Source organism: Accipiter gentilis, chromosome Z (assembly GCF_929443795.1).
Source record: "Accipiter gentilis chromosome Z, bAccGen1.1, whole genome shotgun sequence".
Taxonomy (NCBI): domain Eukaryota; kingdom Metazoa; phylum Chordata; class Aves; order Accipitriformes; family Accipitridae; genus Astur; species Astur gentilis.
Genome location: NC_064919.1, coordinates 38,027,507 through 38,288,172, shown reverse-complemented (window position 1 = coordinate 38,288,172; position 260,666 = coordinate 38,027,507). Strand labels below are relative to the sequence as shown.

Here is a 260,666-nt window from a genome sequence, read left to right as displayed (position 1 = left end):
GTTTAGCACTCACACAGGTTCTGCTGTGACAGTTCTTTATTGTTCAAATAAATATTAATTCAACACTCACACATCAGAACATCAGAACTGAAGGAGTAACTTCTGCCATGCCCAGAGAAATTTATAACATCTTAAAATTCACCTTGCATCTTCCTTTTTCAAATCCTGATGTCACTAAGGCAACTTTACCCATGGCAAACTCGAAAATGTATCTTTCCCTCTCCTCTTCATCTTTTAGACTGTGTCTTGTTTAATAAGTCCATTGGCATAAAAAAAAAAAAAAAAAAAAAAAAAGCTGGAAACTGTGAAAATGTGTACACTGTTAAAGCAACAAGCCCTGCAAGATGCTTTCCATGGGCCAGCTCTGTACTTTACTGCAGTAGAGTGGTAGCTGTAATTTCCCCAAATAGTGCCTGTTGGAGCACCAGAGCCAAGCAAGAGCCTGTGTTCAGCAACTTCACAGGCTAAAAACAAGTAACAAGAGAACTCAGTTGCATATTTATGGACACTTTTGGGAAAGCAAGAATGTAGCAATGGAAGAGGAAGAGGAAGATGAAAGTTGGGCATTTCCACTTCAGAATTTTCCAAGATGCTCTAATGATTTGGGAGAGCAGTTGTACTAAAAGCCAATAAAAAATAAAGTTCAATCACTTAGGTAGTTTTGAAAGCTAATCCTTATTCACTGGAGAGAAGGAAGTTAATTTTTCTAAAATCACGTATGAAATACAGTAACTGCCAGCAACTGCAATTATAAGTTGGCAGAATCTGTGTGAACGAGTGCTCTTATTTGCTTACAGGTTGCAGCTGTACAGTTTGTAAGAGCTAATTCCTGCTACATCTCACTGCAAATGCCAGTTTTCCCAATCAAAGGCAGTATTCTACCACAGTTGAATCTTTGTTCTACATCTTCTGAGTAGGTGCTGGTAAGCTACTGATAGATCAACCTCCTGTTTTATGTTAGTGTTTTTACTGACTGTTAAGTAGGAGACTGCTGCCGTTCGAGCTGATTACCATTGGAATAAAAAATTTTAAACGCATGCCAAGTTTTACTTCTGTTCTGATTCAAATTTGACTACTTTCTTATCTTTAAGCACCTGCTTAAATCCTACTGAAGTCAAACAAAGTGTATGTGTAAGCATTCTGTCAGGCCAGGAGGAGACCAGCGAATGTAGATGTCAGAGATTACTTCCCACGGAAAAAAATGTGTATCTCCCATTTTAATGCCATTACCTAGTATAGTTGTTTTATTCATCCAGTTTTGAAAGCACTTTTGGAAGACACTAAGCATTCTGTTCTCCAGACTCCAATACTGATTCTAGTTTATAAATGTTACTTACGTGATGACTTTTCTTCTTCGGTCCCTGTCACTAATGAAATACAGACACCCCCCCCCCCCCAACAAACCCAACCAAAAAAACCACGGTAGAAGAGGCAAAACAAAGCAATCTTACCAACCAAAAATTAAAATTGTTCCTGTACAACACGCGTAACCTAATATTGCATCAAGTGGTTAAAGAAGGTGTGTCTCCTTAAGCGCTTTTTAGACCAAGCACATCGTAGGAAGGCTCCCGGGGCTCCCCCAGTCCCCCTTGAAGTGAGGCCTTTGTCTCTCAATCCGTTGTTTGTTTGTTTGTTTGTGTCTCCCCCCCCCCCTCCCCCCAAGTATTCAACTGTTGTTTGTTTTCTCAACCCCCAGAGCACAGCTCGCATGTGGGCAGACAATGAGCCACCCCCCGGCGAACGCTCTCTCAAGTTCAGCCGCAGCCGCAGGCCCCTCCCTTAAAGGCCAGGCAGACGCTCCCGCAGGGCACGAACGGGCCTTTTTCTCCCTCCCGCTTTCCACCAGCGCTTACACACCCGTAACAGAAAACACGCGTGTGCCGGCGGAGGACGGGCTGCCGCCGCGGGGGGGCGGGGCGGGGCGGGGCGGGGCGCGGGGGGTGGGCGGGGTCTCCCGGCCCTCCGCTCTCTGCCACGAGGTGTCAGCAAAGGCATCCGCATCGCGGCGGCGCGAGCGGAAAACCAAAAATTCCCCCCCCACACCCCCCCCACACCCCCCCCAAAAAAAGGCAAATGACTCCAAAGCGGCACCTCCGTGCCTGACACGCTTTTCCTCTCTTCTGACTCTCCGCTAGGTGACAGCAGAGAAACCAGACTGAAACAGCCGGTAATGGGCTTGTGAAGAAAACTATTTGATCCCTACTGCTAAACCCTCAGAGAGCAGTGCAGTTAAGAAACTCGCATTATTGGCTGTTTTCCTGGAAATTACAGAGCCCTTTGCTTTTAGGCTTCCCGCCTGCAGGCCTCAATAATTTACAAAAATGCATCTCTGCATTGTATGCAATGCCCTTAAAGCAAATGTTTGGGCTTTGGGGCTTCAGGCTGGAAAAAACCAGTTAAGTATTGTTGTTTTAATGCGAATAATTACTTTGTAATGTCAGCTATTAGTCTTGTAAAATGCTCCCAAGTTCTTACTTTCATAAGCTGAATGGGCCTGATCTTTCAGACAAGAACACCCATCTACACTGAAACTGCAGCAAGCCAGGAGACTGTGCTCCCCTGTATATTTACAGCAGTGTTCAATCTTGCAATAAGGATACTAACATTATGCCAATGCACTAAATTCCCGCCACAATTTTGCTGTTGGCTGCTCACCAGACTAAAGCAGTAAGCTCTTTTAGCTTGGCTCTTCAAACCAGCTGTGGTGCAAGCTAGACTAGGGCCTGAGGAGCTACGGCACAAATGAGATTCAAACATGGATCAGGTGAGGAAGGAAGGAATTAAACACACTTATCTTACTATCACGCTGTACTTGAAGATGAGTCCATCTTGGCCTGAGTTAAAGCACTGCAAAGCCGCTGTAAGTAGGGCACATGCTAGAATTCAGAGGAGGCAATACACACCCTCTGCATTGGTCATATTCCTGACCCATTCCAAAGCATTTTTTTGTGTGACGAGCGGTAGATCTGATATAACCCCAACTTTCCAGCTTTCGCGCATCTGTGAGAGTTTCTTGTGTGGGTGAGGGAGATCCCCATCTCAGTAGTATTTATAGCCCCTTACCCTAATATAGAGGTGTACAGGGTTTGCAGCACTCCGTATTTTTCAGAAAGAAAAGAGATAATTTAAGTTCTTCTCTCTCTGTTCACTCACATTTTATTTTGTCATTTTATCTCATGTTTTCATTCTCCTGAATTATTCTGAGGTGTACGAACTTAATTGCCTGAGTGCTCTTAACATTTAATTTTTACAAAGACCCTTTTTCGCAGCCTGGCTATATAACTTTATTCTTTCTGAGGTGTATTCTAACTCTAGTTCATACTCTAGTACTCCACCGGTTCTGCTCCAGTTTGCCATGTCAGATTAAAAAAAACACTGGCACTCCATCTTTTGAGGTGACAGAGGTGATGCATGCTCAAAGAACATGACACAGGGATAAAGAAAGCCCATCTCAGGTCTCAGGGAATTCTTTTGATAGAAGCTCAGAGTTCTGTTTTTTGTTTGTCTCCTCTGAAAAAGTATAAGAAAACATTTATTCATTTAGGCTAGCTTTTTACTAAGTGCTGCATCATTGCAGCAATGCATTCAGTCACTAAGTAACGCGTAAATCTTTGGTTTAGAATTCTTTGGGATATCTTGAATGCCGCTTTACCATGCTTTTCTATATTCCACTAATAGCTATCATAAAAAGATGAACAGGATGGTAGGTGTTTAGCAGAATGAGCAGTCATCTGGTTGTCTGTACATACCATGTGTACCACACCACACACACTGACCCAAATCACTAGTCCAAAGAAGAAGGCACTAAGAAAAGTAGCATATTTATAGTGTTTTTTTTTTTAATTATACCCATAAGTAGACATTCTGCCGTGCTCAGAGGATTTGTCTCTTTTCAGGATCAATTCTTCATGCTGCACAGGAACATTGTAAAATAGTGATGTCAAAACAATTGTGACAAAAAATTGGAATTCAAATAAAACAAGGGAGGGGAATAGCCTAATAAAAATATTTATTGAAAAAAATCCCATCAACATCATTTGGCTGTACTAAGTAAGTAAAATGGTGAGTGTGACTATGGTAATCAGGATGCAAAGAGCTAGTACCATGAGCAGGATTATTCGGCAACATTTGGAATGCTTTTTTTCTCTCTCTTTCTTTTTTAATAAGGTATCATACCCAGGTGTATAAATATCCCCCATCCAGAACTGTAGATCATTAGGATTTTCCTAGAAGAAAAACCAGAAGATTAACTCAGTTGCTTTCTCTTGCACATAAAGTCATTAGAACATAGCCAGAAGTATTCTAGCTATCATCAGATAGTGATTAATGAATTTGAGGCATCACAACACAAATGCAAGAAACTTTCACTTGAACATAGGTTGTGCTACTTGCCAGATGCTGCAAGTGTTCCACTGGGGAAAATTAAAACCACGCTTTTTAGCCAGGAACCAAATGTAGGACACCAGCATTGAAGTGTGATTAAAAAAAAACCAGAAAAAACCATGTTGTTTTCTCAAGAAGACATGTCAATTTATAAACGCAGATCTGAGTTCCTTAAAAAAAAAAAAAAAAGGAACAGCAGTAAAAAACTCACAAAAGTAACACTAAAAGTAGTTTGTGCCAATCCACAGGTAGACAGGATCCTGCATAGTGTGGATGAGGCTCAGAAAATGTGTGTTATTTGATAACAGAATAATGTTATGAACACCATTAAAGTGGGCATATAGTATTTAAGTCCCTCATTTATAGTTCTTCTCTATATAAGCAGGGAAGCTGAGTTGCAGGGTGTTGCAGTTTAAGACTTTCTTTAGTCACAGAGGTCACGTTCTGCAGAACTGAAATTCCTGGAGTCTAACCTGATACATAGACTTCTTTTCCTGATCAGACTCATGTTAGTCTCATGTCTGCAGCAGCAAATATGCCCATATTTACTTCTGGAATCCGACCAAAAAAAAAAAAAAAAAAAAAAAGCACAGTGGTTCATGTGCACACCACACAGCTCAAAGCAATTCACTTTGCTCAAATGCAACATAACAGCTCATTACCTTTATGTGGCTGGCCAAGTTAGAGTGCAGTGAGTGTCTGTCATAGTCTTGCACAGTCCAGGAAGGGCTCTTTTTCTTCTCCTCCCAGTCATCATCCACCTGGATATCACTATACAAGGGATTGCTTTTGATTGTGGATTTCAGGGTGATGGGTGTAATGTGTTTCCCGAGAGCTTTGTCTATCATTTCTTGACTGACCCTGTTAGAGTCTAAGCCCGGCAGCTCAGTGACATTTCTCTTTTCTCTCTGTAAGGCACAAGATAGATCAGAAGTTGGCTTTCATCTTCATTTACCTACAGTGCAGGCTCCCTTCCAGAATTATCCTCTGTAATACAACAGAATAATTTTTAAAACTACACTTGCAACAAATTTTCTTGTTCTGGCAAACATTTACAGTGTAGTGAGGGAGTCTGACTGTTCACTCTTGACAGATTTTTTCCTTCTGGGGAAAGCATGTGGGTACATTCTGAACATAAAACTCTTTTGCAAATGTGAACTGACATGATAATGCCTGCTGAAAGAAAGCCTCTGCTTTAGCAAAACAGTGCTGTGGAACACTGGTAGAAGATGCAGTTCTGATGAAAGCCACAGGCGTGTGATGCAGAAGCAGAGCTGTGAGGACAAAGCAGAATGAAGCACAGGGGTGATGGTGTGTAAGTGACTGCCTTGACTGAGAGAGCAGGGGTGTGATTCACAGTTCTGCTGGCACTGCTGAATGCTAGGCCCATGTCAAGATGTCAGAGGCCCTTCATTCAACTGAGAGAGAGTTCTTTAATTTAGGCGCTGTCAGAACTCTAAAGTAATTAAATATTTGAGCAGTATCCCGGCAACAATAATCATTAAATTGGACCTTTTAGAACAGGGGGGTGGTAAGGTAGGAGGATGAACGACCCTGGTGGGATCATATTTTTTGAGAACTCTCAAGCTGCTGCTTAACATGGCACTAAGAGCCTCTTCAGGAGCTGGTAAGATGGTAGTTACTGTATTTTCTGATCTGCTGTTGCATGGAGGAATGCAATCAAACTGTCCAATCCAAGCTGTTCAACATTTGGGTTCACCACTACCTTCGGTGCCCGAGACTTTGAATTAATCTGTCACTGACCTGCAGTTCTGGTGGTGCATCAGCTTCCCGAGAGACCTGCTTCTGGCAGAGCCCTTGCCTCATGCTAACACCTCTCCTGTGTCTCAGGACTGCTTCTACAGAGACATCAGAGTGCAAATTCCACTTTTCTTATCAGCAAACACCACTTCCCCATTAGCGACTTTGTCCTTAGGAACTTTATGTTGAGACAAGGGGCTTGCTCCTGCTAGGGGCACATCCTGCTTCTCCTTCCATCTTTCTGGTGGGAGCCCACCTCCTCCTGCATACTGGCTCTGGGCGCTGCTCAGATCCCACATCAGCCAGCGCAGGTCCCTAAGCTGACAGCGAACTGTTGGCTTCTTCTGCTTGAGTAATTTTCAGCCCCCTTCGTGGGCTAGTGAATCCGCTTTCAGTGGAAGCCAGCTGCTACATGTCATCACCTACTTTATGCCTCAGTGCCTGTGCACATGCATAGACGTGTACTGGGGCAGGCAGGTGTAGAAGGAAGCAGGAGGACTGGTTTCCTTCAGAAAAGAAAGGTGGGGAAGAGAAAACAACAGCCTTTGTCTACAAAACCCTAGGAGGAAGCATCTGTGCTGGCGTTCTTATCACTAAATCGTGCACAAGTGAGTAAGCATGTTTCCCATCAATAATTACCATTAGTAGGTGGGTGGATCCTCAGTGCCCTCCCAGTCCCTCTATTAGTTCATAATTTCCATATGTCATTCCTTAGCCTTGACATATCTCCTGGCAATATTACTCTTTGCATTGCAGTTAGAGCTGGCACTGAAGCCCTCTGGGTTGTACCGGCCAGATTTCAGCTAAGCTGGTGTTTTTAACTGTCATTTCTTTCTGACTGCATTTTATTTTATTTTATTTTATTTTATTTTATTTTATTATTTCATTTCATTTCATTTCATTTCTTACTTAAAATTTGTCATTGACCTTAATGATGCTTCCCTTAGGCTTGCTAGATAGTTGAACTTGGAGAACATTTTGTTGAAGAACATAAACTGTCTCACCAGGGGACGCTTGGTCTCCCTAGGCTAAAATGTTGTGAAAAGAATGCAACTTGACAGTAATTTCTAAAGCTGTTTTAAATAAAATGCTCCAAAACTTGGAACAGATGGCACAATGCAAAATTTGTTCATAAAGAGAGTTCTTTGTGGCAAAATTTTTGCCCCTTCTGTCTGGAGTACCTTCCTTTTCATGGGCATGAGAACAGGAGAATGTGGTAGCCTGGAGCAGAGGTGGAGGAGGAATAGGATGGGAGGGGCAATGGGGTTTTAACATGACAACTGGACTGGAATCTGGGGTAGGAGATAGTTTGCAGAAGTTTTACAGAGCAGACATTGAAGTGCCAAGCTAATTGGAAGAATACACTTGATTGCAGGCAAATGCTTGGTTGTGAAACTTCTGCAGTAGGTATGTCCTAGAGACTAGTTAGGAAAAAGGAAGGACAGAAGCTTGAAGCACATCCAAAAAAAAAAAAAAAAAAAAAAAAAAAAAAAGTGTAGGTCCAAAAATATGAAGAACATTGCATGAAACATATGCATTTATAGAAGCAAAGAAACAGAAGGAGATTAGATAATAAAAATATGCCTGCTAGTATTAATTCTAGCAAAAAATGAATGTTTTCCCTTTTAAGAGTCAAAATAGTTTTCAGAGCCTTCTATGCTTTTGATTCTGATTCATGGAGCAAATGTTCAAAGAAAGAGGAAAGTACTGTAAATTTAGGTATCCATATGTGTTACAGAATTTATATGATATACACTATGTCTAAGAGACCAGTGTGAATGAGGGTGAAACAGATCAAATCAGAGGCAATTTATGTTACTATTCACTGAATGGAAGAAAAGAACAGCAAATACTCAAAGCAGCAATAGTTATGAAGAACTCTGAGAAACTAGATGCAACGTGTTGACGAAATGCTCTTTTAACAAGATGAAAAATGCTCAACTCTGTGAACACATAACTGTTTGATCTACATAGAGCTCATGAGCGAGAAAGCTGTTACAGTTTATAACTTGGGTTTCACTGAGAACAGTTTGTCCCTCTTTGACAGACCCAGAGAGCTGGCATGTACAAAAAGAGGATTCTGTAAAAAGCCTAAGATCTATAGACAGTCAATGTTAGTTCCATCCCTGTGTCAAAATGTGCTTACTCAACAGGTTTTTCTTGCTGATTATTTCATTATGCAGATTATGCATATAGGTACATTACAATACATATAAATAAAAATCATAAATTAACCTATAATGCTAAGAAACATTTTAATCTCATTTTTGTCTTGATTTCATCCTTCTGTTCCTGCTGTTGTCACTGTTGTTAGCACTGAAACAACCTGAGAGTCTAACCATTCTTTCCTCAGTCTGTCATATGAGACATCAAGGTAATAGCCCACCAAACCCAGGACATCAACAGTTAAGGTTAGGCCTTGGTCTCAAGTCCATCTACCTGCAAGAAGAGGTCAAAGAGACACCTACAAAATGAAGGGCATTTGCTTCCTGGAAGCCAAATTTTTCTTTACTCTCCCCTCTAAAGACAGTTAGTTCCTCTTGTCTCATGGCCAGCCATGATCTCCAGCTGCTGCTGGGGGAGATAATGAAAGTGACAAATGCTGTTGATGGGCAGCTATGCCTGAAGGTTTTAATCAAGGGCAGTCTTTAATAAACTTAGGGTCACCAGATACTGCAGGATTTGTTTTGTAACAGCCTCCTGGATCGTAATGAAAGTGGGTAGCAAGGTGATTATTGTATCTGCATGCAATTTGTTTAAGACTGTTGTGCAAAAAGCCTTGTAACCCACCCTGGAGGACTCTCCCAGCACGTGGAAAGGCATTTTTCTGATGCAGGACCTGTTTCTAGGATAGTCAAAAGGTTTGACAGACAAAAAGCTCCTAGTTGTAACAACTGTGTAAGTATTGCTAGGCATTTGAGCAATAAAAAAAGCTCATTTATCAGGATAAATAATTATTAGCTCTTTAGAATTTTCTGAACAAATCTGATGTCATAGGGGATGCCATGGAAAAGCAATCAGGAAGGCAAGGAGGAACCGAGGACGGGAAAGCAGACCTGAAAGTCAGATTATATCAAGGATTCCTGAGAATGCAAGTTTTCTTATCAAAGGAATGAAAGGGGATCAGAATTGCTTGTCAGAGACATAAGACAGCATCAAGTACTACAAAGCAACCTGGGAAGCCACCTGACATGGATAGGAAGGAGATCAGTAGATGGATATAAACACTTAAGCTGAAGTGACAGGAATGTTTAGAGAAGAATAGGCATTCATCCAGACTATTTTGATTGTGCCACACTGAGAGTACTTCTGTCCTGGTAATGAATTGTTTACTTAAAGAAAGCTGTTTTATCTGTCATTGGTAATGGAGTCCTGCAGGGTTGTGAGCGCATTACATAAGAACTTCTGTAGGGTGTCAGACCAAAACTCCTGCCAACCTTGCAGGTGGCTCTGATTGTGGCCAGTTTCAGATGGCTAGGGAAGAATAAGGGAAAGAGTGGAAGAATGTAACACAAGTATGAGCCAGGGGACAAACAAGTGACTGTAACCCAGCACTGAACTTACAGGTAAAAAAAGATATCTCTTGTCCTGGTACACTGAGAAACAAGCAAAGGCAGGACATAGGCGTTAGCTCAGAAAGAGAGACCAGGAGGGGTTAGGAATGCAGTTAGCATGATAATTGTAAAACCTGTAGGCCAGAATTTGTTCAGAGTTGCGAATTCCCTAGCAAGAGCAGCGTGAGAAGAAGTATCATGGTGTTCAAAGACCAAATGCTCACTGCTGCCTTCCAGAAATAGGAAAAAAATGGAAATCCAAGAAGGAAGAAGAAGTCAGAAAATTGCAGAAAATGACAGGTAGACTACAGGGGAGAAATGCACCCCGGCTATCAGGAGCATACATAGGGGATTAACCATCTGGTGTATGCTGAGCATTAAAACATATTGCTGGGCAGAGAGTCCAGCAGGACTGGAAATTTTAAGGGCAATCAGAAAGCAGTCAGTAGCTAGCCATTTGCAGGAGAAACGGTCTGTGCTTTTCATGCTGCTTTTCACAAGGAATGGCCAAGATCCCTGGACTGCTTTATGCTTTGTTTTATTCAAAGTAGATGATGAAAAGATACACTAAGTAGGGTGGCTGTTCAGTTTGCCTGATACAGAAGAGGAAAGTAAGGAGAAAGAGCAGCAATTTTTTGGTCAGTAATAGAATTGTCATTATGTCAAGCTGCTTTTTATAACGGAAATAAATTTAAAAACTTAGAGGAGGAGAAAACACATAAACGCTTAAGTGCACTTGAATTTAAGTGATCTCATAATAAAGGTCTGGAAGAGACCACAAACACGCCACTGAGAAGTCACTTTACATGGGGAGCCCTGAGTAGGAATAGTTCTTAAAAGAAAATTAATTTCTCTCAAGGTTTAATGACTTTGGGAGTCTGTAGGTCACACACGTATGTTCTGAAATGAATTCTCCTCCCTCACCCCCTCGTCTCGTTTCCGTTTCTGAATTAACTAACCCTTAACCCCATTAGCTCTCTCACCTTAAAGCAAAACATGTTACTCCTCCGCCACTAGTTCTCCCCCGTGCCATCGTGTTTATTCTAATATCTGGAACTCATCAGTTCTTTTCCCTTTATTTGATTGTCAGCAAGAGGGAAGAAAGGAGGTGAGCTCATAAGGGAGAGAGAATAAGGCACAATGAATTTTATCTGGACAGCTTGAGTTCACTAATGACTACACTTAAAAGTATAGGCTGTGCCCTCAGTTTAACATAGCAAACTGCATTTCAGAGACATGGTAAGCGCAGACGTTTCCTTTGAAACGGCCATCCTGGGGCTGGGAGCAGTGTTCCAGGAAAACCCTCTTGCTGGTGGCGAAGGGCAAAGCACAAGTCGAAAAAGCACAGGGCTCCCCACACGTTTTTAATCCTCCCGCAGCTCTGCAGCCCTGGCTCAGTGACAGTGCGTCCTGTTTAACAACAATGGGGAGAAGGTTCCCTGCTGCGGAGGAGGCTCTGTGTGTGGCTGCCTCCCTCCTGCACAAAAGAGGGGCTTAGGTGGGGTGGGGAGCGAGGCCAGCATTGCACCATACCCCATTGTTTGGGATGCCGCAGGCTCCTTCCCTTGGTTAGGGCTCTTTGCAACGGGCGACCATGTGTCCCCTCCTCCCGCTCTCCTTGGGCAATCGCCAGCAAAGATTATACAATACGAGAGCCGAGGCGGCTGGAGGCGTTGGGGTAGGCAGAGGGAAGGGTGTCTGGGGTGGGGAAGAGGCCAGGGAAGGTAAGGGGGGGGTCACGGAAGCGGGTGTCAGGAGGGGGAGGACTTCTGCACGTGGGCGAGGACTGGAATGGCCTCTGGGAGGGCGCAAAGTGTTTTGGGGAGCCGATGGGAAGAAATGTCTGGGAGAGCAGAAGTGCAAACTGGAAGTAGCTGTGGGAGACTTCAAGGATCTTTCCCTCCCCTCCCCTCCCCCAGGTTGATGTGTTTTCGGCTCCCACTCCTCATTCCCTGGGGGGAATTGGACCCCCACTTTAAGGATCCTCAGGATGCAGACCCTTCTCCACATCCACCCCCCAAACGCCTGTGTGTGTCTCCATCCCTCGACAAGAACCAGACCTCGGAGCTTTCGCTCGTGCTAGGGGTGGGGAAAGGCGAGGGGCTCCCCAGGCAGCAGGGAAGGAGCACCGTGGAGCAGCAAGTGGGGCCCGGAGGGGTGTGAGCTGATGCAGCTGTACTGCTGCTGATCCAGACGTGAACTTCGCCGCCGCCGCCGCCGGCTCCAGGGCCTCTACTAGGCAGAGCACATTTACACTTTTTTACCAAGAAACTGCTGCTACCTCTATGTAATGACCTGGATTAATACAGTCAGTGTGTTTCACACTTTCAACAGCTGTCTGTCAGGATAACAGGAAGGTCAAAGTAGGATGAGAAAAACAAGGCAAAATAAAGAGGAAGCTGTAGTGAACTGTGTAGACATATATAAGCTGGCAAGACACTGGGAAGAGTCTCTAACCCTCTCTGTAATGTGCCTTTTCATCGAGTTTGAAGGATATGACCTGTCTTTCAGATTTAAGTCTGAGTTTTTTTCTTATTCTTTCAGAGAGCACATTCCATTTGCCCCTTTAGTAAAACTTATCAGTATTTGACATCAGTAGACTTTCTGGGAAATCCTACGAAAATGTTACGTTGAGCAGCCAAAAGCCTAATGTACTGACAAAAAGTCAGCGGACTGCCCTGAAGAGAGTAACGCTTCTCTTGGAGCCTAATCCTCGCTGAAGTCAATGGGAAAACTTGCAGGGATATTAGTGATGCAGATTCAGAGATGCAGGAAGCTGAATCCACAGCTGGAGTCTCAACCTCATGTCATTTGTTTCCTGATCACAGAAATGAGGTAGAGAAATCAGGAAAAATGCCAGCCTCTTTTAGACCTTACCTGTAAATAGACCCTGTTGTGCCACCGCTGCACTCCAGGTAAAGCTGCCTCTGGAAATTTTGCCAAGCTGGCTTGTAGAAAGGCAGAGTTTTTCACTAAAGACTTCACCTCCAGTTGCAGGAATTTGTCAGGATGGTTGTTGTTTGGCAAAACAGAGAAGTCCATGTTTCTGTCCTGGAGAGTAATAACGAAAACAGCCCCAGCCTCTGCTTCCTGGCTGTGCATACTCCTTCTATTATTAATGACGTGAAGAAGGATACGACAGTTTCCTGAAACTGTATCTGACCCCTGTTTGGTGTCAGGCTCGCTTATATCATCTACCAATGATAAAAGATTGTTTAGAAGCGGCAGAGCAGACAGGACATGTTTCTGTAAGTGCCTAGCTTAAGTTTTCAAGTTCAAGGTCTATTTTGATAGATACATATGTGCTCATTAAAGCTAACAGAGTACCAGTGAGTAGATGCATGAGACACTTAAATGCATACCAGCACTTCCTCAAGTGACCTGCCAAAAATGTCAAGCTTACAATACTTCAAAGTAAGCTTTTTTTTTCCCAGAAAATTAGAAGCAGCTCCCAGTGCAAAGCAAGTCCTCCTTTTCTGTGGCAGTACTAAGAGGCTCCATTGTGCTGTGTGGGTCAGTACCGTTTACCGCGACAGCTATGACATGCACTTCTTTAGGTTCAGGGATATCTTTCACAGTAAATTCTTCTTGACCCTGGGAAGTGATAGATTTTTTTCAAGTAATTGATAACAGAAGTTTTCAGAAATTGATTCTGCTCCTGTTCAAGTGAATGGAAAAAACTCCTACTGTCTTGAATGGCATAGTCTCAATCCCTTCATTTCTATTATTTTAATTTGAGACTTGATATTTTCATCATCATTTTATAAGTCTTAAGTTCTTCTGACTTTCAGCTAATGAAATTCCCCTACTCATCATGAGCATTACTTACAACCAGCAAAAGTAGTCTCCTCGGCTTTAACTTTTTTTTTTTTTTTCAAACCTTTCTGTTTTTCTAAGATATGTTTCATTTTTTATGACAATACCATGGAGGATATGTATTTGAAAGTTCATTGTTTGAAATCCAGGAAAACCTATTTTGGATCAAATTAGTGCCGAGAATTAGGGCATCAGAAAAATTTTAGACTTCTACTTAGACCAGAGAATCAGACCAATCTATTTTCCTTACAGAAGATTGCTGAAATGTAGAAAGAAAATAAACCCAGTGAACTAATTTTTTAAATGTTACTAATGTGAGATCCTAATGTAATAAATGAAAACTTTGATATAGATGTAAGTTAAAGCCCTTATTTACTTAGGAAGCTTATGATTTTTCCTTATATATATTTATTAGTGATTATTTTACAGCATATCTGTTAAAAATTATTAATCTGTCTGACAGCATTTGTGAGCAGCCACGAAAGAGACAATAGTGACTGTGTTTCTGAGTGGATGTGCATGCTTGTGGGGAACCTGCTGCTGCATTTAGAACTGTTTCTCCCCAGTGTAATGAAGCCCTGAAACACTAACACACCTCTACAACGGTACCCTGAGGGACTACCATGAAGCTGCTGTTTTAGACTTACCACGACACGTAGTCGCCCTTTTTCCCTGTGCAGAACTGAGACAGTAATATTTTTTGTTCTAAAGTAGCTGGGTATATACAACCATGCCTTTCCTCTTAAACACATATACCCTTTCCAGCATATCTCTGAACACAGGATCCTTCCATGCTACTGTAGCATACGATGTGGTGTACGTCTGTGTGAATTTCCTTACTGGCACTATTTCATTTCATTAGATATGATACAAGAACATAAAAACTATCTCACTAGGTTAGACCCCCCCGAGCCCAGGATCTATCACTGTGTTTGAAAACGGTGAGAAGAGATGCTGTTTGGGGAGACTGTGTACACTCGGCTACTTTCTGCTGTTTGTTCTCCTTTTACTCCCCCCGAAGCCACACAATTTTTTGTGCTACAGTATCTCTTCCCAGGCCTTAATTATTATCTATTTATGGACTTTTTGTCCATGAATTTGTCTAATTGCTTTTCAAATCTTCTGCTACTTCCCCTAGAAGCAAGCTTCAGAACTCCATGACCACCTGTCTTAAGTGCTTACTTTTATGTGTCTTAAACTAATTTCCATACTAGTTTTATCAAGGACACCCTCTTTGTTGTACTGCAGGATTTTAAGAACAAGAGCTTCACGTGCAGCTTATCCATCACCTTTAGGATTTTTTAAACCTTAACCATGCTCACGTCAGCCTCTTCATCTCCAATCTGAAGTAATCAACTTTTTCAGTCTCATCTCATAAACCACCTGGTCTATCCCCTTGCTCATTTATTTGCCTTTTATAATGTGTTACAGTGTAATTCCACTACATTGTTCATGAGAACACAGCAACTACAAATGAATGCAATGCTCAGGCTGTGGGTACACCACAGTTCCAAAAATGGGAAAAACTATGCCCTCTTTTCTGACAACATCCATCAGTTTTTGGCTTTTTTTCCCTGCTATTCTCATAGAGCTAATAAATTCAGACTACAGTAACCACTGACCTCTGGGACTGCCAGTTGCAAGTTCCGTATCTTGTAGAAATAGTTCAGGCTATTTTCCATAGCTATACTACCTTACATTTACCCACATCAAAGTTTATTGGCTAATGTCTTGCTTTATCACTCAGCTTTGTGAGTTTCTTGCCAAGTGAGGCAACAGTTAGTTAACCAGAAGAGCTTAATGTCACCTGCAGAGCTGGAGATCTCAGTTTTTACTCTCTTCCTCATGCCATTGAGGAAAATTTTTAAAAAAACTAAATCCAGCATCATTCCTTGGGGAATCATACTGCTGACTCCTCTCTGTCCCAAAAGATGACCATTCTGCTTCCAATCCTTTATGCAGCTTATAAAGATTTCTCCTGTAGTCCTGTGTGAGTGTAGTTTCTTGAATATCCTGTAATGTGGAACCTTGTTGGAGACTTCTATGTCCACTAGATTCTCCTTGCTCAGGACACAACTGAAGCCGTGCTGACTCTCTCCCAACAACCCATGCTCATCCAGGTGCCCAGGGATCTTAATTCTTTTTTTATTGGCTATTACAGCACCCAAAAAGGAACTCAAGACTCCCTAGCCTGTAGCTCGATGGATCTCCTAAAGAACCCCTTTTCCACAGGCAGGAATTACACTGCAGTCCGCCAGTCCTCTGGCAGAGTGGCTGTTTAAAACAACAGCTTACATACCATGGCAAGCAGTTCTGTAACTTCCCAATTGCGTCCTTTCAGGAATCTCACGAGTGCCACCCTAGATACCTGTAAGCATCTAACATACCCATTTGGTCTTACATTCTTGTATATTTCCTTCAACTTGATCCAGCTTCTCTGACATCTCTGTGATAAGGAACATGCAAGGTACAAGAATCCCTGCAACATTCCACTGGAAAGGCCAATGCAAATAATTCACTGAACTTTCCTTTCATAGCTCTGTCATCCCCGAACGTCCCTTTAACACTTGCGTTATCAGATGGTCCCACTAACTCCCTAGCTGGCTTCTTGCTTTCAATGTATTTCAAGTCGGTTTCAACATTAGTTTGAGCATCTTTTCTGCAGAGCTCTTCAAACTCTTTCTGAGCACTGTTAATTTTCTGTTTACAATTGACCTGCTAGGCTTTTAGGGCCTCCACTGGTCTCCTCATGCAGGCAAGCTTTCAATTTTTAGTATATTTTTAGAATAAAGAAATGGCTGCTTCTCTGTCACTGAAGATGACAATGAGAACTGAATGTAAAAAAACCCTCAAAGAACCCAAAACCTAAACCACACCCTCCAGAACAAAGCAGCAAATTCCTTCCAGAATAAATGACAATGCAGTTAAAATTCAGGTATTCCTTTTCTTTAAGAAAGGTATGAGAAGTGGTAATCATTGTAACTTTTGATCACTGCTGTAGCAAGCCAGCATGTATCTGGGAAGAAGTAAGCCCACTGCACAGTAGTCTAGTACAAACCCTGTGCACCACTTAAATCCCACTTAATCCAACAAAATAGTCTAAGTGGGATTTAATTAGCAGAGAGGCTTACTCTAGCCCTTATGAGCTGGAGTGAGTTTCACTTTTACTTGTCAGCTGAACTTAAGAGTGGTTTGAGATTCATCACTTGAAATTTTACATATTCATCAGGCTGGAAGGAAAACGTATTAACGCAGAGGGATTGTTGCTGAAAAAGAAAGACCAGATCCAAAATGTGAGTGAACTCGGGTGGAAGTGTCTATGAGCGCAGAAGGCTATTGCTTCTCTGAGCACTGCTGCAAGGGGCTGCCTGCTGTCACCCAGGGCTGAGGCAGAGCTCTGCAGGGCAGGCTCACTTTCACCTGCCAAATAGAGCAATTCTATTGGACTTTCAAATGTGTGTCTCTGACATTGAGGAGTTACGCCCAAGAGCAACTGAATTTTCTGTCCATTGAAACTTTTTAATTATACAAAATCTAAATCACATTCCATTATCTCATTTATTTTTCTTTACTTTTTAAAACCAGGAGATACTTAATTTAAAAATCGTCCATTAGCACATCATTAAAGGTGCAGTTTTTGAATGCACAGCAGTTAAGATGCCAAACCAAAGATTTTGACAGTACAGCTATTTGAAAGCACAGACGTTGATTTCCAAGGGAATGAAGACTGCAGCAAAGTATTCTTCCTGGGCAGAATCACAGTCCTGATTGGGGGCCTCAGTTTACTAAATTGTGTGGATATCTACGTCACATCTATACAGTAGACTCTTTGCAGAGAATTAAGAGGAACAATCACGCAAATAAAGATGCATTCCCTTTTTGCTTTGAGTAGAAAATATGATGCTTTCAGACTCATTTCTGCATCTGTCTCGCCTTCAAGGTTTGCTCTTGTACATATTTTCAGAGCATGCCTAAAGGCTTGCATCACAAAATGGAGGCAGATGACCTACCTCTCTCCCCTTGACAATTTCAGTCAAGGTTATAGAACTCACTGAGATGAGTAACTTCTCCACTGAATATTACTCTGCTATACCCAACTTTCCAGGTATCAAGACTCACAGAGTGGCATGTCTGTCTACAGCTGCAGAAAGGTGGCTAAGTCAAGAGGCAGGAAGCATTTGTTGTAGGGACTACTGTAGCTGTACCTGCTGCGATGCAGGGCTCAATGGATTCAGCTACCAGATTGTCCTGGTTTCAGCTGGAATGGAGTTAATTTTCTTTCCAGTAGCTGGTATAGTGTTATGTTTTGGATCTAGTATGAGAAGAATGTTGATAACACGTTGATGCTTTCAGTTGCTGCTGAGCAGCGTTTATACTAAGTCAAGGATTTTTCAGCCTCTCATGCCCAGCCAGCGAGAAGGCTGGAGGGGCACAAGGAGTTGGGAGGGGACACAGACAGGGCAGCTGACCCCAACTGGCCAACAGGGTATTCCATACCATGTGACATCGTGCCCAGTATATAAACTGGGGGGACTGGGGCTGGGGGGCAGATCGCTGCTTGGGAACTAACCAGGCATCGGTTGGCGAGTGGTGAGCAATTGCGTTGTGCATCACTTGTTTTGTGTATGTCAATCCTTTTGTTATTACTGTCATTTTATTATTATAATCATTATTATTTTCTTCCATTCTGTTTTATTAAACTGTTCTTATCTCAATGCATGAGTTTTACTTTTTTTTTCTGATTCTCTCCCCCATCCCACTGGGTGGGGGGGAAGTGACTGAGTGGCTGTATGGTGCTTAGTTTCTGTCTGGGGTTAAACTGTGACACAGACACAGATGCCCAAAAGAGGAAAAATGCGAATAACAAAAGAAGCTTTACTTTTTATTGAAAATGTAAAAATCATGTGAATCATGTACAATATTTTCTCATAAGGAAAATTTTAGCTGTTTCATAACGTTTCACAAAACTGTAAAACATTTCATTTTTATAAAGACTTTTTCATAAACCAAAGATAAAACTAGAGTAGTACAAAGCTATTTTCTAAATCATCAACAGAGAACTGAAAGTGTGTAACAGATTAATTCATACAAGTGGCAGGAGGAAAGACTCTTCCATTTGTAAATCTGCAAGAGGACACAAAAAGGTATAGAGGGGCATGGTTTTTTTCTCTCAAAATGTTTAAAATCAAGTGACATGTTAAAACAGTACAGACGTCGATTCATAGGATGGTACAAGTTCTAGGACTGTGTTTCTCTACACTACCTCAAACAGTGCAACAGTGATTCAGTGTAAATCTCTACAGTGTTTCATTGATTCAATACTTGTGTTCAAGTATGTGTCCATGAGAATGATCAAAATCCCTACTTAGCTATTTTAATTTTCTTGTTTATAATATGTTATAAGTTACAGTAGATTATCCCCTTCAGTATGTTTCTAAATCAAATGAACTGATTTCACAATACATTCTGTAATAACCTGTTCAATAGTTAGCTTACTCACCTCAACATCTGTTGCAAAATACACAAGATCATTCTGCCTCTGAATGCCAAAATTACAATAAAATTAAAAAGGGCTTTATTTCCATATACAACAAAACTATTCAGCTAAATTAAAATAAATTCAAGATAACATGACTTTTTTTGGCAACAGAGAGATGACCCTACAGAAAATAAACATTTAAAATACTAGTTACTATTTTTTAAAAATTCTGATAAATGTATCCAAAATTGTTCATATAAAAATTAATTATGAAAATGTCAGAGGATAAAACAAGTTGGCTGTCTAACCAAAACAGTTAAGGATGTCTGGCGGGCAAAAATAAATTAATTTGATTAAATTACATGTAATCTGATAATATTTGGTCTGAAGAAGCGTGCGTGTGTGTGTACGTGTGTGTGTGTGTGTTTATAAATAATAAGATTGCAAAGAGCTGAGAGCCAGCCAGCCTGACAGAGGTCAACTCTTTTGTTGCATTTTTTGCGCATAAAAGTCCCTGCACGTCTCACAGCACCGCTGATACCACCTCATGTCTTGACAGAGGTTCTTCTCTCTTATCACCCTGCAGTACACAGGCCACTGGTCTCCCAGGCACTTGAATGTTAAAGCAGCTGTGAAACAACAACAAAGTAAAAAATACATTACTGGTACATTTATTAGTGATGAATCAGGTAGCAAAGGTGACAAGGACATCAGAAGTGTATCTGGGGAAGAGAAAGGAGAATAGATGTAGATATTCAACAAAAGAAGGGCAAAAAAAAAAAATCCTCCTGCCATCAATATTTTCAACATTACAATTTTTTAAGGCCAGCTTAATTTATGAATTGGATTAAGTTGCATTGAAACGAATTGGTTTAATGTCATGCAGCTGTCTCCTCATGAGAGATTGAAGCCCATCTTTCTGCCCTACACAGAGGTGGGCTGGGGCTGGGGCCAGGGCTACGTGAGGGCTGCAGAGCCAGCTCCAGCAAAGCCACACGAAGCAGCTGCCCTCCGTCTGAGACAGAAGCTGCTACTGGAAAAACAGGAAGCCTCAGCTTGAATAATACCAGAATGGGGTTCTCAATGACACCTATAAGGGGATTTTTTTCATTAGAGGCAGGTGGGGAACTGTAGGAATTAAGGCATGGAGACTGCTGCCGGTGTTCTGATCTGCTTTTGCTCAAGAAATCAAGACTTTGTGCCATGCTGTCAATGAATGGAAACTGAACAAAACTACATGATGTCTTACATCATTTTTCTAAGTGAAATAGTCTACTAGACCTTTAGTTTTGTTTGGCTTCTCTGTTCAAAGGAACAGAATTATGTCTTGCTAGCTTGAACGCTGCAGATGCCACACTATGAGGCACTCTACAGTTAGCAAGTCCCATGGTACATTTCATAATGCAAATCCATTTTATCTAGAAAAATGAAACTTACAGTATGGAATCAATGACAGTTGGTATGTTGGCAAATACACTTGTCCAGGCCACATTTTAGGCTTCTCAAATGCACAAACACTGTGCATTTCTTACCTTCCTGACCTTTTTCCCTCCTCTCCAAGTACATTCAAAATGTTTGTTGTTGTTTTTTTGTTTTTTTTTTTAAATTGTCTTCCAGTACATTGGTCTGACTACATCACCCTCTTTTTAATAACTCCAATGGGTCTTCCCTCCTCCATGTCAAAGTCAGGCTACTGATCCTTACCATCACATCTTTCATATCTTATCTTCACCCAGTTATTTAGGTTGCTCTATTAGTAGTCTGTTGCTGCTTTCTAATTGTGGGAATCCCTGACTACCAAATTCTTCCTCAGAAAACTTCTGAAATGACAAAGACATCACACAGCCTGAAAAGCTACTATTTGGTTTACTCTACCTCCTCCCACAGTTGTAACTACTCAGCTCTCTCTAGCACTCATAAACATTCAGATGCAGAAGCCTGACTTCTGTTGTATGCCTGTTGTACAAAACAGGCATATTTTCATGTGTGTTGTCTGTTTTCTTGTAAAGCTATCTTTTAATCCACCCACCTGTTTTGCTTATGAAAGCCTGTTATAGTGTTATCATAGAAGGACCTGCTACCAAATTTGGATCTTTGCATATTCAGTTATTCAAGCTGTAGCACATACATGGAATTAATATGGGAAAACAGTGAAAAATAGGGCACAAGAAACAGACATAATCCAAAAATCATCATAAACACTGAACTGAAAAAAAGGTCAATCTCACAGAAGATTTGAGTTACTCTCTTTTTTTTAGTAGAAGGGAAAGAGAAACTGAGAGCTTATTTATAAAAGAGTAGAGCTGGTGCAACCCAGATCAGCTTCCACTAGCCCTACCCCCAAATCCAGAGGATCTATACTGCATAATAGGAATGGAACTGAAGGCCAAAATGATCAATATGTTCAAAGAAGCATTTTATTTTGTGTTTTGGAGATGTTAATGTTTCTGCCAGATTGGATTCTGCCTCCTGCTGGATGAGGTTGACCTGTAGATTACTAACATCAGTGCTACATAATCCATTCTACGAGGACAACATAGCCCAAATCTTTTTTTGTGCCCTTCACAGTAGGTCGATCAAATTTCAATGAATCTGATGCTATATTTTTTCTATGAAACTTTGTGATTCGGTTTACTCTGTGACACAAAGCTGCTTATACCTCACCAGAGGGAGAGCGTCAGTGATGGAGGGATGGCCTCTTGCTTCTGAGAGATCAGCTGAACAAAGATAAAGTATGAAGGGCAACCTTACAACAATGAAATAGAGCAGAGGGCCACAAGCAACAGCTGCCTTCTCATCCAGCAAACTGAAACAATGACTACTACACAGAAATGTTTAAGGGTTAAAAACTTCAAAGAGAAATACCCTTCACTGGCTTAAAGGAAGGATTACATACAGCCTGAAATGTTATAATTGCTTTCCATGCAGTAGTAATCTGTTTGACAGGAGGGTTTATCTTAACAAGGGCTCTGGAAAATCATCTGGAAAGGGTATGTTGTCTTACAGTGAGCCTCTGAATATTCCCCAGTCATGCTCAAGAAGCAGATGAATGATTTGGGGAGCTAATGGTAAGACCATCATCAACAACCCACTAGGAAATAATAATTAACAGTTCTATAGTTATGCAGCAACATAATTTCTTTAAGACCAACAGAGACCTGAGCTCCTCCAGGAACAGCAAATCTCTTCATGTTAGTAATTTTCCTTCACATGTCCTACTCCATCAGGCATAGGCTGTAGATGTTTGGACTGAAGACAAGTGGAAAGAGCTATTTGTATTTGAGGAACACATAAGGGCCTCCTTGATCTCAGAAATATCACAAGACCATAGTTTACAAGACTTTTGAGAGAAAACAAGCTATTGTCTTACTTTAGAAATGTTGATAAAATTGAGTGGACAAATATATATAAACATATATAATATGTTTATAATGTCTCTAACATAAACATATTTTCATCTAGGATGTTTTGTGTCCATAATATCATACAGTCCCATAACATGGTCCTTCCTTGGATGGCAAAATGCTTCACCATTCTGAGGTACAGTCTCTGATGTACACACTGGAAAACTGAGGCAGAGGTGATTCTCTGCATAGAATTTACATCTTCTGAGTCCTAGCCCTCTGTTTTTCAACTGGGATTGTCATTACTCTGTGGAGAGAAAGAACTAAAAAGACATTTCCAGTGGGAATATGTCATTTTGACTGCTTACCTAACCTGGGTGATGTTATTGTGTTAACATTAATTTTCTCGTTGCAGGGGTGGAGATGACAGGGTCTGTAGGCTGCAGGCTTTTCTGAGGAAAAGCATTCATTGCCATGCCTTCCCGTGATCTTGTGCATACACTGGATGACTCGGGACTGCATCCCTTTGCCACAGGTGACAGAGCACTGGAACACACAGAAGACACACATTCATTGGAAAGGTATTTTTGCCTGTAAACATGAAGGTGAAATGCCAGTCCAGGTGAAGTCAGTGACTGCTCCTTCAGTTGTCAGCATTCCAAGATTTCTGCCTTCCATTCCATTAGTTAAATGAAAACCAATTTAAAATGCACAAATAAATTGGCAGTATTTATTGAAGGACTGATTCCAACATCCTGTTGCTGTCAAGGTCCATTTTGTAGAGCCTGTGATGAAACTGAAATGCAGCAATGTGCCTGTAGGGAGCAGAGGCTGTTCTCCTGTATCTGTATTCTAAACTACTCTTATTAGAGGTGAATGTAATGGAAAAAAAGAAAATGCTCGCAGGCACTGACACAGAGAAGCATTTTTAATTAAGCCATTACTCCTGCCAGTGCAAAAGTGCTCTTCCTACTGAGCAGAGTGTATGCCTCCCATCTTTGCGTCACATTTTCATGTTTTCACTTGTGTTCCACAAATGAAACACACAACGAGATATGCTTCCTGGCCTTTAATCAACCTTCCCATCTTGTTGCCACAGAGAATGAAGTGAGAAAATAAAACAGCTGAGCACTGTAACGACAGTAATGTTCTACTTGTATCACAGTAACATAATATATTAGAACGAAAACTTGGGCAGTGCTGTACAGATGCATAAAAACCTACGCCAAACCAACAAAATACATGCTTTCCCCTTTGCTGATGTTTTGTGAACAAAATTTCACAGGGCATGAATTATTTTTGTGTCCATTGACATATCTTCTATTGCTTTAACTACAAATTCATTCAAAAATTATGTATTGCAATTTTCTCCTACCTGCTAATGATTTTGATTCAAGTACCCACAAATTTCAGTAAGATTTGGAGAAATTTACTATAGAGGACATCTTCAAATATTAATCAATTTCTTGCAATGAATGATATGAGCACTGGCTGAAAATTTATGCCACCACCATCCACATAACCCTGGAAATATTTTTATTCTAAAAAAATCTTAATTACATAAATATTCAGTACACATTTCCTCGGGAGGCCCAAAAGGCAGGTGAAAAAATATTGAAATGAGAGAGAAAGACAAGGAGAGTGTGCTATAACAAATCAGGTTTCCCAACCATCCTGTCTCAAAATAGAGATGAAGAAGTATAGTTTTCTGAAAAGAAAGAATAAATTTTGAATGTAGGAAACACTAAAGGGGTTTTTACCCTTTAGGCTTGTTATCTATGTGCTTTTGAGTGACATTTTAAAAACTGTTTCTTGGAGGAAAGATTTACACGTACCAAATGTGAAATAGAGGGCTTGTACCCAAAAACGTACATCAAGAGAAGTAACACTTGTGTCTTTTGGACTCTTGAGACTCAGCAAGGTCCAAAGCACACTTCAACTTGTAACCACATGAAATCAAACACTGGCATTCTAGTGTGCTGCTAGAGACAGCAAGTGGACTTGATTTTGCTTCTGTTCTCAGTGATGTATATCAGGAGCAACTCCATACAGTCAATAAAGAACTATAATTTCTTGCAAAGTTAGTCAGATACAGCCTGCATGAGCCAAGGCATGCAAAGATATTAAATTATGAATACATAATTTTCTATTCAATAGCAACCGCAGCTTAACATATGGACAAATATGCTGTTTACAGGAGGGAATCCAGCTAGTAGTGAAGTCTTTTCAAAGTAGATGTCTGTCATCAACTTTGAATTTAGTGTACTGCTTTTAAATTGCATGAGAAAAAGCCTCTCAACAGAATTCCTTTTCCTGAATTATCTGCCTTTTCCCTGTACAGCAAAAAATAATCCGACTTCCTACAATGGCCAACATTATGCTCATGGTAAACATATATAATCACACATATACATACCCAAATTTGATCACCAGTAGCAGCCAGAACATCAATCTTAATCTTGCCAAAATTCCAGCCACTTCTTGGACTCCTCTCTCCATAATTTCAGAGAGGTTTCATGTGAGACAATGGAACAGTGAATTTAAAAAAACCCCAACAACACAAAAACCCCCCAAACCTGAGAATGAAGGAAAGATGAAGGTACTATGATGAAGGTAATACAATGAAGGTAATAAAATAAAGATAATATTTAAAGATTTTCACAATGATCTTAACTTAAGAGTAATTTTGCACATAGTATTGTATTTTTTTCCCCTTCAGTAAAACACTTGCATGTTTATTAACCGAAGCTAGAGTACGTGTGAGCTTGTAGTATGTATGTATCTTCTTTTATCAGCTACAGAGGAGGAGGAGAAGACAGGCAGGTGGATCTGGTAGATAAGATCTCCTAAAAATAATTTATCTGTCATTAACCTTTGGTTATCCTAAAATAAGTAGGTGCAACCTAGCCGTCTGGAGTACTGGAGAGAGAATGGGATTTGAAAACACTAGACTTCTGCTGACAAAATGGGCTCCAATGGTTTATCTACTAATTGATAATGCACAACAATTCATCTATGCAGGTGCCTTTGTGAAGAGCACCATGTCAGCAGCCATGTCTTCTCTATATCAAATGAGCTCTGGCCTGAAAGCTTCTCATGACTGCAACTGAGAAAATATGCAACAAGCAGAGAGATCTCTCTCTTGGCTAATCAGTGTTTAGGGCCTGAGTTTCTATGCAGAATTTGGCAAGATTTTGGCATTAAAATCTTAATTGGTGAATTAACATCCTTTTAACGACTGAGTTGTGAGATATTTCAAAGAGTGTTACGAAGCATTATAATGTAGTTTTCTATCCAAAGCTGTATACATCTTGCTAACAACTAATTTTAGTCTTGTATGACCTAGTTATTAACATCTCAAGTTTAGAGGAAGAAACTGACACTAAAGGATGATAAAATAAAGTGTCTCAGTTCATATAGGAAATAGGTGGCAAAGCAGGAAATAAAGTAAGAAACTTGCTTTCTGTTTCATCTTCTTTCCTTATCACGGAAATGTACTAATTTTTAACTTTGTGTTTATTCTTTTTTTTATAAAACTGAGAATTTTTATTAAGTCTTGTAAGATATTTGGGGAAAATTGTGAAAAGGCAGGGCTACCACGTTGATTTGCAATCCAAAACTTTCAAAGCCAGCCTGATCAGTTTACAAGTAAAGAGGTTTTTCCAAACCCCTAGTTTTTTAAAATCAACCAGGGATTTGATAGTCAAGCTGTGCTCTTCCCGGTTCACACATCATCATCAGCAGCAGTGTCTGACTTCAGAATTAAGAATTCTACTGATTCGAAGCCAGAAAAAAATATCTTTTTACCATATCTATATTATCTCACATTCAAAGTAGCATGAAATAGTACAAAATAGGGAAAACACACTTCAGGTATGGCATTTAGCAGTGCATTTGCTAGCTACACAGACAAACAGTGAGATTTCTGTTTGTCTCCATGAAGTGGTCTTAAACCTGAATTTGTACTGCAAATACATCAGCCAACTGCTGGTATAACCGAGAGCAGCCACTGAATATTGGAGGATAAAAGGAATCCATAATATTTTTCTTTTTCGCTCTGCAAAGGTATGGACTTGGTCCAGTTTCACTAGTAGACATCTCAGATTCTGCAAACCAGCTAGATGCAACTCAGAGGAACAGCTCTGACCCTCATTTTGATACTCATTTTACTACATAGGCATGTGTACTATCTAGCTGAAGCAGACTCCTCCAAAACTGTCTCCTAAGCTTGTCTGACTTTTGGATTTCTCTCACTGAAAATATTGAACCCGAGGCAAATAACTTTCACTGGATGTGCAGCTGTCACATTTTAGGTAGCACTTGTGGTATGTAGCTAAAGCTGCATAGTTTCTGTATACTTCTGGAGTTTCCATGTTTAAAACTGTAACAAAGCTTTCAAGTTATAGGAAAGAAAAAATACTTTCACTTTTACATAGTTAAGCTGTGAATTTAATCAGAAAGCAATCTATCTGTCAAAACTGCATTTTCCATGACTTTATATATAAATAGATATATTAATATCAGGCTTACGTACACAAACTTTACAGAAAATGCCCACTCCAAACCAATCTGTAGCAACTTGCATCAACTCAGCAGATCTCAGCTTAATTTCAACCCACAGCTTTTATTACTAGTGAATGAAGAATACTTTGCTATTGCACTTCTTCCCACTTCCTCCACCTCCCAAATGTCACTCTTGCACATGCTGTACTTTTTTTTTGTGGTGGTGAGTTAGATTTTACTTCTGACTGTTCAGATGACCTACACTTTAAGGCCATGTAGCTGATTAGTAAAAATTCCCGTAGGACAACTGTGTTTGTAGGTTTAGACTAAATGTTCTAATGCGCAGCCAGAGGTTTTTTATGTGGCTGTTAATCTGTGCATTTTGGACACAGTCCTAAAGGTACTGTAAAACCGTTCAAGCAGCAAGACATGTAAAACATTCCTGTTAAAGATTACAAAAAATTCCTGGATAAATATAGTTAACAGCTATTTTTTTGAAAGTTTTTCTTTCTTTTAAATAAAATCTACCCACCCTGTTTGAATTTTGTCCTACTTTTGAACTTCTTTTAGACATAATTTCAAGGACAGAAACCTAGGCGTTAAATATAACAATCCTTATACTTGGCATGCACACCCGTTACCCAAGATTCCTTCTTCCTGTTCCCTGCCAAAGATATATATTCTGGAGAGAATACATATTCCCAAGGCCAACAGCTGAGGAAGGTGCTGTAATGCTTTAGCCACTTCCAGCTGGCCTTCATAAGAAGTAGGAATTCCTAAATTAAGGGAAAAATTGTCACTGGCAGACAGTAAGAGTCAAAATGCATCTTCCTGCCAAGACAACAGGCAATCATTGAAGAGGCTGATATAAGCCACACTGAAAAACTCAATCTGTGACAATATTAACAGAATTGACTTGGACAATTTCTTTTCAAGAATAAATGGATTGTTCAATAAAAGGTTTTTACAAGTCTAAGTAGCATTCAAAGTGGAGAGCGATGTGCTCATAAGGAAACTCAGTGATGAGTTCTACTGGAAATTATTAGCAGAGCATTCCTAATCATTTATGTATAGGTTCATCAGTTCCAGCATTTAAGTGGTTTCAACCTTTTCATAAAGTGAGTGTGAAACAAGGATAGCAAGCAACCAGACTTTAGCAACAGGATCCATATTTGCTAACATGCTTGCAATCTTTTTGTGTATCTTGTATTTTTATGAAGTTTGCTTTTGAAGGCAGGCAGTAGATAAAGTGGTGCATTTGTTTTCAACAAAGACTTTATACTGAGTTTAGCAATATTCTTAACAGTTACTAAATAAAGCAAATAATCTGCAATTTATTTAAGAACTTTTTTTTTTATATATAAAGGCATTTGTGAATAGTATAACTAATACAAAAAGAGGGACTAACGGATTCAAACATAAGATGGGAGTCTGAGTTCTCCCATGCATCATTTCCAGGAAGGTCTTTCTGCCTCTCTCATTTCTGACACACCCAACACCTCAGTATGTGAATGCCAAATTTAAAATTCAGAACTTGTGCTAAGTTTAGCTGAAAAAATTCTGCTGTTGGTCTCTCCTAAGTTTAGCAAGTTTGAGTTGTCATTATTTATTTTATTTTTCTTTTCTCCTTTTATCCCCCCCCCCCCCCCCCTTTTTCGTTTTAGCTCTTCTTTCTGGAGTAATAATTAGTAGTGGATAACTGTTCAAAACAGGTAAGATTTTAAAGATAAACAGAGCCCCAGGTCACGTTTGATAAGTTGGGCTAGAGATAGGGTTCCTATGGAGGAAAACCTCACCACCTCCGCTCAAGAATCTTGACCTTTCTTTTATCTTTTTTTTTTTTTTTTTTTTTTTTTTAAATCCTTGAATCCTTGTTAGCTTCCCATGCAGAAGAATTTAGTTGTTTGGTGGGTGATGCGAAACTGCCTTTGGTAACAATACAAGAAGCAACTGAAAGTTTGCAAGTAAAATTTGGTTGAGGAAAACCACATAGAATTTGGTATAATATGCTTATTAATGAAACAACAAAAAACCAAAACATTTTTTCTAAGACAGTATATAAAAATCTATATTTGAAAATATCATTACTCATTTACTCTGAATCAGTAGTGGGGTTTTATAGGCTTCAATCTTAACAGACTTGCTGGACTCGGCTTGGAAGTAGCAAATTCTTTGTCTATATTTGAAACCTAGGTTCAGTTCCCCAATTTCTTTCTTGGATGAACTAATGAAACAGAGTCACAGACTTCATGATTTAAAAATCTTGATTGTCTCAATGAAACTAGTTTGTTTTGTTTGGACAGTTGGACTTATTAGTTCATTTAGGAAGCCTGCTCAGAGAAGTACTGGTGGGACGAGAATCTTCTCAAGCTCAGGGAAGGCTGATGCCACAATATACATCTTACCAGACTATGCAAGGAATGGGTGGAAGACCCTTGAATTTTGAAGGGAAAATTTCTTGCAAGACTAGTTTTGTAATGTGGCACACAGGATAGATTTAGATCCCTCTGGAACCAGAAAAAGAGCAAAAGGGAAGGGTATTTTTTTCTGGTGGATTCTTCCACCAGCTTTATACTCACTTAAAAGCCTTTATCATTAAGATTTTCCTTTCCTCCACAAACAGAAATCTGATTATGGTTGTATTATTTTTTAAAAAAATACTAAGATAAAATTTCCTGAAAACTTCAAAAAGTGAAGACTAAACTTCAGCATTAAGCAGCAAAAATTCCATGTATGATAACCTGGGGTCCTGGTCTATAAAAATGACAGGTAGTATATTACAGCCTCTCATTCCCCCCCAGATCAAGGAAGGTATCAGCATTTTTCTCTCATCATTATGATCTATGTCAAAGCATGGACAAAAACTGTAATATTGTAATAGATAAAGGAAGTGATGTTTCTCTGTATGCTCCAGATGTACTTTACTTTAACATGTTTTTCAATTTTGTATTTATACTTTCTATAGAACTGTATTCAATACAAAAAACCCACATTTAAGTTTTAAGACCATTTTAAGCATGACAAATGATCAATCATACAACAGCATTCTACATGGCTGCAGTATTCTACAGTAAAAAGCAGAGATATTCAGACTTATTAATAATATACAACTATATCCTCCAAGAACATTTTTTAAATTACAGGGCAATCTTGACTTTTCTATTAAAAAAAAGAGTTAGGCAATTGGTCCAAAACTCAAGTCAACAGTTTCACCACCACATTATTATCTTTTTTTTTTCCAGGTAAAGGTACCCAGCAAAATATGTATCCCTGCTTCAGCTTAAATGTGATATACTCTCTAACCTGACTGAAGACCATCACAAGTTATAGATCTATAGGGCAACCATAAGATTATTTCCATGCCTCTGAGTGATATGAAGCCTTTGCTTTTGTTTTCCCAGTTCTGTAAATTGTATTTATCCTTCATGATTTCTAAAGGCAATACAGATACAAAGCTGAAACCAAATATTCAACTTAATTTTTTTAATAAAATAGATCTGTGATGGTTGTGATATTCTGAGATGAGGGAAGTAAAAGCAAGCCGTATGGTCACCATCTCCTTACGATCCTTACCCTCCTGCCAAGGAAACAAACTCTAGTCAACAGCACTTTTACAGAACTATAGCTTGTTTTCAATGTCTACGCGTATTTTATCAATTCTAAAGATACTAAAGGTTTGCCTAAGTCTTTTAAAGTTACTTTTAAAGTATGTCAATGAAGAACCTGGAAGGAGACCATTATTTGTTAGAGCTATGTGATAAAACTGGTTATGAGAGAATTCACACTTAGTGGTTTAGACTCAACATTACACTGCCAACACTTTGTAAAAAATCTTTTATATGGCATACTGTATATATTACTGCCATTTAGTGCTTAGTGATACATAAGACATTATTATATCTTACACTTCCATATCTGAGATATCACTGCATGGTATTTTGGCAGAAGATGACTTTCCATCGATTATAACTATCAAACACACAAAGAAGAATCTGGAAGCAGTCAGATTTGACAACCTCATAATTACCTTTATCTTTCTGATGAAATTAGTTGAAGTGTGTCATTCTGGACTGATAAAAATGAACTCTTAAAAAGAATTTGAAATATTAACCTTTGAGTATGCAGTTTAATGTTAGTATATATCACAATGCTGGCCTGCTGCTCTGTAGAAAACCTTCCAGGGAAAAGCATAGCTCATCAGCACAAAAATGTAATTAAGGGATTATGGCATTTCTAATAGAAAGACAATTTAAGGAACCCATTAAGGACATAAAGGAAATGTCATAGGAGGGGGAAAAAAAACTTTGAGAAACCCCTTTCTCTTCAAAATTTCTACTATTCTATCTGTTTACTTTTCTGAAATCAAAGAAACAATGTTGAAAAGCTGTTTTGTACCACATAAAATTAAGTATTTGCCTTTAAATAACATCACACTATGTAGCACTCTCATTTTTCCAGTAGTATTACAAGTAAAAGAAAGACACCATCCCTAACCATGACTTTACTTCCATTCACCATATCCACCAAATTTTAAATCACAAAGATCTGAAGTGGTAGCCGGTAACTCAGCTAAATGGGTATAAAAGCTATTAAATAAACCCAAACCACAAAGAATTGAGAGTTTTTGAGGAAACTGGACTTTTTTTTAGTGGGAATACTATGATCCCACATATTGCTTTTGAAATAAAAACCTTAAAAGAGAAACAGAGAAAATTACATAGAAAATACCTTAGACCTATCAATAAAACTTCCACCGGTTAATTTTCTCTTCAAAATGTCAAAACATTCTTCACTGGAAGAAAATGGATTTCCAGAAAATTATTCTAATTGCTTCATTGGTAGGAAAACCATACTGAACTGTAACACTTTCATTATGTTTGATGAGGTCACCCAAAAGCATGACTGTCCTGAGGGAGCTATCAGAGGGCCAGGAGATAGACAATGTTGACCTGAGTTGTTGTGATCCTGTGATAAACTGACCAAAAAATGATCAATACGTTTGGGTGAACTCTGTTTTATGTCAACATTATTGGAAGTATTTGTGGCAAGATTAGATGAGGGAACTCTGGAGATTAAACATACATCTATGAACAACAGCCTGAAACAGCACAGATAAAGCAGAAAAGTAAATCTTTCTTACAGTATTTAAAAAATATGTAATATTGCCTGTAATTCTTTAAAACTGGTAAATGAATAATTTTAAGTAGCTATTCTGATTCTGTCTTGCCAGTCAGAAATCACAGACTTTAATCTGAAACAATTATTTCAAAAGACATTTTCAAGAATTAGTTATTAATTGTGAAGTATTTTTGGCTAGTAACTAGTTACAAGCTATTAGAAAACAGTAAAAAATGAGAATCATACAGGTTCAAGCAAAATAACAAAAAATAAACAACAATAAATACTTTTGTGACAAAATGAGGACTTCATAGAAGGTCCAAGTTTATTGCAAGAATGAACACCTGAAGCAGTATTATCTACATTAACTGCATGAAAGATAGGATAAAAAAAATGCATGAAAGGAAAAAAGATTTCCAACACACAAAAATCAACTAGATCCCACAAAAGTAGAAGAATTACATAAATTCTAACAGAACCCAAGTGACCTGGCTAAATGAGTTACACATTGGCAGATATACAGTCAGAGAAGCTGACGAAAACATTTGGAAAGAGAGAGAGATGATCTTAGAGATGGAGATAGACCAGGCAAAAGAACGCCTACTGGACTGAGTCTCAGCAGTGGACTGAATAATTGAATTTTCCTGCATACATTGACAGCTTAGAATGACTTGTCAGCTATGAGAGAAAAAATCTAGGCATTATCATGAACAGACTGATGAAATGATTTGCCCAATATGTATCACTAAGCAAAAGCAAGAAAGAACATTAAGACAGAAATTAGAGTAATTAACACACAGCAAAAGCCTATGCTGAAAAGATAAAAAAGTATGTGGTTCAAAATGTCAGGGAACTGGTGTTCTCCTCCAAACTGTGGGACCAGCCATGAAAAGTCAGACAAACTGCAGTATTTACTAGTTTGTGTACTGAGACAGTCTTACAGTGTAGACTCAGGTACATAATCAGTTACTGTAAAGAGACTGGAGATTCTTACGTAGAATGGGCTGTACATACATGACATATTAATTTTAGTTAAGTGGAATTCTGAGAAGATAAAACAGAAGTTGCTGTTCTTGTTTGTCTTTTCCCTCCCTTTGCTGTCTGATGTTACTTCTAATTCCATTAGCTCCTCTCTTACTTACTTGTGATGTTATATGACGTATTTTTGCACATAAATTCAGCATAGCTCCTTGGGACACTGAAATTCTGATGGTCAGTGTAGTCCCTATCTTATAAAATTTTGTTGAGAATAATTTTTTTAGACAGAGCCTGATTGAGCAAAAATTAGTGTCAGTGCAAGGACACTGAAGGGATGCTCAGTGTTACTACTCTTCCTCAGTCAGAACAGTACTCTGGGATACGCATCCTGCTACTTGGGCTATAAGTTCTGCATTGTAATTGTTGTGAAGTAGAGTGTTAGAGTAAAGATTTCACTGGTAAAGCACCATTTATCTACCTGCTGAACTACGCATCAGCCTTGCAGAAGACTGTTCAAAGGTCCCAGCAACCCTCAACAAAAATTGGTAGGCATTTCTGGGAAAGCACATAGCAGAGTCCTGGATATAGGGCATTGCTTCTGTTCAGCAATTCCCAAGACTGTATTTCTTTACTTAAATCTATGTTTACATGCATATGTGTGCATATGTAAGTCCCCCGTGCATCTCAGCATGCCTCCCTGAAAACCACTTTTTAAAATCAGTGCAGCCCAAAGCAATTTCATACAACTGCTGAACTCGTCAATGTTTTACCCTTTTCTTTCTCACACAGGCAACAACAGTGGCTGTGTAAGTGAATCTCCTCTTTCCCCATAGCACTCTATCAGACGGCACCCTGCAGCATGCTGTACACCTTGCAATGAGACTGTGGCTGCACAGACCCGCTTAAGCATGGGTCTGTATTTGCCTCTGCTACTTGCTGCCATCTTCCAGGCATCCTCTTCTAGCTATGAGAGTTGGTTTTTCATGTTCCCCTTCATTTTTCCCTATACCGTCTCTTGTACTCCATGAGAAGTTCATTATGGGCACCCTCTTCTCTACTTCTACTACAACTTTAAAAAAGGGAACATTCAAAACAAATGTATAAAGGCTGTACCTTCTGCTTGAGACCCTCTCCTAGGACACATAGGAAAAAACCAGAGGAGCTGTTATCAAGTGGATTTAATTTTTTTTTCTTTCTTTTCCTTTTCATTATCTAGTTGATTATATAGTTCTCCCCCTACCATGTCACTTGTCAGATAAGACTGCAAGAATCTTTCAGCAGGAACTGTAAGCTTCTTCTGCTGTTGTTTGTTCATGCTTTGTTTTTCTATGGGCCCTAGTAAGGCTCAATCCTGATGGGAACTGTTCATGTGCCACAACTTAATTTTTTTCTAATATAATGCCACTTACAGATAATGCAATTCAAGAAACAAAACAACATCCGCCCACAATTACTTTTGGATTCCAGTTTGACATTCCCCAAAACTTTGCTTATCCTAAAGACGCTTGTAGCAGAAAACCAGCAAAGATGTCCCAGTAGATCTAAGTGTGATGCAGATACCAGCATTTCCCATTTATGTGTGATTTTGTGTGTGTGCAAAATGGGTAATGTCTACTTTCAAAATCCTTTTCAGTCTTATCAGTGCTTTTGCATATTATTAAGGGTGGTCTTGTTCTGTTTTACTAGAAACAAAGATGACATTACATTTATTCCAGGCAAAATATTACAGTACATTGAACTATTAAAAAAAAATTCTCTCTGAAACAAATAATGTTAATATTACAGGATTGGTTAGAAATGTACAAAAACCTCTCCACTCTTATTTCATTATATTGACATCTTCCATATGATTTGCTCATACTTCCTTTCTGAAACAAAGACATACCTCATTTGCTGGAAACTAACTGTATAATTAACTCAATATAAAAGTTATTAACGTGATGCCAGTATTATTTTGACTTCTATTATTTCACAAAAGTCACATAATTTCTCTGTCCATAAGTCTATTAATAGTATCATATTTTGACTCATGGCCAGCCCTGTTCCATTCCCAGAATCTAAAAGAGCTAACAATTTTGGATGGGGAACCAAAGAATAAAACCAAGGCTAATTACCTTGTCAGTAAAACTGTAACATTAATATTATTCAAATTCTATTTTTTTTAACTGAAGGAGACCAAATCAGTTGAGTCTATTTGCTATGGAAATTTAGGGGTTGTTTAAATGTTTAAGCACACAGTTTAAAGGTTGAATATCCTATGCTGTTGAATAGCTGGCAAAAAAAGAATTTGTTTTTTTTTCTTCTCTCCATTTTCACAGGTTCTCTGATTGCGACAGAAGAGAAGCAATCTTTATCACTGACAGCCGCTTTTTATACTACTCAATTGGAAGATCTCTCTGTGACCTGTTGGGTTCACTCTGTCTCCCTGCAACAGCTGCACACTTGACTTCCACCTCAATACACACATGCGCACACTTACATGCATTCTGGGACTCACTGGCGTAAAAAGCAAGCAGTTGCTTTAGCAGATTAATATTAGTTCCCCATTTTTGCTTCTTCAGGCTATGGACAAAGTCCACTCTATCCCAACTATTGGGACCATTATCCCAGATGTCATATTTGACTCCTCTGCATCTCTGGTCTAACAGATAGATACTATTTAGAAATCCTGGTGCTGCTGCTTCTTTAGTTTATACTGAATGCATCGTCTTTCCAGCTTTCATAGCCAAATGTCTTTTTAGAACTTAAACCATATTATCTTCTCTGGTCTCCTACACACACATACTTTATATTTCTTCATCTTACTGATGGCTTCTCCTAAGTTCTACTCCATTGTCCAGTGTTTTGATTCTATTATCCCCTGCTGAATGTCTCCAAAAGTTTTTGGTATAATATCACATCAAACTTAAGCTTTTAATTATTATTTTCAAACCCCAGTCTCCAAATTATTCTCCCTTCTAAAATTCATCCTGCCTCTCATGCTTCATTTATTCCACCAATGTTCTGAAGATTCTAGATAATAGCAAAAAAAAATATACACAGCTTCCTACATAAATTACCCTAGACCTGCCCTTCAAGCACCCTATGCTGTTGACATTTAAGTCTTTTTTGGAGAATGACTTTTACAATGACATGAACTTCTCTAGTAAGCCAGGTAGATGTGTAAACATGCAGTCCACACACATTTCATTTCACCTCTCCCCTGCCTACTTGTTTATCCTTAGATGATAAATTCCTCTGAGCATGACCCTGTCCTCATATAGCCTTGAAATGGGTGGTAATGGGCAGCTTAGTAAAGGACACTGCTGCTAATAAGATGGAGCTACGCCTTGCCCTAATTGGTGCTATAGTAGCTATGAGCTTTCCTCACCTGAAGGTAACTTTTACATTGTTAAATACGGTATTGCAAGGATGGCATTCACTGGGAGAAGACAATGTAATTGGTAATGTTGCTAGATGCTGGCTCCAGAAGCTCATTTTGAGCCTTTATTCTTACTTTCTCATCATACTCATTTTCCTCACAAGGCAGGCACAGAGCCCAACTGATGTTAAGAACACCAATATTTGGCGTATTTACCCACCTTGATGACTTAAGAGCTATTATGGAGTTTAATGCTACATACAGGCCAGGTTATACAGCATACTTTTAAATTAAGTCAGAGTTTTAGAAGGATTGATGTGTTTATTGACCTATTGGAGCTTGCAATTTTTGGTCAAATTTTCTTTGATCTTGGTATTATTGTTAAAACATTGAGCAAAAGAATTCTTTGATCTCTGTGTGGCTGTACCTCTAAAACAATTAACTCCATTACAGTACTATTATGATTATTAATAATGTTATCTTTTCAGTAATAGTGCAATTTAAGCTTCATTTAAAATTATGCCTTAGGAGTTCAAGGGGAGCAGCAAAGCCAATAAGGATCACATTAAGCCTCTTGTTTCAATGTGTGAGAAACGTCATTTAATTTTTTCAAGCCAAGCCTTGGCATTAGCTTGGGGGAACTTGGCTCTGCTCAAAGGAACAGCCTTCTGTCAGTGTCAAGAACAATCCTAAAGAGTAAGAACAGTGAACATAGAAGGCTGCACTGAACTTCTGAGTTAGAAACAAACAGTGAGCAAAGATTAACATTTATCTGAGCTTTCCATTTGTTTCCCCCATTGCAGACATATTAACATGTATGCCATGACTTCATGTTGCTATGTACTCTAGCAATGGAACAGAATAGTAACAGGGAATAAAAAAAGGAAATCCAAGTATATTTTAAATTGAACTCATGTCTCTGTAGAGAAATTAAAGTATCTATTTTTTGGTATAAATCTTGGAAAATCTCAGCTGCACAAGTCAGAGTCAGGCTGTATGTTAACTGTTCAAAAGGTTTTGTGGATTCCATATGAAATATTTCCTCATCTCCTAGTTTTGAAGTTTAAGGTACAGTTTAGGTGACAGTGTTACAGCTTTGACTGTAGGAGGAAAGCAGAACATACAAGATGTCAGTAAATTTTAAACAGGAAGAAGTATGTTCTTGTACATTCGTCTAGGACATGGATGTTTGTGAAAAGTACTGAATTAGAGACTAAAGGTCTCCTTTTCTCCGGAGGGCACTGGGAACACAGTGTAACTGTCTGAGCATCCCCACACAGCCTCAGCAACCCCAATTTAAAAGAATGCTTCAACTAAGAAAGCAGATGGTCATCCCTCTATAGTCTACTTGCTGCTGGTGGTAGTGTTAAATGATGAGGATTTTACTGCAGTTCTGTTGCATGGAAGAGCAAACACTAAACTTCATTGCCAAACACATCTTCTTGTGAAAGTAACCCTGCTACTGAAGGGTTTAAAAAATTAATGGTTATACTACTTTGAGCTTTTGAAGTAACTAAGGTAGAGGGGTTATCTTCTAGTTTTGTAGGGCTGTTCCAAAACATTTCCAAATATTTTAAATGATCACCACTATAAAAAAAAAGAATCATTTGACACTATCCTTTATCCTTTAAATGTGAAAAAAAAGTAAAGAATATGGAATCTATAGTAATGTGATAGTAACAATTTGTACCCCATCGTCATAAAATGGGAGCTCCCAAGCAGAATTCTATGAAACACTAGTTGCCCACAGAGTACTTGCAGCTAATTCTTGGAAGGCTGGCTAGTCATACACTGTTGGCTATAGTCCTTGTTTCCAGCTGTTACATCACATGAAAGACAACTAAAAATACATTAAATACTTCTCCATACAAGCAAGTTAAAAACTGCTGCAATAATGCTAGGCATTGAAAGTAGAAGCGTTGTGTGCAAAGTTATGAAAAGAAGCACAGGAAAAAAAAGATGACAATCTCTCTGCTAAAGTGTGGTCTGTGATACGGCAAGAGAAAACCCTGAGAAGGTTCAATTTCAGTATTGCAGCATGTTCTGGATATTCAGAACTGTATCAGATGTTCAAGATCCCAGTCCAACAACACATTCAGTCACAGATCTAACCAATATTTTCTGTTATAGTTTGGCCTATGCTTATGTACCTCACTGAAAACAAAACCCATATGCCAAGGAAATAATGTATTGACAGCTACGTCAGGTGTTCAGAATAGACAGTAACAGATGCTTCCTAGATATTAAATGGTCTATGTAGGAATTTAATAGGCTAAAGGTGCTTCCTTATAAGGCCAGAGAGTGTAACATTGGAAACACAAATCAAGTGTGCAAACTGTGAGGTTGGAGCGAGCTGCAGTTTCTGGAGTTGTTTGCCTGCCTACTGACAACAGTAAATTTATACCAGATTTGCATGATATTGAAGATTCATCTCACACTTTCTTCATATTTCTGATTTTTATTTATACTGTGGTCTCAGTAACTACATATTTTGCGTTGGGGTTTTTTCATAGCTTTATTGTTCCTTCAGCTAGGAAACTCCTACACTTCTGATAAAAGCAATTGTTACAAATAATTCAGATTGCAAAATATATTATGCTGTGAAGCACTAGTATCAAGCATGCCTCACCTTAGACCAGTCTCCCATTCTCCAGACGTAGCATTTGGAATAGTCCTCACAGTCCTCTGCTTCTTTAGGTCTTGTGGACAAAACACATTTCTTGCGGGGATTGGTGCACCTCACAGTCCGATGCCGTACTCCCTTACCACACTTTACAGAGCACTGCGGGAAAAAGATGTTTTTCAGGTTTCTACAAAAGTCATAGTTAGCCCATTTTATCCCCTTCTAATGACCTCTGCTAGGCTAACATAAATATTTCAAGACTTCAGTGCCTTCCCAACTTCCAATTTTCAATTCCATAGACACTGGATTTGTTAAAAACTAACAGAAGAACAAAAATTCTGTATAGGGCAGAATGATAATTGTTGCATTTTCAGCTAAAAATATATAATTAGCTCAAAAATTACTTGCTTAAGGAAAAACTAGGTTTTTGGATATGAAAACATCTGAAAAACTTATGATGAAGTGAATGCAAAATGTTATACAGAAAATATTAGGCAATCTTTGTTCTACGAATGAAAGGAAATATAATGAAAGAAAATCTAAATGTTCACATAAATAAGATATGAAGCAACTTCAGAAAAATTCTGCTAGTGTCTAATAGACCTTTTTGGGGAAGGAAAAAAGTTAAAATGGAAAGGTAAATATTCTAAAACTACGCAAGAATCCAGACTGAATTTGAATATTCAAAGTCACTGCATATACAGCATGTGAAAACTCTCTTCAAGTTGCACAGAAGGTCTTAATCTATGGTTTTTTTCACCATTCCCACTTACACTGCCAAAAGTTATGCCATTTCCTTCTCAAAACATTATCACTGCTTTTGATCATCCCACTACTTGCAGATCAAAACTCTCCTTTGCCAAACTGATTATAACTGCAGGAAGCAGTAATGGCTAGCTTCCAATATAATGGTGATAGTAGGAATGGCCATGGGAAACACCTCCTCTTCAGAATATATTTATTGCTTCCAACAAAACCGGGCTCACTTATTTCTCATCTCTCGAGTAAAACAAACCAACTAAACAATCTGCGTTTCTTTCTTGCACCTCTGTAAGTGAATATAATTCTTCTCACAACTAGTCCTTGCATTATAAACCTCTGTGTACCAAACCATTAACTGCTGCTATTTACTTCTCTTATCTCTACTTTAGCGTCTGCTTTTCATCTTTGAAAACATTCCCTGTGTCTTAGCTCTTTCTTGCTTGGGGATCAAGGAGTGCTGCTGAGCAGAGAAGCCCAAAGAAGGGACTGCACCCACATTCAGAAGCTGCTATTTGTATTTTGAACCTGGAGGGACCCATAGCACAGCTTCTGGTATGGGAGGCAATCAGAATTGCCTTTGCTCTGCCAATAGAGGGAGAAGCTCCAAATAACGCCTTCAGCTTGTCCACATAGCAGTGATAACAAACCCTTTCTTCCTCCACAGTCAATTACTTTTAGAAGTAGTATAACTTAGAAGAAGAAAGCCAAGTGGACATTCACATTAGAAGATCTTAAATTAATAAAGCTTTTTGAATAATTACATTCTACAGCAACGCTTCAGGATGCAACATATGTGAAACTGTGTTATTTAACAAGTCCTTTTGTCCACTGTTTGTGCTGTTCTTGGAAAAAGAGGTGAGAAGAGAGAGGAAGGGAAGGAAATGTCCTTCTTTGCAAGCAGCTACCCTCATAGCCTCTCTGAAGCAGAGTAGCGGCAACCATCTGCTGATCAACATCCCTTGGTACAAAAGTATGTCAGAGATGTTCCCACTCTGAACTCGAGGTCTGGTAGCTGATAAGTGATGGCCTTAATTCCATTTACCCCTAGCTACTACAGTCAGGACATACTTGGTTATATGTGCTTGAAAACCAGCCAAAAGAAACTGTTCCAGGACATTAACTAGGTAAAATGTAGTAGTTCTACATGGCTGGTTTTCCTAGTCCCTGAACCCTTTGCCAAATCATTGCATGAGGACCGTGAAAATCATTAGGCTGAGCTGTGCCACTTGCTGCTGAAAAAAAGCTTATTCCCAGAAAATAGTAGGACATAAATAATCACTGTGAACTATTTGTATAAATAAATGCAGCACCTCAGACCAGACTCCCGCCTCCCACACAGTCATGCAGTCCTGGCCTTCACAGCGCTGTGCAGAAGCGGGCTTTGGCCCAAGGCAATCCCTCTCCCTAGCTCTGATCAGGGTGCCATTTCTGAGCTGCTGTGTGCAGGCTACTTGTCTGTTCTGTGTCCCTTTCCCACATGTCCTTGAACACAGAGTCCATTCTGTCATCATCCATCTGCAAAGAAATACAGGCAATGTAGTAACAAGAAATCAGGAAGGGAAAAGTACCATCACATCATCTTACTCTCTTGCTTACCAGTACACACACCCAAGATATACTTGCATAGTTTCTGCCTCCTTTTAACTTCCACTTTGTTAATGGACTACTTATTAATCTAACATATTTTACATTAAATGAGGTGTTAATGTTCATATCTTTTCATTCTCCAGCCCATTGTCCTTATGTTTTCAGAGTAGTCTCCTCTCACTATAATTCCAATTAGAAAAGCTACGAAAAACACAAACATTTTAAAGATGACAGATCACTGATCAGCCTGTTATTCTCTATCTATATGATTATCTATATGATAAGCGCATGCCATGCACATAAAGTCCAGCATTCTTTAAAAACACTCAGTTGCACGACAGAATCACCCCTGCGTTAAAGGCTCATTGCTCCAGAGAAAGTTTAGAAGCTCAGACTTCTTCACATTCTTCAGGTTTGGGCCTAACTCAGGTTGTGTAGTTTAAATCGCAGCGGCAAGGAAGGCTGATGCAACTTGACAGCGCCCACATACCTGGAAAGCAATTGTTCTAGAACATAGTTTTTCCCAAATGTTCTGTCGCTCGAGACTATGGCCATGTGCCCTTAAAAATCAAACAGCTCTGCCACTGATGCAGTACACAAATGTATCCCAGGAGATTTAGATTGCAAAGGAGAGTTTTTAGGAAACTGAGATTTAATGAATCTGTTCCAACCTTCTGTCACACATTTGTTGTAAGAAAATAAAACATTTAACTACGGATTTTTTATTATCAGTCCAGAGACTCAATTTATAAATCACAGCCTGTCATGATAATGCAATAGTTTAAGATACTTCTTGAAGTGCCAATAACAAACAACAATTTATGCAAGCATATGCTTTCGTTACTTCTCTGTTGAAAGCTAACAATATTTGTTTTGTAAAAATCACTAACACAGTATGAAAAACTGGATATATGTTAAGGATCACGATACCTTTCTACATTTCTAAGCACAGCATCTCTGAGTAGCAACAAGCAACATTTAAAATGTTTCATTTAATAAGCTGGATAAAGTACAGAGCATTGAAAATTTCTAGTTGAGAATGCTTCAGAAAAAGATCAGACTATTACATTTCTATCCATTAAGTGCACAGTGATGTTAATACAATAAAATAAAGATCTGCTCAAGTATTTATATAATGAAATACAAATAATCCCTCCAAAGTGTAATGCCCTAGTCCAGGGAAGTCCAAAATTCAGTGGTGTGGTCTTACTTAAAATGTATCATATCTTGCATTTTATCAATTTCAGTATTTCATCCTTTCCAAGAAAGCCATGTCTTCTGGTTCATTTTACATACTTTCTTCAACAGTATTTGCATTTTATTTACTCTGCACTGTTTTCTTTAAAAACACCATCTACCTCTCCTCCAGATGACTGCAGTAGACCTATTCCAGTTATTACTCCTGGGGATGCTAGCCAACCACTGCTAGCTGCTCTTGCCTCCCTTGAAAGGTGACAGATACGTTAACTAAGTCCACACAATACTTGGGGACTTCCTTAGTCATAATTCTTAGCTGCCATATGGAAACAGGACCTCAATCTTTGAAATGAGTCATTGTGCCCGCCTGGCCAGCCAGGGCAAGGAGCAGGCTGCCAGTTCAGATGCAGGGACACCAAATGGGCTCTGCAGGGCACAGGCTGCATGCTGCAGCTGCCTCCTGGGGTGAAATTCAGAGAGAAAAAATCTCCTCCTGCTTCTTCCAACATTCCACCATCAGACTCTAGTTCTGCCTATTCATCCACATACAAAGGGATGGGGGCAGAGGGAGGAGAGGAGGGAGAGGAAGCCTCCCTATATTTCAGGTTGCATAGTGTACCCAGAGTTTACTGAGAGCTTTTAAAGGAGCAAAGCCTTGACTGAACAAAACACTAATATATCATTAATTAAAAGCATGGGATTAAATCCATCTTTATATAAACAGCATTTAAATTTCAATTTCATAGTATGCATCAGTCTGTGAGAACGTTTTGTGAGAAAAGTAATGAGCCGATTTACTCAGTAAGAATTGATTTAGGCATGGAGCTTAAGGGCTTTCTTTCATTAAAACTCGGATAAACAACAGCCAGTGTTTCTGTTTTCCCTACATTTTTGCATTGTAACCTTTTGGATGTATGTGTTTACTGCACAGCTGTTTCCAGAAGCAGCCATCCCTCTTAGCTCCTAAGATTTTTACATCTACATATTGCAGTTTTAGTTAACCAAGTCACCATTACCTGGTCTGACATGGCTGCTCATTGCACTTGCGGATCTGTGGTTCAGGTTTTGTTAAATATTTGCACTTCTTATTGTCCACAAGACTGATATTCTTGTTCATAATCTTTGTGCAAGAGACTGTTGTCTTTCTTTCACCTAGTAAAAAATAAAGCAGTTTTAGAAAACTAGCAATCTTTGAATTAAAGACTTCAATTAGTAGAAAATACATTCATAACCATTTGTTCCTTATGGTTACATTTTAACACTCTGTTTATCTGGGATTTTACTGACAAACAGGGTGTGTGCAGGAGCGGGACAGACTTAAGCATGCAATGTTCACAAATGGTCAGAAATGTGCCTGCGGATGGAGCTTTTAAGTTATAAACGCGCATTATGTGTGTGACCAGAGCTGACATTTTACATGGCACTTCTGTAGTGAGAGCACATGAAACTAATCTATTACATACAGCATTTGAAATGTTTGACAAGTCTTTCTGCATTTACATATGTGAATCTGTGTATTCATATGCTCTCCCACACAAAGCTTTTCTGCAAACAGGAGATTGCAGACCAGTTACATATATAAACATGCACAAAACCACATGGCTTCATCAACAGTTTCATCCTGACATACACTTAAAGCATGTAAGCAAAACTACCAATAATTGTTATAATCTTTAATCAGATTCATCAAAATATTGATGTTAAAAATTGAAACACAAATATTTACAGAGTACAAGCTGCAGCATTTTAATTTCATTATTGCTTCATTATTTAAGCCAAGAACTAAAATAACAGTTAAAATGGTTTTGTCTAAAGTAAGAAAAATCTTTCACTTCTATTTCAGAATATTTGCAGTAAAATACCTTTTATGGAACTTTGTATTAACTCAGCTGTTTTAGACAATAACATAAAATGAAGGCCAGTTACAACAGAAAAATATGATAAATAAACATTACAGTAAAACACTTAAATATTTATTTAAGCATTAATGTAGAATAAATTACTGACATACTGCAGCTTAAGACTTGTCCAGATGATAGGTACCTTTAGAAATATTTGGGGCAATAAAGACAGATTGTGGTAGCATTAAAATTATTCTAAAAATACTTCAGGAAACTGTAAAAAGCATGACTATTCCAAGTGAATAGAAATGCACTACTGAGAAACAGAGGATGCTACTAACACCATGTACAAAATACCTTCAGGGAAGAAGCTTTCTTACCAAACCACAGAAAGCATGTTTATGGAAACGACAGTAATCTTTCATGACACCAGGATTGTTCACAGAGTCAAAGGAGCTAGAACACTGTGTTCCTTATGCTGCTGTTATGAGAAAACAAAGTGTTTCCAGGCCTTCTTATTCAGTCACAAGGTGCACAGCAGTATTCAGAACTGCTGATCAGAGCAGCCCTGACTGTCAAGGTTGTAAGCAGGAAAGACAGGTATCAAAAATCAATATAGTATTAACAGTGTAAGTCTGACTAATAGCACAAGGTATGAACAGATCTCTCTAGGTTGCATTCATTAAAAAACTCTGAAGTGTTTTTGCAGTGCAGTTATCTATTTGAATAACCACATTCTAAACAGCAGTTTTAAAGGATTTTGTTACAGCAATACTGTTCATGTTCCAATATTTGTTTTCATAATCGTATTTTGTTCTTCCAAATTCAAATTTTTCATGGTTTATAAACATAAACATAGGAAAAATATCACATCAGTATACTAATATCTGCTGTTGTAATATTTGTTCCATATGTTTCTGGATCATCCTCAACTCATGTTACTAACTGTACATATTTGATCTGAGACTGGGGTTCAGCTTTTCTGTAGTTTGAAATGTCTTTTACAGATCATTTATCTTCAATAGTTCCAAATACAGAGTGGAATGCATATGAACTTTCTATTCTTGTTCTAGCTCTTGCACTTGTATTTCTTCTTGGAAACTGTGTCCTGAATTTGCTTTGCTAATCTAGATTTTGTTTCTTCACTACCATCTTTTTCTACTAACTTTATTTAGTTTGGATCTTTTCCTAGAGTTATCACTATTCTTTTAATACAATCAGAAAGCATGAGACTGAAGTATGTCCACTATTGTATGGAATCATACAAGCCGCCATGAGGATATAATACTATTAAATATACAACTGTGACCATCAGAGTCTTAAATATTATTAATACACCATGTGTTTCAATTGAGATATATATATACACACACAGCGTATATACATATATATGCATATTGTATACACATATATATGTATTGTGTATATACATGCATATTGTATATACATACACATTTTTAATATACATATGTGTGTGTTTGTACATTTTTCTTTTATTTTACCTCCTCCACATACAGCATCACAGTCCTCCCAGCCAGAATGAGTCCACATGAAAAGAGGCTCCGGTACTTTAGAGCTCTGATTCTCAGGAAGTGGATCCAGTGGGATTGTGTACTCATAGTGCAGACCATAACTCTGGTCATGGAAAAGCAGCACCTGCAAGATACAGAAAAGGAAAACCTACCTATGTACACAGACACTGTAGAAGACAAACTCTGAACTGCGAGGAGATAATCTTGAAAAACACAACAAAATGACTTAATGCTCTATAATCTTTCAACCCTCCTGATGGATTTTGTGGAAGAAATTAATGACTATCCTAATCAAGACAATGGGGAAAATTATTTTACTTAACATAAAGATCAAAAAGCTCTCCATGTGAAATAAGCAAACAAAATTCACCAGAAATCTGGAGGACGATTACGTCCTATGATTTCAGTGCCCTTAAATGCACAGGTCTTTCCTAGATGCGTCACATTTAAAATTATTTTAGATATACCAGACAATTTCTTGCATTTGAAGGATTTTGAATTGTGAAGTACTTCCTCATAATCTCTCCCTCTTTCTTTCTGGTGGCTATCAACTTCTCCTCCCCTACACTGAAATGTATCAAAAATCTACTTCTTCATGGAGAACTTGGTGATTGCAATCCTGAAACTATGCTGTGCTATAGTCAGCCAGGACAAAACCCATCTGATATTAATTTGAATCTCTCTCCTTAAGCAGCACATCAGCTTTTTATGACGTTTGTATGAATGCTGAGACCTTCCATCCTGCCTCAAGAATGTAAAGATTATTCTTGGATTTAAATGCATTTTTTTTCAGAAGTGGGCTGACAGATCTATATACATAAGCAGGTGTATATATATATATATATAAAAGCAGGTATATCTTACATAGATCTCATTGTCTTCAGGAGCCTGAAAAAAAATATTAGTTACCATGCTATGTGATAGGAAACAGGTAATAACCACCAAACCGTATTGTCATACCAGTAAATGTAAAGGTGATGTTGTGGGACCTTTGGCTGATATTTTCTCCCAGAGACCTCTCCGAACATAATGGACAGTGGTGCCAGCAATATTGAATGTTCCTGAATGCTCTATCTTCCAGTCACTATTGATTGACTGTTTTCCAGCATCTCGAAGAGCTGCAAAATACATGAAAAAAAGACCAATATAAAAGGTGTCTGTTTTGTAGTGATTTGGGCCTCCTTTCACATCCAGTATGGATAATTTAAGAAGTAGGTGAAATCACCTAACTCTGTTTGCAAAGATATTTATGGATCCTACTACACGTGAACTTCAATTGGAACATGCTTCAGAAACACTTTCTGGAAGGAATGTTTGGCAAAACCATGTGTGTTTAACATTACTTGAAGTTAACATCAGTGCCTTAATGCCTGAAGAGACTGACAGGCTCCAGCATAATTCATAATTTGATCACTGAATTAATTTAAAGCAAAGGCAACCATTCTCTATTCCCAGGGTGGTCACTTCTATAATCCATAAAGGCATGGGAAACAAAATTTTCACAAGACACTCTTCAAGATTTGTGGAATTAGGTTAAAACTTAAAAAAAAATATTCTAGTTCAGCATTCTTTCTCTTCTAATAACTACATTTGCCTTTTTCCTCCAACCTAGAATGTGACAACACTACTGTCATCCTACCTGAACACTTATTTTATACACTTTCACCACATAATTTGATACTTCTAACAAATAGGGAAAGCTTGTTCTTTTTGGCTGAATCATTCCTTTTGTTGGCCTAATGTATATTCAAAAGCATCAAGTCAGGTAAGATATATTTCATACCTTGAGAACACAAGATTTTATATTAGTTTTCTGTAGTGCACTGCATTGATTCTTCTGTGAAGGACTTGTAATTTTATTTTATTTTACTTCATTTTATTTTGTTCAGATCAGGTCTGAATAATCATATGAAGTAGAATATACTTTAAGTCACCTTCTGGACAAGAAGTTTTACACATTCCTCTTCATTGAAATTGCATGTTTGGCATCAGACTGTTGTAAGAGGACCTCAACAGTTTAAGCCTTGTCCAAAATTTCTTTTTAAAGTGGTAAGTTAATGTGAGTCACTCCTGTAATCATCTTCTCTCCTATTCATATTTATACTGTTATGTTTTGTTTCTATGGGAAACAATGGCAACAGGTCTATGGACTGGCAGAAATACAATTGCGTAAGACACCACTGATGTGTACCACTGCAGCACTGTGTAATAAATGTTAAGACTATAAAATCCATTAATGCTGTAGAACAGCCCTGTACTAAAAATAACCAGTGATTTTACAAGAATTAAAAACTGGTATTTTAGATTTAAACATTCTAGTATTAATGGTAAGTAAGTTCTAGTTAGTGTTTAAACTGTAGGGGCCAATCCTCTTCCCAGTGGAGAAACAAAATTAATATACTCGAAAGTGCCGAGGTCCAGCCGGGTCATGCTGCTCAGATGGAGCAGCATCCTCTCCCTGGAGAGCAGCAGACCTTCCATCATTTTGTCTTGTCTTAAAATGAATGTGAGTGCCACAGCATGCAGACATGTGCAGGGGACTGGAATCCCAGGCCCAGAATATAGAAATATGCTAGATCTTGCATGTTCTGCCTTCAGATCCCTTACTTGAGCCACTGGGGTTAAATGAAGAAAGAAAGGGAATCCTCAAGCCTAAAATGTAGGCTTGGATTCAGGCAGTCCAGCTTCTGTTCTTGACTCTGTCACACCCCATATTGTAAGCAAGTTCACTGAGTTTTATTCTACACCACAGATGTACTCCCACTCTGCTTAGCTTTCGATAGAGGAGGATTTCCTGTACGAAGTAATGCAATACATGAAGAAAATTCAGCACACAAGTGTATCCTCTCTCAGACTGTAAAACAAATCGAGCAATACATCTACAACTAAAAAGACAAAGAAAACTCGGACTGGGAAAACGTACCGCAAGTTTAACCAATACCAAAATTTCAGTGCTAAAACAAAGGAGCTAATTACAAGTGTACCTCTGCAGAGCATAAAATGGCCATCATCACAATGACAATTAAGTGATCGTGATAGTGCAATGTATCTTTTAATTACTGTACTAGGGATATACACTCTTCAAATTCTAATGAGATGTGAGAGGCTACACAGCCATAGAGATGCAACATTTCACAGTTCAGCTATTGCATCTCCCAGTGCTCAGTGGGGAACAACAGTGCCCTGGTCCTCATCCTCCACTTGGTAAATCTGTACCTAATAATCCTTTGGTTGTTTTCTATGGGAAACTGTAAAACAGTACACCACTGTATTAACTTCGAAATTTTTGCTTAAGTTGAAATTGCCACACTTTACAGAGAGGTTTTGTACCAAAACAAGAAGGAAGTTGACATCTTTGTGAATTGTGAATTTTGCCTTTTGCTCTGTGCAAAATTTAGTCATACTCTTCAGAAAAGTACCAAAACAATGTCATTTTGCTAGACCCTTATTTTTCTTTAGAAAATACAAAAAAATATCTGAAATTCAATTCTAAATGAAAGTACCTTCACTGATACCTTTTGTCAAGGAAGTCATTGTTTCACTTCCATTCAGGTTATCATCCATTCCCTTCAAGCCATCTTAAGAACATTAAGACTTGAGATTTGAGTAACTTTTTGAAAATTTCAGCTGAGGTAAGGCTGACTGGTTGGTAGTTCCCAGGGTCCTCCTTATTACCCTTCTAAAAATGGTGCCATATTCTGTTTTCTCCAGTCTGTGGGACTTCACCTGAACACCGTGACTTTTCAAATATGCTTGAGAGTGGCTTAGCAACTGCATCAGCCAATTCCCTCAGGACCCTGGGATGCATCCCATCGAGTCTCATATACTTGAATATGTTCAAGTTCCTCAAGTGGTCTCGAACCTGATCTATGATAGGAGGGACTTCATTCCACCAGTCCCTGCCTTGACATTCAGGGCCTTGAGAGATGTGGGAAGTGTTTACCACTGAAACTGCAGAAACAACTGTTGAGTACCTCAGCCTTCTCCATGTTCATTGTCATTAGCTCTCCTGTCTTATTTATCAGGGTGTATGTTTGTGTGTGTGTGTGTGTGTGTGTGTGTGAGTATGCATGTGTGTGTGTATGTTTTCTTTAATTTTCCTTTTCTGACTAACATACCTGTAGAAGCCCTCATTATTTTTCATATTCCTTGCCCAATTCAGCTCCAACTGTGCCCTAGGCTTTCCTGATCCCACCCCTACTCATCTGAGCAGCATCCCTATATTCTTCACAGGATATATGTCCCTGTTTCCCCTGCCTATGCATTTCCTTCTTATACTTTAGTTTGACCAGGAGGTCCTTACTCAGCCGTGCTGGTCTTCTGCCTTCCTCACCTCATTTCTTGCATGTGGGAATTGAGAGCTCTTGCAATCTAGGAAAAACATCCTTAAAGAGCTGCAAGCTCTGTTCTGTTCCTTTATCCCTAAGGGTAGTTTCTCAGGGGGTCCTATCCACTGATTCCTTAAACAACGGCAAGCTTGCTCTCCTAACATTCAGAGAGCTGGCTTTAGTCTTCACCTGGCCCATATCCCTCAAGACCAGGCGTTCCACCAGGGCATGATTACTGCAGCCTTGGCAGCCGCCAGTCCTGACCTCTCTCAATAGTTCATCTGTGTTGGTAAGCAACCAACAAGCTCCAGTAATGCTGTTTCTCTGGTCGGGCTATCTATCACCTGGATTAAGAAATTATCCTAGATGTACTCCAAGAGTCTCCTAGAGACAGCAGATGTCAGGTTACTGAAGTCCTCAAGAAGGATCAGAGCCTGCAAAGTGTGATGCATCCTGTAGCTGAAGTAAGAACGCTTCATCAACAGGCTCCCCTTGGTTGGGCAGTCTGTAGTAAACACCAACCATGAAATTTCCTTTGTTGGCTTGGCCCCTAATTTTTACCCATAAGCTCTCAACCTGTTCACCGCTGTTTTTCAGAGACAGCTCTGTGAAGTCAATCCATTTTTTTATATAGAGGGCATTTGTTTCATCTTGACGTAAAACAGTTTCAAAAGAGCTTAGTTATCTACCATCTTCTATGGCCCTCTACATAGGAAATGAAAGCACGTTTAGTCTCAGTGGACTCTGGTCACTGCTATGGGACCAGGTCCTCAGCTGGCTTCCTTTGAAATTAGAAATTACACAGTCTTAAGGATTTAGTCCAAGATATTTTAAAACTACTAGCGTGGTCAGACATGAGGAATTCAAAATTTTGTACTATTTGTCAGACCCCAGCTGCTTTCCCACACCCTTCTCCCCCAAAATGTGGTCCAACATGCTTTTTTTTCACTAGGAAAGATTTCATAATGGAAATCAGACAACACAACACACCTACGGACTTGATACCTATAAGAGAATTGGCAATTACAATGTCATGCGGTGTTAAATTGCAGGTCCAAAGGCTCTATAACCCTGAAGCAGCTTGAACACATATTTGAGAATAATGATACAGTTAATCCACTTAGTTCAGCTGAAAACAAATGATTACTCTCATTTCCAATTAGCACAGAAAAATTTCAAGTTTTAGATTGTAAGTCATTTGTATAGCTATATACCATTAACCAACCTTATTAATTCATTATGGGGCCTGGACCTGTCATGCCATTATACAAGTGTCACATGAATGAACTCTCTAATCTCAAAGCCTAGTGTATTTCTTATAGAAAAATACTGTAATCTTCCTTTTTGTATCCTACATTAAGAACTTTTTTTGAAAAAGCTTTTAACAACTGTGAAATATAAATGAAAATTTAGTGACAGAAAAGGCATTATATTAGACCACAGAAATCTAGATAAGGCTTGAAACAACTTTTTATAGCTGTTCTTACAATAATATTCTTAAAGTAACTGACAATGAACCAAGCCTCAAGTCAACATGGTTATAAACAGTCAGGGTTATCACTGCTAGTTTATTCTTTAAAAATAAATCTCAAAATTATTTCTTAAAATAATGAATACTAATTCCAAAATTAGGAAGTATACGCGTTATGAAATATTCTCAAATTAAATGAACACTACCCCCTCCTCTATAGTGCTATAAATAATTCCTATTCCTGAATACTGATGAAAGAAAAATCACAATCTCTTATTCATTTTCTCATGTAAATTCAGTACAGAGGAATACCTCATGTTTGGCTATATCCCTGCTCCTGCCTCCCTCCAGGGGAGAAGAGACAGGAGAGACCTCGACAGATCTATTGACTCAGTAAATGCAGTTGCAAGCTATACCTCACCTTTCTCCTAGGATGCCAGAGCTCCTGTTACTGTGGTGCATGTTGATATACCTCAGATAAAGAAGATATCCGAGGTTTTCAGGTAGAACTCCTCTGAAGATTTGCTTCAATAGCACAATCAGCCAGTGATGCTACTGATGCGGGCTGTAGTTTTACTGATCACTTTGGCAACATCATCGCAACTTCCAGATCATAGTGACTCTGCTTTCTGACCACCAGGTAAATCCAGAGAAGGGCATTTCATTTTGACTTTCTCTGTATTTGACCTGTGCTGTACAACAGGGATGAAATCTTCCCTCAGTTTAAATTAGCTTCTACTTTGTAAGCCACAGCCCTTAGAGTACAGGGGATTAAATTGTGTTTACAGCTATATCTCTAATTATACAATTATTAATTGTATTATGACCTATATTATTTAAAAACCTTAATCGTAAAATGTGTATATGACAATTAGCAAAATAGAAAGTGTTGGCCTGTATTGACTCAAGTACAGAAATGCAGAGTGCGGAGTACTATGCAACATAAAATTAGCATACAGAACTATAAGATAGAAAACAAATCAGAAACATGAGAGAATTTAATCTGTATTACTTTTCACATTTTTAATCAAAGTATTTTGAAGAATATTGTTTCTAAGATGAAAGATTTATGTCTTCTCCCCAAAACTTTCATTATATTTCTCCTATGAAAATGTTCCTATTCAAAATGTTACTCCTTTTCAATTCAGATTTTTATGCTTACAGAATAAACTGTAAGTGAAGAAAGTTTAAATACCTTCTGCTAGTAAAAAAAAGAAAAAAAAGGTGCAACAACTTGGGTTTTAATTCAAAATACTGTAACAGACCTGTTCCTGGTTCCCCATAAAGGCTTAACAAAAAATATTGCAGTGAAATACTGGCTGATCCTCATTCAGACCGACATTAGTGAAATTAAGAAAAGTAAAATTAAAATGACAAGCAATTAAGAGATAAGAAGCACATTTCAAAAATAAGCAGCATGACTGACATTATTTCATGGGCATAAAAAGCATTACATTCTTTTTTTTCTTTTGTAAGGTAAGGGATGAATCAGTTTGCTACTCATGAAAAAGGAATTAATTTCCCTACATACAATCCCAATACTTACTTTTGCATTATTTAAAAAATAAAAAATAATAGTATTTCTGTTGTCCACATAACACAGTACACACAGAGCGGAAAAAAACCAAACTTGCAGAATTTACAAAATATATCAATGAAACTTCAGTTATTGATTTGACACTCTTAACATTTCCATGTCATTGACTGGCTTCACTGAGGAACAATGAAATAATCCAGATCTCTAAATCTACTGTGATATCTTAACAGGGCAGGGGTAGACCCAATGATAAACCAAGAGACACCCATTGATAACTTAAGCTGTCATAATAAAGATTCACCATCTTCAACATTTTCTCAATTGAAGTACTGAAAACAGTCAGGTAAAAAGTTTCTTAAAATGTAGATGTTACTTATGAGCAGAACTAAGAATAGTGATCAAACCAGGGAATTTTTCATTTCAGTGTTCTATTTCTCATACTAAGTCTCTCTCAATTTAAACTTAAGCAGTGCATGGAACAACACCAATTACAAAATTTCAGATATTCACTTAAACCCTGTAAAAATAATAGTAACAAATTATACTCTCCTACACGACAGCTTTAGAAAGCATTAAAAGAGAGTAACTTTTTTCAATGAAAGACAGTTTCATAGAAATGGAAAAGCTAAAATAAAATAAAATAAAATAAATTGTGATTAAATTTGTCCATTAAAACATTCAGACAATTAAAAATAATGCAAAGAAATACTTTTCTGCTTTCTTAGTCTTATTTTAGAATTTTTGTTTGACCTTGTTGGTGATTTGCTATGTGTTGGTCAGTGTGGTTTTTTTGTTGTCCAAGCACAAATTATTCCATGTTTCAGCATAAAACTATTTTCACTAGTTTTAATGTGAAGTATTTTCTTTAGCACTTTCCATATGAAAAACGGAAAATCTTAAAGTATGCAGAATTTTTCTTAAATCATCTAAATAGATTCTTTGAAACATTCTCTAAACAAAATTAAACAAAAGTTCAGAATAAAACCTATATGGTGCTATAACCATTCTTTTATTTTGTTATTTCTACAAAATTTCTTTAGATGTATTTTTCACAGATTTTTTTTCCACTCAGAGTTTTGTTTAATCACAAAAGCATGTTTAGCTAGCACTGTTCAGTGCTGACCAAAACAGGGCATGAACACTGAAACATATGACATTTACCTAAATAACTGTGAGCTGGTTTTTCTTCCACTACTTTGATTCTCCTTGCTCCTGCAGGTATCACCAAAGCTTCCACATAACCTAGACATGAGACCAGATGTCCTGAGTTAAATACAAAAGCATAGAAAAGTACATCTTGTATGTTTTTTCATTTCTTCTCCCTTATTCTGCTTTTCAAATGTAACAAGTTATAATTTATATAGCAATGGTTTGAGGGTTCTTGCAAAATGCTGAAACAAGCTATGAAACTGCATTATGTGTAATATATATACCATGATATACAACTAAGAGTATAGCAAAGGAAAACATAACAAGAACTAGTGAGGCTGGGCAGGCTGGGGCTGGAGCAGATAAAGTTGTCTCTGGCCAAGTAGCTTAGTGTCATCACCACCACCAGACGACCATAAAAGAATTCCAATTTCACTTAGTGTGTAGAGACAAATGATAGGCCACTAAAAACCATACATCCTCCCACTGTTTGGTTTTTGGTGGTTTTTTTGGTTTTTTTTTTTGTTTTTTATTATTTATTTTGCACTCCATCTCCCTCTTCTTGCTTTAACACATTAAAACCCTGTCATGATTGGCTTTAGTTTTGAAGTCTAGTTATTAGTTATTTGCTTTACATTACAATTGCTTCCTTAGACTGTGGGACTAAGACATGCTGTTGAGCAATTTGCTTTAAGTGAAAAGGAGTGAAAAGGCAATGCAGGTGAAAAACACTGTGCAAACAAGAATTTTATAAATAAATAAAAACATGTTTTAGATTTTCCAGGTGAGCTTCAAAAAGTAGACAGTAAACCAAGTTTTTATTCTATGTAGCTATGTAATGTTCTGTAACAAAATACTGAGCACTTACAACACCTTTTCAATAATCCTGAAAGACGAAAATTAAACTGCTGCAAAGAAGCATTATTTATCTTTAATTTCCTTAAGACCTAATAACACTTTCTAAGTATTGCTGACAGTCCAGCTTCTTGAAAAGGAAAGTAACTTACACAGTTGTTTAGAGGGCAATACTACAATATTGTGGATTGACGCAGAACCCTGAATAAACTTGAAAGTGTGTGGATATTCACATTAGCTATCAAAGAGAGCTGACACATTGTAATTCCTATTAGCAGCCACCTTCTTTGTAGTTTTTGATCTTGTACTCCTCCAGACTCATCCATGGTTTGGGATCCCTGCTCTGCATTACCTTCAGCTTAAGAGAGGGCCAGACATAAACATCTGAAGGCTATGCCTAACTTTTTTTTTTTTTTAAGTACTATACTTCAGTCTATAATGCATTGAAGTCCTTGATTTTTTGTAGATAGACTGTCTGCTTCTAATTACAGGGGGGTTTTATGTGATATACTTACTGTCTTGAAATTCTGCACATTTTCTACTCAAGAAACTGAAAGTGTAATGGCAAACAAATGCTGAAGACAGTTGACCAAATGCTGTTTCAAAGAAAAGACACGTCTTGGAGAGAAGGTATACATGGTGCATATTATCAGGATTTTAATCCTCTACTCTGTCGCACTATTATGCTGGAGCCAGTCAATTATCCTCATTCAAAGAACAGATCACAGCAGTGTTTGAAAATCTCATGTTCATTCTGCATCAGAAAATCTATTTGTTTTTTTATGATACTTTATTAGCATAAAAAATTGAATAACGAAAAAATATAAGACTTCTTCATACATTCAGCTTTATGTGCTCCCACTGCCTGGCTTGGTTTAATGATGTTACTCTAGGTAACAGATCATCATTTTTATATTTATTTTGAAGAACACTAAATGAATCTAAACACTATAATAATTTACAGTTCATTTATTTACAAAAATCATAAATTTTATTTCACAGTTTTTTTAAAAATCAGGCTCTTTATGAAATAATGTGTGTCTTAATAGAAGATAAATTAGATAATTCCTTAATTTTATAATTGAAACAATTTGCAATAATTATGCAAAACTAAGTTTAAAAATACTCATGCATTCGTATCTTAAATGTCTTACAATTTTTTAAAAAAAGTAGATCTGAAGTTCTTGTGAGGAACTGCATTATTTTAAGAAGTATAGCTTTTTTTAAAGTTCCCAGTGCTCAAAGTAATCTAACAGCTACTGGTTTCCTGAGCATTTGAAATAAACAGACCTACCTGCTCCTCTGGTATGGTTAAAATCACCTTTAATAACTTTGCATGACTTTCCATTACCATTGCATACACCACAATGATCTTCACGAGCCAGAGATCCTAATATGCCATCACAGCCAAATTTCTGTGGGAGAAGAAAGTAAAGCTATTGAGACACAGGCCATGTTCTTCATAAAGCTGTCTTTAGTAGTGGGCATCTCACCCTTTTGCAAGATGCCTTAACCAACGTGATCTAGGCCTGCTCAGAATGATGGTTGCACTAGTTCATGTGCAGAGATCCTTTCTATAGTCATTTTTTCTATGATTTTATGTAGACTGTTGCATTCACTCTTCCTATATGGCTGGCTAACCCTACCAGTGGCTCTCCAAGAGGAACACAACGGCATTCCTGACTTCCCCTGAGACCCCTGGCGTTTCCGAGCCATTGTGCAACACTCAGCCCAGAGGCCCTCCTGCTTAGCAACTTCAACCTGTGCAACTCTACTACTTTCTACACAAAATATGGGAGGTTCTTTGCCACAGCCACAATGGTAAAGTGCTGCCTAATGTCAGCCTAATGTCTTATTCCCAACAGGACATGAACACATCTGGAATATGTAAATATAAATTGTATTTGTGTTTTGCTAAAAAGCATCCAGTTTCAAACAAATTGTTTATGCAAGCACCTCCACATTACTATGTTAGACACATTTCTATCAATAAATATCAGTGGTAGCTTGACAACAGGAATACAGTTAATACCATATGCTGGCCTGATATGAAATAAAAGCCTTTTAAAGTCTACAGAAGTCACCACAGGGTAACCTCATGCACTGTATAAATGCATCTGATAAAACTAATTAAACTTCAAGACTGTTTGAGAAATAACAAAGTTGAAAGCTAGGTTAGAAAGAAAATAAAGGATTCTTTTAAGAACAGAAACCATGGTCTATCAAGGAGTCACTTATTTCCAAGCACTTTAAGATCGTTACTTCATTTTATGCACAAAATTTTTATGAGAGTTCTTCTACCTAAAAAACCAATAAAGATTTCAAAATACTGATTACAACATAAACATTTAAAGAGCTGTGTATCCAAAATGGCACATCTACAAGATACAAGTACCTGCAGCAGTTTGTTATAAACATCCTTATCATCACAGATACATATTCCCCAAGCTAACCCTTCAGCTGTTTCACATACTGTGTCACACTGAGTGAAATTACCTTCAAATATTTTTATATGACACAAAAAGAGCCATTCATTCTTGGTCATGCATACTGCAACATGCTATCAGAGAAATCACACATATGCACAAAAAACGTATGAGCTTGCATACGTGTGCCTGTGTATCCAGGTTCGAAACAAGTAGTTCATACCTGGCATCTCCCATCTGCACAGACATCTAAGCCATGCTGGCCACAAGAAGTCCCATCCATCACCTTTTCTGTTAGAAGCACAGGTTGATCCTTTCCAGCCGGTGAACAGAATAAGGCACATGGCTTTTCTGTAGTAGCAATTGATGGAAAAAACCCACCAAACTGGTAAAAGGTCACTTAACAAATACAGAATTAATATCAACATTATTTTAAAAACATATTTGCTTATCTGAGTGGAATGAATCTACATTAGCATAACAAGTTATCTTAGATACAGTGAAAACAAAAAGATTTTGATCCTTTTCTCAGCTGTTTGAAAAAACTCAAGTTCTTTTTCCTGCTAGAGCATACTGGTACTATAAACTTGGCCTACATAGTACTCATGTCGTGTTCATTGTTGCAATTAAGAATATGCACATTACAGCTGTTGGAATATTTTGGTTGTAATCTATACTTTCATTCTACTATATTTTTGGCAGATCACAAATATTCATTAAAAAAGAAACTTAACACTTTCCAGATTTTCTAACTGTGCAGGTCAAAGAGAAAAAAATTAAGTAACTGAGACGCCCTGGGAAGAAAAATATACGGCTTTACAAAGTCCACATTAAAAAAGAAAGACAAAAAACTGAACACATTCTTTCTAGCATCTTTACCAAGGTCAGGCATTTTTCTACTACATTTTTAAAACATTCTGCAAATCATTTCAAATTTTGAAAGAGAATAAAAAAATAATCATATCCTATGTATCTATGTATTCCTAATAGACATAATTTATAAATAATGAAGTTTTATTCACCACTGCCAAAGTTATACCAAATAAAATAAACTAAGTCTTCTCTCAGTGGTCAACTGAGTACAAAATTACATGATTTTTTCATATCTTTATTCGCAAGTGTACTGACTCAGAATTTCTTCCTAAATCTGTTGCAGATTTTTGAAAGGATAAAGTCAATTTTGAACTTGAAACTGATTTCACTTGGACACAGTCTATGCCACTCTGACTTCATGCTCACTTCTAGATTCCTGGAGTGCATTTTTATTAGTAAATTAAACAGTTCCAGGAAACATTCGGGCACTGGAATTCTACTGTCTATACAGCTGAACTGTAAAACAGTCTATGCCACATTTTTTTGCATGTGCTAACTAGCACTAGCTCGGTCTAGACTGGAAATTGCCATCTGCAAAGGACCATTTCCAAAAAAGCAGTTTGGATGTCACCATCCTTTTTAGAGTGCAAAAGAGTAGAAGAGTACGGACACAGGACTTCTGTGCCAGCTGACTTACACATCAGCGAGTGGTCTGGGCACATTTAATTTACTAAAATTGACACAGCCTCTGGGTATCTCTAGGGGACTAGTGCAAACAGATGTCATCTCTTTTGCCAACATGTGAAGCCAGTCAGACACAAGCCATCTCCAGCTGAGAAGCATGAGTCTCTGCCTGAGTTTGTGCCCTCTGCATTCCTGTTACACTCCTTAAATAGTAATCCCAAAGTTCCCAGGGAGCTTGAAGCATGTATCAGCATTTTTTAAAGGAATACAAGATTAACGACCTAACCATTATTTTAAGGACACTGAACTCAAAAGAGACAGTAACTCAACAACACTGGACAATTTCAACAGACTATAGGAGACTTCATTCAAATACAGGAACTATTTTGGACATGGTGCACAATTAGTGTCTACTAAAGGCTAAGAGTGTAAATGCTTAAGGATCTTGGAACCATGTATTTCTGTAATACTGGAACTCTTCAGCTGGTGTCCACATTTGTGTCTCCTGAGGGACACCTCAAGACAACAGGATCTCTCAGAACAAAGTTAGATAAAAGCAACCATCCATACTCCATAACATGGGACAGGATAGTGTCAAGATTTTTCATCAGGTTACTGAATTATTCAAAGTCAGGCTGAAATATTTTGATCCTTTAGCATTAAAATCATGTGTTCATGTGCTAAAATGAAATTTAGCAAAACAAACCAAAACTAATTTACTAGATAAGCACCTATAAAATAACTGGAGAGAGTCCTCCTTACAATGAAAAGAGCTAACATAGAAGCCTAATGAAAATAGTCTCACAAGTTTTCACTTCGGCACCTTGAGAAAAGTCTTAGAAACCGCACCCCCACCCCGCCTTGTTTAGCTAGGCACATATTAAATAAGTTTTTGATAATAAATTCACATTTTTCAGGATTCAACAATCTAGTTCTCTCAAAATCTATGCTTCCTAATGGTTTCTCATATTTTGTTTCAAGAGTTAAATATAAATGGCAACAACAAACTACTTAAAATGTGGTAACACATACTTACAGTACTCCTGTGTCGTTCCAGGCTCTTCTTCATCACCAGTTGCTATGATTTTGTTACTTTCTCAAATTAACTGTTTTCATAACTGAAGTCTTTCTGTTGTTTTCTTGTTTTCTTTTTTTTTTTTTTTTTTCCCAATTAAATAAATTACATCATAACAATTTCAAGAAAATTCAGTGGAATGGCAGCTGTTGTTCACATTCCTAGCAAGAACTTATTTAGAATGTTTTGTTTTCTAGTTGCTGATATTTTACACCAACATTATTTTTGCAGATACTGTAAGTTCAACATTACTATACTCCTACTTGAGCATGCTCCTAATGATATGGTATCTAAGTAAGTATGTCACACTGAAGCATGCATGCAGTATGCTAGGACTTCACATGCAGTAGCTGTTAGGATTCACAGAAACCTTATCTAAGTTTGCAGTATGTGTTACATATAGATTTCTGCCAAAATCAAACACTGGTATGTGAAATACTCCAGTATTAAGCTAAAAGTGCTCTCTCCTTCCTTAAAAAAAAGAAGCTTACATTATCTGTAGTGTCTTTTTGACTTTGTAGGTAGAAGTATAACTGATATAAGCATGCTTAATGATGTAGCATTCCTCTAGAAAGCTGTACTTCTGAGTCACTTCATACTACATTTCTGTTTAAATAGGAGCAAACTGGTATTGAATTTCAGTTCAAATGCAGTCATTACATACCAAGAAGGACGAATTCAACAGGAATGTAAGATAAAAGATTCCAGAGTGTGTGAAAATGCCACCAGATCTTGTCTATGAAATAAAAATTACTTACCAAAAATTTTGGGCTTGGCATTTCTTTGTTTGTTTGCTATAGTTTTTACCATATCTTTCTTAGTCAACAACAATACCAACAAGCTATAAGCCGTATGAGCAGATGTTAAGAACATGGAACATGGTTTATACTTACCATCATCGATGACAGCCTGCCACTGGTGCACATGCTTCTGATACGAAGATCTGAGACTGAAAGCCTGGCACTGCCAGTCCCTGAAGGCAGGGACACCAGCAGGACAAGAAGGATTTTCGCATACTCTATACTGCATCATGGGACCATGACACTCTCCTTCAAGGCCTGAACTAGAAAAGATGGCATAAATATTATGCTTTATTGTTGGCAATATTTTGTCAAACTTACAGCACAGTTTACTTACACTAGACATAAATTCAATTTAAATAGCAGATTATTTGTTGACGTGTAACATTAACAAATCACCCACAAAAAAATCAAAGTCACAGAACAAAGCATGTTTGCCTTCTGTTTGTACTGGTTACATTACATATAAAGACTCATGGGTGCTATACCATAATTTACACTTCGCCCCAAAGAAGCACTAGGACTAGTAGGAACGTTCAGTAAGGAGAACATCAACTGCAGTTTTCATGCATTTCAGGTGATTTTTCTCTAGCTGGAGTGAGACAAAAGTGCCACTGAAAGGAACTAACACCTGCAGATTTTCTATCAAGAAAATCTCAGTTACAAGTGTGGTGTTGTGAAGTTCAGACAATATTCTTTGTTTCTTTTTGGTCACTCCAGTTGTGCTTGCAGGTCCTAATGAACAAATGCAAAAGACAAGTGAACTGCAGAAACTTGAGCTAATTATTTGGAACCTTGCCTGGAAAAATGAATGAATGAAAGTGAAATTAAGACATCCCTAAATTCTAGAAATAGCTTTTAGGCATACAGCTGGAAGTGGTGTTTAGATGGCAGGAAGTATGAAAGCAATCTGCATATCTAAGGCTTCTGTTAAACTACCATGCTTTTGTATAGCCATATCCAAGTTTTCCTCACATTTCTTTATGCAAACTTCTCTTTTTTAATCCCTCTGTCTTTCCTGTCATCATTTTTTGCCCCAAACCTGTTATATTGTCTTTCATCTTTCTTCATTTCCCCCTTTTGTTATATTATTTTCTGGAATCATCTACCCTATCCTGCCCTGCCCTGCCCTGGTTTGCCCTATCATACCCCACTCTACTCTGTTCTAGTCTAGTCTTCTTTACACTTGTCTTCATTACTCAGCTCTACTCTGTTCCCACTTCTCTGCCTATTCATTCTCTTGGTGTATGAATGACCCACAAAAGAGAGAAATAGTACTGAGTAATTAAGAGGAAAGCATCTTTTAGCTGAGATATGGTGAAACAGACTCCATTCAAGTCAATGGTAAAACTCCCTTTATCCCCAGTGGCACAAGGTTTTCATTTTCACAAGATACTGAATCTAAATATTGTTTCCAGATATTCTATCTAAATGTCTGTGAAACTGTTAGAAAGATCTCCTTGTAAAAGTTGCAACTCCTTGTCTCTCCAAATGAGACGGAGGTCAATTTTCTCCAGCAAAAAATTGAAGGAATAGAATTACACACTGATGCTCTGCAAGTCAACAATCATGAATTTAATCTTCTGTTTCTTCTTCAGGTGAAGCTTAAAAAGAAAGCTGTATTCTCCTATTAATATTATCTAAGCTTTTGACAGAAGCAGAAAAGAGGAAAAACAGTGTTAGCATGTAATAAAAAACTTGAAATACCTATTCTCCTAAGTGGTTTTCAGTATTCATAAAAATGAATTGCTTACGTATAGGATGAACTATATCTTAATGGGTTTCTGTACTCATAAGATTCAAATTCTGCTCAGAAATTCTGATGAACAGCAATGGAAACCTGAACTTGTTTTTACCCAGGGCATTTGCGTTGTCGACTGCTGATTCCAGTGTTGCAAGTACGGCTACAAGTGCTCCATGCGCTCCATTCCCCCTCCATATGCTCCGCAAAAGAGGTTCGATTGACGCACTCTCCAGCCTTACACCACTAGGTGAAAATTGAGCTCTTAGGTAAATAAATCAAGACATATGCAAAACAATTCACTGCTCCCCAAGCACACAGGAAGCACAACAAAAACATTTTGTTCAATACATAGTTTTCATATGTGTCAGATATATTTTTTCCTATTGTCCCTCATTGCTTTTTTTTCTATCCTAGTAAATACAACAACCAGAGACCTGTCTCTGGTGCAGTGGCCAAGAAGCAGGTGCAACTCTTGCCCACAAGCTTGGGCACAAGTTCATTCCCAATAAAGGATGCCTCCTGTAACAGCCTGCTGGAAATGGTCCCCAGACCATGCTGGCCCCTTCTTTTGAGCCTGGGCAGTGCCTAGGAAAGCGCTTTTGAGTCCAGCCCAAACCCACTGGAGGGATCATCCTCCAGATGAACTGTATGGATGATCATAGCAGTGTTCAGGGCTGTTCTCAGGACTTTTTTGGTTCACTATTACAGTTTCCACATAACTAGCAGGTACTGCATTGTCACTGATTATCCTGTGACAATTTCAATAGAAGGATATATTACAGGTAATAGAGAAAATGAGATTTTATTCACAACTTGTATTCAAAGAGAGAATGGAAGCCTCAATAACCTAGCGCTGAGAAAGCCAAGAGAACTTCTGGTATTTACTTAAATAATAATAATCACCTCAAAAATCTTGTATGCAAATATTGTTTCCCAGGACAACTGCAATTTCTCAATCAAAAACCACCTAATCACTTTTGTTACGCTCTGCAACCTATGTCCATATCTGGTATAAATCATAGTAACTCAGCAGAAACTAGTATTTTATCAACTTATACCAGCTGAATATCTGGCCCATGTATTATGAAATTTTAGCAATTGCAAAGTAAGAAGGCTACAAGTAGACAGTGAACACTTAATGTCAATAACATTAGTAATTCAATCCATTTCTCTTTGCACTCTGAATTCTTGGTGAATCACTGTTATCAATCATAAAGTTCATGAAGAAGTCTCATATTTTGAGGAAAACAAAACATGTCACTAATGCAGTTGATAAAGGCTTTTGCCACTTTTATAATACACTTCCGTTACTTGCAGTGTCTGTGCTAAATCCTTGTCTGGTGATCTTAAACTTCACTTGCAGTTTCAAACTGCTCTTCATTGATCAGTTGTTCTTAACTTTCTCTCTTAAATCATGGCATTACAATGATGGCATAATTATATCACCTTTGAAAAGTCTTCACATAGGATGGCCCCATCATTATATTGGATTTACAGTCAGAAACTACAGATTTTGTAATGCTCTTGGATGTCTCAGACCAAAAATGCTCATATTTATTTAAAGATATTCCTTCAGATATATAGGCAAAATGGATTTTTCTCTAGAGATCGCATCTGCCTTATGGACACTCTGAGGGATGCTTGACTTAAAAAACAACCAAGTTGGACGGGCTGTGCAAATGACATTTCCATCACTTCCTAAGATCCTAAGAGGAGCACAAGACAACAATACTCCATCTCTATAATATAAGTAAAACAAAACAAAGCCAGTGATTTGTGTAATCTGAAGCTCATCTTGGATAGATAATAAAGTAAACAACAAGAATAATCCCTTCTAATCCTCTGAGATATTTCAGTGATGTCTGCTTAGTTTTTGTCTGCTAGACATAACAATGTATCTCTGTAGCCTGGGACAATGCTCATTGAGCTGTTCTAATTAGAATCGGTACTTTGTCTTACCTGTACTAATTATTTACTCCCTACTAGCTAAGCTCTACAATAAAGAGAACAGTGTTACCTTCCTCATTGGACTTTCACAGGACCCATGGCACTAACATATCATAAATGGTCCCACAAGTATAATGATAGAATGAGTCCTCTGCAATGAGTTACTATTATTAGCTTTTGCAAGTCAGACATTAATACATAAAACACACACTAATTTTGGGTGCCCAGTTCACAATGGCAACGGTTTCACAATTAAAAATTCTGGGTAGTCTTAATAAGAGGTGCTTCTTTCCTATTCCACACCATGGACACACCAGTCTCAACGTAAAAAATGCAACATTGAACAAAAGGCATGTCCCTGACTTTGCAGGTATTGACTTAAGACAGAATATCGACTACACACATTTATCAGAATCAAAAGATCACAGCAAATGTCATTAGAGATATGAAAATGAATAAAACCTGTCTTTCCTTTAGCATGTAAAATGATATTATCTGAACATTTTATCTTACTCAGTTGATTGATTTGTTTACTTTTTTATGGAGGATAATGACAGTCCTGGTGAATGTAAGATGATTCAAAGAGCAAATCACTCCTGTGGGAGACTGCTGTCAGCACAATATCATGAAAATCCCAAGTTATATGCAGCTCCTCCTCTCTTATCTATTTGAGGTTATTTATCTTCATTTACAGTTATATACAGAGATGAAGAGGTTATTCAAACAGGAAAGCTCCTGAGGGACATTTAATGCAAGTCTGACTTCAGGCAACCATTTAATTTATCTTTGATGACATACTTTTAATGACATTTATCACTCTTTTACATGCACTTACACTATAAATATTTCTTTACTAGGCCTATCCTGAAAAGTTTTATCAAAAATCTCTATCAATTCCTTTGATGAGACTATTTTTAAATCTTCAATCATAGCTGAGAACTTTGTAACTTTGAAAGCTTATGCTTCTGTTTACAGTACACAGAGCAACAATGGCATTCCATTCATAAATAGGGTACAAAACCAGAATGAATCTGAAATAAAACAGTGTAAGCATTAAAACATCTATGGCTTTGGCTAAATCTTTTTTTTAAATTCAGTGTTTTCAGGGAAATGTACTCCTTTATCATATCTATATTATATTAAACTATATATGTATGATTTTTATGATAATTGAGGTAAGCAGGAACTTTAAAAAAGTGCAAAGACCTATTCAGCTTGTTTCTTTAACTGTTAGGTGTTCAGTATAACTTATATTGCTTTTCTACCAGCAACATACTTTTCCAGTGTCACAGTCTGTTCCGTCCATTGGTGGATCCAGTTTAGTTTTGCATTCCTTCTCACCTTCCACCTTACACCACAACCCGGTGCAAATGACATGCTGAAAACCAAACACATAGGTAAGCTCAAAATCTATCTTATGCAAAATTATTTTATGCATGCAACCCTCTAATGTCATAAGGTTACCATTTTGATGGTACTGAAGCATGTTTAAAGACAGGTTAAACATGCACAAAAACCAAAGTGGGCAGATTCTGCTTAGACTTCCACTAATCATGAACACATGGAACAAGTCAAGCTGCTGTGTAGATGGTGGGGGGAAAAACCCTCTAAGTCTAAACCTAGGGGTCACAGTCTTTGCGTATGGCAGATCTCACAAAGCACATATGAACAACTTTGCCCCACGATGTGAAGCAACCACTGCACAGATACACTCCCCCCAGAGACTGGAAGAGGTGTGAGCTTACTGGGAATTATTTTTAAAATTATTTCATATTTTTACTCCTTTTATTTAGTGCTCATTCATTTTACATAAAAGGGAGAAAAATAACACTGTCACTAGTAACAAAAACCAAGGTTTTAAAATAAGTCCATTTCTATATACGAAGACTAATGTGTCTTTGTGCAGCTACATAGAACTATGTTCGCAGGAATTTTGTAAAAATGTGTTTGTAAGAAAATTTGAGGCTTCTCTAGGATTTTGAAATCCCCCTTGTTTATACCATCCCAATGACTGCTGCTATCTTATGCTCTCCAATGATTCAGAAATCCTCTAGAACTCATTAATTTCTCTAGAAATATCTCAAAAAAGTAATCAAACCTGATATCCACAAAGAAGACACAAAGTAAACTGACAAATCAGGACGAAATAGTTTTGCTGGGAAGATGAAGAGAAAGGGAGATGAGAGGGGTACTAGTCAGTAGTGAATTTTAGAGATGGAAAGAAAAGCTACTTATTCTGTCCCTAGCAAGCATCAGAACAAAATAGTTTTACCTTCTTGAAAAGAAAGTACAGCCTTAAAGTATGGTGGCTCACATTTCCCTGGCAGCTCTCCCTATTTTCCTCTAAAAAGTCCTCCTTCTCCCATGGTTTTCAGTCATTACTTCATTTTCCTTGCTGTCTTGTTGCCCCCTTACCTGTAAACTGGGTGGAAGTGAACAGAGGGCATGTGGGGCTCAGCTGTGGGCTGACTGTTATTGCATGTGCAGACTGACTCCCCCAAAATATGTACAGTACTCCCAAAGAGGGGCAAGAAGGATCAGGAGAAGGGGATGGGTTGCAGGGAGGAGAAAACACAGGCTGTTTTTTTGAAACCAGCATTGCCAGAAGATGTGCTTTTTCTGACTGAAATGATTTGTTACATTGGTAGACCCAGTAAGGGTCTCTGTGCCTTTTACGCTATGCATGAAAAATGTGTGATAAATCTTATGCTACCTTGAAAAAAGTCTTACAGCACAGGAAACATAATTCAAACAAAGATTGTGTCTGAACCAAGGAACAGGACAGTTCCAGTGGGAGTCTTGCATGTAAAAATGTCTGTAACATCAGCTTTTAAAAAAAGTCAAAGATTGTAGAGGTCTAAAGCACTGCACAGGATGTGCAGCAGTTTGACTCACTCCTGATTCATCCTATAACAGTTTTGTGCTGAAGCTGAACTAACAAGACACCAATTAGCCTATGCATGCACTAAAATATAGCTACAAAAGTCCTATCCTGTTCCTGGATAATTTTAACAGGCATTTTTCTTATATCAAACTGTAATTTCTGTTCTTGTTCAAGAGAGAAAGAGAATTTTTTGTTTGTTTTGTTTTTGTTTGAAACACGCACTTTAAGATGTAACTTCAGAGCTGAGAACTAAATACCAAGAAGCCTTCTGGGCCTGTTTTGGAAGACAATGTAGATGAGAGAGTATCAGACGTTCGTGACAAAGTGCTTCCACACCAACTATGAAATGACAGGCTATACTGTTGGAAACACTCCAGAAAAATATATCCTGGTTTAATGTTCCTAATTCACATAGGTTTTTTTTAATATCCCTAGACCTTCATTTGTCAATGACTACAGTTGAAGGAAAGCCATCCAGGTTTTCAAAAAATAAAGTGAAATTTTCCTTTATGTCATCACATTCAAAGTATGTTATCCTGTTTTTTTTCCTAAACATTTTGATCTTGTGCTCTATTTCATTTGCATATAACTGCGGAATGGCTGACAACAAACCATGTTCCTTACAAAGGAACAACAAACACAATTCCTTACAAATCCAGAAACAATTCTTCTTAGGGAAGAATGAAAGAAGGAAGACTTGAAGTCAGATCTACAAGGATTTGGGTATCTGACACACAGAGGCACTTGACCTATGTAAAGAAATAAAGTAAATTAAATCAAGATGCTTGACTTAATAATGTCCTTTGTATACAACTGCAAGTTTCTGCAAATACTTGTATACTACCTCCTTATGAACCATGAACCTAACTTCCACAGCTAGAAACATCTTTGAGCCTTAAGCGAACTGTATTCTAAAAACACTCACTTCTCTTCACCAATTTTTAAAATAAGCATTCAATATTACTATAACATTTCATCCTAGACTTTGAGATTCCCCAAACCCAAGAAAATGGAGATATGGAATTACTAAAATTGGAGGATGATTTGTAAGTTTTTTTCTGGGCTGTTTCAGTCAAATCACAAATAGACTCTAGTTACTCTTCAGATTGTACTTCTGCTGCAGAAGTAAGAGAAATGGAGATTACTGTCACCATTCAACTTCTGACATTTGGGGATTTCTGCATGTGGCCGGGAAAAAAACCACGATGCACAACTTTTTTTCATTAACAACATGCAGTGCTGCAGATCAAGACTTATTTGAAAACTAACAGAAATCTGGAGGCCACTGTCAATATTGCAGGCACTCCAAAATCAGAGCACAAACTTCTAAACCAGAAATTTATTCCTCTGGGGAGAAAGTTTCATTCAGTCAAAATCAAGACAGCTAAGTTAACACTCACAGAGGTTTACTAGTTATCTATCATAAGCAAAGTTCAACAGCCATTACAATTTTTTAGACTAGCCAAGGGAAGTAAGAGTTATTGGAGATCATAAACTTAGACTTGTGATATCCCACTATTCACAATCTGTAAAATATTTCGTTGTGTGTACACTGGAAAACAAAATATTGCAAGGCACACACAAAGGATTTTTTCTGAAAGAATGTGTTAATCATGAGGTTTTAACAGCAAAATCTTGCAAAATACAACATGAAAGTCACAATGTACTACAGAAATAGAGGAGGTCATTCCAGCTTTTAGGGTGTTTTTTTGAATGAAAAGCATGAGGCAGGTCTGTGTGCATCAGAGGGATGCATTTCCAGTCACATAAGCATCTGGAAAGAAGGTCCCGCTGAGAGGAAAGAACAGAGACAAAAAGAGCATTTCAGAACTGCATTTCAGCAAAGTCAAGATTGTTTAATGTGTGGTGGTGGAGACGAGGACAGATATTTCACCAGTTATAATATTTCCACAACTTTTGTTCTTTTCCTGAAATGCCTTAAAAATCATCACGAAATATAATCAGTCTCCTACTTTGCAAAGATCACAGCTGTGTTATGACAAGAATTGTTTTAGTAGAACTGACTAGATAGCATCCGCATCCTGGACTTTAATCTTAAAAGCCAACATTTAATAGTTCAACAATTATATTAAATTGTCAAGTTCTACAATCACATTTAATCATCAAGAACTACTTCTGGGCCATGATCTCACTATCTGTTATGTGAAACAATGTTAGGGTCTAATTGATTCTTGTGTGAGACATCATGGGCATAAAAGCAAACTTGGCTCCCTTACAAGATAAGCATGGCGACATGGTATAAATCTTGTACTCTGAGATCCACTCACACTTTACTCAGGCTCTATAAATTTTGCTTAGGGTATGAAAAAAAGTCTTTGAAATAAAGATGAAAAGGAAAAAATAAAGTCTGGACACCATTCATGAAAGAGGAGTGGGAGCGGCTCACTTAGGAAAATACAGGAGTAGGCCCTCAATGCTCCCTTCAGTTCTTTGCTTTAGCCATTAAATTATAGAGGAATGCCTGATAGCAAGGGAAAATCACTGGCATCTGCAGTGTTTCTCAGAGGCTGCCATGTAATGTGACTGTAAATTACCCTAAAGTGCTGCTCAGTAACAACATTTGTAGAAAATTACATGTCAGCAGAAATGCATTATTGATTGTACTTCTGGTATTTGTAGATTATTTTTAGATCATTAAGAAAATTATTTTCCATCATTACTCAATTGTTTTCTTAGTTGAATAGATGTTATGTATGAAACACACTTGCTTAACGTAAAAGACTGCATGGAAGTCTGGTCATCAAATTATCTTCCAGTCACAAAAATGTAACTCTGACATAGTTCATAATTTGTCTTTACATAGTTACACTGAAGTGCATGAACTGTTCAGCAAGTAGAATGTATCCAAGAAATCCTGCACTATAAATTGTTGGATTTACTGAAGTTTAAATGAACCTTCAAGGAGTATGTTTCTCTCTCATTTCCTGGCTTGTGAACAACTGTAACCACTGTAAACTGCCAGTTATTGGCAGAGTAGAAGAGAGTATACAGAAATAAAAGAATGTAGTTTGGATTTTGTGGAAAATTCAGTGGTTGCCAATGTATAATAAAATAATTATTTTAATAAATTAATACTGTAACTAATGAAATATTGTATTCAATTTAGAAAATTCTTCTAAATATTGACTTCTCTAATGGCAGCCACAATAATCTGCACAATCAACACAGTGAACTTTGAATCACCATAGGTTAAATTCAACATATTTGTATTTACATCTAACATCCTTGTACTTCAGAGGGAAATGATGAAATTTGCTACAGACTAACAGCACTTCACAGTTGGGACAATGTTGGTGTTGCACAGTCCATGTACTAAAACTCATGAAGGAATTCTGGAAAGTTTCTATAGCTTGGTTCTAGCCCAAATTAAATGGCAACATTTTTTTTTTCTCTCTCTTCATTCATAGGAGAAACATAAGCAAGAGCAGGATGGCTTTCTTATCCTTTGGGCTGTGCTCTACGCATTGCTCTGAGTTCCCTCTTCACTGTAGAAATTTTATTTAATTGGACTAGGATATTGTAAACTTCCCTAATAGAATAGCTAAATTTAAGACCCACAGCAGGGAACAAAAGCAGGAGATCTGAATAAAGTGCCTAAGCTTACTGCAGCTAGTTCTTCAGGTCTACAGTCTGAGGAACAAATTTCTTGGATTTTTTTGTTGGGGGGCAGGGTGGGAGTGTAAATTTTGCTTCCAAACAAAAGAACACAGGGGAAAACAAACAAGGTGACTTTACAGAGGTTGGCAGTGGAGCTTTGGAGAGCTTCTCCCTCAGTGCCCTCATCAGATTTTCACAATTCTGTCCTTAGTGTCTTTTATTCATTTTTATGTAACTTCTGATAGGTCCAAAGCTCTTAAAAGATGCATTAGAATAATTTTTTGGTTCAGTATCTGCTTACATGGTTTCTGGTTCAGGGTTACCAGTTTTGCAGAGGATTTTGGTGAAACTGCAGAAGGTTCGTCCACTTCCTCTCTTCTCAGAAACTGTTACCAAGTTCTCTTTTTCTTACTGTTAAGACCATAAGGTTACCAAGCAACAGACTTGGTTTATGAAGAAAATCGAAAATTAAATTGCAGTTTGTCAGAAAAAAAGAATAGTTGAAAAGACCACTGGCCTTTTGTATTGATTGCATCATTAGTAAGTTCTTTCTTCAAAGCAAAACCGCGTCTCTTTGGATTAAAGTTACAATGGTATCTTAATACTAATATTTAATAGAAATTTTTCTAAACTAACCATTTTAATATGAAGTAATGATCCCGTAAGTGGGAAAAAAAGAAGGATGGCAAGTCATTTAGCTGAAATACAAAATGCCAGAAGAGGAGAAAATGATTGAAGATGATTAGAAATGGACATTTAGGTACCAGCACCCAGGGCCCAAGTCCTCTGTGCAAACAGTTGAACACTACCAGGGCAGCACTAACTGAATTTAACTTCCTAACATTTCTAAAATAATAAGGAAAACAAAAGAAACCTTGGAGTCAGGACCCCAAGAGAAGAATATTCACTGCATCTGTGAATGAAATGCAACAGGCAAGGGACCACTTGGCTATCTGAATTTAAATGCCTGAATTAGAACTAAATACAAGGGTATTAAAGGAGGGGAAGTACCTGGAGAAATGAAAAGCATATAAAGGTATTACACAACAGCAAGACTCCAGGTTTGACTATCTCTTCAATTACTTTTGAAATTCTTTTACCTGGTAAAGAAGACCTAGAAGAAATAGTGGACTAATGCTGTATCATTTTCTTGTTCAGAATAGGTTTCTAGAGAACAAGAAACTAAAATCACATCTTTTAATTGAAAATGAAGTATTAAAAAACAAGAAACAGATTGCAATTCATGAAAAAGCACTTGGAAGCAATTAAGAACATTTGTAGATGTCATGGTTTAAGCCCAGCCAGAAACTAAGCACCACGCAGCCGCTCACTCACTCCCCCCCCATCCCACTGGATGGGGGAGAAAATCGGGAAAAAAAGTAAAACTCCTGGGTTGAGATAAGAACAGTTTAATAGAACAGAAAAGAAGCAACTGATAATGATAATGATAACACTAATAAAATGACAACAGTAGTAATAAAAGGTTTGGAATGTACAAATGATGCGCAGGGCAATTGCTCACCACCCGCCAAACGACACCCAGCCAGTCCCCGAGCGGTGATTCCCTGCCCCCACTTCCCCCAGTTCCTAAAACTAGATGGGACGTCCCATGGTATGGAATACACCGTTGGCCAGTTTGGGTCATCTGCCCCGGCTGTGTCCTGTGCCAACTTCTTGTGCCCTGGCTGGGCACGAGAAGCTGAAAAATCCTTGACTATAGTCTAAACACTACTGAGCAACAACTGAAAACATCAGTGTGTTATCAATATTCTTCACATACTGAACTCAAAACACAGCACTGTACCAGCTACTAGGAAGACAGTTAACTCTATCCCAGCTGAAACCAGGACAGTAGAATTGTTACATTGAGTTCTACTGCTTATCTCTCAGAGTGAAAATGTATTCAATAAGACAGTTAAAATAATAACCATTAACCCACAGCTCCTTTTTTTTTTCAGCTCTGCCACTCTCAGCATGTGGTACTTACACATGTATTGCAATGTTTCCTTTGAGAATCTTTAGGATAAAGATTACTCTCACTGAAAGAGTACTATGTTCAAGTTGAAAAGATGAAGAGAACTGAAGAATTAAAGGAGTAAGGAATGGTGCTTTCATATTAAAAACTCACAACACTTCCAGGCTATCTGTCTGCTCCAACTCTGATGAAATTTTATTTCACAGCTTCTCCTAGTCCCTGCTCTATCAACCTATACTCCATGCTCTCTATGTATTAGTAATATCATCTACCCGTCTTGTCTTGGTTACCTTCTCAAGGGCATCCAACATGTTTAGCGCCTGTCCTGTTGATGTTACAGAAGGATGATTTTTCTCAGTTAAAACCATTCTTAAAATGCTTCTTCAATCAGATGTCTAGTAGTATTAGGCCGTAAAATTACAAAGACCTCTTCAATTTTGTTAATCTGTGTTTTCAAGGTTAATATATAGTGACACTGTTTCACTCAATGGCATGAAGCAATCTCAGCAACGGCATGAAGCAATCTCAGCAAACTGACTTAAGTACTGAACTCCTAGTGCCATGGCACTGCACAGCTCTGCCTGGACTCACAGGGGACTGCTGGGAGGCAGAGTATATTCAGCGGTACAGAGAGCCCAGCTAACACCATTACTCTCCGTCGGAGCATGTATGGGCACAGCACTCTACTGAAGGTCAGATATGGAGGTTCAATACCCAAAACATAATGCAATGGAACGAACATGTGAAATCTGGCCCCAGTGGAATAAATTGCAAATATTCCATTCACTGCAACGAGGTGACTTCACACTGTGATATTTTCTATTTTTAAAGTACGAGGAACATATCAGTGGTATGATATGATACAACATGATTCAGGAAGTTTGGAGATCCAAAGCAAGCCTTACAAGATAAACATATGAAGAAAATGTTCATATTAACTTTGGAAAGCAAAGTGTAAACTTCTTGTTTCAAAGGTGCTATGTTCTCCTTCTCTCAAACACATGCACAAAAATATCTCTCACAGATAAAAGAGTTGGTAGGTATATTTTCTGAAGATACACCCATCCTTACCTGCATTTCTTGGCAAAAGGAAGCGGTTGGTCCAAAAAGAATCTGACACTGTTCATCTGCAGTGTATGTCATTCCTGGGAGCTTGGAGGGAATAATCACAGAATTGAGGCTCTGAGGATTCGTCTGTAGCAGACAGTTACTGGCCTTTGACCTGGCAATATGCAGAGATTCATATGCTGAGCAATGCTGAGTCTGATTGTCATGGTGGCTTAAACATGCATTTGACATTATAAAAACATGGACTCTTAAGATTTTTTTATTTGTCAGCATTGGGCTGTCATTCAGAGAAATTACTCCATGTAAATTAATATGGCTTGATATAAGTTAATAGTGTGTTCTGATGTTGCACATTTGCAGAAAGACAATATAATTTATCAGCTACAATAGGAATTTCAGGAAAGTACTGAGCTATATTTTAGTGTAAAATTTACTTAACTGATTACAGTTTGGATAGAGATTTAAAGAATCATAAAAAAGTAGACAATTTGTAATGCATAGGCAGTTGTGTAGCTTAGTTTTCACATCCAGCAGGACCTCAAATCAATCACATCAGATTATATATATATATACACATTTAAAAATACATACATTTCTGAGCTGGTAGCCAGAAATTTAACTTTTCTCAAAAACTGAAGAAAAAATATTTGAAAATACTTAAACCTGTTAAAGCACGAAGTCATGGGTTTGAATTCTGTCTAGATTCAGTATAAATGTGTCAGACTGACACATCTAACTTACTTACACTAACTATTCCAGTGTCATAAAGCAGACCTTTTGCAGACTGCTTAACTGTTGCAAGTAAATTCCCAACAGATATATTTACAAACTTAATAAAGGAACAGAGCTATAGGGAACAGACCCTATTTAAGAGATACAGAGTGAAACAAAATGTTTTAATTTGGTTTCTAGGTATAATATTCTCTACTATATATCTTGTAGTCAATTTATATTTTAAAAATTAACATAACGTAATCATACTGCATGGTTTGATATTGAATGGCACAACATAGATCAGAGAATCTACATAAAGTCATTCACTGTCCAACATTATTCAATACATAGTATATTAATATATTTAAAACATTCTCATATATTAATACATATTTAAAGATATGTAAGTATAATCATATACATTAACATATAAAAATATAAAAATAAAAGTAATTGTTGAAAACATATTTTAATGTCCATTTTATATAATTCATGATGATCTAAATTATTTTTATGGATTATGCAAACACAAATCTCCCACAGAAATGGTAAAAAATATGAAAAAAATGTTATTTCAGGATATTTATTGCAACTATTTGCAAATGACATACAGTAAAAGTTTTTTTTGTTTAATGATGTACCTGAGAAATCTTTCCAGATCTTCCCTGCTGCACCGAGACCATGAAACATCCCCAAGATTCTGTCCTTTAATCCACTCTCCGGACATGATATGGAGACCATCTGCACAGGATGGGTGGTCATTGTCGTGGTTTATCCCCATGCTGAGTTTTGAAGTTATTAAAAATAAACCAAAGCACAACAAAATAACAAGTTGTTTTCAAATTATTTGTAAGTTAAAACTGTTGCAAGACACTATGAAAAGCTCTTGTATAAAACATATAAGAAATCTCTTTGATTTTTTTTCCATGACACCTTCTACAGAAGTACATGGAACGTGCGTGGAGAACATTCTCCTTAAATTCTATACTGAAAGGTGAAAGTAAAGCCTCATTCATTTGATGAGAAATTACATTCTAATCAGCTGTTGAATACATACTTTGGACAACTTTTTGAATGTTCAGAACTGCTCAACTACTACAGGTTGTACTTCTCTTGCTAATGGGCAAAAAAAATACTGGAAATTTACTTTTTTATATCAGTGAATCATTTGATATTTTGGCAGGGATTCTATCTTATTTCTATATGGAACTTGTTTGCTGAAATTTTATAGACTAGTAAAATGCTTACTAGTTTAATGTATAATCATTGTGTCTAAAGAAAAATCACCTAAATGTGTTTTCAATGTCTACTGTTAGAAATACCACTGATGAAGCAATTACGTGGATTTTTATTTTAAAGACTCAGCATCCATCTGCATCCCAGTGAGTTCTCACATAAGGCACTGCAATGAAAAATTCTACAAAAAATCTGCTTGAAGCTACTGCTTTAAGTGAGGTAAAGACCCACTGTCACTCTCATTCACAACCAGTAAACACAGAGGAAGAAGATAGACTTAAATAAAAAGTTTTCAAAATTAGCTAAGTGGATCCATGGTTGACTGGCTTTAAGAGACATAAATTAAATACTCTCAGCTGTTCTTCAAGATTTGCAAATGAGTACGGGACTACTCTCCAGAGCACTGGATTCAAAGTGGTGGTGGAATTTTGCATCCCTGCAGAAAAGCAAAACTTTAGAGTGAATAAAGCTTTATACCTTGTATTGATTCCTTCAGCCAAAGAGCAGTCAAATCACTTAGAGACTGCAGACGGGAGGTTTCTGTAGGAAAACTAGAGTACATCATGCTTCTCCATATTTCACTACACTGCAGTGCCAAAGGGCAGAAAAGGCCAGCTACCCATCACTGAAAACACCAGATCACTTTTCTTCTCCACTCTATCCCCAAACCCCCTCATGACTACATCAAATTTATTGTTTTGCAAGCTGCATTACCTTGTGTTTACTAATGAAATGAATTTAAATGCTATGTAGGGCTTTATGTTGCCTATCAGAGTGCTCAGTATCTTAGAGTGATGTGTACACCCCACAATTTGGAGCACTGGAACAGCTGCCTCTGCACGAATCAGATAATTTTGTTAATTGTAAACAGTGTAACCAAGGTAAACAAATCTGTCTGATCTCATCTTAGCTTCTGTCTTTTCCTGAACTGCCTGAATGAGACAAAACAACTACACGGAAGTGCCTTTGCACTTTCCTTAAATTCTTCTTGCATGTTTCACATGTAGAATTTGAGATGTCCTTATCTCCAGAGTTATAAGAACTATGGAAGAAGACACAGAAAATCTAATGACACTTTACTTTGCTGACTGCACAAGAAATAGATCTTGCTTACAGGTCTTCAGGTTATATACTTCCTTACTGCAAAAGTACTCGTTTATCAGTATCATATATACACTATGATTTGAAATATTTATAACATACAAGTACACAAAATCTTGTTGATACAATTTATTATAGAATTGATGGCTCCCATTTATGCAGAGTGGGAATTAACATATTTATATGTTATTTAAAACATTTTTTAAATATAAATTTTAAAAAGTTAAAACATCATTTCTGATTATTATTATGTCCCATCCACTCTGAAAAGCAATTCTTGAAGTAAGACTTTATCTAGTCTGTAAAATCACCCAGAAAAATGTGTGCTGAGCTGAACCCAGATCTTTGCTGTTTCAAAAAACAATTCCACTAGCCACCATTACATACAAACATCAGTGTAACCTTTTTTTCTAATTTACTACCACAGATGCATTCTGTATGGTCTATCAGTACATGAATTCTGAGGACAACATTGTCTTTTAAGGTAAGCAGTGGTAAAAACTGTTGTACTTACAACAACTATGTATATCAGCAACATTAAGCTCTAATAAAAAAATCTAATTCGAACTGTCTTCCCATATTTCAGCTGCTATACTTTTGTAACACTTCTATTCTGCTTTGACATTCAAATGCAGTTCTAAGTATCTGCTCTAATCCAATAGGATTCATTCCTCAGTATGCTTCCACCTCCAAATGAAGTACATCTAGCAAGTAGTGAAGACCAATATCAAAGCCTGTGACTATCAGAATGAATAGCTACTTCAAAAGGGAAGTACAGGTCATTATGTTAACATGAACTAATTAAATTGCAAGACAATATGTGAGGAGTATGCTAAAGTAGCTACAGAATCTGCTTTTAAACGTTCTCAGAAATCTTTTCTTCAATATGTACTGTTGATCTCTTCTCCAGTATCGTAATGACTTCATACTTTTATCTGACCTACTATCAATTACCAGACCACATAAAAGTAGATACGCAGTAGTATTGACTTCTGATTTCTTTGACCACATCACATTATGTGTGTGGTGAAAGAAAGAAGCTGAACAGTCATTGCTGTCCTCCTATCCAGCAAAAGAGTAAGTAATGTAATCATGTATATCTACTTCATTAACAATCAAGGATATAACAATATTCAATGCTCACACTGGTGGTCATGGTATTTTATAGCCTTCCTTGTTGTACTGTCTACATGAAAGAGACAACTACATCCTTTCACTAAAACAAAGGCACCGCAGAAACTGTGGCTGTGTAAGGTGCTGTTCTGTGCTCTTCTTACAGAATTTATTATGCTAGCATTGGGCATATTGCCCTCTCTGTCCATAAGCTCCTCTGTCCCACAGCCATGACCATTCACCCTCATGCAAGAGTAAAGCAACAACGTGTGTTTGTGGCAGGAAGACAAGCGAGTTTGGGCTAAGAGGATAACTTTACAACAGTCTAATAAAACAGAATTAACAGAGAAGATGCTGTACTTTAAGAAGTAGTACATCATATCTATATGGAAATATCAAATTCTCTTTTAAGAACAGAAGTGAGTTTTTTTCACTGATACATAAAAATGCCCCAGCCGTTCTAGTTAAAGACTATAAATTACAGATATAATACGAAAGTAGGAAGCATCCTATGTAATGCATTCCCTAACTAAAATATTAGCAATATTTCAACTCACACTATGCAACTAAACTATATTTTAATAATCTCAGTTTAAAAGTATTTTGACAAAGAGCCTTGGTCAAATAAACTCCAACATTATACATGGTTGTCAAGTCAACTGAAAAAATATTTTTATCTAATAAAACATCTAAAACTTGTTTAAAAAACACAGCCAGATTTTTTTTGTGATATCATGCAGAAAGTTGGAACAATCTCTGCTAAATGTTGAAGACGACCCCTGTTGATATTTAATGTGCAGCAGGAATAGTACAAAGAAAAACCCTTAATTTCTTTGTGCTTAGAAGTCAGAATTAACAACTCAGGCCAGCGAAAGCAGGAGACAAATATTAGTTCCATTTTTTCAGTTAAAAAGTAATTCTTTTACGATTCACTACTGCTGCAATTATATGCATACAGCTGGATTCAAGATAGATGAAAGCATCTCTTCTGCCACCAAGGGAGTAAGTTATATTCTTGCAGGCACATAATGCATGCCAGTGTCAACCCACATACTGAAAAAGTACCAAACACCACATTTTTATTTGATTTGATTTGACTGTAGCTAACTATTAAGAAATAAAAGCTCTTCTAAGTCTCAACTCTTACAGTCATTATGCTCTATTAGATAAGTTAAGTAAGGCTATGCACACACCTTCTGGAAAGCATTAGGTCTGCATTGTAAATTGTTATTTTATATTTCTTCACACTATAGGACTCCAACATTCTCCTACATGTGCTACATTATGGCATCATGAATTTGCTCAGTGACCCCACACTCTTCCAGGTGGAAAGCTTTTTATTATTTATTCATTATTTTCATTGTGCTTTGCAAAAGGCAGATGATGACCTGGTTATCACCATCCCATTCCACTTAAATGCATGGTAGTGCAGCTGAAAAAGAATGATGCTATTAAACTAGAAACAGGCAATGCAGGCACAAAGACTGAGTAGTATAAAAAACTTAGTATAGGATCAATTAATTGGGTGAGTTCAGATAGATGTGGAGAATTACTTCAGATCTATCTGTGAATAAAAAAAAAAAAGCTAGAATTAAAAAGATTAAAGAGAACTACTACTGTTTAGAGTTTTACAGTCCTTAACAGTGAGACAGGTTAGGAAATAGAAGATGGATTAGGAAAACCACAAAAGCAAGTACCCAAGGAACCAGGGGTAGGTTGTTGAATATTCAGTATAATAAATAGAATCCCAAAGCATAAAGGTTAACAGTTCAGCCAAAGAGATACAAGCAGCAGAGGAATGATGAGTGTAAACTGCACATCCAGGATAACAGTACCAGTTTAAGATCATGACAGAAAGAAAATTACTGGAAAAACTTCCACTTTGTGAAGGAGATAGTAAATCTCTGAATGCTGCTGTGAGTTTATACCTGTGATGTGTGATGGGACCAGGGTGCCATCTGACTTATTTAAAAATTCATATTTTTATAAATGATCACTACATAACATTTGTAAATTTACTTCAATTGTTATCCTATAGATTTTTTCCACTCTAGCAAATAAATCACAAACATATAATGGTTTGTATTACTTTAAAAATAAAAATAAGAATTCATTAAAAATCATTATTAATTACAAAGTGTTATTCTCCCTATTATTTCCATTGTTTTCGTTTTTGTCATCACTGCATGCAATACTATGTAAGAACGATCAAAACTTTTTCAACTATGGACTTGGAAATGACAAGGTTTAAAAGCTTATATGGCATTTAATAGTACAATGATTGTCCAACAATTTGTCTAATCTGAAATTTTGCATATCACAGTATCACAAAGATGTATTTGATAAGTGAACATAACATTACTCATTTGACTATCACAGACAGGGAGATGGAAGCTGCACTACTTTGTTAGTACTTTGTATTGCACTTATTCAACAAAAGAAGTTTATCTCGCTATCTTTATAGAGAAAATTATATAAACAAACAGACTAGTAGCAGGGTTCTATAAGCTGGTTTATAGAATTAATGCAAACCCCCTGCATTACTACATGTTGTTTGGGTTTTTTTTTTTGAAACCCCAGTTAGTGAAATAGTAAGTTTTGTATGACTTTTTAATGTGTTTTAAAACATGAGGGTTTCACAGATCATTGCATAAATGGGATAAGACACATGGTTCTACTTGTAAATTAATTATTTAGCCTAAACTGAATTGAAAGGCAAGTAACCCAGCTACAGAAAAACTATGATGGTAAAAGGCAGAAGATGATTTCTTTTGGAAAAACTTTGCCTTCAAAGGAAAAATCCAGTAGACAAGGAAACCTCAATCTTCCTGCTAATAATTCAAATATAAAAAAAGAAAAAATCAAAAGGAATATGTTTACACAATGAATATTTCTCTTTTGTGAATCATTACTTGTTCTCTAGGATGTGGGCAACTCAGAATACAGTTTCAATCTTAAAACAGTTGGATAAAAATTACAACATATATATTAATATACGGATATGAACATACACTGCATGCTACTGTCCAGCTGAGTTTGTAACTTCTGCTAAAGAGCTGCTTTCTTCTCTACCACTCCAACGCTTCTAGCACCATGCTTCAAGAAGCTGGATCTAGACATAGCATCATGTCATGGTCCTTTGACTTAAGTATATAAATAATTTAAAGCTTTGATGTGACACATGTATTTAGCATCACAATAAGAAGATGCATATCACCTCTTGCTGAAATTTTTTACAGAATGTATATAATACAGGAAAAGTATTCACTTCTGGCAAATATGATACCCATGCCACATCCTGTAAAGTGCTGTATTTCAAGATAAACAATTATGTCTATGGTTTATGACTTTAATCTTACACCAAGGAAAAACATTGATGTATAACATTTCTTCAAATTGAAGAAAATATGTTATCAGGAAAAAGACTTTGAGCTACCATCTATTCAGTGAATAGACAAAAAAAAATTAAGTTTCCTTATTAACAATAACCATTGACACTATTATGATCTTTTGTCAACTTTTCACAGCTATTTTAAATATAACAGACTATCAATTAAGCCTAGGCATCCTGTAGGCTGTTGTTCAGTTACTAACTGTTCAGTTTACAAATGCTATTCTAAGAAAAATTAACTATAAATGCACCCTGGAACATTATAGTCTGGCAGAAATGGAAGCCTTGATACCTTGCTAGAGGAAGAGTTGACTAATCTTCTAAATTTCAAGCACAAAATTACCATATCTTTTTAACTTACTAAAAATGCTGATGCAGTACTACTTCACTGTGTCAGTGCTTTATTCCTTCCTGAGCTGTTTCTTTCTTCAGCTATCTAGCTACCAGCAAAAGATTAGTGAGGCTTGATTTCTGCTAGGCATTGTTGCAATGTGTTTGCATAAATTAAGATCTTTCTGGGGCCTCGGTCTGTTCTTAGAATTGGACTAAGCAAAACTGGTTTTTTTTTCTGGTTTTAAACTACCATATAAATTTTGAGACTAAGAGTAAATGGAAATGCAAAGTACATAATAAACTGCATCTTCTGTCATCTCTAATTGCAAGTGTATTTTGTTGGACAATTTCCAGACCACTAGGAAGTTTGGTATGATACGCCCATCTGCCCAATAAGATCCGAGGCTGATTTAAATCAGCATAATTTCATGACTGTGGAACACAGATGCCTACTTTAATATGCATGCAGGAAAAACAGAGATGATTTTTAAAGAACTTTCCTACTAAAGCATGAAAACTGAATGACAGAATCTAAGCTGATCTCAAGGACCTCGTGACTGCTTTTTTGGGACAATGCTATTTTTTGCCATTAATTTCTATTTACTATCATTGGAGGGGTATTAAATGTCCTGCTTGTATGGTTGAACATCTAACAGATACTTTGAACTTCATTAAAATAAGTTTAAAAAAAAGAAGAGAGAAAGAGGTTTTAAAAAAAAGGCTTTAAAAATCAGTCAGTGCACTGTGGGTTTTTTATTGCAATAGTTTTGAACAGTTACCTCATGGATTCTTTTCCTAATCTAACAGAGAAAAAAGGCAGCATTTGCGATGAAACTACTGAGGTGATCCTCGCATAAATCATGTTTGAAATAAAGAATATGTAACACTGAAATGCAATACAAAGTGAAAACCCCCTATTATCTTTTATCAAAACAATAAGTAACAAAGAAAAGGGAAAGCATTGTATCTTTCTTGTTAAGAGTAAATTTAATAAAAGTAGTTTCTTATTAAACAAATATTATGTTTTTAGATAAAATTTCCTGTAAAGTGAACATTTTTGAACAAACAGGACAGAAAATGTTACCACAGATAGTAAAACTATACCATAAATAATATAAAAATATGTCCATATTTTATGCAGCTACCCACAAACTGCAGACGAGTATAGCTATTTCTCTGTAAATGTGTCAATGATACAAATACATATATGGGAAAGATAATTTCTTACAGTCTGTTTTGCATGTATTTTTAAAAGCATAATAAAGCTCAATTTTGCAAACTGCAGCTGTGCTTTTCAAATTGTGTTGCTCAAAGTTAGGTTCCTATGTCTACACTTAAGTTGACAGTCAACAATAACTTTATTTTGAACAAAAAACTCAGTAATGGCGAAAATCAGTCAAAACAGTTAAAACTCAACATCTCTGACAGTCAGGCTGCTTCTGTATCCAACTACCTGAATCTATGGATATTTCTATATCTAGAGATAGATTAATACCTGTATCTACATATCAAAACTTAGACTGAGAAACCCAGCTTTGGACCTTTGGCCAAAAGGACAGAAAAATTAAAGAAGAAGCACTGGGGGGGAAATGGCAGAGTCTGCGTAGCTGGGAGACGGACAAAATGGCAGGCACTTCCCCTGCACCTTCAATCCACTGCCCCTGTAGCCCATGGGATCGGGGATTTATGGGAGAGAGAAGGAAGCAAGTAGAATATTTGGGGACAGGCTACCAGCACGGTAGCCAGTGACACAACAGTTCTGCAGCAGCTTCTTTGTTGCTCAGCAGTCACTGCCATGGGGACACCCGACATCGTAAGACCACAGGAAACCCTGAACCAGGACGCTGGGAAGCAAGAGCCCTGAGAGAAAGGGACCCCAGAGTGATATTATGGCCATTACTGAATAAAGGCTTAGTTTAATTATCAGTAAATGGAGAAACTATCCAAACACGTCAGCTAAATATACCCCTGGTTAAATAACCTACAGTTCTCAAGCAACTTTTAAGTCAGTAATTTATCAACAAATCAGGAGTTGGCTAAATATATGACATCATGGTATCTCTCTTATACACATCTAGTTTAAGAGAAATGCTATGCACAGCATATAAAAGACAGGTGTATTTTGAGATTCGTCTATACTTCCTAGAAATTCATTCACTTACTGTTTATGCTTACAGCTATGAAGGGATTTTCTCACATTTGAAAATTCCAGTGCTTGGAATGACAGGGCTCCAAAATTTTGCTGCCCTGTCTGCTTCATGCCAGTACACAAATTATACAAACAATGACAAAAAACATCCGAAATTTTAGGAGGATGTATTTGAATTAGAAGGCATATGTCTTTCTGTATAGGAATTACAGACAGAAACAGAGGAACAGTTTCAGGTAATTCAGGTAGTTTCATCAGTGTGATTCAAATCATGGATTGTTCATCTAAATTCTGTTTTCAGGAATGAAGTGTATTCTGTTAATAGAGATACTGACACTGACAGTCCTAATATAGATATGTTTCCTTGTTTGGAGAAACAAAAGAAAGCTATGCTTATCATGAGTTAGTAGGAATTACAAACTCTACCTTTGTAGTCTGTCCCAGAAAAGGCGAAGGCACATGGAAGGGGAGGGACTCTTTCATCTTTCATAAGAAATGTAGCTGTCACTGACTAAGTAGACAGAGAGTTTTCTTCTATTTTTTTTTCCAAATGAATCCCCACAACCCTGTCATGGTGAAGCTAAACTTTGAGGAAGTTGCTGGACTAACAGGTAGGAGAATCAAAATTCTTGGTATACACCACAGATAGGTATTTCGGAAAGACAAAACCAGTACTACTATCCCGTAAAACCTCTCCACGCTTCTTTCTCAAGATAGAAAAGTCATTAAAATGTAAACAGTGGGTGATCTGTATGCATATCCACCCAGGTATCAAGTAAGGTTCCATTCTTTCTCTCACAGCTGAATGATAAGGGATCAAAATAAATGTTAAAATGAATACTTTGATTTAGCATTTGAGTCAAAAGGCCATGTGTCAAATGCCTTAATTTAGTAATCCTTACTAATATGAATCCTACTGTGCACAGTTTCATCAGTGGAAGTGACCACTACTGCTCCTGAAGTTTCTCACTACACTTGTGATTAGATGATATTTGAGATGTAAGGAGGTCTTCTGTCAAACTTAATTAATACCTTTGCTTTCCATGTGCTAATCTTGTTCCTTGTTAAACACAAATTAAATTGTAAAATCCTACTTAAACCTTATAAATACCAAGACAGCTTTTTTTTTTCAGCTACTTTAATAAGATTCCCCATTCCACATTAGTAACTCATTCACAAAGATTGGTTGACAGTTGCTTTTATGAATCCTGTTGATTTTATTGTGTTCTGTTAATCATATTTTGGACTGTGGTAAAAAAAATGCATGGAATAGCTCACACTCCATTAGCATTTCCTACTCTCCCATTTAAAACTCTCTTCAAGTTCCACTGGATTTCATACAATTGCTTAATATTGTCACAAAAAATATATGTTGTTTGCTTTTGAGTTATTAAGTAGGTGCTTGAAAAATTCCACAGACTTCCTGTTTGGAACTACAAAATACTGGGTAGAATACCCTAAATTTTAAAAATAGGTATATTTCATATTTCACAAAATGCTTACCAGAAAAAGAATGCAGATGTGCATAAAATTGATTCTGAGAAATTCCACCAGTATCTCTTTCAACTACTTAAAACAACTTTTAAATTACACTTAGAGCACACAGTAGTTGTTAATTTTGAAATACTGCAGTTTACATATATCCTTTATTTCTGCATACTTAAGGAATCATATCCCACAGACAGCAATCATTTAAGTAAAATGATGATATAAGTGTTACTTGATAAGCAAAACAATGGCATTCTTTCTCTTCTTCCCTCTGTTCTCCACATGGAGACAATGTCTTTTAATTCATTGTTGTTAGCTTTTATTCTGTAATGTGACTTCATTATATAATTACCTAATTGCTCATTAAATTTACTTTAATAAATAAGATTTGATTATTAAAACCAAATCCATTAATGTGTTGCAGTTTTTAATCTCTGATTACACAGACTGCCTCCTAATATTTCAAGATGGAGCTCAAAAATCAGTTGTTGACTTACAACATTAATTCTCAATGTCATTAAAAGATCATTTGCTTTCAGGTATACATGGCTAGAACAAAGACACTTCATTTTGCAAAGTAAGGTTTAGTTTGCTATTGTATTTCATTAAGAATATTTCTGTTTTAATTGGAAAAACTAATAGAATGACAACACAACACTTAATAAACTTCCATGTTATTAGAAGTATTCAGTACAATTGACTGTAATTCTTCAACTGTGTTCCTGTACAAGCAAACATAGATTTCAGTGCAGATGGTATACCCCATACCCTCCAAAGTCCCCTAAACCTGTAATTATGCAAATTATGTCAGTGACATTAGAGGTCTGCAAAATTGTTCTGAGTTTGCAAATGATCATGATTTTACCAGAGACAAATTAATTTCAAATATATAGATAACAGCATGGAGTTTGGTGTACAAAAACAAGCCCTCCAAAAGCAAACAGTTACCTTTATCAAAGGTACTTTTACACTCATCAAAACAACAGCAATTGTGAATGTATTTGTTTATGTTCTCAGGTCAATCAACATAAATCAAGAGTCTATATTGCATACATTTGGAGTCTATTTGAATGATAATTTTTGGACAAGTATATTATTTGCTGTACAGAAGACAAAAAAGTAAGGGTTTTTTTTTCTTTGCACTTTAAGAGGTGAAATCTTTGAGAAAGTTTTTGTTTCTCCTATGCTGCTGAATAGGACAACAACAAGCACAACTAGAATGGTTAAAGATATTAGAGAAAAAAAGAACATAATAGTTAAGTGACTTCAAGATTCAGAAAGTTAGTGAAAAATTTCTAGAATACATGATTTGTAGAAAGAGGAAAATATTTATGACTGGTCTAGATGCTGATCATTTAATCTCCATTTATGAGATAGTTAAGAATGAGCAAGACAAATCTCTGTGATAAATACTCTAGTTACATTTGAATGTCTTGAGGTCTTTTTCAATAGGACCTTCATTCAAATGTTTGTCTTCAAATATTTTTATCTTGTCTCTCCGCAAAGGGTCAACTACTTCTAGTGTGCTTCTTTGCAATTGCCAGGGCTAGGCTGGCAGATAGAGACAGTTATGCAGAGAAGACAAATGTCTCTGAAATATCACCTTACTCGCTTTTGTGGAAGACCACTCTATTTCAGATTGCAACTGTTAAGGTCTCTTGTTCCATAATGAAGCAGGCATCAAGCTGAATGCCTCTGCATGTTTTGCAGTGGAGGCCGCTCCCTTTTTTTTTTCTTCTTGGCAGCAGCTATTCATATATCCCTTGGCTATCTATTCTTTCACTTTTGTGGTAGTCTTCCTGATTTCTGTGCGGCTTGCTACTAGCCTTCATGAGGTTGAATTTTGTGAAGAAATGTGTCCTTCAAACAACATCCCATCCTTTCCTATGAAACCAGATTTGATTTATTCTTTATTTCGATTGTTTTTAATTGTCTATTACAGTACCTGCAGAGGTACTGTCTCTAAGGACAGCCAAATGCCATTATTTCTGTGAGAATATGATGGCTGGGATATCATTGTGATTTGCTTTTCCAAATTTATTTGAATTAATATGGAGAGATTTGAAAGTTCTGAAATTTCATAGTGTAGCCTTTAATATTTTTTCCCAGGATTCATGTATCAGCAATTTAGTTTTTATGTCCCTGTAGGAAGATCATGCTAAATCCTTTCTCTTCCTCAGCCCCACAGAAATGCAAACCCATGAAAATATTTCAAGTTGACCACCAAATGCGACAAGGGTTATAGAGCCTGGCCTGTGCAGCAGTCTGGGATGAACTGCTAAGCAGCAACAGTGAGCTTCCCTGTGTAACTTGTTCTGGATACTGTTTGGCATCCAGCACCCCTTAGAATGTCAAAGATAGGTCTGCCTTGGCTGCTGCAAGACAAAAACATCTTTGCAAGATCAGTATCCCACATTCTCAAATTTGCTAGTGCAGAAACAACACATCACCCATACCTCTGCAATAATTTTATACCCACTTCATGTTTTCCACATTTAGGAGTTTCTATATCAACATTTCTCAGGAAGCATAAGGTGTTACATTTCTTTTTGATCAAGATGCCTCTTTTTTCAAATCCAGTAATTCCACTGCCAAGCTTTTTATTCTCTAAACATATTTTTATTGTGCAGGGCATAAAGCAGTACTTATATTTCTCTGAATTATCTGGTATTATCATACCTGCCTCAAAAAATTTTCTAATTTACTCCATCAGTGAATTTATCAGCAGATCATACTCAGTAATTTCTTTCCCCTTACCTTGGTTTACTGTCATAAGAACAGGCGTACAGAAAATGAGTTTTCCTCTACCCATCCCCCCTTCCAATATTAGCAAACACTACAGTGAAAAAAAGAAAAAGGACAGTATGTGGCTACAAAACACAAATTTTTCTTTTGAAGTCTTTCCTTTATCATAACTCACTCAAACAGTCTGGCTTATATTAACCTGGAGTTGCTTTCTGCAGTTATGAAAACTCAAAAAAATAAAAGCCAGAAAATATCAATTTCATGTAGCATCTAATACTTATATCACCCTTTTCCTCCAAGTTATATAATTGCTCTGAATTTGTTTATTTTGCATCCAGGACAAATTTTAAACAGAAATATTTTAAGTTCCAATTCTTTCTTGTAACCAACTGCATGTTTCAACATCAGATGCTACAACCTCCATTCTCAGACAGTTTTGACCAAATTCAAACCAAATCACTTTTAATGCAAAGTGTTTGTCCTAAGACACCTAACTCAATATTCAGAGATCAAAAGGATTTAACAAAACATCCCTCTCTGTTGTCACTCTGAAGCTACTATTCTAAAAATGTATACACAGATAGCTGGAGCAGACACTGCAGGTAAAAATAACAGATTAATACACACCTCCCTTTTATTTCATTTTATTTAAAAATAAGAACTCTCCTATTTATTTTTCTTTAACAAGTACTGAGGCCAAGAATCAAATACAATTTCCACTAACAAATTTGATTATTGCAACATGAGATTTTTTCACTTTTGCTTCTAAGTATTCCTCATGGAATAAGTAAAAACGTCCAATCCAATTGTGAAGGATAGTTACCTTCACCTTCACTTTGTCACCCTTTTCTGCTAAGGGGAGGAAAAAACAGTATTAATGTTGCGATGACCGATGACCATTATACACTTTAATGGGATCTAACCTGAGAAGGCCAAATTAAATAAGGGCTTTTCCAACTCATGATCTCATTAAAATGCTTATTGGCAAAAATAGTCAGAGCTGGATCTGATACACAATACCACAGTCCCAAAATAAAAAGACATCTTGGGGCACCTGCTTTTCCTCTAGACAATGTCAGCCCTTCCAGCTAACATAGTTATCGTGTAGCTATAAAGACTTCTGTATTATTCCAAGTTGTAAACATTTTCTTAATTTACATACCATCAATACATGCCACTACTATTATTAATAACAAAACCATTGTTTTCCAAATTTTTCATCAAATTTAAAAGCCTTCCTAAAATGAAAGAGGAAAAACTGAAGTACACAATCAAATTAATCAAATCATAGTAACATTAGATGCAAACAAATACAAGGGTTTGTTATTCACATACTTACTTGTGACCCATTTCATGGGCAATGGTAAAAGCGAGATTCAGACCATTGTCCTCTGCAATGATACATTTGCGTTTTTCACTGCACATTCCACTTAGATATGCTATACCTAGGAAACACAAGCACATTCAATTATTTTTTGTTATTACTAACTGTATGTACTATGGCATTATTGACACCAAACAGATTTGAAACCTTATTGTGGTCAGAGCTATCCAAATATATAAACGGATAGCTGACAAAGGTTTATTTACTCATAAGCCAGAAAGACTGGTTTTAGCACAATACTGGATAAAAGGTAGCAAAGAAATGGCAACCACTGGTAGTAGGACCTGATAGTAATACTACTTGATTACGTAGACTGGAATGTGCAGAAAATGTATTCTTTAAAAGCGTTGCTAGGTATCTTAATGAGATGTGATAGAACACATATGAATATCAATACTACTGTAAATGAAAATAGATGTCTACAGCAATAGGGCACAAATCCAAACAGGTATTTCCTCTGACAGCCTCAGAAGAACAGAACGCAAAGCACAGAGCCGTGTCCCTACATTGTCACTGTTAAGTACTGATACAGTGTTCAGCATGTTAATGATTTTAAAAATGTGTAAAAGAGTCAGGTGTCATAGAACTAGAATAATTCGTAGGAGACTGCAGCCTTATGAATACATTAATTGTAGAGGCTATGATGCCTCTACTACACAATACCTAAGTTTTCAAACAATAGAAGCCTGAATGGTAGGCTTTTGAGTTCAAATTCAGCTTCTAAAAAATAGAATGTCTGTAATTATAAAAGCTTGAGGAACATACAGCTTAATTTGGGTAACGGCGATTTTTTTCAGACCACAAATACATTTAGTGGGAACCTATTGTCGTCACTCATTTGAAATTTCAGAGTAAGCAATCTAAGCACTGTTTCAAGTGTTTGGCCTTCTTCCCAGGAACATCCTTTCAATGGAATGGTGCCCTCTGGATCAACATGTTTGCTGGATGTTTGCATCTAAAGGTCAAGTTTGAAATGTTTGACAGTGTTTGAAATTTAGTCATAATTATCATTCTGAGTTAACAAGATAAAAGTCATTCTTCTTACAATCCAAGTATTTGTCAGTCTGTGAGCACAATGCCTCATCCAAAACATGAAATTCAAGTAGTAACCCCATCACTAGTCTGGCTGTGTTGCTTTCAACAGAGCTGGCTGAAAGTTTTTGGACACAGATCTCATGACAAAAAATGTTGTTCAGGACTGAACAAAAAAATCACAAATTAGATTTGAATAACACAGAGTATTTCAACTTTTACTATTTCTTTCCAAAGAAGGGAGAAAAAATGGAGCAGAGGTAAAAGTAATTTGGGATACAAAAAAGGCAAAACATGTTCAAAGCAAAAAAACCTGAAGTCCTTCAAACGACACCTCAGGTTAAATGTAGGTATCATTTATATTAACTCTAATGAAAATAAAAGAAGTAAGAAACACTCTGAAATGTAATGTTTTATTTTGAATGTTATGCTCCAGTGGCTGAAATAAAATGAAAAATATTTCTAAAACCATTTTATGCCTTGTAGTTCCACAATTACATGCACTTTCAAGTTTTGATGACTGAACTGAAAAAGACAGAGCTGCTTTTAATACTGTAGGCACTAAGTTATAGAGCTAGTAACAGTACCAGAAGAAGCAGACATCAGGGCCCTGACTTCGGCCAATACCAATGAATTTACAAAGTGCTAAAACAAAATAGAAAAATTACTTTTGCCATGGACAAAATCCAGTACTGCATTTTAAAGTATTGTGGGCATTCCTATTACTAAAATGCAAAATGTTCAGAAATACCTTCCTTATTCTGCTGGTTTTGGCTGGGGTAGAGTTAATTTTCTTCACAGTAGCTAGTATGGGGCTATGCTTTGGGTTTGTGCTGAAAACAGTATTGATAACACAGGGATGTTTTATGTTACTGCTGAGCAGCGCTTACACACAGTCCAGGACCGTTCTGCCTCTCACCCCATGCCACCAGCGAGTAGGCTGGGGGTGCACAAGAAGTTGGGAGGGGACACAGCTGGGACTGCTGACCCCAACTGACCACAGGGATATTCCAGACCATATGATGCCATGCTCAGCAATAAAACTAGAGGGGGGGAGGTTGGCAGGGAGGCCTCTGCTTGGGGACTGGCTGGGCATCAGTCAGTTGGTGGTGAGCAATTGTTGTCATTTGTATCACTTGTCTTTTCTTGGGGTTTAATTCTTTCTCTTTGTTATTTTCTTTTTTATTACTACTACTACACCTACTACTACTACTACTACTAATCATCATCATCATCATCATCATCATCAATTAGTAAACTGTTTTTATCTCAACCCACAAGTTTTCTCACTTTTACCCTCCTTATTCTTTCCCCCCATTCCACTGGGAGGGGAGGGAATGAGCGGCTGTGTGCTGCTTAGTTGCTGGCTGGGGTTAAACCATGACACTTACTGATAAGGGCTATCTTCAGTTGGATAAAACTTACTTGCTGGGATCTACAGAAAGAGAATTACCAAACCTCCCTCTGCCTGTTGATGTTGAGTACTAAACTGAAAACTGTCTGATGGTCTCTAGTTTTCTGCAGGGAAAAGAAGCCCCCTAACCTTCTTTTGGCCTCTAAAATGGCAGGTTCAGCTACATTAGCAGTATCGTTCCATACAACAACATGAGTACTATCAGCTGCTGTCTACTATCCTTCTTGCCCCCCAGTTTATTCCCAAAGAACTATGCACATTGCAAGTTTCATACCTATTCTGCAGAAGAAGCAGTCAGCAATAGTAGGCATTTTCAACGATAATCTCTCTCTCTATATATATATATCTCACCAATAATGTTTTTATACTTGGCATTCCGTGACAGGAATTGATTATGTTTGACCTTTTTAAGTGTAACATACAAAACATAATACCTGCATTTCATTTAGATTAAATTAGATTTCTGATTCCAGAAATGTCCAAGTGCATCAAATGCAATTAATGCTTTATGACTTTTCCCCTATTAAACAAAGTCAACCTCGTATGTGAAAGCCACATCCAACAGCAGCTACTGGATATAAATCAGCCAACTACTAGCCGTGAACTAGTTTCATGTCTTGTCCTTGGTTATTAATTTCACATGTAGAGAAAAAGAAACTGACTTCAGTAAGCAGCTGCTCTTGCTTAGTCGTCTCTGCATTAGGTAAGAGAAGGAATTTCTTCTTTAAATACATGTATGTTCACCGCAGCTTCCTGTGGCTTATTAACACAGCTGGAACTGCTCCAAGGTTAAATCCACAAGAAAAAAAACCAATGAACAATTGCTCCCTTGTTATGATTAAGGTATTCCTAGTGAACTCCACAGTCTCAACACACAGCTTCAAATTAAAACACTTAGTATCTGAAAAGTGTTGGCTAGAAAGGAGTAATATCCTCTCACTGACAATTTAAGATCCTGTTATTCATCTATAAAGAAAGCTCTGTTTTAAAACAAAAAACCACTGAATGAATACATGTCAAACGTAAATTATTCAAATTACTTCACTATGTAGATAAGTATTTCTTAAGTTAATTCAGAAGAAAATACATGCGATATCAATTAAGAGAGTAAAGCTTTACCATTGTGCCCTACAAGAACCACATAAAGGACTACATTTTCTTATCAAACAGGTAAATACCCAAATGAAATACATGCTGCTTCAGAAAAGTAGAACTTTTGCCAAAGTCATAGCAGTGGTTTATTACTACTACCATTACTGCTACCTATAGAGATGGGTATTTCATTCTACACAATATGATAAATTTTCTTTAAAATTTTCTGGTTTCTTAATGAACATCCTCATCAAATCATCAAACTATTTATTCTTTCAAAGTAGGCAGACATTTACAGCTTCTCTGTTGAAAAGCTGTGGTTCAGCTCACAAGGATGTTACACAAAACACATTACCAACTTGTGCTGGTTTCGGCTGGGATACAGTTCTTCTTAATAGCTGGTACAGTGTTTTGGATTTAGTGTGAGAATAATGTTGATAACACACTCCTATTTTAGTTGTTGCTAAGTGGCACTTAGGAGAAGTTAAAGATTTTTTAGTTTGCCATGCTCTGCCAGAGAGCAGGGGCACAAGAAGCTGGGAGGGAGCATGGCCAGGACAGCTGACCCAAACTAGCCAAAGGGATATTACATACCATAGGGCATCATGCTCAGTATATAAACTGGGGGAGTTGGCCAGAAGGGTGGGATTGCTGCTCAGGCATCGGTCAGTGGGTGGTGAGCAACTGCATTGTGCATCACTTGTCTTTTTTTGGGTCTAATTCCTCTGGGTTTGTTATATTCCTTTTCATTACAATTGTTACTACTGTTGCTATATTTAAATTATTATTATTGCTATTATTATTATATTATATTTGATTTTAGTTATTAAACTGTTCTTATCTCAACCTTTGAGTTTTACTTTTTTCCCAATTCTCCTCCCTATCCCACTGGGAGAGGGGAGGAGTGAGCAAGAGGCTGCATGGTGCTTAGTTGCTGGCTGGTGTTAAACCACAACACAGCTAAAGTATCCAAACAAATTTGTCAGCTTTATCTACTTATTCATGGCTTGCTGCCCGTGCCATAAATCCACTACCTATATTAAAAGGCTGTCAGCATTGCCCACAGGAACAAAAACTCCACATAACAAAACCAAAATCAGATTAAGAAATATGCAAACATACAAACATTGCTCTTTCTTACAGTGACCATACACCATGCAAGTATGGGTTGAATATGTCTGCATTTGTAATATTGCATTCTAAAAGGCTAGAGAATGGTTATTATTTTTTCCCTTTACAGTGATCCAACAAAACAGAGTTAATATTCTGAAAGTCTTAATCACACAGATTACTGACTTAGGACATCTGAATTTCTTTTCCTCTAAACTTCCTCAGTTTCACAACACATTCAAACCTAGTTTGTCAAGCCATTAGCTATGTGCTTATTCTGAATCCCTTCCCTCCTATTTGCTCCAAAATCTACTTGCTAATTTTCAATGCTGTTAGAAGAGAAAGAGACCCTTCTGCATACCACCAGTTTAATACATTGATATCACCTGGATATCACCTCTACACATTCCTGAGCTATTTCACAGCTCTTCTGCTTTGGGAACGGTAATGTTCTGCCCAACAGATTTTTTTTCCTAGATTATAAGGCAATGACCATCATAAATACAGAAAAAAAGTTCCCATAATGTATTCTTTGATGAAAAGGGATAGAGCATCACCCAGATATTCTTTCTACTACTGATCAAGAGCAGAGTCTACCTGAATTTCCAGTCCATATGAAATCAATGTTCCATAAAAACTAAATACATATGTTCCATTTCCAACACTTGGAAACACAAGCTGAAAGAACTGAAAAGAGCATATGTTTGTATAGCACAGTTCAAAAAAAAAAAAAAAAGCATTTCCATTTTAAAGCATTTTGAGGGAGGATATTATATTCTCAGGAATCTAGGGATACTATGCAACTTGTACTATCTATCCATCAGTAAAAATTGCCACATTTGACCATGATGAAAAACAGTAAAATAGAACACATTCACCGTGCCTACTGCATTCCCTGTCATATAGGTAAAATAATGAAGCACACTATTACTGTTGAATGCATATTAGATATAATTTCAACAATATTGAAACCATTCGTGAACATAATGAATGATGGATCTATTTTTATTTAATTAGTATATATACAATGGATATTGTTAAAGCATGTACTATGAATAAAACTAATATTTATGATTGGAATTTTCTCCTAAAGTTTCTACACCAAGCTTTATAAACAACAATATAAAACACTGATGAAATACAGGTAAGCCTGAAATGGATAGAAAACATGCAGAAAAACTTATGACAATTTGAATCGTGAACTTTCGGGAAAAAAAACTTTAGCCTTCAGAAGGTGCCATGCAGTGATACACTCCTGATAGCATGACCTTTGTTTGAATTATTGATGATGCACAAACCTAGCAAGCCATTGCAATAGAAACATAACTTAATGCCCATGTACATCTGGCTTTTGATTCAAACATAAGTATTTTATATTTGAACCAGCAAATCAATGGGCCTGTGAGCATAAATTATAGTACTTAACTGGACTTGAATAATAATCTAACAAATGATTTTACTTAGCAGCCCAGATGCTTTTCTTCATAAGCAGTAGAAAAAAGCTTTCCACAGAGTTGACACTTTAATTAGTACAAGCTGCTCTGAATAGAGTCCCAGAGACTGACAATTTCCAGGAAAAAAAAGCCTCGTCAGTGAATCAGTAGTCCTTAAACATGGCAGCAATCAAAACAACACAGTTAACAAACAGGAATCCTACATGCAAACAGAAAATTCTAGAAATATTTTTTTTTTTCTTTTTAAAGTGAGAGATATTCACAGTGATGATAACTATACCTATGCGTATGCATATATATACAGATGCACATACACACTGATGCAAGACGTTAGAAGAAATAATGGGATAAACCTGTGAACTTCAGCTGCATTTTAGGCAAACATAACTCAAATTTCATTCACCTGTTTTGCTAGTTTATGATTTATGTACATCTTAGAAAAACTAACGTTTCCAGAAAAAGAATATATATCAATATCTAATAAGTGTGCGATTTTATGTTTCAGAATAGATTATTAAGCTTACTTTTCTCCCTTTAAACAAACTGCTGCACTTTAATCCTTAGAGTGGGGAAAAGGTCTAAAAACGGGTAGGGCATATCAATGTATGCCATACCTACATGAACAAATTCTGAATGTGTGATTGTACAGCTTTAGGCCCTTAGTTTTTGCACCTTATGAACAGTCCACAGATGTCTAATATGATATTACAGGGATGGAACGGCAGAACTGCTGGATGATACTAATTTTCTTCTAAAACACAGCCCACATGGAAAACACTTCTCTCAAGATGAATACACAGATGGGACAGTAGGTGAATTTTCCCCACTGTCCACTCCTGGCCTTTGCTGACAAATGGTGTAGGGATCCCCTGAGCTACAGGCTGCATCCATACTGCCATCTTTAACAGACACCAAAGCATGTATTCTCTGAATTTGGGTATTCCTTCTTAACTTGCTTCAGAGTTTGGGTCCATAACATGTAATGGCAAATGGCTCCAGAGTGTAATTGGGTACAACAGTACTTTTTTCTCTTTTTATGAAGAGTGCATAGGGGGTATTCTAACTCAAATATAAATCTCTGTTCATCCATTCAAAGCCATCTATGCCTTCCCAGATCTCTGTCAGCTATCTCAATGACAAACTGAGAAGCTCTAGCACATTTAGGAACTCCTCAAGCAGAAGCCAACCACACCTTTTTGACATCCATAAGATGCCTTCTGCATCCCTTACCTTGTTCTACTACAAACTTTCTGACAAAAGTCATTATAGCCAAAGGGCACATGTACCATGGTTTAACAAAAGACCAGCATTATGATTTTTCTATGCTTCTCTGTTCTTTCCTAGTCAGTCCTAACAGTCACTTTACTCAGCTGATCAGTGAGCTGGCATTTTCAGAGAACTGTCCGCTATCATTCTCCAGTCTCTTTCCTGAGAGGTAGCAAAGCCCATGGTTTCACTCATATAAGCTAAAGACTCTTTTTTTTTTTTTTTTTTTTTTTTTCCTTAATATGCATTACTTTATATTTGGAAATACTTAACTTCACCTGCTCTTTCACTGCCTTTTCAGTATCATGACATTCATCTACAATTCTTCTCGTCAGCTTTATACTGAACTATCCAGAATGCTTGAAACCATAAGAAAGCATACTCAGGCCACCACTATTCAAAATACTTTATGAAGCAAGGCAGCTCAAACTCAAGGACTCCTCCTTCTAATGCAAAAGCTGACAAATAATTCCCACATCTTGTTTTTTAACTTTTAAGCAACATATGAAAAAAATTTCTTAAAAATTTAACAGAAAAAATTTAAAGCAACAATACACTGCAATATGGCCACTGAGTACAGCCAGTACAGTTTTAAAACCTTTTCATTGCCCTTTATTTTTTTTTTTTATTTTTTTTTTTTTTGTAAAGTCAACATCATCAAGTGGAAAACCTGTCCATAAAAATATGCGTGAACAGGAAAAGACAAAGATGCAAAAGAAAACTGCATGCTGGAAAATGAAAAGAAAAAAGCTATAAATTGAAAAAGGAAAGAGTCACAACTTCCTTTCCTCCACATTTGACTTTCTTTTGCACCTGTAATCTAGCAACAGAAAAAATTTTGTTAGATTGTGTATAATTGATGTTGAAGAGGGCCTAAGTCATTCTGTTCAGAAGAAAATTTGAAAAATCATAGCATATGGAGTAAGATTCAAGAAAGATTTTCTTCCCTTCATATTTTCTCATACTATTAATATGAAAGAAAAAAAAATGTTATCTTTTTAAGCAATAACTCAATCTTCTAAGAAATTGAACTAGTTTGATCCATTACTCTAACTTCCTCATGGCATGATTTGCATAAACAATTCTTCCAGATGTTTGTTTTACATGGCATAGAAGAGTAATAATAATCTTGATCCACATTTATAAGTTTAACTTTTGGACAGAAGTAGAAAAGTCTATTTTTAGGACTTCTACAGTAAGGACTTTCAGTCCCTAAATTACATGGGTAACTTATAAGAGTGCCTTATGAAAGCTTCATGGAACTCTGCTGTATACAATCAACTAAGATGTGACTTTTAAAAGGAGACACCTCACTGCTTTGGCAACAAAACTGAATGGGGCTTTCCAAAGTAAAGTGGAAGCTTGTTACTTAAAAAGCCAGAAAGAGGTTTCAAGCTGAGCGCCAGCCACTTCAGAACAGCTTTCACCACATACACGCATAAATAAATTAATCTTGAGGATATGCTTTTCACTGATGCATTGGAGAGACATAACAGATACACAGTTTACTTTGAATGAGTATCACATGCCTCAGATTAAGAGTTGGTGCCCATCTCCTACCACAACACTCTGTTTCTGTATGTTGACAAAACCCTTGTTACTCTACAGACAAGATGGGGAGATGATGACAGTGAGCACTGCGGTACACCACAGGAAGTATTTTTAACAACTCAAACTTGCTTTCTGTATTTTCCAACTTGTTCTACAATTACATTTGCTTTACAGGTGGGCAATGTGACAATGTTGTTTTGCAGCCTTTCAGGTTGTATTTGTAGCTTTCTCTACCAACACCTTCTGGGGATCATATTTTTTGCTGGGGCAAAAATGAACAGGGAAAGCTGTGTGAACTAGCCATTTCCAGTCTCCATGATATCTAAGCATATGGCACTTTTGATCTTGGGATTAGCTGTAGTGAAACATGAAGGAGAATTTACTCTTTACAAAGAAAAGTTTTTGTCATTGTCCATTACTTTCTTATATACATACACAACATAAAAAAGACCATTACAATAGAACATCTTTTAACACATTGTGCTAGATGGAGAAAAGCAGGGCTTGAATTCTGCTTTTCTTTGATAGAATGAATCCTAACCTAGAAGCTAAGGAAAGACTGCTATTAATGGATCATCACAAAGACTAGAAAATATGTAAACTCAAGCATACATTTGTCTTTTAATTATTTACCTTTGTGACCAGACACACCACTACTCCAGAATGGCAACTACAGTTGTATAAAGTGTTACAAGATGGTATGTGTGCACATGGTATGAAGGCTCTATCTATGCCTTTGACTAATTGTCTCTACCTTTCTGTGTACATATATATGTATTTTTCTTTTTTTCCATTCTTTTGATCCTTATTTAGCCCATCTTTCATAGTCCTTTTCCAAACCTGCTTTACTTAAATAAACTTATTTGAAAAAAAAAAAAAAAATTACCTTTTTGTGTCTGGTCAATAAACCCCTAAAATAGAAGATGGGTCAGATTAGATGGGCAAGGGTGATGTGCTTAAGAAGCTAAGGGAAGAATGTAGGGAGTGACTGATCACAGCTGTTGCAAAGAAAGCTGAATTTACCTCAACACAAAAGGGACTGAAGGGTTTGTTTTAGATAAGTGCCTGTATCAGTTCAGTGGATTAACTGCTTTTGTAAATGTTTTTCCCTGAGTTAATCAAAAGAGTGTGAATGGCTTCTTGAGTTAGCCAGCCCAGCAAGGGGTAAGTGCATATGTCGCTCAGCCCAACAGAGAGTATAAAAACTGAACAACTGATGAAATGAACTCTGAACAGAGTAATGGGCTTGAGCTGACTTTAACTCACATTTTCCTTTCCAGCACCTGGGGATGCCCAGCATCATGACAGTGAGCAAATAAAGGTCAGTGATGGGAATCAGATTTGTGCTGCAACCCAGTTGTATATTGCAATGGCTATACTGTGTTTGCATTGTGATTTCAGTGCATTATTTTATCATTATTTTATCATTATTTTACCCTGCTAAATCAAAATCCCATGTAATATCAAATATCTTCAAATAAGTAACTTTGTTTTAAACATTAAACCCTCCTGATGTAGAATATCTAATAGAGCCTGGTCAGAGAGTACTGGATTCTGATACTCTTGCATTTCACTGCTCCTCACAGAGGACATTCTTTCAAAGGATGGAAGCAAAAGTAATACTGATCTATACAGTATCCATACAGAATTAACCTTTTCTAAAATACATTTTTTCCCCTATTGTTTTCAGTTTGAGTCAAGTTCTGTTCAGTTGCTGGAAACTAACCTCATGTCAGAGCATATGGCAGCTCTTGAACCTGTCAGGAAGCAAGTAAGACCACTATGAACATCTTGGATATGAAGCGGCTATCTGTGTTTAATAGTGATACACAAAAGCCTGAAAGGTGGAGGCATTCTTGAAAGCGGGAAATTCTCTGTGAAGTTCTTTAAAGAGAAAAATTACTCTTCAGATGTGTTGAAAAATAAATGTTCCATTGTAGAAATGGGTATTGGGGGAAAATTATTATCAGGCCTATGTATTTCCTTCTAGAACAGTTTTTGAGAAATTGAACACCTGGTATACGGGAACAAATATCTTAGATGATTCAACAGCCTGATGAATATTGGATGATTCATATCTGGTATTTGTCCATTCAAAAATCTGTAAGGAATAAATGGCATAGATTTACTGTGACAAGTATTTTAAAACAGTTATCTTTCACAGAAAGAGATGAACAAGTTAATTTTCCAGCCCCATATAAATACTTTGTGCAAAACTTTTTAGAGACTTGCAAACTGAGGCTTCTGCAACAATGTGACTTTAAAGGGAAAAGTAAGAATCACAGACTCTAGACTGAATTCAAAGGGAGGTACCTTTGCCAAAAAGGCAAGTGAAATTTTAGTTTGCCAAGGATACCAGAGTAGTACAAGAAATTGTAATTTGAATACTTACTAGCATTAAGAAACACAAATTGACCTCATTTTATGACGATGACCTTTTCTAATAATTTGTTACAGCGTTGCTATTGTATAGTTTCTTGCCGTTGCCAACTGTTCAAATTACTTTTTTTTTTTAAATGTAAACACTATTTTAAACATACTTTTATAAAAATAAAGTACAAAAAGGCTTGGTTGATTTAAAAATATTTTAAATGTCTGGAATACATTAAAAAACCCAAACATTTTATTTTAAAATATATTGAAAACATCTTCATCATTTAATGTCAAAGGCCCTAGCCCAAGGAAACACGAAAGCACAGTGCACAGAACAGCATGTTTATGAAAATGCTGACATAAGGGTAGGCTTTAGACTGCCAGGGGAGCTACATACAGTATACATACTTTAAAAGTTCCCCTAGTTTTCAAGATCAGTTTTGAAGTATTCTCTGCTTTCTATGTCGAAATTTTACATAATTTCCATAACTTTAAAAAAATTGTGCTGACCTTAAAACTCGCGCATATATGTCATTTCAAGATGATTAAATGTTTTGTCAGTTGTCAAAAAAAGCAGAAAATACTTATTGCACTCCTATTTTAATGCAAGTGCTACATTTTTAAAACAGTCTCTTGTCTCTTATTCTGCTTCTGAGAAAATCTGGCTCTCCCCATAAGAAATGTGATGAATAGATCCTATCCTGCAACATAAGATGGTCCAATTAGTTGTCAGAACTGCTTCTACTGCTGTGAAGTGTGTGTTCACTTTAAGATGTTTTAAAGTACTGTAAGCCTACAACTCTGTACACTTAGGTCAAAATATATTAGCATCACAGAGTAACATACATACTAGAGGTAATTAAGAATTATGTCACTCCATCCAAATGGTGAAAGTATTCACCCAGGTGCTTATCTCTCTTCTTGCCTTCCTGATATTTGGGTTTTAACTCTCGCACTCATAAAATGTGCAGCTGCTAAAGTTGTCCCCCATGTTCTGTACATCTATGCACATTGCAATGCCTTTGAATTCACCTCTTGTCTCATTCCATCAAATCATTTTTTTTTCTGAATATGCTTCTAAGCCTCATGTAACACCTCTCCTTACCGATTTGATCTAATTATATCACCCATGCTTCTCCCAGTCTTACAAAGATTCCAGTCTTTATACCTCATTAAGCTGATTTTCCTATCATTTAATTTCTGATGCCTTCTTCCCCTTGTCTTGGTACCATCCTCTGTGCAACAAACTGATGTAAAATCACGCATGAGACCATGTATTTTTCACTCAAACACACATTTTTTTAGGCCTAGTTTTACTTCTATAACAAAATATGAGGAAAACCAGACTGTCCTTCTTTCTTTTCTAATTTATTTTACTATACCCATGCTATGGAAATGACAGTGTGGTAGAAACATAAAATTGTTCCTTCACAAACAGTGCTTCAGCACAGTAATACATTTCATCATTTTCTGCAATCTGTGTGATTTCTGTAAAACACTGCTCATGTTTTCATGAGATAATCAAGCTAAAATTGATATGAAAGTGATTATTTTACTGTTGTTGAGACCACACTTAAAGAAAATAGTCAGAGTTCTTTTTCCTTTTTGAAAGCATGATGTAATCTTCATTCTTTTTTTGTGTGAGACATGGGGCAGCTAAGGGGATTGAAAGAAGTATTAGTCTGCTTGTTGTTTGTTTGTTGTTTTTTAGAATAATCTATTACTCTATGGCCAAAGTTTTGAAGTTAGTGACCTTTAAGTTTTTCATGTGAAGAAATTATACTTTGTCTCACTAGGAAAGAGATGCACTATAAGAAAATGACTGATGGTGGGACTGCTTATAGCAGACACCAGTAGCATACCTTCCAGAAAAGTAAATTAAATAGCTGTTTGTTTATACAGAAAACACTGTCTAGATGTGGATGGCTACCTTCACTAGTATCTTTCTGATAAATGAGAACAAAGGCAAAGCTATCTTCCATCATGCCTCTTTTCAGCTAAAATTATTTTATTTAAAATTACTACTGTTATCTCCAGATATCCATCCTGTATTCCATCTTCATTAGTGTAAATAAGTATATATTAGTTTGTGCTGTATTAGCACATGTGATGAAAGTGGTTATCCTGTCTAAGTCAGAGTCAGTGCTAACTGATCAGTGGCTGAACTTGTACCTGCAAATGCTGAGCTTCTTCAAGATCATATCTCAATGTTCTTGCAAACTGTTTCCAACTCAAAAATTCTTTGAATTTGTTGGGGTGGTCCTCAGGAAGCTTGAACTCCATGAAAACAAAATGAAAAGGCTGAGAAGGTCTTTCTTCTTCCAGGAATCCATTACCCAAACTCCCTTTGCAAAGTCTGCAAGATGCAAGGTAATTGAGAAGTAGAGGAGGCTCCTGTATCTCACATGTGCAGCACTAGACATTGACTAGTCCCTGCTTAAGCAAGCTGAGTTAACAATGACTAACTTGATGAGAAACTCATGTTTTATTCAGGATAGGGTACCATCATCCTGAGAATGTAAAACCTTCAGTATGGACTCAAAACAGAAATACAAAAGAACTTGTTATTTAAGTTTCACAAAGGGGACCTATGAGATGGATTCAAACAGAAAATCTGTCTCAAACAGAAAATCTGCCCAAAAGCATTTAAATGAAGGCCCTGACCCTCTGTTCCTTCATGCTTCTATCTGTGGAGCAGTTTTCCTTGTATTTTGACAACAGTTGCAGCTGTATGGATCATCTGCAGTTCTGTCCGCAAATATGGAGCTCCTTTTGTTTCCATCTCAGTTAAAGAACCCATGTATCACTGCCTACCCGTCCCATTCTTCAAAATCCAGAGAAAAATATGCATTCACTACATGGTCTATCTAATTCCATTATGCCGATAGGTTTTTTCCATTATATAGCTATGGGACACAGAAACTGATGCATTAGTCACAAGGAGCTACCTGGTCTCTCTTACTTTTAAAAAAACTTCCAATAAAAAACAGTGGAATTTATCAGTGCAAAATACTGTACAAGGTTGACTACTCTATTCAAATATAATTTTGCAAACGTTTCTTTGGAAAGGATAAAAATACTCTACACTAGCATATCTACTAAAAGCTAAACACAAGACTAATATTAGAGAAATGCCTGGCTAGCTAGAGAACAGGTATACCTTACCTTACAACCATATATTTTGGTTGTCTTTAATTTGTAATGTTTGGCACTAAATTGTATTGTTAATTTTTTAAATTTAATTGTATGCATGATATGTGAAACGAAGAGCGATTCTTTATACAAACTAATACAGATTATATATCAGTATTATAGTATATAGAGTAACTGATTATCAATGCACAATTATTTACAGTTGCCAACCCGCACAATTTTATTATGAATGTACACAAGACTTCATCTAAATATTTTTCACATAAAAACAACCTATAAAAGGTACGTACTGAAGCTGTAAAATCCAGGAGACAATGAAAGATATTTTTAAGAGCTAACAGCTGCTTGGGTCTGATTCAGTTTTTCAACACTTTGGGTGAATAAAATAAGTCACATAAGTCACTGTTCAGTGCAGTGAGAGGGTCACTAAATCACTCATTCGTTTATCTCTTGCAGTCTGATTAGCTAAAATTGTAAATTTTCTTCTGGTAAATGAATTTTTGCCAGCAGAGACTTTAGCTTAGTTAAACCACACCCACTTTTGTCCTCTGCTTTGTGTCTCACCACCCTCCCCTAGCCTTGACATGAGCATCTCTTGTGTACCATGGCAGTATTGCTCTGATGTTTCACTGATCTTTCACTTTTGAATCTGGCAAACATAGCTGAAGGATTTATACATGAAGTTAGAAAGCACACACTATTCACAAGACAAACACAAATTATTGTTATAATTAGCTTGCAATTTCCTTTTGTGTTCTTTAACACAAAGCAAATATGCACTGTATAATATTACAGGTTCTTCTGTCCTTACTTGGGAATGCCTTTTTCTGATGGACAGGAGTTTTGCCTGTGGAAGAAACTGAAGTTCCAGCTCAAAGCACAAATATTCTAAATACTATTCAGTGTAATGTTAAAATTCTTTACATATAGCAAGTCTCCCTACTTCTTAAATCCCTTTAAGGCAGAATTTTAAATACCTCAGGTAAGTTGAGACTAAAAACAGAAAACAATATAAAATAAATACTAAAATTTACCTAGAGATGAAGTAGTATAAACTGTAGAAAATGACAAAGTTATATTACATTTTCACAGAAGGGATATGGTTACACATGAAAAACCAAAGAACTGTGCATGGTATTGTGGCATATTACAGGACCACTTACTGAGGTCAAGAACTAAATTCAGCAATCGAGCATGTAGTTGACTCTGCAGGGATCTAAACATATGTTGAGAACAATCACAGCATGTCACCTAAATGAGAAAGAGCACAACCGAATGCATCTGAACAGGACTGTGCAACAAGAGTTAGACACAGGTCTGAATGGATGTAATAGTTATTATAATGTAAGAAAAAAAAATTGCTGACCTCAGAGATATTTCAACATAACCACAGTATCTGAAAAAGTTGATTTCTTTACTAACTGAGGAATGATTGCACCTTTAATACTATCATAATTATCCTATATTTATTTTTAACTTGTAACTATTATACAAATAAATAATATTAAAGACAACCATAAATACCAACACTGTCAACAAATACACAAAATTATCCTGTACATCAAATGAGTAACATGGCAGACTGTTTTATTCTCAAAAATCTTTATTCCTTGAACCAGAGCATCCACAGGCTAACGCAAGTTCAATACAGGTGTCATAGATTTTCTCAGCTCTATCTAAAATTTACTCACAGATTGCATTGTAAACTTCTGAAACTGCATATTAACATGAAAATTAAGCTTCCAGTCTTCCTAAACACATTCAAAGGCCCTACTGTTTCCTAAAACAGATTGTTAACACATACTTAGTAAGAAAGCAGTAAGTGACTTCTGTTAGTATAATCTGAAACACAAAACAGAAAAGATTTTTTTTTCCTTCACTTTCAGCTCTCTAAATGGATTGGCTAACTACGTCAAAGTAAAATAAAATAAAATAAAATAAAGGAAGGAATTGCCTGAAGCAGTAAGTTCTTGATCAATTGTTTAAGGAAAAAAAGACTTGGTTTTTAAGTACGGTAAGTAGTTAGTAATTAAAAGTAAGCTCAATGATTATGGAATTGCCATCAAGAGTCCATTCAGAGAGATTTATTCTGTGTTACCCTACTACTGTTGAGATTAATTAAGCTTTAAACACTCATAATAAAACACTGGAAAATAAAACAATCTAATGTGTTGTAACCTAGTTATTTTGTGTCTGAGTTACAACACAGCTTGAAAACAAAGGTTGGGCTGTCTTGGCATGAAAAACTAGCTCTCTGGTCTCACTGGAGTGTTGCCATTTAGTCCAACTCAGTACAATAAGAGGCAAGGTAAGATGGGACTGCATCTTAAGTTGGAATCAAGAATCTTAATAATTTTTAAACCTGAATTTAATATATCTACAAGAGGAATAAAGTTGAGGCTTCCAATAGCAGACGTCTGGATTTGATGACTGAGCACTTGTATGGTAGTCCTACGCTCTTCTGCTTTCCTGAGAAACTACACCACGAATGCATAACTAATTTTATGTTTTATGGCACATGAGGTAGACTAAATTCTATTTATTTATTTTGGTTTGGCTTTTTACATTTATTGGCATTCACATCTAATTAGGTTCTGCTTTGCTGTACTTACAGACATGTAACTCTCCAGCAAAAGCAAATTTTATTCTGCAGACTGTAGAAATCAAAATTTCCCTGATGACTTAAAAAAATCTTGTGTATTAAAGGTATTATTATATGGATATCACTTTCTAGGGAACTTTCACATTTCTACACTTCTACATAGTTCAAATTATACTAAATAAAACATCCTAGCAATGTCACAGGAGAAATCAATGTTCAGAAGCCACATGTGAACATTGTAGTCACTCAGGCATTTGCAGCTACTGGATACACATCTGAGATACAGTATTTTTAACAAAAACAAAAGTTCATTAAGTGAAATTGAGTGAGATCTCTATGGCTAGCTTTTTCACAAAAGCACTTAAAAGATGCTCATGCTTTCACTGTACGAGGTGTTCCTTTATATACAGGTCAGTGAATTTATTATCATGATTGTGCTGTAAAAGAGCATGTTGTATGAATGCAAAATTGTATGTATTGTAAAAGTTATATGAATGTCTTAGATTAGGTTACACATTGGAAATCTCCATAGAAGTCTTTCACAGATTAAATGGTGAACTGAATTCAGTTCTCTGAATGTCAGCTATCTTACTAACAAAAATTATCTTTCCTTTACACAAAGGATATGTTTAGAGTATCGTCTGTTCAGGCCAGTTTTTGTATTTTGGGGTAAAACCTCAAAGCTTACAATGCTCTTGCCGTTTTTGCAAATTTTGTGTCGCAGCAAGCTTGGAGATATGTTGGAGAACATTTTTGGCCTAGGAAGTTTAACAGACTGCAGCTATGCCTTCACTGGGAGAAACTTGCTGTGGTTGATTCTCCTCATCCAGTCTGTCCATCCAGCTGCTCGTGCTACTACTCTAAATTCCCCATGGCACCCAGGACAGTAATATTCACACAAAAGAAACAAATTTAATTACACTAGTGATGAATATCAGAAAAAAATGCTGGTCACAGTGGTCAGCTAGAGGGCTAGGTGTACGTCTCCAGGCATGGGCGACTTCAGTCAAAAGAATTTTAAAATGGCAACCTCAAATAGTATTTCTTTACTTACAACATAACACTTGTCACCAATATCCAGCCTGACTTTGTGCAATGCTAAAACGTTCCAAAAAACAGACGTGTGCACACACCTTATAAAACTAAACTTTCTAATCTCCACTGATTTCATTCTCTAAGCATGCCTCCTTCATTTCCCTCTGCAAGACTGACAGGACTATCAGCTCCCCTCCTGTCCCTGCTCTGCTATATATAGGGCAGGACCTATACATAGATTCTATACTCCATCCTTTGTAGAAGTAATTCTGGCCCACCTCCTACTTTCAGCCTTACCTGTCTTGTGGAGAAAACTGTTCGCAAAAATGCATGTCAAAGTTAGGACATACTGTAAATGACAGGCCTCAGGACTGACGGATTCCCTTTTGCCTTGACTGATCAGAATCTCCCTCGCTCCCTGCAAGTGTCAGCAACCCAACAATGTACACTATTGATTTGTAACTGCCTTAAGTGCATTTCTTCCACAACTGTGCCTCAACAAAAGAGAAAAAGTGAACAAACCCCCTTCTAGTCAATATAAACAACAGAGGATCTTGTTAGTATCTTCTAGAAAAACAGACACATGCTGCAGGATCCAGTTCTGACAGTGGGGACAGCCTAGAAGAGAGGAGAGTGACTTCCTCCTGCTTCTTTATCCCAGTTTTTAACTGGGACACGCTCAACGGTGCCCGCTAAAACCACAGTGGCAGCACCTCTTCTCTTCTTTGCCTTCCTCTGGAGAAACGCGGTGCAGGGTCCAGTAATCCTGTCCTGTCTAGCCACACCAAGTGTTAGATAGTGGCAGATGACTAACCCTGCCTACAGGGCTTGTGTCACAAGGGCTCCTGTTCTGCAGCACAAAGGTGCTTGAACTAGCTTTAAATTAGCAATATCAAGTGCCCGCAGGACTTCAGCCACAGCAGCACACAGCTCAGCACGAAAGAATTCACCCTGCTTCCCAGCAAACCGTTACCGCTCCCCTAGCTAGTTAGGCTAAGGGCAGCTACACAAGACTACAACAGGGCGATCTTCTGGATAAGAGGAGGGACACCAGATGGATACAGATGAGGAAGCACAGGGAAACAGACTTTGTTAAGTTTACTTCCGCAGTGCTCCTGCCTGTGTTCCGTGCAAATTCTTTGGCTGCTTCTTCATCAGTAACAGGCCCTAAGCATTCAGCTTCAGTATTTCCAGCATTAACCTTCACTGGACAATGATAGCCTGCCCAATGCCCTATTTCTGTCATATCTCTTAATGCACAGGGCTGGGGCTGGACTAAACCTTTATCCCTGGGGACAAGTTTTGGAGGAAAAGGCCAAGTCCAAGTATTAAAGATCTACACCTTTCACATTAGAAAAGCAAAGTAAATAAACCTATCTTTGGCGTTTTGCTAAGTTCGATGGAAGACGTGTTCTTTCACTTCGTTTAGTTTTGTAGTCTTTATTGTGTAGATGTTTCACTCCTTACCAGTCATGATTTGTATCCACGCTACTTAGAACCTTTGCAACAGAATGAAGACCTGATGGCACCTCAATTTTCCACTATTGTTTTTACATTTGCAACACTAGCTTTTACCAAAGTTAGAAATTGATAATATACTATATTTGTACCATCCCCCTAAAACGATCTGAGGAGAGTTTTTAAGGGAGCTCTGTTTAGAGATTGCAATATCAGCATTTTATAAGAAAACACTTTCTAGTAAACAGTTTACATGGAAGGGCGTTTTTGGGAAACAATGTTCTAATAGCCGATGTTTTAACTGAAGATGGTATCTGAAAATACAGGATCAAATGATACAGTATCAGGTTTTAAAAATAATAATTTTTAATTTTTTTTTAAGGAAACCCTGCTCTTTTGTGATATCATAAGATAAAAAATATTGTTTGAAAACAGCACTTAATTACCTTCTGTCCAGGAGATCACAACCAGAACATTGTACTTACACTCCTTTGAGATTAGTGAAATGTTGGAAACCCTGTCTTTCATAAAGAATCAGAAAAGCTCCATTTACTATTCCTGAAACATCCTATTACTTGGGAATTTCAACCAGGACTAAGAGTATAAGCAAATGGTATGAGCTTTAAAGGAAACAGGTTTGTGCAGAACAATATAGGAGTGTCAGCTGAAGATGCAGTTAAAAAAAAGAAGCCTCGCCCTGCTGCAGTAAGAAGACAGTAATGAAACAATCAGCTGAGGTCACTCTATGTTAGGCAAAAGCTGTCTTCAAAATTATTCATAATTCTGACATATTAGGTCAAATGAAACTCTATACATGCCGAGAAAATTCCTGACCTTCCTTTGACAGAGGCATATTTTTTTAACTGAGTGCAGTAAAAGGCTTACAGTAACTGAATCTGGAAATACTACTTTTTTTTTTTTTTTTTTTTCCCCCCCATTTTGTTGCAGTCAGTGTTACTAGGATATTTTACTAGCTATCATAAATCTTTCAAAACATCAGCTATGGTCACAACATTTTACAAAGCACGTGTTGTACACCTGCGGACTTTTGACAAGGGATGAAAGAAGATACTACCTGAAGAATCAGATACCATAAGACAAGGGATAATACAAGGAATCAGGTGCTTAGTGTCTGACATCTGGAATGGTCTATCTTCAATAAAGACTTAGAAAAAAAACAACTACCAGCAGGAACTGCAATTAATATTCACTATAGGATAGTATTACTAAAGCAACAGCTTTCAAATAGTAGAATAGAAGATTTTTTGTCTCCAAATTATTTTCAAATTCTACATGTTCTTTAAGGAGAAATTTACTTGGAGCTTTACAACTTACAGTGATATGACAGCATGCCAACGTGTCAGATTTTCTTAAAAGTCACGTCAAAGGGCACTAGAAATGCAGACAATGTAATAGGGTGAACGGAAAGGAAGAACATGCTGGGTTCCATTTGTGATTCTCTCACTTCTTAATTCATTGATCTTGTGCAGGTCATTCAGTCTGCCAGTATTTCCAGCTGTAGCAATTATGTTCATTCCTACACCTTTTGAAAACCATTTTGAGACGATACTGCTGTGAGAACAACATTATGCATCACTGAACACTTCCAGGGCATCAGAAGCTCTCAAGCACTCTGCTAGAACCTACCGGTCAATCTAACCTACAGCTTTGATGCAAATAGTGAGCTCCATGGAAGCTACAAACAAAGTTTTACAGCTAGTTAAGTAAACAATCACAATTACCACTAAACACAAACGCCTGTTTCTGCTAAGACTTGCTGAGTCATTTTGCTGGCACAAGGAAAGACTGGAAAAGCAGGCAGAGGGATGCTAAACAAAGGCAGTGAGCAGCCTCCAAGCAGGGCAGTCCCAGAAAGGACATGGCCTCCCTTAGAAACAGCCGTTCCCTCACTTCCTGCAGATTAATGAGGCTCCAAACTGATGCCAACACAAGCCAAGCCTAATTTCACAATCTGCCTGTGCCTGTAACATTTCACACTAAGAACTCTCTGTTACAGTGTTTCCACAGAAGTCATTAGCTAGCAACAAACAACAGATGTAATCTAAAAGAAGTAGGTCTCAGAGACTCAAAATCTTAATTGCTGCAGTGGAAATGTTGACAAAGGAAGGGAAATGCAAATGTACATACACTCGCTTCAAGAAATAGTCTTCCTGTGTTTATTTGTTAGACTAATCCTTGAAGAGAGTGAGACAATATCTGTTGATTTCCATCTGCTGGTACTATGGTTTGTGCAATAACCCACTAACAAGTTTCCCTATGAACCATTGCTCCTTTCAGTTACTGAAATGTGATAATACCAGAAAATGCATGCACAAAAACAATACAGCATCTACTAGCCCCTAGTTTACATTTCGTGCTGATCCTTTTAGTACAGACTTAATTTTCTGAAAATTGACAACTGAATTATTTCTTAATTTTTCAGAAATTCATTGAGACATCTACACTCATAATTTACCTGTCTACAGCACAAGAAAAAGAACAACACACCAAACTACCACAAATTTAAAAGATAGTTCCCTCTGACTAAGCTAACAAAACCTGTTTGGAAGACAGAAATACCATGATACCCAAACCCAGTTGTCTTCTGGCGGAAAAGAATCTTGGACAATTACAGAGCTAAACCATTTTTTTTCATTAGCTAAAGTAAATTTAATTTGTATATAAACATCTTCATATTGTTCCACCCCTAGACAAGCCCTCTGTTTTAATCATAATATGTTCCTAATGATCATACAGTAAAGCAAGGTCTGATATCTCTCTTTAAGCTACAGAAGAGCTGTGAGAAGCAGTGGCCGAGCAACAGGGTCTCACTTCCATGCAGGATTGGGGATGGCGAGCATACACATGAGCAGAACAGCAGGGGAAAAAAAATAAAGAGTGCTGCAGCCAATCAACCAGAGGAAGCTCAAGAACACTTGGGTCTGGTCGATTTTGAGCCTAAAACAATTGCCTTGTGGTTCTCCACCCAGACCAGAAAGAATTTGACAGGGGCTGTGACAATTGGCAATGCTGAAATCAGCTTGGATGAAATCAGTTGAGCTGGGCTGACTGACACCATATGAGAGTCTAGCTTACTATTTTACAGAAACATGAGATTAGTCAAGGAAGGCATTCATTTGAGTTACTCTGGATTTACAATGTGAAGTAAGAAAGTAGCCCCACAACTCCCTAGGCTACAGTAGAGCTTTCTGAACACTTCTAGCAATAGTATAATACTTAATGTAACTCTGAAAAGCATAAAATAAAGACATTCTGCTTTTTAAACTTCAACACACTTTGGGAAATTGAATAAAATTCCAGAACTAATTCTTCTATTTCTGCCTACTTTTCAAAACTCTCAAATATGAAGTGTTAATACATTTTGTGCTTGATCACCAAGATAGCCAGAACTTTTTTTCCTGATTAAGAATGTAAAAATCTGACAAACATTCCAAAATATGTTTTCTATCATCATGGAAATAAAATTCTTGCATTTGTCCACCTTAAATGCTTTTGTGAAGGAACATTTAGAAGATTGGCACCATGTATTTTGTTTCAAAATAAAGAATGAAATTATATCTTTCTAGGGAGTTTTGACACATGTTTTTGATTTTGAGTAAACATTTTTTTCAGGTTAAGAGTTCTTGGTTAATGTTACCTTTATACCATTAAATCTTCATATAAATCAGTCTGTTATTTTAAGAGACAATGAAAAAGTACTAATTGAAGAGTGCATAAGCTCTGTACTTTGAGTAGAACAAGACCAGAAGCACAGAGAAATTTATTGTTTGCCACCTAAGTACATGAACACTTTGTCTGCATAACAGAATACTGGCAACAGTACTTAACTCCATCTGGCTTAAGTGGGTACTCACATCCAGTCTGAAAACTGTGAGTCTTGGCATTTAATGAATAAACAATAAATCCAGTATTTGTCTGTTTAGTATCCATCACTGGGAAGAACTATGATCCAACATGACAACCCTCTCCAATAATGAGGTCCATCCTGTAAATGTTCTTTTCTCATGACTTTCATTTCTGGATTGTGTAATGTGCTACAAAGATCACCTTGACTGCCTCATGTACATGTACAGTTATGTTAACATTTCACAGAGAATTGCCTTTATGGTAGACAAAAGTCTGTATTGTGGTGTATTCTTTTGGGGGTTTATTGGGGGAAGGAGAGGCAAGCTCTGGACAGCTGGGAATTGTACAGTTGGTACTACATTAGCATTTCTCATCTACTTTCTTTGGCAAATTCTGTAATTTACAGCATGTTAAAGGTCCCTGGAATGTGCTGTCTCCTTTTGCTTATAAACATGTTGCATGAAGATCTATAGTAAAATCAAACACCTCATCCTTACCTTTCAATGAACTTTTACTCATGATCTAATCTAAGACTAAAAATCACCATTTGGGTTTTCCTAGGGAAATCAAAAGTAAAAGAAAAGACGCCAAAATGAAACCACCATCTACCTACATGTACTTTCAACAATTTTGCATATAAAACTTCAATCCTAAAAATATTGACTTAATACATCCATGCCAGTAAGACAATTTAAAAATTCCCTTCAAGAGAAATGCACAGAAATGGACGAAGTTCTCCCCAGTTTTTGAACACTCTTCCTTAGATCAGCTCATGGATGATGGTGGGCAAGAGCTTCAGAAAGACATTATCTTCTTTACATTGAGCATGGACCCACAGTACTGTAAATGTGCATGGAAGAAATGATACACTGAATTTATGGAACAGCACTATATTCATCCGGAAAACTAATGTTTAAATTCATATAACTGATGGAACAACAGGAAAAGAATGACCTTAGCTTTTGCTGCACAGTTGTAGCTATATGGAAAGAACTACACATATGAACTACGTTTCAATTCCTGAAGAAAACTCTAAACAATATGCATAGTGAGAAAGTCCACAACAGCCATTCCACAAAATGCCAGATTAGACAGCCAAGGTCTCTACTTCATTTTGCTTATCACTATAATAAGACTGCAAACTCTTTACTTCCTGTGCACTGACGATGAATGTACTGCCTCGTTTTCAAGTTTCATCCAAGCTTCTTCACCATAGAAATGTGAGGGTCTGATACTTGAATCAGTTCATTCTTATCTCATTTACAATTCCATGGACAAATTCAGAGATAAATAGTCATTCTATTACCTCCAAGGCTGAATGAAAGAGGAAACATTTTTCAAGGAAAATCCTTGAATACATTCACTTCATCTGTGAAATCCAGACAGCAGCCTATCCTGATTTAGGTATACTGGAAGTACTCCAGGTTTGACCTTCAGCTTAGATCAACATAAGATGCTGAAGGCTTCTTGTCACATCGCTTCCTCTTTCAGCTAGAAGGAAACATTTTTCCACTTACAAGCCAAAAATAAACGCCTCTGAGCACCAAACACTCACACAAAATTCACCCAAGACTGAGACACTGATTGGTGGAAGAACACTATGAATTCTTAACCACTAACTGCTGTAAGAGCTACTCCATTCTTCATTTAGAATGATTCTTTATTGATATCCATCCCACAGACATGCTCACATAGACTTGGGATCATACAGCAGTAAAAGAAAGAAGACTACCAAGGAGTGAGGTAATACAGTTCACATAAGAATTCTTCTCAAACCTTTACCACTGAAATTAAACAGGAAAAAAAATGAATCTACTTCTCTACCTAAGAGGGAGCACAAGCATGACAGCAGCTAATAGTCCATTACTGCCATGCTAATCTTATTGAAACAATTTGGGTTCTGAATACCTGTATTTATTACATATAGAACTCTTAAAACATCTATTAGCCAAATGAAATTCTAGGGTAAAAACATGCCATGACATCCTTCATTTAGTGTCATGGCATGTTTTAACCCAGAATTACAACTGAACAATTGCTACCTTTTGCTACTTTTTCTACCAGATCTTTACACTGAAAAACTGTCTACCCAAAAGGGTGTGAACTAAATTAATGACTGCTGATAGAAAAACTCAGTGCAGCTAGTACTCAGCTTAATTGAAGACATCAGAAGATGCCTTGCACAATAGTTCACATCCTGTATTCTTCTGAAGTTACATAGTTCATAAACACTGTATCACTTTACTATATTATATTATATTCTTATGGAAACTTCTTATAAACATCATAGACATAATTCTTACCAAAGATAAATCCACTGCATAAAAAAAGAGTCTTAAACACATTTTTTTAGCTTCGTGTTCTGAATTAAGAATATTGAAACAATTTTGCATTAAACTGTCAGTGAGATTAAAGAGAAAAAAGTTTTTAAAGTTTGCTTTATGAATGAGATGGAAATATTGTACTTAAACATATTATTTTGCTAGAAGCATACAGAAATCTAACAAAGTATTATTGGCATTTGAGATGTAGTTTGCATTTTAGCTAGTTACAGGTATCCATCACTGATGCTGTTGTCATCTTTTAGCTTCACATCTCTATTTATGTAACACTTATTTTATGAAGTGGTTTACACACACAGACTCTTACTTTTATTTACTTACCAACAGTATCACATGGTTCGTCTTTATGTACACAGAAATCCTTCCTAGAATTGGGGGGGAAAAGAACAATGTTAAGCAAGCCAAGCTGTCAGACTGGTAACGACCGTGTGACCTATTTACAAATATTTTGTATGGCTCAATGAATAAATACAGAACAGCAGTATCTCAACAAAGAGCATGGGGAAGCAAAGGCCAGGATTACCCAGAACACTTAAACTTGAGTTTATTCTCAGAACAGATTTAGGAGTAGTCGGGTGACAAAACATATTTTAAAGTTTAAAAAACCCAACATATATAAATTACATTGTACCTAATTTCTGGGGGGGGGGGGGGTTCCCCCATGTAAGTATCTTGAAATGCAACAAGTCTAAAGCTAGTCTTTCTTTCATTTGAAATAAAAATATCTTCAGTGCTTAATATCAGGTCCAAATGCAGCATTGTAATCCAGCATTTAATCGGAGATAGAGTCAGAAAGTTTTTGTGCTAATAAGTCAATGGTTAAAATGACTAATAGGAATACATTCTGGAGAAGCATTTCTGCTAGGGCATCCCATTCTAGTAGTGGAAGACTTACAAATTAACTCACTGGGAGAAGACTATCCTATCTCCTACATAGATTTTAGTCCAGCCATAGCTCTATAAATAAGACTGTTCAATTGCATGAAGTGGATAAATATTTCATCTCTGTGTTAACGAACATCTGGTTGGGATTCATTTAATTTCACACGTATTTTACCTGTTCTCAAAGAAATATAACAAAGTTACCAAAAGAGCAAAGGAAAAGCTGCTTTTTACTGGAGTGTTATAACTCATGCTAGTTTTTTACTTTAAGTAAAAATGGGGCTGCTGCGGTATGCATGAACTGAGGAAGGCAGGCAGGGAACCAACAAGGAACAAACAACAAAAAACTCCTACATATAGCATCTAAGCAAAATACAACCTAGTTACCTGAACTTCATTTCAACATGTACTCAAGTTTCTGTTCTTTAGCTGTGCCACAGAGTAATGGTCTCTATTTTTAGAGAGGGACCACATGGGCCAGAGAGATTTCATTTTTATATTCTGCCTATGAAGCTACAAAGATATACACATAGATTGATAAAGATACACACATATAGAAACACTCATTTTCCAGGAACAAAATGCAGGAATTATTTGGTGCTTGATATGAGAGAACAGACTAGTGATACTTACCATTTTTACAAATGTAACTACTCCAAGAGCTTTTTGTTTGTTTGTTTGTTTCCCACAGACTATTCCCACAGAATGATTTAGACCCAAAAGCAATCTCAAGAGGCCAGCAAATTTCTGACACTTGCTAAAGGCCACACAGCCAGAGACTTGGGTTTACATAGCTTTTGATTCTCCAGTCACCATTGCCAGACAACTACAGGGTAGAAAAGCAAAACAACAGTGCTAGGAACAAGTCTTGCAAATAAACTGATAAAGAAACTCTGGGAATCCACTTAGAAGAGGCCTGGAAATTGAGCCAAAGGTGGTGAACAAGAAATTATAATCAGATACAGAAGGAAGCTCTTTTATTTTTTAAAACCTGCAACAAATTGCATTAATGCACTGGGTTGTAAGACAATTCTTTGTTTTGTGCTATGTGACACAAGGGACTTATTGTCTTGTTAAGCAACATGACAAAACGATTAGAAATATGGGACTTGTGGTGAAGCAACAGAACATGTGTAAAGACAATCTAAGGACATAGATTGTCTTCCACACACACTCATACAACTGCCCTAAATGTTAAGTGATGTAACAACAAGTTAAAAAAAAAGAGAGCATACCTTCAAATGTAAAAGAATACCATCTGACATTTTAAAACTGCCAATATCCAAGAGGTTTCTGCTTATGTAATAGCTTTGTTCTCATACACTTACTGAGCTGTTTTTGTTTTGTTTTTCTTTCTTGGCTGACTGACTATGGTTAAGCTATGCATCCAGACTTTCATTATGGGACTTGGGGGAAACAGTACTGCTATGATTTGGCAAGAGAGAAGTACAATAAACCATTCTTAGTTCCTGATTTACATTGTAAGAATGTAATACCTCCTTTAATTTCCAAGAATATGAATGCATTACATACATTTGAGACTAGGCTCCTTAGTAAAGATTTACAGCTCTAGCTAGACCTACCAATGACTCTCACAGAAATCATTCTCTAATTCCCACCCGGTAACTTAAATATTCCACCATATTACAACTACGTTCCTGTGCGTGTATACAACATACACACATATATTTATATACACCCCTCTACATTTTTTATATATATATATATATATATATATATATGGAATTGGCATACTGAAACTACACAAAACAAAAGAGAGGATATGGACTCTTCCAAGTAAGAGGACGTATAAAATAGAGCAATAAAACACACTACAAAGCCCTCAGGAAAGCCATTGAGATTATTTGCCTTTGTTCTTCTCCTCCCTTCTCTAAGCAAAATAGGGCAAAGCTATTAGCATTACCATTAATGCATATAGAAGCTTTTGTGGCTCAAGTTAGTTAACTGAGTAACACTGAAAGCAAGAAACTGGTTAAAGCACACTAAAGACCCCTTCTAACCACTATCCAGAACACAACTTCCATTACTCTAAATGGTTACTTTGCAAGCACATGGAGAGGAGAACAGCTCCTTATTCAACTGAGAGAAAAGAAGAGCTTTCACGAGATTTAGGACTGATTTCCGAGCTTGAACGAGTTGGCTAACTCTAGAAAAGAATTCTAAGCAAGAATGGGTAACCACTAGTCCATTGTTTCAGAAAATTGTATTTAGTTAGTGCATTTTTAATCGACTACACGTAGCATTATGAAAGACCTTCACAGCAAACAAAGACCAACTATCCAATTTCTAAATATAAAGTATCTCACTACATTCTCTTTGTTAAAATAAATCCTGATGTGAGGATGGGATGTAGAACAGAAAACATGAAGAACAGCAGAGGAAGACTACAGAAGAATCCAGGGGTTTTTTTGTTGTTGTTTTATGAATAGTTTGCACCAATTCATCATTTTAGGTAAATTTAACACTTGTTTTAGGCATACCAGTCAAAAGACCTACTTCTTGTCCAAGACGGTTTATCATTTCCTTCCATATGCTAGATTGGAGAGAAGAAGAAACAGAAGAGGACAGATAATGGATTTTACCAGTCTACCAAATCTTCATTCTGGCTTTCACCCTACTTTCAGTTTCTTAACTTCTCTAATGTTCATAATTTTGATAAAAGTAGTATAGGCTTGAAACTGAAGTCTAACTCCTGCTGTCATCTTTGAGTCTAGGACTTAACACTTTTTCAGATATATTTGAGGCTTATGACCCATGCAACAAGTTTTCTCAAATCATAAGGTTTTTATAAAGAATAGTTGCAATTAATGGCCCCCATGGCAAATAACATTATCATCACATTGCAAATGCCTTCATTTGCATCGTGCTAACTGAATAATGACAACACTGCAGATGTTCTTGTCTCTTCATGTAATAGTACATTCTGAAATTTTTCCCACATATAAACTAAGCGCATACATACTAACTAATAAATGCACTTAAAAAAAAATTAAATTAAAATCAATTTTGGAGTTAATGAACCACAAGATAAATTACACATTTACTATTCAGTTGGTAATTTAAACAAATGGACAATGTTACTACTATAAATGCTATTTCAGAAACTGTCTAGTACTTTGAGAGTAAACCTCAAATGCACCAGTATGCACTCAACAGTGTATTTTAGCAAATCAGGAAATAGTATATTTAAATATTTTAAATGGTTAAGAGATCACTTACTTAGGCTCTTTAAAGTTGAACTGAGATTAAAAAGGATAATATAAATAGGCCTTCTTCTAAAGTCCATGTTTCAGCCGAACTAAAAAATAACAGGTCAGAAATGTGGTAATTGATCTACTAACTGAATTGAATGTGTAGCTGACATCTCAAAACAGATATAAAAAATGTTAGGAAGCCAAGGAAGGTGTTTTTGAGTGGAGTCCAACAGAATCTAGACTCAGCATTAGCATTAAACAATGATCTGGAAGAAAACAAGCGAGCACTATTGGTAAAGTCTGAAAATTAAATGACTTGTGGTAGAATACAAGTAGGAATGAAGACAAATCAATTTTTAAAGATGACTCATCTGAGTAACTTTTATTTTAATGTAGCCAAAACTGGACCCCCAAATTTGATCAGATACGCCAACAGCACGACAACAACAAGAAGTAATGAGCATTTGAAAACAAGCAGTAGGACTGAACAGTATCCTTGGACAAAGATGCAGGAAAATATCAGACATGGCACCAGTACAACCGTTCACACACTACTGTGTCCAATTTTGGCACTTATGCTTCAAAAAATAATTTGGAAAATAGGAAAAGGTCTGGAAAGAGCTAAAAGAATGATTACATGTCTGAGAAACAGGCTTAAAATCCATTCTAAGTTAATCTAAGAGAAAGATGACTTGTGACTTCAGCACAGCCTACAAGTATTTACATAGGGAGGAGCTTTCTAACAGCTCTTTAGCAGCAAACGGTACAAAGAGATCCATGGTTGAAACCTGAAGTAACAAAAATTAGAAATAAGATACAACTGTCCATTTGGAAAGTAAATAACTGTGGCAATAGTCTACTTCAGAACACAGTTAATCTTCCTTTCTTTTAAAACTTTGTCTCAAGACTGTCTAGCCTTCTTATGCACCATAAAATTAAAATGTAAAGATGACTGACCGAATTTAATGTTAGAGACTTGCACTAGATAATCAGAGATTTAAAATTCAGTTTACATTCATGTAATGCTATGTAACAGGTCTGTCAGAGTGAATAGAACATATGTAAGCCTGAGTACTAAAGCTCAAAAGAACAAGCTGACAGAAACAGGTAAATTCATGCAGATTTTTCTCACAGGTGTTATTACAAGCATTACCACTTCACAGACTCAAACAACTTGAACGTAGAGAAGAAAAAAACAAAAACAAAACAAACAGCATGTGATGACTTAAAATTAGGGGGATTTTTAAAATACACAAGATAAAAAATACATGTCTTAAAATTAACGTGATAAATACAGGAGATTGTGTTTTTTTAAAAAAAGACACTTTTGATTCTACAGTATGCTCTTATGTTTCCATGCTTCCTTCTTCATCTACAATCCTATTAGTAAATATTTAATAGTAAGGACACGTGAGATTCTCATGAACTCCATTGATGTCTGCTGTTGATGTCAAAAGAAAAACAGTAAACACTGTAAAACTTTGAAAAAATATCAAAGTTGGCAGTGTTGAAATTACAGTGATGAAAAAATACCACTATGAAGACAAAATTAGGAATAATTTAATCTCTCACCATGCACTTGCAAGAACTTATTTTTCCAGAGCTGAATTCCACTAGAAGTTTAAGGACAGTAGCAGCTTAATAACCAAATCTCCATCCCCTTACATTTCAACAATTTTGGACTGCCAAACACTGCAACCTTTTTCGGTGACCCTGTAATGTTAGTTTCTGTGCAGGAGTCATTCACAGTCTTCCACCTCTGACCTTCTGAGCAGGTATTTTTGGTTCAAACCATTATCATCAGAAAGGCATTAAAAAGCAAAGTCAGAAAAAGAACTGTACTTCTTGTGCACGTTGGAATGTAATACCAATGCTTAAGAAATTCTTGTCCAAGCTTTCAGAACAGTTCTGGAGGGTAGGAACGATTGGAAATGAAACAATATTTAGCAAATTTAAGTGCTGTCTAATCCTACTGTCTGCTTTTATAGAATGAGGCACTTTCCTACAGTGAAAATGCTTTGCAGCACTGCTTCAATTATATATCACCCACAGCAAAGAGATTTCAGACACTGCAGAAAAATACGAATAAACAGCTGATGTACACTGTGAACATGGAATATCACTGTCTATCTGACTAATATTAGGAGAACCGGAGATCTACTTTCTATCACAAGCACATGTGAAAATGGCAATTCTGAGAAGGAGAATACAGAACTTGACTTTTTTTTTTTTTTATTCTTTTCATATTTACATGTTTTTCTAAAAACCACTGTGACAGAGATTGAACTATGCACTGGGAAAGCAGCATGATGCATAACTTTTAAGTGAAGGTAGATTCTGCCTCATTCCTGTACCTTTTTTTTAAAATACACTTCGAAGCTTTCATTACCTTGTTTGCAATAGGGGCAATAAAAGAATTTAAGAACTGTCATAGAGCAACTGTGGGCTTTTTCCTGCCTTACTTTCAGTTACCTCATTCAGGTCAGACAACCTGTGCAGACAGCAACTGGTAACATCACCTCAGTGGCCACCAGAATCAAGGCTTAAATCTGTGCACTAGCACTCTAACATAAAAGGCAAGGAGGATGTTGATGTGCCATGGTATATTTTTTCCTCAGAGAAAAGTACTTCCTGACATGTATATCTCTAAAGTACTAGTGCTAATTTATAGCTGTGAATCAGATAGACAGTTTTATCAAGAGAGTCCTTAAAACAATTTCTGTCTTAATTCTCACATTTGCCTTATACTTAACCTCCCTGGGGATCTTTTCTAAATACACTATTCAAACTTTTCCTTCTGTCCTCCCTGTACTATATAGCACCATATTTTAAACAGGACATTACTTCATCAGAATAAGCCAATTTAAAGGGAAACTAAACAAAAACTCACAGGCTGAAATAGGACACAGTAAAGTGAAATTAACTAGTTGGTAGCAGATTCATATGTATCATTACAGCCTATTTGGGCAGCAGAGAAAGTTGTGGGGAGAAGCTGGTTTTGCTTTCCGCTTTATGCAACAAATGCAAAAATAAGTCTTGAAAAGTACCTTTTTCATGGAAAGTCTCTGCTGGCTCTTTGTTGAATAAGTGTCTATTACATACACATTATGCTCTTTGTAGTTAGGCTTTAAAATCAGCTCTGCAGAATACTCAATACTTCATTTCTAACTCTTTTGGTTACTAGACACAACTGGCATGTGAAAGCACAGGAAAGCTTTTTCAAAGCACTCTTGCTGTTCTATTATCATGTGAGACAAAAAAGGAGGTGTGGGTAAGTTTTAGGAGGTCTGCCACAGAATGTGTTAGATAACCAAGACTTTACATTTTTACTTGAAAAATACCAAGCAGTTGATGTTCATCTGTCTAAACAAAATTATTTCTCTCAGTAGAGCAGGTCTGCTGTCCAAAGCTGTTTGGAAGTTGTGACAAAGGAGCTTATTCTGTGTTTGCAAAACAGAATGAGACTCTGAATTAACAAAACACACAAGTGGAGCCACACATGGGGTTAGCTATACCATAAACCTGATGATGTGCAGAGGGAGCCTGGATTAGCAAAACATTCCCACAGTCAGCAAACCGCACTGGTATAATTTATTAGCAGCTAAAGCAGCTCTGAGATGGGAGGCAGTATAGTCCAGAGAATAATACCACTGAAAAAATAAAAATGTCAGAAGAACAGATCTTTAATTTCTGGCTCCAGCACTGACTTACTATCTGCCATCCAACCAATCACTTCCCTGCTCTCTACTTCAATTTCCTTAACACTGATCAGAGATTTACTCCAAAAAACATATTAAAGCTGACAGGTAAAAAATTGTAGGCAACACAAATCAGAATGTCACTATTACAAAGCACATCAGAAAAGCATGTCTTAATATAAGATTAGACTTTCCAAAAGCTTTTTTACCATTTAGAAATGCTGCATGAAATTCAAAAAGCTCTGTGGCCAAATGCACTAGATGCTAAAGACATCTCCAGACCACTGCCTCTTGACTGCTTAACTAACGCCTCACTTGCATCAGCTCAGAACTCTTCTGCCTCTCCCCATAAAGGCTGGTTAAGGTGAAAATGAAAAAATTAAAGGAAAGAGGTGTTACATGCTTTATTTCAAAGTATCTTACTATTTGTGAGACATACCTCACAAGCTAAGGAATGCAGCCCTAGACTCACTCTCCTGGCAGATGCAGGCTTGAAGGTTTGGTGCTCCCTAGAGCTGCTGCTGCTGCTGCAGATACTGCTGACTGCCTCCACTGTCTCAAATAAGAGAGCCAGGGGACAGGCAAGAGGTCACCCAACCACTCCTTGTTTCTAGCAACCAAGCAGTATGCAATTGCTCTATTATCCTTGGACAGTCACAACGTACAACTAGATTTAAGAAGGTCTATTCCCCTTTAGCCAACCCAATGGCATGTATGATACTCAGCCATCCCTTATGACTTGGCCCAAGTTCAGTCCTTCCTACTACTTACATCTTTCCTTCTACACCTAGACTCTTCCCCTACCAACACACTCACTGCTATTAAAATCAGGTTTAGGTCTTAATGTGAAAAATTTCTTTCCGATCTGTCATCCCAATTCTGTTTTCTGATGAGCTAATGGCAATTTGTTACAAAGAATGTTATTTCTTGTCTTCCACAGTAGCTCAGAGGAGCCTGTGTGAAGGACTACAGCTTAGCTAATGTATAAATGTGTAAGAAAAACTAATTTGCCCCTTCAAAGCCCCAACCATTCATAGAACAGACAAACACAACAAATAGAGGAGGATGGCATAGGGTAAGAGGAGATGGATGTGGGCTTTTCTAAGAAAAAGGAAGGGATTAAATAGCAAAAGTAGCAACAAAGCTGTCACTGCAAGCAATTTGGACTTCTTCCTTCCCTCCTTCCACTATGTGACTGGCTCTTCAAAACCAGGGAAATTTAGGGAAGCATTTTTCTGCTTCAGAAAACTGAAATACATTATATTTATTGGAGTAATCAGAATGCAAACTAGTTTTTAAAAAATGCATATAGCTCTTAGTGAGATTGCCCTGAATAAATGGTATAAGGTTACGTGTAAGTTTAAAGATTACATATGGTTTTAGGATACCATGCCACCAACTAGCATGGGACAGCACAATGGTATTCCAATATATCCAATCACAGGAATTTTCTTTGGAAGGGAACTCTGAAGGTCATCGAGTCCAAGGTCCACGTCAAAAATGGCACTAAGCCTAACCCTGGACCAATTGAACCATCATTCTGTCCTTTTCTTTGGATAATGGCTGTATGTTGTCTGAAGATACATGAAGATGTATCCCTCCCATGCACCACTTACAGCCTAAACCATGACAGCATCTGCTTGGGACAAAAGAGGTGAGCTGAAGGCATATTTCCTTCTGAATGTGTGAAATGCCTGAAGAGTTATAAGAAACTGCAGATCTGGGATCACACCCCTGTGGCCACAGAGCAGATACGGTCTACATGATGTACTTTCAGCACACAATGAAATGTGCTAGTTCTGGATATATTAGAAGGAAGCATAACTCAATAATGTGCCTAATGTCATGATAAACCTGCTCTGAATGTCTAAATATGCTTTTGTGTTTTGAATGAAAGTATCGACAGGTCTGTGCATGCTGCCTCTTTTAAATGAAGGCACATGGAGAGAGGCATCCAACCTATGGCCTTAGCTATATAGCCGAAGAATGAAGACAATGAAATGTTTGTCATTTGAGATGTTTACCATCTGGGAATTACTGCTTTCTGAACAATCTTTACTACCACTTTACCACCACCTTTGAGTTCTATAAAGAAGCCTCAAGTTGCACTCTTCCTCATTGCAAAACTAAATCCTAACTGTTGGTCATCTATTAGTTCCTTTGATCTATGCTGATATTAGGCCACTGCCTGGTTTTTAGTGCTCATCTTTCAGTATTTTACCTTGTGATCAGTATGGCTGCATCAACTGAAGACATGTCTTCTCCCCAGCTTGTTGACATTTCTAAGTGTATATCATTCTTCTTGCCAAATTCTTCATGTTGCCATTTACAAAAGCTTTCCAGCATTTTTTCCCCGTGATGTCCAATATACATATCTGCCTGGAAATAAAAAACAACTCATTTTATTAAAATTATGATTCTAGAATGAAGAATATTTTTTGACTGAGTTAGCAAAAATATTCTCCTTTTTATGGCATAATATATTCACAGCAGAATGACTTGAACTTCAGGAGCAGACACCATCTTTTTCATGTTAAAGATACAGGTGACAACAGTGCACTGAGAGGTATACAGTGGATCTGTTCACCTGAACTCATTTATTTGCTGATTTTTCACTATTCATAGTAAAGAAAAGATTAATGATGGAAAAGCCAGAATTTGCACATGAAATGAGACTTCTCCACTGTCTGAGAGGACACTAAAGAGAGAAATACTTTATTATTCACTGGAAAGATATATTATCAAATTAGAAATGTGGATATGGGAATCCCTTTTTCTTACGATCTAACTGAAGTGTGAAAGGATTTCCATAATAATTTGTAGTAAAAACAAGAAATCAAGTTGACATTGTCCTGAAATATGATATACAAACCATAGGTTAATAGAAAGTCTCAATCAGGTTATCAGCTGACTTGTCTTTCTTTAGAAAGAAAGAACAGGATTTGAGATTATGCCTGAAAGGTGCAATGAAAGAATAGTGCTATATCATGGCACCCTTTGTTTGTCTAAGGATTGGCTGATAAAGATATCAGTTCTCCTTTTACTGTCCACTGGGTTTAAGGGAGATGATTTTTGTATTGAGCTATATGAATGCACAAAAAGCAGAGAACAAGCAGATTTTGTTAAGAATTAGCTGATTTCCACAACAAAACTTTGTTTGATTGACTTCCAGCTGCAAGCACAGAAAAATCTCAGTATGTGCAGCACATAAATTAGGAGAAGATTAATCTTTACTGGGGCTGCCCAACAGTGTAAATAACTAAGTAATGCACCAAAGCTAACTGAGAAAATTTGTCAGCCATTAAAGTGAGTGAATATTGCAAGCCTTTGTGGAACAACAAGCTAAACAGCATTACCCTCTACAGGCTAAGACCAAGATAATATATATACTTACTGGAGTCTCATGAAGGAGAACAAGCTTAGTCACCCGAAGATTTACTTGTAGTCCAAGGCTCTTGTGCTGGAAAAGGTTAAAAACCTAAGATAAAAAACAGTAAATAAAAATACGTGCTTGTATTGCCCACAACACACTGTAGACTAAAAATAATAGAACCTCAAAGAACCTCAAAAATTTCTCATATTCTACTGTGATTGTTTTAATTTTCCATAATTTGAATGGATCATTAAGCTAATGTATTGTGTTGGTCTTCTGAAGGGAAAACAGAGCTTAAGCAGTATTCATTCTGGGAGCACAAAAAAGACCTTTTCCCCTCAATGGACATGACCACTTTATAAACTGTAGCCTGTTTCTCCGAACACTTACACATGCATATGACACTATTCACATGAAAATTTCTATTCAGTTAAATCCAAGATCATGGCCTGAGTGGTCTGAGCCAGGACATGGCAATAACTCTTCCTATAGTTCTGAATAGTTAAAGTTTTTATTTATTGTTCAGCTTCTGCTCCTTCTTTAGAACAATCTTTCCTTGTACATTACAGATGCTAGTTTTCAGTGCTTTATGCACCAAACAAATGCATTACAGCTCCAGATAGAGCTGGGGGAGGAAGTAATTGTCTGAGTACATTAACCTTTGGGTTTTTTTCAGCCACCAATGATCACACAATCCTATTCAAGAACAATGTCATGTTTTTATAAAAACCATAGATCATGAGAAATCATCCACTGCCTCCGCCTTCCCAACAATACCATGGGCTTCTAACCAAAAATTCATCTTATTCAGCTCTCCCTTTCTGGCTTCCCTGAAGATACAAGACCAGACAGTAGAGACAAGTCTGCAGCACCATGGTCTTATGCTGCAAAACATATGGAGTAAGTCTTCATAGCCTGCTGATGGTCATGTACTGACTGTCCCTTAAAATGTGCTCAGTCAGAATAATTAAAAGGAGCAATGAAATCAGCCCGCGGTGCTTGCATTGTTGGCAAAACGCCAAAAATAATTTTAAATTTCCTACCATGTTTAAGATGGTTAGAATAAATCTTCTGGCAGCATCTGTTCCATGATACGAAACCATAGCTGGATCTGCCACCACAACAGTTTCTATATTGTACTCCTGAGGTAACTTGTAAGAGTATCGTTTTCCTCTTCCACTTTCTGATACTTTTTGATTCTTGGATTTTCTTTTATCTGTAACATAAAACATTGCTTGACAAACACATCCTTCAAACTACCTCTACAGTACTTTTAGGATTTGCTACCAGTGATTATGGTATAACTCTGATTATGTGGAATGTAATAGCTATAAACTCTAATACATGCTTATTTAGCACTGCCAATGCTAAGAGCTCAGACTGAAGGCCCGTACTACATATAAATGTTAGTTCACACCGAGAAAACAGGAATCTTATCCAGCTGCTCAAATAAAGTCAGTCAGGTTCTTTACATCCTTTCACCTAAAACATATATATAAAAGATATGTGCCTCCTAGTTTGATTTGGGGGAAAAAGCTAAATTCATGTTAGGTTTGACATAAAAATAGCTTCACTGAGATTGCAGATTTATCTGCCCATCTTCATAAATCACAGAGAAAACAGCTTGATATAATTGTATCTTAGCATAAAAGATAACAAATACAGATTTGCCACAAATTCAATATTAAGAAAATACATGGAACAATTCAGTGATTTGCAAAGATGAGAGAATATTTCAGATGAATGTCAGAGACTGATATGTAGGATATAGGTTTGTTGGAAACAAAAAAGTGAAGTTTTACTAACTTGTCTTCAAAGTCAGGGCTGCTGTCATCATAAGCAGCTAAAGTAAAACAACAAAACCAAACCCTGGAAACAGCCTTCTAAACCTACAGAAAGCTTCAAATTGAAAACATGTTGCATTTATGGTAAGCTAGAGGTTACTACTCTTGTTAATTTTAAGTTTCCCCTCCAAAAACATGACAAAATCCCTATTACTACTACAGTACATATGGAAAAGTAAAACTAATTACATAGAAACATTTCAAGCCAGAAGGTGGTCAGATATGCATACAGCAGTTAGCAATGATATTTTAAATAATTTAATTTAAAACAAAATATAAAATGGAACTCCCTGTTGTAATAGCCAAGTTCTGTTAGATGCCCTTGAGAGGACATAAAACTTCTGGGACTGATCTCATTGAAGTCACTGAAATAAAATTTTTTCCAGCTTCCACAATGGAATATCGGGCTCTCTGTTTACAACAAAAGTGATGCTTGAGATGACAATTATAAACACATGTTCTGGAAACAACCAAATATTCAGAAATTTTGAGGAAATGTTTTGCAATTAATCAGTCTCATCTCTAATAGGAAAGTTCCTGCAGTTCATTTTATAACACACGACTACTCTCCAAAAAATAAGTCACTCTTCACGAAAGTGCTGAAAATGTGCCTCAAAAGTCAGTGAACTCACAAATTAACTTTAAAATATAAGATACCAGTGGAAGATAGATCCGTGACTTAATATAAATATATGTGTAATATAGATTTAATGTAAATATAATGTAGATACATACTTTTCAATGTAAAAAGTATAAAGTATCCATGCTTAAAAAAGGTTGTCTATCTTTTTCTGTAGTCATTTGTTAAAGATTATATGTGTGAGTGATTTAGTCCATCCCACTACATTTTAGAAAGGTTTACTAATTCCTGTACAACTGGTGACAATATAAGACTTACTAACACAGATAAGCATACAAATTTATCAAAAGAAAAAAGTATATATTTTCCAGAAATAAATATTCCATGTTTGATTGCCTAGAAGTAGAAATACCTTATAAAGTAATAAGCTATCTAAAATTAATTTTAACCTCTCTTATTTTGATCCTTCAGATACTTGCTTAGCCTTATATGTACAGCTAGTCTCTAGCTTTACTTGTGTTTGCTAACTGTGGATCTACAACCTAGTTTATAAAACATTATGTGTGTTTTCGTCACCCTTTTGAGAATAATTTTTAATGAAACTTCAGTGTCGGGATTTGTGCCAAAAATCCCACACCCTATAACCTATACAACTATGACTTACCATACAAGCATCTAATGCTGCAAGAGTAGGCTATAGATCTAAGTTTAAATAGTAAACACATTTGGGTTAAAAAAGATCTCTCATGAGCCATCTGGTCAATTTGCCTTCCTCCTAGGAGCAGTGATTGATTCCAGTGCAGTTTCAGCAACACAGTTTACTCATTGTTCACTTCTTGGTAAAAAACAGCAGCTAGTTGTTGAAAACTTTAAATTTAATATTAGCATGGCTGTTCAGAGAAGTCTGCTAACACACCTCTCTAGAAGTTTTAGCTAGTGGTGCATTTTTATTCAGAATTGACAGTAAGCAGCCCACAATAAAATACAGCATTGTGCTAAACACTAAGGTCACCACAGTCACATAAACTGTTGAAAGCTCTGTCTTTCCAGATTGTAGTGGATGAGAAGGCTGCACAGCTCTGTAGACAAGCTGGCTGCAAGGGGCAGTGCCCATCATTTGCCTCAGATATCTGCCATGTTAACAAACCAAAGGACAATCTGTTCTTGGCCAGCCAACCTTTTCCAAATTGCTGGCAAAATTCCCAATCACATGAGATCTCATTTATCTGAAAATTTTAGCTCTTCCCTAAGACCTTTAAATAAATGGAATTAGTAATTTTGGTACCAATGGTATTCACAGAACTGCCATGATTACTGCCAGACAACAGGCAAAATAGGCTTTAGGCAAAAACTCTTGTTTCTTTACATACTGATAAGTCAGCAAAAATGACAAAGAATTGCTCATTATTGAAGGTACAGTATACAAGAATAAATTCTGCAGAAAACCCACACCTACATCAATAATGCACATGCTAACAAGACAAAAATCAGATTAACTGAAAAAAACTGCTCCTTGGAATTAAAGATGCATAAATTCATCTTAAAAATTCAATTACATTGGCAAAATAAAAAATAAATGCTACAGGAGGGTACTGTGCAATAAAACTTCTATGTTTTGTGCAACTATAAAAATATGAAAATTCCATACCAATTTATTACTTAAACTCAGTTGACTGAAAGGAAAGCTAGAGATACTCTAGTACTCCAATAAGAAGGCTAGAAATACTGTAGTAAGTACACCTGACATTCAACAGGCAATTAAGAGAAAATAACAAGAAGTGTTAACAAAACAATAAAAATCCCCCATAAAAAATAAAAAAGATGAAAATCCAGCTACTACAACCACAGGTTGCATGAAGTATCTGAGCCAGCATTAGTAACAGGCTATGACTACAGGACTCTGGACACTTACAAGTCCTCAGGCACAAGGGCATTCCCTGAATACATCCACATGAGGCCCAGACTACACAGCAATCACCATCACTTCCCAGGCTTTCTTTACCCAGGGAAGAGAAAATATGTACCCTAGCCATATGGAAATTGCAGTATTCTGGCTAGGTAGGGAATATTCAGCAGCTTAGGAAGCCACAAGCTTTACCTCTACTATCAGTTGGATAGGGATTTAAATGTCTTAATGCAGAGTGGCATTACTTGTTTCTGACCCAAGGAATGGAAACCAGTATCTCAGGCAGCACCACACTCCATCTAGTGCAATCTCATAGATCTAGATCTATGACCAAGATTGTTTATGCATTTTATTTCATGATTATGACATGGAAACAGGCTGTGGAGCAAGAGCCAACACAGCCCTCCCAGCTGACTGCCCAGTCTACATCCCATAAAGTCAAAGTTCTGGTTTTGATCCAGTGAAACTAGCAGGCATTTTCCTGCAAAATGGCATCACTCTAAAAGCAGAAGCACAATCTGCTCATAACACAGAATAGCATAGTGTTTATCACCAGCACTGAAAAGAAAAAGAGGAGACTTCCAGCCTCCCAAATACGGAAGGGATTAAAAATTCAGATCTACTGTATCCTGGATAAGAGCTCTTGCTCACTAGTCTGTGTGAAAAGGAATGACCATTTTAGAAGATAATTATTATTTTTTTCCCCCAAATGCCCCATGCCTTTACCATGAGTTAGTTTCACTGTACAAACAACTTCACACTGGAACAAATGTTTCAGATTAGGTAGAAGCAAAAGAGCTTAGCTTTCCAATGTGGCCTTTTGCTCTAATAGCAATTGTTTCTCTCACATTTTCTCTGTAACACACATGTGAACTGGTTGCTTTGAAAGGTTTCATGAGCCATGTGCTGGTGTGGAGTGTGAGGTCTATGTACATGCAACTGGCTTACCTATGTAAATAAATCACACACATTCAACAAAAGGATATACATGCACACTCACAAATCCAGAAAGCATCTGCTTCTCTTGGTATGATTCTCTCCCTCCCCTAACTAATATGAAAAATACACCCCATTCACAAAAACAAGTTCTTTGTTCTCTCCAAACAAGTTTGGCTGTGTAGCATCTTTCAATCCAGCCCACAACAGTAACAGACAACAAACAATACCTTCTTTGACTGACTCTCCTAGTTCTGCCTGAAAAGCTATTATTTCCAATACTGATCCTTCAACACCTCCAGCACAGACATTCTTTCCTTCTAATAATTATAATACATCACTGGCGATACATTTTCTTGATAGGTAGCCAGTCTTTGAGATCAATTTGGCTCAAAACCAGCATCATAAATACCTGTCCCAGAGCACCTATTGTGACACATGACTACTGCAGAGGCAAGAGATCCTGTTGTAAGATAGGTCCATATTGCTGAGAAGTTGCCATATTGCCGAGATAATAGCTTCTCTGTGTCACACAGCTACAACTCTACCTAAGGCAGCTGTGCTTAACCAGAGAGTATCAGAAAGCCCCATATACTCATCTGTTTTATCTTTGTTTCATTTATCTACTTAGTTTAGTATTTGACTTTAAAATCCCAAATATTGCTGTAAAGGCTTATTTTTGTTGCTTCAACCCACCTTTAAGGCTGTGCCTGTACCATGAATGTTTTGGTGGTATTTGCTAACTGCATGTCACATCAGCAAATTGCTCCTAGTGTAGACAGAGCTTTTATGCATGTAACTTACTGCAGCCCCACTTAGTAAAATAACCTCTATCAGTAAAGAGAGGGACTAGTCTTCCTAGTACAACAGCATCAGTTAGAAATTGCAGATATTTATAATCCCCTGGCAATAAGGTTATGCCAGCAGATGCCAGTCAGTTATGCATAACTTGAGTTATTTTGAAATTTCAGGCTGGTAGTAGAGATAATGAAATTATTTCAAACAAATATTTGAATCTCTGTTGACAGACTATTTGCACCAAGTCAGAGCCTTGGGCATAAGATTATTAGAATGGAATAAGCTGACTTTCCCATTTTAGAGCATAAAAGAAAGTGAAAGGATGACTGGTAATGAACATGACAGAAAAATAATTTTGTTACAGAAGAGTTTCCTCTTTACTCATTTTCATACACATCATGGTTTGCTATATATCAGCAAAATCTCTTTCTTCTCACCCCCAAACACATGCAGGCAGGCATGCTCTAACTCACTTATCCCTAGTAAGGAAGAATAACCAGCTTTACTTTATGTGAACAACTTCTGCTAATATAGAAAAATTCACTTTTAGATAAGCTGTGGCAATGTAATACAATGCCTAGGAGAGAAATATAAAGCCCGCTGGAGGGAGTTACATGTCATTTACTTTGTCCCTCTCAATAACTACAAAAAGAGCCTTGCTTTGCTAATTCATCTTTGATTTCAACCTGTGGATGGATGCCTCATTATAAAAATACTTCCAAAATAGGGAAAAAACCTGTCACATTTATTCTGTAACCATACAGAATAGAAAGAGTAGCATAAATGTTCAGAAAGAACCACATGGCCACAGAAAAGCTTAGGCTGGAAGGCATCTCCAGAGGTCACCTAGACCAACCTCCTGCTCCAGTCAGGGCAAGTGTTGAAGCAAGATCAGCTCTCTTAGAACCATTTCCAGCTATGTTTTGTAAATGACCCCACAGCCTCTCTATGCAACCTCTTCCAGTGCTAAGCATTCTTGCTAAGATTTTTTTCCTTATGGCCAATTGAAATTTCCTTGAATGCAAGTTACAACTGTTGTCTTTCACCCTGTCATAGCATACTTCTAAGGAAAGTCTGGCTTCATCTTCTTTCTGCAGCCTCTTAGGCACTGGAAGACTGAAGCCATATCCTTTCTTTACCTGTTTGACATAACCCAGCTCCTTCTGCCTCACCCCAAATGTCATATAATCCAGCTCCCTAACCATGTCAGTGCAACTCTGCTATTTATTTCCACTTTGTCAGTATCTCACTTATACTAGGTAAGGAGACATGAAAAAAATGCCTATAAATGTGTATTCATTCTTGTTTATTTCCTGGGAAAAAAAAAATTATCACAGTAAGTAGCATTAAAAACACCCTCCACTCACGCTGAGGTCAAAAGACTGAGCTGTCCTCTATCCTTTGAAGAAGAGGAGTTGATGATGAAGCAGGAACAACAGAATGTCATCTTTCACAAAAGCCATTTTTCCCTCTCCACTGAAAACTATTAAGTCTTACTACATGCCAAATTTTTGTTTAAACCCTTCTACTTCAACAACTTCTTCTACTCGCCACTGAAGAAGATGCATTAGGATTGTTTCATACAGTTCTTCTAAGTGTCAATCATAGAACATGAACACTGTTATAAAAATATTTCAATTCAGTGTCAGACCCATTTGGAAATTCAAGACTTACTACTAACCAAAACTGGGATGAACTGTGCTAATGTTTTAAAACAGAAAATTAAGTACAAGCACTGCACGTAGTAAGTAATTAAGCAACTACAAAAACAGAGAGGGACATGAAATAGGTTGCAGTTATTAAACTGAAGTAAAAAATGACCCGAAGATTTCTACTTTCAAATACAATTGGATGTTAAGAAGCAGCGTTTATTCCTCAATGGACAGTTCCTTCTTCCGACAAGTGAAACAGCAGCCTCAGCATGCCAACTCAAAGCCCAGCATAAGTTACTGCTTAAAGAATAATCAGATATGCTTTTGTTGGGGGTTGTTTTTTAACTACTGTCTACGTATCTTAAAAATATGTCTGCTACATTAGATCTTTTCGGTGAGATTTGTATATTACCTGTAACAACACCACAGTACTGATTCCGAGAAGCTGGCTTTTCAGTAATTTTCTCCTCTATGGACCTTTTTCGTCTGTACACCCTGTGTGCATGACCTGTCACAGCCAAAGTGCGATTGAGTGGCTCAATAAATATGAAGTCCTCATTAATCTGTATAAACCCCATCTGCAAAGGAAAACAAAAGGAACACATAAGATAAGAATTTAAGAATGTATGAAATTGTGCACAGTACTGCAGAAGAAAAAAAACACAAAACCTCATTTAAGAAAATACTTTGGTTTAATAACCTTACCAGCAAGGTGACTGCCTTTGTATTTTACAAGCCTTTCTACTTAAGTGAACTAGAATAAATTTCATTTATTTCAACTAAAGCTGTGTGGGTGGGTGGCTACGTGCCAGTAGCAGATGCACGGTAAAAGATCTGGAATGTTAAAAGTTAGCTTTGGGAGACCCATGGGGTCATTTAAATATGTACAGCATGTACAGAAAAGTCTATAGTCTAGTTTTATTAGTGTATTGTCACATTTTTAGATAACTATATTTAATGAAATAACAGGTATAATTTAGGACATAAGAATACATCCTGAGCAACTATGAAGCTGGGAAAGACATCTTGTGACACTCCTTTTACACTTTTTCAAATTTAAAAAAAAGAGTAAAAAAAAAAAAAGGCAGCAATCTCTCCCTGGCTGCCAGCAGCTAAACCAGAAAAACATTGTAAGACAGCCATTTAGTTGGTTAGCTTCACTCCATCCCAACATATTTATACACACAAACACACATAAAAAGCTAACACAACAGATGCATGTCTAATATTAAAAGACTGTGGCCAAAGTTAAAAAAAATACTATAAACCATATTTATATAAACACCATAGAAATCTAACTCAGCTCAAATTGTTAAGCTGCCAATACACACAAGTTCCTATCAGAAGTAAAGCTGGAGACAGCAAGGTTTTGTGCATTTTTTTCCTCCTAGAAAATGTCATCAGCAAGACTGACAGTTAACTTTCCAATTCTCTAAATTTAAAAACCTATTAAACAGTTTTGCTACAGAAAGAAAACAATGTGGTACATCTGGCTAAAAGAAGCAAAGAGCTCTTCTGTATGTTTCCATGTACTATAAACAGAGAGAAATAGAAAATAATTTTGTTTCTTCTGGAATTATGTAGATGCCATTATCACATTGGATATCCTTCCTGACATATGGACAAATCATCAAAAAGAAATTCCAATCCAAGCAAGAAAACAAAATTAAATTTCATAGGTGGTACAAAATACAATTTCCTTCAAACATAAGTGGGCATTACTTTAAAAAGAAAAAAAAACCAACACAAACTGTCTGCACAATCACATTAAATAAATGTGAATACATGTATTTAATTTTTCAATCAGCTACACTAGCTGCAGAACGCTGAACAGATGTTGAAAGGTCATCATTAACATTGTACAGAAACACAAGAGTAGCTGGGTTTGTTTGGCTGTTCTGTTTCCTTTTTGAACTTTCTTTCTAGGTCAGTTTATCTTCATCATGAGCTTTAAATGTTACACATTTAGAATATTAGCTAGTTATGTATTTTCCATATACACCTACCAGATACCACTTCTATGTATCTTGAATAATGTTACCTTTACATAACAATTACTTTTCTAATATAAACTATAAATGATTTTAAATTAAATTTTATTTAAAAGCATAGTTCTCAAACACTAGTAAAATTCATAAACTATTTTTCATTCTATTTTTTATATCTAATGCTGAATTTCACTCAGGCATAGATTTATCTTTTTTTAAATCATTATTTATCCTATGAAAGACTGATAAACTCTGAATATAGAACAGGAGTATCAGCCCATCAGATGGTGCTGCAGGTTTCACCTGCCCACCTACAAAAAAAAAGGCCTTAGTCCACCTTGACAAAGACTCAGTCATAGCACATTTGCCATATTTCTTCTGTCTTCATTCTCTTTGCTGTGAAATGAAACCAGGGCTTTAAGATGCCATTCTTCAGATTGCCAACTAGATATACTGAGAAGCTGTGCTAGGACCACTAACATTTTATGCCTTCCTTCAGCTCCTTACATAAACTCAAGGTTAATCCATTGGTAGAGAACTCCAAAAATTATTGCCAGTTTCCTGAGTCAGAAGTTAAAGAACTGAACATTGATGTAAAGTGTATTGAATAAAATTAACTTCAGTTACATATAGTCAAATGGGTAGTTCTCAGACAAATCTGGATAGCCAAATAATCTCCATTAACATTTTGATTGCTTTTGAAAAAAATGTGACTATTTCTCCATCTCTTGGACAATTTCACAGGTAGAAAAGGGAAGGTGAAGCTGTATCCTTGCCAACCATTCCCTTATTTTTTCATAATCATTATACACGGAGTTAAGATCTTCTACCATAAAAATAAACACAGAAAGCAGAGAAAATCAAAGCCATGCAATAAAGCACCACAGTTTCAAGGTGTTTTCAGTTACTGGATGCCAGAGCCAATGCAGGCTTCAGACAGTTCAAATGGCAAAATCTCTATGTCATGAAAACGTACAGCAAAACAAAGATTTTAAAAAGGTAAAAAAATAATATGCATCTGGGATAGAACTATGAGTTCTGAGGAACTGACCCATCGCCTACCAGTGTCACCTGAAAAGCTATTACTGCTCAGAGGTGCAGTTGAAAAGGCTACCAGGACGGTGGACTTATCTCATGCAAAGGTAACATAACATGCCATTCTTCCTCCTGCATTCATGTACCCCTGCATTTTCAAGTTTCTTACCTGAAATAAAACAAAACTTAAATGAAGCATACATACATCTCAGTAGAATTCAAGCCCAGGACAATCTCATTTGGCCCAAAATTCCTCACACCTCCTAAATAAGGATGAACTGGGTACTTGCTCTGCATTTTATTTACTTCATGAAGTAGAGTAAGACCTTAAGGACAGGGCAGACTTCATCAAATGGTCATGTAAAGCATTACATGGGACTAGAGAATGGACACCCTGAAATAGACTCACATCCACCACATGTATTTTAAAGTGGACACTTGCCCTCATAAGAAAACTTTCCAAAGCATACATTCATATCATATCAACACTTCTCACTTTCTTAAAAGAAACAAATAAACAAAAAAGCGCCATGTGGAAACGATAGCCCAAAATAAAACCTAACTTTTTCTCTTACCTAAAATAAAAATTGTTAACATCTGAAATATGCCAATAATCACAAAAAGTAGGTTTCTTCTGAAATATGAAAGCTGAGGGGTTTTCTTACTTCTAATTGGAAATATCATATATGAGAGACAGAGAATGAAAAATACCTGCATATTCTGGGCAATTGCATCTGATAAAAGACATTATAACAGAAACTGCTATGCCATCGTATTTCTAATATCTATGTTGGAACACTCATGCTGATCTTTTCTGCCCAGCATTTCTTTCCTAAAAGGACAGCAAATTCTTTTTTTCCTATTTGGAGCATATATAAGGTTTTGACATTCTGTCATGTATACTGTGAAAACCTGAAGTCTACTGTTTCTAATAAAGTTATATTACCATGAGAAGTCATACAAACATAAAAGTCAAGTAAATTTGCAAAGACCACCTATGCATATAGTGATCAGATACTGGGTATAAGCCAGGAAATGTTAAGACTAGCAAAGACTTCTTTAAACTCTTACATACTCTTCCTTACATACCAATTCAGAGTGGCAGTTTATCATTCAAAGCTGAAACAATGCAGATTCTGAACGTAATATTGTTTCTTGCAGAATTTACACATATAAGGAAGCAAAGGATTGTAAGAAAAATGAATATGCTTTCCTAAGAACAGGAACTGAAAAGTAAGAAAAGAAGAAAATATATTTCCCTTGCTATTATTATCACAAAAAAAAAAGGGATGAGAGAAGAATATCGACAAGCATGTACTACAGTCAGAGACTAAGTCATTCCCATTTTAATATCCTAGAGAAGAGATGTGGCACAGATAGTACTGTGTCAAAAAGGAGAATTTACATACCACAAGACAGTTATGAAATAACATTTTGCCAATACATTGTGTTGTGTTCATCACAGGGATTCACTGAAATGCAATAATAAGTGCAGACGACATAACACAGACTTCAAAGAAATGTCAGAACATTAAGGCCTTTTTACTGTTTTTAAACAAAAAGTAGATTGCCAGCTATAAAGAATGTGTCTCAGTGGTCTACAACTTATCATTAGTTGCCGACGTAGTAGCAGTTTTTAATCCTGAAGCTTTACATGTCAAAGCGAAATATTTCATTCACTAAATAATTCATCACTGCGGTGGGTTGAGCAGCTGCCAGATGCCTACCCCATTGCTATCCTACTCCCCCTCCCCTGCAGGACAGGGGGAGAAAATAAGATTAAAAAAAAAAAGCTCATGGGACAAGATAAGGACAGGGAGATCACTTAGCTACTGCTATCGTGGGCAAATTAAACTTGACTTGCAGAGAACTAATTTAATTTATTGCCAATTAAAACAAATTTGGATAGTGAGAAACAAAGACAAATGAAAACAACACCTTCCCCCTGCACCCCAAGTGGCACAGGGTGGGTGGGGAATGGCGAGTACAGTCAGCACATAACAGTTTCTCTCTGCTGCTCCCTCACCCTCACACTTTACCCTTCCTCCCGCTCCACAGGCTGCAGTCCTTCAGGATAAGCCTGCTCCAGTGTAGGCTCTCCACAGCCTGCAGTGTCCTTCAGGCCATGGCCACCTGCTCTGGCCCGGAGTCCTCGATGGGGTATCTGCTCCAGCCCCTGGACCACTACCTCCTCCTCCTCCTCTACCCTGTGTGTTGGCAAGGATGTTTCTCTCACTTTTTTCCCCCCACTCCTCACACTGCTGGGCAGAGGTTTACCCTCTCTTTTTCCCAGGTGCGTTGCCATCTTGGCTGGAGGGCTCAGCTGGGCCCTGCGGCAGGTCCATTGGAGCCCGCTGGAACTGGCTGTGCCCGGCACAGCGCAGTCCCTGGTGTCATCCCAAAGAGGCCATCTGTACAGTTACATACCTGTCCCCCTCTTGCGGGTTATTACTACCAGCTGCGTGCTTGCATGGACACAGGCGTACCTAATAATGGTGCGTTCCCTTAAACGAGTGGTAGATTTAGAATTTCCTGATTCTCACTTGAAGTAAACTCCCACTGTTTTACACCTTTCCTGTTTTCTCACTACTCTTTTGTCTCTTCATCCATTCAACAGGCATCTTAAACTAGATTTCAGTAATACATGGACATAGAGTTGCCATGTCATGACCCCAGTAACAACTTTCCCTGCAGTCTACTCTCCACTGTCTTGTGAAGCAGATGCACAGTGTGCAAGGACAGGCTGTACAAAACTGTACTTCTACGTGCTCCCACCAGAGTGCCCAAGGCGAGTAGCAATACCCTCATAGGAAAAACGCAACCCTATCAGATGTAGAAAACGTACATGTAGTTAAATAAGCATATTACAACCATCAGCACCAAAATATTAAAGTCATCTGCAGTACAAAAATGAAAGTTTTTCTTCAATGTACAGTGCAAAAGACAATTCTTGTTTACTAGTTCAATACTTAATAGTTTTGAAACACATTCTGGTAACCTTAGACATCGTACTATTTGTAAGGGGTCCCACAGCTGAAGATTTATTCTTGACTAAAGAGGCAAAATCATTAATTGCATATCAGTATCCCACTCTGAAGAAGGTTTTCCTCCATGATTTTAAAAGTCCAGATCAAATTTATTATCATGATTCTAACAATGCTATCAGGACCTGACTTCAGCTGAAACACAACAAAAATAAAAGTCTCCCGCTCTTACTGATGCATAAAATAAAGCAAGCTCAAAGTTTTCCAACTGTGTAAATAACAGGGTAAGAACTTCACATGTTCTTGTTATTCAGATACACTACAGCTTTCCATCTTTAAGTACCTTTGCTTAAGGCTGAAGAAACAATTCATAAGTGCCAGCAACTTCTGTCTTCAATTAACTGCTTTTCTGGGCTTTGCACAGCATACACATTGTACTTCTCCTAGAGGTTTTCTCTATCTACCTGCTCACTCCACGCTGCTGCACAGAGTCAGGAAAATTGACAGTGGGAAGAGAGTCAGTATTACCTCTGTTGACCGGCCTTCAGCTGCCAACATAGCATTCAATCCAGTCCTTTCTGGGATTTTCTTTTTAATGGTAGGACTGGACCCCAAGAAGTACACATATATGCACAATGCCATACCTTATAGCCCTGATAGACAACAAACATTCAGACTGTTATGCAGAGAGTACATGACTAAAAGCATGCATTCAGGTACTGGTCCCCAGATTTAAGACGTGTAGAAACAATTTTTCCATGGCTTTTAAACTCTTCCAAACTCCTCTGCCTCCAGGCTGGTTTAAGTTACATGCTACCCTGAATCTTTAGGAAAATCATTCTCTATAGGATGCTGCTCTCATGATGTTTAAGATTATGATTACTTTTATCAAAACAAGCTGATGTTGCACATGCAAAAGGATTTCTTCATTTTTATTAGACATGAAGTAGAATAGTGAAGCATGCAAAAGTGAGATGGGTTTGCACATTCTGACACATTTCAACAGGTGCCATTATTCACATAACCTTACTCAACTGAGCAAGAACCTCTCAAACTTACAGTGGAGAGTGAAGTGTAAGCTGATCAGAGAAAGGACACAAATCCAAAGGAATCTGATTTGTTGAAAAGAAATTGAAGTAAAGGAGACCAATGGATAAAGAAACTATAGACAGCAGGTCTGCCCAGAGGGTCTGTTGTTGTTACCCCTCAAAATTCCATTTGCCCATTGATTCACTGCCAGCCAAACCCTAAGATGTTTAGCATTTCCTCCAGATTCCAAATTTCATCCTTCCTAGCCAGATAGGAAAATATTTCCGTTTTTTTAGACCTAAGTCTCCCTCTATAAACACATTATTAGAAATTACTGCTGTATTTGGTACAAGTGCTGCTTAAATTGCCAATATTCCAATATTTGCTATGATTTTTAAACCGTCTTCACAGTGCAGGATGATATCTAACTAAAGTACAGTCTACTTAAGAAGCCACCACAAACAACCATTGACTACCTCCATGATAAAAATATTTTAATAGGGCTGTGCATGCAATGAATTATTTTGTAACACAAGTTTGAGATCTATGGCAAGATGTTACCAGTTATTTCAGATGTTAGCTGTACTGTATGTAAGTACCTAAAATAGATTTTATCATTTGTGCCTTTACCGTTTGGAGACCACATCTGAAATTTTTTCTTTTCTCAAGAGACTTTTACAGGGAAATCTTTCAACAAAAATACATAAATGGCATCATTTTTTCAGAATTTCCCATTCTTAAATCTCGACATCCCGTTTCTTAAGTAAATTTTCCATCTTGCAAAGTTGTCCTCGCCCCATTTTGCCAGGCTGGCTGATCACCTGCACCACTGATAAAATTGCCAACTGACAGGATTAAGAACACAATCACATCTATGTTAAGTACATATGAACGACTGGACTGGGTCAGAACAAAGGTCCATTCTGTACAGTATCCTTTCTCTAAAATTGTATAACAGATGACAAGAAAGAACATAAGAACAGAGCAAACGTAGTTTGTATGCTGACAGCCTACAGCAAACTCTAGTAGGGAACCGGTACCAGTAGCTTTACAGTATGCATAAACTTTAACTGCAGTGGAAATAAACAGAACCACAGTGAATGAGATCTCAAAAATATATCAAGACCATTAATAAGAATTATGTTAAGAAAAATATGGAAAAGGAACTATGAAGATCCTAACATACTGAAGGGTGGACAGGGGGTTATTTAACTTTCCATGACTTACAGACTTCTCTTTCTTTGACATGTATTTTAAAAGGCATCCTTTTTTTTCCCCTTTATAATGAGTAACACACAAGCACTGTTCTTGTGATCATTGCACTGCAAGTGCTTACAGACATTGTTGGTTAAGTCCAGTGCTGTCCTTCAGCAGCCCAGAACTCAAAGAAGCCAGCAGATTCATAGCTTTGGAAATTATTCAGTGTTGTCAAACATTACTAGTAATCTCACAATCTGTAAAAGGTTGACAGCCTCCTAAATATCACTTGAGACCTGTGTCAAATCTAACATAGCTTGGAAACGAGGCAATTGAGGCAACATGATAATATGGTCACAACTGTGAAACTGGTAGTGTTGTGAAATACCTATTGATTTCTATTCAAGTTTGCACACATTCACTAGGACCTTAAGAAAGGCTACATTTCCCCCATTAAACTGAACCTTAGCTTTTATCTTGCAGTCTGAAGTCTCTCTGCACATTTCAGTTCTTTCATCCCGCTTCACAAATGCCTTTCTTATCAATGTGCACCACAACCAGACCTACTCAAAATAAAACCTCCACCTCTAAAACCTCCTACGCTCTTACCAGCAATACTCATTGCCTGCCTCTACTGCCAAAGTGTGCATCTCCCCTTATGGCCAGCTAGACTGCCCTTATTTCTTGCAGGTGATATGAACAAGAAATCATTTCTTTACATAAGGCACTGCCATTCAGCTACTTGTTGGCATCTTGCCTCTGAGAAAGGCAGAATTTCCTAATGCGTCAACTGCCATTATAAGACAACAGATATTCAAAGTACTTTTTAGTCGGGAGGACGTAAATTACATCACCTGTAATTTTATCAGACGTTCTTTAAAATGGTAACACATTAGCAATTTAGTAGCCCCTTCTGTAACTGTTTTTTTTTTTAATACCTTAAGAATATTTATTGATGGTCACATACATAAAACATTTCGTATTTATGAAACCCAACTGGAAACACATAAACTATCATGTGATTTTAAAATCAATTCAGTATAGCTGTACACGCTGAAGATTCCCACGGAACATTCAATAATACCATTTTAAGACATATCACATGTGATATGGTGAATTGCAACAAGATACAGGTAGAATTAATTCCTCAACCCTTTCTCTTTTTTCATAAAAATGCTTTGGAAATCTATTAATCCTATTTCAACTTTTCCCTATTCTTTCTGAATTATGCTTATAAATTAAAAGTTCCAACTCAAAGTTAAATCAGCTCTATTAGAAACCATGTATATTTTATTATATGTGCAGTTAAGTCATAACTTTAAAAAAAACCCAAACAATCCAGGACAGCAAATACTGCAGCACTGCCAAAATAAATTTCCAACAGCAACATTAACTTTTGCTCAAACTGACATTCTATTTTTTTAGCTCTGCAACATGAATGCTACATTAACTTTTTTCAAAAAACTTAGAATAGTTTTTCAAGCAAAACCAAAATGCATCTCATTGTGGAGAAAGCTCTTCCTGCCAGACCTAGAAAAGAAAACCTTTTACCTAGCCTGTACAGGGTTCTATACCTTTCAGTTTCCTACTTACTGAAGAGCGGTGGAGAAGCAGCAAATTTACTTGGTGATAAGAGTATCTCACCAGCAACATATTGTTTCATAGCCATGCCCCAAACTCACTGCCTACAAGCTTCCCATGATAGTTTCAGATTCTGAATTTTAGTTACTCAGTTCTCTGTGACATGCAACCTATCTTGTTGAAAGACTTGGGTTCTTCCAATGGCATTTTGCCGAAATGCACCTAAGCTAAGAAAAGGTATTTGAGTTTCAGCTGGGAAACTGGTGACAGGCTATATTCTCTGCAAGAATCCCACAGCTCTGCAAAAACCTACTCTCCCAAATGGTCCCAAACAGTGCCAATATGTTGAATGAGAAGCTCACATTTCTTTTCCCTAGATAAAAATCTGAGATTAGAAGGTAAACCACTAAGATTAGAATGTATATCTCTAAACTGCGGATTGCACTTCTAAGATATAAAAGACACAAAAAATTCCACATAGGCTTATTTACACATTGGCCATTTACACAGTATAAATACCCTAAATTACATGGCTAGCTTTTCACATTTGGGATGTATTTTTAATTTATGCGAAAGGCATCTGCAGAAATGTCTCAAATCTGTTTAATGTATTCTTTGTGATGGATTTAGATTTTATTGGAAGTTAGACAAAAATGCTTCAGTATGATTTGTATCATTAGGCTATGCAGTCCACAGCTTGTAATGATCAGTACTCACACCTCCAAGATAAAGACTCAAAAGTCAGATTTTTTGTAGAGCACATTGGGAAATTCTCATGTCACATCTGAGATAATTAACCCTCAAGCTGTTACCTGTCTGCACAGCTGCAATACAATGACTTTAAAGGCAGAGAATGCATTTTGTTGTGATAAAACCAACAAAAACAGATATCATAAAATTAACATAAGCATAGAGAGTTCAAACTGTGATTTTCTTGCATTTCAAAACAGCTTTTCAATGCTTACAGGTAAACTTCTCATTAACAACAATAAGCATTAAAGTATTTGAATTTATTCCAGCTTTAAAGAAAGGAAAGGAAAAGCTGTGGAGGCACATATATCAACAAGGGTCAATGTCAACAAACTATCTCTATCACTACAATGTTATAAGCTCCTTATCCAGGTTTCACATCTGTTTTTTGTTTCAGCATTGTCACTTTTATCATAGGTCCTGTGGTAGCCCAGAGGGTTGTGGTGAATGGGGTGAAATCCAGTTGGCGGCGGGTCACAAGTGGTGTTCCCCAGGGCTTGGTGTTGGGCCCCATTCTGTTTAATATCTTTATCAAAGATTTGGAGGGGACTGAGTGCACCCTCAGCAAGTTTGCAGACGACACCAAGTTGGGAGGCAGGGGCGATCTGCTTGAGGGTAGGGAGGCTCTACAAAGAGATCTGGACAGGCTGGATTGATGGGCTGAGGCCAACTGTATGAAGTTCAACAAGGTCAAGTGCCGGGCCCTGCAATTCGGTCATGGCAACCCCATGCAGCGCTATGGGCTTGGGGAAGAGTGGCTGGAAAGCTGCCCGGCAGAGAAAGATGTGGGGGTGCTGGTTGACAGCCGGCTGAATATGAGCCAGCAGTGTGCCCAGGTGGCCAAGAAGACCAACGGCATCATGGCCTGTATCAGAAGTAGCGTGGCCAGCAGGAGCAGGGAGGTGATTGTTCCCCTGTACTCGGCACTGGTGAGGCCGCACCTCGAGTACTGTGTTCAGTTTTGGGCCCCCCACTACAGGAAAGACATTGAGTTGCTGGAACGTGTTCAGAGGAGGGCAACCAAGTTGGTGAGGGGCCTGGAGCACAAGTCTTATGAGGAGCTGCTGAGGGAACTGGGGTTGTTTAGTCTAGAGAAGAGGAGGCTGAGGGGAGATGTTATCACTCTCTACAACTAGCCGAAAGGAGGTTGTAGTGAGGTGGGTGCTAGTCTCTTCTGTCAGGTGGCTGGAGATATGACAAGAGGAAATGGTGTCAAGCTGAGGCAAGGGAGATTTAGGTTAGATATTAGGAAAAATTTTTTTACTGAGAGGGTTGTCAGACATTGGAATAGGCTGCCCAGGGAAGTGGTTGAGTCACCATCCCTGGAGGTATTCAAAAAGCGAGTAGACAGGGTACTTCAGGACATGGTTTAGTGGGCATGGTTGATGGTTGGACTCGATGATCTTGAAGGTCTTTTCCAACCTAAATGATTCTATGATTCTATCTGGCTTTACCATAAAAGTTATCTCTTTTGCTTTCCTCTGTCTCATGGAGTTTTCTAAATCCACAACAATCCATGCCAAAGAAGAAAAGCTGAAATATTCCCCATGATACAATACTAGATTGTGATAATAAATGTGTAATGATGGTATCATATTTCTATTTCATGGATTTTATATCAAATGGGCTTTAGCCTACATGATGTATAGTTAAGATTCTTTTTAATCAAGGTATTACCTAAATGGGTGTGTTATGAATTGGTACACAATTCACAAGGATGAACACAAAGGGTACAAACCCCTTTTTTGCTAGAGTAACACAAATGTCAAAGCAAGTACAAATTCCCTAGTTTCCAGCACAGCATATCCATCCTTCATGATCACCATCTTAAGGAGATACAGTTTAAAAATCTGTAATTTTTTAAGAATAACATTAAAGTGCTGAAGTTATTATTACCCTTGCTTCTCCTGCCATTTTACAGTGTTTTACAATAACTATATACACACAGAAATACACATTCCTCACTCTCTGAAAAATTCATATAGATGCAGGAAAATAATTACGTTATTACTCAGCAGCACTCATTATGCTATTCACTGGTAAACAGGCATTCACTACACACAAAATGAAATTGCAGATAAAACACATAAAAATTATCAATTCTGATCTCTCTCATTTCTTCTAAGTGCCTTTTTTAGACAAAAAGACAAAATGTGCTTCCTAAACTTGTGGTGGTGTTTTAAAATCAGATGTTCAGTCACTGCCATCAGCAGTGAAACTCATGAACCTGGCACAAGCCCTTCTGAGTGTCACAGCCTTCTTGCAATGTAACAGGCTGGTCCTCAGGTTTAAGTGACCAGCTCTTCACATGCCAACTACTCTTTGTTCTTACTAAAAATATCAACTGGCTATAGACTCTTGCAAGAATACTGTCACATCACCCATGGAGTCCACTTGTTCACCTTGTGCTAGTGTTTCCAGAAAACTCAGTGCATTTTCAACTACTGCACACTTGCCCTTTGATCTCCAGAACAATTCAGCAGATAAACCAATTGTCAAATGCTGAAATTGTGTATTCAAACCCCCTTTCCTTTCCCCTGCCCAAGAACCTCTTGGCCAAGTTCTCATTGATTAAGCTGTGGCTGAAAGGATCAAAAAACCCCCAAACTTAAGGATAAGAAACAGTTTAGAACAGATAATGCAAATTGCCTTTGTATTTTAGATGTGTTAGATCCACAGATCAAGTCCAACCCCCTGTGCATTCAAGACTTCGTAAAAGATGCTTTCTTACACTTACCCTTGACCTTTCATCAGCCTAGATTTCTTTTTAACATATTTATTTGCTGATACTGTTAAAAATAGTTTCAATAGAACTGTTGCTCTATTATTTTACTCTTCCTATTTGAAATTTGTTTGATTTTTCTCTTCTAATAGTGGGAAATCTTTCCAACTTTCTAACCTTAATTTATTCATAGCCATTATTTTAGATCCATTGGATCCTGGGTGTACATTGTTTTCCTCTGTGGCCAACTTTACAGGCTCCTTGATATTCACTCCAGTGCTTTTATAAAAGGTAATCATATTGTATCACTGTTTCTGCTGCGTGATGCTAAACACACCAGCCTTTGACTGTTGCTTGATGAAATAGGCTTTACTACTATAATTATCCTTGTAGCCACAACTGAATTCCTCTCTCTGAACATCAAACAGAACTGCAGCCATATTTCAACTCTCATTTCACTACAACTTTGTAAAATGACAATAAAGTTTCTGTATCCCCACTAAAAGTCCTTCACCAGTTACACGCATCTTGCACACCCACATCATGCCTGATGGCTCATAAAGATCTCATGATCAGAAAATACACATTCTTTTCCTCCTCTCACTGCCAGCTAAGTCATCAGTCTATAAAGCAAATCTATAAATGTAGTATAAAAGTAGTAAGTCATAATAGAAGCCACTTAGACCAGCCTTTGGTCTGTTTAATTCTCCTGTGCCTCCCAGCTCTGAATTTACCACTAAAGCAAAGTCAGCTCCCCAGGTGTTGCTTCCAATCTTACCTCCTCTTCATAGAAAGCATCCAAGATAGGTTCTTCATGACTAGAACTGGCCAGGAGCTTTCCACCAAAAGAGAGTTTTTTCCTTTGAAAATACTGAATCATCAAAAAGTATATGCTCTTTATCATCTAAAACACTGCCTTCTCTCCACATTAATATGTACAAAAGTCACACTGAAAACCAGGCAAAACTTACTGGAACCCTGTCTCTCATTCTGCCAGCTAAATCTGTAAGAGAGGGATTTCAGATCAACTATACCGAGTTACACCAAAGGTACATCTTCTGTTGAAAGGCAGCCAGCTTCACGTGGAGAGTGAAGTCTTTAAGAAGTGGGAAAGCACAGAACAGTCAAGCACATAACAGGATTATTAGGGACAACAGAATTCCTACCATTTGTTATTTCCAATTTGGTATTTTAAGGTCATCATTACATCTGACATTCTGTTTTTACAAAAATACCTTTTTTGTTTTTCTCCATTTCCTAGATCTAACTAGTTTTGTCTGTTAATCTTTGACGCTACTTACTTCTCCCATATAGTAAGGCATACAATATGTTACTAGATAGATACAGTGGTGAAAATTGTTCCTCCTAAGTAATGTGCCAGCAGGTTTATTACAACACCATGTATAAGCTTTCATAGATTCTCCTTTTTAAAAAAATAAACTTTAAGAAGTTTACTGAAATGAAACATATGTTATTCTTTTCACAAATTTATTGCTTCAACAGCACATTGTAAATGGACCCTACTGTACACTCTTTTTTTGGCAGCAGTTACCCAGAAGTATAATTTAATTGTAGTTTGTTTTAGTCAAATTAGTTGTGTCAAAACACTGGAAGAGGCTCAATGCTTTAAAACACAGAACTCATCCCAAACTCTTTTAAGTCTTGCACTGAGAAGGCACAGCATAATTTAAGCATATATAAAAAAAATTTCAAAATCACTAGTGCACCATAACTCAAATTTGAAAATATTAAATGTTAAAAGGAGGTAAATCAGACACTGGTGTTGAGTGAAACTCTATAGTTCTTAAGATGACTCTTTCTGGAACAACTACAGAAACTTTTATAAACAACCACTAGCCTACACAGACTGTCCCATGAACTAGATGTGTGTATGCTGTTCTTTCTCTCCCTAGAGACAAGTCTAATATGTTCCAGTTTGAGGTAACTGAAGTATCTTTAATAGCAATTCACTGAAAACTACTACCATAAGGTAATGCTAAGTGCTATTTTTAAATGCTTTAAACAGAAATGTAACAAATACGAATTACAAACTCCTAAAGCTAAATGTACCATTCCTGTTGTATAGTCTATTTTTCTAAAAAATAGATGGCAACCAAATCAACTGTGTCTAACTGCAGATAACCTACTCCCAGTGGGTCACATGAAGATAATTGTTACCTAATGATTTGCACTATAGATACTAGTAACCCTCAGAAAACTTAAAATTTGGGGGGTTGAAGAGGTATGACCAGACAAAGAATGTCATCTATGAGCCAGAAAAAAACCCATAAAGAACAGGGATAGTCAACAAGAGCCCCAACATCTTTACTGAAGTGACAAAACAATAGAATTGTGAGTTTCATGTAGATACCTATCATTCACATGGCCTCATTTTAGTGCCACCCAACCTATACGCATAAAATATATGTATAAATATATATTTATGAATAGTTATCAGCAGGAACCTCGTGAAAGTCAGGAATGATGAATGCCAAGTCCAGCCCCTGGGACAGATTCACCCTCTGCACTGGCACAGACTTCCCATTGGGTGGGTGGATGGATGGATGGATGGATGGACAGACGGATCGATAGATGGCGAGCAGATCTGCTAAAATGGATCTGGTGGTCCTTGTGGGCAATAGGTGGAGCATGAAACACAACAAAGGGACACATGCAAATAAAGCGAAAAAGCATAATGAAAAATTTATGTAATCCTACTAAAGTGTAACATAATTTCAGAAGGAAAAGAAAATTTACTCAAATATCTTTATCCAAGGTATTAAAAAAAACCAAAACAGTGCTGCAATTCTGCAAGAGTAATAGAATATTTCTGTGTATACAGTTTCTAAAAGATCTAACAGCTTGTTCAGTACTTCCTCAGTTTAGGCTGAACAATCCCTACAACTCTGTGCTGCTGGAATTTGTTTTTTTTTTTCTGGTAATAACAACTGATCTATGCCACTGTCTACATCAACATCATCACCTCTCACAGAGAGGACATGTACTTGGCTGCAATGTTGTACTAAGTTGATACTGTCCTGATCTCTAAATTCTAGTCCAGTTCTATTATTTACTTTTTCTCTGTCTTTGTTTTCAGTTTTGAATTCTAATCTTGTTCTGTCACTGACTTGCAATATAAATACGGCCAAGATATTTATGCTCAAGTATCTTAAATAGCATTCAGTTTGGGGAGTGTATATGTATATGCTCAATACTAATAATCTGAAACATTCAAAACTAGTGGTTATATTTTAAAATTTTGACATAAACCACAATTTAGCTTTCAACTGCAACATCTACAAAACAAACAATTGCAGTTGCATGCAAACATACAGGCATGAAAAATGTTTGACAGAAGCATAAATACGCTAAATGTGTCTTTTTTTCCTGTTACCATGTTATACAGCTAAAATTACTGTGTAAATAAACATATTTTTACTAAATTGCAGCTACCCAGATTCTGAATACACATTCTCCACAGCTATGCCTCTATTTGTCAAGTGTTTAGGCTCTATATCCTTTAAACAAAGGGGGAAAAAAGGTTACAGGAGAGAGAGACTATACAATTTAAAGATGATCTGGACTTGCAGTACATGAAATTCTATTTTCTTTCACATACACAGTTTCATGTTCACTCAAGAAAAGTATTCCATAGATACATCTTTAAAATCATAAATTCAAAATTATTAACACCTGAACATTTATACTTAGAAACTACAAACTAAGAAATGCAGACTTACCACAGGCATGTTCTTGTTTCTTTTCCTTATGCAGCCCTCTGGAAGTTTATGAGGTACAGAAAGCCTACAACTCTTAGCACAGGTGACTTTATTTTATAAAATTTTAAAACCAAATTAGCATTTCTGATCCAAGTGCTATAAAGCCATTGTTGAAATGGGAAGTCAATTTTTACATTGCGTATGTGACAGCCTATTTAAAACCTATTTTCAAGACACATTGGGTTAAAGACATACTAAAAACCCTTGATTTTTAAACTAACTTAAATTAAAAAAAACTGTATTGTATGCATTTGCTCCAGGTAACTATTAAAGGATTGACTAATATCACCAAGAATAGACAGCTATTGGCAAGCCAGACTTCATCAGTGGTGCAGCTATTAAATGTGCAGAATACCCATAACTGCACACAAGGCACACTCTGCAATACTTAAGAAAACAAAGATGGTATTTTGAACCTTAGATGCCTAAAACAACACAGATTTTATTGCAACCATGACTATGTTACAAAAGAAAATATCACCTATTCTACCAAACTACCATGTATTAAATTACTGGTCTCTTTCTCATTATTTCTCCCTTCACTCGGTAGCTCCTCCTCTTTATCTCAGAAGGTTGAACTGATTAGTAAAACTAGTTAGATTCTGGAATTATTCTTATCTCTCAAATAGTTTTGCTTCTATTACAGGAGAAACAGAAGCTCTGAGGAAGGGCTAGAAAGCCTTAAAGGTTGCCTATTTATTCCAGTGACAAAAGCTGAATAAATAAAATAGGTATATTTTCCTCAGAAACCTTGCCTAACATAAAGTATTTATTATTTTTTAAGAATAATGACACTAAAGACCATCCCATGTCTCTTTCAAAACCACTGTGTTTATGTCAGCTATGATCAAGCCCTGATACTATGGTAAAAGGGTAACCACATTATAGTTAAGATCAGAGAGACTTTCTCAATTTTAGAATGTGAAAAGGGAAGACAAATGAGGTTGTTGTTATGGAAAAATCATTTCATGGATGCAACCCTCAAAACCCTCAATCTGCTCTGGTCAATATATGCTCAATAAAGCAAGATACAGTATTCCACCCTTTCTGTATAAACCCTAAGCAGATCCAGATCTGATTTCATAGCAATTTAGATCAACAGCAGTGCTGTGATAGTAAATATAAAGCCATGTTATATAATCAAGATTCTGATTTTATGGTGTGTAGAAAAATTCACTGCCTAGATCTTTATGTTAGAAAATTAATTTATTTTAAAAATAGTAATTAATAAATGGAGCTAGAGCTAGTAAAAAGAAGGAAACTAGAAGGCAACATCTGTGCAAAGGTAAGGAATTGGCCACCTAGCTTAATCCTCTTCACTTGCATGAAAAAATTACTTTTAATCACAAATCAATTTAATTAAAATGGAATTTATTATTCTACGAAGAACACATAAACTTTTTGTACTCACAGCTCTAAATGGTCAACTACAATCAGAACCTTTTTTTTTTTTTTAAAGAAGTTCTTTCAGTGGTCTCCCAGCATTTTGGCCTTCAGCTTTCATATTTTGCTCTGTCCTTACATGGGCTACAGAAATACTTTCACGTTTTTATGAGTTCTCATTTTCATGTAGGCCTATGTTTCAAGAAGCTGGAAGACACAGTAATTGTACAGCAACATACAAGGGCCATGCCTTCAGTTTGGTTCATCAAAACAGCAATGATCAGAGCTGACCATGATTCAAGCACAATTTCTGAATGAACAAACTACCATTACAAAAGGAACCATTAATCAATTACCAAGGCTGCTAAACCAAAGGAAAAAAGTCAAAGATCATTCAACGCTTGGGTCCTATGGACAAAGATCTTGATTTTGTCCCCCACACAAACATACATTAAACAGATGTTTTATGTGGTTGCATGACTTCAACTCCATTGTTGGTGTATGAACCAACTGAGTAATGAATGAAGATGCTTCTTGTCTCTTGCCTGAAATGTTCTGGAAAGCCTTATTTTATTTTGCTTCAAAAAGCATGCTGGAGCAACATGTTCAACCAACCAGACATGACTAATATAGACCACTAAAATAAACTACAATCAAACTGAAATCCAAGATACAATTATACTTGAAGAAGCATGACACAGCCCTTTACTAGCACAATTCAATGTGGAACTGGCATAAAAATCCATTCTTAAAACAGCCACCTAACCTGTAAATAACGTCTATCATGTTGTCATAACTGAGTGATGCATGATGGTAATGATCACTTTTGCTCATCAAGAACATGCCATATTAAATGGAACACCACCACTGATTTACTATTAAAACAATAAATTCACAACCCTGACCATATACCCTTTCCAAAATAAATACAACAGCTTCTCTAAAGTAAGCCAAGATTTAAAAATCTTTATTTCATAAAGCTTAAGTTAAAAATTCTTTACAATTAAGGGGTTTTAGTGATATTCCAGATCATTTATTATATAACAACACTGCAGTAATTATTAATATTGTGTAAGAAAGTGCCTTTGCATAGCTAAACATGAGTTGTCCTAGAAAAAGCAGCACCTATGGAAACATATAACCTATGGAAAAAATCCTTGCAGTTAAAGACTCAGTGCTTGTAAAGATGTGTTTCTTTAGAGCATTTTGATGTAATATGAGTAACTTTAGCACTTCTTGTGGTAAGACTAGAAACCACTCTTTTGGAGTATGAATCAAACTGCTGTACCTTTAGCTAATGAAACTGCATTAACCCCATTTTTTTAGTGCAAGCCTGGACTTAATCCCATCAGAATCTGAAATGCTATTTTATGCAAGGCAAAAATGTAATAGTACACAAAAGATGAGCACAAAGCATTCTACACCAAGTCCCATGCAGATTTAAACGGCAAATATCAGCAACTGTGTATGTAACCTACATTAGATAAAATACCTAGACTAGTACCAAAAAGACCAATACAAGTGATCGACGTTTAAATTGATTCATCCATGTAAAACACTCAAATAATGCATACCAATGAGCTACCATTGTTCAAACCCATGTTCTTTCATTGTAGCCACAGAAGGATGTAGCACAGCTCCAAAACCTGCCCATGATTGCCCATAGTGAAATTTAATCTCTGCTAATCCTTATTGAAATACATATCCATGACTCCATTATTTTGGTTTTCTTCTGAGAGAGGGGATGAACTGCATTCAAAGACTATTTAATTCAAGGCAACACTCCATGAAACTTAGTTTCATTCAAATCTTCAACTTGCCAAAACTACTAACTGTGGAAAAAAGTAAATCAAGAAAGGAAAATAAATTATATTTATGGGCATAGAACTATAATTTAACAAATCAAGTTAGTCCATCTATAAAATAAAGTTATGCTTAGGCTTTTTATATCTCTATCTAAACTTACAATGAATCTAGATCTGGTGGCTTTAAGAGAAATAAATAAGACTCTCACAATTTATTATCATTTTAGATTCACATTGCTTAAAAAAGTTAGAAATATATAGAAGTCATATACTGCTAGGACTCCACACCTAACTGAAATTCCTATCTAAGTTTTTTTCCAAACTATGCATAGTTTTTGATTTTAACTTCTAAGCTTAGATTCTCCTTCCCCTTTTTGCAGAAAAAAAATTACTTTTACCTTTTATTGCACATAAAACCTAAAAGTTCTGCTACCCTCACGAAAGAAGGAACAGTATCTAATTATTTTTCAGGAACTATTTTCTTAACTAAAAGGAAAAAAACATGATTTTGGAAGATGGCTTTTTTCTCTTTTTTTAAAAACTAGAGAGTTTGATTTTATGCACGTAAGTATACAAATGGTGAGCAGAATGGAGTTTTGATAGTAGCATCTTGAACCTAGCAGCACCAGTCTGTCTAATCACTTTTAAGCAAATTTGTTTATATGAAATAAACAAAGGATTTATCACCCAAAATAAGAATGGAAGGAATTATTTCCTTCCATTATTCCAATGCAAATAATTTAGTATTAGAATCAAAAAAAACCTAAAGGAACATGGAAGAAATCTTTGTTAATATGCTTCCCTAGATAGGTTACTATAGAAGAAACAGGTGATCAGACAGAAAAATGGAAACATGCTAGGACTAGCATGTTTCTTATATGCAGTAACTGTATCCATTTTAGTCTATAAACCTGCTTCTACTTTAAACTGCCTCACTCCCTTCATGTGTTACTTAATAAATATTTGGGATGAGGTCCATTGATGTCATAGAGGGACAAAAGAGATCAGGGATCTATCTAGGCATAAAATCACCTAAGCAACTTCCCATCCCCTAACTTGCAAGAAACTTGTAAATTCTGACATTTAAATAATTGCCTGTTAGAAGAGTTTCACACAAAGCCTACAACAGAAGCAGAGATCCAAACAGCTTTATGCTTAGAGAGTATTTTTTAAAAAGCAAATTAAGTAAGACCACAATTAAATATTAAGTCCTGAGAATATGCATACATATCTGGCTTTATGTTCCCTGCACATACCAAGAATAAGAACTCACCCTTCACCCACTGCTGTATCCCAGAATAACAGGCATTCAGCTTTTTTTTTTTTGTCCCTTATCCTGTCCGGTTTTTTTTCCCTCTGTCTCCGATCTACACAGGAAAAGCAAAGCACTTCATAAAAGAAGCCTTGAAGCAGAGTTACACCAGAGTTTTCAAGGTATAATCCGATGGCCAGGCTAATCAATGTTCTCACTGACAAAAAGAGCACTGAGAAGTTTAAGCACATCTGAAGCACAGTTTAACACTTTACAGAAAAGATGGCATTACTATAATGGCTCTAGCCACTACTTGGGCACTTCTCCCAGCCAGCATCCCCTTCAGCCCAGAGCGACATAACAGGACATTTACTCTGTACTGAATCATAAAAAGTTGTCCCCAGCTGAATTAACATCATGTTCAGAAATACCTGTATTTTCTTTCACATACTGCTATCTAAATCACCTTAACCTGACTTGACCCAGTTAAACTTCTGACATCTAATGAGAACTTAAGGTAGCATGGCTGAGATCATAAAACAAGCATATGCAATTGTTGGAGGATAATCACACAGAAACTTAATCACTTCACAAGTCAGTTTTGGGCACATTTCTACATTTTTGGATGCAAAACTCATTCAGAAAATAATTCTGACTGAAGTACTGGTAGACCCAAGAAAAACATTCATAGCACAGGCTTCCAGAAATTTTTACTTCTCCTCACTTACGTGCAGATGCATGTATTATTAGCAACTAATGTTACAATATCAATTTATCATTCTAAACACATTGTTCTACAATTAACACTAGAAATGTTCTTCATTCTTTCCCTTCCAAATAATACTTCTTTGCTTATTTATACCATTATTAGAAGCAATAGAAATAACCAAGATGACCAGATTGTCCAGGCAATGACAGGTTAACAACAAAAGGTTAACTGAACTGCTAATGCACAACAGATGTACATCTGATTTTAAATTTGATATAGATATTTTGGGCTATTGGTTTACAAAATTTTGACCAACTACCATCTTGATATACAAACTAACACAAGAATGCATGTGCTCAGCATATTTCACACTATTTCCATTACATTGCTGCTTCTGCTAAACAAGGAGCAACCAACCAACCCTCATGCTATGTCCCTAAAGTCATCAGTGAAAGACCTGAGTAAACCAAGGAGAGGCACACGCCATACAGAAGAACTTCTGCAAACATCTCATTCTCCCCCCAATCCAAATGGCTTCAACTCATCCCTTTCTACTGTGGTAGCTCTCTTCATCCCATAGCAAAGAGAGATGTGCATCATTGGCATGCTACCTCTACATGACCATCAATTTTCATAGACTCCTCCTTGAATATCCTCACCTACCATCAACACCACAATGACTCTCACACCTGACACTTTCTATTGTTTTCTCCCTATTTCCCAGCTCTCCTATTTTTATGGTATTGTGTCTTGGAAATCATGGATGTTCCTATTTTTTTTCCCTGTCACAATTTGCCATTAACTACCAAAAAGAATCTCTATTCTTGCAGGTGCAAGAAATCTTTTAAAAAAGAAAGACACACAAAAAAGTGCTTTTAAAGTAAAATTACAAGAGTTGCAGCACAGACAACATTTGTTTCTTTTAAAAAGCCTGGTTCATTTGCTATAGAAGAAACAACCAGCTCATATCATGAGATATGAATAAAAGCCAGGGATATGAGACTTAAGAGAAAATGCTAATTTCACTAATCTTAACAGCTGTAGCTGGGAGAGGCTCAGTGCTCTGTCTTTTTAAAGCAGTTACCTTCAAATTAGCGTGTCAAAACTTTACGAATTTAATTAATACAAAAACTTTACTCATTAATGGGCTTACCCAGTTTTTCTGATTTACCATCTCACTCCTGTATCTTGCAAAATAACTTTGATAATTTTATACTTATTAATTACAAGGGGTAGAGATATCAAGTGATTCACAGCAGTCTCAATTTTTTTAAAGTTACTCTGCAGGTAGCATACTTTTCATTTCTAATTACAGCTTGGAAATATATTGCAAAGGAAGTATTTGTACTGAAACTAAGCACTTCAGGAGAGCAGCAGTCTATTATAAGCAGGATTGGAATCACAAATCACACCTGTCTCAGGATGGAGTGATTATATGATTATAGGATAGCTGTTCGAAGGAGAAAGGAATCATTACCACATGGTCTGAGGCATCTTAGCCCAACATCTTGCATACCACACCACAGTGTTTAACATTAAAGGAAACAGAGATTGTTATAGTGCAAATATAAGCTCAGCCTAAACCAAAACTGATTTTCTAAACCTTTCAGCTTTACATTAACAGTACTGTTACTATGTTTAAAAGACTTACCCTTCTTATGAAATAGAAAGAGTTCTCAAAAAAACAAAAATCCAACCAAATGATGTTTCATCCAGAAAGGAAAAGATGAATACCAAAAGACTGCAGCATCAAAGCTCAAGAAGGAAAACAGAAACAAAGTTTTTAGTCCTTTATCTTTACATAGATCTTCATCAGTTTATGTTTCTTAATGACACTAATCAAGCATTTAAAGGGATACCATCTCCAGTACTACTTTTCTTTAATAACTATGCTTAAAATAAAAATGAAGCATACTTAATAGTTCTGTTTGTAAATAACTTGCTGTTCAGGTAGAATAAAACAGTATATGTTAATAGTGCTTTGCTTGTACTTATATGCTCGTTATTCCAGCTGGCCATAGTCACTTTCTTTATTTTAATTTTCCATGGCTTTTCTACTGTGTTTTCAGTTGTGCTTCATTAGATGTTCAAGGTGAGATTATAATGAAGAGATTTCAATCTAACAGAGAGATTAACAAAAATAGCAGAAAAACCTATGCTGGAGGAAGATGAGTCTGTGCCTAAGCATGCCACAGTAATCTCATGTCAACAATTTGTTTTGTCTTGTTGGAAACCAGAATTCCTAGGAGCCTGGCTGCCCTCCTTCCTCCCACGTTCCACTGCCATGTAAATCCTGGAGGAACAACCCAGCACAGATTCAACACATACATTGAAAGTATGGGTATTCTTTCAGGAGCACTACCACATTTCATTGGTTCTTCTACCTTATGCAGAGGTGGGAAGCCCAAATTTTAGTCCAACACTTTGTTTTCCTAGGGTTGCTTCTGGTTTTTTCTGCAAAGAAACCCACTTTCCTAACAGAGCAAAGCTCCTTTCTGTTCAGGGCTGACATTTCCACTCATGCCCTACCTCGCCCACCTATTTCCAGTGAGAAAAAATTTTATGTTGCCCACTTAAAGATGTTTAAAACATAAATAAGGCATAAGTTACAAGTCAACAAAGCAAAAGTTGGTGAAACTATGACCTCTCAGTAAGGATACTCAGAGTACACTCAGTCACATATTTATTTCTGTCCCTCTTGGCAAAATTTCATTTCCTTAACAAACTCAAAATACAACCATAGGCAGACTGTGCAGTAAGAAATAAAGAGTTTAGCGCTCCAAATAGGTAACTGAAAAAGCCTCCAAGAAAACCACCTGTGATTTCCCGCATCTTTCTGTCTCAAGTTAGCCCTAGTTTTTAAGAAGAGGGGATCTAAACACATATTTTACTGCTTGTATTTGTCCTCGCTTGAATTTAAGGATCCCAGGAAGTTGAGTGTATAGAAGGAGGGGGTGTGACTTCACTTCATCCTGGCAGCCTTTAAGGATAATCCTATTTAATTTTATAATCCTCCTTCTGCAATGTCAAACTTTAGCCTGTATGTATCAAATGGACCATGAATATTGCTAACAATCTTTTTTCTTTCCCCTTTTATGAAAAATTGTTGGTGATCTGTTTTCTAATGCTTATCCTCCACACAAAAGAAGCTGTAATTGTCTCCAGTTTCTTTTGGAAAAGCATCTGGCATGGAAGTTACTCAATATTGATGTGTAACTGCAAGATCACTGAAATGGGGAGGCAGAGGTACTATTTTTGGTTGCAAGAGGCTTGGTATTTCACCCATTTCAGGCTTATATGTTGGTACTGTATAGTCCAGGATGTGTAATGAGGTAGTCGCTCTCCAGCCTGATCGAAGTCTATTAAGAAGTCTATTAAGAAGTCCCAGAGCCTTACACCAGGAGCTCACAACCTGTAATAGCACAGCTTCCCAGGGCAATTTACGAAGCCCATGAGCTGCTCCTGACCACCTGCTCCAAGGGCCCCACAAAAGCAGGGATGCACACAAAAGCAAGGATTTACCCTGCATGTGCACTGCACAGCAAATGTCAGACCCACTACTCACACCCAATGCAAACAATCTATGCACTCCCAATCAGTCTGACCCTACACCAGGAAAGGAGTTGCAGCAGATAAAGTATTGCACTGCCACTGAAACAAGCTGTACAACCAAAAGGCAGAATTTCAGTGCAGCTGAGAACTAAGAAGTTCATTCATTGGAAGTTTTCCCATACAAAAATGTTGAAACATTGGGGTTAAAATCCTTCTCTAGGAGGAAAGATGTCAAAACAAGGATTCAGCCTTTTCTCAGGCTGAATCCTATTCTCAAAAGTGACTGTGTGCAGAATTTTAGGAATACAGAAATTATTTTTTTTAAGTTTTATTACTATTGTTCTATTAGAATTTCTTCCTGCTTGTTCTAAGACAACCTGTAAAGTCAGACCACCGTTGATGGATAAGTACAAAAAAAATAATCCAGTTTTCTAGAAGCTCCATTACATGTCCTGAATTTAAGGGTCATGTGAATTTAGAATATCCTAAAAAATCTAAAATATTTTTAATCCATCATGTGTCATTCCCTTACTATTAGTGAATAGCATTGATCTTCAAAACATGGTTTGTGTTAGAAATAAAAAACCTATACATTTCCTGTCGAGATGCTTTCATTTTTTTTCAAATCTTACTGAAGTACCATATGAGCATTCCATTAGCCAAAGAAGGCACAAAGTTTTTTTCATATCTTAATTTATTTCAGTTTTATTGTAAAAGTAGGACATCACCATCAGAAGTATTTGTTAAATTGTTGTTGTTCAATGATATTTGGCACATCTCTGCATGGCACAGAACTACTGACATCCATTCTTTTGCTGAAGCTGGCAGCATTGCTTTGGATAGTGCTCTTTAAATGTATGTATAACAGCTGGAGTAAATCTGTGACTACTTGTCTATAAACCATTGATCAGATTTTGAAATATGTACTTGTTAATGGCACCAAGGCCTAGTAAACGCACCATGCACTTCTCTAGAGAGAGCTCTTCCCTGAATTGGATTGGAGATGTGTTAGGACTTGTTCCCACTCAAGTCACTAGGAAAATGCACATTAATTTTCACTGGAAATAGTATTTGACACTGGCTCTTCAGGGATTTAAAGAACTATAAATATGCTATTGACCAGTTCATATTCTTGAGATCCAGTGAAAATATAGAACCACACAGATTAATTTCAAAGCTTCTCTCCGGTAAATTAATGCAGCTGGCAATGCTGCCTGTTTAGGCAGATCTCTACACGTGTTCTGTTAGACAACCTGCTAAGTGCTAAAATGAAGAGCATAGCTGTATGGAGCTGCATTCTCTTGTCCTTCCTCTGTGTATACATTTGCTCCTGTTTGCACTTCCTAACAGTCTAAACATATCCCATTGCTTCAGGTATGAGAAGACATTCAAATCCTTTCTCTACCTAGCTGTTCTCTATTTACAGTAGACTGCTTCAGTTAACAAGAAGAAACATTGGGAAAACCCCTGCCTGTCACCACACAGCCACGGAGTACTACCTAAGCAATTCAGTGCTGAGGAAAAATAACATTAAATGCTTGTCTTTCTGAAATTAAGGGAGTGGGGGATAAAGCACACATTTGCCATGTTTACAGGTCTCTTTGTGGAAATGCAGTGAGACTACTTCAACTTCCATGCTAGCAGCAAAGCAGATTGTTGGTAAAGAACGAGTAGCCATATCTCTTAAGTCCACAGTTAAGTGTCTCCCACAGCAGGTTCTAAAAGAACTACCAGTTGTAAGTTATATATATTACCAGTTACAAATAAAACTGTTCAACAACATTTGACATGCTTGTTTTTCTTATTTAAATATTAGGGCAAAGCACAACCAAGCAGTAGAAACAACCATTTCAATAATTAATGGCCCAGCTCTGCAATTCATTACTTTGAGAAGAGCAGTCTCACTGGCATCAGCAGCACTGCTTACATCCTGGTATTTGGCTAACAATGAACAAGTAGGCAGTCAGCATACAGATGGAGAATTCTTGGAAACCTCTCCTTATTAATCTTCCTACAGCACCACTGCAGAATCCCAAAACGCACTCAGAGCAAATCCCATTGAGCTACAAAAGGACGTAAGAATCCTCAAGTGTTTTACAAAGGAGTTGGATAGGGCTGTCACCATTGATCACGTGAGCACTGAGATTACACCAAGGTCACAGTGATGGAGTTTCTAGACAGTCCACGCATATCTTGTCTTTAGTTTGATTAGAAAATATCCACCAAGTTATGTTTCCTTCATCTGTCAAGATAAGTTGCCAAATGAAGCCAATGCTGGCAGTCAGAATTTGGTTAGTAATTATCTGGGAGTACAGCTCTCATTTTTCACTTGTATATTCACATGATTAACATAGTATGTTTTGAACCTCATTATTATCACCCCTCTGTACTGGCTTTTGACAAACAGCTCAGGAAAAAAACACTACTGAAGCTCCCAAGAAGTGTGAAATAAGAAATACAGGAAAGATTTAACATGCTGTACATTACATGCTTTACCCAAATATAACCACTGAACTACTCAAAAAGCATTTAAATCCCACTTCAAGGGGATAAGGTGCTTAACAGCTGCAACAATATTCTTCTTTCTGCCTATAGAAGGAGCCATTAAGACTTCCACATAGACATTTTTTTAATTTCCTGAATGTCACTGGCATGTCAAGCCTCTCCATGCCTTCAGAAACTGGAACCAACACCAGCATCCTGACTTGGATGGCACAACAATTTCATGCAAGGCCTTTTTTCATTTTATTGATGATCTGGTATCTTTTCACAAAACTAGCCCTATGGCATCATCCACACATCTCTACTGCCATGTATGACCCTCCCCTGCACATGATGGCCAAACTTTTTCTATTAGCCTTTACACTTCTACAGTTACTTTCCTCAGTGAACAGAGAGATTCACTAAATGGCTACTATCCTATCTAAAGAACAGAATGGTGGAAGTTTTGCTGTTAGACAGAGATGCTGTATTTCACACTGAAAAAGAAAATTGCTGAGTGGAATCTAAGCTGCATATTAAGGGACTCACAGCCCACTTGTTTGGCTTTCCAAAGTGTATGCAGCCTAGCAATTCTAACCCAAAGTCTGCAAGACTTTGAAATGAGAGTATATCCAAGACATTCATACCGTATTTTCTCTGAAATTTCTTTATATTTAAAATGAAAAAAATACACTGTAATGGAGGTAACTACAATAAAATATTTGTAGGTTCAAGTTTCAATGGATTTTTACATCTTAAAAGAGAAAATGTAGTTTGAAATATTGCTTGGCTCTTTTTGCAGGGCAAGGCCTAGAGGAAACGGGGTGGAATACGCAATGTATGTATGATGTTTTTTCAAGACTCTTGGAAACAGAGCAACTTACATATGTAATAGAGCCCAAGCAATGACTGAATAAAGAATGACAAATAACTAAAGATTTGTTATGACAACTTTGACATAATAGCACTGTGCAATTTTTTTTAACTATGTGTCTTACGCAGCGACACTCGCAGGAAGAACAGCTGATTAACTATTTCACTGCAAACAAGACTATGCAGTTGAGGATCATGACACCACCACTCAACATCAATGACAGTTTCCAGTTTTATCTGGGATACAGAAAACAGTTTATATTTCAGCTGCAGCTTTCTGAATGGGGAACATGATCTGGGCACATGCATGCTCAGATGGCTGGTAGGCTGGGAGTAAGCTGGTACTCCTAGGAAAAGTCTGACTGAATCAAAAATTACTAATGGCACTCCTAGGGAACTGGGGTCTATTTAAACAGTGAATTTCAATTTATAAATCAAATAAAAAGAATTACAGGTATGTGATGATGTACATCACTTTTGAGAAGACATTTGTGGTAATTATCGCTACCAATTTCTTTGCAGAGATTATCTTTAACCTAAATTTACCCATACACAATGTAGGAGGAAGTAAAATTCTAACAAGAACAAGGACTACAGAAGTCAAATGGTTTAACAGAACACAAAAATCCTTTACCTGATTGCTTTCAAGCCACCTTCAGATGACTTTCAATGTTTTTTTCCACAATTAATTCTGCTACCATGCTTTGGAAAATCTGACAAAATGTCAATAATTAGATGCCAACCACTTAGAGTTGTGTGAAACTTGGTGGTTTCACTTTGCAGGAGTGCAGGCAAATATTTTATTTGGTGTCAATCCACATATGTTCCTCTCCACCGCTTTCAGTTTGGGTTTTGACTTTTGAATAAGTCCAAACAGGCAAATGAATAAGCAGTCAAAATTTCCACATTTTACCTGGTTCCACCATGCAAATAAAAACCAGGCAGGCGTATCTTCATGAATCAACAATGGAACAAGTTAGATGTTCAAATTTGGAAAGAAATACAAGAAAATATCTATCATGTGATTGTAGTGATTTACACCCACCTAGCCACTCAAAAAACTGAGGGTCATGATGATGTTAACTCTCTCTAGCACCATTACTGTTTGTATACTATATTCTGTAAAGTGCTACAGACGTGTCTATTTATGATGCTATATAAAGGCCCAAAATGAGAATAATATTAGTAATAATTGGTTTAGTTTTAAATCCTGCCACCATTTTACATCATTCCAGGTGCCTTCTACTCTTTCCATCCACCCCCAAGTATCTTGGGATTGCAGCTCACTGGATCACCACTGTTGTTGCCAGTGTGCCCAATTCTGGTCTCTATCCAGTAAAAATCATGACTGACCCAACAGAAGTTATAGCAGGTGAAATTTGTTTTAAATAAGGGAGGTATGCCACAGAAATAATAACCATTCAAAAGGTCTGACTGTATCAACATTTCTGCTGAGAACATACTCATTGCATACTTCTACAGAGAAACTGAAAGCTAAGAAGGGTATGGAGTCCAAAACCCAAGCAACTGCAGGTACCACATGTGGGAAGTTGTGAGGTAGAGAAAAAAGGCCAAAGAGATGACAGGCATGAAAGAAGAGGAATAATGAAGATGAGAAAGCATGCATAAAATATTGGTAGAAGTAGGAAAGTCAGAACAGTCAGAAAACTGAGATGCAGAAGATGAGGAAGATAACACAGGTAAGAAAGGTAACTTTAGAATATAGGATGGAAATGAAGAACAAACGTGTTACAGATGGACCAGAGGAGAGATGATAATACAGGGAAAAGGAAGGAGAGTGAGCATGGAGGTAACTAATTACAGACACACACTGAAGACCAAGATAAAATTAGGGGTGGAGATGAGAAAAGTTGAAGGGAGAATGGCATAAGAATAAAAAGGAGATCCAAAAAAAAAAAAAAGGTATGGAACTGAGAGACAAAAGTGTATCTGGAAATGGGACAAATAACAGTGAAACTTTACAGGACAAAGGCAGAAGTAGGATTAAAGAAAAATTATGAGTGGGATAATAGAAGTATGAATGGCAAAATGGTTAAAAATAAGAGGTAGGACCCAAGAAGGTATGAAAGAAAGAAGACCTCAGGAAAGCGATGGGAGTAAAAAGAGGCAGATGAAGCTGGCACTTGGATAGAGACCTTGGTGCTACCCCTGCATGCAAGGTCATCTTACCAATCCACCACAGGTACTGAAGGAGGCGAAGGAGCCCGGGTGGCGGAGGACAGCACCACTGTAGTAACAAGCTCTCTCAGGTTGCGACTGTGCAGCACCGGGTGGGCTTTTGCCCTCACCCCCAAGCCGCTCCTCCACAGCAAAGCCAGGAGCCAGGAAGCGGCTGTCCCTCTTGAGCAGCAGGTAGAGCTCCCGAGCAAAAGCCGGGATCCTCAGCAGTACCTCATCTCCGTCCTCTGCTGGAGGTGGGGGCGGTGGGGATGGTGATGGTGGCAGCTGAGAGGCAGCACCAGACCCTTGGGGCAGGGGGGACCAGTGGTAAAACTCCTGAGACTCATACTCATCCTCAGCGTCCTCTTCCTCTGCCGCCTCCCCCACAGCCTGCGCCTGCCCCTCCACCGAGGAGGAGACTGAGCGCACCTCCCGGGAACTGCCGGCCACTGGGCTCGGTGTGACTGGGGTGCTGAGGGTGCTGCTCCGGTTCCCACAGCTGGGGTCGGCGCTGCAGCCCCCCCCGCCACCGCTGCCACCCGCTGGCTCCTGCTGGCCCCTGCTCCACAACGCAGGGAAGACGATCTCCCACTCCTCAGTTTCTTCTGAAGCATGGAGACCTGCGGGAAGGCCAGCAGATGCTTTAAATGAGTGGAGCACCCAGCAGCCCAGAGTGCCTGCCAGAAACCCACCCTACGCCCCTCACGACATGCTCCTTCTGGCTCCCAGCCCACCAAGCATGCCACCCAAAATACAGTGGGCTCCATTTGGCCCTTTTATCCCGTACTTAGACAGCAGATGGGCCAGCTGCTAGACGTCCCTGTGCCTGTTCAGGGGTCTGGGACACACCGTGAGTGACCTGGAGCTCAGGCCGGGCAAAAGCTGTCTTTGTACCAGTAGCTAGGGATGTTCTTCTTCCTGACCACCACCTGCACACAAGGTGGGCTGCACAAACCTTTCACCATTTAGAGAAAGCAGCAACTTTTTCATACGGCTAAAAAAAATATGCTATTTTAGCAGTGAAAACCCGGACAGAAAAATTTGAAAATTTCAACGTTGCTCTCAGCATGTTTTGCAGGACCTACTGTGATTTCAAAAGTGCAGCCAAATGCCCACACACACCGTGGCCCCCACATTTGTGAGCGGACGTAAAAGCGGCAGATGCGGCATCACCGCAGTCGAACGGAATCGCGTTCCCTAATCGGCGATGTCTGCGTTACCACGCACGCCGTATCGCAATTTAACCAAAATTCTGGGCGTACCAGCATTATGTTCATAAACAGACGAGTGCACGCAGCCTCCACCGGCCCGAGGCAGGAGGCAGTTTTATTTACACATTCACCCTACGCACGCTAGGAATAGCACTGCTGGGAGGACAGGGCTGCGGGGGAAAACTCGCATCCCGTTACAGGCGAGCGCGGTGCAGCGCGCCCTCCCAGCGGAGGCACGCGCTAAGTGGTCACCCGCCGGTGACAGGGGACGGGCACAGCGCCTGAGGCGCTTAACGATGGGCAGGTACCGGCTACCGGCGGGGCACGGAGGCCGCCCGGAGGCTCGGCCCCCCTCCCGCAGACGGCGCGCACTTACCTGCGGCGAGCCCGCTTGACAGCACGCACAGCTGGTAGAAAAAGCAGCAGACGCGGCTCAGGCGCATCCTCCTGCCCATCCCCACCGGCTCCGCGCCCGCGGGACGCCGGCGGGCAGGACAGGCAGGGCCGTGCCCAGCCGGGCCGGGCGGGGAGCGCCGCGGAGCGCAGCCACCTGGGCGCCCGCGGAGAAACTGCAGGCGAGCGCGAAGCGCGCGTCCCGCCGGGGCGGGCGGGCAGCACCGGCAGCGCTGGATGTGCAGCGCACGGTGCGATACGGCCGTGTGTGTGGAGCGGGGGGCGGGGGGCGGGCGCGGGCGGGCGGGAGCGCGGCCCGTGCGCGCACACAGCGCCCGGCGGCGGGCGGGCAGCTGCGCCCCGGCGGCGGCGGCGGCGGCGACCGCGCTGCCCCCGCCCGCCGCTCGCCCCCACGGGGCGGGACGCGCCGGGCCACGGCCCGGCCGGCCCCGCCCCGGCCCCGCCCGGGCGGGCACCCGGCGCGGCCCCCTTTCCCTCTCCTCTCCTCCCCTCCCCTCCCAACCCCGCCGCGCCGCCGGCCGGCGTCCGGGCGGCTCCGCGGGCAGCCGAGCCCCGGGTCGCGCCCCGCGGGCACCTTGCGCGGGCGCGGCCCCGGCCCCGGGAAAGCGGTGCTTCGCACCCTGCCCGCCTCCGCCGGGCGGGCAGGGGCAGGGGCAGCGGCAGGCGCCGGCGCCGCGTGCGACCCCAGAGCAGCAAGGACTGCTCTCGTCCCCGTCGCCAGCTACGCGTTCTGCGCAGCCTTCGCCTCAAATTCGGGAGCAGCAGAGACTGACCGTTCCTGCCTGGTGTTGTGTAATTTGATTCTAAGCTCCTTGTGCCCCCGCGACGCGGCCCTCCATGGAAACCCACCCCTTTCCACCCCAACCCTTGTCCGCAGAGGAGCGGGTAAATGTGGAGTCGAGCAAAAGCTTTAAGTGCGCATCTAACGTCAGCATAAACTGCAGAAGCAACAGGTAAACACCTCCCTCTAAAAGCCTGACTTCTTACCGTAACTTCTGCTGCTTTACTTACTGTTGGTGGTGTCAAAGGTGACTACCATGCCTTAAGGGAAAGCAGAGCAAATCTAGAGAGGAAAGCCATCTGTGCCGCTTAAGGGTAAGCTACGAAGTTGCAAGAATCGCTTCTAAAAGTCGGTTGTATAAAATGAAAAGCGAAACAAACAAACAAAAATCACATGTTAGGGCTCCAAATAAAAAACATGTTCAGACTCCACAGAAGCCAAATGCAGCCGGGGTTTGCTCTCTGCTGTGTTCAATAGCTGTTTCAAACCTATGCTGCATGGTGTATTCTCAGCTACTTACAAACAGTATTTTTGATTAATTGCACGGTTTTATAGGAAAAAAGTTACCATACAGTTGTCTTTTTTTTTTTTTTTTGTCTTTTTTTTTTTTTTTTTTTGCATCTGAGCCAACTTACACTAAGCAAAATCAGAGGGACTTTGTAAAAACAAGATGACAGATTTACATGTAACAGTTTAGGAAGAGGGGAGCTTTCCAGAGGCTGCACGCTAGTGTTTGCCTGATAATTAGGTTACCTTAAAAATACATTTAAAGTGAAGCTTTGTTTCCCAAGTAAATAACAACATAGGTGCTAATTTACAGTGGAATTAGTTAATAGGCCTAATGCTGTAGCCTTCCCACAGCCAAAACTCTCCTTACAACTGAGGAGGAAATGCTCTAAGCTGTGGTTTATAAGCTCCTGTGCAAATAATAGAAACAAATTCTGACTGTGTTTTTTTTTAAAACAAAACAGAATGTGTAGATGAGATGCAAAAATACACAGAGGAAATCTTTACTTACAGTGCATACAGTTACATCCCAAAAGATATAAATGGGCAACCAGCAAGAACAAGGAGAAAAGACATGGCGTGTGTATTTGCTCATTTTAAAACTGTTAATGGCTGTAACTGTTTTCAGTCTGCTGAAGTTAAGTTAGTCCCTTTGGACCAAATTCTGCTTCTCTTATTCACATGTTTAATCTTACAAAAAAGACAAAAGAACTGCTTTTGTCAGTAAGGTAAGCAGAATTTGGCCTTTTCAACACAAGCTGCAGGGGGTAAAGAGACTGTAAGAAGGCAACTGAGAAAGACTTCAATACGTTTGACTTTATCGCTAGCCAAAAAAAGAGGAATATTTCAAGTAAGTCTCTGCATACAAACACAACGCAAGCTAAAGTCAATGTGGAGCTGCAACAAATTTCTTTAGCTCATTTTATGTTTTCTTTTTATCGTTTCAATAGTTAAAGTAAAAATATAGGGGGAAGTTCTCTATGTTTAACTTTGGGGAAAGTGCACTATAAAATAGAGCCCCTACTGGTGTTCATTAGTTTTAACAAAGAGTCTGGTCATAGGTTAATACTGGTAGACGGTAGTGTAGCCCACCACATGCTAACTGTCGTCACTGTGAAACTAGTGCAGAGAAGTCTATGTCTAAAAGAATAAGACTTAAAAGAACAAAAAAATGCTTTCATACTGCAATTATTTTGCAGAGAGAATAATATTGTATCCACATGTACTATACAAAAGACTTTATTTTCTTACTCACAAAGCCACCAAAACTCTTTGCAAAATAGTTTTTATTTTACAGAACATATTACGCACGGGCTAGGATTAACTATGCCTTCATAAAATTGGAAGAGATAGTATCTTCAAACACATTATAGAGCAAAATGAAAAGAAACATTTAGTTTGCTTCAGTAGATTCTTTAAAACTCCACTTCCTATCTGAAAGGTCCAAGCCTTTTGGCATTCTAAGGGACTCAGGCGGAACCACGAATGCATTAAGTAAAGAATGTGTTGATTTGTAAAGTATAACAAAGATGCAGACCATCTCACTGAGATGAGAAAAAAATTACAGAAAATGAGGTAAAGAATGTGTCCTCATCAGTCTTTCCTGATTGAGAAAAATCAGCCTACTTTTGTTGAAATCAATAGAGATTTGGCAATTTCCTCTCTTTTTGTCCTCCCTGATGTAAAATTTACAGAACTGTGCCATCGTTCTCTTAGGGGCTGGCAGGACAAGAGCTTTCTCAGGCCCCACCACAGGCTGACTTGTCATTTCTTCAGTGTGCCGAGATCATTCAGGATAGTGCCCCAATCACTGGTAACATAGGTATCTCAAGCCATCTTCTGAAGACGTGGACATTGTTCTTCAACCTCCACAGCCTTCACCACTGTGGTTTTACTTAAATCTGTGCTGCAGTTACTGTCTTACCTTACGTGCACAAGGGCAGAATTCCCCCCCCCCCCCCCCCCCCCCCCCCCCATCTTATAGTGAATCTGTTTCAGTGATTCAGTTCTGGGGATTAAGGTAAGTATGGACAAATCATGCTGTTGAATTCGAAGTGTCAGCTTCTAGCAATACAGACACCACCATCAGTCAGGGACTTGCCTTGGTTTATCTTCTCTCTTTAGTTAATCATCTAACTGTAAAAGCTGTCAAGTTTATACATACAAAAGTGATTTAAAATTACCTCAGCTTTACAATAGATACAATATTGCCTCAAGTAACTGTTACCAAAACCCCCCAAACCTTTATCCTCTTCACAGGGAAAGAGTTGTTAATTATTTGTGCATATGCTTTGTATGTATCTGATTGATGATCTCATTGATTTTTTAGAAATCTTTGAGTACATTTGTTTCAAATTTTTACAACTTAACAAAATATGCTAGATGAATGAAAAAAATATCTATTCTGTTTTGAATGGTGCTTACTACCTTAAGGCCACATATCATATGACCATTGAGATTAGAAACAGAAACTCGCATCTTCCTGTTTCTAGGGTGCTTTGCAAATGTTATCTCAGTATAAATAAACTTGTTTAAAAGCAGATTCAATTACATATTTTTTTAGCTGCAAGTTTTATGTGAACTGATGCAAATTTTCTCCAGTTACGTGTGAATGAAATGAAGGTTTTTCCATTTTAGAAAATGTTGTGTTCCTTGTCCCTTGAACTGAACAGAGAATTTCCACTGCCTGTTAGCTCACAGACTCTGAATGTTTAGTCTGTAATTCTATACTGTTATTTACATGCTCAAAATGAAGGGTTTATTTTAAAAGTATGTATTTAAGACCACTTCAAACAACTTCTCTTTAGTAGATCTTGCTTCAGAGCAAATCTCACAGTTACATCTAAACTCAGTAGTACAATCAGATGACCTGTGGAGTAAGATGTGTGTTGAACTATTGTGAGCTTAATACCTCTACAGGTTTAAAGTGCAAAAACTTTGAAAGTGCAAAGCTAAGCTCATAGCAGCTCAATGCTATTATGCTATGCCACCAGTTCTTATGATCCTATTGAGTTTAGGTCATTCAGTGAAATTTACTCCCAAGTCACAGTTGTTACTTTGTGAGTTACTTCACAAAGTCATACTGTGAAATTGATCAGTACCTTCGTGGATAGTACATACAGGTAAAAATACACTTTCAACACACTGTTTACATAGAAAGTTTGGCAGAGTCACCATTTAACCAGAAGTGAGTTTCACAACTCTTTTATTATATCCTTTTCATTTGGTGACTTTTTTTTCTCAGAAAATTTGATGCTTGGCAATTGTTGACAATTTGACAGAAAGCTCAATCTGTACAATGGAAGGTACCAGACTTACTCAGGTTGAAGCCACTTAAAAGACAGCAAGGCTCGCTCTCTGAATCTGAGCCCTGCACAACTTGGCAAGCTGAAGTCTCCCACAGAAAGGACCTTCCTCAGATTTCTAAACTGGAAATCATCTATCAAGAAAATGTATCCCTTGGTCGATTATGGGGAAAAGGCTAATCCAGAATGATCAACAAATAGTTCTCATTTTTTTCGAACACCTTAAAAAGAACAAGGCTTCAAATTTGAAACCTGCAAGTCACTGCTGGAGAAAAAAAATTCCTAATTTGTGAGAAAGCTTCTCTGAGGCAGAAATAAGATCTCTTACTTTTGAACATAAAAAGAAAGTTAAACCAATGCAAGAAACAACATAATAGGTCTTAAAAAAAACCCTGAACACATATTCCCTCCCCCAACTTTAGAACTCTGCCCATGGGTAGTGACCCAGTTAGTAAGGTTTCTTTTGTACATTAAAGATTTCAAAGCTCTGCTTGATTTCTTCCAATACAAAAGCAAATCCATCAAAATTCAGAGCTTCTCTTCAAATTCAAACAACTTAGGAAGAAAATATATTTTCTGAATTTTCAAGAGCATGAAAGGACCACCTTTCTGAGCTTCTTCCTAATTAAGAAGATGGCAAAGGACAGCTTAATTTGCATTTTGGGAGATAGCTGAGAATTGCAAACATGTAAGGATTGAAACAAATGCAGAGTTCTGTGTAAAAACTTTTCTTTCTAACCAGAGAAAAGGCCAAAATAACAATTCAGGACCTTGTGTGGCATTGGAAATCTCTGGTAACAATTATTTCCATTTACACTAAAAATGCACTTGCCTTGATTCTGAAAGAAATTACTTGGTTTAAAGAATTAGATGGAAGAATAATAGAAAAAAATGACATGCATAATAAAAAATATTTGGAAACAGTAACAGTTTAGTTAGTCTATCCTTTAGACTTTTGCCCTTTGTAATTTCAAAACTTCATTATTCAAAAGGTAAAGCAGATAAATACACTAGTTTTTAAGAACTTTTAAGATTGCCTTTTTAATCAGATATTCAGTAAGAATTGAGGTTCCAACACTTGCATGGTTTACATGCATGCCTGAATTTAGAAGAGTAATCCTTCTGAGGTCAACGTGTATAAGCTTAAAGTTGTTGTTTTATAGGTGCTATTTAAATCTTGTTCCAGTCTTTATAAAACTCTGCCTATACGGTATATCAGTATTGCTATTGTAGTAACTACTATCACAGAATACTTATGGAGAATACGTTCACATTATTAATTAACACTGCATGGTTCTTCTTGACAATTACATTTTAAAATGATACAATAAGCATGTCTTAAAATAATCATGTCTTCAAAATAAAAATACTGTTTACAACAGTATTATAATTTGTAAATGTATATGAGAACACAGAAACCTTAACTACTAGAAAAAAAGCAGTAATGGAAAATATCCTTAAAATAGCTTGATGGACGTGAATTCCCATAGTGGAGGGAAGTCTCCCTCTGAAATAAAGATACTGAAACTGACTTCTCTGCCAAACTGTAAGAGCAGGTTAGAAGATCAAAGAAATTTTGCATCATCAAAAATGGTGGAAAATTAGAGTTCTACTTCCTATTGGAAAGTTATCCCATTTATGACTGCAGCATTTGTATTTTAAAAAATTCTAACCTCTTCTAATTTATGTCAGAAACAAATTCAGGGAACTTGACTCAGCTACTTCATCCTCTCCCTACCTGCATGTCCCCACATTAAAAGGTGGTGGGGACGGCAGGCAGGAATGCAAGCTTTACAACAAAGGAAAGTGTTTTGTAGGAACTACAAACATCTGGGACTGCGTACAAAACTCTGTGGTATTTATGATCAAACCAGAATAATTGACAACTGCATTAGATTATTAGTGAATGCTAGGTAGATATCTGCTATGTTTAAACTACTAAGTTTAAAAGGTTCTATAAGCCATAGTTATCCCAACCTTAGTAGACAACCAGTCTGTTTCAGAATTTATTCTGATTTTATGCAGAAAAATGGAGCAATCATGTTAAGAATTATACAGTGAGTTAAAAATACTTTTCCATTATTTACATACACAGTTTAAATGGCTGAGTGGGATTACCATCGCAATGTATTTACACCATGTTAGCTTCAGAAAAAAAGCCAAAAAAACTTTTTTTTTTGGGGGTGGGGGGGGTGGGGAGGGGGTGTGTGTGTGTGTGCGTCAAGGAATCAGTATAACTAGAAAGCATATAAACCTGAACATAAAAATGAAGAATACAGGAATGGGAATCATAATAGGTGACAAATATGACAGGTAGTGCAGGCAAATCTTGTATAACGTGAAATATGGCTCCAAGAAAGATTTAAAAAACTGAATGAGTTTTAGAGATTCTGGCTGTTAAATTGCTGTATGGTCTTCAGTTTATCAGAATAGGTGCATTACTGTATTTTTTATATAACAATATATATAGTACATTATTAACGCACAAAGAGAAAAAGAAGAAAAGAGGTGGGAGAATGGATCCAGGACCAGGAGAAGCCAGTTCAGAGGTGATTGAAAGCTGATCAAGATAGCAAAGTCAAGGAAAACAAAAGGGGATAAAGAGAAGATGAGATACCACTTCAAAAGCTGTAAATAAATCAAAGGAAGTGGTCCATGCAGCAAGGTTTGTTTCCTTGCTGTTTTGTAAGGTGAGGCATATATATAACCTTGCTTTCTGAAACACATCTTTCTTTCCATATAGATTTAAAGAAAGCTGAACAAAGATAATCACTGATTTCTAGACAACCTTCTTCAACATGTCACCTAGTTGCAAGCACTGGCGATATCGTGAGGCGTTATAGAAATGAAGTTAACTAGCCTCCAAGTCATTATTCATTTACATGACATTGTGGATATCCTATTTGCACTTTCCCCTGCCGCAGGAGAGAAAGACTTCATTATATATACCAGATAAAAAACAAACATAGAAGAAATGATTTATTTTTTCCTATCTAAAGGATTTATTCATAAGAACTGCTGTGTGGTAGCCTGCAGAACAGGCTGCCTTGCTCTTTTAGCCTCTGTAACTGGGAAACCCATTAAGACCACATGAGTTGTCAAAGCATACGGTATGTTACATACCGTATGAGTACTGTCCACAGGCACTCACTTTGAAGGCAGGCCAATGGCAAACAGTGGCACCAGGAGACCAGCTAAAATATAGAGAAATGAAGGTGACAGCACATAAAACACAGGTTGTGCAAGACCTCTGTTAAACGGGCAGAAAGCCAAGGACACATGGGTAAAGGGTTTCCAAGCTACTCTTCAGTAGTCTTTTACTTGAATTGAGGTGGAAAAAAAAATACTGGCGTCATATGAGGTGTTCTCAGTTTTGCTTCTCAATTCTTAACCTCCACCTCCTTCTCCCTCCCATTATGCTGAGACAGATAAGAATAAAAGCGCAAAATTTGGTGTACTTAAGTGAGGTCAGGCAGTAGAAATAAAACAAACTGACAAGCCGCACAACGGTGATCATATTCCTGGCCAAAGCGAGGAAGTGTCAGTCAACGGAGACTTTAAAGATCTCCATTGCAGAGGAGACGTTAGTTCCTGTTTGCAGAGCACCCTGAAGATTAAAAGTGCTGTATATCATTACTAACCAAAAAGCTCTGTTGTCCAGTAAAATGCAAACTATGATATATTGTCAGAAAACCTTGGGATTATTTATAAATACTTTTTCTAAACCAGCTGATGTAAATCTGATCTCCATGATTGTTCCTGCTTTTTCTGCCAGTTTAAGAGCTTGTAGACCAAGGATTTTACCCCCATGCCTAGATAGCAGTATAAGCAGTATACAGATTTCTATGTATACTAAGTACTATACTGTATGACACCTGGGACAGGTAGTATAAATATATCACTAAACAAAACAAAAGGAAAGGCTATCCTGCCAAGAAACAGCTAACAGTTTTTCTGATAATAAGAAATACATGGAGGAATTTTCCTATCAATAGAAATATTTCTCATAGGACATCAAATTGATGTCTTAGTACAATCTAGTTATGTGGTACCTAACCCTAACTTTTAAAGGTCCTACTGTCATAGCCTTTTACAGTTTTCAGTACTTTTAATCTACTCACATGCCTGAAAGATAGGAAAGCTTATTTTTAGCTACATTTTTGGTGAAACAAAGCACCTAGACACAATCGAGTGATCTGTTGAACGCTATGTAAGGAGAAAGTAGTTAAAACTGAGTTTAAAGTTATGTCCATGGTTCTATGATTCTATGATCTTTCACTTCCCAAGCTGGCATACTAAATACCAGACCCAGTTATTTTGATATTCATGTTATGTAAAGAAGATAACGTTACTCCAAGTTGTTATGCATTCAGTCATTTCCTAAACAAGTAAGATTATCTGGACTTTTCCCTCCCATCTTTTACCTTAATTTTGATGTGAAGAAAAAGAGAGGACCAGGCTCTATCAATAGGGGTGGCTGACTTGACAAGGCCGGTATCAGTGTGGCTGTTTTTCAGAGATAACATCTAATGACAGAAGGTACTCCTGTTTGTTTCTGGTGTTCATTTCTTTGCTGCTCACTTTGATCAGTACTAATTTAGGCCTTGATTTGGATTCTCAGTTGCATATCACCAGAAACTTTGTAAGCTATCCAACCGCACATTTTTTTCAGTGAAATATTATCATCCCACAATTTATAGAGTCCCACTCTCTGTTCATGAGGGATACTCTCCATGAAGATGTCCGGCTCTCCCACCATGAAAGAATTTTTGTGAGTGTTGCATCCATGAAGTGGAAATAAGATCACCTATGTAGCAATCATAATTCTGACTCACAGAGACCTGATTTCTATACAGCATTTCCTCACTGTTTTCTTTCCGTAAGTCTTCCAAGCAGCCAGAGCTTTTTTGGACACACCTACAAGAAGAATGAAGCCTTGCAACCAGTACAGTCAATTCTGACTATTAGCTTATTTTCCAGTAGCTCACACTTTCAAGAAGTATAAAAATGTGGGAAGATGCTCAGAGAAAGGCTTAGTTGTGTTTCCCTTTTTTTTTCCTCAGAAAGCTGTCCTTAAGTAAACCCAACTACATAGCTATTCATCATGATGTTAGGGAGAGATAGGGTAAGCATACCAGAGAGCTTCCCTCTCCCTCACCTCTTCTACATCATATAGTTCTGAAAAATATGGTTGGGCAGGCCATTTATCCACCTTCCTGCCCCAGAAACAGTTGTAATGCCAGTGTCCCGTCTGACAATTGTTTATCAAATCAATCAAGAGATTTAAAACCTCAATGATGAAAAAATCCCTGCTCTCCAGTTGATATAAATTCCAGCATTAAAATATCATAACTGTTAGAAAGCCTATTTTTCCTTAGGTTTAATCTAATTTTTTTTGTTCTACTTTCAACCTGTTTCTTTGCTAGCTGTAGATAGGAAGAAAATTTGTTGCCCTTTGTTTTATTGCTCTTTGGGGTCTTTTCAGATTCATGTTTTCTAAACCTCTGATAGGCACTGTTGCTCTCCCCTGGACTCTCAAACTGGCCCATATTTTTCTGGAAATGCAATTACCAAAAAGAGGTTCTTGCTGAAGCCTTACCACTTAGCTGCAAGTAAGAGCAAAAATTAACTCTGTGGGTTCTGAAGGCCTTAGTCCAGTCTGTAATGCCTCTAGGGATGTTTTGGACTTTCCTTTGTGTTTGAAATCAGAGTAAGAGTTTTCTGTTTATAGAGTAAGAACTAACAAGGTCTTGGGATTACAGATAAAATAGTGGGGTTTTAAGCATTCCAGTTAGACTTTTCAGGCTTCTTACACCAAAATAATGGTGCAATAGGACTTGAACTCAATTAGATATCCTTAGAAGGAGAGACATGTAGTAATAAAATCAGACAGAATTAAAGCTGCTGAGCAAAGAATGCAGAACCTTTGTGCAAGTGTGAATTAAATGTGACTTGAAACTGGCTTAACCTGTTGTACAAACTAAGTTGTTCATAAATATACTCAGAAAATGGCTTTAAAGGGAGTATATCATATTTTGAATGTAAGTATTATGCCTATCTGGCCTGTGCTTTTTTTAAAAAAATGGAATATACTTTTTCATGTTGCAATTACCTAGGAAAGGCAAGTATTGGCAGAATATAGATCAGAGAATGTTGGGGGTTTTTTGCCTCAGGAAACCTGTGTTTGGTATCCGTCCATTGGTGCGAAAGCAGCACCTCCAGTTTCCTTTATAACATAGCAAGATTTCTCTGTACATTACTTATCCCCTCACTAGTCAGTCTGCAGATATTAAGAGAAAGGCTTCTTTTGATCTTTGGAAATAAAGACATCTCTTCTGGAAAAGTTTCCCAAAAGGAGCCAAAGAAATCATTTTTGCAAAGCAACAAAGAAACCTGGGTGAGGGTGGGGAGATGGAGGCTTTATAATACAACCTGTGAGTTAACAAATTCAAGTTATTACAGATTAAAGGGAAGAGTGGGGTGCCTTGCCGTGGGGTGCCTTGCCTGGTTAAATAGCTCCCTGCTTTGTAGCCAGGTGTTCCAGCACAACGGGCCTCTTATGACTTCAGCTACAGCTATGGGGATTGTGAAGGCAAAAACTTACACAGGTGGGACTCTTAGCATTTAATCAAAATCTTAAATTCAGCTTTAAACCATTAGTTGCTCAGAAGAAACCCAAGTCCAGGAACCTGCATTCAGGCTTAGCTTAGGGCTAGCAAGGAAGGTAAATATGGTTGTTTATAGTATGTATGCACCATGGTAGCTATCACTGATAGTTCACAGTCTATATAAAATCATAATTTATATTATCTGTTTTCCACTTGTTATTTATATAAAGGTAGATCAATTTTGATTCTTTTTTGACCTGAGGTCATGAAGGTTAGAGTCCTTTGAGAAACATATGTGTTTTTACATGCTAGGAGGACCATATAGTTTACATTCTTCATTAGTATGACTTCTAGAGAAAAAAGAGATGAATGCACAGCAAAAGCAAATAGGGATATGGTTTGATTGCAGGAAATTATGTGGAAATTGGCCAAATAAGCAAGCTCTTCCTCTAACTGTCCCTCCTGACCTATGAAATGGCCATCTCAGTAGTGGAAATGTACCAAATGAGCAAGTTGTTCCTCCTCTTCTCCCTTTTTGCCTATGAAAAAGCTAGTGAGAAGGACCACTGCCTCATTCAAAAAAATATACTTAGAAGGCAAAATCTTCCTCCCCTTTTAGGCACTGCAAAACATATTGTAGTAAACTGTTCAGTCCTTCACACACAGGAGATCAGCTGTATTTGTTGAAATAGTACAGATGTGCAGTTCAGATCTGGCTGGCAATGGATTGTCATCTTGCCCATATTAACACATCATAATTTTTCCCTGCTTACCTTCCTTCCTTTCTTAAATACTTGCCAGTATGCAAAATCAAGTGTCTCTTCTGTTAAGAAGTGTGATTCATAAATACAGGCAAAACTGATGAATGACCAAGGAAACAATTAAAAAAGGAAAAAAAGAAAAAAAGAGAGAGAACATTCTTTTCCATTTAATGGTTAAGAATACTGCAAGGTTCCTGTGGTGGCTGTCTGACATACCAGCTCTCAACTTGAAACCTGCTGAAGTTTTGCTCCTGCTTTAGTAACCTGCAGAGTTTTGCAAAGGGCATACTATTTTAAAGCGTTTAAGGCATTGTGTCAAACTTCTGCACAGTCTCTTCTAAAGCAGCGTTTCTATTAAAAAAGAAACACCCATCCAAATAAAGTTAATCCCACTTCCATCTTTCAAACAAGTAATTTAAAATCCTAGCATCTATCAGTAGGTTATATTGTTTGTTTTCCTAATATCCATCAGTAGTTTATATCGTTTAAGAAAAACAAATGCGGTCATTGTTTTAGACAAAAGAATATGCCACTCATAGCAGATCAGCAGTAGATATTAAAGTTCTAGGGCTCTTGGGGCTTGATCTTCATAAAAACCTTCCTTTCTGTTTTACTGAGTATTGAAATGTAAGTTGTGTGTTTTAATAGTTCAGTGGAGACAGTCATATATTAATGAGACTGCTCATTTTCTTTTTCCTCAAAGCTTCAGGGTGACATTGCTCGAAAGTGGTCATGATAGCTTTTATTATCCTTTTATTTTTTGCTTGATTCCTTCCTACACCTTCAATAGAAGATTTTGTTAGAAATGTATTTAATTTATATAGTTAAGAAAAAAAAAATATATCTGTAGTACATAAAGCATCAGGCAAGTGGTGATTGTAAGAAAATCTGCTGCATCATATAAAATATATTTTAATCAATACAAATCATAAAGGGAATATGTATAATGAAGATAAGTAAAAAAACTTATTAAGGAAGCAAATGCTATCAGTTAAAGAGTGTTGCAGTCAAGTTTCATGGTGAGATTAATGCATTTTCAACTTAGTAAAAAATGAAAGTTCAGTTATTAAATCTGTTTTCTTGAAAACAACTTTATAGAAAGACTGAACTCATTTTTCTTTAGTTAATGTACCTTCCCAAATTACCAATTACAAACTTCTTAAGAACCACTCCCAATTTTATACACAGTGAAAAAGAATGATCTGTCTTTTTTGGCAGTAATGTAGCTGTCATCGTCTTTTTTAAGCATGTTTGACATGTTCACAAGAGGGTACAGGTGACTGCAAATTTTGAAGCTCTTTTCAGGTATCTTTTCACATCTTTTCAAGATAGAAGTGTTTTTTGTCCTCTCTTAGGTCTGTGATTAAAAAAAAAAATTCCTGCTTTGTATAGATCTCTTCTTTGAAAATAAGTTTGATTCCCAGAGTATCTAGCGTTAACTTCTGAAAAAGCATCTCTATGAAGAAATTTATTTTAAGATAACAAAGAGAAAAGCAGTTGTAGAACCACTTCAGAGGACACACTGGATAAAAATGACTGGGAATAACTAAACTCTGCTAGAGGGAGCTCTGCAGCTACATATTTACTCAAAGAAGTGAACTTTACAATAATTTGCAATCTACCTACTGTTGTAGACAAAGTTAGTTGAAAGTTGGAGCTAGCAGCTTAAATATTAATAATAGCTAGAGCAGACAAAGCTAGCAGCTTAAACATTAATGGCTAGAGTAGACAAACCTATAGATCGTAGCATATGAGCTGTAACAACCACATTACAACATGCCAAATAACTAACTACAGAATCGGCCAAAACCAACCTAAGAGAATGTGATACTGTGTAAGAAGATGACCACTTAGCAACTGCTTAGTAATGAAACAGCAAACAAATCAAACCAATAAAAAAGCAAGAAGACCCCAGACCTTACTATTGCTATTAGTCCTAACTATCGCATGAGGGGTGGGGAACTCAGATTGTAAGGGTATAATTGTCCAGGGATCTTTTTGTTCAGGGTCCCTCTTCAGAGGCACGTAGCTGGAGCTGTAGCGCTATTAAGAAAAAGGACTTTCATCTCTTTTCGGCTTATTTTCGGATTCAGGAGAAATGTGGAGTCAAGCCCTGTTATGGTGGCTGGCATGCATAATTTCCATAACACTACACAGAATTATGATAATTTAACATGAACTTGAAATGGCCTACATATACTGTATGTCATCCAAAGCACAACATCTAGGTTACTGATGATCTGTAAAACATTAGGTTTTTATTTGAACGTTATTTTTTTTTAAATCAAATTAGAGTCTGCTTTTAACAGCAGTATCTTTAAATGGTAGTTCTGTTATGGATGCAAGAGCATGAATAATGTTATATGATCAGGAATAAATTTTCTTTCCTATTTTCAAACCTAAACGTAGACAGAGAACATGCTTTTGTACAAGAAATGCAGTGAAAATCCTGATCCTGTGTTAGGCAAAACATCCATTTGCTTTAGGGTACAACCAGAAAAAACACAGGAGCTCTGAAAAAGTTACAATTTCAACTCATGTGCTTTAAGCTGATCAAGAATTCAACTCCTTGTCTTGATTAGGCCCATAAATTACAGTCTTGGTTTACTTGATCTGCTTGTTCCTCGGTAGGTAAGTCTACCTTCTTACCCACTCTTTGCTACCTCCATACAACTGTGCTGCCACGACTTTTCAGCATCTGCTTTGCATTAGCATGTCATGGCATTGCTAGTAGTTAAGGCAGCATGAAATTCCCTTGTGTGAAATGGCCCCAGTGCAAAACCTGTGAAGACCAAGAGGATATTCTGACATGTTACCTGTGCTAAATGTTCTAGCCGCTGTAACTGTGTTGCTAGCAGAACTGAAATGGATGAGTTAAGGCCTGTTTCAGTGGACTGTACACTACACTGCAGCACTATGCACAGAGGTGGCCTCTAAATGAAGGAAAGTACAAAGTTAAGAAGCGTGTGGTGAGAGAAGAAACAAGAGTTTCTTTATTAGTGCTTTTGCTTTAATAAAAACATTTTATTTATTGATCATTGCAGAGACAGAGTTTACGTCATTACTGACTTCTGGCTTTATCTCCCTCCCATGTACATCTTACTGAGCAGAAGATAGAGCTCAGTGTTAAAAAAACAGGGAAGAAAAGCTGACTATTACAAGACAGTAGTGACATACTTCAGCTTCTTATGCTATGCTTATAAGAAAGCTTTAGTGTAAAACTTCATTAAATACAAGTTAGCAAATGGTTCCAAGAAGAGCTTGTTGCCATGAATAAGAGAGCATATAAACAGTTATAAAGTAAATAAAAGTACAGTGTAATTGATTTTTTCCCCCTTAAAATGGGAAAATACAGACATTCTAATTTAGAAATTATTTAAATAGTGTATTTTTGCAAAGAATTTGTTGTTAAAAATATCACAGAAAAAGATCAAAATAACCAGCTAAAACAATGGCCTCTTCAGTCCAAGCATCTTAACAGATGGTTTCTGTTAAACTTCTATTGCTTCTTCAAAAAGAATTGTTTCAATGTCTACTACAGTATTATTATTATTATTATTATTATTATTATTATTATTATTATTTTGAGAACATACCTACAGTATTTTAGACATATAATATAAGGGCAAAAGTATGCCAAAAATCTGACAGAAGCATTTCTAACAGGCCTGACTTCTCTTTTTTTCAGCTGCTGATTCAGGTCACGTTTTCATTTACTTTCTGCTACTGTTGGACTTGATGACCAATTCTGTTCAACAGGAGGCTTTTTTACCACAGTTCAGTTTTTTTCAGTGTTTCCTCATGCTTTTCTTCATCAACAGCACATCTGAAGAAAAAGTGCTTAAAAATATTTTGTTTCCTTGGCTTTAAAGAAGCACAACTCTTTAGGACTTACAAGAAGGCATCCAGCAACCCGTATGGAAATTTGTGGACATAGAGTTTGGTCCTGGTCCCAGACATGAAAGCTCTCATGACTTTAAATCTTTTGTAAGCATAAGAACTAACTATGTAACATAATTATCTTGTGTTATTTCATAGGAAATGCATTCCAAAATGACTAGGCGGTGTAAGTCAGTATCGGTATGTTGTAATCCAGGATGGTATACCGTTTCTTCTTCTAGAGCAAATGTCATGCAAAAGCAAAGGCATACAGAAATATGACAGAGTTTGCTATATTCAAAAGACCAGTGAAAACGCAAGAGGTGGGGTGGGGGTAGGGAGGTGCAAATTTAGCACACACAGCACTCTTTGATTTCCGCTGTTTTCCAGTTAGAGTGAAATTAAGAATGATAATGAGAGATTCCTAGTATCTCTGAGTAGTGTACATTCCAGGTATTAGCTGGAATAAACTGTATATAAACTTCCTCAAGGTGTATTTGATAGGGTGCTTTCTGCCTCCCTATGATTTCTCATATCTTTCAGATTCAGCATTAGAAAACATTATGGTGATTTATTATTCTCCTTAGCAGATTCTTTAGTCATAAGCCAAAGAGTTACGCTTTTCCACATGGGCATTTTATTAACGTGTGACAGCTATAAGACCTGGTTCTCCCAAATGGCCTTAAATTTCAATTGCTTGTAGAATTGGTGGGTACAATCTTTTTAGTAAACCTCTCTCTCAATTTAATAGCCAACAAACAAACAGAACTTCTAAAAATACAAGACTGTAGACTACAGTTTTTAAATAAACAATCAGAGCATAGTAGTTCCACAGAGAGCACACAATTTACTACCAAAAAAAATATTCACCTGTTTCTATAATGATCTCACCTAATCTAATCTAACTGAAAGCAAATATAATGATCTCACCAAATGTCTGCCTCAAAAAACACCATGGTTACTACTAACATTACCTTTCTTGGAAATACTACATGATGCTTATGTGAAAGGAACCCAAACTGAACTTCACTGGCAACTATTATTCTGGTTTTCCCAACCTCAGGGTTATGCAATCAAGAACAGGGAATAAATGTGCTAATATAGCGCACGCATATTTTCATGAGCCACCCTCTGGAGAGAAGTGAGACGTTTGCTGGAGATGTCAGATTTTCAAGCTCTATAAGGGTAGTTACAAACCTTCTCATCATCACGCTTTTGTTTTCTTAACCATTTGTGTTTTCCTCTGTGTCCTTCTAACCTGCTGTCTCTGTTCCCCTCCCGCTACAAGAGGGGGCCTCAGCTATGGCTTAGTGAGGCTTCTGAGCACTTTCATCATTTCTCCTTTGCACTACCTAGAAACTAGTCAGAACAACCTTCCTGCTCTCCATTGCAGCATCCAGCACAGGGTGATTAAAGTAAGCATTTAGTACAGAATCCGATAATACTATCCTTTAACCTGTTTGGTAGCCTTTGTCATGGGTAGAGGTACACACTCTGCCTACAACACACATGGATATAATGTGGGCATGTATTCAGTAACAAATAAATTGTGTATGGTCTGTGTGAAAGTCTAGGAGCAGACACAAGCTTACAACTGTATGTGAAATTAAAATGCGGGACCACATGGCAGTCAGAGTTCTTGTGGTAGAGATATGTCTGAATTAGTTGAATAGGATCATGGCATTGAATGATAGCACAGTAAGATCACAATTACTCTCTCTTACTCTCCACAATACAGACAAATACAACAGTCTGGAGGAAAGAAATAATACAAAATAAAACATAAAATCTTTGTGCTAAGGATAGGGTACTTAAAAGAGAAGAGCTAAAAGCCCCACAATATGACATCAAAAATCAGTAATTAGAGTCACTCAGCTCAGCATGGGAGCTTCTTAAAATATCAGAGAAGGAATGCATAACCTTAAGCATAAAAACAAAATAGCCACAGGCTATCTTAAAAAAACATGGAAATTCAACCCTATCAAGAAAAAAAACCAGAATATATGTTCTGTCAGGGACAAGGCAAGACTGCATTTACAGAAGCTATCAAGACTAAAGGAACTTTAAAAGGTTATTTAAAGAAAAAAAATAATAACTAATGTAAGAGTCAGGAAGCCAGAGAACTAAAATAGAAAATTGGTTTGGTAGAAATAGCTAGAAATAAAATACCAGGTAGAATGAACACTTTGGAAAACTGTTGCTAGCCTTCTAGCAGTAGAGATTGTTCTGCTTCTATATAGCCATGCAGATGGTAAAATTTTTCATAAGCTTCAAGAGGTGCAGGACCAAGCACTATCCAAAAGCCTAGGCAATCCATGGAACAAAAATAGGGAAGTAATACTGAAGGCAAGAAACAAAATTGTTTTACTAAACAAAATTAAAAAAAAAAAAGTATGGCTGACATTGAGACTATGAGCAAGATTATTTTTATGCCCACATCACAGTTCCATACTTCTACATACTTGGACACCTAGTAAGACTACCAGGGTATCTGATAGCCTCTGAGCGTTTGTTTGTTTGTCTGTTGTTTGTTTGTTTACAGTGGGTCAACTACAGTTTACTATATTTTATCTCCGTGACCAATTAATTACATTTCTGTTCTGGAAGATCTTTCTCTATCCCTTCCCATGAGGGTATCATTCTTTTCACTCACTTTTACCACCTGGGAACTAATACTGCATTATATTTCACCAGAGTTCTCTTAAATTAAAATCTCAGTTCTCAGTTTTACAACAGCAAGTGACTAGAATGGATTATAATATGCTTCTAGATCAGCCACCTTCACATGTCAATGTATATGTGAATTCTGGCACTTGCTGGTGTCTTTTCAAAACAAATTTGTGTAGGAGAAACATGGGTTTGGGCTTTTGCTTTTTTTTTTTTTTTTTAACATATTATTTGTTTCAAATGAGTTCTTAAAGCAGAAATGACATTATTTTACCTTGGAGATTTATTATCTCAATTTCCCATACCAAAGTTATTTTGCTTTATGCAGTGGTTTTGCTTTTTGTTTGGTGACAATAAATGCTGACATTTTTCAACTTTAGGGGATGTGAACTGATTATAAAGATTCTGTTTTCATTTAATCAACAACAATATAGAATCAGCAGTGAACATGATGTGTTTGTTCACAGTCTGAGGAGAGGCATACCAAGAAGTTTGTGTTTTTCTGAGTAAGAACTGAGGATTCCAGCTGTGGGGTGCCAGGAACAATCTAGAGGTATGGCTTAATTGCACAGAAAGATATCTGTGTGAATTGCCATTTTTTCCCTTCAATCATAACAAGTTTTTGAATTTGTGCCATGAAAGTTAGAGTGAACTCAGTGTCCAGTTTTGTTCTGGACATATATTTGAAGCTTGCCTTAGATCATGTTCAACAAAAACAAGGATACCAGGAACAATTTAAAATCCACTGAGATCATGAATATTTTTCCCCCAGGCACACCCCCAAATACAATACTTTCAGTAGGTTTTAGTAAATGATTGCGAAAGGCATCTGGACCAGACAGATACACACACAGAGAAAGAAAAATAGCATCCTACTACTAGCATTCAGTTGAGAGGAAGAAATGGGATCTTCACCTTTCAGCATGTAGAGGAATTTGTAATATGTTGAGAGGATCCATGCATTAATGGACTGATAGAGACACCAAAGACAACCTAGGTAATAGGTTTGAAATGCAGCTCCTGGGGGGTTACCAAGAGCAGAGAGTCCTGCTCTGTGTTCCTCTGGTTCACCCAGGAATTTGGGAATGCTGCCCAAGCCTATGCACAAACCCAAAGGCCTGTCAGTAAAAGGAGTGTCCGTACTGCTTGTGGATACACCTGCACACAAACACAGTGTCTGGGTTCCCCTTCATCAACTGATTAATGTGTTGGATAATTAAAATTAATGAGGATGACTTGGGGTTCCCAGGGAGGAAAAATCAGAGCAATATCAGGCAGGAAATTGAAACAGAAAGCTGTGCAGAGGAAGAGTCAGATGGAGATTTGTCTTCTGTGGCAAAGAGAAGAGGGCTCCCTGGACAGTATGAGGAGTGAGTAAGGGAACAGGAAGAAAAAGGAAGAAACAGTCATTACAGTAAAAAAGAGAAAAATTGTAATAATGACTGAGGCAAGCAGACCTAATACTAGAAGATGTCAAATAAATGAAAGTCAAGTAAAATGCACTGGAACAACTGTATTTGCTCCAAGAGGAGGTATGCACAGCAACAAAGACAGGCACTGGAAAGCATGCTTAGTGGCAAACCTGCTCATGCAGCAGTAGGACTGCATGCAGGCCCCTCTGTAGAATCCCATACAGAAAGGGTGGGAGGGTCCCTGAGCATTATACTTGAAAATTTATGTCAAAGCACTAGGGCCTTTGGTCTCACTATAGGCACAGCAAAGACAGGACATTGATCATTTGTAACCCAAACAAGAGGCACATCAGGGATCAGAAGGCACAAAATATATTAGTTTTCTTTGTCAGTTCTGCCAGTATTATCCTAGTAATGATTACAATTTAACATAGTCTCACTGGAGTTCCTTTTATGAAGAACAGAAATTTCTTAAGGATTTCACTGATACTGATCAGCATCTTCACAAAAGACTACAATCACCCCATCTGGGATTTTTAACTATGAAACCCCCTTTTTTTAAAAAGACTTTGCTTCCAATTTCTCATGAATAAACAGTCTTAGCCTGACTACTGAAGACATTCCCATCTGCCATGGTAGCCCACTTTTGAGAGTAGCTGGTTTTGAGTCACATAGGAACCAATGAAATTAAGGAGATAGAAGTTTAAAAACAAAACCCAAATCAAACTTTGTTTAACATCTGGAAATGAAGTGAAAGCTGAACATTGCAGAAGTTTCTTTTCTGAGAAACACTTGCTAACAGTCCCTATAATCCTCTCAGCTGAAAGCTCTGGGACAGAGTCCCCAGTTATAGAACCCACTAACAGAGGGTAATACAACACCATTAGCTGTTCTGATGAGTTTTTACAAGGCTAATTCTGCTTATTTTCATTCCCCATGAACTTATCTGCAAACATGCCCTGAACAAAAGAGACAAGATGACTACTGGTGTTGTGCCTAGTAAGTTACAGTGTAAAGCTGAGTAATACATACAAACACTAGTATTTTATCACCATCACAAATTGTCTTGAAAACAGTAGTAGAAGACACAGATGATTGTTCTTAGCCTATAAATAAATAAATAAATAAATAACTGTAAGTTGGATTTATCTCTGCCTTGTTGGACTGTGGCTATAAAGTCTTTTGTTCAATTAGCATCAATGGCTAGAGTTTACACTCTTTATTCTTATTTATTGTAAGGTGGCAAACAAGCATTAAAGATCAGTGCAGTATTGAGCCACAAAACCTGAAACGTGAGAAAAACAAGGATTTAGATTTTTTGCACTGACTACATGTGCTGTTGTAGAAGGAATGTCTGATAGCAAGTTGGTAATTAGAGAATTTGTCAGTGCACAAAGAAATGAGAAGTAAAGCAAGTTTTCACCAGTTTTAACTACAAATGAAGTACTATTTTGCTTTCTCCCAGTAATTTCATTGATCAAAAGCAACTTGTGTGTTTGGCTTATTTATCAGTTTGAAACTCCCTCGGTGCTTCTAGAGTCTCACCAAGAGATACTGTTGACCGAAACTCAAGCCAAAAAAACATTTGTCCTTTCTGAAGCCAGCCTTTTTCTTTGCAAGCCAAAAGTCAAGTCTGAGTTTTAGTGAGTTTATCCAAGTATAACAAAAATTCCTCATCATGAAACACTCAACCAACCCCAGGACAATTACTTGGAACTAGTCACTGACTGAGATGTTACAGATGTCATGGAAAAGAAGGCTCATATATTTTTTCTTGAACAGTTGTGACATAAAACACAGTCTTTACCAGCATCTTTGTCACTGACACTCTAGTTATCTCCTTTGATACTTTAGGACATTGATATTCTAAGTCTTGAAAAGGATTATTAGCATTGCACCTATAGCTGTGAGCACATTGGTTTAAAAATTAATTAATAGGTAGCCAAAGAGATCTTCTTCAGAGCTATTCATAGCCAGTCTGGATCAGCAAATGGTCTGTAACAAGGAAACCCTTAATCATTATGTATTAGGGTGATTTCTAATTGCAGTTTTTTATAGAATATGGACTCTGTATGCTGTGCTGTTGCTATCCCCAGTCCTGTAGCAAAAGCAAGATCCAGAGAAAGACACTCTAAATATGCAAGGTCTGTAACGACCTTAATTATTCCTTTCATTGCTTCTTACAGAAACTATGAAGTTTTGAAGTTGTTCTGAGGATATGGGGTTCATATGGGTACTGCGATTGCCCAAGACAGTAAATTTCTTCACACTTTATCAGCTCAAGTAGAAGTATTTTACTCAGCTAAATGAAATTATTTAAATATTTCATTTAAAATAAAATATTACTATTTATTGAAATAAGAAATTGAAAAACTCTAAAATAAATACCTTCAGTAACCTACTGGAGCAAGGAAAGTCCATCAGTCATTTCATTTGGCCACGATTTCACCCATGGTATATGCCATGCAACCAGAGTTGTAAGTAGTTCTAAAAATGGCACCATAAATTAACAGCAAAATGCTATGAATATTTGATGGAAATTCAGAAAGGCTGGGTATATATGACGGTTAATAATGTAGGTTAAGTATGCAATTGGGATAGTGATGTTAGTGTGCTTACAATGCACCACTGGTTAACAAGCAATACCTGTGTCTAACATTAAAGTGAATGTTAATGTTCAAAAACTGTACCTGAAACTATAATGTTATATTAAACCACTGGACCACTACTTCCAACGAACCCAACACCACCCATTTTTGTAATGCAGCCTATGTTTGACGAATCTTGATGCAGTCAGCCTAATAAGCAGAGAAGGTGACCCAGCTGGATATTAATGCGTTCAGAATTTAATTTTGTTGTTGTAGGAGTCCAACTGAGGTACATTACTTCTACCATGTGCAAAAAAGATGTCACAGTGCAATAATCACAGAACCTACAGAATACCCACAGAATCTACAGCCTTCTGTTGGATCACGTTGTCAAGCTTACATAAACTCAGTGAAAATGCACATGACTCAAGAAATGAACTCTTCATTCCACAAGGAAGGTGAGAATTTCTTACCATACTATAAAAGTTGATTAGGCTTATATATAAGCAATTCACACATGGATTATAAAAGTACTTCAGACTTCAACAGGAATTGCCCATGCGGTCTACCTGCAGGGTTGGAGCCTCAGAATATGGCAGAGAAATGCTGAGGCATCTGCTGCATCCTTTTTTTTTTTTTTTTTTTTTTTTTTTTCAAAAGCTGGAAACCATCTCAAACTAGGTTTCCATCCCCAAAACAGCAGCACCTGTCTCAGTTTACACTTTGACATCTGTGTCTTAAAAGGAAAATATTTTTAATAAATACTGCAAGTGTGACAGAAATTATGGACAGACTGTGCTGGTTTTGGGTGGGATAGAGTTAATTTTCTTCATAGTAGCTGGTATGGCGCTATGTTTTGGATTTGTGCTGAAAACAGTGTTAATAACACACCAATGCTTTAGTTATTGCTGAACAGTGCTTATGCAGTGTCAGGGCCTTTACTGCTGCTCACACTGCCCTGCCAGTGAGTAGGCCGGGGGTGCACAAGAATCTGTGGGGGGACACAGCTGGGACAGCTGACCCCAACTGACCACAGGGATGTCCCATACTGCCTACTGGGGTTAAACCATAGCACAGGCCCGGGAAAGGTGCCAGAATCTTAAGATAACCTTAAATACACGTTTTTTAGGGGTATGCTAGTACAAGTTCCCTGATTGAGATTGCCATACTTCCAAAACTGGTACCTTTCACATTTTGTCCTTCTTCAACACACACTCTCAAAAAAACTCAGCCCATTACAGGTGTTGTCTCACATCCCTGGAAGTCTACCTGTGGTTCTTCCTTCAGATACTAAGATATCATCGACTCAGCGAGATCCGGGTGAAAATTCCTCACTCAGCCTTACTGATTTTTCTCTTTTAGATTCTGTATTTTTACACAGAGTCTTTCAGACTAGAAATTATTTCTCATCTTTTTGAAGTATCTTGTACTATGAGGAAGAAGCTTTGCAAGATTAGTAGCAAGGAGGAAATACAAATTCACTGACTACACTGTTTATAACAGACAAGAACAGGTATCTACATCCTGAAAAGCACAGGACTAAGAGGGTCTTAATGTAGTAGTGAATCCTGTCATCTGCTCAGCATGCCAAGTAATCTCATCAACAAATGGATTAAGAACCACCACTCATTTCAGTAGTCTATTTTTGCATCACTATTCCTGTTGGAAAGTTGTTCTATAGCACCACTGATTATTAGAAATATTTAGCTTATAGATACTGATGATTTATATCTCTTTGCTTTTGTGTCATTGTCATTATTGGCCTTAATACCTGATGTATCTATAAGGCCTTCTCATTTGGAAGAATTCTGACAAAACAGTAAAGGCTATTTATTATTCTCTTGTGAAACACTTTCTATTCAGTTTGTCAAAAAATCCCTTCTCACCACCTGTTTCACTTTGCATCTATCTTTCATACAGGTGGGATCTTGCTCTGCAGAGTAGAAAAGCAACGGTATTTCTTGTCTCTGCTGGAAAAACTTTACTTATTAAAGCTTGAGGTATCATCTGCTGCAATCACAACAGTATCCCATCACACTCTTATGATTAATAATCCAATAAGCTTTACACTTTTTTTTTCTGCTTCCAAAATGTTAGCCTCCAGTTTAGAAAGGAAAACTTGGTTTATAATTCACAAACATGTAGCACATGAATCATATGCACAAAAATCAGGTTCAATTTCCACTCTATATTAAAGACTTTCCTCTGAGCCCTATTATATTATAGGGGAGCAGCTTGCAGGATTCTGGAGTGAAGATTATGAAGTTTCCCTGACTTTGGGGTGGTAAATTAGTGAAATTCTGTTTCCATCTTTAACATAATAATTTCTAATTCCATACTCTCATGCCATCTAGCCATCCTGCCTTGCCCCTTGAATTCAACTTTAGCATCATTCTGGAAAGGTAAAATAATGATTAAATTTTGGCTTATGCCTCTATTGTCCTTCCGTCCAATTCTGCCGTCACTGCATAGTGCCACCATCTTGATGCTCTTTTTTGTTTACATGACTAAAGAAAGTTTATTCTTGGATTCAAATTTCTGTGCAAAATCTTCTGATTCTGTTTTTGACTCCATACACAGATGTAAATTCTGGGACTAGATACACATGAAACCAGTGTATTTGTTCAGAAGCAAATAACCTTGATAAGGGGTTGTGTGTGAATACTCATTTATGATTATGTCTCTTATATTTTATTAAGGTGTTTAAAATGTTGTAGAGTTACTTTATTTACATAGACAGGCATGCTGCAAAATCCTGAATATTTTTCTGAAGAGTAAACACTTTCTTTAACATAGGTGCAAGTTGACAGATAAGGTTTCTTGGTCTACAGACAATATCCTTAACTATTACTATTCATTGTGCAGACACATAAAAGAGCCAAGGGTTCTGCTTCATGATGACCCAGAGTTGGCAGTGAGCTGGGTCACTAAATCTGAACACAATCCTGTTACTATCCTGCAATGGACAGGAAAAAATATAAGCACTACTGAAGAAAATGTGTTTCAAACATGGTAAGCAAATTCTCCCTCATGTTTTTTCACTACAGTTGATGAAAGTGATCTTGTTCCTTTAGTGCTCACTGCTGAGGTCCTCTTAATAACAGCCAATGGCATTACATTAAAAAAGAAACAGCTGCTGACATATTGCCAGCTACAGACAATTTTCACAGTGAGGATGAGACTACATATATAAAAACCAGCCAATGCTTGTGTTAGAAGGATGGCTGGGCATGAAATTGAGACAAACACATGAACAGTCATAGAAGTGAAAGAAAAACCCGCTTCATGATGTTCAATAATATAAATTTTCATTTTAACAGTTATTTTTAAGCAGAGAGTCAAGTACGTTGGGGTGTAAAACAGATGACGTAGAGATGGTAGTGATGGTAATCTGAATCCTGAGTTACCATGGCTTTATTCTTGGAGTACTAATAGTTGTGCTACCTATGGCCCTTTCATATCTCAATAAAACCTGGACTTACATTCACTCACCAGTTCTACTGATACAGAAAAAAAATATTCTTTAAGAGCTTACAGCTCATTAGGAATATTTTGGTACTCTTCCCTTAGATCGAATAACTCATTCATATATGTAACTGTGAACTAGTCAGGTATTGTAATTACTACTTAGCCTAGACTATGAAAGTTGAATTTAGATGCAAATACATTGTCAATCACCCTTCATGGCTTTTAAAATCCTTTTGAAAATGTGATTTATTAGATTTAGCAGTACAATTAAATTTATTTATTAAATTTTACAAAATTTATTCACGGATTTGTATTTACAAGTGTGGAAATTTTAACTAATTTGCCAGCATTTCCAAGCTCACATGCATGACATTTTGGATGAAGATAATTCCACTGAAGTTTAACTACTTGATTCTTTCTACATAGTATTCTTCATCATAAAACCATTACTTTAACTGGTATGGAACCAGTAAAATTGATCCTCAATAAAAAATAATTTTCCCACCTTTTTCTGATATGTGCTACTTATCCACAGGCTCTTTTTCCAGTTTTGGAAAATGATTTGTATTTTGAAGTAGATATGATGAAAATTGGTTCTTTAGAATTCCCTCTAGACATTCAGTCTGGAGACAAGACCACCAGCAGGATGTGACTGCCTTCTGGGAAAACAAAACCAGTAGACTTCTGGGTATTTTCTTGAACAATCCTCCTTTCAACATTGATAGCAGTTTAGATCAAGTAAGAATCACAATATTTGACCCAATATATCTTGCTAGTTTCTTTTCTTTTTTTTTTTTTTTTTTTTAATGGAAACAGAGAGTGAGACAGGTAGCTGGGGATTTGCATCTCCTGCATACACTGCACTTCTGTGTGGGGATAGGATTTTCAGGCAATATTGATAGGTGTCTTACACTGTCCAAAAAAGATACTCCCTTGGCCAACCTTGAGGAAAAGGTAAGTATTCAAATAGTAGGGAAAATCTAGCAATAGGGATGATCTAATAGAGGAGTTCATCGTGGAAGCTCAGGCAGTTTTCTAAACCAACACCCTTTTTCAGTTTGGACATAAGTAGTAATGGATATCTTCTAAGTTAACTGTGAGCATCTAAAGCTGTGTGGGCTAAAGTACAGCTCACAAGGTTTGTTGAAGCCAAGGTCAGCAGACGCTCCCAAAAATACTAAATGAAATTTTGGGTTTGGGTCCCAATAGATTTACAAGGTTAGAAAGGTTTTTTTGTATTGCTTTTTTTTCTTAGAAGCTAATGAGCTCTTCAAAGACAAAAATCTGTTTATTCCCATTGGCAACTAATAACCCCAATGAAATAGATATGTGTTTTCCATTGGGGTTTATACCATTTGCTCTAGCATTTATATTACTGGCTTGTACAAAGGAAAGAAATAGTAGCTTGAGCTCATAATATGTTGGGCAAAATATCAAGAAGATTAGACCACATGGTAGAGCAAAGTCTGATGGAAAACATACATTTGCTGCAGAGAAATAGTTATGCCAGAATCTAAGAAATTCTACTGCAAAACAGTGTCTGCCTTGTATCGTGGTCTCTTACTCCCTCTCCCTCTATAAGATTTTCTTAACAGGAAACTGGGCCTTAGCAAAAAGGATCTGAATAGCAGATTACTTCAAAAAAGATTAAGAGACTTAGTGTAGGAATAGAGAAGGGGAAAGATGGAAACAGAGGAAACCTAGACCAATTTTTATTAGCAGAAATATTTATCTTTTTCTGTTCCATAAAGTGATGGTTGCCACAAATACTAAGCAAACTACAGATGTTGAAGGAGACCATCAAATGTACTTTACAATGTTTATGATATTTATTATTATGACCTCATTTGAGATTGAGTGTAATAGTAATTATGGTCTGCAGCTGCTAGTCCACTGACGGCCTCCTTCACTTCCATAGGGAATAAGGAAAATGCTCCCACTACATCACGTCCATGAAAAACAAGCTACATGTTAGACAAATTGTTCCTTCACACATTGCAAGGCTGCTGACTTCCTCTACCCTTCTCAGCAAATAGTCATAACCCAAAACACAGCTGCTCTCTACAAGGCTGAGCAGCTCAACATCTGCCTCTTTCACCCTAGCCAGAACTGCATTGATGGCACCCTTTTTTTCGCCTCAGGGAGCACACTGCAGGGGAGGCTGTGCTTATGGTGAGCATGGCTGTGGAGGACACAGCCCTCCTTTCAATGTTTGCTATGCCAGCTTCAGCACCTGTGCACTGCAGAACTCACCCTCACAAGCACTTCTTCACCCCACACACCGTCTCCCTCTTAAATACATATTGGCACACTGGGTCATATGCTGTTTCCTGCTGACAGAGAAACACGCTGGGGACAGTTAAGCCCATCCTAAAGCCTTAATGATTTGAATGTTTGCTTTGGATCTTATTTGTTCAAAGCTTGCAGCGATGATAGTAGCAGTTAGTTATGGTTCTTCCACTGACATGCCTTCTTCCATTTTTGTTGCACCAAGATATAGACAGAAGTGCATTTTTCTGCCCTAAAACTAAGAAAAGTCACTAGTCATTCTGCCTTTCAGACTGCACTGGGGTGTAACTCTAAAAGTAGGGCCACCTTCCTGTTGCAGACTTTACCTCCTGAATATATTCTCCAGTTGTAGCAAAGTCACACTTTGTAGGTGGGATCATCTGCCTCAGAGTTACTTTGGTGAAATATCTATTGATCTTTGAAGATGCTACCACAAGTACTGTTCCTGTTGTATAGGATCATAGAATCACCATAGAACAGTTTGGGTTGGAAGGGACCTTAAAGATCATCTAGTTCCAACCCGCCCTGCCATGTGCAGGGACACCTTCCACTAGACCAGGTTGCTCAAAGCCCCATGCAACCTGGCCTTGAACACTTCCAGGGATGGGGCATCCACAGCCTCTCTGGGCAACCTGTTCCAGTGCCTCACCACCCTCATAGTGAGGAATGACTTCCTAATATCTAATCTAAATCTACCCTCTCTCAGTTTAAAGCCATTACCCTTTGTCCTGTTACCATATGCCCTTGTAAAAAGTCCTTCTCTGGCTTTCTTGCAGGCCCTCTTTTAGGTACTGGAAGGCTGCTATAAGGTCTCCCTTGAGGCTTCTCTTCTCCAGGCTGAGCAACCCCAACTCCCTTAGCCTGTCTTCATAGGAGAGGTGCTCCAGCCCTCTGATCATCTTTGTGGCCCTCCTCTGGACTTGCTCCAACAGGTCCATGTCCTTCTTATGTTGGGGGCCCCAAGCTGGACACAGTACTCCAGGTGGGGTCTCACAAGAGCAGAGCAGAGGGGGAGAAACACCTCCCTTGACCTGCTAGCCACACTTCTTCTGATGCAGCACAGGGTATGGTTGGCTTTCTGGGCTGCAAACGCACATTGCTGGGTCATGTTGAGCTTCTCATCAACCAACACCCCCAAGTCCCTCTCCTCAGGGCTGCTCCCAGTCTGTATTTCTACTTGGGATTGCCCCAACCCATGTGCAGGACCTTGCACTTGGCCTTGTTGCACTTCTTGAAGTTCTCATGGCTCACCTCTCAAGCCTGTCAAGGTCCCTCTGGATGGCATCCCCTCCCTCCAGCATGTTGACCACACCACATAGCTCGGTGTCCTCAGCAAACTTGCTGAGGGTGCACTCAATCCCACTGTCCATGTCACCAAAAAAAGATGTTAAACAACACTGGTCCCAATACCAACCCCTGAGGAATGCCACTCATCACTGCTCTCCACTTGGACATCTAGCTGTTGACTGCAACTCTTTGAGTGCAACCATCCAGCCAATTCCTTATCCACCGAGTGGTCCATCTGTTAAATCCATGTATCTCCAATTTAGAGGCAAGAGTGTCATGTGGGACAGTGACAAATGCATTGTACAAGTCCAGGTAGATGACATCTGTTGCTCTTCCCTTATCCACCAATGCTGTAACCCCATCATTGAAGGCCACCAAAACTGTCAGGCACAATTAGTGAAGCCATGTCAGCTGTCACCACGTCACCTCCTTACTTTCCATGTGCCCTAGCATAATTTCCAGGAGGATCTGCTCCCTGATGTTGCCAGGCACAGAGATGAGACTGACTGGCCTGTAGTTCCCTGCGTCTTCTTTTCCCCTTTTTAAAAATGGGGTTTATGTTTCCCTTTTTCCAGTCAGTGAGAACTTTCCTGGACTGCCACAACTTCTCAAATATGATGGATAGTGGCTTAGCCACTTCATCCGCCAGGTCCCTCAGGACCCACAGATGCACCTCATCAGGTCCTATGGACCTGTGCACCTTCAGGTTCCTTGGATGGTCTTGAATCCGACCTTCACCTATGGTGGGTGGTTCTTCGTTCTCTCAGTCCCTACCTTTGCCTTCTGTGACTTGGGTGGTGTGGCTGGAGCACTTGCCTGTGAAGACTGAGGCAGAAAAAATTCATTGAGTACCTCAGCCCTCTCCAAGTCCTGGGTAACCAGGTCTCCTGTTTCCTTCTAGAGAGGGCTTATATTTTCCCGAGTCTTCCTTTTATCACTAACATACCTATAGAAGCTTTTCTTGTTGCCCCTGATGTCCCTGGTTAGACTTAATTCTATCAGGGCTTGAGATTTCCTAACCTGATCCCCGGCTTCTTGGACAATTTCTCTGTTTATTCCTCCCAGTCTGCCTGTCCTTGTTTCCATCCTCTGTGGGATTGCTTTTTGTGTTTGAGTTGTCCAGGAGCTCCTCGTTCATCCATGCAGGCCTCCTGGCATTTTTGCCTGACTTCCTCTTTGCTGGGATGCATCACTCCGGAGCTTGGAGGAGGTGATCCCTGAGTATTAACCAGCTTTCTTGGGCCCCTCTTCCTTCCAGGGCTTTATCCCATGGTATTCTACCAAGAAGATCCCTGAAGAGGCCAAAGTCTGCTCTCCTGAAGTCCAGGGTGGTGAGCTTGCTGTGGGCCATCCTCCCTGCCCTAAGGATCTTCAGCTTCACCATTTCATGGTCACTGCAGCCAAGGCTTCCCTTGAACTTCACATTCCCCACCAGCCCCTCTTTGTTGGTGAGCACAGGGTCCAGCACAGCACCTCTCCACGTTGGCTCCTCCATCACTTGGAGAAGGAAGTTGTCATCAATGCATTCCAGGAACCTCCTGGATTGCTTATGCCCTGCCATGTTGTCTCTCCAACAGTTATTGGGGTGGTTGAAGTCCCCCATGAGGACCAGGGCTTGTGAACATGAGGCTGCTCCTGTCTGTCTACAGAGGGCCTCATCTGCTTGGTCTTCCCGGGCGGGTGGCCTGTAGCAGACCCCCAGTATAAGTGATGTCACCTGTCCCTGCTCTTCCTTTAATCCTGACCCATAAACTCTTGGTCAGCTCCTCATCTATCGCTAGACAGAGCTCCATACACTCCAGCTGGTCACTGACATAGAGGGTGACACCCCATCCTCCTCTCCCCTGCCTGTCCTTCCTAGAGAGCCTGTAGCCTTCCATTCCACACTCCAGTCATAGGAGCAATCCCATCATGTCTCCATGATGCCAATAAAATTATAGCCCTTCAGGCATGTGCATGTCTAAGTCCTCTTGTTTATTCCCCGCACTATGTGCATTTGCATAGAGGCATTTAAGTTGGGCCCCTGATGAAGCTGACTTGTAGCATCTTCATCTTTTTCTTCATCTTTGGGTTCTTCTGAACACAGTCTCAGCAAAACACAAGCATCTCCCAGAATGGTTAAGATGCAGACAGCTACTGAAATTTTAACCTTTTAAGTGCTGACTAAACAGATGTCAATACTCTCCTGTCAGCTCCTGAGTTCTTCCAACTTCCTTCTGGCTCTCACCATCACAGCAGCTTCCCCCTCCTCCTCCACATCACTGCCCTACAGGACTGGTCTATCTCCCACAGCTTTTTTTAACCAAGAGGTCATTCCCTTGCAGCCATTTTCCCCACCTAGTTCAAGTCCTGTCCCCAGTTCTGTCCTCACCCCTATGTCTTCCTCAGATCCCATGTGCTTATTATTCATATTCAGCTGTAAGGGTGTTGGAATAGGAAGGAAAACTCTTATGTATGGCACTGGAAAAGTGAGGCTGTGGTGAAAAGATATGTATATTGAAAAGATCCTTGTATGTAAGTTCTTCAACAGTGTTATGCTCTTTCATACTTGCCAAAAACCAGGGGGGTTTCATTCTTAGCAGCCAAGCAGACCATAAGAGTATGAAGAGATTTTAAAATTTAAAAAAAAAAAAAAAAAAAAAAAAAAAAGAAAAGAAAGAAAAACCCTGCTGCAAAACAAAACCCTGCTGCAAAACAACTTCTTGGGGGTTTTTTTCCCATTTGGAAATGAAAAAAACATGTAAAACATGCTGCTATGAAACCAAAACAATACATGCAAGGTTAATTTCAAGCATATATAAACTTTTTACAAGATGTGTGTATAACATGGAAATGATTAATGACAGTCATTGTGTAGCTTTATTGTTAAGTAAGATTTACCAGACAAGCTAATCTAATTTTTCTGACATGAACAAAATAAACACCAGCATAGCATAATACGTCCATTTGAGCATTTACTACATGATAAACATTTTATTTCTGCTTTACTTAAAATGAAATAGAATTACCACTTACAATGCTAGACGCCATGCTAAACCACAAACAACTTCCCTTCTTAAATCTTCAGTTTTCTTACGCTTCTTTAGAAAATTCATAGGATAAATCCTGGTGTATCTGCTGATTTCATTGTGCTGAATCACACCGTGTCATAAGAATTGGATTTGGCATATGCTTGAGGTAAAGAAACTCTAAACTCTTTAATTGTTTAGAGCTGCAACACAGCACAGAGCACGATGGGGAAATGTAAAGGGTACGCTGCTCTGTAGTAAGTCTCAAGACTTTCAAGCACATGTAAGCAAATAGGTATCTGTCAGCCTAAAATTTTGAAAGTGCTAGCTTGCAACAACAGCAAATGGGTTTATGTATGGGACTAGTCCCAAGCCCAGTGAAGGTAACAGGAATCTTTTAGTTTACTTGTGCTCTGTCTTCATGATAATTTTATTGCTTTGTGCATTTTCAGTTGTACAAATATTGACTGATTAAACTTCACCTTATCTGCAGGAGGTGCATTCCTCCATGGATATCTCTCTTTCAGAATCATGAGACTGAAGCTGTTTACACGTACATTGTGTTTGAGTCTTCAGGTCCCAGAGCGCACCTAAAGATCCCAAAGATCCCAAAGCTCCCAGCCCAGCCACCTTGCAGTCCCATTTCCCTTGCCAGCAGGATGAACCCAAGCCAAATTCAAGCTACTAAAAATCCTTGTGAAAGGTGACTTCAGGGACCTTTCCAGAAGAATGGCAAGTCTTACTTATCTGCCAGCTATCTGTTGTAGAGTTCCACCACAGGAAAGAAATGGAGGATGCTGAGCCCCATCCCTGTGCTGGGGTAGGTGAGAAACCTGGCACATGGTCCGTCACATGCCCTCTTCCATCTTTGTACCTCTCTCATCATCTTCTCTTGTTATTCCGTGCATCAGCCTGCTTTATAATGCTCTATCATGCTCCAGTTATCTGCTCCTTTGTCAGCTTTTTGGAGATATCTAGAAATCCTGGCCCATATTATACCCAATCTCATCTGTGAACCACTCCTACCATCTTCATGATTTAGGTACAAAACCAGATCTGGGACTTTCTGTGAGATGTATAGATTTAAAAACAAATTAGTGCTAACCACCCTCATGGTTCTTTACTTCAGCTTGATGTGAGGAGTAGCCTGGTGTCTAGCAGCACGAACATGCATGAGGAGGCTATTACAAACAGCCCTCAGCAGATGCTCCTGGAACACAAACATTAAACAGACTGCAGCTCGAGCCTGCAACGGAGGAGACAGCACATGTAACTCTTTAGTGTCAATAGCTGTGGGTTGGACAGATGTTTATGGATCAGTAAATTCAAAACGTTTGGTGTATTTTAAATGGCATGGGACACTCATTCAGGAAAGAGAGAGAGAAATTAAATAGCAATTAAATAAGTGAGACAAAGAGGTGGCCATATTGGTTTTGAGCTGGACAATATCTACATGTGTTTCCCTTTTGTGCAAGTCTGGCTAGAGAAATTATCTTCAATTGAATTAAATGTGACAGTAGCTATATTTTATTTTTAGATATGATGCTTTAGGTAAAGCCTTCACAATCCTCAACAAAAACAATATAATCATGTTTGTCTGTTCCCTCTTTTTAAAATCCCTGAATTTTATTTTCCTAAGAAATTCAATCCCCTTCATAGGTCTTCAAATTTTTTTTCCCAAATTGCAGAATTTACATTCACCCAGCTGCAGAACAGCACCAAGATCCAGTGATATATAAAAAGCAAGAACACTCAGAAGTTAAAGCTCATGTTCTCAACTATTCAGTTACTCCTGAGGAAGTGGAGTAAACCTGTTTCACAAACTTAAGCATAATCTGAAAAAGTGACAGGGTGGTCAGTATATTCTAAAAATGTTTGTGTTTATAGATACAATAAACACTTTATATAAAAATACATTCATTTGCTATGTTATGCCTGAAAAAGTTCACTTTGTCTTTAATAGTGATCTATTTGTGCCCAAAGGATTTTGTGAAGGGTTTTTTTGTTTTTCAGTAAAAGTTTCCACAGTATTGTCAAGGGTGACATACAGCATAGATGCTTATCATGAATGCAACAAGTAAAACATCATTACTGCAGTATTTATAAGCTGGTTGCATTTCATAAAAGAGCCACACAGAGTGGAAACAACTGGGAAGACAACTGGTAACTGGGAAGCAAGACAAGATTCCTTAATAAAGAAGCTCTCATTCTGGGAATAGCCACATCTCACGAAGATGTGAGTACATATTGTTGTTCCCCAGCTGTCAGGGAAGATGAGCACAGAAGTAGAACAAACCAATTCAGTCCAGAAAGTCCAAGACAGAGCAATACCAAAACCCAGAAGTAGCACAACTGAATTTTTTAAGTCAGATTTTTATAAGGCACCACATTGCTGATAGTTGCAGGAAGGCTACTCTGAGGAGCAGCAATTACCAACAGTTTATGAGGATTATTATGGACACAGCTCTATTGGTGATATTGTGCTAATGTAGTAGACTTTTAGACTCTGCTAAACACAAATAATATGGCATATTATGTGTAGTTAAGGCAGGGTGTTTGAATGCAGAGCACTTCATAAAGCATATCAGATACTTTTGACGTATCTGTGATGTGTCTCAGTGGCTTGGATCTGTGGATTCCCCCTCAGGCACAGGCACTACTTTTGCTACAGATCTTTAAGGGATCTCTTTACTTTGATAGAGACATTTGTACTAACATGCTATCACTGTTATTTAAGACGTTGTTGTGCAAATTGGCAGGTTCCTGTTGCCCCTTCTCTTCAATTTTGCAGGATGCTGGGATGATAAGACCTATCTCTCCCGAGTTTCTGTCTGCCAAATTTTGGGGACTCCACTACAAGCTATTACTGTTGTTTTCCCCTGTAAGATATGTAGTAGATTTTTCTGTATGTGAAAGACCTTCAGATACTGTACCATATTGATTATTCTGTTTGGCATTTTTTGTTTCTTTGTGCCTCTGCAATTCTTCATTTCCTCTGCAATCAATTTGAAACATTACAGGCTCACTGCATCCAGTTTTCTATTAAATATGACAGCCATACTTGGTTGATGCCAAAATATAATTTGATAGTGCAAAGTATGAATGACTCCCCATGACTTTCTAAAAGTACTTTGCTACTCTGAGATAGTTTTCTTGTTGGACTGGGATGAGTGAAGTCACTTTCATTGGTCTGTGCATTATACATTGCTGCTATGTTAGATATACCACATCTTGAAAAAGAGAGTGCAAAATCATGTCTGTTTTCTAGCAAGCTTACCTTTGGAAAATTAGATTTATGGGCTTTTGGGGAAGCTCTAGGGACTGTAGGTTTACTGTGTGTGTAGATTTGCTTTGGGTATGGCTCCCGCCTACCCCCAGTCAATGTACCAGTTTTTGTCTGCTTAGCTTTGGGGCTTGTCAGTTTTTGCTCAGACTGCAAAACCAGATTATTTTGTTTGATTTTCCCTTCATTTACGGCATATACAGGAAACTATGACAGTTTCTTCTAAATATTTTGCCAAATATTATTTATGGATGTTCTAGAATTTTCTCCTTCTTCCTGTTTTTGGCCAGTCTATCTCAGCCTTATAAAGGTCCAGGCCAGCCCAAAGTTACAATCTGTAACTGAATTGCAGGTGAAGAATCAGATTCTTCCATAATTTTACTTGTCTTTTGTATTTTTACACACTGTGTCTTCCTTTTCTATAGAAGGCAGTGTTAGCAGATAATGCAGATACCTACCTACATCTTCCTGTTGCACCAGACAACTACTAAACACAATAAATGTTTTAGTACAAGACAGTTCAAAAAATAAAGCCACCGTCTGAAAATCTGGGTTTCTACTGGTACCCATTTATTTGTACAGAATGAGGTATTCCTCAGCAATCTGATTTACAGATCTGCATCCTCCAGTATCTCAGTTCCACTGGCATTGCATCTACATACGAGAAGCATCCACAGCAAGTAATATTATCCTCTGAAATAAAAAGTTTCTAAAAAATCATTGCAATGTCTCTGAGTATAGAGTATATTTTCTAAGAATCTATACCCATTATTTGCAAATCAATCTTAATTTAAAACATGTCATTTTAGTAAAGTAGTGTTTAAGGTGATTTGGGGGGGATCTCAATTATTTCAAAAGAGAGATAAATATCAGATAAACTGTTTTGTGATCTCACTTCCCCCAAATTTCCAACATCATGTCTAACAAGAGTTAAAAAGCAATGGAATTTTGTAGACTACCAATGAAAAAATTAAGATTTAATTAGGTTAATTCTATATCACTTAGGTAGCAGATATCATGACTTCTGTATGGAAACAAGGAAGTTACTCATCTTGTTCATAGATGAGGCTCTGGCTATAGTTGTAGAAAATACTCATTTTAGAGATATACAACTAAGCTGCTTGAGCAACCTAAACTCTTTGCTGTAACTGTGGCTGTGTTACATGGGGTTTAGCTAGCAAATAATCTTGTTCTTTTGCACTCTCAACCAATACAAGCCATGCCACATTAGCATGGCATCATTCCTAAAATAATATACACTGCTTCACAGCAGAGCTTATTAGCTTGGGCTCTGTTATGTTCTAATGGCCGTTATATGGCTCTTGTTGGCTCAGGCTCTGAGAAGAGCTTGCTCCTAGCTGTTGTAGCATACCATTTAGTAATACCTCATGTAGTAAGCATATTAATTAATGTAACTAACTGCATGGGTGGTCTTTTTTTAATTTTATTTTTGAGATAAGAAATAGAGTGGAGCAATAGGTAGCAGAGTATTTTGCCTGTTCTTTAGCCTGAATTCTGAGTAACCTGGACTTTAATATTTTTTTAAGATAATTGCAGATCCTGACTTTTGTTCATGTTTAAACTAATACTTATGTCTTTTGTTGGTGTCTGCACAATAATTCTTTTCTGTTTCAAAATCCTCATTCTTACTGCTGTGTGTATCTTTGCAATTGCAGTTGATGTCCCTGTGGTTCCTCAATGTTGCTGCCTCTCAGATTGGCTTCCTTAGGGGTCCAAGCTGAAATGGTCCAAGGAATCCAATCTGTTTAACTCTGCACTGAAGGAGGACTCATAAAATTGATTATTTCATGGTAGGTGGAAAGCCTATAGACAGTAACTGCTTAAGCAATAGTCAATAAACTTCATTAAACTAATGGGTCATTAGCCTTCCCCTGAGATGTCCTGTCATCACATTCACAAGTCTGTTTTAAGGTGTTTTTTAGGTATATCAGAAAATCTTATCCTTTCTGTTCACTAATTTTTCAATTTATCTTTTTTTTCTCTGTCTTCATTATTAAAAAATTCTGTTTGTTTCCATGTCTGGGTATGTTTCTTCACATTACATGGCTTTATCTAGAAGTGGTAGTTTTACACTGAAAGAAAGGGAAAAAATAATAAGTTTCTAAATCAGGTTGTTTTATGGAAAATATTGGCATGTTTCCATGTTGGTAGTTCTAAAATTATGAAGTGGTAATTACAGAATAAATTCACCCACATTCACAGACCCTTAGTTAAATCCTTTCTAAATCTGACAGAAGATGTGCTTAAATGGTACAAAATGTGATCACCCAAGCCTCTGCACTGGCATTTAATTTAAATGTGTACAGTGCAACCTCCAGAGAAATTACACAATTGTAATTTCTAATATTTTTTCTGTTGTTGAGATACTTTGTGCCCAATTTTCTGTCTTCTATTCAGGAGAGTTTGAATTACAAAAGAAATGGTGAACAGCCAACTTCTCTCAGTGTGCCATATTGTGATTTGAACATGAGACGATGTGATGACCTTGCCATTATATGAAAAGAATACACTAAGTTATTTAAGCTGTCAACCTAGCTGTGGTTGAAGAGTATCTACCAGATACTCAGAACTCATATTCTAATTATAAAATAAGTTTCCAGGAATCTATTCCTTCATGCCTCTATCACACTCGTCTGTCATTTGCTAAGTCTCTGAAACATTCCAGACTTGACCTTGTCCCTGTTTTCTGTTTCTGTTTCTCTCTATTACTTTTCTACTGGCAGCTTTCATATGCCGCATGACATTTTGTACCTCATTGAAAAGTCGGGGTGTTTCATAAGTACAGTTTCCTGGATTGTAGCATCCTTATTACTTTAAATTAGACCTTACAGAGCAGCTCTTCAAGTTAAATCATACAGTAATTCATAACCCAAGTTTAAAAAAAAAAATCCCTTCAATTAGCTGGTAAAAGGAAGGATTCTCCTATAAAACTATATATAACCAGGGCAGTAAACTGTGGAAAGTGCCTGCAGTAGTGCAATTACTTTCTGCTTCAGTTTGCAAGTCAACATTTTACAAAATGAAAGAAAACAGAGCTCACACATTATAAATAAGCCTCATTATGACACAGATGAGAATTCATAAAAAAAACCCACTATACTTTAATTTTTGTATTTCTTTATATAGTAGTCAAAATGTCACCAGTAGAAAGAATGAAATAAAATCCTCCTAAGGATGATTCAGAGCAAGTATATCCCTTTCCATTTGTTAGAAAGGGAGCTTCCCAGTGTAAGTTTGCCTAAAAGTGTGTGCTGGGATAAATTTAAGGCTTGCCATCAGTATGAGGTGGTTTTGATAGTTGTAAGTCTGTTCTTTTAGACTGTACTAAAATGTCACATTCTCATAGCCTTACAAAGTTTTGTTGCTTTTATGAACAGAGAAGTGGTAATTTACTTTGCTTGGAGGGAAATTAGTCACAAACCCCTCTGTATTAGAAGAAGCTAATTAGGATTTTAGCATTGGGATTAAGAATTACCATTTAATAGCTTTCTTTGAATTTGTTTCTCCTTCTATAAAGCATTTCTCACAAATTATATTATGCTTCATACCAGAGAATTTTCATCAAATTAGTTTCATATCTTGTGCTAAAGGTTTTTAAATATTCTTCCAAAAATTTTTTAAAAAAATATTGCTTACTCAAATCTTCTTTTATTTTTGTGCCTAAGGCTCAGAAAATAAATGCAGTAAATACATTTAAAATGCATCGGTTTATAAAATTGAAAACCTTCAAGTTCATCTTGCAGCTATAGATTTTATATTTTTATATATGCATTTTTAATACACACTCCCTTTTCAATTTGGGGGATTAAAAAGAACAAATATTTTACACCATTTTAGGGAGACTCATGTAAACAAAAGCTATACTGAAATTGCATTTGTCAGCTTAAATAACTGAGTACAAAATGAAAGAAACTACTGAATTACACAGCATTATCTTCTTGGTTTATTCTGCTGTCTCATATCAGCAAATTCTGAAATACAATTCTGTATAAAGCAATATCATACAAGGATTTGCACAAAATAAAGCAGCCTATGCTATAAAAAGTAATGCGAGATTTAAAATTACTTGGTGACAGAGACACTGCAAAGATGGGGAATCTCATTTGGCTCAAATGAGACCTTAGTACTCAGCTCAAATTGCGGAGCAGAGACAGAGAAGATACCAAGATGGAAGAGCGAAGTTAGCTGTAGTTGGACAACAAGTTAATATAATGAATTAGAATAATTTATGAAACATTTTGAAAAACACCATTTTGAGGTTGATTAGAAGGTCAGTTTAAGTATAAAGCTAGGGAATGATCTGAAAGATGAAGCTGATACAGTGGTATTTACTGCACAGACAGAACTGTCTGGCTGTGATACTTCAGTACCCCTGAAGTTGAGATAACAAGGATTTATAGAGACTATAAAGAGGGAATAGCAACAGTCCAGATAAGAAGTGATTAATGCGTGACTGAGGATTTCAGCAAATGAAAGGTCATTATAAGACCAAATGCAGGCAATGTTCCATAGGTGGAAAATTTACCAAAAAAAAAAAAAAAAAAAAAAAAAAAAAAAGATAAAAAAGTTTCTTGAAAGACCAAGATTATTCATAGGGCTTTCTTTTATCTAAATATGAAAATTGAGAAGAATGAAGACAGTTATGTATTTTAGGACTATGTTGTTTAAGCAGGACAGCTTGAAAGAAAATCATTATGGAATACTCAAGTTTCTTGTATGACACAGCTACTTTTCTCTTTTTACACTCCTACCTCATATGAAATGCTTATTGAGTTTTCCTTAAAGAACACCACTATGTCTGATTGTCCATGAACAAAAACTACAAAGTGAGAAAATAATTGGTTCTATACAGCTAGTGTTCTCTTAATGAGTTTTTGTTTAAAGGACAGAATATGCAGCATTTACTCTCAAATTGTGATAGGCAAGTCATTGTGGTTTGCAGAAACTCTGAACCTTCAACCTCAAAACCCTTACTCAGAAATGTAAGACTTGACTACTGTACCCACTAAATAGCATTTAGTTTTATATTTTCTTTACAAAATGCAATAGTATATTCTACCAGCCTCATACATACCTGTGTAACAGAGTACTGAAGAAGAAATGACATTATTTAGGCCAAATCCACTTACAGAACTACACTGGACTTGTCTGAAATTGTACAAAAATGACAGGAATGATTTAAAAATGCTGAAATGCTGCACTTTTTTAGTTCTGATTAACAAATATATTTTATGCAAGCCCAGTTATCCCATACAGCAATAACAAAAAAACCCAAACAAGTAATGTTATCAAAATTGTGTAATCTTCACAGTTTGGAAAAGCAAAGTAAAGATGAATAGCCAACAACTGACTGGCTATAAGGTTAATCCCTTTTTTTGATAAAACTATAGGACTCTAAAGGGAAAAGTATCCAGTGGCAGGGAGGTAACATTAGAAAAATGTAGAAATCATATAATGATATCTAAATTCAGTGAGTTAGCAAACCAGCAAAACCAAGTGATTTAGAAAAGAAAAACCACATTACCTGAATAGTTGAAATTAGTCATAGGACTACTTGTAAATCCTTGTTTTATTAGACAGACATATAAACCTACCATCTGATGTACATCAATATACTTGCCAGTCAGTTTATATGGATTTTTAAGATAGATATTAGTACTAACTGGTACTCAAAAATGCATACCTCAATTAATCTGTCACAATTACTTTTGATATAGGTGGGAGCTTTTCTTGAATAAACTGCAATTTTAAGCATCTTCATCAACAGGCAAACGGGAAATGAATGCCAGCACATATATGCTTGTGTACAGTCATATACAACAGTATGCAGGATCAGGTCCTTGGTCTGTAAGTCCTTTGGGGCAGGAAACTTCTTTCCCTTTGCATGTTGGCAGCATCTAACCAATAATGTCATTAATAAGAAAAGAAATGGAGAGGGTAGATTACAGCTTCCCCATGCAATTTTTAATATTTTGCTCTTTAATCTACCATATGATGTTTTGTTATCATTATAATGATCATTGTCAGAGAGTAATGAGGTTTCTGGACTAGTCCACCTTCCTAAAACTGAAGATGCAGATTCACCAGTGCAGCTGGTGGGAGCCCATGCAAGACACACTGCCTTGGCTCTGGGTGAGCTGCCATGGTAGGGAAGCTGGCCAGAGTTTCTTGAATGTGACCCTTAAGAGAAGACCCTTGAGCACTCAGTGTTGTGTATAGCAGTGTATTAAACCCTAAGTCTCCCATTTTATTTTCAGCTTGCTATTTCTTTTCTTTTTATTTAATGAAATAATTATATGAAAAAGAAACAAAATCTATGTTGCTGGTAACTTGTAACTACTGCTATTATAATTCCATCCAGCCATTTTTGGCATCACCTTTGAAACGGTAATATTAACCCAGTATACCAGTTCTTGTATAAACCACCACGTAGACTCTGACAATATGTGATTTATTTTAACTTGGTTATTTTGACTGGCAGTGTTATTCAATCATTGTCTTCAATGAGATAAAATTTGCCTTTGACAATAAATCTGAATCACACTCAGTACTATATATTTCATATTGCAAAACAAGAGGAAAAATCCTAAAGGTATCATATTAACATGAAACACTTTGCTGTCACATTATCATCTTGCCCTTCTGTCAGCTGAATTGACTGATACTGTTCAGAGAGGGTTATATCCCAGAAACCTCAGTTCAAGGCATGATATCCTACCACACTGCAGTGAAAGACAGTGACTGCAGTGTCTAGTAGCTTTTATGTAATAATTATGCCAATGGTAGGAACAAATCAGATGCAAACATCCCTATCATCATACGTAAGCCAGACAGACCTCATAACAAATGTTTCTTTGCCCTCTGCCTCAGCATTCAGCTCCAGAATAACTCTCACTAGGCTGTGAGTAAAGGCTACAGCAAGATGTGTTTTCAGCATCCTCAGCGGTCCCTAGCCAATTATGGAGCCAGTACATCTGACTTTGGGTACATGTTGAAGAAGGTACTGCACACTCCCTGACTGATACCAGTATGACTTTACCTCTTAGAAAATTCAGTGAAGCTATTAAGCACTCAGCTTCTTGCAGAATATGGTCCTGCATCTGTTTAAAACAAGATGGTTTCAATGAAAACACTTGGTGACAACTGTCCAAAGAATTTTTACTTTAACAGGCTGACTACCTGGAGCAGAAGTTGCCCGTACAAAATGTACTACATTTTAGTTCATGAATAACTATTAAGGGGAACGGCCAATTAAAAATAAATAAATAAATAAATAAATAGTGAAGCTCCCTCTCCCCTTTCCTCTCCTTCCTGCCATCCTCTCAGTGTCATTGTCATCAGTTTACCATTTGTCCCGCTGTTTTATATACCATGTGATAACCGTCACAAAAAGTTTAAGCTCTACCCAGTCCTTCATGGCTCATGATCATAGAAAACCTCCATGAAGGAGGGAAAAAAATAACTTCCAAAGATTAGCGTTACCACTTTACAGACACTCTGAGCAAAACCACGAGCCAGGACCCACAGGCCACTGAAAGGCGTTGCAAAGTGAAAATTTGGATGATTGTCTTTTGCATGATTTTAAGTAAAACATTCATTTCCTCTGACATGGTTGCCGAACTGCAGCTTTGTTTACCCAAGATTCTTTGAAGTGCTCACTGCTACTCTCTATTTTTTTAATCTTCGTTCAGTTTCAGCTTTGTTCATTAAAAAACCATCAGTGAACTATTGTGTTTGAATTCTGACTTAAACAGGCCACTTGGGGGTACTGTGCTGTAAAGCCAACAGAGCAAGCAACATAAAAAAGGCAGACATAATCTCATTCACAGCCCAAATTTGCAGAAGGACACCTGGAATATAAATGTGTCTGGATCGGACTGGGATTTTTGTGATTAATTGCCAGCTGTTGTCCGTAGGAGATAGAACTATGCCGAGAAATCAGGAGAAAGTGTTCCTTGGGGCCTCTGCTGCTTGCCTTCAAATAAACTGGGGCGGGAAGGAGCACAGTGAAACTCACAAGCAGAAATAGATCTTTTCACAGGAAAAAAGAGCCCAATATTGATACACCATTTATTTGCTCCCTTATCGTGGCTATTCTCAACTAAGGGTTTATGCAAGATTGAAGCCTGGCTTAATTACCCATGTTTTTCCACAGCTTCCTTTTAGAAAGCATACCTTGCCTAACCATAAATTCAACTAAGAATCACAAGCTGTGCTGTTTAAACATATAAATGTGGTAAATGTCTGCTGAGATGCAACTTATGGAGTATTGTCAGCAAAAACAATAATTTGCTTAAACTGTCAATTCAAAAATAGCCTAATAAATAACAGATAGTAACTGTCAACATTAAAGCAGTAACAAACTTTGATATGTTGTTTTGATGAACTGAATAAACATAGAAATAGTAAAATTGCTTAATATTTTACAGATCTATAGCGCTTCTCATTCAAAGATACCAACTTTACACTGTGGCAAGATAGATAACTGAGATTTTAGAATGATCCAATTTCTTAGATGTGTAAAAAGAAGTTGATACATTACATTAAGTCATATGCTGAATCATAAAAACCAGAAAGTAAATCCTACAAATACTTCAAGAACAGATCTATCATTTTCTGTTGAGCCTTTCATAAAATAATTTTTTAAAAAAGAATATTTCTCTGATTATGCATTTACAGGAACTAATGAGTACAGATTTCAAAAGCAACCAGATGTTGCAAGAAAATAAATCCTATATCTAGTAGTGACTTACTTACCTAAGAGAATGGGATATAAGTTCCTAAGTAGTAATTTATTGAAAATGGGCATTTCATTTTGATACTTTTCAATATTTTAGGCAATAGTTCCAACTGTGTAATGTGCTGAGTACTATCCCTTTTGAAAACAAACTCAGACTCTCTTGGGTTAAGTACTTAACACTTTTTCATGTGTGGAGCTTCAGCAACTGCATAATAAAAATCATGCACTCCATTAACTTGTAGTTTTCTCTAATGTGATGTAAGAATGTAAAACTGGAAAGATCCTCTTGGAATATTAAGTCTAGCCCCTTTTTACTGCAAATAATCTTCTTATGTCCTCTCTTCCATAAACATGTGAACTTCCACTTAAAATTAACTTGTCTCTTTTTATCCCTCTAGGAAGGTTCTTCCAAAATCTTATTCCTTGAATTCTTAGAAATCTAATTTCCAGTCTGTGTTTACTCATAACAAGTTCGCACTCATTTTGTTTTCCTGCATGTATCCTTTCCCCTCATCAGTCTTCCTGTTGTATTGATAGAGGTCAACAGCTGGGTTTTTTTAAGTCACATTGGATGTATAAAAGATGTTTTAGAAACATCCTTAGAATGATGTTAAACTTCAGAAAGATGTTTAAAGGCCAGCTATTGCAGATACTGAAGCTCTGAAAACTACTTTAGTTTCAGATTTATGAACCTTACCTAATTAGAATCAACATCAGTTTACACGTGCAGGGAAAAAAAGACATTTCTTTGCTGAATCACTGAGTAGATCATTCTGATTAATCTTTTTAATCTAAAAAACTCAAAAGGGCAAGTTTTTCAATGATTTTCAATGAGTTGTCATTTCTGTATATTTTATCAGTTATTGCTAGATTCTGTGATTTAGAGGAAATTTGTCTTCACTGAGTTACTTATTTCTTAACCTGTTGTTTACAAATATGTGTGTTTTCTGTTCTTTTTTCTGTACACACATCCATAATTCCTCCCACAGGAGTTTTTATTTAATTATGAAACTTAATTTGAACTCTGAGACTATGAATACATTAGAATCTTACTTTTCCTTTCTTGAAAGACCAGAGTTTTATCCTATACCAGCTTAAAAATATAAATTTTTTTTTGTTTCAGTCAGTGGTTGGCTGAATGAATGTCTTCCAACAAGCCTCTAGCATAAAATCCCAGGTCTACAGAAAATCTTAGAATGGATTGCCCTTCCTATTTTCTAAATCATGGAAGCACACAGCTAGAGAAAAATTGCTTAATTTTTTGTATTTCCCTTTTTCATATGAAAGCCTTCCCCCCGCTTCCCCCCCCAAAAAAAATGTACCCATCCATTCTGTCAGTAATATATGATATGGCCATGCCACGTCAATTCTATAACCCTCTCTATCTCAACTAAAAGTGCTTCAAGAATCATCACAATGACTTGTGCATCTCACAGTCTCACACACACTGGGGAAAAAGTAACAGATAAAGCTGTTAAGAGCAAATTTATCTTGTCATCACAGAACTTTTAATAACTATTTGCAGAAGAAGTTTTATCACTTAATTATTTCATTGATTGTCATTAATATTGTCAGACAGTAGATGTTAAAAAAAATCTTACAACAATACTGCTTGTTCAGGTCATGAATTTGAATGAAAACATGATTCTGTGTCCTGGTTCCATGGAACTTAATTAAGGCACTGTTAAAGGAAATAAAAACAATCAGCCATTCCCTTTTCCATCTGCAAAAGTTTTAAATTGGTACAGCTTTTTCTAATATTTGTTTCACTGAAATACTTTGTACAAAGACAATGTAACAATTAAAAGACATGTGGAAAAATCAGACAACCTATACTGAAATGATTTTCTAAGCACTTTACAGTGACAGCTGAAAAAGAGGGAGATTTCAGCATAAAGTGGATAATCTGAATGAAGGTATGCAAAGTTGGCGAGCCAGATGACTGGGCAGGCTCGACATATTGGCAGTTTTGCAAATTATTGTACTGAGCAGTTTATGTTTATGATAATGCAGAAATATTTTAGAGGGTTTTTTTCAAGCAGAATAAGCCTGGGACTTATGCTCCAAGTCTCTTTTATTTTGAAGTTATAGATAGTAGTGTGGCCTCATGTTGGACATGCGTAGTAGCCATAAAAGCGTTAGACATAAGTACAGTGTTTTAGGGGAAGATTGTTCATGGCTTGGCTTGTCCCTACAGTCAACAAAACTGTCTTTAACAGGAAAGTGGAAATGGATTTTGAAAGCAGACTGAGGTTTGCTGTTTAGCAATAGTGTCCCATTAAAAGAGGGTGACGTAGAAAGGCAAGAAAATCTGAGAACTCACATTGCCTTGGAATAGGGGGCAGTAGAAGGAGGACTTAAAAGTAGGGAAAGACTGAATTGTGTGAGACTTGTAGGGCATTTTTAGTAGGGAAAACTGAGATTTTAAAGATATTAAAGGTTAGAGATGGGTAAAATATATGCCAGAAACAGACAAAGAGCACATACTTTAAAAACTATTTTTAAAAACTACCATCATTTTACTGATATTTTATACAAATAATTTATTTATAAGTTTTCAGAAAACCAAATCATTGTATACATACACTACATGCAGACGGTCTGAGCAAAGGAAAGGAAAATACTTGTGATGGTTTGACATATGATTTCTAAATAAGTAAATCTAACAAGCAGGACCAGAGCTCTGCAATAAGGTCTCCATTTCTAGCTACACATACTTGCTTTCTCTTACATTATACCTAACACTGCCCACTACTGAACAAAGCAGAATGCTTGCAGTGTTGTGCTTAACTGGTATTACAGATGGCAAATTCCTTTTGCGGTTCAAAACATTCCTTTTACAACCAAAATGCCATCTTTCCCGAGGGCTGGAAGGGTTATGAGAAGCATAAGTCTGCTGCCGTCTCCTGGCAGGCTGGGCCACAGCAGACCATGATGAACCAAGTTGCTTCCAGCAAGACAACAAGAATTAATGGAAAGCCCCACAGGGGAGTCCTAATACGTACCCACATGCTGTAAACCAAAGGTATTTCATTACTCCAGTTACTGAGCTGATGGGAAGAAGGTGACCAGATGTGCAGTCAAGGAGGGTGGCTGAATACCCATAGTAACAGAGCAGGGCTTGGATTAACTCAAGAGTGAGCAAATCTGATGAAATCACATGTCCCCACCAGGTTGAGGAGAGCTGGTTGGTCCCTTTTTGCTTGGTTTGGTTTGGACTCGTGCTAACTGTAATGGTAAACTGCTGCCCTGCTCTACTGAAGTGGTCAGCATCCCTTCAGAGATGGCAGTTTGTCGTCTGTTTAAGATAATGGCTACATAAAGCATTGCTTGGGTTTGATTACTCTGCATTTGATATAGGGTGGGTATACCTTTAATCAAAAAATTCCCAACACTGGGAAATTTTAGGCAGATTTCCTCAATCTGTGACAGTGTGGTAGCCACATATAAGTCACTAGGAAATTACTGTAGTTTTACCCCAACACAGACCAGGATGCGAAGACTTTCAGGTCTCACTGGTAGGTTGCATTTCCCAGTGGAAGGTTCAGGGACTGCAGTTCCCAGGATGTGCCCTGGCTCTGCTGTGCCTCTGGACAGAACTGACAGTATGGGGCACACAGAGATCAAGTCTGCCTCAGGCTGCCTTGCCATACAGCTTGTACCACCACAGCTGCAATCATATAGTGGTCTCAGGTTGGAATTTCATTTCTTTCAGAAGGGAAATTCAGCAGGGAGTTTTTCTTTCTTTCTTTTTTTTTTTTTTTAAAAAAAAGAACACTCAACTTTACAATGCGCTTCCCTTTTCTGAGACAAACACAATGTAATGTAGAGTTGTCTCTCGAACTTGTCTTTTAAGACAGAGGCAGTGAAGTCAATTGAGTAGATTGTGCTGCATGGCTTTATTATTTTACAAGTTATGTTCTGCAGTTGTCTATATAGGAAAAAATGTATTTCCATACAGTTTCTGGTATTCTATATAGAATATAATGTTAATTTGATTGCACTGGGTATGCATTTCTCAGAATTAACATGGGTAGTTACTCTTTCAATACCTTTGCAGTAATAAATGCATGTGCTTGTACAATCAGTTGTGTCACCTTGCCCAAAGGCAGTTCCCTAGGAACAACTTCTCTAAATTTTTTGTGGTACTTTTCCTACCGTGTTGCATAGTGACCAGGAATACAAATCACACTTTGAAAAGGCTGAGCAGCAGCAGCTACATTTGCTTCTTTGCTACATACTATAGATGCTTCTCTGTAACTAACACCACATGTCCTGGATTGAACCCCAGCACAATTGCAGTGTTCTTAGCTCTAATTGAGAGAATGTGTTAATTCATCTTTTGTTTCTCAGTTAATAATGCTTGTTTCTCCTTTAGCTTTTTGATCAGTTCTCAGGCACTTTGAAGATCTCTGTTTCTATTCTTTTACTGCTCTTAAGCTCCATATATAATGTTTAATTCAAAGCAAAGAAACATGTCCAGCTTCCATACCACCAAAAATAGATTCTCCACAGTATTTGCAGTCATACCCAGACTTCTACTATGCTGAAGCCAGCCACAGTTTAGCTGGCCATTTAAGGTAATTTTCTTCATCTATATTCATAAATTTTCAAAAGATTGCTGAAAATTGATTTAAACATTGAGGCTAAGATATGGAAAATGCATTACTTAAGCACAATTCATCCCCCCTGTGCAAACAAAGTTGGTCCTTATGCACTGTTCGATCACTGGGTAGTGTAAACTGGATCTGGAATAGGTGTATTTTGAATTAATTAGCTGGAGCATATAACTAGGTGTTTATGTAGTATTTCACACAAAATTGTCACCTGTGGTCCTGGGTGCTTGTGTTTGTTCTCTTCGTGCATGGGGGGGGGGGGGGGGGGGGGTGTCTTACCCCATACATGTCTGTGATACTGAGTTTATCACCGTCAGTATTGTTACCCTCATGACTTGACGATTGGGCTTAGTTCCTGGTGGCTATCCTTTGCTTTTAAGGTCAGACACTGCTGTCAATAAAAGCTTAAATAAAATGGCAGATCTCTATACCAGGATGGGTGGCAGAGGACTGTGCCACAAATCTCAGAGTCTGGTTGGGGAAACTTGTTTCCATGGACATCAGTGTTTACACTCTACCTTGGTAAGGAAGCTAGCCAACAGAAGATTTCTGCTAGGGAAAGAAATGCCAGGGTTATTTGAAAGCAGCCAGCCACAGACCTGTATTGTGCTGTTTCTAGTTATTTTGGTGTAAGTCAGCATCTCACTATGATTCAGGGGGCAGTATGTGCCATGTGAGAAGGCATTTTGTCATACTAATTGCAGATGGTGCACCGACAGAAGGTCACAACAAGCTTTCTTAACATGAGCTTCCTTATCCATGTCAGAACAGTCAATTGGATGTATATGTTGTATACTTTTGTTCTCCTGTCTGGCCACTCTTGTTTCTGTAAACACAAGAAAAAGTACTTCTCCATTGCATTTTAGACTGTCACTGTATGACAGTGAATGCTTTAGCACCGTCTGCATACATTGCATTGTCACTGGATACAACACGTAGGTAGAGAGCTTTTTGTAGTCAAAACAACACCAAGAAACCAAAATGTCCCTGATGCTGAGTCCCTCACCACCACTATAGTTATACTTGCTAATGGGTGAGTCATTCCATTTTATCTGTTGCGCTTTAAACACAAATAATTTAATTTACTTTATTTTCAACGCTATCCTACAAAGAATTGCAGAGGAACAACCAAGGACTTGGTATGCTGGGGCACAGAAACAGAAGCACAATTTGGAGATTAGGGGAGGGGAAGCATACATCTTCATTCAGCTTTGCTCCCTGAAGAAAGTAGTCATGGATTTGTGTGCCAAATGCTTCTGAAAAATTGTGAAAAAATAAATTCTGACAAAAAAAGTTGACTGTCCATCTAAATAGTGAAGTTGTGCCTAAGAAATATAATGATCTCAATTGCAGAGTAAAAGAGCATGTAATTTAAATGACTAATCTCAAAGATAGAAGTTTAGTCTGAATATCAGATTAATGCAACTACTCTACAATCAAGTCTGCAGTGTAGTAGGAAATATTCCCTTAATTCATATTGATAATGAAATATTAGGGGAAAATATTTTTACTAAAGAATGTACATATTAAGAAAAAAAATGCATAAATTCTTCATTGGAAGTAATCTGCCCAGCTCTTTTTCAAATTCCATTTTAAAAAGAGGAGAACTGGGGGAAGTGATCTTGAAGTGGATTGTAGTAATAGTAACAGCAACAACTAGTTTCTCCCTTTTTGAAATGATTTCTGTTTATGATTAAGGTAGTTTAAATTTAGTGTATAGTGTCTGTTTTCTTTACAGTTGAAATTACATAATTGAGTCTCCATGGACCTAATGTTTATATAGCCTTTTACAATTTTAAAATCTATGTAACATACATGTTATTTGGTTTTAGGCTTAGTATTTTAGCAAAGATTATACAAATGCTATGCTGAGTGGGGATGAAGATCCTAGGAAAGTGGTAAAGCTATTAGAGATAATTCTAAATGTCAAACAGTAGGATTTAACTAGGTGACAAATAAGACATTAAACAGGCCACAGTCTTTGCAGAGATCTTAAAATTACTTTGTAATGGAAGGAGGATTGCAGACATGAATTGAGTTCAAAGGCTTCTAATGGAAGCAGGGTGGGGGAGAGTCCTTAGTCAGAAAAAGTCTGTGTGGTATCTGATTTAACCCTTGAAAGGCAAAAGATCTGCACAAACTAAATAAAATGAATTTTTTTTTTTTTTTCAAAAACCACCAAAATAACAACTAAAACCTAAAAAAAACCCCCAGATACACATTTGAAACTGGCCATTTGGCTCCTTTTTTAGGATCACTTATCCAACCCCATTGCCTACAATATTTATATCAGTATCTTTCCAACAATGCAATGCTCTTAATAAGGGAAGCACAAACACGCAAACGCCCAAACACACAACCTGAAACAATAATCTTTAAAAGAGGAGCCTGCATGCCATTTGGATCAGAACAGACAAGAAAAAAAACCTCTAGAACAACAATATACCAGGTACCTACTGCAATAGAGTGTGAAGTTCTATTTAATTTAGTGTACAGTCTCTGTTTTGAATTTGTAACCCCCAGTACTTTAATTAATATGAAACCAGCTCCACAGGGCTCAAAATTAGATAGCTATCAAAAAGTCAGAATGACTTCCACTATGTTTTTCATCCAGAAAAAACACAACTATAAAATCTTATGTCTCAGGAACTTTTAGTGTTGGGCTTTTAGTAATGACACTTCAAGGATGAAAAAGAGTTATCATTTTTCATCCCCTATTTCTAGATTGACAAGGATATAAATATATCTCCCAGTGGCTCAAGGGCAAATATTGCTTACGATGAACCACAAATCAGCTAATTATGCTACTGAATTCTGTGTGTGAAGGCATGGCATACAGAGGAGATATTCAAATTACAACTAATTCAATTATAATTTTATTGAAAGGAACAGAACGAAAATTATGTAATAAGGTAAAAAGAAAAAAAAAAACAACAGAAAGCATTTTAACTTCTTTGGGAGAACAACAATTTCCAAGTTGTATTCATCTAGAGTTAGAACTTTAAAAAACGGAAATAAGCTAAAACTAAGCATAGTTGATTTGTTTTCTTTTGCAAGCATCTCAAATGAGATTAATTAGCAGCTGGAATATGGGTGAGGAAGGAAAGGCATCCAAGTAAGCTGGTCTTTGCAGATTATCACATATATGTTATTACATAGAACCATGGAGTGACTGAGACTGGAAGGGACCTGTGGAGATCAACTAGTCCAACCCCCCTGCTCAAAGTAGGGGCAGCTGGAGCAGGTTGCTCAGGGCTGTGTCCAGTCAGGCTTTGCATATCTCCAAGGGTGGAGATATTACTAAATACTTCCACAGCTGCACATTTATATACAGACCTCCCCTTGAGGCGTACCAGCAGTAGGTGCGTACTCTTTTGTTTATCATCTCAACTGATTCAAGAGCCTGCTAGGCTGACATTATACTTTTTCACCTACACCATTTTATGCACAGCAAGCCACATCACAGGAACTCCTGTTACTGAATACCTGGTTTCCACCTGAGCAGACAGCTCCACTGTACTCTTTGGCATCCATAATAGCTTTGTTAATCTTCACTTAAGAAAACTCAGGTCTTTATGAATATAGTATAAAATGCTTCTAATTTTGACTAAGGAGTCACTTGCAAACTCCAGAGTTCTGAATGCAGCACCTAGGGATGGCAAGAATCATGCATACCTTTGAGGGTAGGAAAGTGTTTCCTATTAATGGCAACAAGCTTCCAAAATAAACAGTTATTCCAAAGAAATCCCACTTCATTGCAAGCATACTGAGAGCTTATGCAGGCTTGCCTTGCTGTGGAGTTCATTGGGTGAAGTATTATACCTAAATTATCTGTAGGCATTAGGTAAAGTTCCACTTGTCAGCTTCAAGGACAAAATAATCGAATGAGACAGTAAAGTGTTGGAGGGGACTCACAGTGTCTTTTGTGAGACCTTTGCTAAAAGGTTACAGAGCAACCTCCCCCTGCAGATGCACTCAGATAATCTGTGCCAGAGATAACGTATCCACGGGACACTGACTAATACTTCAGAGAAAATTTTCTCTTTTTGGAAAAGTAAAGACTATAGCAGGTGTGAAATATTTTTTCATAGTATCCACAGTGAATATACCACAGGAAACGAAAGAAAAGCTTTAACTGTTTCCCTTCATCCTGATCTCCTCCTCCTTGCTTGGAGTCAGAAGATTTGTGACATATGTACATCTCGTTTCCTGGGCTGCAAGGGCAAAATGGAAGTGTCACATCCTTTCAAATGAAGTACATGTCACCCACGCAAGGAATTGCTCTTCTGACTCATATGGAGAAGAAAACAAGATGATGATCTTTACACCCATCTGTTTCTCCTGCATGTTTTATGTGGGCTGGTGCACTGTTGTCAGAAGCCTTCCACTCCAAGAAGTGGAAGGATGACGATTTCTCCCATTTTTTCAGGTTAAAACCTGAACTCATACTATTACATTTAGTCCAGAATAGGAAAAGAAAAACAAAAATCCAGAAAGACAAGATTTCTCCCACAAAAATAAGAAGTCGCAGTAGGAGTTCAAGATGTAAACTTTTTGCAGAAAAAGGCAATTTTAGAAAAACCTCTTTATCTTATTTCTTAATTTTAGACCTGAATACCTTGTAGTAGTAAAAATAATATTCTTCTTGAAACTTTAAAAACAATTATTCAGTAGTCATTAGTTGGTATTTGTTTTCTTTCTATATTTTTGTTGTTGTTGTTACTGAAGCTTTTTTATTTAATAATTACTTTTGGAAAAGTACGGGGGAAAAAAGAAAGTTTGGAAAAAACACAACTTCAAATTAATCAAGTATGGTAAATTTTAGACGATCCTACTATCATATGTATTGGTTCCAGAGGTAATGGAATTCTGTTTTAAGGAACAGAAATGTTTTTTTAAAAAGTACATTCAATTTTGTGTGAAAAAATATCTGGGTATATATTTGCACCGCAAACTGTTTGCACCTCAACTGGTAACTGCACCCAATTGTAGCTGGATGCATAAAAGTTTTCATAATTGTCTGCCAATTTGTGGGGGATGCAGGTGATTCTGAATATCTGAATTGAAGTCCTTTGCAATTCTTTGTCCTAATTATCTTGATGATCAAAATTACACCAGCAATTTCTAGAAGAAACTTTTATTAGTAATTGTTCTGTATTGAGGGCCATCGAACTGCCCTGCACATGCCTATAAGTTACATGCATACTATAAAATAGTCAAAGTAAACTGCGGTTAGTAATTTTTCCCATCCCTTACTCAAAGAGCCACTGAGTAATGTATCCATTTAGCAAATAGGTCATCAGATTGTTTTTAAGTATTAAGTACAGTAAATATATAATTCTTAATTTGCCATTATGGAATTCTCATACTATTCTTTACACAAGTATAGATGTACAAGGGAAATACCTGGTCATCCATATTGAATCTGATTCTTAGTTGAAAGAAGCTGTACCTGTCATCATTTCTCAATCTGCACTGAAGATTACAAACCAGGAACACCGTCTTTGCACCCTACATAAAAAAGCTGTATCACAGATCTTTAAACCTCATTATTTTTCACGGGATTTTGCTCATCTATTTGCAAAAGAATGAACTATCATGAAAGAAGTGATAGAACATGACTGCATGCGTAACAGGTGAAGACAAAGGTGAAGTCACCACAGTTATGTAGTCATTCTGAGTTGGCTTAACTTACCAAAACTTAAAATGTTCTTTTCAAAAGCTCTTAATACTGAAGACAGTGAGTCTTTTAGTATTGACCTCAGTGTAAGAAATTTATAAGACTTCTTGAAAGAAGGGATGAGAAGAGATTGAAAAGAAAGTCAAGCTATGCCAGATGGCACAAAGCAGAGGACCTAGGCAGACCTCAAATATAAATGTCCATGTTGAAAAGAAAAGAAAAAAATGTTGCATCATTTCAAACTGAGAAATCAGATATTAATAAGAAAAGAATAATTGTCCCCATTCTCAGAGGTCCAAGATGACATTAGAGTCAGAGCAAAAATGTCAGAATACAGATCATATTTCTTGGATTCTTTTCAGTCTTATTTTATTTACTTGGAACCACTGAAACATCTAGTTCCAAGCAAGTTAATTTTCTGTTTTCTGTGGATTTTATTGGAGGACTGCAAAATTAAACCCTGCTAACTGTTCTTAGATTTCTATACTTGCATTCTAACTCTGGAGCTTTCTCATACTGTACAGGAAGTGGTAGAATAAAGTTCTTATATTATTACTATTATCACTATCACAATCATTATTATTAGTATTGTTATTATTATTAATGTTGTTATTAATATTACTATTAAAATGTTTTGTTAGTATTTATTAAGCAGCATTATGTTTCTTATTTGATGCTTTATTCAATATTTATTAAAGTTTAGAGTTACTGTCCCAGACACATTTTAATGAATGATAATTTGAGTGGTGTTATTAATTTCAATAGCTATTGTCATAATTGTGACGTGGTAATTTTATTTACCTTAGCAATAGATATAGTCATGGATGAAAAGTTAATTCTTCATTTTGGCAAAACAATATTGCTTCTAAAGTTTTGGGAAAGGTGAAGGCTACAACAAGCAGACTGTGTAAGTCTGCGTAAGGTGAAAATAAAGCAACATATCCGAGAAAGCAAAAAGTTTCTAAATCCCATAACATCTTCAGAGGTAAAAGTTCATCTTTGCAAAAATTTGTGTAAGGTAGATTTTTTTTTTTTTGCATAAACTTGACCTAGTTGTTTTGCATCCTGCCAATAAGAAAAAGAATCAAAATAGAACCCCAGAGACAAAACCCCATTCAATTAGACCAGAACATTTCAAATATTCACAGGATAGACTCTACTATAAAAAAGAAGTTTCACAGGACTCAGAATGCATAATGATGCCCTACTACTATTAATCTTTATCAACATTTATTAAATTCCCCCCACCTTCACCAAACTGTGTCAGACAGCCCCTACTTATTTCAGGGTAGGTGCCTGGTAGTGAAATGCATGGATACAAAAGCCCAAAGCACTGAAATCTGGAGAAAACGAGTTAAGAAAAAAAAAATCATTTCATGGTGGAAAAATCTTCAAATTATACAGATATATTACTGGTGTTTAATACATGGGTAAGTAGCTTACATAGAAATGTCCAGTTTATCCAGTTCTGAAACCTGACAGAAAAATCTCCTCCATCTCCATCTCTCTAATTTTGCTAAGGAGTAGCGGTTTGTCAAACCTGAATTTCTAGTTATCCCAGTTATATGCCAGCCTGAAAACAATGAAACCTAGGTTCAAACTGTCTGGCAAATCTAGAACTATTCATGTACTGTCATTACTGAGAAAGATTTTGCTCTGATCGTGAAGGTTTTCTTAAAACCTGTGGACGAAGAACATTTGTATTTGTAGCCCAGATTTTCATTATATCTGTTATGAAACGTTTAGGAAATCAACCATAAATATAAATCCAATTACAAGAAACACACAGAAAACTCAAAGTCTGCTGGTTTTGACCAAAGAATCAGGCCCTCAGAAGTGCACTGGGTTTACACCTGTAGCTAAACAAATCATGAAGCAAACAAGTTGGTGGTGAAAAGTAGAAAGGATTGGGAGGAAACATAGTGGAAAGAATGAACAAAAATATAAAAGCTAAATAATGAGATACATTTGAATACACAGATTTTTTTCTTCTCAAGTTCAAAAAATCTAAATATAGTTCAAATATTCACTTGAAAATCAAATTTGTCTTGAACATCTATAAAAATGACCTAAATTGCTTTTGCATAGGAAAACACCTATTACTTACAGTAACTAATATTTGTGCTGTTGGCCTGGTGTTTTGTGTACCAGTTTTAATAAAAAATCCATTTTCCATGGATAGAAGCCCTGAAAACAATGGCTTACCATGGAAATATTGACACAATGCAAAACACAATAGCACCAGTTCTGCTTTTAGACATAAATGATTCATACTGCAATGAGTCACTGTTCTACATAGGGGACTTGATTTCCTGGCTCCATCACTGCTCAGTTTATATCCTAAAACATTATACTTGAATGTTTGCCGTAATATTAACCTGCATAACTACATTTATTAATAAAGACTACCAAATTATCTACAGAGCTACATAATTTTTTCTCCTGAGTCACAGATGTGGATAGCAATGCCATGCTTCATAAAAAGCCTCTCATTCTTGTACTTTTGAAGATTAGGTCAGTATGCCATATGGTTAACCTCAGGTTCCCTCAAGGAAAACACTCCTTTATAGTCAATATATCTAAAAAGCTGTAATTACTTGGCCTTAATTCTTTGGGATTATTTCAGTTGTACTCTCCTGTGCTTATTTGTTATTTCTTACGGTTTATTGAGAGCTGGTTGTTTGCCTGATGCTGTGCAGACATAAAGAAAGAGATTGAATAATGCATTTCTTTATTTCTAATGTTCCTTTTTTGTGCAATAGATTATTCTAATTTTGAGGTTTCACATAGACACTTGTAACTCAAACTGAACTGGGAACTTATATACAGTTTTCCAGGGTGGCTGCCTGCAGGCAGATATACAAAAGATGTTTATTTCAAGTAGACAAATAGCTTGTACTTTCACGAGCTGAAAAACGTAACCAAAATATAAAGCATTTAAATTCCATAATCCCAAAGAAAGACAGCTTGTAACAAAACTCCACTTCCAAGTTAGAGGCATTTGAAAATTTAGATTCACAAGTTGAGGCTACAGCCCGTTTCTAGCCAGTTATCCAAATCCTTCCTGATTTTAAGCCAAAAGTCAACAGAATTAAAGGTAGGAAGGATCTGGCCAAATAATTTGTGATGTAAAGTGATTTCTAGTATCTTATAAAAATGTTTTGGACCAACTTGATGCTACCCAGCTAGTGCTTTATATGGTCAGAACTAACACCTATTAGTTTGCTGATGTACTACTATCTTTGCTTCAGGGCTTTCTAGGTGCAACAGCAAGAAGTTAGCATTTCTTCACACTAATAACTGGGCATCTTGCTGGATAAGGAAAAGTACAGTGCAAACACATGATGGAAATTCAGCCATGCCTCTCTCAATAATATGAAGCATGGCAGTCATAGCTGTTCAGTTGTTCCTGCTCAGCATTACAACAGTAGGAAAAAGCTGATGAGGAGAAATGTTGCCACGTGGTGGATTATCTGTTCCTTGAAATCCTGAAATAAATGAATTATACTTTTCTCAGCATTTAGACCTTTCCTTAAGGAAAAAAAAAAAAAAAAAGCATCAGACACAGCCAAATGCGTCAGGCAGATGTGGCTGGAGAACCTACCTGAGGTGCCAGCTGGATTTGTACTAGCATTCTTGGAGAGACTGAAGACACGAATGGCTGCTTTGAATTTAATATATGTTATTTCCTGCCTGCTGGCGTTACTTACGGGACATTTGCTGTCCACTCTGCTGTGCCCTCCGAATGCTTTTTTTTTCCTTCCCTTCATTTTTTTTCTTCAGTTTTAATATGGACTTTTCATGAAATGAAACAAAAATATTAAATTGTTGCCTTAAACATTTGGCTCCAATCACTTAGTTCTTAACCAAAGACAGACAGCAGTTCACGGTAAAGAGTAAAGGCAAATGGTTAACACATTTTAAGATAGATTTTTGGCAATGAAAGAAATTTGTGAAATAGTTTCTGACTTTTTTTCTGAAACAAAGCTGCTTACTAGAACTATTAGAATGTTTCTGTGACACCATTGCTCTTCCGAAGCTTACTTGCAGCTCACTTCGTAATTATGTAATATGCGCCCTGCGGGTGACAAATAACATAGTTTATCCAAAAATCTTGTTTATACAAACCAAATCAGTAAGCTTTACAGTAAAATTGATGGGCTTGACCCTAATCTTAGTGGTCAAATACTCTGCTCCACCATCTACGAGTGAATTAACTAATGAGCGTTCTGTTGCCAAACTGCACTGGCAATAACGAGAACACAGAATTTGAGGTTCTTTATATGGACTATGTACATCAGATTATAAAGGTTACAGGATTAGTGCATTCATATGCAAGTATGCATATATAGAGAGAGATGCACATGCACGCGTGTTTTGGATGTGCGTGTCTGTTCCTGTAGCTTTTAGATAATTTTTGCTTCCTAACAGATATATTGTGCAGATAGTTTTGAGAACTATGGAAGCTAGCAAGTGAATATTGAACCCTGTGTTTTGTTTCATCACTGACAAGGGACGAATAATGCTATAGAGGCTTTGTTCTTGATTTTTTTTATTTATTTTATAAAATGGTTGAATCCCAGTGCTCTGTAGTCCTACACAGCCATATCTTTACTCCTGCATGTGCCTGCCCAGAACCCATCACGTTCCTATCTATCTTTTCTTGGCCTGACAGCCCAGCAAGAAACAGCATGCACTGTGGCTTGGTGAAAATCGCAGCTCTCCGTGAGCTGACTGCCCGGCTGGTTGCTGTTTCTTGGCTGCTGGGTGAGCCTGAACAGAACAACTCAACTCTGATGGATCAAACAAACAGCTCTGGAGCCTGAATGAGGCCCCTGGGCAATATTTTGTGCAGGCCAGTTGAAAGAGCTTAATATCTTTGAAAACTCAATGTCTTTGTCAAGTTTTGTTGAAACTGTCCAAGGGACTCCAGGGTACTAGTGAGAGAGACACAGACACACAGACAGCATGACTGCCTAAGCCTTGTTTCCTCAGGAAACCAGGCTAAAAATGTGCCTAGAGATATTTTTAATGTCCCAAACTGTTAAGCAGTCCTCAAGATGAGGAAAAAAAAATACCTACGCTACATATTGTTTGGAGGAAGATTTCAGTGCATAAAATGCGAAGACAAGTAAAAATACATTCAATGCTATCTAAACCAATGATTTTGGATTGAAAAGGAGTGCCAGTGCTTTCCACAACTTGCACTTGAATGAAATCAGCACCAGTAACTACAACAATTATAAATGGCTATTAATTATAAATGCTTATAAACCAATTCACAGCAATAGCATGTCTCTTGTTGAAGAGAGGTTATTCTTACTAGACCTGCCCAGAATGTCATCCCGTATAAATTCTCTGTCACATGTTGTGTTTTTGTTCTCTTCCAGAAATATTTACACATGCCTTCCATTTCTACAAAAGTATCTGTACGGCACTCGCTCTATAGTTTGTCTGATATTTTGTGCTTTTTGCTTAATGACTTCCAGATCACATGGTATGTTTTTAATTGAAGAGAAGGCTAATGTATCTTAAATATGAGATGCAAATTAGGAGGCATGGAGGAAACAATATTCTTTTTCATGTAAGAGTGACTATCTCAAGAAGTGTTAATGCAAATATGCACCTCTTATCAAAGCATGACTGAAAACTGTCAAAAGATGGGGAGGTGTAGAGTTTAAGCATATTCTGAAGATACTACCTTATATCTTTGTAACTTTAAAAATGTGAAGAGTCCCATTGACATTAATGAAATCATCTACAAATTTAAAGCTACAGACCTGCTAAAGGAAGAGAATTGAGGCCTATCTGATCAGCTTTACCTGGGAAACCATTCCTACCATGAACTAGTAACTAGATCGGTCCTTCTGGAATTGAAGTATAAGGTGTGGAAATAAGCCAGTCTGCTTTACCACCAGAAAATAATTTATTCTCTTCCGTTATATATTTGCATTTCAGTAGGCACAAATGACTTTTCTTTCCAACAAGACGATCATTGAGAATAAGGTCGACCCAGCACTACAATAACTCATTGCCAGAAAGGAGTAAATGAGCAGGCAAATTACCTTTTCCACAAGGTCTGGATTTCAGTAGGGGCCAGCCTTGAGTGAGTCCTGTACCAGGATCTTGCAAGCTTGTAAAGAGGCCAAAGGCAAAAAGATCGGTTTGTGTGCTAATATAGAGATAGTGTGAACTCTCTCTCCTGTGCCTGCCTGCTCTGGTCTGCAAGGCCAGCTTGTGCTTTCTCAGGCATAATTTGGGGGATAGAAAACTCCAGGAACTATTCCGACTTTGAAGACTCCAGTGTGACTGTCCTGTTTTAGGAGATTTAGCTGCAGACACGAAATGGAAAGTTTAGATGTGTGGATTCAACCCAGGCTTTGCTACTTGGCTTTGGAGCCAGAATATAGGCCCTGATTTATTTTATTTAGCCATACAGACAAAGCCTCAGTGTCCACACCTGGGCACTTAATAGTGCCTGATAGTACTCAAGCCTGCTGAGGACAAGCTGGCATAGCAAAAATCAGTTTTTCTTCAGAGAGATAATTTCAAATGTAAAGGCAATAAGGACATGTAGAAATATAATCACATAGTTCAGAAAAATTTGCAGGAGCAGGTAAGGGCTTGCAGAACAACTCAGCAATTCCCCTGGCCCCTGTAAATGTCCTGCCCTGGTCTGCAGGCTGCATGGATAGACTGCAACAGCAAATGTGCTGCAGGCACTGAGCCTGTAGATTCAGCCTGCACGGTGAAAACTGGCCACCTTATTTTGGAGCTAGTAGCTGTGCCTTTGGCTATTTCACAACTCTGCTTGAGCAAAGCAGACAGAAGTTCACTCAAATTTGCAGTGAAAACTGTATTACATAGTATTACAGGGAAAGGTCGTAGAACTCTTTAGAAATTGTGTCCCATCCCAAGCAGCCTGTAAATAAATTTTTCTTTCCTTTATTACGTTTCAGTATTTACATTTGATGAGAAGATTCACTTTCATGAGTCATTTCATTTTACTTTGAAATGAGTTTACCTTGGTATACATTCTTTGATAAGAATTCTCATGCATATGCAGGAGAATGCATAAGCAAAAAGGTGAAAATACCTTAAATTATTTAGTTAGCTGGTCTGTTAGGATATAGAATCACAGATTTATCTGAGACTCCACTGTGCCTTGTGTGGGTACAAATGAAGTATATTCAAGCTCTCTCCTGTGTATTTTTTATCTGTTACTATATATTAGATCTCCCCACTCCAATTCCTATGTGATTTTAACATACACATTTCCTGTAGTTTACTGGGAGACTAGATTCATAATGCACCATTTCAGCAGTTCTTTTACATTCATTCTATATGCCAAAACAAAACACTTTGAATTTTTTTCTTTTTTTTTCCACAAGTGTGCCGATTTTCACACAGCTGAAATCCCAATCATTTGAAAATATATATGTGCAGAAATATGCTATTAAAAGGAATTCAGAAAACATTGGCAAGCAACATTTTCCTACCGTGAGCAACTGATTTATATTTGTAACTGCAGATTTTGAAAACCAGGAGTAAAAATGAAGACTAAGAAATAATTGATAATTTTCAGACATAAGTATCTAGCAACTTCCTACTGTGATTTTTGTCTTGTATAAAGCACTGCTGAAAGTTTTTATTGCATTTGGCAGCATAAATAGACCACAATCAATGTTTAATTTCATAACTTCTAAATATGTTTAAAGTATATGCTACTATTCAATGTCCAAGGTCCATTTAGCCCGTTTGTTTGTTTTTACACTTTGAGTAATTGAAATTAAAAAGAAATATGCAAATTTCTTAATGTACTCAGTAATTACGCCTTCAGAGAATATGCTTGTGATTACCTGTCCTTTGAAATAGCATCATATCAAATAGTTTGCACAGTCAGTACTTCCCAGGTGATAGTATTCAGACCTCCCTTATATGTAAAACAAAGATAAATGCAAGTGGCCTTACAGCACTGTTTTCCAGCCATTTTTGTAACCTGAGAAAATAAGCAATGTTCAATAGCTACTCATGGGCTTCTGCCATTTCTTGTTTGTTTTCTTCCCTTCTTGCTGTGGCCATCATCTCTTTCTCATCCTCATAAATTTTCCCAGCAATACAGTGCAGCTGGTGCAGAGAATGCACTAATAAATTGAACTGGGCCTACGAGCCTCTGGCCCAAGCACCTGGGGTTGTTTCCATACTGAGCTCCTGCTGTAGGGGATGTACAACCGGGACACTGGAGCTGGTTGAATGCAGGGCACATTTGCTTGAGTTCCCCAACCTGTGCTAGTATTTCCAGGGTCAGCTGCTGCCTTACCTATCTGGAAAGGTGCATGATTTTTTGTATTCCTATGCTTTTAAAGTTGCTTTGGATCTTCAGGCAGAAGATACTATTAAATTTAATTTTAAGATAAACTAGAGTATTTTTGTTCTAAAATGCAAAAATTATTAGAATCACTAATAAATGCTTTAAAAATACATTTTAAAACCAAGCTGTTTAAAATTATTTTTTTCATCATTTAAATACCAAAATCTGGAGTAACAAAGACTGTTTGTTGTTCTCCGTTTTGTTGTTGTTGGGGTTTTTTTCTTTCCAGTTGTAGTTGATGACATCTGTAATATGCATGGCAAATATGAGGAGCAAATTTGTGTTGATGCTTTGCATGTTTTTGGGGTCATCTGTTATAAAAGAAAAGCATCACTCCAAATTCATGCTTTGGCAGATAAAAATGTTGTTTACAATGTTTTGTGTCTTGCTGTAATCGCACTGTGAAGACATGGTTATTAGAAACATATTTTTATTTCCATCTGTTTGTTATGACTACCAGTACAGGGCTTACCTAGTTATTTACAAAGTCATTTTTCCTTGTTAAAGAAATACTTCTGAAGCCAGTGAATTTCACATAGTATGTATATGTATTAGTGATACCACAATTTACAGTTCTTTCACAACAACAGGGGAATTTTTCTAACATAAGTTACAAGATACTAGCAGTAGGAGCCAGGTAACAAGCAAGTGCATTTACATTTAAAACTTCTAATTCATAGGAATTTGAGACCACATACTAATAGCTCAGAGCTGTAACATCAAAAATATTATTAATAGCCACTTCCTGAGGACATTTTCCAAGACTGGTACTGAGTACTTACTGAATACTCTCTGCTGTACTTCAGTAATACTGGAAATTACTCAAGTTGCAATGAACCTAGTTAAAAGGTCTACGAACTGTTAGGTATAACTGCAATACCGTATAATGTACTCTTCTGAATCAGAGATCGAAGCAGCAGTGTTCCTTTGAAATTCCTTGTTATTATAGGTATAGTGTCTTTGATAGACACATCATTTTTTTCAGCATGAACCTATTAAATTCAAGGAAGGCTGTATACATCTGATGAAGTTTTTTGCAGATCTGTTAGAAGACTGATTTAAAAATTACTGTTTACATTGATGAATAGTTTGAGATTGATTAGATGCATCATGAAAGAAGTGGTGAAAGTAGCTTGTTGGCTTTTTCGTCTGTCCATTTCATGTGAGACTATCAACAAGCGAGTAGCATAATAAAGTAGGATCATTTTTTCAGCATTACATTTCAGTATTAAAAAATCTTTAAATGTGCACATACACCATTATGTCACTAAGAACATAATTATAGATGCAAAGTCAAGCATGTACAGGACTTGGACTTTCCAGAGCACACAGACATCTGACAATACATTGGGAGACTTCTTGGATGTAAAGCCGAAATATAATATATAAACACATATGTGATGTGAGATACTTCATTTCAGAATATAGTGGTGTTTCATAAACAGTAGGATAAAATGCTAAGTACCTTCCCTTTCAAAAAGAAACTAGAAAAATAATCTCAAAGCTTTTGCAGTTCATTGGAGTCTCAAGAAGAACTAAAACTGAAGGGCAATTAAAAAAAAAAAATCAGCGTAAGGGGGACAGAACTTGAGTGTATTTATTCTGGTTCATTGCTAATGTTTCACTCACGAGTACAAAGCAGCATGAGCGAGAAGTTTGCAAGAATAAAGACTTCAAGGCAGGGACATAAAAGAACTGGAATACTAAGGAATGCTATTAGCATGAGATTTATAAACATGACTGATATTCTATAGTTACACTAAAACTCTTACATAAACTTGATTAATTGTGGCCATGAATGTTAGTACGTATGTATTTTTAAAATAGTAAATTATTTTGCTTTGCCCATCAGAATATAGTATTTGTGTATTCTTTGAAGAACAGTTTTACTCTAAGTATGTTCTTCAAGTATTTCTAGAGCCATCTGTTACAACACATTCTAACACAGTGTTAGAAAATAGTATTCTAGGAATTCCAGATGAAATGGTGTTCAACAAAGAAACTGATTGTTCTGTCCATTGCCTTATTGAAGGAATACTGAATAATGCATGTAAAAGTCTGAAAAATGTAGAGCATGGAAATATAAGATATATGTATTGTTTAAAAAAAAAATCTGTAAATGTTAATCAAAGTTGTATATTCCTATGTGCTTTACATCACTGTAGTCACATACTTGGAGTAAAACTCGATCTGGAACAAAAGTTATGCTTGTCCTCATACAAACTTTGTATCTCAAGTAGAGCAGTAGATCATTTCTTAAAAAAGAAGAATAACAATCAGAGAAAAATATAAGCTAGTTTTCTCACCCTGTTAAAGCTGGAAGAAAATTAATGTTGAACAGTTTAACGATGTATTTAAAAAAACTGAATTAAATCTAACAAATCAAGTTTTTCCTCTGTATTCTTGAAAGTTGAAGGAGATTAATACTTTAGGTCTATTTTCAGTCTTTTATATAAAATAGCATATCTATGATTTTATTGCCTAGATTTCCAGTAACAGTCATAATTAGAAAGAGGTACATCTTGGAAAACTAACTGCTGTTGATATTATAATTTTTGTTTCAGGAAACTTTTTTATTGGCTTTAAGACAGTCTTGCTATTGTATGTCATAGTATCCAAATGTTTATTACAAAATTAGGTCATTACCATGTTAATTCACTCACTAGTAGTCAAACAAATGAGCCAAGTCACTTCAAAAGTTAAAACAGTGGCGCAGGTAGAAATCGTAGAAGTTGATGAAGACTATCTCGGACAACAGCATTAGACTGAAATGTATGTGTGTAATTCCTTGGGGAGGTATTTCCTGTAGCAGTTTAAATGTAAAGCTCATCTTTAACACTCTCTGCAGGACTTACGACTGAACTTGACAAAATCAAACAACAACTCAGAAGAGATGGAAAATACTGCAAATCATTATAATATGGAAAAGTTTGGGCCCTAATAGGCTAAATGAACAAAGGTCAAGAAGACAGAGAACATGATCTAGGATTACACAGGAGAAAAGCTTCCTTCTTCCCCTGGGTTGCTTTAGTTCTGTGAAAATGCTAACCAGTTTATACCAGGATTCTTCTCAAAACAATTCATATAGACTTACACATACTTAGTGTGAGGTTGTCAAAGAAGTATAACCTTTATTTCCATGCAAACAACTGACCCCACCAGTTTCCAAGTCCCTCTGAAAAAAAGAATCCTTACTTAATATCTAAAATAGAAATTCACTTTTTTCTCCACTGAAATTAGAGGTCACACTCAAGTGAGCAACTTCAGATTACATGTTTTCTTCTTTCTGGAAAAAAAAACAAACCAACTGTGAAATGTCTCACTCTGGTTCTTGCTGCCCTCAAGGCAAAATAAGAAAGAAAAAGTTAATATAACCTGATATTCCTAAATATGAGGAGTAGGAAAAAAAAAAAAAAAAAAAGTTATGTCTGCTTCCTAAACAAAACCACAGAGTCTCTCTCATTTGCAAGTAACCTCTAAAAATAATAGTGTTTATTTTGCATATAAACACAAGCACATTCACAGAGTCTTTTCAAAGAAATCTGGAAAATAAAAGCAGTTGTTTCATTGTTGTTTCCCATTATAGCTAGATAAATCCTTAACCACATTATTATTTCTCCAGTTTTGAAAGAAACTGAGATCATACATAGTCATTCCACAGTACTAGATCTTTTCCAAAAGAAAAGAAGTATGAAATACAAATTAAGTTGTTTAACCATATAATCAATTGATCCTGCTGCTTTACTATACCATTGTAATAAATCATTAAAATAAAGCCCAAACTCTGAAATGGTTTTTGATATGGGAGACAGATTTTTAAGAGTCCACAAGAAAGTCGGAACCAAAAATGGATAAGAATCTCCATCTTTAGCATTATATATAAACATTCATATATATATATAATACCTCATCTGAAAACACATCTGAAATATATATTTTTACAGAATAGCTTGGTATTAGCAAATTGGACTCTGTCCTGAAAGATGTCAAGCTCTTTTTAGGGACAGGAATAAAGCCTTTGAAATCCAAGAAAGACTTTTGTTGACCTCTGCAAAGCCCATGGAGAGCAAATCTCTGGCTGCCACGTAATGAACAAAACACAATGATGAACGGACATTAACAGCTGCATAGTGTTTGCAAATGTTATTTGTTCTTTTAAGCCAAATTTTTGTGATTTTTATATAGAATTGTAATGTGTGTGAATAAACAACTCTTTAATAATAAACCCCTTTATTGTTATAAATGACAGAACACATATTTCATGCTGATATGACCTGGTGAAAAAAGAGTTTTATCACCATTTGTTTCAGCTGCATGTTCTCATTCACAATATTGCTTACAGAACTAAAAAATATTTATCTTATGGATTAGAATGCTGGTTTATAGCAGATTCCACAGCATTATATGATGCTAATGGGGTGAACTCATAACACAAAATATCATATCCTCTTTACTAAATCTTCACTCAACCCTAGAACTAAAATCTTTTTGAAGTACTATTTACTTAAGTTTTCTGATCACATTACTACATTTCTCTACTTTAGAAAAAGGGACAGAGAAAGAGAGAGAAAGGAAGACGTGCAAAGTAAGAAAGGAAGAAAAAGAAAGGGAATCAGGTGTAATTCCTTCTGTGTTCCATGGCTTTTTACTGTTTTAATCTTCCCCAGCCCCACACTTAATGAGTGTTTTGGGGGATGGCAGAACCCTTTATTTTGGCATTTCCCAGATGTTCTGGAGCCTACAGGGTCATTTAAGAAGTGGTAGCCAAGCTCTATCCTTTTCTAGGTACTGACCTCTCATTTCACTGGGATTTTTAGGTTATTACTGGATTACAGACTTGCCAGTCACCAGCTGAAGAACTGGAAGGAAATAGTGGACTTCTTTGTTAGCTCCTTTGCAAGACTTTGGCTAGGCAAAGGAGTTCAGTGTTCACTTCTAAAATATTTTTGTTCTTAGTTGTAAGGAGGGAAGAGAATTTATCAAGGGCAACTCTGCCAAAAAGAAAAGAAAAAAAAGAAGAGAAAAAAAAAATCAATGAAAAAAACCTTCAACTAACAAACCATAAGACTAAAAATCTTTATTCCACTGTATACTCAAGAGTTATTCCAGGATGTGGCAATTAAGTCAAGTCCTACAGTAATTTAGCATTCAACAATCAAATTCAACCAACTGTTCTGAACTTGGCAAAAGACCTTCATTTCTTCCCCCTTCCCCGCTCCCCCCCCCCCTCCCCTCCTGCCTGGGCCTCCCCTGCCCTGCCTGCCTCCCTCCCCCCCCCGCCCCCCCCCCCAAAAAAGGATAGAGCAGCAAAACCAAGCCTTATGTTTTGCAGTTTTTTACCACTTTCAAGACTTGCTCTGCAAAGACCAGGTGCACAGTCTGTAATCCTAGAGTTTAAAGAGCTTCTCTGATCTGATAGAGAACCACAAAGGAACTATGCACAAATGAAAAGACAGATTGAATAGACAGTAAACAAAGAGAAGTCATGCCTAATAGAAATATGTTCCTTGAAATTTACACAGTCTAAAACCAAACTCAAGTCAATGTATTTCTAAACTATCAAAGTTTGACTTCATGCTCTAAGTTGTACTGAAGACTCTATACTTTTTGCAAATTTGCTGTCACTATACTGGTTGGAGTTCTGAAGTTCTGTGTCTGCAGCTTCAACAGTGAAGGAATTAAGAAATTTATAGGAAAAAATTCCTCTAAAGCCTGTGATTTTAGTGAACCTACCTATGGAGGGAAACTCTGTATGGAGCACAACAATTATGCAAACTCTGAGGTTGGAGGAACTCCAATTGTTTTCCCAATCTGTATCAAATAAATGCTTATGACATTTTTTTAGGAATTTATTAAACTTAATAAATTAAATTGAGTAAATTTGCACTTGTTAAAATTCTCAGCTCTCTCAGTTAATGATAGAAAGTGTCATTATGATGGATTGTTGTTCACAAACTCTTCTACCAGTTTTAAAAAGCTGAAGTAACAGCACTGACATACACAATATCATTTACACCCTTCACTGATTCGTGTCCTTCATTCTTTCACGGTCTAACCATCAACTACATTAATCACACAAACATAACTTTTCAGTGCTATAATATATTTAAAATCTAAGACCACTTGATAGAAAACATTCATGAGGAGGGTCTAAAGATACGACCTTTAATAAAGATAATATTTTCCTATCAGCTAATACATAGATTTGAAAAATTGCTTTTAAATGGTGATTTGTGGTGGGTTTTTTCACTCTAGAGGGTGTGAATTTTAGGAGACTGGGGAGAAGATATGGAGGGTTGGTGGTAAAATGAGGGTTAGAAATTTATATTCTGAGTTAAAATTTTCATTCAATCACAAGATTCAGTAGTTAGGATTTTAGGAAAAACAAACAGATGTTGCAACATTAACAATAGGAATCACACAAACTGGTAGCACTGCTATGTGTTCAAGATTTTTCTTTTAATCTGTTACAGATAGAGAGCTTTCACTGCATGTCTTTGAATCCTCCATTGTAGGCTGTGACCACCATATGAAGTGGCAGGAGCAACTATCAGCTCTGGCTGCTGTCACTGTGTCAAGGTCTCTCCTTAGAGCCCTGCTCAGCTGTAAGCCAGCTGAGAAAGTGCTCACCCGTACTGAAGACAGAAGGAACTAAAAATAAATTTTTTTTAAAAGAAACAGACCAATGCAAAAATCAATAAAAATCATTAATAAATTCAACACCTAAAACTCAACTGTGAGACTAGCCCTCTCTTACATTAGATTAAATTGCATTCCTTTTTAACAGCGATTTTTGCAGTGAATTTTGAAAGTCATCATGTACTTCTGCAGAGAAATACATACTACACCAGTATAGTGATTTAATACTTATGAGTACTTGCACATTTGCAGTGCCAGTAAATAGAAGAATGGATAGGATGAAGAGTATCTTTGTTTATTTCTTAAAGTATCAGTTACCAGCTATATATCTGAGTGTCAATAAGCCCTCAGCATGGTAGTGTACATGCACCACATGTGGCCACCCGTTACACAGGAAATATCAACATCATGCAAAAGTTATAAAATATATGCAACATATTAAAAATTATATCAATAGATACATTACACATAGTTTCTTGCAGTGACTGTACTAAACCTTAAAAGAAAGCAAGTCGTCAGCAATTATTTCATAGTTTTCTCAGGTATATCTATTATAAAGTTCAAGACAGACAAGGGAGGAGGGAAAGGAGAGAGGAAGACAGAAGAGAATTTTGACTTAATTCCCTAACTGCAAAGTATCACCCATTAGGAGGCTGTGACATGCTAAGAGCTTTATCCCACAAAACAGGAATAACTCTACATAAATAAAACTGTCTGCATGAATTCTCACAGCTGGGTGATAAAAAGGGAAGGAGGAGAGGAGCTGGAGAGCAGATCAGCCTTTCTTCAGTTTTTTTGTGCATCTAATGCAACAACTGGGGGAATTGATCCAGTATATACTATATGTCAGACTGCTCTCCATGCAAAGTGGGCTGCACCCTGAACAGCTGGGTTTACTCTGCTGTTCGTGTGCTTCATTGACACCATTTCAGTGTCTTTCTCCCTCCCGCTGAGCTGGATTTCAGGGGCAGAAGATATGACCACAGCACTCTAGTGAGCTAATTAATAAATGAATGTCTGTTTGTCAAAGTACAGATGGTCTAACTAGTTCTAAAGTTTATAGTGAAAGAAGAGTGGAGCGAAAAAAGCATTGCCTCATTATTTATGTATTTTGGTATATATCATTTCATATTATTGTTGGAGTTTGATTACATCACTCTTATCTATCCCCACCACCACCCCCCCCCCCCCCCCCTCCTCACAGCCTTATAAGTCAGGGACACTACAGAAATAGGCAATATCTGAATTGCTTGTTCTTCCAACATGCATGTACATTTGAAAAGGTAATGGAACAGATATTAGGGATGTGTAGCTAATTTCCTTTTTATTTCACATGTGATGTTCTGATAGTTTTTCAAGATATGACAGGCATCAAGACTTCACTGCATGTCTCCAGATTTTTCCCGAAAAGCGAAACAGGAAGAATGTGGATCAAGTAGTTTTTGGAGGATCTTAGCAAGGACAGTACTAAAAGCTTCACCTAAGAAAAATCCTTGCAAGTAATAAATAGGTTTCAACAATATGAATTGCAGATATTTTTTCTTTACTAAATAGGAAACATCACCAATTCACTTAGTACCAGAGAACTTTCTTATAGCCTTTCACCCCTGCTGATTTGTCCTCTGCCAGGAGGTACAGATGACCCCCATGTGAAAACACTCAGTATGTCTCTTCACTCAGTACACCAACATCTGTATGCATTTGCAGATGTATACATGTACCCTGTCTAACAGAGACAGAAAACTGGCTGCACTAAAGCAGCCACAAGATAACGGCTTTGCCTTTTGGGGGCAGGCATGATAAATACTGCAAAAGGAATCAAAGAACAGTAACACAGCCTCCTCTCATATGGAAGAGAGAAAATAGTGCACCACTTACAGCAGCAGAGAAATACCATCGGTTTGAAAGACTGTGCATGTATGTACAAATATGCATGTTGGATGCAGGAAGGTCAAACCTAGATACAGCAAGTCAAGAACAAAAATTTGTGGAAGACTTTCAGCTGTGAAAAGAATCTGAGGATTCCAGGATTTCTAGTTGTATCTGTACTGTCCTAGGAGCCCACTTTCAGGCATTGGGCATTCTTTTTGAAATCTAGCCATGTTAATGCAGGAAATTACAGTCCCCCAAAGAAGGCTACCTCAGGAAGCACATCCCTGTGGATCTGGTGGTGGAGATACTCATCTGGTACATCTTATCCTTTTTTTTTTAGTTAAAATAAGTGGATTCAGAGCATATCCAGTACTCGGTCAGTTTACAGCAGCACAGCAGATTTCAACTGAAGCAGGTTAAGTAGCTGTTGTGTGAGCAACTTAGATGGAAGCTTTAAACAAGTGGTACCCTCTGGTATCAATGCAGTGATGAACATACGTTCCCTTTTCACAATAAGAGAACAAGAGAAGGTAGATGTGAACACATTGCTTTGTTATTCCTTCAGGAATAACAGTGGTGTAAAAGTCTTTACAGTAAAAACTCTTTCGATAACAGAAGGACTAAAAGAAAATAAATAAATAAAATCAAGAAACCACCCTCTCCCTGAGATGTCTCCAGAATTTAAGTGGGCATAAGTTGCAAAACTAGGCTCTGTGATTCTACAGTGACATAAGTAAAAGCTGGAAAGAGAAAACTCTTAGTCTAATCATAAGCAGCTACAGAAACTATGTGTCCCAGCTGTGATCTCAGGAGAGCCATATTAACATAGGGGTGTTGCTAAATGTATGTGTCCCAAATAGTTGAGACCCATGGAGACCAGCTTTTGATAATGAGCAAAAGAAGGTTAGCAATTGCTGAATGCAAGCAGAAGTAGCACAACCCTTCATGTATCTATCCCCATACCACCTATAAAACTTGAGTGCATTGAACATAACATTTAACTTTGGCTGAACTTGATAAACAACTTGAACAGGGTAAGAAATGCTTAAGTAGCCTCTCCTGCTTTCTGTGCTAACCCACTAATAATTCAAACATATTTAGGCAGCTTCAACTGCAAGACATACCCAATATGTCCTTAACCATTCCAGTGCTAAGTACTATGGCTCAGTTCAGCAACAGTCTTTATGCACGCAAGTCCCACTGGAGTCAGTGCTGTACATCTCTGGGTGTTTAGCTGCCTAGATATTTGTGTTGATTTTTGGACCCAAATTTCTTTTTAGAACAGACTTTTGCACAAAAAGGAAACTATGTATAATACAGTAGTAGAATGACACAAAAAGATCAATATAGTTTTGCTTTTGGCTAATGCCACATGAATCTTTATATGTATATTGTTTAAAATATTAAAAGGCTATTTCACCTTGGTTCTCAGCTCCTCACTCATCCACATACCATTTTGCCTGGTCCTCCACGTTTGCATATCCTACCATGGGAAGTTCATTATCTTCTTCTTGAAGAGAAAAGAGAGGAAGGCAATAACTAGGAGCTTTCTGTTGAGTCAGGAGAGCGTGGAAGGCAGCAAAGCCCTGTGCAGAACCATCTCTGAGAACTAAGGGTATCCATACACTGCTGGAGTGCTTTCTCAGAAGATATCGCAACAGAGGTGTGCCTGTGAATTTGAAGTCCAGATTTGTTCATAAATTGCCCATTCATCCATTTTTTACTTGCTAACATGTACCTAAACCCATTCACAGTTAGTTTCTGGGCTGAAATAAAAGACAGTAAATGATAAGCATGAAATGGTTACTTCTAAAAGGGTTTTTCAAATCTTTCTAACCTTTAATACTTCTGTTTCTTTCCAGTCAAGCAGAGTTAAGTAGTTTTAAGATACTTTGTTTGGCTTTGTACTAGAAAGAAGTGGAAGAGGAGGTAAGCACAGGCAGAAACTCATTTCTCCTGGGTGCCAGGTGACCCCTGCACTAGCTGCAAGCAGGCAACCTGCAGCTGAAATCAACGTCCAAACTCTATTTGCTACAGCTGATTAAAGTGAGTGACCTTGATTTTTTCCCCCAAAGTACGCAAATAAGGACTGCTAACTCTCATCTGTCTTCACACTCAGCAAAGTGAGTGGTAATTTTTTTCCTCTTAGAGCTGAGAGCTTTCAGTGGGGATGTGATAAATGACCATCACTTGTAGACACTTCAAAAGCAAAACCTAACAGATCCTGTCTTGGTCAGGGGCTCGAGGTGCATTTTAGTGAACTAAAACTTGCAAAATTATTTTTATTACAAGTTACCTTAGTTGCATCATTCCTTAAAAATTTGATGAAGTTTGGCCTCACAAAGTAAGAGTGGCTTCTTTCTTAGTTGCAGCAGTTCCTGGAATACAGGTCTACATAAATTTACTGAAGCAGTCGCTTAATGTTTTATGTTACTAGTAGCTTTTGTTTTATGGTATCGCTGAGAAGAGGGGAAAATGGTTTAGAAGAAAAATAAGGAACCCATTTTACCCCCATAACCTGAACTTTCATCCTTTTCTCTCATTCCAGACCAAACTCTCTTGCAGCCTTGGAAATGTTTGTTTAAGTGTTTTCCTGCCATTATTTTTCATTGTTGCATACTTCTGCACTTGTGTAAGGAGAACTTAGTGACAAATGAAGCAGAAACAACTGTGAAACTACAATAAATAAATTGTATGTCAAAGTTTTCCAGGGAGAAGAGAAGTGCCAACAAGCGAGGTAAGCTTTAGTGATGAGCAAAAAAATCAATTAAAATACAGTGACTTTAAGGCACATAAAATATTTTTTGAAGAAAACTATCCTTTTAAGATAACAATATTAAATAGCTTCGAAACATATGACAAACATCCTTCTGTTCACAGGAGAAGCTCTTAGGAAGATCAGGAGAGATTTCTTCAGCATAAGCTAAATTTAATGGTTTAATTTGTATTGATCTCGCTAAAAAGGCAGGAAATCAGCTAATTCCTTGAGAGGGGCAAATCAGTCTTTATGTAATTATTTATTAAACATTGTTATTTTGTCTTTTTCTCAGAACTCCTTATGGAAAACACAATATTTTTATATTTATATATCTAAAACTGTTTATCCATTTTTACCCATGAAAAATGGGCAAAATGGTCTGCTCGGAGTTAAAAATTTGGAAGTAAAATCATACTCTTCCTAATATCAGTGGTGTTTTTTCCCACTGATTCTGTTTTATCCTAGATGTGGAATTTTTCTGTTTTTCTGAGCCCAGTTCTCTGTAGCTGAGCACACATTGCAGGATGTTGTATGTTACAGAAAAGTTATGTATGTACCACTTACCTTTCTTTTTCAGAAGAAATTTGTTCTAAGGAGTTTCAATTGCATAATTAGGAATGCACAATGAATACAAATGGTGTTCATGGTTGACAAAAGCCCCCCTTTTTTTGCAAGTTTGTTTGAATACTTCAAGTTTCTCTTCTTTTACAAATTACCCAGCTCTGATCACTGAAGCTTTCAAGCCTGACCGCAGATTGGACAATTTATGAGTCACAGTGTTGACATTAACAGTGAAACAGAAAGATGTACCACTGATTCGAGGACTGGGCAGCATTGTGGGAAATGCAAATTCCATTCTTTTTCCTCTGTGGTCCTTGACAAGTCATTTTAGCATTTTGTACAAGTGTGCCTAGTTCTGAAACATAATTTATTATGCCTTTGAACCCCCAACATGTGCTATGGTGGTGATGCAACTAACGCAGGTAACCAAAATAAAAAAGGAGCACCTGGCCAAAGAGAAGTTATTTACAGATGATCTGTAAGGACATGCAAAAGTCACATAATTTTTGGACCCCCATCCCATAAATAGACCCATGTGAACAAACCTGTAAGCTTTTATGGAGTTTTACCATCTTCTTTTTTTGTTATTTGTCTTTAAAGCAGCTACCTAGAAGTTTGGGGCTCTGCTCACGCTGTTCCAGACTTAGAATCAGAACCATCAGTGCACTTTTTTTCTTCCAATAGCAATGCAAATAAACAGCCAAATCATGGACTAAATTGCATGAACTGAGAAAATAACTTTTGATAGTGTAACAGCGAAGACTAATTCAGAGGGCCAGTCAAGAACACTATTAACAGCAAGACAGGACAAAAAAATGATACTAGTGATGAAAAGAAGGTAGTAGTGGTGAACAGCTTCACCTCAGGAGGATGGGGTCAAATGTAGTGCTATAACATGAATGCAGAAATACCAGGGAGTTGGATGCAATAACACAAAGAAAGGTAAAGTTATTGTCTATGCTGTCTTTCACTGGGTAAACCCAAATTCCCCAGTGACCATTCTCCCAACAGGAACGTTTCCCTGACATGACAGTATGAGAGCTAAATCCTGTCATTTTTCCTCTAAGTGAAATCTGGATGGAAAGATAGAAAAAATAATGGCTTAACAAGAAGTTCACTTTACTGTACAATAAGGTATATATATACAAACATGCACACAGCCCTGCATTACATACAGGCATAATTACTGCGTTTGTATCTTGTTCCAACATACAGGCCATTTGCTGAAATGAAACACCTAGGAGAAAGACTGTAATTCATTTTGTTGCTTAACTTTTGCTATGTTTTGGTGGGTTGGCAGCCACCTTTGTATCTCAGGCTGGAGCCTACAGAGCAGACTGAAGAGATGCTTAACCTCTTAAATCATGTCTCTTATTTTCTGTTATCTTACAGTTCTAAAATTTCTTGGCAAAAGTATCAGGAGGTTAACAAGAGAAGTTCTTGTTTGTAAATTGTACTTGTGTTTATGGGCAAAATAACAGCCTTTAAATGCAGGTTCACAAATAGGATTGCCATCTGCCTAGGCATATCAGGTCTCATTCAGACAATTCCAAGCATTTTCAACACTTTGAAGAATTTGTAGATTTCATATTTAAATCCCAGTGTTGTTCATTAAATGATGGGTCTTAAGGAATTACCAAGTTCAGAAGGTCCTTATGTTTCATTTAAAACTCACCTTCCCAGTTTCTCATTAAGAAGAATATTGTAGCCAGTGGGATATGGTGAAACCAGAACAAGGCCTTCTTCAACCCAAGCTTTAGAAGTCAAATATTATGTTGCATTTGCCCCCATTTTCAATTTCTGTTCTTTTTCTGGACATGTACACTTCCTAGGTGTAAATATGGATTCAGGTTATATTGCCAAGAGTTTACACACATGTGCAAGAGATAGCCCAAGAAGTAGAACTACTTTCCCATCAAAAATGTGATCCCTCGAAAGTATTGTAAAAATTATAGAGCTGCCTTAAAGAACTTCCCTCAAATGCAGTTTGGAGAATATCTGACATAAGGAGGGAAAAAAATCAGAAGGGCAGAAATTGGAAAAATACAGCCACTTTTTAGTACACACTGGCCTGAAACAATTCTCCCAAATATTTATTTCCCCTAAAAGCTAAATTAGCCAAAATTTTCAGTTATGCTTGCCTAGATTTAAATCAGTATCGGAACAGAAGACTGAAATAATATTAACTGTACTACTGACTTGAAATTGTATTTCCTTCTGGAAAATCAATAATTTTAAGACAGAGAATATGTTTATATCTAGGAAATGGTAATGAATTTTCTTGAACTAACTTTTAAGTTCATTCTCAAAATTCACCGGTCATTCTAATTGTTTAGGATCTACCCAGCAGAGGTTATTACGTACCTCAGAATTAATTGTGAAAGGAAACTTTCCTTACCTCTTCAGAAAGAGTAACTGATGGACTCCAAAATGTTTTGCTGCATAATTGAAAGATTCATTTATTCTTTCGCAGTGCACATAATAACTGTGAAGCCAAATGGCTGGAAGCCATGCCCTGTATATATGTTACACTCCATACGTTATTACTACCATCTTTGTTAACAAAGTACATTCTTCAACTAAATCCTTCTTCTCAAAGTGATATTTCTTTAAATCTTTGACAAAATGTGATCAATGTTCTGCCACCAAAGTTTATAAATTAAAAACAAATGCTGATGGTTTGGGGGATGGTGGCTGGAAAGTATTTTTTTTTTTAAATGTTTATCCAAGTTATCCACTTTTTAGTTGGTATTGTCTATTGTTTAGTTGGTATTATCTACATGCTTAAAAAGCCTCACAGTAATTTGTCACTAATAATACAGTAACACACTATATATCTAAAACTGCCCTGCAGTGTACCCCAGGAAATAAATCGTATACAATGCTTCCCTTTAATTTTCTAATTACATCATTGTGGAAAGGACAAGTATATGCATTTTTTCAACTATTTGTATAGTGAGCAACTACCACTATTTTTAGGTGGAGGAAATAGTACTAAATTCCAATAAGAAGACTTAGAGGGTTTGCATTGAATTTGGATGCCTACCTAGTTATCAACAACTTGCCTAGAAAGCCAGCAGAAATAGTGTACCTCTAGACACTGTAAGGACTTCCTGCTTCTGGCTGGGACACAAGCTCCTGGTCTGTTTTGCTGGGAACTGTAGATGGGTCAAGTGTGCAGGGCAATGAAAAGAGATGTCCAAGATTACCCCCACACACAGTTCTAATTTTGAATGCCTTGAGAACTTACTGTCAACATTGAGATAAAAACTTTTTAAGGACAGAGATTCTTTTTACTGAGTTACATCTTTTGTGTGGCTTTTTTTGCTATTTTCAATTTAATCATAGAATGATAGAATTGTAGAATAGCTTAGGTTGAAAGGCACCTCAGAATATCATCTGGTCCAACATTTCATGGGAAAAGGAACCTAGATGAGATTATCTAGCATCCTGTCCAATCATGTCTTGAAAATCTCCAGTGATGGGGATTCCACCACATCCCTGGAGTGGCTGTTCCACTGATTGATTGTTCTCACTGTAAAATGATTCTTTCTTCTATCAAGTTTAGATAACAGTTTACTGTTTCTAACTTATTCTGTGAGGTCCCTTCTGCCTAAAATCAAAATAAGTACAATTCAAACTATTGCTTACATAGCTAAAACATAACCATTAATATGGCTACCAGCCAGGAGGCATAGCCTATGTCCTGATAAACAAACTCTTACCTGTATTAGCAATCAGCTCCTGTGTCAGCAATCCAAAACAGAGGAGACAGAACTTTTTAGCAACTTCCGAGAATAAAGAAGTGGGGGATTGTTGAGTTGTTTGCTTACATTGATCAAATAATTTCTTTAAAATCAAAAGGAGAAGCAGCATTCCTCATCAATGACACATAAACAGTTTAGGATTAGGTGAGTAATACTTCAGTGGTCTTATCATTCAGCTGGAAAGCTCCATCAGGATTTCAGAGGAATGGTGAGAGATGAGACATGCTCTGAGATAATAACCACCTATTCCTTCCTTCTGCATAACCTGTTTTCCATTAATTCTCTCATTTCTCTCCACCAGCTTCAAAAGAGAGTGCTCCAGCGTGCCTCATGCAGACAATACTGCAGAGAATGACTACACGGAGGGGAGACACCAGGCTCCACTCAAAGAATGAGGAGAGATGAGAGAGAAACTGCTTCAGTGGAGGCGGTCAAAGGCCTGGAAGTGTACAATGGAGGAAGCTCTAACTTTACTTTGCAGGGCAAGAGATATATGAACTACTGGGGAAAATATTTACATTGTAGACAGTGGGAAAATTACTTTTTGCTTGTATGAAATGATGACTGCCTATTCATTCCTTTCTACTGCCTCGTCTTCCTTCCTCAATAGTTGACAGTGTCCTCAGGAAAGCCCTTAGAAATGTAGTCATCTACAGGAAGAGGCCTGGAGATATTTCCAGTGCCTTGATCCTTTTATTTCACTTCAGCTTCCATTATTTGCTGTTTTTACGTATGTCTGTTTCAACACGTGCTGCTAAATTTTACAGCCTTGTTCATCAGTGTCAACCTTTTTTTCTAAATGAGTAATTCCTGACCTACTGACCTAAATCTCCAGCCACAGCAAGTCTGCTTGAAAACTAATAGTCTTGTATGATGACAGCTCATTAAAAGACTACCATATTCATGTTTTCTTCCTCACTTCATCAGTAAGAGAATAACATAGCACAGTTAATTAAATAAATATGAAAAAAAAAGATCAACTCCTTGTATCATGATCTAAGTCTTACACTATTTTACAGGGTTCACATCCAGGTAAATTATAAGCTAAATTTTGAATACAGTAAATGCAAAAATAGCAGCTGTTTTCATGTTGTCTGCCTACAGCTATCTGGCAGAGGAACCCAAATAGTGGCCATGGGGGGAAACCTGAGTTAGAGAATACAAATAATTGCGAATCCCAGATTCTGAGCTCAAAGCAGACATCCACTTTGGACAGCTGTCTTTACAGAACTGATATGATATTTTGGTATGATCTTTAGAAGAAAAAGAAAGGTTAATTCGTTTCAGAAAGAATGCTGCTAATATTATTTACAGACTCAGTGGCAAAGGGTTTTATTTCTATTTTCTCTTTTAATCTTGTTCTCCTTGCAATCCTGTATCCTAGGGCAGGGGATTGTGTCTGCACTTAAGGATTTCTGCATAAAACTAAGAGTTGAACACTATTCATACATTGAGTTAATCATTATGTAACAAGTTCATACTCTTTTGCTAGCTTCCACATTCTCACTTTAGTTCAGCTACAGCATTATCCTATGCATTTTCACCTCAGCATACAATCAAGGACATTGCGTGGAAAATCTGTGCATGGGATTGGTATGGTTATATTAAAAAAATACTTAATTCAACATTGACAACTTCACCACATGAGGTCAAGAAGTGCTGACATAATATCCCCACAGGGCTTTTGGAAATAAAAAAGGCGAAGACAAGAGAATGGAAACAGTATGTAAGACAGATAGACTGAACAAAAAGAACAAGAGACTGTTTTGTAGAAGTGATTTCCAGGGTTCAAACAATTACTGCACATCTAACTAAAATCCAGTTGTTCTCATCCGTGATCTTTAAAGCATTTCTGCTTCTCACAAAAAGTTACACAGAATATTTTTGTTTTCTGTTTCATAATCCATTAAATCAAAAACACATGAATGAGGTTTATGCAATGACATATGGAAGTCATTAATGCTGCTTTAGTTCTCAACTAAGTACCCAATCCTGTACTCCTTAAGTAAGAAAAACTCTTACTGAAGTCACTGTGAGTTTTTCTTGCATAAAAGGAAAAAAACTTGAGTACTAAATGTAATGATCTGTAGGCTACTAAAATTGCCCAGTGACCCCTATGTCAGTCCCTTTTAATAATAGACGCTCTTTTTTGCAGGGTATAAATTCTCACTATACAGTGAGTGATTGTTTTCTGTTCAACCGGGGACCAATTTGGCTTCCACAAAGTCAAATGCAAAATTCTCACTGGCCCCTATAGGAAGCAGGATTAAGACTTTTACATAGTTCCTTTATAAGAAATCTTCTGTCTCAACAGGCTGTCACTTTCTCAGCTAGCTGTAGATACGAGTGGGCTGCTGTATCAGTGTCAGCCACACATTTCTTGACAAAGAGAGTGCAGAAAAGCTTACCTGAGCATTACAAGGTGAAAACTGCGAAAATCAGACACGCTCAAACCCCTATATATTGTCTACAGAAAGGCCGCTATTAGCCTTTTAAGGAGATGAGCAAGCAAAAAATCAACAGATACTTTTTGGTTTTTTTCAATTAACAAATGCTTCAAAGTACTATTCATCTTGATCTTAATTCAAGCTCATGGAAATCAATGACAAAATAAACTTCTCTCAGCAGCAAATGGGAGTGGATTCAGAAATTTTTTTCCCTTTGTGAAATAAAACATAGAGATAAGAAGTTTCATTATCATTTCCAAGTAAAGATAGAAATGTCGTTATGTGAAGTCTTGGAATTTAAGTATTCTGCACCAAGTTCTGCTCACATTCCCTGTTATTCTCACTTTTAATATTTGCATATTATTCTCCCATAAATAGGTCACCTTGGTATTTCTCCAAGCCATAAGATCTTTGACACTGGAATATAAACATGGAAATTGAAAACTGGAAATAATTTTCAGTAAAAAGGATTAAAGAGAAATATGAGATATCCTGACCTTCAGGTACTCCCTGCTTAGCTGAACAACTGCATCTATGTATTTGTGATATAACACTGTATATTTTTGAAAATATATGTGCAAAAGACAGATTTTTATAGACTTACACGGTCTCTATAGTCCATTAGTGTATTTAAACATGTTTATTTTAAAAGATAAAATCTGTTCTTAGAAACTGGAAAGGAGAATTTAGATAACGCTCTGTTGCACTACAATGATTACTTGTTCCAGTATTTTTCTTGGAACAGACTGACGATTCAAACCTCTGTGCATTCATTATCATCAGCTTTCTAGTAGTTAAGAAATTAATTGCAAGATTTGATAGAAAGCAAGACACAGAAAAGAAATAGAGGCATAAAAATGAAGCGGGGAGAGGAGAGGAGAGGAGAGGAGAGGAGAGGAGAGGAGAGGAGAGGAGAGGAGAGGAGAGGAGAGGAGAGGAGAGGAGAGGAGAGGAGAGGAGAGGAGAGGAGAGGAGAGGAGAGGAGAGGAGAGGAGAGGAGAGGAGAGGAGAGGAGAGGAGAGGAGAGGAGAGGAGAGGAGAGGAGAGGAGAGGAGAGGAGGCACAACAAATTGCCGTCTATGTATCTTTTATGATGTGTAACAGTAATTCAGTCAGGTAACATACTGCATATCACTCCCACTGTAAGTGTGGCCAAAAGCAAGCTAATAGAAAAAGTCAGATTTCTATAGAATTTAATACACAATCTGGCTGGCAGTAAAAGAAAACAGTTGAGGTTGGAGGGAAGCTATTACTCTAAGTGGGATGTAAAGAATCATGACCAAGGCTGAAATAAACTCACTTGTTTCAACTTAATGGAAGGTAGTTTGTAGGTTACTTCATAATACACTGATTAGATTCTTAGGAAGTTCAATGCTGAATGTCAGAACTTTATGGAGAACTAGATTTTCTGTATTCACTAGTACAGCAGTACACCACAAATTACACCAATTCCAATGTACTTTTCCTGTGAAATTTTATTTTACTATATTCCTCATAGTTGTTTGTCCTGCAAATCATTCAATACAGTGTTCTTCTCTGATTTGTCCTTTTTTGAAAGAATCAGATTCTGTCTAGGCAATATTTTGTAGGGTTCTGAGAACCTGAAGGAACCAGAACTCCTTCTAATGTGCCATAAGTGGCTTGTCTTCTCTTCTTTGCTCCCCCTCAAATATCTCTCAACTCTGAAAAGGCAAGTCTATCAGGCAGGAATCCTCAGAAGACACAACAAATTGCCATCTATGTATCTTTTATGATGTGTAATAGGAATTCAGTCAGGTAACATACTGCATATCACTCCCACTGTAAGTTTAGCATCACTGAAGGCAATACTTGACAGCTATATTTCTAGCTCAGGTTGTCTGGTCTAATCTCCAAGCTCAAAGAGGAGTTATTGCCTACAGAAGATTTTTCCTCATACTGAGTTCAATAGTTCTAGTTTAGAATATTCTGATAGTAAGGCAGGGAAAAAAAAAAATTAGTTTTTTCCAGATCAAACAATGCTTAACAGTAAGGACCTTTCATAGAAGAAAAATAGTCTGGTTTATGATATTAACCTCCAAATATGTGCGAAAGCCACATATGAGCCATGAAGTGAATGATTAATCAAATGAAATTCTTTATATTTTTCTGAGCAGGAAAGGAAGAAGAAAGCCAATTTTGTTTTTGTTTTCACTTTTACCTTCATCCAGCTTTAACCAGCTAAGCTACATAATAGCACACATTTCAAAATTACAGTGCTAATTAGTATTACAACAAAAAATATTTCTGGTCTCTTTGACAAAGCCACTAAGTCCTTTACTATTCTAGAGTCAGATTTTAACATAATTCTACGCTGTTGTGATTACATATTTACTTAGATGTGGACTACACAGAAATCACTGGATGGGAAAAGGCCAACTCAAACAATTTTCCAGCAACCTTTCCAAGTTAAATCAAAGGAAGTGTTCAGGCGACAAAGAGCTCTTTACTTTAGCAACCAATGCTTAACTACCTTAGGGACTACTGACTAAGATTCTTGTTTCCTGGTAGGTTTCTTGTAGCTTTTGGATAGATGTTTCGGAAAGGTCAGGAGGATGGTCATTGATTTGCATATGACTTTTTCAGAGATGTGGGCATGAAATGTCTGTGACTGCTGTCCTCTTTTCACTGTAATGAAAGCAAACATATTTTTTTTTCAAGAATACAACTAATTATCAAATTAGTTATCAATTAACTTATTCTTAGTGGTCTGTCATTGACATCTAAGAGATATCATTTTATCTGCAACTAGAAGTCATAGAAAACAAAACACATTTCAGGCACTGACATTGCAAAAGTCATAGAGCTAATGTTTCCTCTATTTTAATTTTACTAGGTGGTGAGAAACAGGATAGGGTATCCTGTCCCTGTGGACAGAATGGCAAAACCTTGGCTGATTGCAGTAGTGCCAGAATTTTACCCAAGAAGTTCAATTGGAGTGACAAGGATTGCTGGATGTATAGACTCTTTGTAACATTTCATAAGAAAATGCTATTGGACAAAGTTTACTTTCACTTTACTTAAGGCTTGCTAGTACATTGGAACCATAACCTGTGTTGAATGTGAATACAATGTATAAAAAAATATTATTTCCATGCAGTTATTTTGTTTACCTCATGCATTTAAAACCACTTCATGAAAAGTGGGCAAGTATAAACACAGAAAGAGGAGGTCTGGAGATCTCAGAGTGGATGTCTTGTTGTAGCTTAGGAAAAGAAGTAGTCTGACTGATTAAACCAGCGTGAGATTTGTCACACTTTAAGTTCCCTTGTTCCTCTAAAACTGCTGCAGATGGACCTTTTGCTTTGTGAAAATAAAATTAGGCCCCATGATTTTTACCCAGATGTAGCTGGAGAATCCCTATCTGATGCAACTGGAAGTCAAAACACCTCAGTGGGAGCTAGCCCACTGTTCAAGTCTGTAGTTATCTTTATATTTATATACCTATATATGTATAAAAATATGTGTGTGTTTGTGTGTATATACACATACACATCTATATATGTACATGTGTGTGTGCATGCTCCCTGAAGCCTTAAGAAATTAAATTGCTTTTTTCAATAATTTGGCTTCTTCTCTTGAATTACCAGGACAAATCCTTCAAGAACATAACTTTGTTGTGCTCTTTTACAGACTTGAGTTCTGAGTTTGGGTTTTCTGCTGCCCATATAGGTAAAGGATTAAAACAACTTAGTACCCAGAAAGTGAATAAAGATCATTGTATCCCATGGATCATCTTTCTTTATATTCAGTCTTTCCTCAGATTTCTTTGTCAAAAAAAAAAAGAAAAAGGGCAATGTCACAGTCACAGTGAATACTTTTAGCTTTTACTAGAAACATGGGAAGCATCCTATTTCTCACAATTAAAACAGAGTTTTTAATGAGCTTTATTAGACTAAAAATTTCACCAGATGAAGGCAGATAGCATGTCTTATGTGCTAGCAAAGACACAAGGTGAATATTCTAAGCTGCAATCAGAGACCGTCATTATATTTTATATGACACAGTCTGTAGAATTATCATGGACAAATGTCATAGGAATAGACATACATATACAGAACTATAAAGTATTTGTCATGCCTATTGGAATGCATGACACACCCACGAAAGGATGGATTCACCCATAAACAAATGTTTCTAGTTCTCTTAAATTTAGCCGAGTGCCATGTGTCCAGCTCAACTCGTGGTGTGTCATCATTGTAGCTTATCCCAAGAAAAATCAGTTCCTTCCTACTCTCAGAATCACACAAAAGCTATTTAGGGACTGCGAAAAGAAAGGCTCTGGCTGATAGTTGTATGTGATACACAGAAGTCAAGAACTGACAGAAAATTTTAAAGGCTTTCAGTAAATGCAAAAATACGCTTAAACCCATTCTTTAGCATCCTGGGTGTAAGCATCTGTGCTGTAGCAATGAATCTACACAGATTATGGCAGGGAGTTTATGAGATTTATGTTTTAAATTGCTTTCAATACTTCTTGAAAATTACTGGAATTATTCTGTATGAATTATACATTATATAATGTAATGGAGATGTTGGATGTGATAAAATTAGTGTTTTAGGGACAGCAGTTTCTGAACACATTCTGTCAATGAACCTAATCCACACTCAAGAGTTTCTACTGTTTGTCAAAAGAAATGGCATCAAATGTAACATCACTATCCAGCAACACATAGCTTAATATGAAGATCTATTTAAAAATTAAAATGTAAGTGGTCGACATTTTCCACCTAATCAGTCTTATTTGAAAAGATATATTGTTTAGGCTTAAAAATTCTTCTTTGTCAATGGAACTGACATAAAATATTACGTCTATCAGAATTGTTTTGTTTGTTGAACTTAATCAGTTCAATATTTTCTTAGCAGCCCCCTGCCCCATAGGACATGTAATTCAAGGTACCATTCTTTTTTTCTGAGCCCGGATTCATTGAAGACTTCCTCTCCTGCAGTGCAGTGCATCCTTCGCTCCTACCAAGCCTTACCATGGGTCTCATCTAGGAGGTATCATCTGCCAGGTACCTGCAGAATCAAGAAACATTCCTCCACTAAATCTCTATAAAGGAGGAAAGGCAGTTCAGGAAGCCAAACAAAAACGATTGAAGATGTTACACATCAGAAGCTCCAGGTGAAACAAAAAAATCAAACTTTATGCCAGTTCTAGGTTTGGGCCAGTAAGAATATGCATTTTACCAAGTTTTGCATATTAAGAGTATTCAGTAAAAATTATTCTTTAAGCTTAAAGAAACCCACTTCTTTGTATTATGTATAATATTTAAAGAGTTAAAGGCAAACTTTTGTCAACAGCCTCCATTAAACTTTTAAGTCCAGAAAGGCAAATATCTCAGACCGATTATGAACTTAACTTCCACTCCCCTCAGCCCTGTCACATGAACCTGTTTTTAATTTGGAGGGTTTTTTTCTTTCTCATAAGAGCATTCACAGTTTGGTCCCCTACTGAGTGATCCCATTAAAGATAATCCCATTTATTGAATCTTCTTTCTGAACGACAGTTTTATCCACTGCCCTCTCTGCAATGGTCCTGGAAGTCTCACCCTGCCTGGCAGGGGTTGAAGCATAGGTCAGAGCTTTCCAGGTGTGCTACTGCTGGAAATCTCCCCTAAGGAAACAGTGGGATTTGCTGTACTTTCCTCCAGCTATTGAGGGAGCCTGTCAGTAGGTAATGACAATTTTCCTGTGCATAGAAGAAAAGAGTATTCCACTTTCATAGTCTTGGTTTCTTTTGCCTTTATTTTGGCACTGTTGGGAGAAACAATTAAAACCTGAAGCATTTTAAATGAGCCTGATAATTGAAAAGTACAGGGATCAATACTGCACTTTCAAATTAGAGGAAAAGATCACCTGCTCTCAAGGTCATTCCCTGTTAAAGGCTCAAATCCACTTAAATCTATGGATATGTTTTCAGTAGTCTAAGGATATATCCCAACATCAGTACAATACTGGCAAAAGAAACCATTAGCATTACTATGAATTATTCTTTAAAATCCAACACGCTTGCACTGTAGCAAACTGAACTTCTGAAATAATTGATGTCTGCTGCCAAATGCAGCTGGATGCCTCCCCTCCATGTAACAGGAAGTTTGTGCTCCTGATGATGGGAGCCCTTAGTGGGGAATTACGGTACCCCGGTCTGCTCGCTCTCTCCTCCTCTGTGAGTTATGATCTATGAGCTGTGAAACTCATAGTTTTGTCATTCATTGTGTTTCCCCCAAAGCTGTTAAAAATTAATGAACCATTCAACAAAATCCACATGTTCACCATCTAAGACTCTGATCCTTGCAAATAAATCTATGTGGAGCTGTTTGGCTTTATGCCTGCCTGAGCCCTGATGGTATCAGTGGGATCCTGCACAGGTCCAACAGAGCAAATTCATGTACAGGACTGAGCCTCCTGCAGCCTCTCTCTAACATAAGTCTTCATGTGATACCATGAGTGGTTCACATGCTCAGAAAGCTGTCTGGCAGGTGTAACTCTTGGGCCAAATCCTTTTTTTTTTTTTTTTTTTTTTTTTTGCCTTATACTAACCTTCCTTAGGCTGAGAAAAATATTTGGAAAAGACTTTGATTATTTTCCAAACTAAAGGCTTTTATGCAATATTGTAGTTTGGTTTGATGTGTTTAGGGCACAAAGCAATCAGTGAAGATAGTTCTCACATATTTTTATAGTCAAGAAACCTTCACTCTAGAAGCCTAGAAAACTATCTTGTGTCTTAATTCGTTTATCACACCCACAGAAAAAGTATAAATGTCAAATGCACAAAATAAAATGGAAGGACTACACAGTCAGAGACACTATGGTTTCAGAGGTATCACTATCCATTTATCTAAATTCTCCTATATTTAATATGCAGTTATCTGGCTATCTATTGTCAAGACATTGCAAGACTCAGTTTCAGTGTACAACATTCAGATATTCTGACAGAAGGTGGGAACATCACAGAGACTAGATACCAATGAAGAATACAGGGCAATAATATTTCTTATATGTATCCAACAGATTGGAGAAGTGAGCTTTCACATCTGTCAAACCAATTCAATAAAGCATTTAAACTACCAAATTCCTTTAGTCTCATAATTCAATGTACCAGGCCAAAGTGCTTTCAGCAAAAGCAAGGAAGGAAGCAAGAGGGATTTAATAGGTATTGCATAATGAGTAAAGGGTAAAGTTGACCCAAGATATGCAGGAATAATTCCCTTGAAATCACTGAAGTTTGTCCCTTTTGCACTGAGATTTAATTTAATCCCAGGTGCGTAACTACTTTGACACTATAACAAGCAAGCATTATTGTGGTTGGCCTGAAATGACACTACAGCTAGAATGATTTTTGCTTTGGTATAGGATGTCATTATTAGAACAGAATAGCTCTTACATATCCATATTTAATTACAGCAAAACAAATTAAAGAACTAATTTATAATTAAATAACAAGTTAAATATTGTGTTGTTATATTTATCATTAAAATATATTTAGCTGTCACATAGAAGTAAACAGTGCAGAAATCAAATTTTTTTGACCTTTTATTTAACAAAATAAATAATTTGTTAATACAAAAAAATAAATTACAATATTTTCACCTTTCAAATACCAGTAATTAATTACTGTAAAGCAAATGAATTTGTCCTGCATTTCAGTTAATGTTCTGAGCTAATTACATGGTAATTATTCTGTTACTAACAGCTCCATCTTTTAAGTCTCTGCTGAAATTTGCAGGTAAGGAAGAAAAAGAATCCTGCTGCTTAGTTTGGAGGCTAAATCTTTGGTAAACACACGGTGTCATTTCATAGAACACAGAACTCCTTATGACAGTTTATGCTTACTATCTCTTATAAAGAAAATATTAAAAATTATTTCTTTGGATCATTTCTTCCCATTTTCCTAACATTTCTTTAGCTTTCCCTACATAAACAACTTCAACTCCTACCAGCTCCAAAAACTGTGATAGCATCTCCTGTATAGGCCAAATTTGAATCACGTAAGAAGTTGATCATTCCTTGTAAACTAATTGTGTTTTGCCAAGATTTCCTGGTGGGACCTCTCAGATTAATCATCTACTTCTGTTTTCCAGTTCTGCCAGCCCTTCTTCCTGGCTGCAAGTGAAATTCATGATGAAAAACAAAAATGAAAATAATTCAGAATGTTAGTTTCTGGTTTTCATCAACATGTCAAATTTGACCAGCTGTGCCTTCCACATGCCTCTGAGGAGAAGACACAGAGCCACAGGAACATCTGAGGTGTCGATCTTATCTGATAAGAAGGCAGCTGAAGGATGCTGGGACTGTACAGAGAGATTGAGATTAGAAGTTCATCACCTCTGTGGTAAAATGCAGACCTCATTTCTACTCTGTGTCAGGTAAAATAAAGCAAATTACTGCTTCTACAAATTGTGTTACCTTTTACTAGAACGTTGGCCTAGCCTCATAGCTCAAAAGACCATGTATTTAAGCCTTGCAGCTTTGCAACACTTGTAATCAAATGGGCCTGTTACTTCAATGCAGTGATCACTCTGATAAGTCTTAAAAATCATGTTGCAAGTTTCTTTCCCTCTTTTAAACCACTATATTCCAGGAAAATGATCTCTTCAGGCAGTGCAGAGCAGTGTGGCCTCCAGGCAGGGCTGCATTGGAGACTAAATGTTTTTGTCTCAGCACTATAAAGACTGATAGCGTTCATCTCCCTTCAACGTAATTCAAAGACAAGGGCTGTTAACCTTATCACCTTTGAAAAAACTTATTTCTGCAAGCACGTAAAGGAACTTTATTAGGGCAATTATTCTCAGAGTTCAAGCAAATTGGACTATATTTATCTATAAATAAATATTAAAAATTGGACATTGACCTTATGTCTGTCTTATCTGCTATGAACTTACTTATCGATACTATTTCCATTTTATTTAATATGCTTTTTTCTTAATATTTACACCCTCATGTCTTTAATACAAGCTGACTAGAATGTGTCCTTCTGTAACGCTATATGTAAGACCTAATATCATAGAAAAAGCAAGATATTGTGCTATGTTCCTATATTGCAAAGCATAAAAGCAAAGGAGCAGCTCTCACCTGACACTTCCTGACAGAACTGATACTTAATGCTAAATGTTTCTTAATTTTTACAGCTGACATGATTTTGAACTCCTATAAATGGAAGGCAAATATCAGCAAGTCCAGAACTACTGAAAGGAGCACAGAGGGGTACACAACACTAAATAATATGCACCTTTGCCAAGTAATGTACTTTAAAAGGCAACTTTACTCGTTGATCTTGGATCTACCATATGGAATTCCCACTGACACCAATAAAATATGCAAGCTGAAGACAAATGGAAGAAGCCATCAAGACTGTCTACTCAAAGTAAAGTAATAAAGGATTTTTCTTTTATTATTGTGCCAGATCTAAGAAAATGGAAGAACACAATATTATTAATACAGGACAGGTGGATCCAATACAGTTATATTCAAATTTGCATCTGAACTTTCTCATATCTAGAAAGAGCTTATGTTACAATACCACTTATTCAAAGCTATCAAGTGGTTTTACAAATACCAGTGTTATAACCTGAAAAGTAGTTAAAGATGTGGAATGCATTTGGAAAAATGAGAAAATTATTTACATGGAATAATACAACAAATCATTGAAAGAGCCAGGGATAGAAATTAACAATCCTGATTGTTAATTCTGTACTCTACCAAGGTAATGCAGCTTTCCAATGGAAAAAAAGTCAATTACTATTTATAACAAGTCCAATAGTTATGCTTTCATACTGAAATAAATCAATTTACAGAAGTAACTAAACGTCTTCAAGTTGATAACTGTAATAGTCTAGTTTGTAGTTTATATAAAGGAGGTGAAGAGCTAATGGATCATTTTCCAGACTAGAAAAGCAAATGGCATTAGTATTTTTGAAATCTATACAAGCTCCAAGTGTTTATATAGTAGTTGGTAAACTGTAACAGCTGGCCTACTGCTGAACAGAACAGGATACCTGGTCTAGACATTTAAACATAGATGACAGAATCCTAAATTATGCACTGCTAATATGTATGTTCCATATTTCATACACTTAAACTGCCTAAGTAGAATTCAGTGAGCAAAAATGCTAGGACAATTCATATCTTTTTTTCAAAGAAATCTGTTTCATAGCACTCTTGGTTCTAAAAATTACTTTTTATAATGTTATGCTTAAAGGAGTAAGCCTTAAATGCCACACCACAAAACTTCAGAGGGCAAGTTATTTTTATTTTACACTAGTATCTTGTGACCTAAGTCAAGTGCTTCCCCCTCATGGCACAAAACACCTGATATTCAGGTGAAGATCTTCACCAGGGTCAGGGACCCCTGAGCACAAATCTGTGCTCTCCAGCAGAGACAGAGAGGGGAAAGAGCAGCTTGGGATGCCTTTCCTCCCAGGGAACTTCACTCATGGGTGAAGTATGGTATTATGACACACTTTCATAAGGGTATTATGACACACTTTCAGTTAGTTTGATGATACTGAATATTTTGTCAGATATTTAATATAAATAATAGCTGAGTAAAGAGTTCAGAATGCAGGTTGTTTAGGGAATTCGTTCATGATGGGATATCTAAAATTGATCTAATGAATATTGAATTGGACAGAAAACAGCCTATTTCAAACCACCCTATAGCCTGATGATCAGAACACTTTTCCTGATAAGGCCTATTTTTCTACATAAAAGAGAAGGAAAGATATGAATGTTTCCCTCTGTGCACTCAGTCAACCATTAGGTAAAACAGTGGAGATGTTGGCAGCAGCAGTGGCACCAATCTGGGGATTCTAGATCTGGTCCCAACATGTTTTCTTCCAGCTAGAATTACATACTGAATTTAACTCAGCTTTTCACATCTATCAAATTCCAACTGCAAACTAAACCAGGAAAAAAAAAAAAAAAAAAAAAAGACTGAGAAGGAGAACAGGTAGAGGTGATATCTCTTACAGTCATCCTTTGCCAGGTGGAGAGTAGATCATTCGTATTCAATTTATTATTACTAAGTAAATATTTCCTACAACAGGCTCAATAATTGCAAAGGCAAAGGTAAATGTCAAGGATCTGAAGTAGGTCAATATAAGTTTTGCAGCTGAGCATAACTACATGATCTTTCCGGGGTAAGAAGCAATCAATGCATTGCCTTCCCAATAGTTATTTTTTACTACTTTATGCTACAGTAACAGCCACTATAGAGCACTGCTAGTCCATTTCTGTGCAACCAGGTTAGTCTACAGTCACCTTCAAGGTAATTCGACTTTAGTCCCTCTGATTTCAAGTTGAAAAGATCAGGAACATTCACCTGTTTAGTGGCAATAACAGATAAGAACTGGAAGAAACCAAGAGTGATGGTCATCTGTAAAAGAACAGGAATAGGGGAAGGACCACTGGAATAGGTTGCCCAGGGAAGCTGTGGAGTCTCCCTCCTTAGAGATATTAAAAAACTGTCTGGGCATGGTCCTCAGCAACTGGCTGTAGGTGGCCAGGCTGGAGCAGGGGATTTGGACCAGATGACCACCAGCAGTGCCTTCCAACATCAACTATTCTGTTGTTCTGTGAGGTATGTACACATCCCTGAGTTTAACATCCATGGGGCCAAGGGGAAAGGGTAAGTAAACAAATGAATGTCAGTTCTTTCAATAAAACAAGATGAGAACAAGCCAAACTGCAAACACCATCAAAAATCAAATCATGACAAAACAATCTCTTTTCTTCATCTAACAGGTTAATAGCCTCCCGAGCTAAGGAAAGCACTAATCAGCTGTATCGGGTTTGTCTAGAAAAGCTTTAGACAATGTTGCACATGACATTTTATGCAATACAGAAGCATGAGCCAGAGGAAAACAGTACAGGGTAGTGCCGAAGTGCCAGTAGTCACTACTAGTA

The 260,666-nt window shown here is 37.3% G+C and overlaps 2 protein-coding genes across 3 annotated transcripts; both read right to left on the bottom strand.

Annotated features, from left to right (window-relative positions):
* Positions 1–4,046: 4,046 nt before the first annotated feature.
* Positions 4,047–12,740, bottom strand: MINAR2 (membrane integral NOTCH2 associated receptor 2). Its single transcript, XM_049796477.1, has 3 exons — positions 12,576–12,740; positions 5,046–5,291; positions 4,047–4,226 (listed from the first exon to the last, which is right to left on the bottom strand). Exons 1-3 carry the CDS (start codon positions 12,738–12,740, stop codon positions 4,047–4,049), a joined length of 591 nt encoding a protein of 196 aa, XP_049652434.1.
* Positions 12,741–18,525: 5,785 nt separating this feature from the next.
* Positions 18,526–167,625, bottom strand: ADAMTS19 (ADAM metallopeptidase with thrombospondin type 1 motif 19). Of its 2 annotated transcripts, XM_049796456.1 has the most exons (23): positions 167,389–167,625; positions 165,811–166,421; positions 134,913–135,078; positions 127,828–128,000; positions 126,806–126,889; positions 125,633–125,790; positions 115,938–115,981; positions 89,823–89,928; positions 75,569–75,709; positions 74,217–74,367; positions 65,945–66,046; positions 62,834–62,964; positions 61,071–61,240; positions 57,829–57,956; positions 56,474–56,594; positions 54,337–54,417; positions 46,800–46,957; positions 45,810–45,963; positions 43,483–43,618; positions 40,993–41,197; positions 38,927–39,079; positions 22,706–22,883; positions 18,526–19,622 (listed from the first exon to the last, which is right to left on the bottom strand). In XM_049796456.1, exons 1-23 carry the CDS (start codon positions 167,465–167,467, stop codon positions 19,471–19,473), a joined length of 3,582 nt encoding a protein of 1,193 aa, XP_049652413.1. In that variant the 5' UTR covers positions 167,468–167,625; the 3' UTR covers positions 18,526–19,470. The 2 variants fall into 2 exon arrangements, with proteins under 2 accessions (XP_049652413.1, XP_049652412.1); XM_049796455.1 differs by lacking the exon at positions 54,337–54,417 and having other exon boundaries at positions 167,389–167,575.
* Between the last annotated feature and the right edge of the window lie 93,041 nt (positions 167,626–260,666).

Coding starts and splice junctions, on each gene's coding strand:
- ADAMTS19 (XM_049796456.1), bottom strand. CDS start 167,467: ATGGGCAGGAGGATGCGCCTGAGCCGCGTCTGCTGCTTTTTCTACCAG. Junction 74,368..75,568: donor GATCTGGAAAGATTTCTCAG/GTACATCATTAA, acceptor GCATATTGCCAG/GTCAAAGGCCAGTAACTGTC. Junction 22,884..38,926: donor GAATGGGAGACTGGTCTAAG/GTGAGGCATGCT, acceptor TGTGTGTTCCAG/TGCTCTGTCACCTGTGGCAA.
- MINAR2 (XM_049796477.1), bottom strand. CDS start 12,740: ATGGACTTCTCTGTTTTGCCAAACAACAACCATCCTGACAAATTCCTG. Junction 5,292..12,575: donor ACAACAGGGTCTATTTACAG/GTAAGGTCTAAA, acceptor TGTGCCTTACAG/AGAGAAAAGAGAAATGTCAC. Junction 4,227..5,045: donor ACTTGGCCAGCCACATAAAG/GTAATGAGCTGT, acceptor TTTTTCTTCTAG/GAAAATCCTAATGATCTACA.